Raw genomic sequence first — 273,870 nt, 5'->3', positions numbered from 1 at the left:
TTTCGCCGCCCCTCACCGATCTTTGATGTTTTTCCTCTAGATCTTTCAAGTTTTTCACTTGTTTTAACTTTGTTTTGAAGATTTGAGCTTTTGAGCAAAGTTTTGGAGCTTTGAGGTTCAAGAACTCAAATCTCTCCCAACCCCAAGTTTGGTCGCCTCTACTCTCGATCTTCAAGAGGTAAGAGTCGATCTCTAGCTTACATTATGTTTTAAGTAAGTTTTATGAAGTTCATGGGGGTAGAATGCATGTTTAGGTTAAAGTTATGTTTATGGGTATAAATGTATGTTCATGAACAATGTGGCTTGCAAATGCTTGTGTATGTGTGTTGTAGTTGAGGTTTAAGTTAGTTTGAGACCCCTAGGAGCTTGTATGCATGTTTTGGTTGAGCTAAATGCATGATGGTATGAGTTTGAGGCTTTTGTGCATGTTTGAACCAAGTTTCTGCCATTTGGAAGAAACCAGGTTCGGCAGCCGAAGGGACTTTCGGCCGCTGAACCCTCTTATGAAGGCAGCCTTCGGCTGCCGAAGCTTGCCCCCGAAAGGAGACTTTCATCTCTGTCTGGGAGTTTCGGCCGCCGAAAGTGCCGCCGAACATGCATGAGTTTCACCTCTGTCTGGGAGTTTCGGCCGCCGAAGGTGCCGCCGAACCTGCCTGACTTTCGGCTCTGGAGGGACTTTCGACCGCCGAACCTGCCGCCGAAAGTGCCCTGTCCAGCCTTTCTTTGCATGTTTTGCATGGATGTTTTGAGATGTTTTAGGGGGTTTTTGGGGGATGTTTTTAGAGTTATGTTATAGTATGTTGGTCCCTCATTTGAGTCCACCTGTGTAGGTTTGGACCCGAGGAACCGAGGACCCCAGCAGTGAGTTCAGCTGCTTCTGTGTCTGTCAGAGCTAGCCAGAGGTGAGTAGAATAACTCCTTATGTTTTAAGTAAATAAATCAGTTTTGAGCATATTCATGCATCACTGATGCCATGTGATATTCTAGGATGCTTGCATTAGAAATCACGAATATGTTGCATTGCATAATATGTTGATGATGTGGATGAATGTTGAATGATCCATTAGCCCTCATATGTTATGACACAATGATATGATATGGAAGTCCAGGTGTGGCCTGCACTACGCCCCTGGCACTATGTAAGAGAAAGACCGGATGTGGCCTGCACTACGCCCCCGGCATCATGGATTATGTATGTTATGTTATGTTATGTATAAGAGAAAGACCAGGTGTGGCCTGCACTACGCCCCTGGCATGATTGGATTATGTAGAGGGCTAAATGGTGACAAGTTCATCCTTGATATGATTAGTTGTGATGTGATGCATTTCATGTTATCATATGTTTTAAATGCTTTACTATTCTGCTCACTGGGCTCTAGTAGCTCACCCCTCTCCCAAATTCCCTAGGTTTGCAGGTACGGGTTAGACAGAGAAGTCAAGAAGAGTAATGAAGTCTTTTGTATGTAATAGTTAGAAAGTGGACATGACAGGTTGTATTATGATGTATAGATATGTAATGTAAGGATATTGAGATTATAAGTGTGCTTGACCATAGTTTAATGTAATCCCTTTTGAAACATGATCTTAATGTTATTGATGTCCATGTTTAGCCAACTCAACTCTTGTTATGCCACCCATTGGGGGCATTGTTGAGATCCCACAGAGGGGTCGAGTTTATGATTATGTATATGTTCAGTGCATACACAGGTTGAGTTTGGTGGATGATAGAATGTATGAAAGAAAAGTTTTAAATTTTATGTATAATTGTTGATCATGTATGGGATTAAACAGGTTTACAGGTTGCATGTCAGGCTTGCTACGGGTCCCGGCGGCCTTAAGCCGATCTGGATCCTAGCGCCGGTAGCGGTCCGATTTTCGGGTCGTTACAGAATGGTATCAGAGCCCTAGGTTCATATGGTCGGACCTAGAGTGTCGGGCTCATAGATGTTATAGAAGGTCAAGCACAGTAGGAAAGGTCATGTCCACTAGGATAGGATGTGGAGTCCTGTCTTACATGATGATGTGAAATGCTATGATATGAATGATATGCTATGATGTGTGATGCGGGTTCATGTGTGCCCACATGAACCATATGATGCTAATGTTTATGTGATGTGTACTGTTTTTTCAGAAAACAGGATGAGAGGAACTCGTCGATCAGCAAGATTGACTGGAGTACCACCTGAGGATGAGGGCACGAGCGCCCGTCCTCCAGCATTGCCTAGGGCAATGTGTAGTAGGTCTAGTCGAGAAAGAGCAGTAAGAGACCCTAGAAGGTCTTTGGATCTGGGAAGAAGCAGATCAGTCAGAGGAACAGTTCAGGGAGGAGCGTCCGAGGACATGGGGGTTGATATGGATGTAGAGCAGAGGAGGGATGGCAGTCTGGGAGTCAGTATGTCAGAAGAAGGAATGGGAGAATCCCAAGGAGGCACTCAGGTCTCGGGATTTGTTCAGCCACCTTACTATCCACCCTTCTCACAAAACCCTGGGTATTCGATGGGAGGCACATCGGACTACCACAGCTTTAGCCCTTATCCCACACAGATGCCATACCCACCCTACTACCCACCATATTCACAGTACCCAATGTATCCACCTCCACCTTACTATCCAAATCCAGCAAACCCTACCCCAGGGGATGCTGCACCTCCTCCTCCTCCAGCAGAACCAGCAGCCCCAGCTACCCAACCTCCTAGACCTAGCTCAGCTAGTGGGAGCAAGGTCAAGATGACTGACTACATGAAGTTGGGTGCTCCCCAGTATGAAAAAGGGGATGACCCGTTTATGTATCTGGAGAGGGTTAAGGTGATCACAGATGAGATTGGGGCTGATGATAGTAGAGCCATTCAGATGGCTGGGTTCACACTTAAGTGCAAAAAGGCACGAGAGTGGTTCAAGAATTATGTGAACCCGAAAGTGGATAGCATGTCTTGGGAAGAGTTTGCAAACGAGTTTGCAGGATGGGCTTTCCCAGATAGTTCAAGGGAGCTGAAGATGATAGAGTTTGAGCAGTTGAGGCAGACTGATGAGATGGGTGTAGAGGAGTTCACAGACAGATTTTTGGAGCTGTTGCCTTTTGCAGGGCAAAGCCTTGACTCAGACCAAAAAAGGTCAAGGAGGTATATCATGAAACTCCACTCCAGATATTCCTCCTTGATCCAGTCATCAGATAGGGAGAGCTTCCATGCCATAGTGGATATGGCTCGGAAAATGGAGGCCAGTGCCATCGTTCAAGGATCAGTTAAACAGTCAGTGGCACAGCCTTCTGGTTCTAAGACCCCAGGCTCTTCTTCAATGAGTGCAGCAACCTCAGGTAGCAAGAAGTGGGATAGAGGTCCCAGGAAGTCTAAGAAGAACAAGTTTTGGAACAAGGTTAAGTACAGTCTGGGACTAGGGAGTGGCTCAAGCTCTGGTGCAGATAATGCAGTTTGTGCAAGGTGTGGTAAGCCACACAGAGGAGTATGTCGGTTTGGGACGACGGCCTGTTACAGATGTGGTCAGGAGGGGCATATGTCTCGAGATTGTCCAAGAGCAGTCCCGATGGCACAGTCCCAGCAGACAGCTTCAGGCAGTGTAGCTCAGCCAGCAGCTCCAGCCATGACTCAGGCCAGTGGCAGAGGCAGAGGGAGAGGGGCAGCCTCTTCTTCAGCGGGTTTCAGAGGTGAAGGTCCATCAGCTCCAGCGCGGATCTTCACGATGACACAGCAGGAGGCAGATGCATCTAACACCGTGGTGGCAGGTAACTTAGTCATTGGTTGTTCAGATGTGTATGCCTTGATGGACCCTGGTGCATCTCATTCTTTTGTTACACCGAGAGCCGTCCAGAGGTTAGGGTTGATGATCTCTGAGTTAGAGTGTCCTCTCTGGGTCAGTGGACCCAAGTGTGATCCATCAGTGGCAGAGTCAGTCTGCCAGTGTAGTCCTGTGTTTGTTGAGGGAAGATGCTTGTCCGCCGACCTTGTGGTTCTAGACTTGACAGATTTTGACGTCATTCTAGGGATGGACTGGTTATCTACCCATGGTGCTACCTTGGACTGCAGGGACAAGGTAGTCAGGTTCAGAGGTCAGGATGGGTCAGAGGTTGTCTTCAGAGGAGACAGGAGGGGTACACCTAGAGGTCTGATATCAGCTCTTCAGGCTCGTAGGTTGCTTAGGAGGGGATGTCAGGGGTATTTGGCTCATGTGAGAGAGCTTAGCAGTCAGGTTAGAGAGCTCGCCTCGGTGCCAGTGGTTAGAGAGTTTCTAGACGTCTTCCCAGACGAGCTGCCAGGTTTACCACCTGCAAGGGAGATAGAGTTCGAGATAGAATTGATGCCTGGAACCCGACCGATCTCTAACCCGACCGATCTCTATCCCTCCCTACAGGATGGCGCCTGCAAAATTGAAAGAGTTGAAGGAGCAGTTACAGGAACTGGTAGACAAGGGCTTCATCCGACCGAGTACCTCACCCTGGGGTGCTCCAGTCTTGTTTATCAGAAAGAAGGATGGATCCCTTAGGCTTTGTATCGATTACAGGCAGTTGAACAAAGTCACTACCAAGAACAAGTACCCTTTGCCAAGGATCGACGATCTATTCGACCAGCTAGCAGGAGCAGGTTATTTCTCCAAAATAGATCTGAGATCTGGGTACCATCAGCTAAGGATCAGAGATGAGGACGTGCCAAAGACGGCTTTCAGGACCAGATATGGGCATTTTGAGTTCCTTGTAATGCCGTTCGGGTTAACAAACGCCCCTGCAGCATTCATGGATCTCATGAATAGAGTGTTTAGCCAATACTTGGATCACTTCGTTATTATCTTCATAGACGATATCTTAGTGTATTCCAGGAACGCAGAGGAGCATGCCCATCATCTGAGGTTGGTTCTGCAGACTTTGAGGGAACATGGCTTGTATGCCAAGTTCTCTAAATGTGAATTCTGGCTGAGGAGCATTTCGTTCTTGGGGCATGTAGTGTCAGAGAATGGGATTGAGGTGGACCCCAAGAAGACAGAAACTGTGGCTAACTGGCCTAGACCCACTTCAGTGACAGAGATTAGAAGTTTCTTGGGTTTGGCAGGTTACTACAGGAGGTTCGTCCAAGACTTCTCAAGGATAGCAGCTCCTCTGACCAGACTAACCAGGAAGAATCAGAAGTTTCTGTGGACCGACCAGTGCGAAGAGAGTTTCGAAGAGCTTAAGAAGAGGTTGACTTCAGCACCAGTTTTAGCTCTGCCATCTAGTGATGAGGACTTTACAGTCTTTTGTGATGCGTCCCGTGTGGGAGTGGGTTGTGTGCTGATGCAGAATGAGAGGGTGATTGCTTATGCTTCTAGGCAGCTAAAGAAGCATGAGTTGAATTACCCCACACATGACCTTGAGATGGCAGCAGTAATCTTTGCGCTCAAGATGTGGAGGCACTACCTCTATGGGGTAAAATGTGAGATCTTCACAGATCATAAAAGCCTGCAGTACATCCTGAGTCAAAGAGATTTGAACTTGAGACAGAGGAGATGGGTAGAGCTGCTGAGTGATTATGATTGCAAGATTCAGTATCATCCGGGTAAGGCGAATGTCGTGGCAGACGCCCTAAGCCGGAAGTCACTAGGCAGTCTATCCCACATCATGGCAGAGAGGAGACCAGTGGTGAAGGATTTTTACAAGCTCATTGATGAAGGTCTACAGTTAGAGTTGTCTGGTACCGGTGCTTTAGTGGCCCAGATGAGAGTGACACCTGTGTTTCTGGAGCAAGTGGCTCAGAAACAGCATGAGGACCCAGAGTTAGTGAAGATTGCCAGGACTGTTCAGTCGGGCAAGGACAGTGAGTTCAGATTTGACAGTAAGGGGATCCTCCGCTATGGGAGTCGATTGTGTGTACCAGATGACATAGGGCTAAAAGGAGACATTATGAGGGAGGCTCATAATGCAAGATACAGCGTTCACCCCGGAGCCACTAAGATGTATCAAGATTTGAAGAAAGTTTATTGGTGGCCAGCGATGAAGAAAAGAGTGGCACAGTTCGTGTCAGCCTGCGAAGTGTGTCAGAGGGTGAAGCTGGAACATCAGAAGCCGGCTGGAATGCTTAACCCGCTACCTATTCCAGAGTGGAAATGGGAGAATATAGCTATGGACTTCGTAGTGGGGTTACCAGCGGCGTCCAACAGATTGGACTCCATATGGGTGATTGTGGACAGACTCACCAAATCTGCTCACTTCATCCCTGTCAGGAGTGGCTACTCTATGGACAAGTTGGTGTAGGTATATGTGGATGAGATCGTCAGGCTGCATGGGGTTCCGGTTTCGATAGTGTCGGATAGAGGGCCCCAGTTCACCTCCAGGTTTTGGCGGAGTCTGCAGAATGCCATGGGTACTAGATTGGATTTCAGCACTGCCTTCCACCCCCAGACGGACGGACAGTCTGAAAGGACCATCCAGACTATCGAGGATATGCTTAGAATGTGTGTGCTGGACTTTGGCGGTTCTTGGAGGCAACATCTACCTTTGGTGGAGTTTGCCTACAATAACAGCCATCATGCTAGCATCGGGATGGCTCCATATGAAGCTTTATATGGGAGGAAGTGCAGGTCACCTGTTTGCTGGGAGGAAGTTGGAGAAAAGGCCTTGGCAGGGCCTGAGCTAGTAGAGATCACCAGCAGGGTGGTACCCATAATTAGAGAGAGAATCAAGACTGCTGCAAGCAGACATAAGAGTTATGCAGACATCCGCAGAAGACAGGTAGAGTTTCAGGAGGGGGATCTGGTATTGCTCAAGGTGTCTCCAATGAGAGGAGTGGTTCGCTTTGGGAAGAAAGGTAAACTAGCCCCACGATACATCGGACCCTTCGAAATCTTTCAGAAGATTGGGAATGTGTCGTACAAGCTAGATTTGCCTGCTTTAATGGCAAGAATCCATCCGGTTATCCATGTTTCAATGTTGAGGAAATTTGTGTCAGATCCGGGCAAGGTTCTTAGTGAGCCTGATGTGGAGATCCAAGAGGATCTCACCTATGTTGAGCAGCCAGTGCGGATCATAGACACCTAAATCAGAAAGCTAAGAAACAAGGAAATCCCGATGGTGAAAGTCCTATGGAACCACCACAATATGGAAGAGTGCACCTGGGAGACACGGGAGTCCATGCTCCAGCAATACCCTTATCTTTTCTGAGGTTTGTCCCTTGTGAGTTCTATGTGTATGTTATGTGTATGCCATGCTATGTGTTAGTTGAGGAACATTCGGGGACGAATGTTCTTAAGGGGGGAGAATGTAATACCCGGCTAGACTCCGGTATCGGAATTCCTACCGTCCGGTGGAATCTCGGATGTCGGAGACCTCTAGAAGGGTAAAACCATGTTTTCATGAGATGTTTTAATGTTTTTGATGATTTTGAATGAAAAGGAAATGAGTTTTTGAATAAAAACAACCTTGGAGGAAAGCTCAGGTTCGGCCGTCGAACCTCAAGTTCGGCCGCCGAACATGCATGTGTTTCGGGTGAGCCTTAGGCCCCCGAAGGCATAAGTGAGGGAAGTCCAGGTTCGGCCGCCGAACATGGCATGCATGCGGAGGCACATTCGGCCCCCGAACGTGGCCTGGCCAGCCACTATAAAAGGGTCCCTTAGCCGAAAACGGGCGAGCTTTTTCCCATTTTCGGCCAAGGTGAGCTTTTCGCCGCCCCTCACCGATCTTTGATGTTTTTCCTCTAGATCTTTCAAGTTTTTCACTTGTTTTAACTTTGTTTTGAAGATTTGAGCTTTTGAGCAAAGTTTTGGAGCTTTGAGGTTCAAGAACTCAAATCTCTCCCAACCCCAAGTTCCTCTACTCTCGATCTTCAAGAGGTAAGAGTCGATCTCTAGCTTATATTATGTTTTAAGTAAGTTTTATGAAGTTCATGGGGGTAGAATGCATGTTTAGGTTAAAGTTATGTTTATGGGTATAAATGTATGTTCATGAACAATGTGGCTTGCAAATGCTTGTGTATGTGTGTTGTAGTTGGGGTTTAAGTTAGTTTGAGACCCCTAGGAGCTTGTATGCATGTTTTGGTTGAGCTAAATGCATGATGGTATGAGTTTGAGGCTTTTGTGCATGTTTGAACCAAGTTTTTGCCATTTGGAAGAAACCAGGTTCGGCAGCTGAAGGGACTTTCGGCCGCCTAACCCTCTTGTGAAGGCAGCCTTCGGCTGCCGAAGCTTGCCCCCGAAAGGAGACTTTCGTCTCTGTCTGGGAGTTTCAGGCGTCGAAAGTGCCGCCGAACATGCATGAGTTTCGCCTCTGTCTGGGAGTTTCGGCCGCCGAAGGTGCCGCCGAACCTGCCTGACTTTCGGCTCTGGAGGGACTTTCGGCCGCCGAACCTGCCGCCGAAAGTGCCCTGTCCAGCCTTTCTTTGCATGTTTTGCATGGATGTTTTGAGATGTTTTAGGGGGTTTTTGGGGGATGTTTTTAGAGTTATGTTATAGTATGTTGGTCCCTCATTTGAGTCCACCTGTGTAGGTTTGGACCCGAGAAATCGAGGACCCCAGCAGTGAGTTCAGCTGCTTCTGTGTCTGTCAGAGCTAGCCAGAGGTGAGTAGAATAACTCCTTATGTTTAAGTAAATAAATCAGTTTTGAGCATATTCATGCATCACTGATGCCATGTGATATTCTAGGATGCTTGCATTAGAAATCACGAATATGTTGCATTGCATAATATATTGATGATGTGGATGAATGTTGAATGATCCATTAGCCCTCATATGTTATGACACGATGATATGATATGGAAGTCCAGGTGTGGCCTGCACTACGCCCCTGGCACTATGTAAGAGAAAGACCGGATGTGGCCTGCACTACGCCCCCGGCATCATGGATTATGTATGTTATGTTATGTTATGTATAAGAGAAAGACCAGGTGTGGCCTGCACTACGCCCCTGGCATGATTGGATTATGTAGAGGGCTAAATGGTGACAAGTTCATCCTTGATATGATTAGTTGTGATGTGATGCATTTCATGTTATCATATGTTTTAAATGCTTTACTATTCTGCTCACTGGGCTCTAGTAGCTCACCCCTCTCCCAAATTCCCCAGGTTTGCAGGTACGGGTTAGACAGAGAAGTCAAGAAGAGTAATGAAGTCTTTTGTATGTAATAGTTAGAAAGTAGACATGACAGGTTGTATTATGATGTATAGATATGTAATGTAAGGATATTGAGATTATAAGTGTGCTTGACCATAGTTTAATGTAATCCCTTTTGAAACATGATCTTAATGTTATTGATGTCCATGTTTAGCCAATTCAACTCTTGTTATGCCACCCATTGGGGGCATTGTTGAGATCCCACAGAGGGGTCGAGTTTATGATTATGTATATGTTCAGTGCATGCACAGGTTGAGTTTGGTGGATGATAGAATGTATGAAAGAAAAGTTTTAAATTTTATGTATAATTGTTGATCATGTATGGGATTAAACAGGTTTACAGATTGCATGTCAGGCTTGCTACGGGTCCCGGCGGCCTTAAGCCGATCTGGATCCTAGCGCCGGTAGCGGTCCGATTTTCGGGTCGTTACACCTAAGATCTCCTGGGTTCAAGACCAGGATCCCCAAGATCTCCTGATATCAGAAGACCTCCTTGAGACATAGAGACCTCCTGGAGGTAGAAGACCGGGATCCCCAAGATCTCCCGGGTTCAAGACCAGGATCCCGTAAGATCTCCTGGAGCAAAAACGGCCGGCGAGGATCTCAAAAGACCTCTCGGAGCAAAAACGGCTAGGATCTCATAAGATCTCTCGGAGTAAAAACGGTCAGGATCTCATAAGATCTCCTGGAGCAAAAACGGCCGGCGAGGATCTCAAAAGTCCTCCCGGAGCAAAAACGGCCAGGATCTCGTAAGATCTCCTAGAGCAAAAATGGCCAGGATCCCGTAAGATCTCCTGGAGCAAAAAACGGCCGACGAGGATCTCAAAAGACCTCCCAGAGCAAAAACGGCCAGGATCTCGTAAGATCTCCTGGAGCAAAAAAGGCCGGCGAGGATATCAAAAGACCTCCCGGAGCAAAAACGGACAGGATCCCGTGAGGTCTTCTGGATCAAAAATGGCCGGTGAAGATCTCAAAAATCTCTCAGAGTAAAAAACAGCCGGCGATGTAATACCCGGCTAGACTCCGGTATCAGAATTCCTACCGTCCGGTGGAATCTCGGATGTCGGAGACCTCTAGAAGGGTAAAACCATGCTTTCTTAAAATGTTTTAATGTTTTTTATGATATTAAGTAAAGAGGAAATGAGTTTTTGAATAAAAACACCCTTGGAGGAAAACCCAGGTTCGGCCGCCGAACCTCAAGTTCGGCCGACAAACATGCAGGCATTTCGGGTGTGCCTTAGGCCCCCGAAGGCATAAGTTGAGGAAAGTCCAGGTTCAGCCGCCGAACCTCAAGTTCGGCCGCCGAACATGGCATGCATGCGGAGGCACGTTCGGCCCCCGAACGTGGCCTGGCCAGCCACTATAAAAGGGTCCCTTAGCCGAAAACGGGCGAGTTTTTCTCCCCATTCTCGGCCAACGTGAGCTCTCCGCCGTTCCTCACCATCCTTGAGTTCTTTCCTTCAAATCTTTCAAGATTTTCACAAGTTTTTGCTTTGTTTTGAAGATTTTCGAGTTTAAAGCAAGTTTTGGAGCTTTGAGGTTCAAGAACTCAAAAATCTCCCACCTCCGAGTTTAGGACGTCTCTCTCTCGATCTTCAAGAGGTAAGAGCCGATCTTAAGCTCATTTCATGTTTAAAGTAAGTTTTATGCAAGATCTATGGGGTAGAATGCATGTTTAGCTCATAGTTAGGTTTTTGAGTAAATGTTGTGTTTTTGAGCAATGTGTTGTTGTTGTGTGTTGTAGTTGGGGTTTAAGTTAGTTTGAAGCCCCTAGGAGCCAATGTATGTATGTTTGCATGATTTGAATGAGTTATATGCATGTTGAAAGATTTGGGAGGTAAATGTGCATAAATGAGCCAAGTTTCTGCCCTTTGGCAGAAACCAGGTTCGGCAGCCGAAGGAACTTTCGGCCGCCGAACATGGCTGGGGAGGCAGGCCTTTCGGCTGCCGAAGTTGCCCCCGAAAAGAGACTTTCGTCTCTGTCTGGGACTTTCGGCCGCCGAAGGTGCCGCCGAACCTGCCTGGGTTTCGGCTCTGGAGGGACTTTCGGCCGCCGAAGGTGCCGCCGAACCTGCCCTGTTCAGCCTTCCTTTGCATGTTTTTACATGTTTGTTTGAGGTGTTTTAGGGGGTTTTTGGGGGATGTTTTTAGAGTTATGTGCTAGTTGTTTGGTCCCTCATTTGAGTCCACCTGTGTAGGTTCGGACCCGAGGGACCGAGGACCCCAGCAGTGAGTTAGCTGCATCAGTCTTTGTCTGTAGAGCTTCAGCCAGAGGTGAGTAGAATAAACCTTTATGTTTTAAAGCAAATGCATTATACAATTGAGCATGTTCATGCATCATGAATGCCATGTGATGAATTAGGTTGTTTGCATTAGACTCCACGAATATGTTGCATTGCATTTATGATGTTGATGTGGATTGGTTATTGAATGATCCTTTAGTCCTCATGTGGTATGATGATGCTACGGCATGATATGGTATGGAAGTCCAGGTTGTACCCATTCTACGTCACTGGCACTATGTAAGAGAAAGTCCAGGTTGTACCCATTCTACGTCCCTGGCACATTGGTATGTTATGATATGTTATGTTAAGAGAAAGACCGGTTGTACCCATTCTACGTCCCGGCACTTTGGAATGTAGAGGACTATTGGTGACAATACCATCCGAGATGTGATTTGCTGTGATGTGTTGCATTACATGATGGCATGAGATTTTTAAATATTGTTTTCTACTATTCTGCTCACTGGGCTCTAGCAGCTCACCCCTTTTCCCTAATCCCCCAGGACTGCAGGTACGGGCTAGACAGAGAAGTCAAGAAGAGTAAAGTCTGATGTTTGTAATAGGTAGATAGTGGACATGGTAAATGGTATAATGATGTAAAGTTAAATAGTTATGTTATGTATAATGATTTTGAGGATTAGAAGTTGTGCTTGACCCTATGGATGTTGTTATCCCTTTTAAATACATGATCTTAGATGTTTTATGATATAGATGTTAGCCAACTCAACACATGTATATCGCCCATTGGAGGCATTGATGAGATCCCACAGAGGGATCAATGTTTATAGTTATGATTATATTCAGTGCATGCACAGGTTGAGTTTGGTGTGTGATAGAATGAATGAAAGAAAAGTTTTAATTTTTATGTATGTTGTTGATCATGTATGGGATTGAACAGGTGAACAGGTTACATGTCAGGCTTGCTACGGGTCCCGGCGGCCTTAAGCCGATCTGGATCCTAGCGCCGGTAGCGGTCCAATTTTCGGGTCGTTACAGGCGAGATCCCCGAGATCTCCCGGAGCAACAAAAATCGGAATCCCCAAAGATCTTCCGGTGTCACATACTCACATGCTCACAGCGGCATACAAAGACAACACGCAAAAATAAAATCATCAAAACATAGTTCCGACCTCACATAAAAGACTGGGGCACGGGACCATAAATGAAAAGCTAAACTCTGACCTCCCAAAAGAGCTCGAGTCATAAGGTAAAGAGACTTCGGTCTCACACGACAGCCAAAAACGCCAAAGCACCATGACCGACCTCAAGAAGGTACTGAGGCATAAATAAAAAATCTGAATCCGACCTCTCGAAAGAGCTCGGTTTACAGGCTAATAAGACCTTGATCTCGTAAAATAGCCAGCATATATCGAAATTAAGCTAAAGGTGCCCCCACACCTGTACCATGTAGCAATGCAACCTACTAACGGCTAATGTAAGGCTCGCGGCGCCGAAGCGCCAAAGCACCATACCGATCTCAAGAAAATGAGCTCGGTACTGGTAAACCCAGTAGGCAGACCGAATCAAGGTAAGGCGAATCCTAAGTAAAAGGCATATCAAAATACAAAGTCAAACAAAGAATCAGGGGCAATCACAAGAGGCACCGATCTCGAGAATTGACCGCTCACACTAAACCAGCTCAACTAGCCTAGAGAGAGGTCTAAACAGCAAAGAGCCCGCAAAACGCTCAAGGGTAGACAGCCCAGAAAACACTCTGGGGCAAAAAACCCAACTAACCGATACATACACGAGAGCCAAATGCTTAGATAAAGAATCAAGGAGACAGGAACAACGTAAATAGTCAAATAAACCATTCTGAACGACCGAATGGGGCAGTAGAAAGCCCTGACTCATTAGAATACAAAAGAGTCGAACCGCAGCATGGTCAAGTCCAAAACAAATAGACCGACCTCTTCAATCCAGGATCGATCTCCCCGGAAGCTTGGAGGGGCCTCATATCTAGACCGGCAAGGCTATAAGTCTATAAAAGAAAAGTTAAAGCCGAACAAACAAGCAGTCAGACTGAAACATAGCCCGTATAAGGCTCGACAAGAAAATAAGAAATTAAGTCCGACTTCACAAAAGAGCTCGGGGCACCAAAGTGAAGAAAGTAAAACTCCGAACTCCTAAGCTCGCGATACAGGCAGCATCACAAGCTACAGGCGTAAAAGCCTAAGCAAAAAATCGAGCTCCTAATTCGGATGAACTCGCAACATGAAAACACTCAAGTGGAATAAAGCTAAGTACAGAAGAAATAACAGAGAACCAAGCTCCCTCTACGAAAAGGCCCACAAATGCAGGAACGCATAAAAGGATAAATAAAGGCGAAGGACCGTGCTCACGGCTCGGATTAACTCACAATAAACAAACATTTAACAAGGATGGCCTAAGAAGAGAAAAACGACAAAAGACCGAGCCCGCTACCTCGGTGGAGCACACAACTCAAACCACACTGACTACTAGAATGTTATTTCAAGAGTGACAAGATATCTGAGCTCACAACACTGACGAGATCGTGAGTCAAAAACAGAAATGCTCTAATGGAAATAAGAAAAACTCGCAAGTCAAAAGCTCAACCAGACTCCGAGCTCTTAGCCCAGGTCAGTTCGACTAGCAAAGTCCCAGTCGAGCCGGCCTGGTCCATCAAGTAAATAAAATTGACAAAGCCTGAAGACAGTCTGAGTAGAAAAAAATAATAGGGCACAGGCCGAGGTGAAATATCATTCATCATCAAATACACATCTCCATATCGCTATACATTCAAACATCAAAATAGAAAGACAAAGAAATAAAAAGGCAAGGAAAAAACACTTTTGACAGGAGCTGTTCTCGGGCCATGCGGTCATATATAGAATTCAAGGGTTTACCCCCTCGCCACTCATGTAATAACTGCCGAGGAGGTAAAGGGGCAATTGATGACCACCGGGTTTCCTTTGCCCTGAGCGAGGCCAGGCCCAAGAGGAGAACAATAGCCCAAAGCCTATCAAGCCCTCCTTAAGCAAGATCGATCCAGCCTCTCAAGCCCCGATCCGGAGACGCGGGGTAGATTGGGTCCACCATGAGCCCGGGTTCAATGAGAAGGGATGTCCGGCCCACATATCCAGCAGACTTGCTTACACGCGTACTGGGAGGAATTAAATGGCCGTTACACATGGAGCAGGTGCCTGACACATCCATACGTACGGGGATGGGTAACAGAGACAGCTAACGCTGTGGCAGAGAGAGAGGTATACAACACAGGTAGAGAGAAAGGGGCTCTCACTTCTTCCCCCTCATTCCTAGGCTCCATTTTTATTTTCTCTCTGCAACTCTTGCCTAAATATACTACTCTTATTCATGAAACCTGATTTGAATGTCGGAGGGTCTCCGCCGGGGCATCCCCGGAGGACCCCTGACCGTTTTTTTTTATTTTTCAGGTCCTTTCATCAAATAGAACATGGAGAGACCCATTCGACAGACCCATCAGGGAGCCCAAAAAGGATTGACCCAAAAGAAAGTCATATCTATCTTGGAGGAGGAGGAGAAAAAGATTTATCACTAAGTATATTATTAAGGTGGATATTCGATCGATTTAATTTAAAATTAAATTAAATTAAATAAATTAAAAATTAAAATTTTAATATTTATAAAAATTAAATCAAATCGATTTTGATTAGAAATTTAATCGAATCGAATTATCTAATTCAGTTCGATTTGATTAAATTTATTTGATTTCAATCAGATTTATTCGATTTCAATTAGGTTTATTCAGTTTCAATTTTTAATAAATTTTTTATTTTTTATATTTTATTAAAATTTAATTAAAGTATTTTAATTTTAATATGATATGATTTCTCTATATTATTAAAAATAATATATTATTATCACTAATCGATTTAATTTTTTTGATTTTTTTTATTAAAATCAAATCGAACTGGAATAATAAAAAATTTTAAAATTTAAATTTAAATTAAATTGAAATGAATAAAAAATTAAATTAAAATTTTAAATTAATTTAATTTAATTAATTTTTTTAATTTAAACCTACTGTTCACCCTATAAATTATCGCTAAATGGTCTATATCCGCTATCTATAATTTAATAAATATATATAAAAGCAAAGTAGATGGCTATGCCAATAATGTGGATGAATCGGTCTTTGAATAAACTGGTCAAAGATTAACGAATATGACGTTTGGTGCCATAATAGCCTTTGGATTATTCCTTTTAGATGGCTTTTCCCAAATGATAACTTCTCTCCTGATCAAATAGCTAATAGTTTACATTTAAAGGAAAATATTTTAACAGGATTTATATAGTCTATAGATTTATAATATAAATTATAGTAAAATTTATATAAAATAATTATATTTATTTATAACAGATTTCTATAAATTTAATTTAAATAAAAATTATTTATTATCTAATTATTGCAAGTGTAGCAATAATAAAATACATTATATGACAGTATAAGATAAAAAATTTTAAAAATAGTTTGAATTTAATTTTTTTTTTGTCGGAATCAATTATATAAAAAGAAATTTAGAAAAAAAATGAAAGGAAATCGGCAAAAAGAATACATAACTAATATAACACAATATTTATTGTTTTTTTTTTTTTCAAAAATATAGAATAAAAAATACTTTTAAAGTTTAATGCTTAACTTCATCCTTCTACTTATTAAAAAATTTTAACTCGTTTTCAATTTTTTATGTTATTTAGTCTGAAAATTTAAAAAAATACTTTTAAAATTTAAACATCAATCAGAGATGTTGAATTATTGTTGATATAAAATTTATATTATGATATATTATTTTAATATAAATTAAATTATAAATTTTAAAATAAAAATAAATAAAATTACATTTTTTAATTAATAATTATATTTTATTTATTATAAATTAAATCATATATTTTAAAATAAAATAAAATAATTATTAAATTATTGTTCAAATAAAATGAATCATTTAGACACAGAATATAATTTTTTTTTTAAAAGAATAATAATATTAAATTATGATTATAACTTTTAAAAAAATAGAGTCTTGTCTGTCAAAATATTTATTTATTTTTTAAATTAGACACAGAATTATAAATATTTTATAATAATAATTTATAGATGTGTGAAAGCCTCTCTTTTCTATAAATTTAATATGGAGAAAGAAAGATGGTGGTGTGTGTAACAGGAGCCTCTGGCTGCATAGCTTCATGGCTGGTTAAGCTTTTACTCCAGAAGCGTTATATCGTAAAAGTAACTGTTCGAGACCCAAGTCAGTATATATACATCCCTTTTGTTTTTTTTAATCTTCTTTCCTTAATTTTTCTAGTCCTTTAGGACGATGACGGACAGTAGATTAATATTCACTTTAAATTATAAAATTTATCGAATTAAATTAATTTAAAATTTTAATTTAATTTTTTATTTATTTTATTTTAATTTAATTTAATTTATAATTTTAAAAATTTTAATTATTTTAATTTAATTTAACTTAATTTTAATTAAATTAAAATTAAAAAAATTAAATTAAATCGATAATAATATATTATTTTTAATAATATAAAAATATTAAATTATATTAAATTAAAATATTTTAATTAAATTTTAAAATATTAAAAATAAAGTATAAAAAAATAAAAAATTTATTAAAAATTTAAATTATTTAAAATAAATTAAATCAATTGATTTAATTTAATTTTTAATTAAAATTAATTTTATTTAATTTATATAAATATTAAAATTTTAATTTTTAATTTATTTAATTCAGTTTAAAATAAGAAAATGGAGACGCCAAATGACTAAGTGTCAAGTCCACGGCGTGTATCACATTGATAAAGAAGTAATGGGTGACAGCTAAGCTACTGTTATTTTCTTATCCTGGAAATGCTATTGCATGAAAAGTCTGAATCAATTTTCCATTAAAATCTTAATAAATTCAAATTATTTTTTTTAAACAAATAAAATTTTTAGTTTTATCACATAAAACAATTTACTACTAGTGTGATTATCATATAAATAATTTATTTTATATTAAAGCAAGTAAATAATAATTTATTCGAATTTAAAAAGAAACTGAAAGAAATAATTTTCAGAAATCTTAGTCCAGAAATGAGAGGCAAGGAAAAGAAATTAAGACGATGGAGACAAGTCAAGCAGAGCATTAAAGTCTCCATTCTGAGTAATATGACATGGGTGTTGCAGGAAAAGTAAAAACAAAACAAATAAAGATTTTCCAAATCTTTAAAAAGTACTGTCTATTTATATTAGCTTGTGGTCCACATCTTAGCTGAAGTGATGTTATTTGATCTTGCATATGAAGTGTAGTATTGTAATTCAATAATATTTCAGTTTCTTCGTTGGTAAAACTTAAGTACTTTATTTCTAATTAAATTTTATACAGTTCATGAATACTGACCATAAATTAAAGGATTTATCCATCTATAAAGTATAAAATAAATGTCTTTATTAAATAAAACTTATGCATATGATAAAGACTTAATTTGCTAGGTTAATTCAAAACAAAGACTCACAATCCAAACATGAAATTAAATTGTTATTCCAATCTTATCTTTTTGAGTTGTCTATAAATTTAATAAAATAATAAACTCAAATTTCTAAATTTGTTTGTTAGAAAAAGAAAATATAATATGCATTGTATATCTATAAACATACCTGGTAATTTTTCTGATTAAATTTCTAACACAGTATTGATTATTCACTCATGATGAGCATCGATCAGCAAAAAGTCCATTATCATAGGCGAATCCACTAAAAGCCTATATCATTAAAAATCATCTAATATTTTACTCGATCACCAAATTTTTCAAAGAGAATATCAACATATTCACGGAAATCTTCTCTTATAAATAATTTATATAATCATTCAATAGCATATTTGCTACTCAAATGAGAAAATAATTATTAATTTAAAATTTATAATTTAAAAATATATACTTACACAATATTACAACTTAAAAAGCAACCGTATTTCTCCTCTAGAATTTGAAGGATATCACAATAAAAAATAATAACAAAAGGTTATAGAGCTAAATTTTTTAAAATGAAAGAAATGAGATGTTTGATATGATTTAGTTGGTTGCCATTATATATATAGTGTTTAAGTTTTTTAAAAGAAAAAAAAAATATAATTATCATCTTGTTTTATAGTTTTATTAATAATTGTATTGTGGAATTCAATTCCTTTTTCATTTATTTATTCTCGTTTTCTTCCACTTAAATATTTAAATTAAAAATAAAATAAAAAAAAGTTATATTGAAAAAATTTTATAATCTCAATATATATTAATAAAAAAATTAAATTTAATAAATAATTAACTTATTAAATATAATTTTAGACTATAAAATAAAAATCCAAAAGCATTAAAATCCATATGCTTGAAGTTTTGTATATGCTCCTGCAATATCAAATTTAATTTATTTCTTATTTAATTTAATACTTAATAATAAATATATAATTTCATGCTAAAAGAATGAATATATTTTGTACTTGATAGCGAGATAAAAATCAAACTGCGATATTTCCAAAACATTACCGTTATTTCTTATTCTTTTTGTAAAATTATATAGAAATCGTTAACATTTTACATATTAATATGTTATACTTAGCTGTAATTGTGGAACGTACCATTCCCTCCGTTTGATTTCCACATCACTATGGAGGTCCCATCTAACTTTCCATTAATTATTTTTAAAATATGTAAAATACTCTTAAATAAAAATTATTATTTAATTATTAAATTATATTAAAATTAATATTTATATTTTTTTTAAAATAAATAGTTTAATTTTCATATTTTAATTTTATCAAACATTTTTTTTTATGAAAGCCTAACAGGACCAAAATACACAAATTAAACTGTATTAATATAATAAAAAAGTAATTTATTCATTTGAAAAATGTTTTTTACCTACCATTGTTTATCACGTACAGTTATTTATTCATTGTGTTTGACTTCAACATCAGCAAACTTCCATTAATTTAAAAGCGGTTAATTGATTAATAAAAAATATTAATTATTTTTAAAATAATTAAAATACTCTTAAGTATATAATACTATTTAATTATTAAATTATATTAAATTAATATTTATGTTCCAAAATTTCTAAAAAATAAATAGTTTAGTTTATTAATTTTATAAAAATAAAATATTATTTTAATGAAATAACTTTTAATTTGACAGAAATATAGTAAAAAACTAAACTGTAAAATTTTAAAAATAAAAAAAATGTATATTTTAATTGGATATAAAAATAATTTATCTATTTAAAAAATATTTTCACCTACCGTTGTGTTTCACGTACGGATAAGGAAGTAATGATGCAATGTGAAGATTAAAAAGTGGTTAGTTAATTAATTTTTTAATTAAGGGTTGAGTTGTTTGATTAATTTCATTTAATTTCTATACTTTAATTTTATTTAATTCAAACCTTGATAAAAAAATATTTTTATTTAATTATGTGTGATTTAGATTTTATTATTAAAAAAAACAGCTATAAAATTTATCCGTTGGGCTGTTCTCTGCTGCCGCCGAAGGCTACCATACCCAGAACAGTTTTAGTCCCTGTACCCAAGAAACAGTAAAGCCCACTAATTTTCGGCCCAGTCGATCTCAGGCTAGCTCTGCAGAGCTTGCCTCTTTTGTAAAGGACAATTGGCCAAATAGTGAACGCACATTCACGGAGACATAAACATTCAAGCCACAGAGAGACACAGAGAATGAGTGGGGAAGGGAAAGTGGTGAGCGTGAGTGGAGCATCTGGATACATAGCTTCATGGCTGGTGAAGTTCTTGCTTCAACGAGGCTACACAGTCAAAGCTTCAGTTCGAGAGCCAAGTCAGTAATATCTCGTAACACTAAATAAAGCTTTAATCCTTGATTCCATTTCTGTTTCTTATCTTGCTTTTAGGTGACATTTTAATCTTAAAATTTTAACATATATTCTGATCAAATTATATTCTTGGCTGTCTGTGAAGCAGATAACTTGATCTTTGGCTTCGTTTATTCACTTTTGCTCTTGCGTACTGAATTTCTTTTTAATTTTCCGATCATTTGTGATCATTAAAGTTGTTGGGTTTCTGCGATTTCTTTAATTTGAACTTGATGTGTCAGTAAATAGCCTAATTTGAGATCATGACCTAAACAGGTGGTTGACTAAGATAAACTTTAAAATTATTTGATCTGGGTAGCTTAGCCATGATTATTGAAATAAAATATTCTGTTGACATATGGCTCAGATGATGCAAGGAAAACTGAACACTTGCTTGTACTTGATGGAGCTAAAGAAAGACTGCAATTATTCAAAGCAGATTTAATGGATGAAGGGTCTTTTGATCCTGTGGTTGAGGGATGTGAATGTGTTTTCCATACAGCATCTCCATTTTATTTATCTGCAACTGATCCCCAGGTAAATCTCCTCTTAGTTGTGAATTAGTTTTAGAGTTTTTTAATATGTGATGTTGTCAAAAGTTTCAATTTTCAAGTAGTAACCAAAATGGAATCCCTTAAATACTTGCAGATATATTCAAGAGATAAACCAATGAGTTTATTCGAACCCGAGCACCTTCTTGTTTTTTTTTAACATTTGCTGGTGTTGGAATATGTTCAATCCTGCACCAAACTTTGCATTTATGAGGGGTCTAAAGTCTAAAGGCTAAAAGACCAAAATTTCCCCTTAAGTATACAACAGGGCTGAAAATACCAAATTTCATTTTTTCGGTCCAAATTTACCCTGAACTATTACTAAAATGCCAAATAAGGTCATCACCTTGTCAAGATTTTAAACTATGAGCTTATTCAGGCTTGTTAAGCTCACACTTTAATGATAATTGGAGGCAAATTTGGCATTTTTGCCAAAATCCAAACACCAGTGACCTTTGCACTTTTGACTTTGCAAGAGCCAGCATTTTGGTCATGTTGTTTTGATGTTATTTTTTCCCAATGTCATAAAGGAATCTTAATACTCTCATTGATGTTTTTCCTTTTTCCCTCTTCAGGCAGAACTTATTGATCCTGCATTGAAGGGAACACTTAACGTTCTTAGATCATGTACTAAAGTTCCTTCTATCAAAAGAGTGGTCATAACATCATCCATGGCAGCAGTTGCATTCAATGGGAAACCTCTTGCTCCTGATGTAATAATTGATGAGACATGGTTTTCGGATCCTGATTTTTGTGAGAAATCAAAGGTATATAGAAGCACTGACTTCTTATTACAACAGCATATTTCTAAAAGCTTTTTCAGTTAATGCTGCCCGAAATGATGTTTATGCAATATCAGTTAGCAAATCTTGTTACACGAACTGTGGAACCTCTGTCCTATAATTTTTTGTTCTGAAAATATGTAAAAATTCTCTCATTTTTCCTTTCACTTTTCTTTGGCTTGGTTGTGTTGCATGTTTTATGCATTGTAGCATGCAGACCAGAAACCATTGTCGGTATATGTTCAACAAATTGTCTTGTTTCTTGTCAGTTATGGTACATGCTTTCAAAAACCTTAGCAGAAGAAGCTGCTTGGAAGTTTACAAAAGAGAATGGAATAGACATGGTTACAATAAATCCAGGATTGGTGATTGGTCCTCTCTTACAGCCAACACTTAATACTAGCTCAGAGTCTGTTCTGAAACTTATAAATGGTAATTTTTCATCTATTTTCTTCTCCTTGCTTGAAATGTTTTATAAATTTATACTGCCAGGTTTTTCAAAGGTTTCATCCCTGTATAATCTTTATGTTTGGCTAATATTTAATCAAATGCAAATTCCTGTGAGAATTTCCAGGCCTACTATGCTTTTGGCACAAAATCCACAATGGCTCAATCCTAATGACTTGATAGAAGCTTGAGTTAAACACAACAAGAAGGAAAAACATATTAGACACTCAGCTCAACGTATTGAGTCTCAATCACAAAATAGTTGAGGTCAAACATAAGAAAGATATTAGAATAAGCCAGAAAAGTGAAAAGAGAAATTTACTAATGAGTCTCTATATTATGAAAAAACTTATTAATTAGATCTTCAATTTTGAAAAATACATTAAAACATTCCTAACATTTTAAATCTACTAATTAGTGCTTCTGTTAGTTTTAGCATTTAAGTGTTTTACTATTTAGTTCATGTGATTTGGGGGTTCTTCGGTTTTATAAAAAACCTATTAATTAGTTCTTTCTTATTGAAGGCATTTTAGACTTTTTTGCAATATTTAGTAGCCAAAATTAACAAAAGAACTAATTAGTAGAAATTTTAAAATATAAGAAATATTTTAATATATTTTTCAAAACTGAAAGATTAACTAATGAGTTTTTTCATATTAAAGACCAAATAGTAATTTTGCAATTGAAAATTGCTTGAAAACTAAGAATTCAACATGTTTTACTGTTCTTAAAAAAGAAAACTATAACCAATCCCCGAGATTCCTTAATTCTGTCAGAATGTTAGTGCCTAATTATTACTTTATATATATTTTGCAAGCAATTATTTGTGATGCAAGCAGTTGAGATGTTTTGATGCAGGAGCAGAAAAATATCCAAATACAACATTCAGATGGGTTGATGTCAGAGATGTTGCCAATGCACACATTTATGCCTTTGAGAATTCTTCAGCTTCTGGAAGATATTGTTTAGTTGGGTCAGTTGTACACTCTTCTGAGACTCTGGAGATTTTGCACAAACTTTTCCCTGAACTCAAGATTCCTAAAGAGTAAGTTTCTTAGATAACATACATCATTCCATTTTACCCATTCTCTACATAACGGACAGAGATGAGCTTGTATCCATTTTTATCGATTGCAGATGCGCAGATGACAAGCCACCCTCGACGAAATATCAAGTATCCAAAAAGAGAGCGGAGAATCTAGGCATCAAGTTTACTCCTCTCGACGTAAGTTTGAAGGACACTGTTGAAAGCTTGAAGGAGAAGAACTTAGTTAGCTTTTGACTTGGATTATTTTACATGCTAGTCAGAAACCTGCAACTTATTTTATTTAGTAATTGTTGCTGGCCACAGTAGAGGCCTTCATGTTCAGTTGAGGCCTTCATGTTTAGGAAGTAAGCACCAGGGCTGATGTACCTGCAGCTGGAAACAATATTAATTTATACTAGGCAAAAGGCTTCTTTAAACCTTTGACAAATTTCCAATTGTTGATTAAACTCATAACAATTATTTTTTTATAGTATTAGAGACATCAGCAGAGGCGATCCACTCGCCATTGGGAGAGTAACGAGCAATGATTCAAGAAATGATAGTTATAAGCCTTCCAAATTTTGATAGTATTAGAGACATCAGTAGAGGTGATCCACTTGCCATTGGGAGAGTAACGTGCAATGGTGGCTTGAGAACCATAATCTCATAGATGGAGATATCAAGCGATGAGGATGAGAACTAACTGATTGTTGGTGAAGAGGATGTAATTAGATTTGGAATTATAGGAGAGGATTGACATTTAAAGAGGAAATTGAGATTTTTAAAGGAAATGAAGATTTGATTGAGAATGAAAATGGCATTTTTAGAGGAATTAATTGCTAACCATGATAGAGATGATTTACATTTGTAGAGGAGAAAGGTGAATAGGTGATGAGTAAAGATGAGTGACTGTGTAACAGGAAAATCTGTTAATTGATGGACAAAAAAATTTGTTAAAAGGCATTTTGCTTTTATATTAATTTATCCATTTAGTCAAGAGATAAATATGATAACGAGGGATAAACACATTAATAGTAATAAAAACTCAAAATGAAACTATTTATTATGATAAACTCAAAGATTTGAGCTTAACAGGGGCAGCAAGCTTTTTGGGATGATCCAATCTCACAGCTTGTAGAGCATCTTCTCTTATCAAATTCTTCAAGTTCATATTCTGTGCTTTTGTCTATATTTCCAGGGAAGCAAACAGAAAAATGAATAATTAAAAAAATTGCATTGTCTATTATATAATCTAGATGACTATATGACAAACAGAATCAACATCATCTGACATGTTTGTTTGTGGACCAATCTAACAACTTCATCATAATTCTACAACAATGATAGTTGACCAAATTATTACCGTCGGTTCATATAAGATTTTCATTTTAGTAAATCTTTGAGCTGTACAAGAAAATGGAGTTGCACATTAGTTAATGAGAGAAGAAGAGAATGAATAGAGAAGGAAAAGTAGTATGTGTAACAGGAGGGTCAGGTTACATAGCATCATGGCTGGTCAAGTTCTTGCTCCATCATGGATATACAGTGAAAGCCACTGTTCTTGATCTAAGTTAGTATCCATCTCCTTCTTATTTATTCTGTTTTGTTTCTTTTGATATCAACGTGATAAAGTCAGGATGATATTTCTGTTTCTGATTAAAATCTTCAAAATTTGAGTTCTGGGTTTTGTTTTTTTAATCTTATCACCCCAAATCAGTGAGTTAAAATCAAGTTTTCACCACTGGTTAGTTTCCAACTTGCCCATTAAGGAGTCTGATTATACATCTGTTGAATAGATGATCCAAAGCAAACTGAACACCTATTTGCACTTGATGGAGCTAAAGAGAGACTCTTCTTGTTCAAAGCAAATTTACTGGAAGATGGATCTTTTGATTCTGCCATTGATGGATGTGAAGGTGTATTTCACACAGCTTGTCCACTCTTTTGTACAAATGATCCACAGGTGTAGACCTTATAGTCGAATTTCTCTCTTTTATTGCGGTTATAAGTGCGTGTCTTTTTAGTACTATGGGTTTGTCACAACCCATTGATTCAGTGTTGGCCAATATTTTTCAGGCAGAACTGATTGATCCTGCAGTGAAGGGAACTCTAAACGTTCTCAGATCATGTACAAAAGTCCCTTCTCTCAAGAGAGTGATCATAACATCTTCAATGGCATCAGTTATGTTCGACGGAAAGCCTCTGATACCTGATGTGGTAATTGATGAGACTTGGTTTTCAGATCCTACCTATTGAGTCAATAAAGGTGAGAATATGTTTGCCTGAAATTCAAACTACCACAGCTTCTGCAAGCTCTAGATTCACATTGGTCACTATCAGAACCTTGTTTCAATAGCTAGCATTACACTTTTTATGGGTTTTAATTAATTTTTCTGGGTTTTCTAGCATTGGTATCTGTATGCAAAAACCATAGCTGAGATGGCTGCCTCGAAATTTGCAGAAGAAAGTGGAATTGACATTGTCACAATACATCCAGGATTTGTAATTGGTCCTTTCTTACAGCCAACTCTAAATGTCACTGTGGAGGTTATTCTAAACTACATAAATGGTAAACTATTTCTCGGTGTTCTGTCTTTAAATGTAATGATCTCTAACATGTCCATTCTTTGTGAATTGTGGGTTCCTTTCATGCAGGAGAAACATTTCCTAATGAAATTTACAGATTTGTAGATGTTAGAGATGTTGCATCTGCACATATTCAAGCTTTTGAACAAGCTTCTGCTAATGGCAGATATTGTTTAGTCGGAAGAGTTGTACATTTCTCCGAGTTCTTAAAGATCGTTCATGAACAATACCCTGCTCTGCAACTTCCTGAAAAGTATATTTTTTTCTTTCCTTTTTTTTTTGAGGGATACAGGATTTGACCATTGTAGAAATTATTGTACATGATGTTCTTCTTGGTTAGCAGATGTGAAGATGAGAAGGCTTTTGCATTAAAATATGAGGTTTCAAAGGAGAAAGCTAAGAGTTTAGGCATCAACTTCATTCCGTTGGAGGTGAGTGTTGTGGACACCATTGAATGTCTGAAAGACAAGGGCTTTCTTGGTGTCTGAATCTTATGTTATTTTGAAGCAGAAGTAATGCAGATAATGAAATCTGTTATGTTCTTTTTGATTTCCACAAGGATTTTCTATGTGCAGGAAGTCCAGTTTGTTAAAATGTAACCGATTGGAAAATGTACGGATTGTGTTGAATTTAATATACATAGAAAAATTTTCTACTTTTATAAAATTTTCTATGTGCAGGAAGTCCAGTTTGTTAAGAGATTCTTGTGATTTAATACTCTTACTATTTTCTTTTTCTTAAGCTTAATTCTTCTTTTTCTTTCGTCATAAAAAATAATATACGTCAATTAACTCTCAGTAATTTATAATTTTAATATAACTTAAATAGTAAAGTTGAATTAAATTTCATATAATTTCTATTTGATTTAATTTTAGAATTGAAATTTATTTACCCTAAATTTTCAATTGAAAATTTTTATTAAAAATAATAAGAATAATATATTAATAAAACCAAAATATAGAAATTTTTAATTATTTTTTAAATGCCACGTCAATCTTTATTAAAAATATTAAATAAAAAATCTCATTTTATAAAATTACATATCTGACAAATTAAATTATAAAATTTTAATTAAAAAAATATCAAATCACTAATTAATTTTTTATAATTACCATTTTTTTTATAAAATAAGCCAGCAGTTTTACAAACTAATTAGGTTCTTTCATATTATAATACTAATTTTTAATAATAAATATTATTTTTAATTAAAATAATAATATTTTTTAATATTATTTTAACTAAAAATGACCTTTTTCAAAAAAAAAAAAAAAACTAAAAATTATATCTTGCGTTCAAAAATTATACACCTTTTAGTAAAAAAATTGCAGACTTATTTGAAAAAAAAATATTAAAATTATTTAGACTTAATAAGAAAAAAAATACTTATTTCCATTAATTTTTAGATTCCTCCAAAAACAAAATGTAAAAGTAATTTTATCATATTTGAGCCCGAAGTACTGGCAAATCAAAGGGTAAAAATGCAATTGAGAAGAAGCTTCTCAAACTAAAGAATGATAGCATGCTATAAAAGAAGAAATCGCAGTAATTGAGAAGAATGAAACTTAAGATTTGACTTCCAAATCAAAGGTAAAAATGCAATTGGTGTGAAGTGGGTTTACAAAATTAAAGTAAATTCTGATGGCTCTATCTTCAAGTACAAAGCCATACTTGTTATGAAAGGTTATGCTCAGCAATCAAGGGGTTGCTTATGGAGATACTTTTGCTCCAGTTGCTAGCATGACACTATTAGATTGACACTATTAGATTGTTGTTGTCTTTAGCAATCTAAAATGGATGGCAAGTGTTTCACTTGGATGGCAAATTTGCAATCTTGAATAATTTGCTAAATGAGGAGATTTATGTGCAGCAGTCTGAAGGATTTAAAGTAGAGGGCTAAGAAGACAAAGTGTACAAGGTTAAGAAGACACTTTATTGCCTGAAACAAGCTCTAAGAGCTTGGTATGCAAGGATTGACTCACATCTGATCCAAAATGGATCCAGGAGGAGTGAAAATAAGCTAACCTTGTATGTGAACAATGTTGGAGATGAATCTCAGCTTATTGATGATATGTTAGTGAGTAGTAGAAATTCTTAGTTATTGGATAATTTTAAGCTGAGAATGCAATCTGAGTTTGAAAAATCAGATTTGAAAATTTTGACTTATTTTCTTGGGCTTGAAATTGAATAAGGTGCTGATGGTATCTTTGTGTCTCAAAGGAAATATGCTCTTGAAATGCTGAAAAAAAATTAATTTGGATAAGTACAAGTTTGTGGTTGTTCCTTTTATTGTGAATGAGAAACTTAGCAAGGATCATAGAGCTGAACTAGCAGATGTTTCACTGTACAAAAGTTTGATTGGTAGTTGCTATATTTGACTGCTTTTAGACTTGATTTAATGTATTCAACAAGCTTATTATCTAAATTTATGCATTTTCCTAGTCAATTGTATTTTATTGCGGGTAAGAGACTGTTGAGGCAAAGAGGAAAAGTTGTCAAACTTGAAGGTTATGTGGATAGTGATTGGCTGGAAGTGTTGATGATTTAAAGAGCACTAAGCTTTGTTTTTTTCTTTTCTCTTGGAATTAAAGGAAGCAAGATGTGGTAGCTTAATCTACTGTTTAGGCTGAATATATATTTCAGCTATTAGTGCTATAAATCATCCAATTTGGCTTAGGAAGCTACTAAAGAATTTAAGAATTAAGCAATGTGAGTCTACTGTTATATGGTATGATAATAAATCATCCATTACCATTGCAAATAATTCTGTTTAACATAGAATAATTAAGCACATTAAAGTGAAATTTCGTTTTCTAAGAGAAGCAGAGAAGAATTTAGAGATCAAGCTGCTGTATTGCAAGTAAGTTTGAAGAGCTAAGAAAGAAGTTTTTTTTGGTTTCTGAGGAAGTTTTTTTTTTCTTCTTTTTCTTTTATTTGATTTCAGGTCTCATTCCAAATAATAAGACGCAAGAAAAAGAACAAGATGCAAGAAAAAGAAAATGAGTAATCCACCGATTCAGATTTAATTCAGTCTTTTCAAAGTATATTCAGAATTCATAGCCAATCCATTTAATGCTCTATCTGATTTGATTTCTGGTTCTTGTGATATACTCTCATAAAATTCATCTAAAATTCAGTGCTCTTACATATTCTGGCAACACAATTTATACAAAAACTGATTTCTCAGGAAAAAAAAAAAAGGGAAAATAATGTTATTTGCATTGAATGAACAAAAGATTAGCATAATAGCAAAACTACTTAAAATCAGAGAAATTAGAAACAAAAAATCAGCACAGATGAGTCTGCGCATTGCATGTTGGATGATCAAAACAGAGGTCTCCAGTGAGAATTTAGATCCTGAAATACGCAGGCCTGCAACAAGTCATTCGAAGAAGTGTGCAAAACTCCCATCATTCAGCTTCATTTCTGCTTCCCGCTCAGCAAGATTACTCTGTATCTTGTTTTCTGAACTGTGACAGACAGGAAACTTAACCCGTTGAGTTTTTATTCCGGGATGTCAAGGTCACAACCTGCGTAGCTTAGTGAATCTCCATCATCTTCGCCGCAGGTGTAAGTTATGAAGATAATTGCTAGATGGAGGATTTTCACACTATTGATTTAGCATTTGTTTCAAGCCAGATTCGTTATTAAATCACAGATTTGCTTTACAAGCAATAACTAGGGGGATTTCATCCAATAATTGAAAATTCTTCTACGGAAGGCCACACACATTAATAGCAGTTCTTTCAAGGCGAATTATGCCAAGCCAAGCGAATCAAGGAATTTCTCCATGGCATGTAGTTGTGGCATCTAATGTGTTCCACTAACTTCTGCACAAGGAATCAAATTAAGCTTTAAATCCGTGAAATTAAAAGGGATGCAGAATTACACAGCTAATAATAATAACAATAATAATGAGGTGGATAGAAGCATGACCTGCCAATGCATGATTTCGGCAAGCCTTTGCATTGCTTCACCACTTCCCATGATTTCAACAGCATCCCAATGATAACTCATACTTGATGAGCCATTGATGGGAGATGAAAGTCCAGTTAAAATTATTCAAAATGCATATCCCCTCGCCAAGAACATTTGCACCCAGAAATCTCCTTAAATAAGTAAGGTTTTAACAAGGTGAATGCTTTGCTTTTTCTTTTTTTGTGAAGAACTTCAGAGTAAACAAAGGTAAGACTATTGGGTTTTGATGTTTACCCAGAAATCACATTTTGTTTTCAGAATAAATGGTTTTCTCCACCTCTGCATTTGACATTGAAAAAACTTGAATAAATACCAAATAATTAAGATATGCTGCTGATTTAATTTACAAAGGAATGGTGCATGTGAAGAGAAATTGACATATGACAATCACCTTCAGCACAATCAATTTTCATCCTAATTTAGAAGATTAATGGAAGTAATTGCAGCAATAACATCTTTGCCACGTCCTCTACTAACTTCTGCACATAGAGTCAAAATTAATCAGTTATATCCATGAAAAGAATGAAGGCAGAATTACATTAAAAAATAAATAAAAATGATGGTTAGAAGAATGACCTGCCAATGCAATTAAAATCTCTTTGAATTTGTTTCCCACTTACCAATTTATTAGAATTTCAGGTGCGTAAAAAACAAATAAATGATTCCTCTAGCTTGATGAGCCTGTATATGTGGGAAAACGAGGTTAAAATTTTATCATAAAGCAAATAAATTCTCAATTATAAAAAAGAAAAATAATAGAAAAAATTGGTACTCTGTATATTGATCTTGATTGTAAAGAAATAATGACAAAAGGATACTTACGAACTCAAAAGTAATACATTGCTCATTTTGGAAGAAACACATCCAGCACTTCAAAAATTATCCTTCATTGATCTGTGTAAAAGAATCATAGAGTGAAGATCTTCTCATGTAAGTACAATTTGCATTGGAGAGAAAATGGACCAACTTACCGAAGCTTCATCATCCAGTACATAGCGGCCCTCCCTTTGAACTCTTTGGTTATCAACTTTAATATTTAGGATGTGAGAAATGAAAGCCCAATATTAGAAACAAATTGCAGCATGGGTAACTTTGAGTATTGCATGTTGGATGATAAAAACAGATAGAGCAAGTCATTCAAAGAAGTACGCAAAACACCATCATTCAGCTTCGCAACTATTGAGTTGTTTTCTAAACTGTGACAGATAAGAAACTTGTCCCTGCGAGCTTTAATTCCAGTCTGTCAAGGACACGACCTGCATAGCTTAGTGAATCTCCACCATCTTCGGCTTCGCCACAAGTGAAGTTACGAAGATACTGCTACCCGGAGGATTTTCACACTATTGATTTGAAATCTGTTTCAAGCCAGAGTCACCATTCACTGATTTTCTTTACAAGCAATAACTAGGAGGATTTTATATTACAAGTACAGTCCTTACAACTTACTGTATAGCTTGTTTTTTGAAGACGGAAGAAAGGGAGTGCTTTCATTGTGTTTTTAGTGCCCGATCCCTGCACAAAGAATCTGAGAGAGAAGTTTCTCTCACAATTCTAAACGTGTTTTTGAGAAGTACCTTTGTATGAATCTTCTGGCAACAGTCTCAAAGTAGTCATGCAATGTGAGGAAATTCTTCTGTGGAAAGCCAGTCAAGTAATTGCTGCCATGGCATGTAGTTGCGGTTTCTTAATGTGTGTTCTAAAAACTTCTGCACATGGAATCAAATTAATCTTAAATTTTGTGAAATTCAAAGGAAGGCAGAATTATAAAACAATAATAATCATAAAAATCAGATGGAAAGAACTTAGAAGCATGACCTGCCAAGCATCCATGTGATTCCTCATACTTGATGAGCCATTGATGGCAAAATGAAAATCCAGTTAAAATTATTCAAAATGCATATCCCACTCACCAAGAACATATGCACCCAGAATTCTCCTTTAATTAAATAAGGTTTCAACATGGTGCATGTAACAGCACGGCTCAAACTTCTGCACATAGAGTCAAAATTAATCCATTATATCCATGAAAAGAATGAAGGCAGAATTACCTTAAAATATTAAAAAAAAATGATGGTTAGAAGAATGACCTGCCAATGTATTAGAATTTCAGGTGCGTAAAAAACAAATAAATGATTCCTCTAGCAATACACTGCTCATTTTGGAAGAAACGTATGCACCCAGAATTCTGCACATTGAGTCAAAATTAATCCATTATATCCATGAAAAGAATGAAGGCCGAATTACATTAAAATATAAATAAAAATGATGGTTAGAAGAATGACCTGCCAATGCATTTAAAATCTCTTTGAATTTGTTTCTCACTTCCCAATTTATTAGAATTTCAGGTGCGTAAAAAACAAATAAATGATTCCTCTAGCTTGATGAGCCTGTATATGTGGGAAAAAAAGGGTTAAAATTTTATTATAAAGCAAATAAATTCTCAATTATAAAAAAGAAAAATAAAAGAAAAAATTGGTACTCTATATATTGATCTTGATTGTAAAGAAATAATGACAAAAGGATACTTACGAACTCAAAAGCAATACACTGCTCATTTTGGAAGAAACACATCCAACAGTTGAAAGCTTATCCTTCATTGATCTGTGTAAATAGAATCATAGAGTGAAGATCTTCTCATATAAGTTCAATTTGCAAATTGGAAAGAAAAAGCACCAACTTACCGAAGCTTCATCATCCAGTAGATACCGTCCCTCCTTTTGAATCATTTGTCTATCAACTTCAAAATTTTGGATGTGTGAAATGAATTCCCAATCCGCACCCTTTTTATTTCTGCATCTTTCCTTCAATTGGGGACAGTTCAGGATAATAAATCCTCGTAAAGAGGTGAGGGAATGCAACTCTTGAGGCAGACACTTCAATGCCGGACAAAACAAAATGATTAGTGATTGAAGACAAGTGAGATTCCGCAGTCCATCTGAAGGTAGAGATTCGAGCTCTTCAATGTCCCTAATCCTAAGGTCCTTCAATTTAGAGAGAGGAGGAATGATTGAGGAAGAAGAAGAGATTGATGGTGTGAATATTTGGTGCACAAGTTGTGGGCTTGCGTTGTCCAAATATAGTGATTCATCGAGAGATGGAAACTGAGGGATGGGGGTCAAATTCGGGCAGTTATTACAATAGAAATTTGAAAGACAAGGAAATCAGAGTAGCTCAAGAGCTGTCGAATCATCCCTCTTCTTCTGCCATCCTTTCAGCTTAGGACAATGTTCTAGCCTGAGAGTCTTTAGGGATGGAAAGAATGATGTTCGTTGTCCCTCAATCTCCATGTATTCTAAATCATCTAATCCCCAGATCTTTAGATATTGAAGAGAAGGGATTTGATCCATTGATGGGAGATGCTGACATCTCTTGTAATCCAATATGCAGAGATTGACAAGATTCATGAGGGAAGAGAACCAACTTGGGAACCTCCTGCCTCCATAGTCGACCACACTTAACTCTTTAAGATTGGGATGTGGTTGGAGATTTTGGAATGCCATTTCATCTCTATCAACAATTGAATCTTCCCAACTCCGCTCCCAATGTAATTCCAATGATTGAAGGAGTGGCTTCTCGTTCAAATTAACATTTACAATCTCATTATCCACACATCTCAGATTTCTAATTAGAAGACTTCCCCTCAAATTGTTAAGTTTATTCAATTCATTTATTTTTCCAACATCCTTTGAGGAAATATGCCCTTTTGCCACTATGAACCGTGACAACGTCTGAAGTAAAGTCAACTGCCCAAGCCCACGTGGCATATGAGTCAAAGATGAACAACCTTCACAATATAAATGCCTAAGATTCACAAGCTTTTTAATATCTTTAGGCAATTCTTTGAGCTCGATACAACAAGAGACATTTAATACTTGTAAATTCAGCAAATCAGTAATAGAATTTGGAAGTGCCCTAAGTTCCACATTCCAAGAAACATCAAGATATCTTAGATGATTTAGCATTTTTATACAACTATCTACCTTCTCAATGCCACAATCATTCATATCATACGCACGCAAGCACCTTAAATTTTTATGAATAAACAGTTCACCGCAATCATGTTTCTCAGGCAAAAGAAATGATCGTGGTCTTTTTGCATTATTAAGAATTTTTTGTGGTGCAACATCCAAATTCAATGCTGCATGATGGATTTTCTCATCAATATTTGGTGCATCATAATTTACTAGCTGAATCCTTGTCCTACCCACTATGGTTGCGAGATCATGCATTAAATCATGTATTTTACAGCTTTTGACATTTCCAAATTCATCTCTTTGCACCTCTTGAAAAAATGACCTCCACCACAGTTTCATAAAATATTCAAGCCCAATATCCTCAAGATGATCACTCGTAATTGGTGCCTCAACAAACCCTTGTGCAACCCAAAGATGGATTAATATTTTCACATCAATCACATAATCTTTTGGATACAATGTGCAGTATGCAAAACAATGCTTCAAATGTGATGGGAGATGATCATAACTTAGCTTCAGTGTTGGCACAATATCATTATCATCTTGACTTATTTTTGAGAGTTCATTTCTTAAAAAGAGCGGCCACTCAGTTTCTGGAGTTTTCTTATACAAGAGACCTGCGATAGTTTTTATAGCAAGAGGAACTCCACAACATTTCTTCAAAATCTCCTCTCCAATCTCTCTTACATTTGCATGTTCTGGCTCCTGCCCCTCAAGTGCTACATGCAAAGACCAAGACTCATCCCGAGACAACCCTTCCAAAACATGTGGTGCCATGGTCCTAGATATATCTGCCACCTTTTTAGAGCGAGTGGTTATTAATATCTTACTTCCACTAGAGCCACCCACTAATAATCTCTTTAAATTCTGCCATTTTTCTCTATTCTCATTCCACACATCATCTAGAACAAGCAGATATTTCTTTCCATCAATAATTCCTCCAAGTTGCGATTTCAATGCTTCTAACTCAAGATCTTCTGATTTATTCCCTGTTGCAGACTCTAGAATCTTTCCAACAATCATTTTCACATCAAAAGGATCTGAAACACACACCCATATTCTTCGCTCAAATGAATTCTTAATCAGTTCATCATTGAATATGATTTGAGCAAGAGTCGTCTTCCCTAACCCTCCCATTCCAACAATTGAGAGGACTGAAACGCACTCTTCACCATTGGAAGACAATACAAGTTCTGTAATTGCCTTTTTGTCACCCTCTCTCCCAATAACAACTTCAGGTAAAGAGGACTCAGTTTGATCCCTCTCCACAATCCTCTCCTGATAAGTACGCTTCTCTAAATTGAATTTTCTATCAGCTACAATATCAGCTAGCCTCTCCCTAATCGCCTTAATTTTATGACCCATTTTAAAACCATAAACAAGTTGATTTGAAGACGAAAAGAAGAGACTTACCTCCTTTGTCATTCTATTTCCAGTCATCACTCGGCGCCTTAGAGCTTCAGTGGCGAAGTCATCTACCAAGTTCTAGCCTCTCAAGCCAGCCTTTCACTTGACGGTTAAGTTTCTGCTGCTCCTCAGCATCCTGAAGAACATTGCGAATACTAGAAACTGTGGCCTCAAGTTTCTTAAGCTCACCTTTGACGCCCCACCACAATCCGATCTCATCAAGGGCTCGAGAACCCAGCTTGGTAATGATATCTCCGAGAACGTTAGAGAGAACTCCGTCGGCCATTTTGGGTGTTTTGGTTTGATTGTAAAAGGATGAAATGTTGCTGTGAAGAAGAATATGGTGACAACAAATGACTAATATTTATAAGACAACAACAGACTGTAATTGCATTTGAAGTCTAAGGGTATAGTTCATGATGTCGAAGGTGGATATATAATTTAAGCTTCCTTTAAAGAGTGAGATGCTTGATTGTTGATGGCCACCCTTTCTTTGGGTAACGGGCCCCTAGAACCTCTTTTATTTAGATGTATTACCACTTCCTCACGTCTAGAATTGGATTCCAATTTATTCCTTTCATTTAGATGTTTCTTTTCAAATATATATAATAAAAAATACTTTTAAAGTTTAATAAAATACTTTTAAAGTTTAGACACGGAATAGAATTTTCAAAACAAAAATTATCGGCAAAAGAAAGAACAATGATATTAAATTATTATTATTATTTTAAAAAAACCATTAGACTATCTACTACTCGAGTGATGCACTTCTCTTGTTTTCTGTACATGACAGCAGCCTGACAACAGTTCCCAATAATTGCTAAAAACAAAAGATACCTAGTTTAACTTCTGTTTTTAAAACTTGTTAAATCACTGACATGGGTTTATGGTCCTGATTCACTGATGATTCCTCCCATGCCAGTTGCATGGCTTGGAACCTATCACCATTAACACTAACCAGTGTCTGTTTAGAGGGGAGATGATCCCCTAGGCTAACATTTTAAGGATACATATTGATCTTGCAAAGAATAATTAACCATTTCATTCTTCCTCCACTCAATACTCAGTATATCCAGTTTACAACAGTTAGATGTTGACCATTGATTATAGTAGAACCTATATAGAATCCACTATAGTCAATGGCTATAACATTGTATGGAAAAAATTCTCGTGAACACCGTGAAGTATTGGTACAGAGAAACGAAAACCATTAGAACAACTCAAACCTGATTTGATAAACCGGCCCAACATGACCGCGAAAAGCAGCAACGAATTTTCCAGTTACACCATTCCACAGCTTGACTGACCTATCAAATGAGGCACTAGCCACCCATTGCCCATCAGGTGAGAAGTAAACATGATTTACAAGCTGTAGCAACCAACAAGAAGCTGTTCAACACTTTCAGCACCGAGTACTAAAACAATATATGTGCTAAATATGAAAGCTGACTTATTATATACGAAGATAAAAAGTTACAAGACACGTTAGAGTATGCCACTATTGTCATGGTCCGCATTCACCAAATGCAATAAGCAAACAAGCGGAAACACTATGGCAAGAGAGAGAGAGGACATGCATATCCAATGTGGAGAAACATCAAGGTCACATAGACAGAGAAGCTAAGAGTTAATACAATAATTTCAATCTGCAGAACAGGAAGATGGAATGATCACCTTCAAGCCCTTCAGAGAATAGTTCAGTGTAGTAGTGGGAGATGTCAACCAAAACAGAAATGTTCAATAACTATGTAGTCTCTCAGAGAGAAAGAGAGAGAAACACACAAGATATGTACACAGTGGAAAGTCAGATGGAAGAGAGACAGCTGCATATAATGGGTTAAAGTGCTAAAAAGAGGACTCAGGTAAAAGTAATGGAATCGACTGCCAGATAAAGTTTTAGATTCTTTACATTGCATTGCCCATAAAGTGCCACCAACAAACTACAATTGCAACCAGAACAGCATGCAATCATATACTTCATACCTCTTGATGACCTGTCAAACGAGTTTTAGGGTGTTTGCTAAGAGCAGGTTCCCAGAGAAACATAGTAAAATCATCAGAACCTGAAACTAATCTCTCAGGGCCATTGCCTTTCATTTTGTTGTATCTTTCCAGAGCAACCTGCATATATTTTATAAGTTGTTGTATAATGGAATATAATTAGTTCCACATAGAATGGGGAAAAAAAATAAAGAAAAGAAAAGTCTAGTCCGGTATGAAGTACACTGCAATTAAAGTATTTAGTAAAAAAAATCCCACGGTAAATCTCAGTCAAACAGCTGAAACATCTAAAGTGTAAAAAGATAATGATTTGTTATCTTTCACAATAGAGATTACAACATATTTATATATGAGAGACGGTATCTAAACAGGAAGAAAAATCAAGTTTATGATTATACAATCCCTAAGATTAAGGGACTGATCCATCTATCAATATTTACTTCCTATAATAACGTATTTACTTCCTATAACTTATAACATAAAGCAAACCTCATATCACAGGTATAGGAAGGTTAAGCAAGAAGACTAATTGCAGACAAATTAACCAAGAACAACAACGAAAATTCTGACCTGTTAAACTATAACCGACAACTAGATAAAATTACAATTTGTTTTAATTTCTTGGAAAAATCAACAACATTAATTTGGAGAAAGTTTCTTATAAGCTTCTCATTGTCTGTCTCAAAATTGATGAATGCATGTAGTACCAACAGGAAAAAAGAAAAGAACAAAAAAATTAAGAAAACATTTGTAAGGACCAGAAATGATGTTATCAGTTAAGAACAAACCTTTTTCATTTCTTCTGGTGAAGAATATGTTTTGCCAGAATGATCAAAAGCTCCAGTGCGAAGAACATATTCAGTGCTCAAAGCCAGAGAGTTTACCCAATGCCCATGACCCTAGAACAAGCACCATATACAAGGAGAGGATCAAAAAGAAAGCAAAAACTAAAGGGAAAAGGCTATATTACAATTCACATCAACAACTCCACAACCTGATGCTATCAAAACATTATAACATCACCAACTACACAAGGAGCGATAAGCAATTTTCTTCAGTCAGGATAAGGGAAAAACAAACATGAGAAAGGCCGACACTAGTTGGTATAAACAATTACCTTCAATTCCCGAATTAACTTCCCCTGTGAAGTCTCCCAAACTTTTATGGTACAATCTTGGGACCTAGCAAAGTAGATAAAAAGATATGAGCAACAAATATGGCCAAAGTATGGTTGAGCAAAGCTAGTACTGAGAAGGAAAAAAAATATATACCCAGTATAAATTACTCCCATCTCCACCCCATTTCACGCAAGTTATTGCAAGTGTATGACCAGTGAGACAGATAACACATTTCCTTAATGAGACATCCCATATGCGTGCATCACCATCTTTGCTAGCACTAACAAAACGACGACATGGTGCATTCAAGTGGACTGGCTCCCAAGAGATGCCGGTGATCCATTTTTTGCGGCCCTAAGACAAGGAACCTAAATACTATAAGTAGCTAGATTTTGTTTTAGGCAGCACAATAACAAGACTGAATAGAATACGTTATGACAATTTGAACCATCTAAATTTCAAAATATCTTTGAGGGGGGACAAGAGAGTCGATGTAGAGAAATCGCTATTTATAGTTATACAAAAAAAAAAAGCACTTACATCAATCATTACATTTTTACAAGCAAAGGAAGAAGCAAATTTCTAATACGACAGACTTTCATCGGTAAGGAAAGCCATATAGACTGTAAGATCAACTATAAAAGGGAGACTTATAACTAATATGCAACAACAGAGTAAAATATACAGTAAAATATAAAGCATACAACAGAGTAAAAGGGAGACAAGTTTCAATGCAGACAACTTCTCCTACTGCAGGTTCTGAGGAGGCTAAGATAAATGCAACTTTTCTCTTATACTGAAAAAAGGTTACTTCTATATATGAACCGGTGATATCTAGGTTATATGGAAGCATTCTTAATTGCAACAAGATTAGCCGTTCACCCCATACTAGCATATAAAGATAAGAAGAAATGCTCAAATATAATGGAATGTGGTCTTGTCAGGAAGATATTTAGCACCTAGCAAAACCCATGAGATGTTTACCATCTGGTGACCATGCAATACAAAGAACCCAATTCTCGTGTCCTGAATTATGGAATAACCTAGGGCTAATACAATAAATGTGATAATCAATGAAAAGGGCAACCAGCTAAAGTTAATAGCACCTCGAATTGCTAATCTCTCTTTTAACTTGTGTAATCAGTCTCATTTTGACTACATTTTTAATGATTTATAGTCTCTCAATAAAAGAAAGTGGGAGTTAAAAAAAATTTTAAATTATTTTTTCTCAATTAGATACTAATTTTAGAGATTTATTTTCAATTTTAAATATCTGATTTCAGTATTTAGTTATTTATTTTCTATTCCAACTCCCAACACAAATAATTTTAAATATTCCTTTACATTTTAAATATCTAATTTCAATATATAATTATTTATTCTCTATTCCAACTCCCAATAAAAGTGTTTTTGATAGGTACCTTTGCGTGAATCTTCTTGCAACAGACTCAAAGTAGTCATCCAATAATTGAAAATTCTTCTACGGAAGGCCACTCACATTAATAGCAGTTCTTTCAAGGCGAATTATGCCAAGCCAATCAAGGAATTTCTCCATGGCATGTAGTTGTGGTATCTAATGTGTTCGACTAACTTCTGCACAAGGAATCAAATTAAGCTCTAAATCCGTGAAATTAAAAGGGATGCAGAATTACACAGCTAATAATAATAACAATAATAATAAGATGGATAGAAGCATGACCTGCCGATGCATGATTTCGGCAAGCCTTTGCATTGGTTCACCACTTCCCAATGTATTAAGAACTTCAACAGCATCCCAATGATAACTCATACTTGATGAGCCATTGATGGGAGATGAAAGTCCAGTTAAAATTATTCAAAATGCATATCCCCTCGCCAAGAACATTTGCACCCAGAAATCTCCTTAAATAAATAAGGTTTTAACAAGGTGAATGCTTTGCTTTTTCTTTTTTTGTGAAGAACTTCAGAGTAAACAAAGGTAAGACTACTGGGTTTTGATGTTTACCTTGCGTGGGAGAAATATGATGTTTACCCAGAAATCACATTTTGTTTTCAGAATAAATGGTTTTCTCCACCTCTGCATTTGACATTGAAAAAACTTGAATAAATACCAAATAATTAAGATATGCTGCTGATTTAATTTACAAAGGAATGGTGCATGTGAAGAGAAATTGACATATGACAATCACCTTCAGCACAATCAATTTTCATCCTAATTTAGAAGATTAATGGAAGTAATTGCAGCAATAACATCTTTTCCACGTCCTCTACTAACTTCTGCACATAGAGTCAAAATTAATCAGTTATATCCATGAAAAGAATGAAGGCAGAATTACATTAAAAAATAAATAAATGATGGTTAGGCAGAATTACATTAAAAAATAAATAAATGATGGTTAGAAGAATGACCTGCCAATGCAATTAAAATCGCTTTGAATTTGTTTCCCACTTCCCAATTTATTAGAAATTAGAATTTCAGGTGCGTAAAAAACAAATAAATGATTCCTTTAGCTTGATGAGCCTGTATATGTGGGAAAACAGGGTTAAAATTTCATCATAAAGCAAATAAATTCTCAATTATAAAAAAGAAAAATAATAGAAAAAATTGGTACTCTGTATATTGATCTTGATTGTAAAGAAATAATGACAAAAGGATACTTACGAACTCAAAAGTAATACATTGCTCATTTTGGAAGAAACACATCCAGCACTTCAAAAATTATCCTTCACTGATCTGTGTAAATAGAATCATAGAGTGAAGATTTTCTCATGTAAGTTCAATTTGCATTGGAGAGAAAAAGGACCAACTTACCGAAGCTTCATGATCCAGTAGATACCGGCCCTCCTTTTGAATTGTTTGTCCATCAACTTTAATATTTTGGATGTGTGAAATGAATTCCCAATCCTCACCCTTTTTATTTCCACATCTTTCGTTCAATTGGGGACACATCTCGATATTCAATTCTCGTAACGAGGTGAGGGAACGCATCTCCTGAGGCAGACACTTTAATGCCAGGCAAAACCCAATGGTTAGTCTTTGAAGACAAGTGAGATTCCGCAGTCCATCTCGAGGTAGAGATTCGAGCTCTTCAATGTACACAATCGAAAGGTGCTTCAATTTAGAGAGAGGAGGAATGATTGAGGAAGAAGAAGAGATTGACGGTGTAAATATTTGGTGCACAAGTTGTGGGCTTGCTTTTTGCAAATTTAGTGATTCATCGAGAGATGGAAACTGAGGGATGGAGGTCAAACTCGGGCAGTTATTACAAGAGAAATGTGAAAGACAAGGAAATTGGAGTAGCTCAAGTGCTGTCGAATCATCCCTCTTCTTCTGCCATCCTTTCAGCTTAGGACAACCATGTAGATTGAGAGTCTTTAGGGATGGAAAGAATGATGTTTGTTGTCCCTCAATCTCCATGTATTCTAAATTATCTAATGTCCAAATTTGTAAATGTTGAAGAGAAGGGATTTGATCCATTGGTGGGAGATGCTGACATCTCTTGCAATACCATATACAGAGATTGACAAGATTCGTGGGGGCAGAGAACCAACTTGGGAACCTCCTGCCTCCATAGCCATGCACATTTAACTCTTTAAGATTGGGATGTGGTTGGAGATTTTGAAATGCCATTTCATCTCTATCAACATTTGAATCTTCCCAACTCTCCTTCCAATGTAATACCAATGATTGAAGGAGTGGCTTCTCTTTCAAATTAACATTTACAATCTCATTATCCACACATCCTAGATTTCTAATTTCAAGACTTCCCCTCAAATTGTTAAGTTTATTCAATTCATTTATTTTTCCAACATCCTTTGAGGAAATATGCCCTTTTGCCACTACGAACTATGACAACGTCTGAAGTGAAGTCAACTGCCCAAGCCCACGTGGCATATGAGTCAAAGACTTACAACCTTCGCAATATAAATGCCTAAGATTCACAAGCTTTTTAATATCTTTAGGCAATTCTTTGAGCCTCAAACAATTAGAGATATTTAATACTTGTAAATTCAGCAAATCCGTAATAGAATTTGGAAGTGCCCTAAATTTCACATTCCAAGAAACACCAAGATACCTTAGATGTTTTAGCATTTTTATACAACTATCCACCATCTCAATGCCACAATCACTCATATCATACGCACGCAAGCACCTTAAATTTTTATGAATAAACAGCTTATTGTAATCATGTTTTCCAAGCAAAAGAAATGATCGTGGTCTTTTTGCATTGTTAAAAATTTCTTGTGGTGCAACATCCAAATTCAATGCTACATGACGGATTTTCTCATCAATATTTGGTGCATCAGAATTTACAAGCTGGATCCTTGTCCCACCCACTGTGGTTGCGAGATCGTGCATTAAATCATGCATTTTACAGCTTTCGACATTTCCAAATCTATCTCTTTTCACCTCTTGAAAAAATGACCTCCACCACAGTTTCATAAAATATTCAAGCCCAATATCCTCAAGACGATCACTCGTAATTGGTGCCTCAACAAACCCTTGTGCAACCCAAAGATGGATTAATGTTTTCACATCAATCTTATAATCTTTTGGATATAATGCGCAGTATGCAAAACAATGCTTCAAATGTGATGGGAGATGATCATAACTTAGCTTCAGTGTTGGCATAATATCATTATCATCTTGACTTATTCTTGAGAGTTCATTTCTTAAAAAGAGCGGCCACTCAGTTTCTGGATTTTTCTCATACAAGAGACTTGCGATAGTTTTTATAGCAAGAGGAACTCCACAACATTTCTTCAAAATCTCCTCTCCAATCTCTCTTACATTTACATGTTTTGGCTCCTGCCCCTCAAGTGCTACATGCAAAAACAAAGACCAAGACTCATCCGGAGACAAACCTTCCAAAACGTGTGGTGCCATTGTGCTAGATATATCTGCCACCTTTTTAGAGCGAGTGGTTATTAATATCTTACTTCCACTAGAGCCACCCACTAATAATCTCTTTAAATTCTGCCATTTTTCTCTAGTCTCATTCCACACATCATCTAGAACAAGCAGATATTTCTTTCCATCAATAATTCCTCCAAGTTGAGATTTCAGTGCTTCTAACTCAAGATCTTCTGATTTATTCCCTGTTGCAGACTCTAGAATCTTTCTAACAATCATTTTCACATCAAAAGGATCTGAAACATACACCCATATTCTTCGCTGAAATGAACTCTGAATCAGTTCATCATTGAATATGATTTGAGCAAGAGTCGTCTTCCCTAACCCTCCCATTCCAACAATTGAGAGGACTGAAACGCACTCTTCACCATTGGAAGACAATACAAGTTCTGTAATTGCCTTTTTGTCACCCTCTCTCCCAATAAACACTTCAGGTAAAGAGGACTCAGTTTGATCCCTCTCCACAGTCCTCTCCTGATCAGTTCGAACCTCTAACTTAAATATTCTATCACCTTCAATATCAGCTAGCCTCTCCCTAATCGCCTTAATTTTATGACCCATTTTAAAACCATAAACAAGTTGATTTGAAGACGAAAAGAAGAGACATACCTCCTTTGTCATTCTATTTCCAGTCATCACTCGGCGCCTTAGAGCTTCAGTGGCGAAGTCATCTACCAAGTCATCAGCATCATAAACAACTTCTTCTAGCCTCTCAAGCCAGCCTTTCACTTGACGGTTAAGTTTCTGCTGCTCCTCAGCATCCAGAAGAACATCGCGAATACTAGAAACCGTGGCCTCAAGTTTCTTAAGCTCACCTTTGACGCCCCACCACAATCTGATCTCATCAAGGGCTAGATAACCCAGCTTGGTAATGATATCTCCGACAACGTTATAGAGAACTTCGTCGGCCATTTTGGGTGTTTTGATTTGATTGTAAAAGGATGAAATGTTGCTGTGAAGAAGAAGATGGGGAAAACAAATGACTAATATTTATAAGACAACAAGAAGATGGTGACAACAAATGACTAATATTTATAAGACAACAAATTGCATTTGAAGTCTAAGGGTATAGTTGATGATGTCGAAAGTGGATGTATAATTTAAGCTTCCTTTAAAGAGTGAGATGCTTGATTGTTGATGGCCACCCTTTCTTTGGGTAACGGGCCCCTTGAACCTCTTTTATTTAGATGTATTACCACTTCCTCACGTCTAGAATTGGATTCCAATTTGTTCCTTTTTCCCTGCTCCATCTTTTGATGATTCCTATAATAAAGGTAGTGAAGACAAAGGATTTTCATGTTAAACGCAATTGGATTGAACTTGTACGTTTAACCAAAGAGAGTTTTTATGAAAGAAATTTTATCAATGACGCTGTAAAAATAGGTTTAAAAAAACAGCAGAAAAATTATTAATTTATATATTTAATCTGTTGTTATAAATCAATAATTAAATTTTAGTATTTATTTTTGTTATTATAAGATAAGATAATATTTTATTTTTTTTATAATGAATAAAAAAATAGTTAAATTATAATTTTATTAAATATAAAATAAACTATATTTTATTATATATAGTGAAAAATTAAAATTCTCTAGAATTTTCGCATAAAACTAACAATAAATCTACCACGTGTATTTATCATGGTACAATGAACAAATTTATAAAAGAGTTTGAAGGAAATTAAAAGTCCTATTCATAACTCAGAATTCAAATCAATTCAATTAAACCTAAAGAGCAAATCAATCCAACCCGAAGTATAACCAATCAAATTCAAGCTAAATCATACAACACACCACTGTTACATCGAAAAGCTAGTCCAACACTCGACACACAAGAAACTAGGCTAAAACTGTCGATAATAGTGGAAAGAGTAGTCCAATAAAGACAAAGCAGTCATGCAATCAAAATAGATCAAACACATAAAAGACTTATAGCACAAAAAAACACATCTATGAATAATTAGAAAGAGACACATCAGAGTTTAAGTCTTTTAATAGTATGTGGGAGCGTGGATCATTGAATATGGCGGTGCAGTTTTAAGTTTATCAACGTTCCTCATCCAGAAATTCAGGGACATGTAAAAAGAAAACAAGAACACCAAACACAACTAAAATCGCCCAGCCACGGTGAAGGCTAACCAAAAGATTCGACAACAACTAAACAACCAACAAAAACCTTACATACAAGTTGTTTCTCTACATGGTGGATAAGAGAAGACCAACCAAAAGCTCAATGTTCACTCAAAACAAAGAAAAAAATTAAAAGCAACAAAAGAAAACTAGAACAAACAATAGACATTCGAAGAAAACACGCCTTTTCTCTTTATCTTCTTCTCTCTATCGTTTTCTTTTGCCCACACCAAGTACTAATGAAGTGATAATGTCAAAACTCTAAAAAAATATTTTACGCGTGTCGATTTGACATTCTCTCTTTATATTTAGAAATTTTCGTGAGTGATTTGATTGAGATTATGATTTAAAATTTTTATGGAGCTTTTTAGTAATTTAAAATTAAAAATAAAAATAAATTGTCAATTTAGGATAAAGACAAAATATGTGTAAATTTGTGATTATGTATAAAAATTAAATTAAATTTTTATAATTTTAACCATCCATATTAATTAATTTATTTATTTATCTATTTTTTTAATTAATTATTTAATTCAGTATTCTTTATATATATTTAATAACAGAATAATATTATAATTTTAAATATTTTTTTTAGTTTTTTTATCAATTTTTATAATATTTTTATATATTAAAAATAATAAAATAAATGGGGGATTAGTGCAACGCAAATTGCATAGAAAATGACAATTGAAGGAAGGAGACTGACCATTAAGACCGCAAGCAATCATAAAACGATCCATCCCATATCCGCAGAAAAACACAGTAATCATGGCTACTAACAATTTATAAAGCATAAATCTACCAGCAGACCCCAAAGACTCAATCATCTAAAGTCACATCAGAGAAGCTTCATGGTTATGGTATTTTCAATTTTATATAATTATGGAAAATCGTCTTACCACATTAAGTAAAATTCTGTTATTATAAGTTATTTAAATCTTTAATAATCTCAAATTTAAAAAAAAAAAAGACTATTTGAATTTTAATAACCTCAAACTAGAAAGAAGACGCTTCTAAAATCATTAAAAAAAATCACCAAATGAACTGAATTTCTCATGATTGCTTTAATTTAATCAATTCCAATTTCTAAAATCATTATAGAAAAATTTATATATAATAATTATATTTATTTATGATAAATTTATATAAATTTAATTTAAATAAAAATTATTTATTATTTAATTATTGCAAGTGGGGTAATAATAAAATATATTATATGACAGGATAAAATAAAAATTTTAAAAATAGTTTGAATTTGATTTTTTCGGTTGGAGTAAATTATAATTTATATCAAAAAGAAATTTAGAGAAAAGACGAAAGGAAAACGGCAAAAAAATACATAATTAATATAACACAATATTTATTGTTTCTTTTCAAAAATATAGAATAATAAATACTTTTAAAATTTTCAATTTTTTATCTTATTTTACCTGAGAATTTAAAAAATACTTATAAAATTTATACACCATCAAAAATATTGATATAAAATTTATATCACAAAATATTATTTTAATATAAATTAAATTATAAATTTTAAAATAAAAATAAATAAAATTACATTATATTTTTTATATTTTTTTAATTAATAATTATATTTTATTTGTTATGTTGTCATTTTTTAATAATATTAAAAAATTACATTTATTTATTAATATGATAATATATATATATATATATATTATTTTAATATAAATTAAATTATATATTTTAAAATAAATATAAGTAAAATTAAATGATTTTTTTATATTTTTTCTTTGAAAATAACTAGATAAATTGAAAAGCATAAAATCAAATAATAGTATGAAATCAAATTTGTGAGAAATTATTCAAATAAGGTGAGCCGTAAAGACACGGAATAAAATTTCCAAAAAAAGAAATTGTCGGCAAAAGAAAGAACAATAATGTTAAATTATTATTATTATTTAAAAAAATAAAGACTTAATTGTCTGCTAAATTATTTATTTATTTTTTAAATTAGACACGGGGTCATTAACATTTTATAATAATAATTTATGGGTGTGCAGAAGCCTCCATTCTCTATAAATTAAATAAACATATATGGAGAAAATGTAATCTACGTGAGCTCATCTTCTTGCATTTGTTATTAGGAGTCGCCATGGAAGAGCAACTCATGATGGAGAGAAGCAGAGAGAAGATGATGATTAATGGAGAAAGAAAGATGGTGGTGTGTGTCACAGGAGCCTCTGGCTACATAACTTCATGGCTGGTTAAGCTTTTACTCCAAAAGGGTTATATCATAAAAGCAACTGTTCAGACCCAAGTCAGTACATATGCATCGCTCCTTTTTCGAATCTTCTTTCTTTAATTTTTCTCGTCGTTTAAGACAATGATAATGATAGACGGGAGGCGGTGATATTTAATTTAAATTGAAAAATTTGATCCAATTAAGGTAATTTATAAATTTAATTTAATTTTTTATTTATTTTAATTTAATTTAATTTTTAAATTTTAAAACTTTTATTTATTTTAATTTGATTTAATTTTAATTAAAATAAAATTAAATAAATTAAATTTAATCGATTAATAATAATAATATATTATTTTTAATAATATAAAAATATTAAATTATATTAAAAATTCAAATTGAATCGAATCAGTTCGGTTCGGTTCAATTTAATTTCTAATCAAAATCAATTTGATTCAATTTTTATAAACACTAAAATTTTAATTTTTAATTTATTTAATTCAGTTTAATTTTGAATCAAACCGACTAGATGTTTACACTCCAACCAATTCCCAAAAAATATAAATTTGTATCAAATTAGAACTAGTAACTAATCCCAACATTGAAGTAGTGAAAAAACTCATATAAGTAAAAAATCTCAAATAGTCTTGATCATGAGACATATACTTGTCATTATAAAAAAGAACCAAAATGCCAACTGTAGTAATTAATACTGACAAAATAGAAGTAAGTGGGTCAATCAAGTGTCCGAACTCTAAAGAAAAATCATGATAAATTTAAAAAAAACTCTGAAATTTTTTTTTTATCAATTCCCTTATTTACCGTGAAAATTCTAAATTTTTTTAACTTGAAATTAGTTTTATGCATTATTTTATAAAAATTTATTTAAATTATTTTTTTATAAAATAAATTGTTGGAGACAAGTCTGAATGAATTTATTAAATGTTATATAGATGATCCAAAGAAAACAGATCATTTGGTCGCACTTGATGGAGCAAAGGAAAGGCTTCATCTGTTCAAAGCAAATTTACTAGAAGAAAGATCTTTTGATGCTGTAGTTGATGGATGTGAAGCAGTTTTTCATACAGCTTCACCTGTAACATTTTCTGTTACTCATCCACAGGTTCTTTTCTCATCCATTTTATCTCCTTAAATCTTATTCATAAATTAATACTCAAAAGTTATTAAAGTTCTATTTCAGTCCTCTAATTATTGGAAAAGTTCAATTTTTTCCATTGTCTTTTATGCATTTCAGACAGAAATAATTGATCCAGCAGTGAAAGGAACTCTTAATGTTCTTAAATCATGCACAAAAGTCCAGTCTATCAAGAGAGTGATTATAACATCTTCTCTGGCAACAATGGTATTTAGTGGAAAGCCTATGACTCCTGATATGGTGGTTGATGAAACTTGGTATTCAAATCCTGAATTTTGCAGGACATTGAAGGTTTGTTTATTTGCTAATTTTCTTACTGCTTTTCTTGGTACATAAAATCTATCTGCAATTTGAATATCATAATTTCATTTCTTTCCAGTATTGGTATCTGCTCGCAAAAACCCTAGCAGAGGAGGCAGCTTGGAAATTTGCAAAGGAGAATTCAATTGATTTGGTTACATTAAATCCAGGATATGTGATTGGTCCTCTCTTACAACCAACTCTCAATGAATCAGTGGAGATGATTCTCAACCTTGTAAACGGTATTCTTCCACAACCATTTTGGATTATAAGCATGTTTATCTAGGAAATGATCTAGCCGATCAGATTTTTTTTAGTTTCTTCTGATACAATCTGTCGAATACTTGGCGTGCAGGAGCAAAAACATACTCTGCTGCGTATTATAGGTCGATTGATGTTCGAGATGTCGCAGTTGCACATGTTCAAGCCCTTGAGATTCCTTCAGCTAGTGGGAGATTTTGTTTAGTTGCAAATACTCTGCACTTCTCTGAGCTTTTAAAGATCATTCATCAACTTTATCCTACTTTGCGGCTTCCTGAAGAGTGAGTAATTTGAAGTTTGAACGAATTAACTCCTTATTTGATATGATTCATTTGAAAAAATTAAATAAATTCATTTCAAGTCAGAAAATTGTTAGAAAAAATTTCAATTTTATTGAATTCTCATAAAATTCTTGGATTAAGGATTCGGTATTTAACTATAATAATCATTGGATTATTGCAGATGTGACGGTGACGACATGGCCTTGCCACAGTACATAGTATCACAAGAGAAGGCAAAAACTCTAGGACTCAGCTTCATTCCTCTGGAGCTGACACTCAGAGACACTTTTGAAAGCTTGAAGGCAAAAGGCTTCCTCAGCATCTAATTTAGAGCATATTTGACAGAGGTAGGAAAAAAGTAGCAAAGGGAAAATTGTTTTATTATTTTAATGTTCTCAGGATAAAAAATATATTAAAAATAATTTTAAAACAATTTGTAATATATTTCAATTAATATAATAAAATATAATATTTTTCTCCACAGCAGTTCCTACAACAATAACAAACCAACCATTAGACTATCTACTACTCGAGTAATGCACTTCCCTTGTTTTCTGTACATGACAGCAGCCAGACAGTTTCCAATAATTGCTAAAAACAAAAGATGCCTGGTTTAACTTCTGTTTTAAAATTTGTTAAATCACTGACATGGGTTATGCCCCTGATTCACTGATGATTCCTCCCATGCCAGTTGCATGGCTTGGAACCAATCACTATTAACACTAACCAGTGTCTGTTTAGAGGGGAGATGATCCCCTAGGCTAACATTTTAAGGATACATATTGATCTTGCAAAGAATAATTAACCATTTCATTCTTCCTCCACTCAATACTCAGTATATCCAGTTTACAACAGTTAGATGTTGACCATTGATTATAGTAGAACCTATATAGAATCCACTATAGTCAATGGCTATAACATTGTATTGAAAAAATTCTCGTGAACCCCAGAAACAAATGTTGCAAAATTGCAGTTCCCATGTGAAAACAGGGTTGCTTCTTCCACTGAACATTCATATGGCCATTTCTTTCAGTTTTCTCTAAGTATGTCGAGATATCAATACATCATTTTCTGTCTATGGAAACTGCCGACGATTATGCAGTTCAGACATTTCTACCATGAACTCCTCTGCAAGGTCTATCCCATCCATAATACATCCTATCCTTGCCTCCAGAGGCTACCTTCTCACCGTCGGGACTCCAATCAACAGCATATACATTGCCACAATAAAATCTCAAAGATCAGATACAATTAAGTCTAACAGCACAAAAGTCGAATAGCCCTCTCGACTTGGGAGGAAAAATACCTCATCAGCATGGCCTGGGAGGTCTTGTTTCAACTTCTGTGTCCTAATATCCCAAACCTGGAGAAGTTATTGAAAATTTAAGATTAGGACCTAAAAGGTTGCACAAGCCTACTGAGAAGGGCTTTTTTCCATTAAATTCAATGAAATTCTTAAAACTTTAGAAAAACATGATCACATCATTCACTGAACTTGAATAGGAAACTACATAAAGAACTTTGAAATGAAATGCCATGTATTCGGAACACTGTAATAAAGGGCTAACAGGAAGTAAAGTTTACCTTCAGCATGGAGTCTTTGCTTCCACTTAAAAGAAGCCTACTGTCAGCTGACCAACTGTGGAACATCATGCAACATTAAGATTCACACCGTGAAGTATTGGTACAGAAAAATGAAAACCATTAGAACAACTCAAACCTGATTTGATAAACCGGCCCAACATGACCGCGAAAAGCAGCAACGAATTTTCCAGTTACACCATTCCACAGCTTGACTGACCTATCAAATGAGGCACTAGCCACCCATTGCCCATCAGGTGAGAAGTAAACATGATTTACAAGCTGTAGCAACCGACAAGAAGCTGTTCAACACTTTCAGCACCGAGTACTAAAACAATATATGTGCTAAATATGAAAGCTGACTTATTATATACGAAGATAAAAAGTTACAAGACAAATTAAGGCCCTTATCCATAACAGTATGCCACTATTGTCATGGTCTGCATTCACCAAATGCAATAAGCAAACAAGCGGAAACACTATGACAAGAGAGAGAGACGACATGCATATCCAACGTGGAGAAACATCAAGGTCACATAGACAGAGAAGCTCAGAGTCAATACAATAATTTAAATCTGCAGAACAGGAAGATGGAATGATCACCTTCAAGCCCTTCAGAGAATAGTTCAGTGTAGTAGTGGGGATGTCAACCAAAAAGGAAATGTTCGATAACTATGTAGTCTCTCAGAGAGAGAGAGAGAGAGAGAGAGAAACACACAAGATATGTACACAGTGGAAAGTCAGATGGAAGAGAGACAGCTGCACATAATGGGTTAAAGTGCTAAAAAGAGAACTCGGGTAAAAGTAATGGAATCGACTGCCAGATAAAGTTTTAGATTCTTTACATTGCATTGCCCATAAAGTGCCACCAACAAACTACAATTGCAACCAGAACAGCATGCAATCATATACTTCATACCTGTTGATGACCTGTCAAACGAGTTTTAGGGTGTGTGCTAACAGCAGGTTCCCAGAGAAACATAGTAAAATCATCAGAACCTGAAACTAATCTCTCAGGGCCATTGCCTTTCATTTTGTTGTATCTTTCCAGAGCATCCTGCATATATTTTATACATTGTTGTATAATGGAATATAATTAGTTCCACATAGAATGGGGAAAAAAAATAAAGAAAAGAAAAGTCTAATCCAGTTAAAATTATTCAAAAAGCATATCCCACTCGCCAAGAACATATGCACCAAGAGCACCACCATCTAACAGCCCGGCTCAAACTTCTGCACATAGAGTCAAAATTAATCCATTATATACATGAAAGCAATGAAGGCAGAATTACATTAAAATATAAATAAAAATGATGGTTAGAAGAATGACCTGCCAATGCATTTAAAATCTCTTTGAATTTGTTTCTCACTTCCCAATTTATTAGATTTTGAGGTGCGTACAAAACAAATAAATGATTCCTCTAGCTTGATGAGCCTGTATATGTGGGGAAAAAAAGGGTTAAAATTTTATTATAAAGCAAATAAATTTTATTATTGACCTTGATTGTAAAGAAATAATGACAAAAGGATACTTACGAACTCAAAAGCAATACCCTGCTCATTTTGGAAGAAACACATCCAACAGTTGAAAACTTATCCTTCACTGATCTGTGTAATAGAATCATAGAGTGGAGATTTTCTCATAGAAGTTCAATTTGCAAATTGGAAAGAAAAAGCACCAACTTACCCGAAGCTTCATCATCCAGTAGATACCGGCCCTCCTTTTGAATTGTTTGTCTATCAACTTTAATATTTTGGATGTGTGAAATGAATTCCCAATCCGCACCCTTTTTATTTCCACATCTTTTCTTCAATTGGGGACATATCTCGATATTCAATTCTCGTAACGAGGTGAGGGAACGCATCTCCTGAGGCAGACACTTTAATGCCGGGCAAAACCCAATGGTTAGTCTTTGAAGACAAGTGAGATTCCGCAGTCCATCTCGAGGTAGAGATTCGAGCTCTTCAATGTACACAATCGAAAGGTGCTTCAATTTAGAGAGAGGAGGAATGATTGAGGAAGAAGAAGAGATTGAGGGTGTAAATATTTGGTGCACAAGTTGTGGGCTTGCTTTTTGCAAATTTAGTGATTCATCGAGAGATGGAAACTGAGGGATGGAGGTCAAACTCGGGCAGTTATTACAAGAGAAATATGAAAGACAAGGAAATTTGAGTAGCTCAAGTGCGGTCGAATCATCCCTCTTCTTCTGCCATCCTTTAAGCTTAGGACAACCATGTAGATTGAGAGTCTTTAGGGATGGAAAGAATGATGTTTGTTGTCCCTCAATCTCCATGTATTCTAAATTATCTAATGTCCAAATCTGTAAATTTTGAAGAGAAGGGATTTGATCCATTGGTGGGAGATGCTGACATCCATTGCCATTGCATATATGGAGTTGGACAAGATTCGTGAGGGAAGAGAACCAACTTGGGAACCTCCTGCCTCCATAGCGAACCACATTTAACTCTTTAAGATTGGGATGTGGTTGGAGATTTTGAAATGCCATTTCATCTCTATCAACATTTGAATCTTCCCAACTCTCCTTCCAATGTAATACCAATGATTGAAGGAGTGGCTTCTCTTTCAAATTAACATTTACAATCTTATTATCCACAAATCCTAGATTTGTAATTTCAAGACTTCCCCTCAAATTGTTAAGTTTATTCAATTCATTTATTTTTCCAACATCTTTTGAGGAAATATGCCCATTTGCCACTACGAACTGTGACAACGTCTGAAGTGAACTCAACTGCCCAAGCCCACGGGGCATATGAGTCAAAGACTTACAACCTTCACAATATAAATGCCTAAGATTCACAAGCTTTTTAATATCTCTAGGCAATTCTTTGAGCTTGCAACAATTAGAGACATTTAATACTCGTAAATTCAGCAAATCCGTAATAGAATTTGGAAGTGTCCTAAGTTTCACATTCCCAGAAACACCAAAATACCTTAGATGTTTTAGCATTTTTATACAACCATCCACCTTCTCAATGCCACAATCATTCATATCATAAGCACGCATCCACCTTAAATTTTTATGAATAAACAGCTTATTGTAATCATGTTTCTCAAGCAAAAGAAATGATCGTGGTCTTTTTGCATTATTAAGAATTTCTTGTGGTGCAACATCCAAATTCAATGCTACATGTTGGGTTTTCTCATCAATATTTGGTGTATCAGAATTTACTAGCTGGATCCTTGTCCCACCCACTGTGGTTGCGAGATCGTGCATTAAATCATGCATTTTACAGCTTTCGATATTTCCAAACCTATCTCTTTTCACCTCTTGAAAAAATGACCTCCACCATAGTTTCATAAAATATTCAAGCCCAATATCCTCAAGACGATCACTCGTAATTGGTGCCTCAACAAACCCTTGTGCAACCCAAAGATGGATTAATGTTTTCACGTCAATCTCATAATCTTTTGGACATAAAGCACAGTATGCAAAACAATGCTTCAAATGTGATGGTAGATGATCATAACCTTAGCTTCAGTGTTGGCACAATATCATTATCGTCTTGACTTATTCTTGAGAGTTCATTTCTTAAAAAGAGCGGCCACTCAGTTTCTGGATTTTTCTCATACAAGAGACTTGCGATAGTTTTTATAGCAAGAGGAACTCCACAACATTTCTTCAAAATCTCCTCTCCAATCTCTCTTACATTTGCATGTTTCGGCTCCTGCCCCTCAAGTGCTACATGCAAAAACAAAGACCAAGACTCATCAGGAGACAACCCTTCCAAAACATGTGGTGCTACTGTGCTAGATATATCTGCCACCTTTTTAGAGCGAGTGGTTATTAATATCTTACTTCCACTAGAGCCACCCACTAATAATCTCTTTAAATTCTGCCATTTTTCTCTATTCTCATTCCACACATCATCTAGAACAAGCAGATATTTCTTTCCATCAATAATTCTTCCAAGTTGAGATTTCAGTGCTTCTAACTCAAGATCTTCTGGTTTCTTCTCTGTTGCAGACTCTAGAATCTTTCTAACAACCATTTTCACATCAAAAGGATCTGAAACACACACCCATATTCTTCGCTTAAATGAATTCTTAATCAGTTCATCATTGAATATGATTTGAGCAAGAGTCGTCTTCCCTAACCCTCCAATTCCAACAATTGAGAGAACTGAAACACTTTCTTCACTATTGGAAGATAATACAAGTTCTGTAATTGCCTTTTGGTCACCCTCTCTCCCAATAACCACTTCAGGTAAAGTGGACTCAGTTTGATCCCTCCATGCAATCCTCTCCTGATCAGTTCGAACCTCTAACTTAAATTTTCTATCACCTTGAATATCAGCTAGCCTCTCCCTAATCGCCTTAATTTTATGACCCATTTTAAAACCATAAACAAGTTGATTTGAAGACGAAAAGAAGAGACTTACCTCCTTTGTCATTCTATTACCAGTCATCACTCGGCGCCTTAGAGCTTCAGTGGCGAAGTCATCTACCAAGTCATCAGCATCATAAACAACTTCTTCTAGCCTCTCAAGCCAGCCTTTCACTTGACGGTTAAGTTTCTGCTGCTCTTCAGCATCCAGAAGAACATTGCGAATACTAGAAACTGTGGCCTCAAGTTTCTTAAGCTCACCTTTGACGCCCCACCACAATCCGATCTCATGAAGGGCTCGAGAACCCAGCTTGGTAATGATATCTCCGACAACGTTAGAGAGAACTCCGTCGGCCATTTTGGGTGTTTTGGTTTGATTGTAAAAGGATGAAATGTTGCTGTGAAGAAGAAGATGGCGACAACAAATGACTAATTTAAAAGAAAGAAAAAGTGAAGGAAAAAGCATTCTTCTCAATAATTGCGCTGTGTTCTAAATTATCGTTTAAATTTACCATTAATAATCAATAATTTAATAATGATAATCATATACATTTACTAAAGTCGAAATTCAATCTATATTTTTTACAATTAAAAAATATTTTTTAAAAATTTTAATTAATCTAAAAATACCTTAAAATATTTATGTTATCTGTTAATTGGAATTGTAGAATCATTTTAATCACATTTTTAGATAGTTTAAGTACTTTATGGGACTTTTTTAGCCACAGTAATTTTTTAATAAATTTTAAGAGTGTAATATATATTTTTCCTTATTTTATTATAATTTAACATATTAATAGAGAAAACTTTAATATATATTTTTCCTTATTTTATTATAATTTAACATATTAATAGAGAAAACTTTAATTTAACAAAGGCAAAATATATGAATTAAGCTGTTAAATTTTAGAAATAATGAGGTATATATATTAGTTTTCACAATAAGTTTATATTCACTCCTATATTTTTTCACCAGTGATTAAAAAAATTAACTTTAATATTTTTTTTCGTTAAATAAAACCCATAGCTTTACATTAAAAGCTAATTTAGTTATATCATTAAAATATAATTTTTATAATTTTAAATATCATTTTTAATTAAAATAATAATAATATTTTTAATATTATTTTTATTTAAAATCATATTTAAAAGTATAAAAATTATATTTTATGTAATAGTTAGATGATTGCTTGTGGGAATGATTGAGTAATCATATTCGATTTGGTATTTATTGTAATGAGAACGTCACAAAATTTAGCTATGGAGAGTGTAATAATGAGCTGCTTATTTATGAAAATTATTTTGATAATGATATCTTATTCAATATTTAGTTGCGACGAGAATATCATAAAATTTAATAAGAAAATGTAATAGTCAATTGCTTGTGAAAATGATTTATATTCGATTTAATATTTAGTTTTGAGGACTTTTTAAAGTCTCGTGAAAATGGTTTATATTCGATTTAATATTCAATTTCGAGAATTTTTTAAATTTAGCGGGTAAAAATATAATAGCTAACTGTTTACTTGCGAAAATAATTTAATAATTATATTTAATTTAAAATTTAATAGGCGAGAGTATAACAATTAGTTGCATGCTTATAAAACGACTTTCACATGGATAAATTATAATAAATTAAAATTATATATGATAAGTAATATAAAATTATTAAATAATTTAATTTAAATTAATTATTTTAAATAAATAAAAAATAAATTTAAAAATTATTTGAATTCGTTACTGTTTTATTTTATTATTAAAAATGGAATAGAATCTATTTAGCTTTTAATAAAAAAAATGGTAGACTTATTTGAAAAAAAATTTATAATAAAAAAATGGTAGACTTATTTGAAAAAAAATTTATAGACTTATTAAGAAATAATTTTTTTCATTAATTTTTAGATTCCAACAAAAAAAAAATGTAAAAGTAATTTTCTCGTTGAGCCCGAAGAACTGGCAAATCTGATGACTCTGATTCACCTACATCTTCCCACGAATCCTTTCTCTTGCTTAATATCATTCTTCCGACAACGACAAAGCAGCGGCTTCAAATGCCAATCTTATTAATTTAGCTCCTGCGCCTCTGTTTGCAGTTTTATCATCTGGATTTATACCGCCTCCAAATCCAGCTCAATCCCTTCTGGGGTTGCCGGTATTTTGCTTGAATTAGCTTTTTGCTTTCTGAGATACTTTTGGTGGCAGCTCCGCATAGTAGCTGGTGGTTCCCCTTTCTAGTTTATTTTTTGGGTAATTTATTTGCAAATTCTGAAATTTGATACAATCCATAAAATAGTCTCCAACTTAATTTTAATTCCGTTTAAATCACCATTAGTCTTACTTTAATCAAAGATTTATTTTATTTTGATGGCGAAAATACCCTTAAATAGCGGGAATAGTTATAACATTCCCTCTCCATGATTCACCCAAAAGTAAATTACTCCTTCCTACATAATACCTAATTGATTCTAGCCAAGATCAGTCCCATTTTGTTTTTGGTGTCCATTTAGTCAGACAATAGCACAAAGAAGGGCGAGCAAAACATGCCATTGGAGCAACATAATATGCTAATCAAATAAACAGCAACCCAACGCTAGCCCACCAATGCTTATTCATGGCTGCAGAATGTTGAAAAATTAAGATAAAATAATAAAATTTGGATCGTATTAATTAAATAAATTTTTTTGAAATTTAATTTTTAGAATCATGACAATAATAATTTATCTCTAATTTATAATCCAACAGAAAATATAGAAAATAGAAAAATAAAATAAAAAAATGAGAGTTCTTTCTTTATAAAGATGAAAGTTATTTATAGTGGAAAAAATGACCGTCGCAAGCGGTTATAAAAATCTTGAGATAATATAATAAAATCATAACGGTCAGATTTGATATTAAATATTAAATCTGCAACGGCTAAAAAATTTCATAGATAAAATTTTCATAAGCATAAAATTTTCAAAAACCATAAAATCTTTAATAATCATAAAATTTTTAATAACTATAAAATCTTTAACGATCATAAAATTTTCAACGACCATAAAATCTTTAATGACTATAAAATCTTTTGAAGTCTAAAATAATTTTACAACAATCCCCCAATATTTCAAAAGATTTTTCATTGCTGGATTTAGAAATTTAGTGTATATATTTCGAATCTGGTGTCTTTTGGACTATGAACCAGATCTAGATAAATAAAACTTAACATACAAAATAATTGGTGAAACTTTTGTTTCTATGAACTAAAAATTCTTTTTGTATGCTAATATACCATCAATCTCATAACACTCCACAGATCTTGTTGTCAACGCCATTTTGCGCTAATATGCCATGCGCGCGCCTAGTAGTTCATAATCTAGATATTGAGATTATGCCACAATCTCATACAAGCGGCTCCACTCCACATTTATATAGGTGATATCATTAAGTGTATACTGCAATTTATACACCACTCATAAGGAATATGAATATAATTAAGAGCTTTCATATCATCTTCTCATTACTGCAGTCTAGCACTTCTTACACCATAGGAAGGGACAACGACAAATAGTGCTAGCAGAACTAACAAGGGACTTGTTATTACCCATATGAACCTTTTTCATGGGATCTCCATCACAAAGGTTGGATTTTTATTATTATTAATTTTAAATTGGCTCAAGTCTCATTCTTCTCGATGTTTCATCTATTAGTTTTCTCCCTAAAGGTTTAATCAGAGGATCGGCCAAATTCACTTATGACTTCACAGAATCAATGCAAATAGTTCCATCTTTCAGCAGCTGCTTAATAACATTATGTCTTAGACGAATATGTTTATTCTTACCATTGAAAACTTTATTCTTTGCAATGACTATTGCCGCTTAGCAATCACAATGCATTGATACAGATGGTGTTGATTTTATTCTTAACGGAATATTCGCTAAAAAGTTTTTTAGCCACTAAGTTTTGGTTCCAGCTAATTCCAGAGCAATGACTCCATAGTGGATTTAGCAATGATATTTTATTTGGTTGATTTCTATGTAATTGCACCACCTCCTAGAGTGAATACATAACCACTAGTGGATTTTATCTCATCTAAATTTGAAATCCAATTAGCATCACTGTATCCTTCTAATATAGCGGAAAATCCACTATATAAGATACCATAGTTCATAGTATCTCTCAAATATTTCATTAGTCTAACTAATGCGGCCCAATGATTGTCATTAGGATTATGTGTATACTTACTCAATCTACATACAACATAAGCTATATCAGGTCGTGAAAAATTCATTAAATGCAACAGACTTCCTGATCTGTACATATTCAGATTGAGCAATAGAGTCACCTCTATTTTTCTTTAATTGACAGTTAGGATCGTAATGGGTACTCACTGGTTTGACATTGAAATGTCCAAACTTTCTTAGAAGTTTCTCAACATAATACTCTTGTGATAGCATTAAACTATCATTCTTCCTTGTGATTCTAACTCCCAAAATCACATTTGCCTCTCCCATATCTTTCATATCAAATTTAGAGCCAAGAAAAAATTTTGATTTAAAAACTATATCGAGGAAAAACCACATTTGCCTCTCCCATATCATCCATATATAAACAAATAATCACAGATTCATCATTTATACATTTTATATATACACACTTATCAATTTCAATAGAGGAAAAACCATTATTCAACAAAACTTGATCAAATTTCTCATGCCACTATTTGGGGGCTTGTTTTAAATCATATAATTATTTAAGAAATTTGTAAATTTTATTTTCTTGACAAAAAATAATACAACCATCAGGTTGTACCATATAAATTTTTTCTTCCAAGTCAAGTCTCCATTTAAAAAAGTTGTTTTAACGTCCATTTGATAAATAACAAGTTCATGTATAGAAGCTAAAACAATTAATACTCTAATAGAAGAAATTCTACCTATAGGAGTAAAGATGTCAAAATAATCTATATTTTATTTTTGAGAAAAACCTTTTGCTATTAGCCTTTATACTTTTCAATTGACCCACCTCGATTATATTTCCTTTTGAAAATTCATTTACAAACAATAGGTTTAGCTCCTAGATGCAAGTCTACTAAAGTCCAGGTACCGTTTTGAGTAATAGAATCAATTTCAGCTTTAATTGTTTCTTTCCAAAAAGGGGCTTCAGAAGATTTAATAGTTTTAGAAAAACTTAAAGGTTCATTTTCAACAAGATAAGTTTAAAGTCATTTCCAAAATAAGTCTATTTTCTTTGTCTTTTACTTCTTCTTAAATCTTCATTATTATTTCCAAAATCATTTTCATAAGTATCTTCGTTAGGTGCATGAAAAATTTTCTCAACTTTTAAAAGAAAAATATGTTCAAAAAACTCAGTATTTTTTGTCTCAATTATAGCGTTACTATCAAATACATCACTTTTCAAAACAATAAATCTATATGCAGCATTATATTCAGCATAACCTATAAACATGCAATCAGAAGTTTTTGAACCTATTTTTCGTTTCTTAGGATCAAGAAGAATTACTTTAGCAAGACACCCCACATCTTTCCTTCAATCCTTAAGATTGTTGGAAAAACAAGATAAAAAAATAAAATCTGAGTCGTGTTGGACACTGTTCTTAAGAATTTATCTCGTAATCTCCCAGCATTAAACAAATATTTCTGAAATTTAATTTCTATATTTGCAAATTCCTTGCTTTTGTATTTTTTGGCTTGCAAAGATTAGACAATTGTTAGAACTTAGAACTAATTCAAAGGAAAAATAAGTGGAGAAGGAAAGGTAGTCTGTGTGAGAGGAGGGTCTGATTACCCTATCTTTTGCCTACAATCTCAGTTGGGTCATTGATGAACCTTAAATTTTTTTAACGAGGTTCAGCTTTTTAATTTCTTGGTTGTGGGTTTGATTTTATACTGACTTTGCTTGTGGCTGTGGAGCTGTGGATCTAATCTTTATGTATTACTTCTGGTTTTGACTTCATTTTATGCAATTTCATGGGTATTTAATAGCTTCAATCAGCCCTCACTTCGATTGAGTAGCTAAATGACTCAACTTTTCATGAATCAGCTTTACTAAACTGATATGAATCTTATATTAGTTTGCTCGATTTAGTCGTTTCTTTTGACAAGAACATTCAATGTTCTCATTGGCCTCATACTTCAGTTCATTGAATCCATATTCTGTATCCCAGATGATCCGAAGAAAACTGCACACTTTCTTGCACTTGAGGGAGCCAAGGAAAGGCTTCACTTGCTCAAAGCTGACTTATTGGAAGAAGGATCTTTTGATGCTGCTGTTGATGGGTGTGAAGCTGTTTTCCACACAGCTTCCATGGTATCTCTTCAAGCCAAAGCGGATCCTCAGGTCCATTCTATTACCACCTTTTCACTGCCTTTATATGTGGATACAGTTCCTCACTTGTTTCACTGGTAGATGAAGTTCATTTCTGGTCTGATTCAGATTTCATAGCCAATCCATTTAACGCTCTATCTGATTTCTGGTTTTTGTGAAGTACTCTCACGAAATTCATCTAAAATTCAGTGCTCCTACACATTCTGGCAACACAAATTTATAACGAAAACTGATTTCTTAGGAAAAAAGGGAAAATGATGTTATTTGTATGAATCTTCTGGCAACAGTCTCAAAGTAGTCATGCAATGTGAGGAAATTCTTCTGTGGAAAGCCAGCCATGGCATGTAGTTGTGGTTTCTTAATGTGTGTTCTAATAACTTCTGCACATGGAATCAAATTAATCTTAAATTTTGTGAAATTCAAAGAAAGGCAGAATTATAAAACAATAATAATCATAAAATAAGATGGAAAGAACTTAGAAGCATGACCTGCCAAGCATCCATGTGATTCCTCATACTTGATGAGCCATTGATGGCAAAATGAAAATCCAGTTAAAATTATTCAAAATGCGTATCCCACTCGCCAAGAGCATATCCTTCATAGATATGTGTAAATAGAATCATAGAGTGAAGATTTTCTCATATAAGTTCAATTTGCAAATTGGAAAGAAAAAGCACCAACTTACCGAAGCTTCATCATCCAGTAGATACCGGCCCTCCTTTTGAATTGTTTGTCTATCAACTTTAATTTTTTGGATGTGTGAAATGAATTCCCAATCCGCACCCTTTTTATTTCCACATCTTTCCTTCAATTGGGGACAGTCCTGGATATCCAACTTTCGTAAAGAGGTGAGGGAATGCAACTCCTGAGGCAGACACTTCAATGCCGGACAAGTATCAATGGTTAGTGTTTGAAGACAAGAGAGATTCCGCAGTCCATCTGGAGGTAGAGATTCGAGCTCTTCAATGTCCCTAATCGTAAGGTCCTTCAATTTAGAGAGAGGAGGAAGGATTGAGGAAGAAGAAGAGATTGATGGTGTGAATATTTGGTGCACAAGTTGTGGGCTTGCTTTCTGCAAATGTAGTGATTGATCGAGAGATGGAAACTGAGGGATGGAGGTCAAATTCGGGCAGTTATTACAATAGAAATTTGAAAGACAAGAAAATTGGAGTAGCTCAAGTGCTGTCGAATCATCCCTCTTCTTCTGCCATCCTTTAAGCTTAGGACAATCATATAGCGTGAGAGACTTTAGGGATGGAAAGAATGATGTTTGTTGTCCCTCAATCTCCATGTATTCTAAATCGTCTAATCTCGAAATAACTAGATATTGAAGAGAAGGGATTTGAACCATTGATGGGAGATGCTGACATCCATTGCCATCCGATATACAGAGATTGACAAGATTCGAGAGGGAAGAGAACCAACTTGGGAAGCTCCTGCCTCCATAGCCATCAACATATAACTCTTTAAGATTAGGATGTGGTTGGAGATTTTGGAATGACATTTCATCTCTATCAACATTTGAATCATTCCAACTCTGGTGGTCCCAACGTAATTCCAATGATTGAAGGAGTGGCTTCTCTTTCAAATTAACATTTACAATCTCATTATCCACACATCCCAGATTTCTAATTGCAAGACGTCCCCTCAAATTCTTAAGCTTATTCAATTCATTTATTTTTCCAACATCCTTTGAGGAAATATGCCCTTTTGCCACTACGAACAGTGACAACGTCTGAAGTGAAGTCAACTGCCCAAGCCCACGTGGCATATGAGACAAAGAGTAACAACCTCCACAATATAAATGCCTAAGATTCACAAGCTTTTTAATATCTTTAGGCAATTCTTTGAGCTCGAAACAATAAGAGACATTTAATACTTGTAAATGACTAATATTTATAAGACAGCAACAGACAGTAATTGCATTTGAAGTCTGTGACATTGATAAAGAAGTAATCTAATCGGTGACAGCTAAGCTAAAGTCGTACTACTGTCTATTTTCTTTATCCATGGAAATGCTATTGCATGAAAAGTCTGAATCAACTTTCCATTAAAATCCTAATAAACTCAAATTATTTTTTTGAACAAATAAAATCTTTAGTTTTATCACAGAAAACAATTTACTACGAGTGTGATTATCAACTAAATAATTTTTTTTATATTAAAGCAAGTAAATAATAATTTTTTCGAGTTAAATAAAAAAAGAAACTGAAAGAAATCTTACTCCAGAAATTTTTTCGAATTAATAAGCTAACTTTTTTTGAGTTAAATTGAACTAAAATCAAAATTGTTAGATTAGTTTGAAAAGTGAAAATAAACTAAATTAAGCTTTTATAATAATTATGGGTGAAATTGACTTTTTTTAACACATAATAATGCCTCCATTAGATTAAACAAAAAATAAATGGGAGATTAGTGCAACGCAAATTGCATAGAAAACGACAATTGAAGGAAGGAGACTGACCATTAAGACCGCAAGCAATCATAAAACGATCCATCCCATATCCGCAGAAAAACACAGTAATCATCGCTACTAAAAATTTATAAAGCATAAATCTACCGCCAAAGACTCAACCATTTAAAGTCACGTAGGAGTAGTTTCAAGGTTATGTTAGGGTTGATGATTTTATCATTGGATTTAAAATTGAATTAAATAAATTAAAAATTAAAAATTTTAATATTTATAAAAATTAAATTAAATTTATTTTGATTAGAAATTAAATTAAATCAAATCGATTTGATTCAATTCGATTCGATTTAATTTGATGAATTTGAATTTTTAATAAAATTTTTTATTTTTTATATTTTATTTTAATATTTTAAAATTTAATTAAAATATTTTAATTTTAATATTATTTAATTATTTTAAATTTAATATGATTTAGTCTTTTTATATTATTAAAAATAATATATTATTATTATTAAATCGATTCGATTTAATTTTTTTAATTTTTTTCTGATTAAAATTAAATTAAATTGAAATAAATAAAAAATCAAATCAAATTTTCAAATTAATTCATTTTCGATGGTTTTTTTCAAATGGTAACTTCTCTAAGAATCAAAAAGCTAATAGTCCACGTCATCGGATTTATATTGATTTATAATATAAAATTATTGTAAAATTTATATATAATAATTATATTTATTTATAATAGATTTGTATAAATTTAATTTAAATAAAAATTATTTATTATCTAATTATTGTAAGTGGGATAATAATAAAGTATATTATATGATAGGATAAAATAAAAATTCTAAAAGTAGTTTAATCTTGATTTTTTTATCCAAGTCGATTATATTAAAAAAAAATTAGAGAAAAGACAAAAAAAAAAGTAAAAAAATACATAACTAATATAACAAAATATTTATTGTTTCTTTTCAAAAATATAAAATAAAAAATACTTCTAAAGTTTAATGCTTAACTTCATCCTTTCTACTTATTAAAAAATTTCAACTCATTCGTCGCCATGGAAGAGCAACTCATGATGGAGATAAGCAGAGAGAAGATGATGATTAATGGTGGTGTGTCAGTGTCACAGGAGCCTGTGGCTACATAGCTTCATGGCTGGTTAAGCTTTTACTCCAAAAGGGTTATATCGTAAAAGCAACTGTTCGCGACCCAAGTCGGTATATATACATCACTCTTTTTTCTAATCTTCTTTCTTTAATTTTTCTAGTGCTTCGGGACGGGGAGTGTTATTTGGTTTAATTTAAAAAAATTACTTAAATTGAATTAATTAAAAAATTTAGTTTAATTTTTTATTTATTTCGATTTGATTTAATTTTTTTATTTTAAAAATTTTAATTATTTTAATTTTATTTATTTTTTATTAAAATAAAATTAATAAAATTAAATTGAATCGATTAGTGATAATAATATATTATTTTTAATAATATCGAGATATTAAATTATATTAAAATTAAAATATTTTAATTAAATTTTAAAATATTAAAAATAAAGTGTAAAAAATAAAAAAATTTATTAAAAATTTAAACTAATCAAATTGAATCGAATTAAATTAGACTCGTTCAGTTCGATTTGATTTCTGATCAAAATTGATTTAGTTTAATTTTTATAAATACTTAAATTTTGATTTTTAATTTATTCAGTTCAATTCGATTTTGAATCAAACCGACCAAATGCTAACTGATAGATCTAAGAAAACTAATAGAAAGCTAAACTCCGAATTTTTTTTTCAATCAATTCTCTTATTTACCGTAAAAAAATTCTAAATTTTTTTAATTTGAAATTTGTTTTATCAAATTATACATTATTTTATAAAAATTTATTTAAATTATTTTCTTATAAAATAAATTATTAAAGACAAATCTGAATAAATTTATTAAATGTGATATAGATGATACAAAAAAACAGATCATTTGGTTGCAGTTGATGGAGCAAAGGAAAGGCTCCATCTGTTGAAAGCAAATTTAGTAGAAGAAGGATCTTTTGATGCTGTAGTTGATAGATGTGAAGCAGTTTTTCATACTGTAATATTTTCTGTTACTCATCCACATGTTCTTTTCTCAGCCCTTTTATCTCCTTAAATCTTATTCATAAATTAAAACTCAAAAGTGATTAAAGTTCTATTTATTATAAAGAAATTAATTTATTATAAATATTATTTATAATTGTGAATATATTAATTTAAATTAAATTTCAATAATTATAAAAATATAAAATAAATTAAAAATATAATAAATTATGAGAGTGAAAAAAAATAAATTTAATTGAAAATATATATAAATTTTGAATTATATTATAATTTTAAAAAAATAAAAAAAATAAATTTTAAATTATATTATAAATTAAAAAAAAAATAGCGCTGCTATAGTGTCACACCATATTTGGCGTGACACTGTAGCGAGTGCCAAAATCCCGTAGGATTTTGGCGCAAAGTTGGAGGGCCATCTCCAATGTCAAAATGAAAATTGGCGTTGGATATGGTCTTAATAGTAGAAAATTTAAAATATAAGAAATATTTTAATATATTTTTCAAAATTGAGATTAATTAATAAGTTTTTTTATATTAAAAACTAAATAGTAATTTTTCAATTGAAAATTGCTTGAAAACTAAGAATTCAATATGTTTTACTGTTCTTAAAAAAGAAAACTATAACCAATCCCTGAGATTTCTTAAAAAATAAAACTATAACCAATCCCTGAGATTCCTTAATGCTGTCAGAATGTAAGTGCCTAATTATTATTTTTTATATATTTTGCATGCAATTATTTGTGATGCAAGCAGTTGAGATGTTTTGATGTAGGAGCAGAAAAATATCCAAATACAACATTCAGATGGGTTGATGTCAGAGATGTTGCCAATGCACACATTTATGCCTTTGAGAATCCTTCAGCTTCTGGAAGATATTGTTTAGTTGGGTCAGTTGTACACTCTTCTGAGACTCTGGAGATTTTGCACAAACTTTTCCCTGAACTCAAGCTTCCTAAAGAGTAAGTTTCTTAGATAACATACATCATTCCATTTTACCCATTGTCTACGTAACGGACAGAGATGAGCTTGTATCCATTTTTATCGATTGCAGATGCGCAGATGACAACCCACCCTCGATGAAATATCAAGTATTCAAAAAGAGAGCGGAGAGTCTAGACATCAAGTTTACTCCTCTCGACGTAAGTTTGAAGGACACTGTTGAAAGCTTGAAGGAGAAGAACTTAGTTAGCTTTTGACTTGGATTATTTTACATGCTAGTCAGAAACCTGCAACTTATTTTATTTAGTCATTGTTGCTGGCTACAGTTGAGGCCTTCATGTTTAGGAAGTAAGCACCACGGGTGATGTACTTGCAGCTGAAAAAAATATTAATTTATACTAGACAAAAGACTTCTTTAAACCTTTGACAAATTTCCAATCGTTGATTAAACTCATAACAATTTTTTTTGATAGTATTAGAGGCATCAGCAGAGGCGATCCACTCGTCATTGGGAGAGTAACGAGCAATGGTTCAAGGAATGATAATTATAAGCCTTCCAAATTTTGATAGTACTAGAGACATCAGCAGAGGCGATCCACTCGCCATTGGGAGAGTAACGAGCAATGGTGGCTTGAGAACTATAATATCATAGATGGAGATATCAAGTGGTATCGGAGTTGAGGATGAGAACTAACCGGTTGGGAGAGGATTGACATTTAAAGAGAAAATTGAGATTTTTAAAGGAAATGAAGATTTGATTGAGAATGAAAATGGCATTTTTAGAGGAATCAATTGCTAACCATGGTTTTAGAGATGATTTACATTTGTAGAGAAAATGGAGATTTGATCAATGGAGTTGTGTTGTGTAAGAGGAGAAAGGTGAATAGGCGATGAGAAAAGATGAGTTGTGTTGTGTTGTGTAAGAGGAGAAAGGTGAATAGGCGATGAGAAAAGATGAGTTGTGTTGTGTTGTGTAAGAGGAGAAAGGTGAATAGGCATTTTGCTTTTATATTAATTTATTCGTTTAGTCAAGAGATAAATATGATAACGAGGGATAAACACATTAATAGTAATAAAAACTCAAAATGAAACTATTTATTATGATCCAATCTTTTTGGGATGATCCAATCTCACAGCTCGTAGAGCATCTTCTCTTATCAAATTCTTCAAGTTCATATTCTGTGCTTTTGTCTATATTTCCAGGGAACCAAACAGAAAAATGAATAATTAAAAAAATTGCATTGTCTATTATATAATCTAGATGACTATATGACAAACAGAATCAACATCATCTGACATGTTTGTTTGTGGACCAATCTAACAACTTCATCATAATTCTACAACAATGATAATTGACCAAATGATTACCGTCGGTTCATATAAGATTTTCATTTTAGTAAATCTTTGAGCTGTACTAGAAAATGGAGTTGCACATTAGTTAATGAGAGAAGAAGAGAATGAATAGAGAAGGAAAAGTAGTATGTGTAACAGGAGGGTCAGGTTACATAGCATCATGGCTGGTCAAGTTCTTGCTCCATCATGGATATACAGTGAAAGCCACTGTTCTTGATCCAAGTTAGTATCCATCTCCTTCTTATTTATTCTGTTTTGTTTCTTTTGATCTCAGTGTGATAAAGTCAGGATGATATTTCTGGTTTCTGATTAAAATCTTCAAAATTTGAGTTCTGGATTTTGTTTTTTTAATCTTATCACCCCAAATCAGTGAGTTAAAATCAAGTTTTCACCACTGGTTGGTTTCCAACTTGCCCATTAAGGAGTCTGATTATACATCTGTTGTATAGATGATTTAAAGCAAACTGAACACCTATTTGCACTTGATGGAGCTAAGGAGAGACTCTTCTTGTTCAAAGCAAATTTACTGGAAGATGGATCTTTTGATTCCGCCATTGATGGATGTGAAGGTGTATTTCACACAGCTTGTCCACTCTTTTGTACAAATGATCCACAGGTGTAGACCTTACAGTCGAATTTCTCTATTTTATTGCGGTTATAAGTGCGTGTCTTTTTAGTACTATGGGTTTGTCACAACCCATTGATTCAGTGTTAGCCAATATTTTCAGGCAGAACTGATTGATCCTGCAGTGAAGGGAACTCTAAACGTTCTCAGATCATGTACAAAAGTCCCTTCTCTCAAGAGAGTGATCATAACATCTTCAATGGCATCAGTTATGTTCGATGGAAAGCCTCTGATACCTGATGTGGTAATTGATGAGACTTGGTTTTCAGATCCTACCTATTGTGAGTCAATAAAGGTGAGAATATGTTTGCCTAAAATTCAAACTACCACAGCTTCTGCAAGCTCTAGATTCACATTGGTCACTATCAGAACCTTGTTTCAATAGCTAGCATTACACTTTTTATGGGTTTTAATTAATTTTTCTGGGCTTTCTAGCATTGGTATCTGTATGCAAAAACCATAGCTGAGAAGGCTGCCTCGAAATTTGCAGAAGAAAGTGGAATTGACATTGTCACAATACATCCAGGATTTGTAATTGATCCTTTCTTACAGCCAACTCTAAATGTCACTGTGGAGGTTATTCTAAACTACATAAATGGTAAACTCTTTCTCAGTGTTCTGTCTTTAAATGTAATGATCTCTAACATGTCCATTCTTTGTGAATTGTGGGTTCCTTGCATGCAGGAGAAACATTTCCTAATGAAATTTACAGATTTGTTGATGTTAGAGATGTTGCATCTGCACATATTCAAGCTTTTGAACAAGCTTCTGCTAATGGCAGATATTGTTTAGTCGGAAGAGTTGTACATTTCTCCGAGTTCTTAAAGATCGTTCATGAACAATACCCTGCTCTGCAACTTCCTGAAAAGTATTTCTTTTTTCTTTCCTGTCTTTTTTGAGGGATACTGGATTTGACCGTTGTAGAAATTATTGTGCATGATGTTGTTCTTGGTTAGCAGATGTGAAGATGAGAAGCCTTTTGCATTAAAATATGAGGTTTCAAAGGAGAAAGCTAAGAGTTTAGGCATCAACTTCATTCCCTTGGAGGTGAGTGTTGTGGACACCATTGAATGTCTGAAAGACAAGGGCTTTCTTGATGTCTGAATCTTATGTTATTTTGAAGCAGAAGTAATGCAGATAATGAAATCTGTTGTGTTTTGTTTTTTATTTTTTTATTTTTTTATTTTTTTTAAAATGGAAATCTGTTATGTTCTTTGTTATTTCCACAAGGATTTTCTATGTGCAGGAAGTCCAGTTCGTTAAAATGTAACCTATTGGAAAATGTACGGATTGTGTTGAATTTTTGGAAAATTTTCTACTTTTATACTTTCGTTTGATCTGATTCATTAATAATTCTAAAAATTTAATTCTAAAAATTGAATTTCATGAAATTGATTATAAATAAAATTAATTCCCTCAAATTTTGATGAATTTAAAATGAATTCTACAAAAGTTACATAACAATGTTTTCGTGGATTAGAATGCCCCTAATAAAACTTTTTCTCTCCATTATCATTTGTTTTACTATTTAACTAAATAAATAACTAGAAATTAATAAATCACTAAAAAATATTAATAATTACAAAATAGAAAGAATATTTTTCTAGTTAATTATTATTAAAAAAATTATAATTAATTTCATGATATTTAATAAAATCTATATTTTAGTCTTTATAATTTTAAATTTAATTTATTAAATTTTGTTTGATTAATAAAATAATTTTTTAATTTAAATTTCATGTTTTTAATTAAAATAAATATCTATATAAATCCCTAAAAATTATAATTATTAATAAGTCTTTATATTTATAAATTTATTTTTTATTTATTAAATTTTAATATTTTACATGTAAAAAATAAGATAAAAATTTAATATTTATTTTTTAATTAATAAAAAATCATTAAAAGGAAAGAAATTAGATGATAAAGAACTATTTGGACTTGAATTTAGATGTTTATGTCAAAATTTTTATTTAATTTTTATTTTATTAATTTATTTTTAAATATAAAATATTAAATTTAATAAACATGTGAGATTAATTTTAAAAAATATAAATATTTATTTATAAATAATTGTAATATTTAGAGATAAATTTATGATAATATAAAAATAAATTATTATTAAAGGAAATTAAAAAATATTATTATAAAAAATTAATTAGTGATTTAATATTTTTAAATTAAAATTCTATAGTTTAATTTGTAAGATATGTAATTTTATTCCATTAATAAAATGAGGTTTTTTAATCATTTAATAATATTTTTAATAAAAATTAATGTGACATTTATAAATAATTTTTAATTATAGTAAATTATATTTTAATTTTTAAAATTTTATAAAATATATAATTTAGTTTAGATATTTATAAATTTAATTAAAATATTTTTATAAAATAAGCCTGCAGTTTTACAAATTATTAGGTTCTTTCACATTATAATACTAATTTTTAATAATAAATATTATTTTTAATTAAAATAATAATAATTTTTAATATTATTTTAATTAAAAATAATATCTAAAAATTATAGAAATTATATCTTATTAATGAATATTCTAATACGGTAGAATCTATGTACCCTTTAATAAAAAAAATTGCAGACTTATTTTAAAAAAAATTAAAATTATTTAGAAAAATACTTATTTCTATTAATTTTTAGATTCCTCCAAAAAAAAAATGTAAAAGTAATTTTCTCATATTTGAGCCCGAAGAATTGGCAAATCTGATTCGCCTGCTACATCTCCCTCGAATCCTTTCTCTTGCTCAATCTCATTCTTCCGACAAAGACAAAGCAGCGGCTTCAAATGCCGATCTTATTAATTCAGCTCTTCGGCCTGTGTTTGCAGTCATTATGTGGGTTTATACCGCCTCCAAATCCAGCTCAATGCTTTCTGGGATTGCCGGTATTTTGCTTGAATCGGGTTTTTTTTTTTTGCTTTCTGAGGTACTGTTGGTGGCAGCTCCGTCAGAGTTGCTGGTGGTTCCACTTTCTATTTTTATTTTATTATTGATTTCTTTATGTAAACCATATTGTGATGTTAGGTGAGATTATTAAATAAATAATTTACCAGTAGCTATCCAGATTTTAAGCAGGGGAGTAAATTACCTAGTCTTTAGCTCTTTTTTGGAAAAAAAAAAAATCTTTGGCATCTATTTTGCTTGCAAAGATTAGACCTTTGTTAGAACTAATTCAAAGAAAAAATGAGTGGAGAAGGAAAGGTGGTCTGTGTGACAGGAGGGTCTGGTTACATAGCCTCCTGGCTAATCAAATTCTTGCTTCAAAGAGCTTACACTGTCAAGGCCACTGTTCGTAATCCAAGTAAATCCCTCCCTATCTGTCTCTTTTTTTCCTACAAGCTCAGTTGGGTCATTGGTGAATCTTGATTTCTTTGAATGAGGGTTTGATTTTATAGTGACTTTGGTTGTGGCTGTGCGGCTGTGGATCTAATCTTTTATGTTTTACTTCTGGTTTTGACTTCTTTTTATACAATTTCATGGGTATTTAATTGCTTATAGCACTTTTTTATGTGGTTTTGTTGATTATTGATAATTTTATATCCTGCAGTTTGCTTGTTAAGAATGAATTGAATCAGCCCTCACTTCGATTGAGTAGCTAAATGACTTAAACTTTTCATGTATCATTATTTTGAACACCAAGCAAGGACGATGGAAAGAAAGCAAGATCCTAGCATATGAGTAAACTTTTACTAAACTGATGTGAAATCTTAAATTAGTTTGCTGGTTTTAGTGTTTCTTTAACTTTCAATGTTCTCATTGGACTCATACTTCAGTTCATTGAATCTGTATTCTGTACCCCAGATGATCTGAAGAAAACTGCACACTTGCTTGCACTTGAGGGAGCCAAGGAAAGGCTTCACTTGCTCAAAGCTGATTTATTGGAAGAAGGATCTTTTGATGCTGCAGTTGATGGTTGTGAAGCTGTTTTCCACACAGCTTCCCCTGTATCTCTTCAAGCCAATGCGGATCCTCAGGTCCATCATCTTTGACAACCTTTTCACTGCCTTTATATGTGATAGAGTTCCTCCCTTTGGACCTAAACTGCAATTTCTGACTGTTCTGTTGTCATTTGGCATTACATTTTCTCATATTTCTCTATAATAACTTGTGCACTATCTGTGTTATTTGATTATGTTGACATAACTACTGCTTGATAGGCTTAGTGTCATATAAGATGTAACTGTTCGCCGCTGGCTATTTCGATGTGTCAGGCAGAACTAGTTGATCCTGCAGTGAAGGGAACTCTAAATGTTCTTCGATCTTGTGCAAAAGTTCCTTCTATCAAGAGAGTGATTATAACATCTTCATTTGCTTCTCTTCCATACAATGGAAAAACTCTGGCCCCTGATGTAGTTGTTGATGAGACTTGGTTTTCAGATCCAGCTGTTTGTGCGGAACAGAAGGTTTGTCATCTTTTGGCCCTGAAATTAATTGCTTAACCCTCCGTTTGGAATCAAGAATTTCACCAGAATTCAATTCAATTGATTTTTTTTTTTCTATCAATTTTTTTTTGTATGGAATGAGTGAAATCAATTTTCTTTTTTAATTTAAAAAATTTTCATTTTAAACGAGGTCAAATTTTTGCATAATTTTGTAAGAATTCATTTGAATTCTTTTCTTGCAAGATGAATCACCCTAAAGAAGGGGTAAAGGGTAAAAGAATATGAAAAAGGGATATATGACCATCATGGTTTGTCCTTGAGCATATCAATCTCGATTACTTCTAATTTAGCCATCCCAATTGGATGGTTGTGATGATACAATGAAATCAACTTGATTTTATATCTTTAACTGTTTTGTTTATGAGATAATTTGGTCTTTTCTTTCTCCAGCTCTGGTATCAACCTGGGAAAACGTTAGCTGAGCAGGCTGCTTGGGAATTTGCAAAAAACAAGAAGATGGATTTTGTTACAATACATCCAGTGTTTGTCCTTGGTCCTCTTTTGCAGCCAACTATTAATAGCTCTATCGAGATACTTTTCAATCTCATAAATGGTGTGCTCCACCAACATAAGACGACATGTCCATTTGATTACCAAATATCTTGAAACTTTAGCATTAATTTAATCACACAATATTACATGATTTATCATGAAACAATAGGTTGATTTTGTTTTTTGGGTAGGAGGAGCTCAAGAGTATCCTGATGCATATTATAGATCCATCGATGTGAGAGATGTTGCTTATGCACATATTCAGGCTTTGGAGATTCCTTCAGCTAGTGGCAGATATTGTTTAATTGAAAGCGACTTTCACTTCTCTGAGGTTATGAAGATTGTGCAGCAACATTATCCTACATTGCACCTTCCAAAAAAGTATGGTTTTTTTTATATTTTTGCATGCTCATGTTGGACCAGCTATATGAATGACTAAGTTTTATAATTATTTGGATTACTGAGAAATAGTTGTTTTGAATGATTAATTTAATCATGGAATATCATCTTAGTTGCAGATGTGACTCCGGATTGAATTACTTAACGAAGTATGGGGTATCCAAGGAAAAAGCGAAAACTTTGGGTATTGACTTCATTCCTTTGGAGGTTAGTTTGAAGGACACTATTGAAAGCTTGAAGGAGAAGGGCTTCCTCAGCATTTGATTTTGGCTGTTGGATGAAAAGCAATGGAAATTGTTGACTGATGAGACTTTTTTACTTAAGTTTTATTTAATGTTTTGTTTATGTTGAGAATTTGAATCATAATATTAGGAAAGAAAAAGAAGAAAAATAGAGAACCGAAGAAAGAACTCTGCCGAGAACTCTCTTGTTAAAATTGAAATTAAGATTTCTTTGTATAGGCTACAATTAAAATTCAAAACTTAAAAAAATTTTAAAATATCTTAACAAATCTTATAGTTTGTTTGAATAATAAAAAATCTAGAATAGTAAAAAACAATAACTGAATATCAAAATAAATATTTGAAAATTTGAATTAAAATCTCAAATACTTTCCTTTAATTCAAAATTTTCTCAAAATTTAAATTTTATGGATGGAGTATTTCTCTCCAACTATTAATTTGTGAAGCATTTCTCCTCACTGCAACAATTGCTGATACACTTTTCACCGATCTCACAGCACTTCTCTCTAAATTACTATACTAACTTTTTATCATCGTTGATTTTTTTCTTTTTCTTTTTCTTTTTTTTTTAAATTTGAGCACTTCTCTCCAAAATAAAATTTTTTAGTGCACCTCTCACCAATTAATTCAAAATAAAGCTTTTTTTTTTAATTTTAATTAAATTTACTTTTCCTTTTATTTTCAAATTTGTAATTTTTTGTAAATGACTAAATTTTTTACAATTGAAACACTATGGTTTTCCTTTATAGATGACTTGATTGAAATGACTTGAATGTATTTTCTGAGTAGCAAGAGTCAAGTTTTCAATGTATTTAAGAAATTTAAACCTTTAGTTGAAAAGCAGAGTGGTTGTGTCTTTCAAACTGAGGTCTGATAATGGTAAAAAGTATATCTCGAAGGAATTTAACAAATTATGTGAAGATACTAGTATTCAACATCAACTTTCAGTTCCTTATTCACCTCAATAGAATAGAGTTTCTGAAATAAAGAACATAACAATTATTGAAATAGCCAAATGTATGTTGAAAGAGAAAGTGCTACCAAAGATGTTTTGGGCTGAAACTATTTATACAGCTGTGTACTAGAGCAGTGGAAGGAAAAACTCAGCTGAAGCATAGTTTGGGTCAAAGCCTTCTGCAAGCCACTTGAAGGTCTTTGGATAAGTTTGCTACATACTTGTTTCTAATGTCAAGAGAGTGAAGCTAGATGATAAATTTGATTTGGGTATTTTTCTAAGCTATATAACTTCATCAAAAGGCTAAAAGATCTATAATGTGCAAACCAAGAAAGTGGTTGTTAGTAGAGATGTGAAGTTTAATGAAGGAGCCTATTGGGACTTTCAGAAAGAGCAGATTGTTGGAGCAGTAAAAGAATCTAATTCTAGCAATGGAGATATAAAATTTGAAAGCTCTAGCAATGGAGATATAAAATTTGAAAAAGAATCTAATTCTGATTCATAATCTGAAAACGAGTCTAATTCTATTTTAGAATCTGAAAAGGAGTCTAATTTCGATAATGAAGCACATGCCTTTAAATTAAGTCTCTTTTTGAGATTTATGAAAGATGTAATGTGGCTGTGGTAGAACCAAGCTGCTATGAAGAAGCTTCTCAAACTAAAGAATGACAGCATGCTATAAAAGAAGAAATTGCAGTAATTGAGAAGAATGAAACCTGGGAATTGGCTTCCAAACTAAAGGGTAAAAATGCAATTAGTGTGGTAGAACCAAGCTGCTATGAAGAAGCTTCTCAAACTAAAGAATGACAGCATGCTATAAAAGAAGAAATTGCAGTAATTGAGAAGAATGAAACCTGGGAATTGGCTTCCAAACTAAAGGGTAAAAATGCAATTAGTGTGAAGTGGATTTACAAAATTAAATTAAATTCTGATGGCTCTATCTTCAAGTACAAAGCCAGACTTGTTATGAAAGGTTATGCTCAGTAACCAGGGTTGCTTATGGAGATACTTTTGCTCCAGTTGCTAGCATGACACTATTAGATTGTTGTTGTCTTTAACAATCTAAAATGGTTGGCAAGTGTTTCACTGATGTCAAATTTGCAATCTTGAATGATTTGCTAAATGAGGAGATTTATGTGTAGCAGTCTGAAGGATTTGAAGTAGAGGGCTAAGAAGAGAAAGTGTATAAGGTTAAGAAGGCACTTTATTGCCTGAAACAAGCTCTAAGAGCTTGGTATGCAATGATCGACTCACATCTAATCCAAAATGGATCCAGGAGGAGTGAAAATAAGCTAATATTGTATGTGAACAATGTTGGAGATGAATCTCAGTTGATTGTGTCACTTTATATTGATGAAATGTTAGTGACTAGTAGAAATTCTCAGTTATTGGATAATTTTAAGTTGAGAATGCAATCTGAATTTGAAAAATCATATTTGGAAATTATGACTTATTTTCTTGGGCTTGAAATTGAACAAGGTGTTGATGGTATCTTTATGTCTCAAATGAAATATGCTGAAAAAGTTTAATTTGGATAAATACAAGTTTGTGGTTGTTCCTCTTATTGTGAATGAGAAACTTAGCAAGGATCATATAGCTGAACTAGCAGATGCTTCACTGTACAGAAGAAGTTTGATTGGTAGTTTGCTATATTTGACTGCTTTTAGACCTGATTTAATATATTCAACAAGCTTATTATCTAAATTTATGCATTTTCCTAGTTAATTGTATTTTGTTGCAGGTAAGAGACTATTGAGATACTTGAAGGGTATTGCTGAATTTGGCTTATGGTTTCAAAGAGGAAAAATTGTCAAGCTTGAAGGTTATGTGGATAGTGATTGGCTGGAAGTGTTGATGATTCAAAGAGCACTAAGCTATGTTTTTTTCTTAGTTCAGTTCATTTCTCTTGGAATTAAAGGAAGCAAGATGTGGTAGCTTAATTTACTGTTGAGGCTGAATATATATTTCAGCTACTGGTGCTGTAAATCAATCAATTTGGCTTAGGAAGTTACTAAAGGATTTGGGAATTGAGCAATGTGAGTCTACTGTTGTATGGTATGATAATAAACCAGCCATTACCATTGCAAATAATTTTGTTTAACATGGAATAACTAAGTACATTAAAGTGAAATTTCATTTTCTAAGAGAAGAATTCAGAGATCAAGTTGCTGCATTGCAAGTAAGTTTGAAGAGCTAAGAAAGAAGTTTCGAGTATCAAGAAAAAATCTCAAAAAATGTTGACTGATGAGATTTTTCCTAAATACTTAGGTTGCTTAAATTTTAGTTAATATTTCATTTAAAGTATACTTTTTACTGTAGATGCAATAATATAATGGTTAGTTGATTATAATACAATTCACCATATCTTAACCATATTTTTTTACTTTATTTGTAAGAGTTATTAATATCTGTTGTAATTTGTGTAATCAGTCTCATTTTGATTATTTATTTAATGAATTATCATCTTTTAGCAAGAGAATGAGAGAGTTAAAAAAGAGTTTTGAATTATTCTTTTTTTTTCTCAATTAACTACTAATTTTAAATATTAATTTTCAATTTCAAATATCTAATTTCAGTATTTAATTATTTATTCTTTATTCCAACTCCTTAAATACCCCTATACGGTTTTCAATATCTAATTTTAGTATTTATTCTCACGAACTCCCACCCCAAATATTACATTCGCCTTTCAAATTCATTTGTCTTTTAACTCCTTTTGGTGCAAGATATCATTACCCTTCAGGATTGTCTTTACTTGAAAAAAATGGACCAATACAATTTGTAAAATATGTAACAATTTGTATACAACTGGATATAAACATATTATATGCGTTACTTGTTTCACTGGTAGATAAAGTTCATTACAGGTCTGATTTCTGAGGAAGTTTTCTTTTTTTTTTTTTTTCTTTTATCTGATTTCATATCTCATTTCAAATAATAAGACGCAAGAAAAAGAACAAGACGCAAGAAAAATAAAATGAGTAATCCACCAATTCAGATTTAATTCGGTCTTTTCAAAATATATTCAGAATTCATAGCCAATCCATTTAATGCTCTATCTGATTTCTGGTTCTAGTGATATACTCTTACAAAATTCATATAAAATTTAGTGCTCTTACATATTCTGGCACCACAATTTATACAAAAACTGATTTTTCAGGAAAAAATGGGAAATAATGTTGTTTGCATTGAATGAACAAATGATTAGCATAATAGCAAAACTACTTAAAATCGGAGAAATTAGAAACAAAAAAGCAGCACAGATGAGTCTGGGCATTGCATGTTGGATGATCAAAACAGAGGTCTCGAGTGAGAATCTAGATCCTGAAATACGCAGGCCTGCAGCAAGTCATTCGAAGAAGTGTGCAAAACTCCCATCATTCAGCTTCATTTCTGCTTCCCGCTCAGCAAGATTACTCTGTATCTTGTTTTCTGAACTGTGACAGACAGGAAACTTAACCCGGTGAGTTTTTATTCTGGGATGTCAAGGGCACAACCTGCGTAGCTTAGTGAATCTCCATCATCTTCGCCGCAGGTGTAAGTTATGAAGATAATTGCTAGATGTAGGATTTTCACACTATTGATTTAGCATTTGTTTCAAGCCAGATTCATCATTAAATCACAGATTTGCTTTACAAGCAATAACTAGGGGGATTTCATCCAATAATTGAAAATTCTTCTACGGAAGGCCACACACATTAATAGCAGTTCTTTCAAGGCGAATTATGCCAAGCCAATCAAGGAATTTCTCCATGGCATGTAGTTGTGGTATCTAATATGTTCGACTAACTTCTGCACAAGGAATCAAATTAAGCTTTAAATCCGTGAAATTAAAAGGGATGCAGAATTACACAGCTAATAATAATAACAATAATAATAAGATTGATAGAAGCATGACCTGCCAATGCATGATTTCGGCAAGCCTTGGCATTGGTTCACCACTTCCCAATGTATTAAGAATTTCAACAGCATCCCAATGATAACTCATACTTGATGAGCCATTGATGGGAGATGAAAGTCCAGTTAAAATTATTCAAAATGCATATCCCCTCGCCAAGAACATTTGCACCAAGAAATCTCCTTAAATAAATAAGGTTTTAACAAGGTGAATGCTTTGCTTTTTCTTTTTTTGTGAAGAAATTCAGAGTAAACAAAGGTAAGACTATTGGGTTTTGATGTTTACCTTGTGTGGGAGAAATATGATGTTTACCCAGAAATCACATTTTGTTTTCAGAATAAATGGTTTTCTCCACCTCTGCATTTGACATTGAAAAAACTTGAATAAATACCAAATAATTAAGATATGCTGCTGATTTAATTTACAAAGGAATGGTGCATGTGAAGAGAAATTGACATATGACAATCACCTTCAGCACAATCAATTTTCATCCTAATTTAGAAGATTAATCAAAAAGTAATTGCAGCAATAACATCTTTTCCAAGTCCTCTACTAACTTCTGCATAAAGAGTCAAAATTAATCAGTTATATCCAACAGTTGAAAACCTATCCTTCATTGATCTGTGTAAATAGAATCATAGAGTGAAGATTTTCTCATATAAGTTCAATTTGCAAATTGGAAAGAAAAAACACCAACTTACCGAAGCTTCATCATCCAGTAGATACCGGCCCACCATTTGAATTCCTTGGTAATCAACTGTAATATTTTGGATGTGAGAAATGAAAGCCCAATCCGCACCCTTTTTATTTCCACATCTCTCCTTCAATTGGGGACAGCACTTGATATCCAATCTTCGTAAAGAGGTGAGGGAATGCATCTCTTGAGGCAGACACTTCAATGCCGGACAATTATCAATGGTTAGGCTTCGAAGACAAGTGAGATTCCGCAGTCCATCTGGAGGTAGGGATTCGAGCTCTTTAATGTACTCAATCGAAAGGTGCTTCAATTTAGAGAGAGGGGGAATGATTGAGGAAGAAGAAGAGATTGATGGTGTGAATATTTGGTGCACGAGTTGTGGGCTTGCGTCGTTCAAATTTAGTGATTCGTCGAGAGATCCAAACTGAGGGATGGAGGTCAAATTAGGGCACCAAGTACAAGTGAAATCTGAAAGACAAGGAAATTGGAGTAGCTCAAGTGCTGTCGAATCATCCCTCTTCTTCTGCCATCCTTTAAGCTTAGGACAATGATATAGCTTGAGAGTCTTTAGGGATGGAAAGAATGATGTTCGTTGTCCCTCAATCTCCATGTATTCTAAATCATAGAATCCCAAAATCTCTAGACGTTGAAGAGAAGGGATTTGATCGATTGGTGGGAGATACTGACATCTCTTGCAATACCACATACAGAGATCGACAAGATACGTGAGGGAAGAGAACCAACTTGGGAACCTCCTACCTCCATACTTAACCACTTTTAACTCTTTAAGATTGCGATGTGGTTGGAGATTTTGGAATGACATTTCATCTCTATCAACATTTGAATCTTCGCAACTCTCCTCCCAATGGAATAATTCCAATGATTGAAGGAGTGGCTTCTCTTTCAAATTAAGATTTACAATCTCATTATCACATCCCAGCTTTTTAATTTGAAGACGTCCCCTCAAATTCTTAAGCTCATTCAATTCATTTATTTTTCCAACATCCTTTGAGGAAATATGCCCTTTTGCCGCTACGAACACTGACAACGTCTGAAGTGAAGTCAACTGCCCAAGCCCACGTGGCATATGAGTCAAAGAGAAACAACCTTCACAATATAAATGCCTAAGATTCACAAGCTTTTTAATATCCTTAGGCAATTCTTTGAGCTCGCTACAATTAGAGACATTTAATACTTGTAAATTCAGCAAATCCGTAATAGAATTTGGAAGTACCCTAAGTTCCACATTCCGAGAAACATCAAGATATCTTAGATGTTTTAGCATTTTTATACAACTATCCACCTTCTCAATCCTACAATAACTCATATCATGTGCACGCAAGCACCATAAGTTTTTATGAATAAACAGCGCATCGTAATCATGTTTCGGAAATGATCGTAGTCTTTTTGCAATATCATGTTTCCCAAGCAAAAGAAATGATCGTAGTCTTTTTGCATTATTAAGAATTTCTTGTGGTGCAACATCCAAATTCAATGCTACATAACGGATTTTCTCATCAATTTTTGGTGCATCAGCATCAGAATTTACTAGCTGGATCCTTGTCCAGCCCACTGTGGTTGCGAGATCATGCATTAAATCATGCATTTTACAGCTTTCGACATTTCCAAATTTATCTCTTTTCACCTCTTGAAAAAATGACCTCCACCACAGTTTCATAAAATATTCAAGCCCAATATTTTCAAGACAATCACTCGTACTAGGTGAATCAATAAACCCTTGTGCAACCCAAAGATGGATTAATGTTTTCACATCAATCTTATAATCTTTTGGATATAATGCGCAGTATGCAAAACAATGCTTCAAATGTGATGGGAGATGATCATAACTTAGTTTCAGTGTTGGCATAATATCATTATCATCTTGACTTATTTTTGAGAGTTCATTTCTTAAAAAGAGCGGCCACTCAGTTTCTGGATTTTTCTCATACAAGAGACTTGCGATAGTTTTTATAGCAAGAGGAACTCCACAACATTTCTTCAAAATCTCCTCTCCAATCTCTCTTACATTTGCATGTTTTGGCTCCTGCCCCTCAAGTGCTACATGCAAAAACAAAGACCAAGACTCATCCCGAGACAACCCTTCCAAAACATGTGGTGCCATTGTGCTAGATATATCTGCCACCTTTTTAGAGCGAGTGGTTATTAATATCTTACTTCCACTAGAGCCACCCACTAATAATCTCTTTAAATTCTGCCATTTTTCTCTATTCTCATTCCACACATCATCTAGAACAAGCAGATATTTCTTTCTATCAATAATTCCTCCAAGTTGAGATTTAAATGCTTCTAACTCAAGATCTTCTGATTTATTCCCTGTTGCAGACTCTAGAATCTTTCTAACAATCATTTTCACATCAAAAGGATCTGAAACACACACCCATATTCTTCGCTCAAATGAATTCTTAATCAGTTCATCATTGAATATGATTTGAGCAAGAGTCGTCTTCCCTAACCCTCCCATTCCAACAATTGAGAGGACTGAAACACACTCTTCACCATTGGGAGACAATACAAGTTCTGTAATTGCCTTTTTGTCACCCTCTCTCCCTATAACCACTTCAGGTAAAGAGGACTCAGTTTGATCCCTCCATGCAATCCTCTCCTGATATGGTCGAACCTCTAACTTAAATTTTCTATCACCTTCAATATCAGCTAGCCTCTCCCTAATCGCCTTAATTTTACGACAGATTTGAAAGCTATAAGTAATTGGATTTGAAGACGAAAAGAAGATACTTAGCTCATTTGTCATTCCATTTCCAGTCATCACTCGGCGCCTTAGAGCTTCAGTGGCGAAGTCATCTACCAAGTCATCAGCATCATAAACAACTTCTTCTAGCCTCTCAAGCCAGCCTTTCACTTGATGGTTAAGTTTCTGCTGCTCCTCAGCATCCAGAAGAACATTGCGAATACTAGAAACTGTGTCCTTAAGTTTCTCAAGCTCACCTTTGACGCCCCACCACAATCCGATCTCATCAAGGGCTAGAGAACCCAGCTTGGTAATGATATCTCCGACAACGTTAGAGAGAACTCCGTCGGCCATTTGGGTGTTTTGGTTTGATTGTAAAAGGATGAAATGTTGCTGTGAAGAAGAAGATGACAACAAATGACCAATATTTATAAGACAACAACAGACTGTAATTGCATTTGAAGTCTAAGTGTCTAAGTCCACGGCGTGTATCAGATTGATAAAGAAGTAATCGGTGACAGCTAAGCTAAAGTGGTACTACTGTCTATTTTCTTTATCCATGGAAATGCTATTGCATGAAAAGTCTGAATCAACTTTCCATTAAAATCCTAATAAACTCAAATTATTTTTTTGAACAAATAAAATCTTTAGTTTTATCACAGAAAACAATTTACTACGAGTGTGATTATCAACTAAATAATTTTTTTTTATATTAAAGCAACTAAATAATAATTTTTTTCAAATTAAATAAAAAAAAGAAACTGAGAAATAATTTTCAGAAATCTTAGTCCAGAAATGAGAGCCAAGGAAAATAAATTAAGACGATGGAGAGAAGTCAAGAAGAGCATTAAAGTCTGGTACAATGTAAATGTGGTGGGTCATACCATGTCTCCATTCTGAGTAATATCACATGGGTGTTGCAGGAAGAGTAAAAACAAAACAAACAAAGATTTTCCAAATCTTTAAAAAGTACTGTCTATTTATATGAGCTTGTGGTCCACATCTTATCTGAAGTGATGAGTGGTTCATACTACCTAGTTGAAAAAAAAAAAAATCAACATTTGAAAATTTTTTAATTTAGTGAATTTTAATTTTTTTTTTAAATTAATTTATAGTTTCAATTTAAATTTAATTTAGCTCAAATTTAAAATTTTTATTTAAATTTCTTAATTTATTGATTTAAAATAAAAGATCAATAAACTTAATTTTATGATTTTGGACTAAAATTTCTTGATTTATTTGATTTACTTTTAAAAATTAATAAGCTAACTTTTTTTGAGTTAAATTGAACTAAAATCAAAATTGTTAGATTAAATACAAAATAAATGGAGGATTAGTGCAACGCAAATTGCATAGAAAACGACAATTGAAGGAAGGAGACTGACCATTAAGACCGCAAGCAATCATAAAACGATCCATCCCATATCCGCAGAAAAACACAATAATCATGGCTACTAAAAATTTATAAAGCATAAATCTACCGCCAAAGACTCAACCATTTAAAGTCACGTAAGAGAAGTTTCATGGTTATGGTTAAGGCTGAAGATTTATCGATTTAAAATTAAATTCAACAAATTAAAAATTAAAAATTTTAGTATTTATAAAATTAAAATTAAATTTATTTTGATTAAAAATTAAATTGAATCGAATCAATTTGATTTAATTCGATTTAATCAATTTAAATTTTTAATAAATTTTTTTATTTTTTATATTTTAAAATTTAATTAAAATATTTTAATTTTAATATTATTTAATTATTTTAATTTTAATATGATTTAGTTTTTTATATTATTAAAATAATATATTATTATTATTAAATCGATTTAGTTTTATTTTTTAATTTTTTTTATTAAAATTAAATAAATTAAAATAAATAAAAAATTAAATTGAATTCTCAAATTAAAGAATATAAAATAAAAAAAACTTCTAAAGTTTAATGCTTAACTTCATCCTTTCTACTTATTAAAAAATTTCAACGCAGGAGTCGCCATGGAAGAGCAACTCATGATGGAGAGAAGCAGAGAGAAGATGATGATTAATGAAGAAAGAAAGATGGTGGTGTGTGTCACGGGAGCCTCTGGCTACATAGCTTTATGGCTGGTTAAGCTTTTACTCCAAAAGGGTCATATCGTAAAAGTAACTGTTCGCGACCAAAGTCAGTATATATACATAGCTCTTTTTTCCAATCTTCTTTCCTTAATTTTTCGAGTCTTTTGGGACAGGGCAGTGTTATTTGGTTTAATTTAAAAAAAATTGATTAAATTGAATTAATTTAAAATTTTAATTTAATTTTTTTATTTATTTTGATTTAATTTAATTTTTTATTTTAAAAATTTTAATTATTTTAATTTCATTAATTTTTTATTAGAATAAAATTAATAAAATTAAATTGAATCGATTAATGATAATAATGTATTATTTTTAATAATATAGAAATATTAGATTATATTAAAATTAAAATATTTTAATTAAATTTTAAAATATTAAAAATAAAGTATAAAAAATAAAAAAAAAATTATTAAAAATTCAAACCGATTAAATTGAATCGAATTGAATCAGATTGGTTCAGTTCAATTTGATTTCTGATCAAAATTGATTTAGTTTAATTTTTATAAATATTCAAATTTTAATTTTTAATTTATTCAGTTTAATTTGATTTTGAATCAAATCGATCGAATGCTCACCGACATATCTAAGAAAACTAATAGGAAGCTAACACTCTGAATTATTTTTTCAATCAATTTTCTTATTTATCGTAAAAAATTCTAAATTTTTTTAATTTGAAATTCATTTTATCAAATTATACATTATTTTATAAAAGTTTATTTAAATTATTTTCCTATAAAATAAATTATTGGAGACAAGTCTGAATAAATTTATTAAATGTGATATAGATGATACAAAAAAACAGATCATTTGGTTGCACTTATGGAGCAAAGGAAAGGCTCCATGTGTTGAAAGCAAATTTAGTAGAAGCAGTTTTTCATACAGCTTCACCTATTCTTTTCTCATCCCTTTTATCTCCTTAAATCTTATTCATAAATTAATACAAAAAAGTGATTAAAGTTCTATTTCAGTCCTCTAATTATTGAGAAATTTCAATTTAGTCCTTTTTAAAATTTTTGTTTAAATTAGCTTAGGATTTTTAAAAGATAAAGAATATCAAGAAATTGAGCTTCTTCATATTAAGGAGTGTAGTCCAAAAATCATGAAATATTTTAGCACTTCTAGGCTAATTTGGAAAAAAGTGGAAGATGGACTAAATTGGACTTTCCTAACAAGTACAAGGGTAAAATTAGTAGTTACCAAAAGTTGAAGTTTGAAAAAAATTACTATTTCATTATGCGCTTGGGTTAGTCCAACCTTCTTTATTCACAGGCTAAAACATGCAACATTGGACCGTCTATCTGTTTTAGAGGATTTTAATAGGCTTTGAACCTACGTTCTACTTCAAGTCCGGCCACAGTGCAAGTACAAAAAATTTGTTAAAGGCATTTTGCTTCTATATTAATTTAATTAGCAGCTCACTCTATATAGATGATCTCTATTTGTGTGCCGAAAATAATTTGCCTATATTTTTTATTTTCAAAAGAAAATATTTTTAAGATAAAAGTATATTTTTTATTTTTTAATTGTAATATAAAAATAAAAGATGTTAAAAAATTTATCAAATAAAATCTTTAAATTTTAAAAAATGACATACTATTTTCAAAAATAAATTATTTTTCTTAAAAATAATTTATTTATTTTTATTATAAAAATATATTCATTAACTAATTTTTCTGAATATTTCAAATAATAATAAAATATACAGATTTTAATGATTTAAAATTAACCGAATTAAAATATATAGTAATCAATTCATAATAGGATCTGTTTGTGTAATGAAATCATGATTCAAAACTATAATCGAATTAAAATTAAATAAAATCTTCTAAAATTATTATTAAATTGAATTAGAATCATGTCTCTTATATAAGAAAGTGAAAAAATTAATTTAAAATTATGGGCAAATCCAAAAATTATTATAAATTTATTTAGGCATATGAGTATTTGAGATCTGTTGGTAATATATATACATAGAATTGAATTAGAAAAGCAAGTAGACTTTTTTTCTTTTATAATGGGTGAGTGATATTGTCTTAATCTCTTTCACAAATATGATCATCGAGCATGAATTTACAAAAAAAGAGATGGGTGGTGATTATTTACAATTTTTTCAATACTTAAATTAGTAATAATCTCTAAAAAACTCAATTTCATGATTTAAGTAATTATTACTGTAAAAGATTCATCTATTAATCAGTATTTTTCTTTTTAGCAAAAGAGAGAATTTTATTAATTAAGAGTAGAATTAGGAAAAACTTATGATAATAACATCTTAATTTGTTATATATTATAGTTTTCGCATAGAACATATTAATCAAAAGAATAATGTATAAATATTTATTCAAAGATAGATCCAAAGAGTTACAGCAAAAGTATGTCCAGAATACAAGGCATCATAAAAAAATTATTACAAGCGACATTCTAAGTAATTAATTTAATTTCAATTTATGAAACTAATAATGCATCTCTAATCTTCATCAATAGTCTAGTTTGATGAATTTAGGAATTTTATAAACCAAATAACTAATTCCTTAGCGAATCTTGTTAGGTTATTTTTGTAGTTGAGGTAGTATAGATCAATAGAATAGTTTGATGGATTTAGGAATTTTGTAAACAAAATAGCTGATTCATTAGCGATTCTTATTAAGTTATTTTTGTAATCCATTTAATATAGACCAAATCTTGAAATATAATCAATATTCCATTTAAAGTTGTCTAAATATGACCATGCAAAGTATCATTTGATGTTAACATTGTATTCCCTGCAAAAACCAACCATCATTAGAGACTTCAATTAAGAATTTCCATAACTTTTATATTAAGATTTTGAAGTTCAAACTTACTTGAGAGATTCCAAAGTATTCCAACTATATGATAATAGTCTATATTGAATTCATCTTTAAGTGCTTTCTCAATGGGTTGGTTTTCATTATTAAGATTATCAACCTCTAAAATAATATTAAACTATGTTAAATTAATGTTTATGTACCAAAATTTTTAAAAATAAATAGGTTAGTTTATTTATTTTAATTTTATAAAAATAAAATATTATTTTAATGAAATAACTTTTAATTTGACAGAAATATAATAAAAAATTAAACTGTAAAATTTAAAAAATAAAAAAAAATGAATGTTTTAATTGGATATAAAAATAATTTATTCATTTAAAAAATATTTGCACCTCACGTACGGATAAGGAAGTAATGATGCATTGTGGGGATTAAAAAGTGGTTAGTTAATTAATTTTTTAATTAAAAGTTGAGTTGTTTGGTTAATTTCATTTAATTTCAAGCTTAGTGATATTGGATGTAGGGGTGAGCAGAATCCGGTTCAAACCGAAAAAATTGACTGAACCGAATTGATTTGAAAATTTGGTTCGGTTTTTTATACATTTCGGTTCGGTTCGGTTTTAAATTTCAAAAATTTTGGTTATTTCGGTTCGGTTCGGTTTTGATCAGAAAAAAAACCGAAAAAACCGAACCGAACCGATTAGGGATAATAATATATTTTTTCAATAATATAGAGAAATTAAATTATATTAAAATTAAAATATTTTAATTAAATTTTAAAAAACTAAAAATAAAGTGTAAAAAATTTAAAAAATATTAAAAATCGAAACCGATCAAACCGAATCGAATCGAACCGAATCAGACCGGTTAAGTTCGATTCGGTTTCTGACCAAAATCGGTTCGGTTCGGTTTTCATAAAAACTAAAATTTCGGTTTTCGGTTTGGTTCGATTTTGAACTGAACCGATCGAATGCCTACCCCTAATTGGATGAATTACTATGTATTAATTAGGTTTAATTTAACGGTAAATATATCAGAATAAATCTTTGAGCTCTCGAATTCTATTCCTCTTTATCTTCAATTTAAAAAAAATCTTAAAATCATTTAAAATATTGAACATTTATTAATAAAAAATTATAGTTATATATTTATTTTTTTTAATAGTATAATTTACTTTCTTTCATGAGATTTTTGTTTTATTGTCTGAAGTTTCCAATATTTAAAAAAATTGTAAAATTAAAATGCAGTTTTAGTAACATAATTAAACTACTTTTAAATAAAATTACTTGCTTTGTTTACAGAGAAATTCATTTCTAGATTTTAAAAGTTATGTACCTTTGAACTTTTGCCTGGGTTGATGTTTTGATGCAGGAGCAGACAAAATATCCAAATACAACATTCAGATGGGTTGATGTCAGAGATGTTGCCAATGTACACATTTATGCCTTTGAGAATTCTTCAGCTTCTGGAAGATATTGTTTAGTTGGGTCAGTTGTACGCTCTTCTGAGACTCTGGAGATTTTGCACAAACTTTTCCCTGAACTCAAGCTTCCTAAAGAGTAAGTTTCTTAGATAACATACATCATTCCATTTTACCCATTGTCTACATAACGGACAGAGATGAGCTTGTATCCATTTTTATCGATTGCAGATGCGCAGATGACAAGCCACACTCGACGAAATATCAAGTATCCAAAAAGAAAGCGGAGAGTCTAGGCGTCAAGTTTACTCCTCTCGACGTAAGTTTGAAGGACACTGTTGAAAGCTTGAAGGAGAAGAACTTAGTTAGCTTTTGACTTGGATTATTTTACATGCTAGTTAGAAACCTGCAACTTATTTTATTTAGTCATTGTTGCTGGCCACAGTTGAGGCCTTCATGTTTAGGAAGTAAGCACCAGGGGTGATGTATGCAGCTGGAAAAAATATTAATTTATACTAGACAAAAGGCTTCTTTAAACCTTTGACAAAACAATTTTTTTTGATAGTATTAGAGACATCAGCAGAGGCGATCCACTCGTCATTGGGAGAGTAACGAGCAATGGTTCAAGGAATGATAATTATAAGCCTTCCAAATTTTGATAGTACTAGAGACATCAGCAGAGGTGATCCACTCGCCATTGGGAGAGTAACGAGCAATGGTGGCTTGAGAACCATAATCTCATAGATGGAGATATCAAGTGGTATCGGAGTTGAGGATGAGAACTAACCGGTTGGGAGAGGATTGACATTTAAAGAGAAAATTGAGATTTTTAAAGGAAATGAAGATTTGATTGAGAATGAAAATGGCATTTTTAGAGGAATCAATTGCTAACCATGGTTTTAGAGATGATTTACATTTGTAGAGAAAATGGAAATTTGATCAATGGAGTTGTGTTGTGTAAGAGGAGAAAGGTGAATAGGCGATGAGTAAAGATGAGTGACTGTGTGTGTAACAGTGTAACAGGAAAATCTGTTAATTGATGGACAAAAAAATTGTTAAAGGCATTTTGCTTTTATATTAATTTATTCATTTAGTCAAGAGATAAATATGATAACGAGGGATAAACACATTAATAGTAATAAAAACTCAAAATGAAACTATTTATTATGATAAACTCAAAGATTTGAGCTTAACAGTGGCAGCAAGCTTTTTGGGATGATCCAATCTCACAGCTTGTAGAGCATCTTCTCTTATCAAATTCTTCAAGTTCATATTCTGTGCTTTTGTCTATATTTCCTGGGAACCAAACAGAAAAATGAATAATTAAAAAAATTGCATTGTCTATTATATAATCTAGATGACTATATGACAAACAGAATCAACATCATCTGACATGTTTGTTTGTGGACCAATCTAACAACTTCATCATAATTCTACAACAATGATAATTGACCAAATTATTACGTCGGTTCATATAAGATTTTCATTTTAGTAAATCTTTGAGCTGTACAAGAAAATGGAGTTGCACATTAGTTAATGAGAGAAGAAGAGAATGAATAGAGAAGGAAAAGTAGTATGTGTAACAGGAGGGTCAGGTTACATAGCATCATGGCTGGTCAAGTTCTTGCTCCATCATGGATATACAGTGAAAGCCACTGTTCTTGATCTAAGTTAGTATCCATCTCCTTCTTATTTATTCTGTTTTGTTTCTTTTGATCTCAGTGTGATAAAGTCAGGATGATATTTTTGGTTTCTGATTAAAATCTTCAAAATTTGAGTTCTGGGTTTTGTTTTTTTAATCTTATCACCCCAAATCAGTGAGTTAAAATCAAGTTTTCACCACTGGTTAGTTTCCAACTTGCCCATTAAGGAGTCTGATTATACATCTGTTGTATAGATGATCCAAAGCAAACTGAACACCTATTTGCACTTGATGGAGCTAAAGAGAGACTCTTCTTGTTCAAAGCAAATTTACTGGAAGATGGATCTTTTGATTCTGCCATTGATGGATGTGAAGGTGTATTTCACACAGCTTGTCCACTCTTTTGTACAAATGATCCACAGGTGTAGACCTTATAGTCGAATTTCTCTCTTTTATTGCGGTTATAAGTGCGTGTCTTTTTAGTACTATGGGTTTGTCACAACCCATTGATTCAGTGTTAGCCAATATTTTCAGGCAGAACTGATTGATCCTGCAGTGAAGGGAACTCTAAACGTTCTCAGATCATGTACAAAAGTCCCTTCTCTCAAGAGAGTGATCATAACATCTTCAATGGCATCAGTTATGTTCGACGGAAAGCCTCTGATACCTGATGTGGTAATTGATGAGATTTGGTTTTCAGATCCTACCTATTGTGAGTCAATAAAGGTGAGAATATGTTGCCTGAAATTCAAACTACCACAGCTTCTGCAAGCTCTAGATTCACATTGGTCACTATCAGAACCTTGTTTCAATAGCATTACACTTTTTATGGGTTTTAATTAATTTTTCTGGGTTTTCTAGCATTGGTATCTGTATGCAAAAACCATGGCTGAGAAGGCTGCCTCGAAATTTGCAGAAGAAAGTGGAATTGACATTGTCACAATACATCCAGGATTTGTAATTGGTCCTTTCTTACAGCCAACTCTAAATGTCACTGTGGAGGTTATTCTAAACTACATAAATGGTAAACTCTTTCTCAGTGTTCTGTCTTTAAATGTAATGATCTCCAACATGTCCATTCTTTGTGAATTGTGGGTTCCTTGCATACAGGAGAAACATTTCCTAATGAAATTTACAGATTTGTAGATGTTAGAGATGTTGCATCTGCACATATTCAAGCTTTTGAACAAGCTTCTGCTAATGGCAGATATTGTTTAGTCGGAAGAGTTGTACATTTCTCCGAGTTCTTAAAGATCGTTCATGAACAATACCCTGCTCTGCAACTTCCTGAAAAGTATTTCTTTTTTCTTTCCTTTCTTTTTTGAGGGATACAGGATTTGACCGTTGTAGAAATTATTGTGCATGATGTTCTTCTTGCTTAGCAGATGTGAAGATGAGAAGCCTTTTGCATTAAAATATGAGGTTTCAAAGGAGAAAGCTAAGAGTTTAGGCATCAACTTCATTCCCTTGGAGGTGAGTGTTGTGGACACCATTGAATGTCTGAAAGACAAGGGCTATCTTGGTGTCTGTTACAAAATTAGGATCGGGCCTATTTTTATTTCCGGATTTGGGGTTGAGAAAATTTTATTTGCGATTTTGGAGTTTGACTGCCACGTGCCAGCCGAAAAGGACGCCTGGCGCCTCTTTGACAGGCGCCAGGCTCTTTTTTGTTTTTTTTAAATGTCTGGCGCCACTTAAAGTAGTGCCAGACAATTGTTTTTTTTTTTTAAATTGTTATTATTATTATTTTTAATTATTAATATATTATAATAAAATATTTATATTATATTTGTTTATTTATATTATATTTTTATAATAATAAATATTTTTTATAATTTTAATATATTAATATTTAAAAAATTTTATTATTAATATTTAAATAAAAAATTACTGAAATTATATTTCAGAATTATAAAATTAATATTATATTGCGATTAGATGGATAAATTTTTTTATTATTTTAATATATTAATACAGTAATTCTGTAATTAAATAGTATCAATATTTTTATATACGTTTAATGTAATTTCATAATTTTACAAAATACTAAGACTAGTTATAAATAATTATTATATTTTAGAAAAATATTTTCAATATGTAATAATATTATAAAAATATTTAGAATTATAATATTATACTGCTATTAAATCTGTATAAAATAGCTTTATTAAATTAATTACTTAATTTAGTTATTTTTTATTTTTAATAAATTATAAACAATTCGTATAAAATATTTAAAATTATTATATTATTTTATTTAATAAATTATAAATAATCAAGTGATCGTATATAATATTTAATTATTATTTTTTATTAATTATTTAAATTACATTATTGTTTATAATTATAAAAATAAATAAATAAATAAATATTAATATTTAAAATTATAAAAATTAAATTTACTTTTTATTAACTGCTATTTAGAATTATAGAATATTATTATATGCTACTTAAATGTTGTATGCGATCACCTGATTGTTTATAATTTATCAAATATAATAAATTTAATTAATTTACTTTGAATTAGATTAATTAATTAATTTTTTAATAAATTATAAATAACTCAATTTTCGTATAATATCTAATAGTAAGATAATATAATAATTATTTATAACTACAATAATTATTTATAACTACGCTTAGTATTTTGTAAAGTTATAAAATAACATTTTGTACTATTTAATTACAGAATTAATGTATTAATATATTAAAATAATAAAAAAATTTATCACTTTATATGATATGATTGAATTATTTTTATACATCTCACCGCAACATAATATCAATTTTATAATTCTGAAATATAATTCCAGTAATTTTTTATTTAAATATTAATAATAAAAATTTTAAATATTAATATATTAAAATTATAAAAAATATTTATTATTATAAAATATAATATAAATAAAAAAAATTAATATAATATAAATATTTTATTATAATATATTAATAATTAAAAATAATAATAAAAACAATTTAAAAAAAAAAAACAATTGTGTGGCGCCACTTTAAGTGGCGCCAGACATTTAAAAAAAAAAAAATAGAGCCTGGCGCCACTTTAAGTGGCGCCAGGCGTCCTTTTCGGCTGCCACAGTCAAACCCCAAAATCGCAAATAAAATTTTTTCAACCCCAAATTCGGAAATAAAAATAGGCCCGACCCTAATTTTGCAAAAAGCCCCTGAATCTTATGTTATTTTGAAGTATAAGTAATGCTGATAATGAAATCTGTTATGTTCTTTTTTCATTTTCACAAGGATTTTCTATGTGCAGAAAGTCCAGTTTGTTAAAATGTAACCGATTGGAAAATTTGCTATTTTATCCTTTCGTTTGGTGTGATTCATTTTATAAAAAAAAAAATTAGAATAAATTAAAATTTAATTCTAGAAATTGAATTTCATGAAATTTGATTATAATTTAAATTAATTTCCTAAATTTTAATAAATTTAAAATAAATTCTACAAAAGTTACATAACAATGTTTTCGTGGATTAGAATGCCCCTAATAAAACTTTTTCTCTCCATTATCATTTATTTTACTATTTAACTAAATAAATAACTAGAAATTAATAAATCACTAAAAAATATTAATAATTATAAAATAGAATTTTATATTTTAATTTGTAATCAGAATTTTTTTGTAACATAGTTAAATATTATTAAAAATTATAGTTAATTTCGTGATATTTAATAAAATCTATATTTTAGTCTTTATAATTTTAAATTTAGTTGATTAAATTTTATTTGATTAATAAAATGATTTCTTAATTTAAACTTCATATTTTTAGTTAAAATTAATCCCTATATTTTTATATAGATTGCTCTCTAAAAATTATTGTTAGACCTAAATGTCTTAATGCTTATTTTGATGATTAATAAACAATTGGTGTGCTACTAATTATCTTCAAAGGTGTTTGTATTGAGCTTGCAGGTCCTTTATTGAAATAAATGAAATTGCTTCACTCACAAAAGTGAAAAGTGCTAATTTTGGAAGCATACTATAAGAAAGGGATCATAAAGTATTTTTTTCTTATTATGCATTGTCAATTTATTTATTGTGAATTTCAAGTAATTAATTGTGATGGCTCAAGGTTTCTTGCTTTTCTAAAAGTTTTTTAAATATGACCAATTTTTCTAAGCAATCGACTTTTGGAGACTAAAATGAAATTTTTCAAAAGAAGTGATTTTGAAATTATTCTTTATCAAAATAAAATATCTAAAAATATAGGTTACAAAAATTCAAACGGATTGAAAAATGGATTTTATAGCCTAAGTTATGATTTTTATGTTCGGCCGCCGAACATTGACTTTCGGCCGCCGAAAGTGGGTCTTCAACTAACCCCCTAAAGTGTAACCTTCAGCTTCCAAAAGTGAGGGACAGAGACGAAAGTCCCACACTTTCGGCTGTCGAACATTAACCTTCGGCCGCCGAAAGTGTGTTTTAGGTCTGCCTCCGAAGCCTAAAGTTTGGCTTCCGAAAGTGAGGGACAAAGACGAAAGTCCCACATGTTCGGCCGCCGAACTTTGACTTTAGGCCGCCGAAAGTCCTTTTTTAAAGGAGTATGTTTTTCACCTCAAATGGTTCGGCCACCAAACCTGAATTTTTCTGGGCACGGTATAACGGTTATTTCTGAACATAAACGACTCTATTTGCATTTAATGCACTCCCAACGGCCATATTTATGACTGAACTATAAATACCATGAATTTTTGATATGAAAAGGTTACAACGACCATCTAAGTAAATACTTATTGAGATCAAAGCATTTTTTACTCTCTCTCTCTCTAAACCTTGAGCCAAAACATTAATTTCTTGAAAGTTTGTTTTGAGTTGTAATTGTTTGGCTTTTCAAGAGTGAGTAAAGGTTGTTGAGTGATTCTACTGTAGTAGGTGTGATTTTGAGCAAAGGATTGCTCTTGAGTGAAAAAGGAGAATTGTAAAGAGCAAAGGCTTGCTCTAAGATTGTAAGGATTTTAATCTTCGTCCAAAGAAGATTTGATAGTGGAGTTGAACTCTCAAGGTGGGCCTTGAGAAGAGGACGTAGGTTTGAGATAAATGAACCTTTATAAATCTTTGTGTTTGATCATATTCTTCCTTATTCCTCTCTAATTTGTGCTTTTGCCCTTAAATTTTTTATAAACCCAATTCACCCCTCTTGGATTGCTTCAAGGGACAATAATTATAATTATTAATAAGTCTTTATATTTATAAATTAATTTTTTATTTATTAATTTTTAATATTTCATATGTAAAAAATAATAAAATAATAAAATTTTAATATTTTTTAATTAATAAAAAATTATTAAAAAACAAATTAAACGATAAAGAACTGTTTGGACTTGAATTTAAATGCTTATGTCAAAATTTTTGATTTAATTTTTATTTCATTAATTTATTTTTAAAAATAAAATATTAAATTTAATAAATTTAAAAAATTAATTTAAAAAATATATATAAGTATTTATTTATAAATAATTATAATATTTATTGATTAATTTCTGATAATATTTATTGATTAAAATACTAATATTTTTTAATATTATTTTAATTAAAAATAATTTTTAAAAATTATAGAAATTATATCTTATTAACGAATATTCTAATACGGTGGAATGTATGTATGTACCTTTTAATAAAAAATTGCAGACTTATTTGAAAAAAAAATATTAAAATTATTTAGACTTAATTAGAAAAAATACTTATTTCCATTAATTTTTAGATTCCTCCAAAAAAAATCTAATAGTAATTTTCTCGTATTTGAGCCCGAAGAACTGGCAAATCTGATTCGCCTACTACATCTCCCTCGAATCCTTTCTCTTGCTCAATCTCATTCTTCCGACAAAGACAAAGCAGCGGCTTCAAATGCCGATCTTATTAGTTCAGCTCTTCGGCCTGTGTTTGCAGTCATTATGTGGGTTTATACCGCCTCCAAATCCAGCTCAATGCTTTCTGGGATTGCCGGTATTTTGCTTGAATCGGGTTTTTTTTTTTTTGCTTTCTGAGGTACTGTTGGTGGCAGCTCCGTCATAGTAGCTAGTGGTTCCACTTTCTATTTTTATTTTATTATTGATTTCTTTTTGTATACCATGTTGTGATGTTAGGTGAGATTATTAAATAAATACTTTACCAGTAGCTATCCAAATTTTAAGCAGGGGACTGTGACTTGGCTGTAAATTACCTAGTCTTTAGCACTTTTTTGGAAAAAAAAAAAATCTTTGGCATCTATTTTGCGTGCAAAGATTAGACCTTTGTTAGAACTAATTCAAAGAAAAAATGAGAGAAGGAAAGGTGGTCTGTGTGACAGGAGGGTCTGGTTACATAGCCTCCTGGCTAATCAAATTCTTGCTTCAAAGAGCTTACACTGTCAAGGCCACTGTTCGTAATCCAAGTAAATCCCTCCCTATCTGTCTCTTTTTTTCCTACAAGCTCAGTTGGGTCATTGGTGAATCTTAATTTCTTTGAATGAGGGTTTTATTTTATAGTGACTTTGGTTGTGGCTGTGCGGCTGTGGATCTAATCTTTTATGTTTTACTTCTGGTTTTGACTTCATTTTATACAATTTCATGGGTATTTAATTGCTTATAGCACTTTTTTATGTGGTTTTGTTGTTTATTGATAATTTTATATCCTGCAGTTTGCTTGTTAAGAATGAATTGAATCAGCCCTCACTTCGATTGAGTAGCTAAATGACTTAAACTTTTCATGTATCATTATTTGAACACCAAGCGAGGACGATGGAAAGAAAGCAAGATACTAGCATATGAGTAAAATTTTACTAGACTGATGTGAAATCTTCAATTAGTTTGCTTTTTTTAGTGTTTCTTTAACTTTCAATGTTCTCATTGGACTCATACTTCAGTTCATTGAATCTGTATTCTGTACCCCAGATGATCTGAAGAAAACTGCACACTTGCTTGCACTTGAGGGAGCCAAGGAAAGGCTTCACTTGCTCAAAGCTGATTTATTGGAAGAAGGATCTTTTGATGCTGCAGTTGATGGTTGTGAAGCTGTTTTCCACACAGCTTCCCCTGTATCTCTTCAAGCCAATGCGGATCCTCAGGTCCATCATCTTTGACAACCTTTTCACTGCCTTTATATGTTATAGAGTTCCTCCCTTTGGACCTAAACTGCAATTTCTGACTGTTCTGTTGTCATTTGGCATTACATTTTCTCATATTTCTCTATAATAACTTGTGCACTATCTGTGTTATTTGATTATGTTGACATAACTACTGCTTGATAGGCTTAGTGTCATATAAGATGTAACCGTTCGCCACTGGCTATTTTGATGTGTCAGGCAGAACTAGTTGATCCTGCAGTGAAGGGAACACTAAATGTTCTTCGATCTTGTGCAAAAGTTCCTTCTATCAAGAGAGTGGTTATAACATCTTCATTTGCTTCTCTTCCATACAATGGAAAAACTCTGGCCCCTGATGTAGTTGTTGATGAGACTTGGTTTTCAGATCCAGCTGTTTGTGCGGAACGGAAGGTTTGTCTTCTATTACAATGCTACTCGTTATCTTTTGGCCCTGAAATTAATATTTGGAATCAAGAATTTCACCAGAATTCAATCCAATTGATTTTTTTTTTCTATCAATTTTTTTGTAAGGAATGAATGAAATCAATTTTTTTTAATTTAAAAAATTGTCATTTTAAAAGAGGTAAAATTCTTGCATAATTTTGTAAGAATTCATTTGAACTCTTTTCTTGCAAGATGAATCACCCTAAACAAGGGTTAAAGGGTAAAAGAAGATGAAAAAGGGATATCTGACCATCATGGTTTGTCCTTGAGCATATCAATCTTGATTACTTCTAATTTAGCCATCCCAATTGGATGGTTGTGATGATACAATGAAATCAACTTGATTTTATATCTTTAACTGTTTTGTTTATGAGATAATTTGGTCTTTTCTTCCTCCAGCTCTGGTATCAACTTGGGAAAACGTTAGCTGAGCAGGCTGCTTGGGAATTTGCAAAAAACAACAAGATGGATTTTGTTACAATACATCCAGTGTTTGTCCTTGGTCCTCTTTTGCAGCCAACTATTAATAGCTCAATCGAGATACTTTTCAATCTCATCAATGGTGTGCTCCACCAACATAAGATGACATGTCCATTTGATCACCAAATATCTTGAAACTTTAGCATTAATTTAATCACACAATATTACATGATTTATTATGGAACAATCGGTTGATTTTGTTTTTTGGGTAGGAGGAGCTCAAGAGTATCCTGATGCATATTATAGATCCATCGATGTGAGAGATGTTGCGTATGCACATATTCAAGCTTTGGAGATTCCTTCAGCTAGTGGCAGATATTGTTTAATTGAAAGCGACGTTCACTTCTCTGAGGTTCTGAAGATTGTGCAGCAACATTATCCTACATTGCACCTTCCAAAAAAGTATGGTTTTTTTTATATTTTTGCATGCTCATGTTGGACCAGCTATATGAATGGCTAAGTTTTATAATTATTTGTACTACTGAGAAATAGTTGTTTTGAATGATTAATTTAATCATTGAATATCATCTGAGTTGCAGATATGGCTCCGGATTGAATTACTTAACAAAGTATGGGGTATCCAAGGAAAAAGCGAAAACTTTGGGTATTGACTTCATTCCTTTGGAGGTTAGTTTGAAGGACACTATTGAAAGCTTGAAGGAGAAGGGCTTCCTCAGCATTTGATTTTGGCTGTTGGATAAAAAGCAAAGCAAATATTACATTGGCCTTTCAGGTTCATTGGCTTTAGCTTCCTATTGGTGCAAGATATTATTGCCCTTCAGGATTGTCTTTATTTGAAAAAAGTGGACCAATACAATTTGTAAAATATATAACAATTTGTATACAACTGAATATAAACATATTACGTGTGTCACTTATTTCACTGGTAGATGAAGTTCATTTCAGGTTTGATTTCCGAAAAAGTTATTAATTTTTTTAGAGAGATTTACAATTTAATTTTTAAATATTACTATTATTTACAAATTAGCCTCTGTATTTTTAAAAATGGATTAAAACATCTCTTACTTTTACATCCATTAAATATACAGTTTTTTCATCCATTTAAACTTTTAGTTCAACGAGAAAATATTAAAATATCCTTATTTTCCTTTCTTTATTATTCTTTCAATCGCTGCCTCCTTTTATTTTCTTCGGCAACTCCTTCTCAAGCCCGTCTTCTTTCCTTTTTTTTTTCTCTTCTTCAGCAACTTCTTTCAATTGCTTTCTTCTTTTTTGTTTTGATCACGGAGAATCTTCTGTTTGGAAGGAACGAGACCCGCTTTTATGATCTTAAAGGATCTTCCAAATCACGATATGATATGATCTTAATTCTAGTGGGAGCAATAAAGTTCTATTAGATCAGAACTTAATTGAAGCAATGCCAACTTCTCCTATTTTTATTGGAAACAGGCAAAACAGTTACAGGAGAGAGCTGTCTGGAGTGATACTTCTTTTCTTGCAGTAAGTACCAAACTGGCTTAGAGTATATGGTTTGAGAGAATGGGCGGTTGTAAAACATCTGAAATACCTTGTGCAGCTTGTCTAGCGTTAAAATACAAAAAGAATTCAGAAAAGTAATGACTGCATATTTTCTGATGGTCCCAGATTCTGGCAACACAAATTTATAACCAAAACTGATTATTACACAAATTTATAACTAAAATTCAGTGCTCTTACACATTCTGGCAACACAAATTTATAACCAAAACTGATTTCTTAGGAAAAAAGGGAAAATGATGTTATTTGCATTGAATGAACAAATTATTACACCATATTATTAGGAAAAGTACCTAAAATCAGAAAAATTAGAAACAAATTGCAGCATGGTTAACTCTGAGTATTGCATGTTGGATGATATAAACAGAAGAGCATGTCATTCAAAGAAGTGAACAAAACTCCATCATTCTGCTTCATTCTGCTTCTTGCCCAGCAACTATTGAGTTGTTTTCTAAACTGTGAAAGATAAGAAACTTGTCCCTGCGAGCTTTAATTCCAGTATGTCAAGGACACGACCTGCATAGCTTAGTGAATCTCCATCATTTTCGGCTTCGCCACAGGTGAAGTTACGAAGATACTGCTACCCGGAGGATTTTCACACTATTGATTTGAAATCCGTTTCAAGCCAGAGCCATCATTAAGTCACTGTATAGCTTACGAAGAAACTAGTTACAAGCAATAACTAGGAGGATTTTATATTACAAGTAGAGTCCTTACAACTTACTGTATAGCTTGTTTTTTGAAGACGGACGAAAGGTAGTGCTTTCATTGTGTTTTTAGTGCCCGATCCCTGCACAAAGAATCTGAGTGAGAAGTTTCTCTCACAATTCTAAACGTGTTTTTGAGAAGTACCTTTGTATGAATCTTCTGGCGAGAGTCTCAAAGTAGTCATGCAATGTGTGGAAATTCTTCTGTGCAAAGCCAGTCAAGTAATTGTTGCCATGGCATGTAGTTGTGGTTTCTTAATGTCTGTTCTAACAGCTTCTGCACATGGAATCAAATTAATCTTTAAATTTTGTGAAATTCAAAGGAAGACAGAATTATAAAACAATAATAATCATAAAAATAAGATGGAGAGAACTTAGAAGAATGACCTGCCAATGCATTTAAAATCTCTTTGAATTTGTTTCTCGCTTCCCAATTTAATAGAATTTCAAGTGCGTAAAAAACAAATAAATGATTCCTCTAGCTTGATGAGCCTGTATGTGTGGGAAAAAAAGGTTAAAATTTTATTATAAAGCAAATAAATTTTATTATTGACCTTGATTGTAAAGAAATAATGACAAAAGGATACTTACGAACTCAAAAGCAATACACTGCTCATTTTGGAAGAAACACATCCAACAGTTGAAAACTTATCCTTCATTGATCTGTGTAAATAGAATCATAGAGTGAAGATTTTCTCATATAAGTTCAATTTGCAAATTGGAAAGAAAAAGCACCAACTTACCGAAGCTTCATCATCCAGTAGATACCGGCCCTCCTTTTGAATTGTTTGTCTCTCAACGTCAATATTTTGGATGTGTGAAATGAATTCCCAATCCGCACCCTTTTTATTTCCACATCTTTCCTTCAATTGGGGACAGGAGACGATAATCAATCTTCGTAACGAGGTGAGGGAATGCAACTCTTGAGGCAGACACTTCAATGCCGGACAAGTACCAATGCTTAGTGTTTGAAGACAAGTTAGATTCCGCAGTCCATCTGGAGGTAGAGATTCGAGCTCTTCAATGTGACTAATAGAAAGGTGTTTCAATTTAGAGAGAGGAGGAAGGATTGAGGAAGAAGAAGAGATTGATGGTGTGAATATTTGGTGCACAAGTTGTGGGCTTGCGTAATGCAAATTTAGTGATTCGTCGAGAGATCGAAACTGAGGGATGGAGATCAAATTCGGGCAGAAATGAGAAGAGAAATTTGAAAGACAAGGAAATTGGAGTAGCTCAAGTGCTGTCGAGTCATCCCTCTCCTTCTGCCATCCTTTAAGCTTAGGACAAGCATGTAGCGTGAAAGACTTTAGGGATGGAAAGAATGATGTCGGTTGTCCCCCAATCTCCATGTATTCTAAATCACCTAATCCCCAAATCTGTAGACATTGAAGAGAAGGGATTTGATCCATTGGTGGGAGATGCTGACATCTCTTGCATTTCCATATAAAGAGTTTGACAAGATTCGTGAGGGAAGAGAACCAACTTGGGAACCACCTGCCTCCATAGCCATCGACATGTAACTCTTTAAGATTGTGATGTGGTTGGAGATTTTGGAATGCCATTTCATCTCTATCAACAATTGAATCTTCCCAACTCTGCTCCCAATGTAATTCCAATGATTGAAGGAGTGGCTTCTCTTTCAAATTAACATATACAATCTCATTATCCACACATCTCAGATTTCTAATTTCAAGACGTCCCCTCAAATTGTTAAATTTATTCAATTCATTTATTTTTCCAACATCCTTTGAGGAAATATGCCCTTTTGCCACTATGAACAGTGACAACGTCCGAAGTGAAGTCAACTGCCCAAGCCCACGTGGCATATGAGTCAAAGACTTACAACCTCTACAATATAAATGCCTAAGATTCACAAGCTTTTTAATATCTTTAGGCAATTCTTTGAGCTCCTGACAATAAGTGACATTTAATACTTGTAAATTCAGTAAACTCGAAATAGAATTTGGAAGTGCCCTAAGTTTCCCATTGCCAGAAACATCAAGATATCTTAGATGTTTTAGCATTTTTATACGACTATCCACCTTCTCAATACTACAATAACTCACATCATATGCTCGCAAGCACCTTAAGTTTTTATAAATAAACAGCTCATTGTAATCATATTTTTCAAGTAAAAGAAATGTTCGTACTCTTTTTGCATTATTAAGAATTTTTTGTAGTGCAATATTCAAATTCAATGCTATATGATGGATCTTTCCATCAATATTTCGTGCATCAAAATTTACTAGCTGGATTCTCGTCCTACCTACTGTGGTTGCGAGATCGTGCATTAAATCATGCATTTTACAGCTTATGACATTTCCATAGCCATCTCTTTCCACCTCTTGAAAAAATGACTTCCACCACAGTTTCATAAAATATTCACGCCCAATATCCTCGAGATGATCACTGGTAATTGGTGCCTCAATAAACCCTTGTGCAACCCAAAGATGAATTAATGTTTTCACATCAATCACATAATCTTTTGGATATAATGCGCAGTATGCAAAACAATGCTTCAAATGTGATGGGAGATGATCATAACTTAGCTTCAGTGTTGGCATAATATCATTATCATCTTGACTTATTCTTGAGAGTTCATTTCTTAAAAAGAGCGGCCACTCAGTTTCTGGACTTTTTGCATACAAGAGACCTGCGATAGTTTTTATAGCAAGAGGAACTCCACAACATTTCTTCAAAATCTCCTCTCCAATCTCTCTTACATTTGCATGTTCTGGCTCCTGCCCCTTAAGTGCTACACGCAAAAACAGAGACCAAGACTCATCCGGAGACAACCCTTGCAACACATGTTGTGCCATTGTGCTAGATATATCTGCCACCGTTTTAGAGCGAGTGGTTATTAATATCTTACTTCCACTAGAGCCACCCAATAATAATCTCTTTAAATTCTGCCATTGTTCTCCATTCTCATTCCACACATCATCTAGAACAAGCAGATATTTCTTTCCATCAATAATTCTTCCAAGTTGAGATTTCAGTGCTTCTAACTCAAGATCTTCTGATTTATTCCCTGTTGCAGACTCTAGAATCTTTCTAACAATCATTTTCACATCAAAAGGATCTGAAATACACACCCATATTCTTCGCTCAAATGAATTCTTAATCAGTTCATCATTGAATATGATTTGAGCAAGAGTCGTCTTCCCTAACCCTCCAATTCCAACAATTGAGAGGACTGAAACGCACTCTTCACCATTGGAAGATAATACAAGTTCTGTAATTGCCTTTTTGTCACCCTCTCTCCCAATAACCACTTCAGGTAAAGAGGACGGAGTTTGATCCCTCCGTGCAATCCTCTCCTGATCAGTTCGAACCTCAAAATTAAATTGTCTATCACCTTGAATATCAGCTAGCCTCTCCCTAATCGCCTTAATTTTATGACCCTTTTTAAAACCATAAACAAGTTGATTTGAAGACGAAAAGAAGAGACTTACCTCCTTTGTCATTCTATTTCCAGTCATCACTCGGCGCCTTAGAGCTTCAGTGGCGAAGTCATCTACCAAGTCATCAGCATCATAAAAAACTTCTTCTAGCCTCTCAAGCCAGCCTTTCACTTGACGGTTAAGTTTCTGCTGCTCCTCAGCATCCTGAAGAACATCGCGAATACTAGAAACCCTGGCCTCAAGCTTCTCAAGCTCACCTTTGACGCCCCACCACAATCCGATCTCATCAAGGGCTCGAGAACCCAGCTTGGTAATGATATTTCCGACAACGTTAGAGAGAACTCCGTCAGCCATTTTGGGTGTTTTGGTTTGATTGTAAAAGGATGAAATGTTGCTGTGAAGAAGAAGATGGTGACAACAAATGACTAATATTTATAAGACAACAACAGACTGTAATTTCATTTGAAGTCTAAGTGTCAAAGTCCACGGCGTGCATCACATTGATAAAGAAGTAATCGGTGGCAGCTAAGCTAAAGTCGTACTACTGTCTATTTTCTTTATCCATGGAAATGCTATTGCATGAAAAGTCTGAATCAACTTTCCATTAAAATCGTAATAAACTCAAATTATTTTTTTAAACAAATAAAACCTTTAGTTTTATCACAGAAAACAATTTACTACGAGTGTGATTATCACATAAATATTTTTTTTATATTAAAGCAACTAAATAATATTTTTTTATAATTAAATAAAAAAAGAAACTGAAAGAAATAATTTTCAGAAATCTTACTCCAAAAATGAGAGCCAAGAAAAAGAAATTATGACGATGGAGAGAAGTCAAGAAGAGCATTAGATAGACATGAAGAAATATATACGTATTTATTGAAAAATAATTTTTTTTTTTTTTTGAAATGAGTATCGGAAGATTGGAACCTGAGATCTTTAAGATTTTATACGGATGCACTTACCACCATGCTAAACCTGTGAGTGCTTATTAAAAAATAGTTTGAATTGTGATATTTAAACACATTATAATAAGAGATAAAAATAAAAGTCTAAATCTCTTTTTGTATTTATTAAAAAATTTTAATTTAGTGCATTTCAAATATTTTATTTAAATTAGTTCATAGTTTTAATTTAAATTTAATTTAGCTCAAATTAAAATTAGACATCACTGCCGGATAAAAAAAAAGAATAAAAGGGGAATAATACCTCTTCCTAATAATAAGTTTTCCTAAAACATTGTAAAACTCTATTTTCTGGATCTCAGATTATCAGATTCAATTTTAAATCGAATCAATTGAATGCTTATTGCTAATGACAGATTTAAGGAAACTAATAGAAGACTAACACTCTGAATTTTTTTTTCAATCAATTCTTTTATTTACCATGAAAAATTCTAAATTTTTTTAATTTGAAATTCGTTTTATCAAATTATATATTTTGTTATAAAAATTTATTTAAATTATTTTTCTATAAAATGAATTATTGGAGACAAGTCTGAATGAATTTATTAAATGTGATATAGATGATCCAAAGAAAACAGACCATTTGGTTGCACTAGATGGAGCAAAGGAAAGGCTTCATCTGTTGAAAGCAAATTTAGTAGAAGAAGGATCTTTTGATGCTGTAGTTGATGGATGTGAAGCAGTTTTTCATACTGTAATATTTTCTGTTACTCATCCACAGGTTCTTTTCTCATCCCTTTTATCTCCTTAAATCTTATTCACAAATTAAAACTCAAAAGTGATTAAAGTTCTATTTCAGTCCTCTAATTATTGGGAAAGTTCAATTTAGTCCTTTTTAAACTTTTTGTTTAAATTACCTTAGGATTTTTAAAAAATAAAGAATATCAAGAAATTGAGCTTCTTCATATTGAGGAGTGTAGTCCAAAAATCATGAAATATTTTAGCACTTCTAGGCTAATTTGGAAAAAAGTGGAAGATGGACTAAATTGGACTTTCCTAACAAGTACAAGGGTAAAATTAGTATTTATCAAAAGTTGAAGTTTGAAAAAAATTACTATTTCATGCGCGTGGGTCAGTCCAACCTTCTTTATTCACGACCTGAAATATGCAATATTGGGCCCCTCATCAATTTCTATTTGCAGAGAAAATAGAGATTGAGTGACTGAGTGTGCAACGAAAAATTTGTTAATTGATCGACAAAAAATTTGTTAAAGGCATTTTGCTTCTATATTAATTTAATTAGCAGCTCACTCTATATAAATGATCTCTATTTATGTGTTTTTTATTTTCAAAAGAAAATATTTTTTAAGACAATAATATATTTTTTATTTTTTAATTGTAATATAAAAATAAAAGATGTTAAAAAATTTATATATAATAATGCAAATAAAATCTTTAAATTTTAAAAACATGACATACTCTTTTCAAAAATAAATTATTTTTCTTAAAAATAATTTAATTTTTTTATTATGAAAATATATTCATTAATTAATTTTTCTGAATATTTCAAACAATAATAAAATATACAGATTTTAATGATTTAAAATTAACCGAATTAAAATATACAATAACCAATTCATAGTAGGATCTGTTTGTGTAATGAAATTATGATTCAAAACTATAATCGAATTAAAATTAAATAGAATCTATTAAAATTATTATTAAATTAAATTAGAATCATGCCTCTTGTATAAGAAAGTGAAAGTGAAAAAATTAATTTAAAATTATGGGCAAATCCAAAATTATTATGAATTTATTCAGGCATATGAGTATTTGAGATCCGTCGATAATATATATACATAGAATTGAATTAGAAAAGCAAGTAGACCATTTTTTTTATAATGGGTGAGTGATATTGTCTTAATCTCTTTCACGAATATGATCATCAAGCATGAATTTGCAAAAAAAGATATCAGTGGTGGTTATGGACAATTTTTTCAATACTTAAATTAGTAATGATCTCTAAAAAAACTCACTTTCATGATCTAAGTAATTGTTAATGTAAAAAATTCATCTATTAATCAGTATTATTTTTTTTTTGCAAGAGAGAGAATTTTATTAATTAAGAGTAAAATTAGAAAAAATTTACAATAATAACATCTTAATTTGTTACATATTATGGTTTTCACATAAAACTGATTAATCAAAAGAATAATGTATAAATATTTATTCAAAGATAAATCTAAAGAGTTACAGCAAAAGTATGTTCGGAATACAAGGCATCATAAAAAATTATTACAAGCGACATTCTAAGTAATTAATTTAGTTTCAACTTATGAAACGAATAATGCATCTCTAATCTCCACTAATAATCTAGTTTGATGAATTTAAGAATTTTATAAACCAAATAGCTAACTCCTTAGCGAATTTTGTTAGGTTATTTTTGTAGTTGAAGTAGTATAGATCAATAGAATAGTTTAATGAATTTAGAAATTTTGTAAACAAAATAGCTGATTTCTTAGCGATTCTTGTTAAGTTATTTTTGTAATCCACTTAATATAGACCAAATCTTGAAATATAATCAATATTCCATTTAAAGTTGTCTAAATATGACCATGCAAAGTATCATTTGATGTTAACATTGTATTTCCTGCAAAAATCAACCATCATTAGATACTTCAATTAAGAATTTCCATAACTTTTATATTAAGATTTTGAAGTTCAAACTTACTTGAGAGATTCCAAAGTATTCCAAGTATATGATAATAGTCTATCTTGAATTCATCTCTAAGTGCTTCCTCAACGGGTTGGTTTTCATTATTAAAATTGTCAACCTCTAAAATAATATTAAACTATGTTAAATTAATGTTTATGTACCAAAATTTTTAAAAATAAATAGTTTAGTTTATATATTTTAATTTTATAAAAATAAAATATTATTTTAATGAAATAACTTTTAATTTGAAAGAAATATAATAAAAAATTAAACTGTAAAATTTAAAAAATAAAAAAAAATTTATGTTTTAATTGGCTATAAAAATAATTTATCCATTTAAAAAATATTTTCACCTCACGTACGGATAAGGAAGTAATGATGCATTGTGGGGATTAAAAAGTGGTTAGTTAATTAATTTTTTAATTAAGAGTTGAGTTGTTTGGTTAATTTCATTTAATTTCTAGCTTAGTGATATTGGACGAATTAAATTTAGAATTACTATGCATTTAGGTTTAATCTAATGGTAAATATATGAGAATAAATATGATATATCTCAGATTCTATTCTTCTAATATTCAATTTTAAAAAAATTTAAAATCATTTGAAATATGGAACATTTATTAATAAAAAATTATAGTTATATATTTATTTTTTTAATAGTATAATTTACTTTCTTTCATGAGATTTTTGTTTTATTGTCTGAAGTTTCCAATATTTAAAAAATTTGTAAAAATAAAATGCAGTTTTAGTAACATAATTAAACTTCTTTTAAATAAAATTACTTGCTTTGTTTACAGAGAAATTCATTTCTAGATTTTAAAAGTTATGTACCTTTGAACTTTTCCCTGGGTTGATGTTTTGATACAGGAGCAGAAAAATATCCAAATACAACATTCAGATGGGTTGATGTCAGAGATGTTGCCAATGCACACATTTATGCCTTTGAGAATCCTTCAGCTTCTGGAAGACATTGTTTAGTTGGGTCAGTTGTACACTCTTCTGAGACTCTGGAGATTTTGCACAAACTTTTCCCTGAACTCAAGCTTCCTAAAGAGTAAGTTTCTTAGATAACATTCATCATTCCATTTTACCCATTGTCTACATAACATACAGAGATGAGCTTGTATCCATTTTTATCGATTGCAGATGCGCAGATGACAAGCCCCCTTCGACGAAATATCAAGTATCCAAAAAGAAAGCGGAGAGTCTAGGCGTCAAGTTTACTCCTCTCGACGTAAGTTTGAAGGACACTGTTGAAAGCTTGAAGGAGAAGAACTTAGTTAGCTTTTGACTTGGATTATTTTACATGCTAGTCAGAAACCTGCAACTTATTTTATTTAGTCATTGATGCTGGCCACAGTTGAGGCCTTCATGTTTAGGAATTAAGCACCAGGGCTGATGTACCTGCAGCTGGAAAAAATATTAGTTTGTACTAGGCAAAAAGCTTCTTTAAACCTTTGACAAATTTCCAATTGTTGTTTAAACTCATACCAATTTTTTTTGATAGTATTAGAGACATCAGCAGAGGGGATCCACTCGCCATTGGGAGAGTAACGAGCAATGGTTCAAGAAATGATAATTATAAGCCTTCCAAATTTTGATACTACCAGAGACATCAGCAGAAGCGATCCACTCGCCATTGGGAGAGTAACGAGCAATGGTGGCTTTAGAATCATAATCTCATAAATGGAGATGTCAAGCGGTATCTAAGTTGAGGATCAACGAGAACTAACCAGTTGTTGGTGAAGAGGATGTAATTAGATTTGGAATTATAGGAAAAGATCGACATTTAAAGAGGAAATTGAGATTTTTAAAGGAAATGAAGATTTGATTGAGAATGAAAATGACATTTTTAGAGGAATCAATTGCTAACCATGGTTGCTAACCATAGTTTTAGAGATGATTTTTGATGTTCTGAAATTCAGAAAATAGGGTTTTAGCATATGAGAGTAAGTTTAGTCCGAAGGGATCACGTCTCCTCCCTTTTATTTCTTTTTCTTTATCCTCTAGCGACACATAATTGTCATTTTATTATAGTGTGTACGGTACAGTGTTACTCATTCCGTACGTACAAACGTGCCAATGTATTATTCTCTATTAAGCGGTCATTTAATTCCTTACGGCATGCATTTTGATAGGACTGAGAGATGACTGCTCTTCCACAACTAGGCTATTTTTTAAGTAGACCTACGTGTGGGATCAGTCCGGCCTGCTTTGACATTGGGCTTGTCTGCTTTAGAGGGTTTCGTTGGACTTGCGTTCTTCTTCAAGGTCCGGTCTCACTCCATATACAAGAAGTCTGGCGATCATCAATTTCCATTTATAGAGAAAATTGGAGATTTGATCAATGGAGTTGTGTTGTGTAAGAGGAGAAAGGTGAATACGCGATGAGTAAAGATGAGTGACCGTGTGTAACAGGAAAATCTGTTAATTGATGGACAAAAAAATTTGTTAAAAGGCATTTTGCTTTTATATTAATTTATCCATTTAGTCAAGAGATAAATATGATAACGAGGGATAAACACATTAATAGTAATAAAAACTCAAATTGAAACTATTTATTATGATAAACTCAAAGATTTGAGCTTAACAGGGGCAGCAAGCTTTTTGGGATGATCCAATCTCACAGCTTGTAGAGCATCTTCTCTTATCAAATTCTTCAAGTTCATATTCTGTGCTTTTGTCTATATTTCCAGGGAACCAAACAGAAAAATGAATAATTAAAAAAATTGCATTGTCTATTATATAATCTAGATGACCATATGACAAACAGAATCAACATCATCTGACATGTTTGTTTGTGGACCAATCTAACAACTTCATCATAATTCTACGACAATGATAATTGACCAAATTATTACCGTCTGTTCATATAAGATTTTCATTTTAGTAAATCTTTGAGCTGTACAAAGAAAATGGAGTTGCACATTAGTTAATGAGAGAAGAAGAGAATGAATAGGGAAGAAAAAGTAGTATGTGTAACAGGAGGGTCAGGTTACATAGCATCATGGCTGGTCAAGTTCTTGCTCCATCATGGATATACAGTGAAAGCCACTGTTCTTGATCTAAGTTAGTATCCATCTCCTTCTTATTTATTCTGTTTTGTTTCCTTTGATCTCAGTGTGATAAAGTCAGGATGATATTTCTGGTTTCTGATTAAAATCTTCAAAATTTGAGTTCTGGGTTTTGTTTTTTTAATCTTATCACCCCAAATCAGTGAGTTAAAATCAAGTTTTCACCACTGGTTAGTTTCCAACTTGCCCATTAAGGAGTCTGATTATACATCTGTTGTATAGATGATCCAAAGCAAACTGAACACCTATTTGCACTTGATGGAGCTAAAGAGAGACTCTTCTTGTTCAAAGCAAATTTACTGGAAGATGGATCTTTTGACTCTGCCATTGATGGATGTGAAGGTGTATTTCACACAGCTTGTCCACTCTTTTGTACAAATGATTCACAGGTGTAGACCTTATAGTCGAATTTCTCTCTTTTATTGCGGTTATAAGTGCGTGTCTTTTTAGTACTATGGGTTTGTCACAACCCATTGATTCAGTGTTAGCCAATATTTTCAGGCAGAACTGATTGATCCTGCAGTGAAGGGAACTCTAAACGTTCTCAGATCATGTACAAAAGTCCCTTCTCTCAAGAGAGTGATCATAACATCTTCAATGGCATCAGTTATGTTCGACGGAAAGCCTCTGATACCTGATGTGGTAATTGATGAGACTTGGTTTTCAGATCCTACCTATTGTGAGTCAATAAAGGTGAGAATATGTTTGCCTAAATTCAAACTACCACAGCTTCTGCAAGCACTAGATTCACATTGATCACTATGAGAACCTTGTTTTAATAGCTAGCATTACACTTTTTATGGGTTTTAATTAATTTTTCTGGGTTTTCTAGCATTGGTATCTGTATGCAAAAACCATAGCTGAGAAGGCTGCCTCAAAATTTGCAGAAGAAAGTGGAATTGACATTGTCACAATACATCCAGGATTTGTAATTGGTCCTTTCTTACAGCCAACTCTAAATGTCACTGTGGAGGTTATTCTAAACTACATAAATGGTAAACTCTTTCTCAGTGTTCTGTCTTTAAATGTAATGATCTCTAACATGTCCATTCTTTGTGAATTGTGGGTTCCTTGCATGCAGGAGAAACATTTCCTAATGAAATTTACAGATTTGTAGATGTTAGAGATGTTGCATCTGCACATATTCAAGCTTTTGAACAAGCTTCTGCTAATGGCAGATATTGTTTAGTCGGAAGAGTTGTACATTTCTCCGAGTTCTTAAAGATCGTTCATGAACAATACCCTGCTCTGCAACTTCCTGAAAAGTATTTCTTTTTTCTTTCCTTTCTTTTTTGAGGGATACAGGATTTGACCGTTGTAGAAATTATTGTGAATGATGTTGTTCTTGCTTAGCAGATGTGAAGATCATAAGCCTTTTGCATTAAAATATGAGGTTTCAAAGGAGAAAGCTAAGAGTTTAGGCATCAACTTCATTCCCTTGGAGGTGAGTGTTGTGGACACCATTGAATGTCTGAAAGACAAGGGCTTTCTTGGTGTTTGAATCTTATGTTATTTTGAAGCAGAAGTAATGCAGATAATGAAATCTGTTGTGTGTTTTTTTTTTTTTTTTTTTTTTTGAAATGAAAATCTGTTATGTTCTTTTTTATTTCCACAAGGATTTTCTATGTGCAGGAAGTCCAGTTCGTTAAAATGTAACTGATTGAAAAATGTACGGATTGTGTTGAATTTTTGGAAATTTTTCTACTTTTATACTTTCGTTTGATCTGATTCATTTTGTAGAAAAAAATGTAAATAAATTCTTACCCATTTTTCTAAAATTAAAAAAATGAAAATTTTATTAATTAAAAAAATAAAATTTTTTATTCCAAACTATAAATCAATAGAATTAAAGTGAATTAAATTAAATTTTTATAAAATCTTTGATTCCAAATAATATATGATATATATCAATAAGTTTTACTTCAATAGTATGAGTTGTCTGAAAAACAATAAAATTTTAAGTCAAATATTAGTTAATATTAAATATTTATTTATAGTTATGCTATCTTTTCTTTTGTATACATCACACATTGCTCCTGAAGTATTTATAAATAATTAATAATCTAATAATAATAATTTTATATAATTATTAACATAGTGTTTGCTTCAATTATAGAATTTATTTTAAATGAATTTTATTATTTGGTTTGATATAATTTAAACAGCAGAATTCAGTCGAATTTCATATAATTTTTATTTGGTTTAATTTTAGAATTGAAATTTATTTATCCTAAATTTTCAATTGAAAAAATTTTAATAATAATAATATATTTATAAAATTAAAATAGATAACATGAGAGTTATATTTATATGTATTCTTGTGTAAAAAAGTTTTCATTTCATTCAATCGATTCAAAAATTATTTTTATTTAATATTTATAAATAATATAAAAAATTTAAAAAAATATAATTATTTATTCAAATAATTTTTAATTATTTATATTGTAATCGTTACTATTTTTTAATGATTTTATTAATTTTCAGATATTTATTTAATTAATTAGTAAAATAAATAATAATTGAGAGAGTAAAAATTTTATTAGGGATATTTTAGTCCATAAAATATTGTTATGTAAATTTTGTGGAATTTATTTCAAATTCTATCTAAATTTGAGAGAATTGATTTTATTTATAATTAATTTCATGAAATTTAATTTTTAGAATTGAATTCTAATTTCTTTTCATACCAAATACATAAAATATAAAATTTAATTAAATTTCATAAAATTTTAAAAATTAGAATTCAACTAAACATAGTATAAAGTTGAAACTCACACTATGTTTAATTCAATTTTAATTCCTAAAATTTTATAAAATTCAATTGAATTTCTTGTTTTATGAGTTTGATTTAAAAAAAAATTAAATTTTAATTTTAAAAATTGAATTTCATAAAATTGGTTATAACTAAAACCAATTCCTTCAGAAATTCTACAAAAATTAGATAACTAAATAAATAACTAGAAATTAATAAATCACTAAAAAATATTAATGATTATAAAATAGGATTTTTATACTTTAATTTATAACAAATAAATTCTGTACTTTCTGGTAGTAAAATGAGATTTTTTTCTAACATAGTTAAATATTATTGAAAAATTACAATTAACTCCATGATATTTAATGAAATCTATATTTTAGTTTTTATAATTTTAAATTTAGTCCATTAAATTTTATTTGATTAATAAAATATTTTCTTAATTTAAACTTTATATTTTTAATTGAAATTAATGCCTATATTTTTATATAGATTGATCTCTAAAAATTATAATTATTAATAAGTATTTATATTTATAGATTAATTTTTTATTTATTAAATTTTAATATTTTATATATGAAAAAAATAAATAAAATTAAAATTAAAAAAATTTAATATCTTTTTTTTAATTAATAAAAAAATCATTAAAAAGAAAAAAAATTAGAAAATAAAGAACTGTTAATTTGGATGCTTATGTCAAAATTCTTGATTTAATTTTTATTTCATTGATTTATTTTTAAAAAAGTATTTAAATAAAAAAATCTCATTTTAAATAAAAAATTCTCATTTTACTAATAGAATAAAATTACATATCACAAATTAAACTATAGAATTCTAATTAAAAAAAATACTAAATCACTAATTAATTTTTTATAATTACCATTTTTTTTATAAAATAAGCCTGCAGTTTTACAAATTAATTAGGTTCTTTCATATTATAATACTAATTTTTAATAATAAATATTATTTTTAATTAAAATAATAATATTTTTTAATATTATTTTAATTAAAAATTATAGAAATTATATATTATTAATGAATATTCTAATACGGTAGAATCTATGTACCTTTTAATAAAAAAAATTGCAGATTTATTTGAAAAAAAAATATTAAAATTATTTAGACTTAATAAGAAAAAAATACTTATTTCTATTAATTTTTAGATTCCTCCAAAAGAAAATGTATAAGTAATTTTCTCATATTTGAGCCCGAAGACTAGCAAATCTGATTCGCCTACTACATCTCCCTAGAATCCTTTCTCTTGCTCAATCTCATTCTTCCGACAAAGACAAAGCAGCGGCTTCAAATGCCGATCTTATTAATTCAGCTCTTCGGCCTGTGTTTGCAGTCATTATCTGGGTTTATACCGCCTCCAAATCCAGCTCAATGCTTTCTCGGATTGCCGGTATGCTTGAATCGGGTTTTTTTTTGCTTTCTGTGGTACTGTTGGTGGCAGCTCCGTGATAGTAGCTGGTGGTTCCACTTTCTATTTTTATTTTATTATTGATTTCTTTATGTAAACCATATTGTGATGTTAGGTGAGATTATTAAATAAATAATTTACCAGTAGCTATCCAGATTTTAAGCAGGGGACTGTGACTTGGCTGTAAATTACCTAGTCTTTAGCACTTTTTTGGAAAAAAAAAAAAAAAAAATCTTTGGCATCTATTTTGCTTGCAAAGATTAGACCTTTGTTAGAACTAATTCAAAGAAAAAATGAGTGGAGAAGGAAAGGTGGTCTGTGTGACTGGAGGGTCTGGTTACATAGCCTCCTGGCTAATCAAATTCTTGCTTCAAAGAGCTTACACTGTAAAGGCCACTGTTTGTAATCCAAGTAAATCCCTCCTATCTGTCACTTTTTTTCCTACAAGCTCAGTTGGGTCATTGGTGAATCTTAATTTCTTTGAATGAGGGTTTGATTTTATAGTGACTTTGGTTGTGGCTGTGGGTCTAATCTTTTATGTTTTACTTCTGGTTTTGACTTCATTTTATACAATTTCATGGGTATTTAATTGCTTATAGCACTTTTTTATGTTGTTTTGTTGATTATTGATAATTTTATATCCTGCAGTTTGCTTGTTAAGAATGAATTGAATCAGCCCTCACTTCGATTGAGTAGGTAAATGACTTAAACTTTTCATGTATCATTATTTTAAACACCAAGCAAGGACGATGGAAAGAAAGCAAGATACTAGCATGAGTAAAATTTTACTAAACTGATGTGAAATCTTAAATTAGTTTGCTTGTTTTAGTGTTTCTTTAACTTTCAATGTTCTCATTGGACTCATACTTCAGTTCATTGAATCTGTATTCTGTACCCCAGATGATTTGAAGAAAACTGCACACTTGCTTGCACTTGAGGGAGCCAAGGAAAGGCTTCACTTGCTCAAAGCTGATTTATTGGAAGAAGGATCTTTTGATGCTGCAGTTGATGGTTGTGAAGCTGTTTTCCACACAGCTTCCCCTGTATCTCTTCAAGCCAATGCGGATCCTCAGGTCCATCATCTTTGACAACCTTTTCACTGCCTTTATATGTGATAGAGTTCCTCCCTTTGGACCTAAACTGCAATTTCTGACTGTTCTGTTGTCATTTGGCATTACATTTTCTCATATTTCTCTATAATAACTTGTGCACTATCTGTGTTATTTGATTATGTTGACATAACTACTGCTTGATAGGCTTAGTGTCATATAAGATGTAACTGTTCGCCACTGGCTATTTCGATTTGTCAGGCAGAACTAGTTGATCCTGCAGTGAAGGGAACGCTAAATGTTCTTTGATCTTGTGCAAAAGTTCCTTCTGTCAAGAGAGTGATTATAACATCTTCATTTGCTTCTCTTCCATACAATGGAAAAACTCTGGCCCCTGATGTAGGTGTTGATGAGACTTGGTTTTCAGATCCAGCTGTTTGTGCGGAACGGAAGGTTTGTCTTCTATTACAATGCCACTCGTTATCTTTTGGCCCTGAAATTAATTGCCTAACCCTCTGTTTGGAATTAAGAATTTCACCAAAATTCAATTCAATTGATTTTTTTTTTCTATCAATTCTTTTTTATATGGAATGAGTGAAATCAATTTTTTTTTTTAATTTAAAAAATTGTCATTTTGAAAGAGGTCAAATTCTTGCATAATTTTGTAAGAATTTATTTGAATTCTTTTCTTGCAAGATGAATCACTCTAAACAAGGGGTAAAGGGTAAAAGAAGATGAAAAAGGGATATCTGACCATCATGGTTTGTCCTTGAGCATATCAATCTTGATTACTTCTAATTTAGCCATCCCAATTGGATGGTTGTGATGATACAATGAAATCAACTTGATTTTATATCTTTAACTGTTTTGTTTATGAGATAATTTGGTCTTTTCTTTCTCCAGCTCTGGTATCAACTTGGGAAAACGTTAGCTGAGCAGGCTGCTTGGGAATTTGCAAAAAACAAGAAGATGGATTTTGTTACAATACATCCAGTGTTTGTCCTTGGTCCTCTTTTGCAGCCAACTATTAATAGCTCTATCGAGATACTTTTCAATCTCATAAATGGTGTGCTCCACCAACATAAGACGACATGTCCATTTGATTACCAAATATCTTGAAACTTTAGCATTAATTTAATCACACAATATTACAGGATTTATTATGTAACAATCGGTTGATTTTGTTTTTTGGGTAGGAGGAGCTCAAGAGTATCCTGATGCATATTATAGATCCATTGATGTATTGCGTATGCACACATTCAAGCTTTGGAGATTCCTTCAGCTAGTGGCAGATGTTGTTTGATTGAAAGAGATGTCCACTTCTCTGAGGTTCTGAAGATTGTGCAGCAACATTATCCTACATTGCACCTTCCAAAAAGTATGTTTTTTTTTTATATATATATTTTTGCATGCTCATGTTGGACCAGCTATATGAATGCCAAAGGGTTACTGGAGAGAGCTGTCTGGAATGATACTTCTTTTCTAGCAGTAAGTATCAAACTGGCTTAGAGTATATGGTTTGAGAGAATGGGTGGTTGTAAAACATCTGAAATACCTTGTGCAGCTTGTCTAGCGTTAAAATGAATTCATTTTCAAAATGTTAATTGTTTTATGTTTGTGCTGATGCAGTCCATTGATGTAATGGATTACTCATTGTAGTTGGGGTGGATGAAGAGAAGAATGAATTAGTTCTTGGAATCATTGATTTCATGAGACAATACACGTGGGACAAGCACCTGGAAACATGGGTGAAAGCTTCAGGCATACCTGGCGGGCCAAAGAACTCGGTGGGACTTCAGTTGAATGATATGGGAGTCTGTAAGCTTGTATAATGCTATCACTATAGTAGAAATTTCAGTAATCATCTATTGAATGTATTGATTTTGATTCAGTTTTCACTCTTTTAACTAAATTTTTATCAGAAAAATAAGTTAAAGCAGACGTAACAACTATTTAGTTAACAAAGATAAAAGAGATAGATTAGATGTGGAACCGAATTATAATACATTAGATGTGAAACTGATTTATAAATAATGGCAATATTCAAGAATGAAATAGTAAATCTCTTTTTCTTTATCATCTGACTTCAGGTCTCATTTCAAAGAACAAAACACAAGAAAAAGAAAATGAGTAATCCACCAACTCAAATTTAATTCAGCCTTTTCAAAGTTTATTCCATTTGCATTGAATGAATAAATGATTAGCATAATAGCAAAACTACTTAAAATCAGAGAAATTAGAAACAAAAAATCAGCACAGATGAGCCTGGGTATTGCGTGTTGGATGATCAAAACAGAGGTCTCGACTGAGAATTTAGATCCTGAAATACGCAGACCTGCAGCAAGTCATTCGAAGAAGTGTGCAAAACTCCCATCATTCAGCTTCATTTCTGCGGAAGGCCACACACATTAATAGCAGTTCTTTCAAGGCGAATTATGCCAAGCCAATCAAGGAATTTCTCCATGGCATGTAGTTGTGGTATATAATGTGTTCGACTAACTTCTGCACAAGGAATCAAATTAAGCTTTAAATCCGTGAAATTAAAAGGGATGCAGAATAACACAGCTAATAATAATAACAATAATAATAACATGGATAGAAGCATGACCTGCCAATGCATGATTTCGGCAAGCCTTTGCATTGGTTCACCACTTCCCGATGTATTCAGAATTTCAACAGCATCCCAATGATAACTCATACTTGATGAGCCATTGATGGGAGATGAAAGTCCAGTTAAAATTATTCAAAATGCATATCCCCTCGCCAAGAACATATGCACCCAGAAATCTCCTTAAATAAATAAGGTTTTAACCAGGAGAATGCTTTGCTTTTTCTTTTCTTGTGAAGAACTTCAGAGTAAACAAAGGTAAGACTATTGGGTTTTGATGTTTACTCAGAAGTCACATTTTGTTTTCAGAATAAATGGTTTTCTCCACCTCTGCATTTGACATTGAAAAAACTTGAATAAATACCAAATAATTAAGATATGCTGCTGATTTAATTTACAAAGGAATGGTGCATGTGAAGAGAAATTGACATATGACAATCACCTTCAGCACAATCAATTTTCATCCTAATTTAGAAGATTAATCAAAGTAATTGCAGCAATAACATCTTTTCCACGTCCTCTACTAACTTCTGCACAGAGTCAAAATTAATCAGTTATATCCATGAAAAGAATGAAGGCAGAATTACATTAAAAAATAAATAAAAATGATGGTTAGAAGAATGACCTGCCAATGCAATTAAAATCTCTTTGAATTTGTTTCCCACTTCCCAATTTATTAGAATTTCAGGTGCGTAAAAAACAAATAAATGATTCCTCTAGCTTGATGAGCCTGTATATGTGGGAAAACAGGGTTAAAATTTTATCATAAAGCAAATAAATTCTCAATTATAAAAAAGAAAAATAAAAGAAAAAATTGGTACTGTGTATATTGATCTTGATTGTAAAGAAATAATGACAAAAGGATACTTACGAACTCAAAAGAAATACATTGCTCATTTTGGAAGAAACACATCCAACAGTTGAAAACTTATCCTTCATTGATCTGTGTAAATAGAATCATAGAGTGAAGATTTTCTCATATAAGTTCAATTTGCAAATTGGAAAGAAAGAGCACCAACTTACCGAAGCTTCATCATCCAGTAGATACCGGCCCTCCTTTTGAATTGTTTGTCCCTCAACTTCAATATTTTGGATGTGTGAAATGAATTCCCAATCCACACCCTTTTTATTTCCACATCTTTCCTTCAATTGGGGACAGTTCTTGATATACAATCTTCGTAACGAGGTGAGGGAATGCAACTCTTGAGGCAGACACTTCAATGCCGGACAAGTACCAATGCTTAGTGTTTGAAGACAAGTTAGATTCCGCAGTCCATCTGGAGGTAGAGATTCGAGCTCTTCAATGTGACTAATGGAAAGGAGCTTCAATTTAGAGAGAGGAGGAAGGATTGAGGAAGAAGAAGAGATTGATGGTGTGAATATTTGGTGCACAAGTTGTGGGCTTACTTCCTCCAAATCTAGTGATTCATCGAGAGATGGAAACTGAGGGATGGAGGTCAAATTGGGGCAGTTATCACAAGAGAAATATGAAAGACAAGGAAACTGGAGTAGCTCAAGTGCTGTCGAATCATCCCTCTTCTTCTGCCATCCTTTAAGCTTAGGACAATCATGTAGCGTGAGATTCTTTAGGGATGGAAAGAATGATGCCGGTTGTCCCTCAATCACCATGTATTCTAAATCATCGAGTCCCACAATCTGTAGATATTGAAGAGAAGGGATTTGATCCATTGGTGGGAGATGCTGACATCCATTGGCATCCGATATATAGAGATTGACGAGATTCGTGAGGGAAGAGAACCAACTTGGGAACCTCCTGCCTCCATAGCCATACACATGTAACTCTTTAAGATTGGGATGTGGTTGGAGATTTTGGAATGCCATTTCATCTCTATCAACATTTGAATCTTCCCAATTTAATTCCAATGATTGAAGGAGTGTCTTCTCTTTCAAATTAACATTTACAATCTCATTATCCACACATCTCAGATTTCTAATTACAAGACGTCCCCTCAAATTGTTAAGTTTATTCAATTCATTTATTTTTCCAACATCCTTTGAGAAAATATGCCGTTTTGCCACTACGAAATGTGACAACGTCTGAAGTGAAGTCAACTGCCCAAGCCCACGTGGCATATGAGTCAAAGACTTACAATCTTCACAATATAAATGCCTAAGATTCACAAGCTTTTTAACATCTTTAGACAATTCTTTGAGCCCGAAACAATAAGAGACATTCAATACTTGTAAATTCAGCAAATCCATAATAGAATTTGGAAGTGCCTTAAGTTTCTCGTTCCAAGAAACATCAAGATATCTTAGATGTTTTAGCATTTTCATAAGACTATCCACCTTCACAATGCTATACTCAATGCTATACTCAATCATACTGTACGCACGCAAGCACCTTAAGTTTTTATGAATTAAAAACTCTTTGTAATTATGTTTCTCAAGCAAAAGAAATGATCGTAGTCTTTTTGCATTATTAAGAATTTCTTGTGATGCAACATTCGAATTCAATGCTACATGATGAGTTTTCTCATTAATATTTGGTGCATCAGAATTTACTAGCTGAATCCTCGTCCCACCCACTGTGATTGCAAGATCATGTATTAAATCATGCATTTTACAGCTTTTGACATTTCCAAATTCATCTCTTTCCACCTCTTGAAAAAATGACCTCCACCACAGTTTCATAAAATATTCAAGTCCAATATCCTCAAGACGATCACTCGTAATTGGTGCCTCAACAAACCCTTGTGCAACCCAAAGATGGATTAATGTTTTCACATCAATCTCATAATCTTTTGGATATAATGCGCAGTATGCAAAACAATGCTTCAAATGTGATGGGAGATGATCATAACTTAGTTTCAGTGTTGGCAAAATATTATTATCATCTTGACTTATTTTTGAGAGTTCATTTCTTAAAAAGAGCGGCCACTCAGTTTCTGGATTTTTGTTATACAAGAGACTTGCTATAGTTTTTATAGCAAGAGGAACTCCACAACATTTCTTCAAAATCTCCTCTCCAATCTCTCTTACATTTGCATGTTTTGGCTCCTGCCCCTCAAGTGCTACGTGCAAAAACAAAGACCAAGACTCATCCGGAGACAACCCTTCCAAAACATGTGGTGCCATTGTGCTAGATATATCTGCCACCTTTTTAGAGCGAGTGGTTATTAATATCTTACTTCCACTAGAGCCACCCACTAATAATCTCTTTAAATTCTGCCATTTTTCTCTATTCTCATTCCACACATCATCTAGAACAAGCAGATATTTCTTTCCATCAATAATTCCTCCAAGTTGAGATTTCAATGCTTCTAACTCAAGATCTTCTGGTTTCTTCTTTGTTGCAGACTCTAGAATCTTTCTAACAATCATTTTCACATCAAAAGGATCTGAAACACACACCCATATTCTTCGCTCAAATGAATTCTTAATCAGTTCATCATTGAATATGATTTGAGCAAGAGCCGTCTTCCCTAACCCTCCCATTCCAACAATTGAGAGGACTGAAACGCACTCTTCACCATTGGAAGACAATACAAGTTCTGTAATTGCCTTTTTGTCACCCTCTCTCCCAATAACCACTTCAGGTAAAGAGGACTCAGTTTGATCCCTCCATGCAATCCTCTCCTGATCAGTTCGAACCTCTAACATAAATGTTCTATCACCTCCAATATCAGCTAGCCTCTCCCTAATCGCCTTAATTTTATGACCCATTTTAAAACCATAAACAAGTTGATTTGAAGACGAAAAGAAGAGACATACCTCCTTTGTCATTCTATTTCCAGTCATCACTCGGCGCCTTAGAGCTTCAGTGGCGAAGTCATCTACCAAGTCATCAGCATCATAAACAACTTCTTCTAGCCTCTCAAGCCAGCCTTTCACTTGACGGTTAAGTTTCTGCTTCTCCTCAGCATCCAGAAGAACATTGCGAATACTAGAAACTGTGGCCTCAAGTTTCTTAAGCTCACCTTTGACGCCCCACCACAATCCGATCTCATCAAGGGCTCGAGAACCCAGCTTGGTAATGATATCTCCGACAACGTTAGAGAGAACTCCATCGGCCATTTTGGGTGTTTTGGTTTGATTGTAAAAGGATGAAATGTTGCTGTGAAGAAGAAGATGGTGACAACAAATGACTAATATTTATAAGACAACAACAGACTGTAATTACATTTGAAGTCTAAGGGTATAGTTCATGATGTCGAAAGTGGATGTATAATTTAAGCTTCCTTTAAAGAGTGAGATGCTTGATTGTTGATGGCCACCCTTTCTTCGGGTAACGGCCCCTTGAACCTCTTTTATTTAGATGTATTACCACTTCCTCACGTCTAGAATTGGATTCTTTTTGCATGAAAGCCAATTGGATTACAATTTATTTCTTTTTCCGGGCTTTTTGCAAAATTAGGGTCGGGGCTATTTTTATTTCCGGATTTGGGTTGAGAAAATTTTATTTGCGATTTTGGAATTTGACTGCCATGTGGCAGTCGAAAAGGACGCCCGGCGCCTCTTTGACAGGCGCCAGAGCCTGGCGCCACTTTAAGTGGCGCCACTTTAAGTGGCGCCAGGCTTGTTTTTTTTTTTTTCAATGTCTGTTATTATTATTATTTTTAATTATTAATATATTATAATAAAATATTTATATTATATTATTTTTTTTATTTATATTATATTTTTATAATAATAAATATTTTTTATAATTTTAATATATTAATATTTAAAAAATTTTATTATTAATATTTAAATAAAAAATTACTGAAATTATATTTCAGAATTATAAAATTGATATTATATTGCGATTAGATGGATAAATTTTTTTATTATTTTAATATATTAATACAGTAATTCTGTAATTAAATAGTATTAATATTTTTATATACGTTTAATGTTATTTCATAATTTTACAAAATACTAAAACTAGTTATAAATAATTATTATATTTTAGAAAAATATTTTCAATATGTAATAATATTATAAAAATATTTAGAATTATAATATTATACTGCTATTAAATCTGTATAAAATAGCTTTATTGAATTAATTACTTAATTTAGTTAGTTTTTATTTTTAATAAATTATAAATAATTCGTATAAAATATTTAAAATTATTATATTATTTTATTTAATAAATTATAAATAATCAAGTAATCGTATATAATATTTAATTATTATTTTTTATTAATTATTTAAATTACATTATTGTTTATAATTATAAAAATAAATAAATAAATATTAATATTTAAAATTATAAAAATTAAATTTACTTTTTATTAACTGCTATTTAGAATTATAAAATATTATTATAGACTACTTAAATGTTGCATGCGATCACCTGATTGTTTATAATTTATTAAATATAATAAATTTAATTAATTTACTTTGAATTAGATTAATTAATTATTTTTTTAATAAATTATAAATAATTCAATTCTCGTATAATATCTAATAGTAAGATAATATAATAATTATTTATAACTACAATAATTATTTATAACTACACTTAGTATTTTGTAAAGTTATAAAATAACATTAACCGTATATAAAATATTTGTACTATTTAATTACAGAATTAATGTATTAATATATTAAAATAATAAAAAAATTTATCACTTTATACGATATGATTGAATTATTTTTATACATCTCATCGCAATATAATATCAATTTTATAATCCTGAAATATAATTTTCAGTAATTTTTTATTTAAATATTAATAATAAAATTTTTTAAATATTAATATATTAAAATTATAAAAAATATTTATTATTATAAAAATATAATATAAATAAAAAAATAATATAATATAAATATTTTATTATAATATATTAATAATTAAAAATAATAATAATAACAATTTAAAAAAAAAAAACAATTGTCTGGCGCCACTTTAAGTGGCGCCAGACATTTAAAAAAAATAAAATAAAAAAAAGAGCCTGGCACCACTTAAAGTGGTGCCAGGCTCTGGCGCCACTTAAAGTGGTGCCAGGCTCTGGCGCCTGTTAAAGAGGCGCCGGACGTCCTTTTCGGCTGCCATGTGGCAGTCAAACCCTAAAATCGCAAATAAAATTTTCTCAACTCCAAATCCGGAAATAAAAATAGCCCCGACCCTAATTTTGCAAAAAGCCCCCTTTTTCCCTACTCCATCTTTTGATGATTCCTATAATAAAGGTAGTGAAGACAAAGGATTTTCATGTTAAACGCAATTGGATTGAACTTGTACGTTTAACCAAAGAGGGTGTTTTTGAAAGAAATTTTATCAATGACGCTGTAAAAATAGGTTTAAAAAAACAGCAGAAAAATTATTAATTTATATATTTAATCTGTAGTTATAAATCAATAATTAAATTTTAGTATTTATTTTTGTTATTATAACATAAGATAATATTTTATTTATTTATTTATAATAAATTAAAAAGTAGTTAAATTATAATTTTATTAAATATAAAATAAACTATATATTATTACATACAGTGAAAAATTAAAATTCTCTAGAATTTTCGCACAAAACTAACAATAAATCTACCACGTGTATTTATCATGGTCCAATGTACAAATTTATAACAGAGTTTGATGAAAATTAAAAGGTCTATTCATAACTCAGAATTCAAATCAATTCAATTAAATCTAAAGAGCAAACTAATCCAACCCGAAGTACAACCAATCAAATTCAAGCTAAATCATACAATATCAAATTTTATAATTTTTTATATATTAAAAATAATAAAATATAATAATTACACACAATAAATATATAAATGATAAATAAATTTATAATTAGTATTATTTAATTATAATAGTATTATAATAATATATTAAAATTAATAAAATATATTATAAAAATTTATTATAATAAAAAATATAATATAAATAAAATTATTAAATTAACATAATATAAAAATAATATATTAATTAATTAATATAATTATAATATTTTAATAATTAAAAAAATTAAATAATAATCCGACACTATTGTGAGTCATACCGATCATTCTTAAAAAGATAAAAAAGATAATAATGATTTATCGATTTTATAAATGATAAAAACTAATTTTTACCGCGGTTGACAATAAAATTTTAAATTTATAAATGTTTATTATCTATTTTTCTTTCTTAACTCTAACTTCTTCTTTCTCCTTCTTTGTGAAAAATGATCTACGTTAATTGATTATCGATAAAAAAAAACATATTATTGTCCCTATAAAGAACTTTAGAGATATTTCGATCGTCATTTATGATTTCTGTATAGTGAAAATATTTCTCACATATAATCCAATCAATTTTTAGAATATGCAGACATTTTTAACAGATTTACGGCGACAATCCTTAAATAATTATTACATTAAATGATTTGATTCCTAATTATAAGCCGGATATTTTATTTTTAATAGAAATAAAAACTCTTAGTTCTCATATGAAATTTTTTCATAATTTTTTACATTTTGATGATTGTTTCTCAGTCAATAGACAAAGATTAGGAGGATATCTTTTGTTAATGTGAAAAAGTAATGAGTCTATTTCTGTAGTTAACTTTTTTTCAAATTTTATTGATTTGGTTGTTTCAAAAGGTAATGTTCAATGGAGATTTACTAGTTATTATGGGTTTTCGAAATCGCAACGACGATATCAGTCTTGGAATTTTATTCGAGATTTATCTTGTAAAAACTCTTTTTTGTGATTTTGTTCGAGAAATTTTAATTATTTATATTCAAGAGACGAGAAAGAAGGAATATTTTTGTCAAATTATTTTATACAGGGGTTTAAACAGACACTTAGAAATATTTTTACGAAATTATTTTATGTATGGATTTGATTTTGAATGATTTTAAATTTTTGTTAGAAATTTAAAATTAATATTTTGATTAGATAGATTTATCGTAATACTATTTTAACTGCTCATATTTTAATTAGAAAATTTATTAAGTATAATTGTCTTTTTATTTTAAATAATATTTTTTTATTCGATAAAATTTTATTAATATAATCCGTAATTTTATTTTTAAAAAATAATTTATAAATATTTAATAACGATAGTAAATTGATAACTTTTTATTTTTAATCTTAAATTGATAAAAAACCATTTTTATGGGTAAAAACGGGAAACTATTAACATCGCATGGGTGTTTCAGGAAGAGTAAAAACAAAACAAATAGAGACGTGAGGTCGCACATCAACAACATTTAACTAAAGATTTTCCAAATCTTTAAAAAGTACTGTCTTTATTTTATTGTAAGTACAGTATTGCTAAATGGTCCGCTATCTATAATTTAATAAATATATGTAAAAGTAAAGTAGATGGCTATGCCAATAATAGCTTTTGGATTATTCCTTTTAGATGGCTTTTCCCAAATGGTAACTTCTCTGAGGATCAAATAGCTAATAGTTTACATGTAAAGAAAAATATTTTGACCCGATTCATATAGATTTATAATATATAATAATTATATTTATTTATATAATAAATTTGTATAAATTTAATTTAAATAAAAATTATTTGTTATCTAATTATTGCAAGTGGGGCAATAATAAAATACGACAAGATAAAAATTTTAAAAATAGTTTGAATTTAATTTTTTAAATCGGAGTTAATTATATTAAAAAGAAATTTAGAGAAAAGATGAAAGGAAAGTGGCAAAAAATATAACACAGTATTTATTATTTCTTTTCAAAAATATATAATAAAAAATACTTTTAAAGTTTAATGCTTAACTTCACCCATCCACTTATTAAAAAATTTCAACTCAGCTCATCTTCAATTTTTTATTTTATTTAGCCTGAAAATTTTAAAAATATTTTTAAAATTTAGACGAGATGTTGATAGACGATATATTATTTTAATATAAATTAAATTATAAATTTTAAAATAAAAATAAATAAAATTATGTAATATTTTTTATTTTTTAATTAATAATTATATTTTATTTATTATATTATTTTTTTAATATTCTAATTAAATTTTAAAATATTAGAAATAAAGTGTAAAAGATAAAAAAAATTATAAAAAAATTTAAATCAATCAAACTGAACTGAATTGGATCGAATCGAATCAAATCGATTCTATTTGATTTGATTTCTGATGAAAATTGATTCGGTTTGATTTTTATAAATATTAAAATTTTAATTTTTAATTTATTCGATTCAGTTTAATTTTGAATTGAACCGATCGAATGTTCACCAAACGGACGGATCAAAGAAAAGCTCTCAATTTCCTTTTATAAAAATTTATTTAAATTATTTTTCTATAAAATGAATTATTGGAGACAACATATATTCTGATCAAATTATATCCTTGGCAGTCTGTGAAGTAGATAACTTGATCTTTGGCTTCGTTTATTCACTTTTGCTCTTGCGTACTGAATTTTCTTTTTAATTTTCCGATCATTTGTGATCATTAAAGTTTTTGGGTTTCTGCGATTTCTTTAATTTGAACTTGATATATCAGTAAATAGCCTAATTTGAGATCATGACCTAAACAGGTGGTTGACTAAGATAAACCTTAAAATTATTTAATCTGGGTAGCTTAGCCATGATTATTGAAATAAAAGATTCTGTTGATATATGGCTCAGATGATGCAAAGAAAACTGAACACTTGCTTGTACTTGATGAGCTAAAGAAAGACTGCAATTATTCAAAGCAGATTTAATGGATGAAGGGTCTTTTGATCCTGTGGTTGAGGGATGTGAATGTGTTTTCCATACAGCATCTCCATTTTATTTATCTGCAACTGATCCCCAGGTAAATCTCCTCTTAGTTGTGATTTAGTTTTAGAGTCTTTTAATATGTGATGTTGTCAAAAGTTTCAATTTTCAAGTAGTAACCAAAATGGAAATCCCTTAAATACTCGCAGATATTTTCAAGTGATAATTTAAACAAGTTTATCAACCAATGAGTTTATTCGAATATGAGCACCTTCTTGTTTTTTTTTAATTGTTTTTTTTTTATTAATACCCCCATTGATATTTTTCCTTTTTTCCTCTTCAGGCAGAACTTATTGATCCTGCATTGAAGGGAACACTTAACGTTCTTAGATCATGTACTAAAGTTCCTTCTATCAAAAGAGTGGTCATAACATCATCCATGGCAGCAGTTGCATTCAATGGGAAACCTCTTGCTCCTGATGTAATAATTGATGAGACATGGTTTTCGGATCCTGATTTTTGTGAGAAATCAAAGGTATATAGAAGCACTGACTTCTTATTACAACAGCATATTTCTAAAAGCTTTTTCAGTTAATGCTGCCCGAAACGATGTTTATGCAATATAAGTTAGCAAATCTTGTTACATGAACTGTGGAACCTCTGTCCTATAATTTTTTGTTCTGAAAATATGTAAAAATTCTCTCGTTTTTCCTTTCACTTTTCTTTGGCTTGGTTGTGTTGCATGTTTTATGCATTGTAGCATGCAGACCAGAAACCATTGTCTGTACATGTTCAACAAATTGTCTTGTTTCTTGTCAGTTATGGTACATGCTTTCAAAAACCTTAGCAGAAGAAGCTGCTTGGAAGTTTACAAAAGAGAATGGAATAGACATGGTTACAATAAATCCAGGATTGGTGATTGGTCCTCTCTTACAGCCAACACTTAATACTAGCTCAGAGTCTGTTCTGAAACTTATAAATGGTAATTTTTCATCTATTTTCTTCTCCTTGCTTGAAATGTTTTATAAATTTATACTGCCAGGTTTTTCAAAGGTTTTATCCCTGTATAATCTTTATGTGTGGCTAATATTTAATAAAATGCAAATTCCTGTGAGAATTTCCAGACCTACTATGCTTTTGGCACAAAATCCACGATGGCTCAATCCTAATGACTTGATAGAAGCTTGAGTTAAACACAACAAGAAGGAAAAACATATTAGACACTCAGCTCAACAACGTACTGAGTCTCAATCTCAAAATAGTTGAGGTCAAACATAAGAAAGATATTAGAATAAGTCAGAAAATTGAAAAGAGAAATTTACTAATTAGTCCTTATGTTATGTGAAAATTTATTAATTGGATCCTCAATTTTGAAAAATATATTAAAACATCCATAACATTTTAAATCTACTAATTAGTGCTTCTGTTAGTTTTAGCTTTTAAGTGTTTTACTATTTAGTCCCTGTGATTTGGAAAAACTCATTTGTTGGTTGTTTGATTTTATAACCTACTAATTAGTTCTTCTGTATTGAAGGCATTTTAGATTTATTTGCAATACGTAGTGGTCAAAATTAATAAAAGAACTTATTAGTAGAAATTTTAAAATATAAGAAATGTTTTAATATATTTTTCAAAACTGGGAGATTAACTAATGTGTTTTTTCATATTAAAGACTAAATAGTAATTTTTCAATTGAAAATTGCTTGAAAACTAAGAACTCAACATGTTTTACTGCTCTTAAAAAAGAAAACTATTACGAATCCCTGAGATTCCTTAATTCTATCAGAATGTAAGTGCCTAATTATTACTTTATATATTTTGCTGGCAATTATTTGTGATGCAAGCAGTTGAGATGTTTTGATGCAGGAGTAGAAAAATATCCAAATACAACATTCAGATGGGTTGATGTCAGAGATGTTGCCAATGCACACATTTATGCCTTTGAGAATTCTTCAGCTTCTGGAAGATATTGTTTAGTTGGGTCAGTTGTACACTCTTCTGAGACTCTGGAGATTTTGCACAAACTTTTCCCTGAACTCAAGCTTCCTAAAGAGTAAGTTTCTTAGATAACATACATCATTCCATTTTACCCATTGTCTACATAACGGACAGAGATGAGCTTGTATCCATTTTTATCGATTGCAGATGCGCAGATGACAAGCCAACCTCGACCAAATATCAAGTATCCAAAAAGAAAGTAGAGAGTCTAGGCGTCAAGTTTACTCCTCTCGACGTAAGTTTGAAGGACACTGTTGAAAGCTTGAGGGAGAAGAACTTAGTTAGCTTTTGACTTGGATTATTTTACATGCTAGACAGAAACCTGCAATTTATTTTATTTAGTCATTGTTGCTGGCCACAGTTGAGGCCTTCATGTTTAGGAAGTAAGCACCAGGGGTGATGTACCTGCAGCTGGAAACAATATTAATTTATACTAGACAAAAGGCTTCTTTAAACCTTTGACAAATTTCCAATTGTTGATTAAACTCATAACAATATTTTTTTGATAGTATTAGAGACATCAGCAGAGGCGATCCACTTGTCATTGGGAGAGTAACGAGCAATGGTTCAAGGAATGATAATTATAAGCCTTCCAAATTTTGATAGTACTAGAGACATCAGCAGAGGCGATCCACTCGCCACTGGGAGAGTAACGAGCAATGGTGGCTTGAGAACCATAATCTCATAGATGGAGATATCAAGTGGTATGGGAGTTGAGGATGAGAACTAACCGGTTGGGAGAGGATTGACATTTAAAGAGTAAATTGAGATTTTTAAAGGAAATGAAGATTTGATTGAGAACGAAAATGGCATTTTTAGAGGAATCAATTGCTAACCATGGTTTTAGAGATGATTTACATTTGTAGAGAAAATGGAGATTTGATCAATGGAGTTGTGTTGTGTAAGAGGAGAAAGGTGAATAGGCGATGAGTAAAGATGAGTGACTGTGTGTAACAGGAAAATCTGTTAATTGATGGATAAAAAAATTGTTAAAGGCATTTTGCTTTTATATTAATTTATCCATTTAGTTAAGAGATAAATATGATAACGAGGGATAAACACATTAATAGTAATAAAAACTCAAAATGAAACTATTTATTATGATAAACTCAAAGATTTGAGCTTAACAGGGGCAGCAAGCTTTTTGGGATGATCCAATCTCAGCTTGTAGAGCATCTTCTCTTATCAAATTCTTCAAGTTCATATTCTGTGCTTTTGTCTATATTTCCAGGGAACCAAACAGAAAAATGAATAATTAAAAAAATTGCTTTGTCTATTATTATATAATCTAGATGACTATATGACAAACAGAATCAACATCATTCATCTGACATGTTTGTTTGTGGACCAATCTAACAACTTCATCATAATTCTACAACAATGATAATTGACCAAATTATTATCGTCGGTTCATATAAGATTTTCATTTTAGTAAATCTTTGAGAAAATGGAGTTGCACGGTAGTTAATGAGAGAAGAAGAGAATGAATAGAGAAGGAAAAGTAGTATGTGTAACAGGAGGGTCAGGTTACGTAGCATCATGGCTGGTCAAGTTCTTGCTCCATCATGGATATACAGTGAAAGCCACTGTTCTTGCTTTTTTTTCTTTCCTTTTTTTTTTTTGAGGGATACAGGATTTGACCATTGTAGAAATTATTGTGCATGATGTTGTTCTTGCTTAGCAGATGTGAAGATGAGAAGCCTTTTGCATTAAAATATGAGGTTTCAAGGGAGAAAACTAAGAGTTTAGGCATCAACTTCATTCCCTTGGAGGTGAGTGTTGTGGACACCATTGAATGTCTGAAAGACAAGGGCTTTCTTGGTGTCTGAATCTTATGTTATTTTGAAGTAGAAGTAATGCAGATAATGAAATCTGTATATGGCCGATGGTTTAGTAGTATCTATTACTTTTATTTAATATTTATAAATAATATAAAAAATTTAAAATAATATAATTATTTATTCAAATAATTTTTAATCATTTATTTTTTAATCGTTACTATTTTTTATTAATTTTATTAATTTTCAGATATTTATTTAATTAATTAGTAAAATAAATGATAATTGAGAGTAAAAGTTTTATTAAGGATATTTTAGTCCATTGTTATGTATTTGCTGGTAGTAAAATGATATTTTTTTAACATAGTTAAATATCACTGAAAAATTACAATTGACTCCCTGATATTTAATAAAATCTATATTTTAATTTTTATAATTTTAAATTTAATCCATTAAATTTTATTTGATTAATAAAATAATTTTTTAATTTAAACTTTATATTTTTAATTGAAATTAACCTCTATATTTTTATATAGATTGGTCTCTAAATATTATAATTATTAATAAGTCCTTATATTTATAAATTAATTTATTTTTATTAAATTTTAATATTTTACATATAAAAATAATAAAATAAAGAAAAAATTAATATTTTTTTAATTAATAAAAAATCATTAAAAAAATTAGACAATAAAAAACCTGTTTGGACTTGAATTTGAATGTTTATATCAAAATTCTTGATTTAATTTTTATTTTATTAATTTATTTTTAAAAATAAAATATTAAATTTAATAAACATGTGAGATTAATTTAAAAAAATATATAAATATTTATTTATAAATAATTATAATATTTAAGAATAAATTTATGATAATATAAAAATAAATTATTATTAAAGGAACTATTTTATTATAAAATAAAATTTTTTAATTAAATTTATAAATATCTAAACTAAATTATATATTTTATAAAATTTTAAAAATTAAAATATAATTTATTATAATTCAAAATTATTTTTAATTAATTTTTAAATGTCACATTAATCTTTATTAAAAATATTATTAACAGATAAAAAAACCTCATTTTATTAATGGAATAAAATTACATATCTTACAAATTAAACTATAGAATTTTAATTAAAAAATATTAAATCACTAATTAATTTGACTTCAAAAAAAAAAAATAAATCACTAATTAATTTTTTATAATTACCTTTTTTTATATAAAATAAGCCTGCAGTTTTACAAATTAATTAGGTTCTTTCATATTATAATACTAATTTTTAATAATAAATATTATTTTTAATTAAAATAATAATATTTTTTAATATTATTTTAATTAAAAATAATATTTAAAAATTATAGAAATTATATCTTATTAATGAATATTGTAATACGGTAGAATCTATGTACTCTTTAATAAAAAAAATTGCAGACTTATTTGAAAAAAAAAATATTAAAATTATTTAGAAAAATACTTATTTCCATTAATTTTTAGATTCCTCCAAAAAAAAAAATGTAAAAGTAATTTTCTCATATTTGAGCCCGAAGAACTGGCAAATCTGATTCGCCTACTAATCTCCCTCGAATCCTTTCTCTTGCTCAATCTCATTCTTCCACAAAGACAAAGCAGCGGCTTCAAATGCCGATCTTATTAATTCAGCTCTTCGGCCTGTGTTTGCAGTCATTATGTGGGTTTATACCGCCTCCAAATCCAGCTCAATGCTTTCTGGGATTGCCGGTATTTTGCTTGAATCGGGTTTTTTTTTTGGCTTTCTGAGGTACTGTTGGTGGCAGCTCCGTCAGAGTTGCTGGTGGTTCCACTTTCTATTTTTATTTTATTATTGATTTCTTTTTGTAAACCATATTGTGATGTTAGGTGAGATTATTAAATAAATAATTTACCAGTAGCTATCCAGATTTTAAGCAGGGGACTGTGACTTGGCTGTAAATTACCTAGTCTTTAGCACTTTTTTGGAAAAAAAAAATCTTTGGCATCTATTTTGCTTGCAAAGATTAGACCTTTGTTAGAGCTAATTCAAAGAAAAAATGAGTGGAGAAGGAAAGGTGGTCTGTGTGACAGGAGGGTCTGGTTACATAGCCTCCTGGCTAATCAAATTCTTGCTTCAAAGAGCTTACACTGTCAAGGCCACTGTTCGTAATCCAAGTAAATCCCTCCCTATCCGTCTCTTTTTTTCCTACAAGCTCAGTTGGGTCATTGGTGAATCTTAATTTCTTTGAATGAGGGTTTGATTTTATAGTGACTTTGGTTGTGGCTGTGCGGCTGTGGATCTAATCTTTTATGTTTTACTTCTGGTTTTGACTTCATTTTATACAATTTCATGGGTATTTAATTGCTTATAGCACTTTTTTATGTGGTTTTGTTGATTACTGATAATTTTATATCCTGCTGTTTGCTTGTTAAGAATGAATTGAATCAGCCCTCACTTCGATTGAGTAGCTAAATGACTTAAACTTTTCATGTATCATTATTTTGAACACCAAGCAAGGACGATGGAAAGAAAGCAAGATACTAGCATATGAGTAAAATTTTACTAAACTGATGTGAAATCTTAAATTAGTTTGCTTGTTTTAGTGTTTCTTTAACTTTCAATGTTCTCATTGGACTCATACTTCAGTTCATTGAATCTGTATTCTGTACCCCAGATGATCTGAAGAAAACTGCACACTTGCTTGCACTTGAGGGAGCCAAGGAAAGGCTTCACTTGCTCAAAGCTGATTTATTGGAAGAAGGATCTTTTGATGCTGCAGTTGATGGTTGTGAAGCTGTTTTCCACACAGCTTCCCCTGTATCTCTTCAAGCCAATGCGGATCCTCAGGTCCATCATCTTTGACAACCTTTTCACTGCCTTTATATGTGATAGAGTTCCTCACTTTGGACCTAAACTGCAATTTCTGACTGTTCTGTTGTCATTTGGCATTACATTTTCTCATATTTCTCTATAATAACTTGTGCACTATCTGTGTTATTTGATTATGTTGACGTAACTACTGCTTGATAGGCTTAGTGTCATATAAGATGTAACCGATTGCCGCTGGCTATTTTGATGTGTCAGGCAGAACTAGTTGATCCTGCAGTGCAGGGAACACTAAATGTTCTTCGATCTTGTGCAAAAGTTCCTTCTATCAAGAGAGTGATTATAACATCTTCATTTGCTTCTCTTCCATACAATGGAAAAACTCTGGCCCCTGATGTAGTTGTTGATGAGACTTGGTTTTCAGATCCAGCTGTTTGTGCAGAACAGAAGGTTTGTCTTCTATTACAATGCCACTCGTTATCTTTTGGCCCTGAAATTAATTGCCTAACCCTCCGTTTGGAATTAAGAATTTCACCAAAATCCAATTCAATTGATTTTTTTTTCTATCAATTCTTTTTTTCTATCAATTTTTTTTTAATTTAAAAAATTGTCATTTTAAAAGAGGTCAAATTCTTGCATAATTTTGTAAGAATTTATTTGAATTCTTTTCTTGCAAGATGAATCACCCTAAACAAGGGGTAAAGGGTAAAAGAAGATGAAAAAGGGATATCTGACCGTGATGGTTTGTCCTTGAGCATATCAATCTTGATTACTTCTAATTTAGCCATCCCAATTGGATGGTTGTGATGATACAATGAAATCAACTTGATTTTATATCTTTAACTGTTTTGTTTATGAGATAATTTGGTCTTTTCTTTCTCCAGCTCTGGTATCAACTTGGGAAAACGTTAGCTGAGCAGGCTGCTTGGGAATTTGCAAAAAACAAGAAGATGGATTTTGTTACAATACATCCAGTGTTTGTCCTTGGTCCTCTTTTGCAGCCAACTATTAATAGCTCTATCGAGATACTTTTCAATCTCATAAATGGTGTGCTCCACCAACATAAGACGACATGTCCATTTGATTACCAAATATCTTGAAACTTTAGCATTAATTTAATCACACAATATTACATGATTTATCATGAAACAATAGGTTGATTTTGTTTTTTGGGTAGGAGGAGCTCAAGAGTATCCTGATGCATATTATAGATCCATCGATGTGAGAGATGTTGCTTATGCACATATTCAGGCTTTGGAGATTCCTTCAGCTAGTGGCAGATATTGTTTAATTGAAAGCAATGTTCACTTCTCTGAGGTTCTGAAGATTGTGCAGCAACATTATCCTACATTGCACCTTCCAAAAAAGTATGGTTTTTTAATAATTTTGCATGCTCATGTTGGACCAGCTATATGAATGGCTAAGTTTTATAATTATTTGGATTACTGAGAAATAGTTGTTTTGAATGATTAATTTAATCATGGAATATCATCTGAGTTGCAGATGTGGCTCCGGATTGAATTACTTAACGAAGTATGAGGTATCCAAGAAAAAAGCGAAAACTTTGGGTATTGACTTCATTCCTTTGGTGGTTAGTTTGAAGGACACTATTGAAAGCTTGAAGGAGAAGGGCTTCCTCAGCATTTGATTTTAGCTGTTGGATAAAAAACAAAGCAAATATTACATTGGCCTTTTAGGTTCATTGGCTTTAGCTTCCTATTGGTGCCCTTTGTCTTTATTTGAAAAAAGTGGACCAATACAATTTGTAAAATATATAACAATTTGTATACAACTGAATCAATTGGTAGATATTACATTGGCCTTTTAGGTTCATTGGTAGATAAAGTTCATTTCAGGTATGATTTTTAAGGAAGTTATTAATTTTTTTTAGAGAGATTTATAATTTAATCTTTAGATATTATCATTATTTACAAATTAGCCTCTGTATTTTTAAAAATGGATTAAAACACCCCTCACTTTTACATCCGTTAACTATACAGTCCTTTTATCCATTTTAACTTTTAGTTCAACGAGCAAATATTAAAATATCTTTATTTTCCTTCCTTTATTATTCTTTCAATCGCTGCCTCCTTTTATTTTCTTCGGCAACTCCTTCTCAAGCCCGTCTTCTTTCCCCTTTTTTTCTCTCTTCTTCAGCAACTTCTTTCAATTGCTTTCTTCTTTTTTGTTTTGATCACGGAGAATCTTCTGTTTGGAAGGAACGAGACCCGCTTTTATGATCTTAAAGGATCTTCCAAATCACGATATGATATGATCTTAATTCTAGTGGGAGCAATAAAGTTCTATTAGATCAGAACTTAATTGAAGCAATGCCAACTTCTCCTATTTTTGTTGGAAACAAGGCAAAACGGTTACTGGAGAGAGCTGTCTGGAGTGATACTTCTTTTCTTGCAGTAAGTACCAAACTGTCTTAGAGTATATGGTTTGAGAGAATGGGTGGTTGTAAAACATCTGAAATACCTTCTGCAGCTTGTCTAGCGTTAAAATACAAAAAGAATTCAGGAAAGTAATGACTGCATACTTTCTGATGGTCCCAGATCAGTATAGTAGAAATCTGTCTGATTTTGATTCGTATGTAGAGGGATTAGCTAATAGTTGAAGGGTATTTTGGGATTTAAAAAGTTCTTCACTCTTTTGACTAAATTTTTAACAGAAAAATAAGTTAAAAATAAACAAAATAACTATTTAATTAATAAAGATAAAAGTGATGCATGCAAAACCGATTTATTTACCATGATTTATAAATAATGACAATATTTAAGAATGAAATAGTAAATCTCTTTTTTCTTTATCATCTGATTTGAGGCCTCATTCCAAAGAACAAGACACAAGAAAAAGAAAATGAGTAATCCACCAACTCAAATTTAATTCAGCCTTTTCAAAGTTTATTAAGATTTCATAGCCAATTCATTTAATGCTCTATCTGATTTCTGGTTCCAGTGATATACTCTTACAAAATTCATCTAAAATTCAGTGCTCTTACATATTCTGGCACCACAATTTATACAAAAACTGATTTCTCAGGAAAAAATGGAAAATAATGTTATTTGCATTGAATGAACAAATGATTAGCATAATAGCAAAACTACTTAAAATCAGAGAAATTAGAAACAAAAAAGCAGCACAGATGAGTCTGGGCATCGCATGTTGGATGATCAAAACAGAGTTCTCGAGTGAGAATTTAGATCCTGAAATACGCAGGCCTGCAGCAAGTCATTCGAAGAAGTGTGCAAAACTCCCATCATTCAGCTTCATTTCTGCGGAAGGCCACACACATTAATAGCAGTTCTTTCAAGGCGAATTTACCCAGAAATCACATTTTGTTTTCAGAATAAATGGTTTTCTCCACCTTTGCATTTGACATTGAAAAAACTTGAATAAGTACCAAATAATTAAGATATACTGCTGATTTAATTTACAAAGGAATAGTGCATGTGAAGAGAAATTGACATATGACAATCACCTTCAGCACAATCAATTTTCATCCTAATTTAGAAGATTAATCAAAGTAATTGCAGCAATAACATCTTTTCCACGTCCTCTACTAACTTCTGCACATAGAGTCAAAATTAATCAGTTATATCCATGAAAAGAATGAAGGCAGAATTACATTAAAAAATAAATAAAAATGATGGTTAGAAGAATGACCTGCCAATGCAATTAAAATCTCTTTGAATTTGTTTCCCACTTCCCAATTTATTAGAATTTCAGGTGCGTAAAAAACAAATAAATGATTCCTCTAGCTTGATGAGCCTGTATATGTGGGAAAACAGGGTTAAAATTTTATCATAAAGCAAATAAATTCTCAATTATAAAAAAGAAAAATAAAAGAAAAAATTGGTACTGTGTATATTGATCTTGATTGTAAAGAAATAATGACAAAAGGATACTTACGAATTCAAAAGTAATACATTGCTCATTTTGGAAGAGATACATCCAGCACTTCAAAAATTATCCTTCATTGATCTGTGTAAATAGAATCATAGAGTGAAGATTTTCTCATGTAAGTTCAATTTGCAAATTGGAGAGAAAAAGCACCAACTTACCGAAACTTCATCATCCAGTAGATAGCGGCCCTTCCTTTGAATTGTTCGGTCATCAACTTCAATATTTGGAATGTGTGAAATGAAAGCCCAATCCGCACCCTTTTTATTTCCACATCTTTTCTTCAATTGGGGACAGTCATCGATATCCAATTTTCGTAAAGAGGTGAGGGAACGCATCTCTTGAGGCAGACACTTTAATGCCGGACAAAATTTAATGGTTAGTCTTTGAAGACAAGTGAGATTCCGCAGTCCATCCGGAGGTAGAGATTCGAGCTCTTCATTGCCCATAATCTTCAGGATCTTCAATTTAGAGAGAGGAGGAATGATTGAGGAAGAAGAAGAGATTGACGGCGTGAATATTTGGTGCACAAGTTGTGGGCTTGCGTACCGCAAATATAGTAATTCATCGAGAGATGGAAACTGAGGGATGGAGGTCAAATTAGGGCAGTTCTTACAATAGAAATTTGAAAGACAAGGAAATTGGAGTAGCTCAAGAGCTGTTGAATCATCCCTCTTCTTCTGCCATCCTTTCAGCTTAGGACAATGTTCTAGCCTGAGAGACTTTAGGGATGGAAAGAATGATGTTCGTTGTCCCTCAATCTCCATGTATTCTAAATTATCTAATACCCTAATCTCTAGATATTGAAGAGAAGGGATTTGATCCATTGGTGGGAGATGCTGACATCTCTTGCAATAACATATACAGAGATTGACAAGATTCGTGGGGGCAGAGAACCAACTTGGGAACCTCCTGCCTCCATAGCTATGCACATGTAACTCTTTAAGACTGGGATGTGGTTGGAATGCCATTTCATCTCTATCAACATTTGAATCTTCCCAATTTAATTCCAATGATTGAAGGAGTGGCTTCTCTTTCAAATTAACATTTACAATCTCATTATCCACACATCCCAGATTTCTAATTACAAGACGTCCCCTCAAATTGTTAAGTTTATTCAATTCATTTATTTTTCCAACATCCTTTGAGGAAATATGCCATTTTGCCACTACGAACACTGACAAAGTCTGAAGTGAAGTCAACTGCCCAAGCCCACTTGGCATATGAGTCAAAGAGTAACAACCTTCACAATATAAATGCCTAAGATTCACAAGCTTTTTAATATCTTTGGGCAATTCTTTGAGCTCCTGACAATTAGAGACATTTAATACTTGTAAATTCAGCAAATCCGTAATAGAATTTGGAATTGCCCTAAGTTCCACATTCCAAGAAACATCAAGATATCTTAGATGTTTTAGCATTTTTATACAACTATCCACCTTCCCAATGCTACAATAACTCATATCATATGCACGCAAGCACCATAAGTTTTTATGAATAAACAGCTCATCGTAATCATGTTTCCCAAGCAAAAGAAATGATCGTAGTCTTTTTGCATTATTAAGAATTTCTTGTGGTGCAACATCCAAATTCAATGCTACATGACGGATTTTCTCATCAATATTTGGTGCATCAGAATTTACTAGCTGGATCCTTGTCCCACCCACTGTGGTTGCGAGATCATGCATTAAATCATGCATTTTACAGCTTTTGACATTTCCAAATTTATCTCTTTTCACCTCTTGAAAAAATGACCTCCACCACAGTTTCATAAAATATTGAAGCCCAATATTTTCAAGACAATCACTCGTACTTGGTGAATCAATAAACCCTTGTGCAATCCAAAGATGGATTAATGTTTTCACATCAATCACATAATCTTTTGGATATAATGCGCAGTATGCAAAACAATACTTCAAATGTGATGGGAGATTATCATAACTTAGCTTCAGTGTTGGCATAATATCATTATCATCTTGACTTATTTTTGAGAGTTCATTTCTTAAAAAGAGCGGCCACTCAGTTTCTGGACTTTTTGCCTACAAGAGACCTGCGATAGTTTTTATAGCAAGAGGAACTCCACAACATTTCTTCAAAATCTCCTCTCCAATCTCTCTTGCATTTGCATTTTTTGGCACCTGCCCCTCAAGTGCTACACGCAAAAACAAAAACCAAGACTCATCCGGAGACAACCCTTCCAAAACATGTGGTGCCATTGTGCTAGGTATATCTGCCACCTTTTTAGAGCGAGTGGTTATTAATATCTTACTTCCACTAGAGCCACCTACTAATAATCTCTTTAAATTCTGCCATTGTTCTCTATTCTCATTCCACACATCATCTAGAACAAGCAGATATTTCTTTCCATCAATAATTCTTCCAAGTTGAGATTTCAGTGCTTCTAACTCAAGATCTTCTGGTTTCTTCTCTGTTGCAGACTCTAGAATCTTTCTAACAATCATTTTCACATTAAAAGGATCTGAAACACACACCCATATTCTTCGCTCAAATGAATTCTTAATCAGTTCATCATTGAATATGATTTGAGCAAGAGTCGTCTTCCCTAACCCTCCAATTCCAACGATTGAGAGAATTGAAACACTTTCTTCACTATTGGATAATACAAGTTCTGTAATTGCATTTTTGTCACCCTCTCTCCCAATAACCACTTCAGGTAAAGAGGACTCAGTTTGATCCCTCCATACAATCCTCTCCTGATCAGTTCGAACCTCTAAATTAAAGTTTCTATCACCTTGAATATCAGCTAGACTCTCCCTAATCACCTTAATTTTATGACCCATTTTAAAACCATAAACAAGTTGATTTGAAGACGAAAAGAAGAGACTTACCTCCTTTGTCATTCTATTTCCAGTCATCACTCGGCGCCTTAGAGCTTCAGTGGCGAAGTCATCTATCAAGTCATCAGCATCATAAACAACTTCTTCTAGCCTCTCAAGCCAGCCTTTCACTTGACGGTTAAGTTTCTGCTGCTCCTCAGCATCCAGAAGAACATTGCGAATACTAGAAACTGTGGCGTCAAGTTTCTTAAGCTCACCTTTGACGCCCCACCACAATCCGATCTCATCAAGGGCTCGAGAACCCAGCTTGGTAATGATATTTCCGACAACGTTAGAGAGAACTCCGTCAGCCATTTTGGGTGTTTTGGTTTGATTGTAAAAGGATGAAATGTTGCTGTGAAGAAGAAGATGGTGACAACAAATGACTAATATTTATAAGACAACAACAGACTGTAATTTCATTTGAAGTCTAAGTGTCAAAGTCCACGGCGTGCATCACATTGATAAAGAAGTAATCGGTGGCAGCTAAGCTAAAGTCGTACTACTGTCTATTTTCTTTATCCATGGAAATGCTATTGCATGAAAAGTCTGAATCAACTTTCCATTAAAATCGTAATAAACTCAAATTATTTTTTTAAACAAATAAAACCTTTAGTTTTATCACAGAAAACAATTTACTACGAGTGTGATTGTCACATAAATATTTTTTTTATATTAAAGCAATTAAATAATAATTTTTTATAATTAAATAAAAAAAGAAACTGAAAGAAATAATTTTTAGAAATCTTACTCCAAAAATGAGAGCCAAGAAAAAGAAATTACGACGATGGAGAGAAGTCAAGAAGAGCATTAGATAGACATGAAGAAATATATACGTATTTATTGAAAAATAGTTTTTTTTTTTTTTTGAAATGAGTACTGGAAGATTGGAATCTGAGATCTCTAAGATTTTATATGGATGCACTTACCACCATGCTAAACCTGTGAGTGCTTATTAAAAAATAGTTTGAATTGTGATATTTAAACACATTATAATAAGAGATAAAAATAAAAGTCTAAATCTCTTTTTGTATTTATTGAAAAATTTTAATTTAGTGCATTTCAAATATTTTATTTAAATTAGTTCATAGTTTCAATTTAAATTTAATTTAGCTCAAATTAAAATTAGACGTCACTGGCAGATAAAAAAAAAGAATAAAAGGGGAATAATACCTCTTTCTAAGAATAAGTTTTCCTAAAACATTGTAAAATCCTATTTTCTGGATCTCAGATTATCAGATTCAATTTTAAATCGAATCAATTGAATGCTTATTGCTAATGACAGATTTAAGGAAACTATTAGAAGACTAACACTCTGAATTTTTTTTTCAATCAATTCTTTTATTTACCATGAAAAATTCTAAATTTTTTTAATTTGAAATTCGTTTTATCAAATTATATATTTTGTTATAAAAATTTATTTAAATTATTTTTCTATAAAATGAATTATTGGAGACAAGTCTGAATGAATTTATTAAATGTGATATAGATGATCCAAAGAAAACAGACCATTTGGTTGCACTAGATGGAGCAAAGGAAAGGCTTCATCTGTTGAAAGCAAATTTAGTAGAAGAAGGATCTTTTGATGCTGTAGTTGATGGATGTGAAGCAGTTTTTCATACTGTAATATTTTCTGTTACTCATCCACAGGTTCTTTTCTCATCCCTTTTATCTCCTTAAATCTTATTCACAAATTAAAACTCAAAAGTGATTAAAGTTCTATTTCAGTCCTCTAATTATTGGGAAAGTTCAATTTAGTCCTTTTTAAACTTTTTGTTTAAATTACCTTAGGATTTTTAAAAAATAAAGAATATCAAGAAATTGAGCTTCTTCATATTGAGGAGTGTAGTCCAAAAATCATGAAATATTTTAGCACTTCTAGGCTAATTTGGAAAAAAGTGGAAGATGGACTAAATTGGACTTTCCTAACAAGTACAAGGATAAAATTAGTATTTATCAAAAGTTGAAGTTTGAAAAAAATTACTATTTCATTATGCGTGTGGGTCAGTCCAACCTTCTTTATTCACGACCTGAAATATGCAATATTGGGCCCCTCATCAATTTCTATTTGCAGAGAAAATAGAGATTGAGTGACTGAGTGTGCAACGAAAAATTTGTTAATTGATCGACAAAAAATTTGTTAAAGGCATTTTGCTTCTATATTAATTTAATTAGCAGCTCACTCTATATAGATGATCTCTATTTATGTGTTTTTTATTTTCAAAAAGAAAATATTTTTTAAGACAATAATATATTTTTTATTTTTTAATTGTAATATAAAAATAAAAGATGTTAAAAAATTTATATATAATAATGCAAATAAAATCTTTAAATTTTAAAAACATGACATACTCTTTTCAAAAATAAATTATTTTTCTTAAAAATAATTTAATTTTTTTATTATGAAAATACATTCATTAATTAATTTTTCTGAATATTTCAAACAATAATAAAATATATAGATTTTAATGATTTAAAATTAACCGAATTAAAATATACAGTAACCAATTCATAGTAGGATCTGTTTCTGTAATGAAATCATGATTCAAAACTATAATCGAATTAAAATTAAATAGAATCTACTAAAATTATTATTAAATTGAATTAGAATCATGTCTCTTATATAAGAAAGTGAAAGTTACAAAATTAATTTAAAATTATAGGCAAATTCAAAAAGTATTATGAATTTATTCAAACATAGAGTATTTGAGATCTGATGGTAAATATATATACATAGAATTGAATTAAAAAAGCAAGTAGACGTTTTTTTTCTTTTATAATGGGTGAGTGATATTGTCTTAATCTCTTTCACAGATATGATCATTGAGGATGAATTTGCAAAAAAAGAGATGGGTGGTGGTTATGGATAATTTTTTCAATACTTAAATTAGTAATGATCTCTAAAAAACTCACTTTTATGATCTAAGTAATTGTTAATGTAAAAGATTCACCTATTAATCAATATTTTTCTTTTTGGCAAGAGAGAGAATTTTATTAATTAAGAGTAGAATTAGGAAAAACTTAGGATAATAACATCTTAAGTTGTTATATATTATAGTTTTCACATAGAACATATTAATCAAAAGAATAATGTATAAATATTTATTTAAAGAGTTACAGTAAAAGTATGCCTGGAATACAAGGCATCATAAAAAATTTATTACAAGCGACATTTTAAGTAATTAATTTAGTTCCAACTTATGAAACAAATATTGCATCTCTAATCTCCATCAATTATCTAGTTTGATAAATTTAGGAATTTTATAAACCAAATAGCTAACTCCTTAGCGAATCTTGTTAGGTTATTTTTGTAGTTGAGGTAGTGTAGACCAATCGACTAGTTTGATGGATTTAGGAATTTTGTAAACAAAATAGCTGATTCCTTAGCGATTCTTGTTAGGTTATTTTTGTAATCGACTTAATATAGACCAAATCTTGAAGTATAATCAATATTCCATTTAAAGTTGTCTAAATATGACTATGCAAAGTATCTTTTGATGTTAACATTGTATTCTCTGCAAAAACCAACCATCATTAGAGACTTTAATTAAGAGTTTCCATAACTTTTATATTAAGATTTTGAAGTTCAGACTTACTTGAGAGATCCCAAAGTATTCCACATATGCTTTTAATAATAGTCTATCCTGAATTCATCTTTAAATGCTTTCTCAATGGGTTGGTTTTCATCATTAAGATTGTCAACTCTAAGATAACATAAAAAAACACAAAAATTAATTAAAAAAATGAAACTATATTTAAAAAACTAACATTCCTACATTAGAAATGTATTAACCACTTACCATTCTTAGTAATATAAATTTTTTGATTGTTATATCTATCTTTCGTGTAATTCAATAAATGTCATATGCCTTTCGGATAAATATAAAGTCAAGGTGAGTAAGCCTGCAAATTTGAGTACTATGTTAATCATATATCCATGAATATATAATCCATCTGTTTATTATAATTTTTGTTTTAATTTTTTTAGTATACTAACCAGTGGACCAATAAGATTGTCATCATAATCATAAGCTGCATGGAAAAAGAAAAATAATATGTTCATTAGTTAAACATTCTACAAGAAAAAAAAATATGAAAAAAATTAGAAGTAGACATTAATTTACGAGTTTCAGTGATGTTACTGTCGGTTTTGTATCTTATACGATATAAATCAATTGAAACATTTGGTTTTGCATAATAGGAACTATAGTATTGTAATCTAGTAAAATCATATGATCCTCTAAGTAATTCAGTTTCTTCATTGGTAAAATTAAGCAATTTGTCTCCAACTAAATTTTGCATACCAACTATAAGTTAAAGGATCCATCCATCTAGAAAATACAAAATAAATGTCCTTATTAAATAAAACTTATGCATATGATAAAGACTTAATTTGCTAGGTTAATTTGAAATAAAGACTCACAATCCAAATATGAAATTGAGAGCTATTCTGGATGCTTCTATATCAGTTCTTCTATTGGAGAGAGACTCAAACCAGAAGGTGAAAAGCGTTATTCCAATCTTGCCTTGTTGAATTGTCTATAAATTTAATAAAATAATAAGCTCAAATTTCTAAACATATTTATCAGAGAAAGAAAATATAACATAAATTGTATCTATAAATATACCTAGTAATTTTTTCTATATAATTGTATAGCTTCAGAACGAGAAAGTAGCAAATGGTGAGCAACTATATAAGGTTCAGTGGCTGAATTTCCAGCACGACATTGATTATTCATCCAAAATGAGCATCGACCAGGGGCAAAAAGTCCATCATCATAGGCGAATCCACTAAGAGCCCATAGTTCATTAAAAGTAATATAATACTTTACTTGATTATCAAATCTTTTAAAGAGAAGATCAGCATATTCACGGAAATCTTCTCTGTAAATAATTTATATAATTATTCAATAGCATATTTGCTACTCAAATGAGAAAATAATTATTGACTTAAAATTTATGATTTGAAAATATACACTTACACAATACTATGATGTATTTATCCTCTAGAGCCGGAGGAATATCCCAATGAAAAATAATAACAAAAAGTTATAGACTTGAAATTTTTTAAAATGAAAAAAATCTTTTTAAAATGAAAGAAATAAGATTTTTGATATGATTTAGTTACAGTTAGTCAAGTCTGCCATTATATATATATATATATACATATATATATATATATATATATATATATATATATAGTGTTCAAGTCTTTTAAAAGAAAAAAAAAGAAGAGATAATTAACTCCTTGTTTTATAGTTTCATTAATAACTATACTGTAGAATTCAATCCCTTCTTCATTTACTCCTTCTCGTCCTCTTCCACCTAAATATTTAAATTAAACGTAAAATAAAAGAGAATTATATTGAAAAAGCGGTTAATTAATTGATAAAAAAGATTAATTATTTTTGAAATAATTAAAATACTATTAAATATATAATATTATTTAATTATTAAATTATGTTAAATTAATGTTTATGTACCAAAACTTTTAAAAATAAATAGTTTAGTTTATAAATTTTAATTTTATAAAAATAAAATATTATTTTAATGAAATAACTTTTAATTTGACAGAAATATAATAAAAAACTAAACTGTAAAATTTAAAAAATAAAAAAAATGTATGTTTTAATTGGATATAAAAATAATTTATCCATTTAAAAAATATTTTCACCTACCATTGTGTTTCACGTACGGATAAGGAAGTAATGATGCAATGTGGGGATTAAAAAGTGGTTAGTTAATTAATTTTTTAATTAAGAGTTGAGTTGTTTGGTTAATTTCATTTAATTTCTAGCTTAGTGACATTGAACGAATTAAATTCAGAATTACTATGCATTCTGACTTAATTTAATGGTAAATTTATTAGAATAAATCTGAGAGATTTTCGGTTCTGCTCTTCTGATTGTCAATTAAAAAAAAAAACTTAAAATCATTTGAAATATCGAATATTTATTAATAAAAATTATAGTTATATATTTATTTTTTTTAATAGTATAATTTACTTTCTTTCATGAGATTTTTGTTTTATTGTCTGAAGTTTCCAATATTTAAAAAATTTGTAAAAGTAAAATGCAGTTTTAGTAACATAATTAAACTACTTTTAAATAAAATTACTTGCTTTGTTTACAGAGAAATTCATTTCTAGATTTTAAAAGTTATGTACCTTTGAACTTTTCCCTGGGTTGATGTTTTGATGCAGGAGCAGAAAAATATCCAAATACAACATTCAGATGGGTTGATGTCAGAGATGTTGCCAATGCACACATTTATGCCTTTGAGAATTCTTCAGCTTCTGGAAGATATTGTTTAGTTGGGTCAGTTGTACACTCTACTGAGGCTGTGGAGATTTTGCACAAACTTTTCCCTGAACTCAAGCTTCCTAAAGAGTAAGTTTCTTAGATAACATACATCATTCCATTTTACCCATTGTCTACATAACGGTCAGAGATGAGCTTGTATCCATTTGTATCGATTGCAGATGCGCAGATGACAAGCCACACTCGACGAAATATCAAGTATCCAAAAAGAGAGCGGAGAGTCTAGGCGTCAAGTTTACTCCTCTCGACGTAAGTTTGAAGGACACTGTTGAAAGTTTGAAGGAGAAGAACTTAGTTAGCTTTTGACTTGGATTATTTTACATGCTAGTCAGAAACCTGCAACTTATTTTATTTAGTCATTGTTGCTGGCCACAGTTGAGGCCTTCATGTTTCTGAAGTAAGCAAGGGTGATGTACCTGCAGCTGAAAAAAATATTAGTTTATACTAGGCAAAAGGCTTCTTTAAATCTTTGACAAATTTCCAATTGGCAGAGTAACGAGCAATGGTTCAAGAAATGATAATTATAAGCCTTCCAAATTTTGATAGTATTAGAGACATCAACAGAGGCGATCCACTCGCCATGAGAGAGTAACGAGCAATGGTGGCTTGAGAACTATAATCTCATAGATGGAGATATCAAGAGGTATCGAAGTAGAGGATGAGAACTAACTGGTTGTTGGCAAAGAGGATGTAATTAGATTTGGAATTATAGGAGAGGATTGACATTTATAGAGGAAATTCAGATTTTTAAAGGAAATGAAGATTTGATTGAGAATGAAAATGGCATTTTTAGAGGAATCAATTGCTAAAGATCTTCCTAATAATAACCAAGATAAGTAAATAACAAATAATTAAAAGAGGGGGGTTTGAGTTGATGAATTAAAACTAAATAGCAAAAGAAAGCAATAATTTAAAGATGAGTAAATCAATAAGAGAAAAGCTTCTAGTTGAAGTATGGTTCTATTTCAGATTGTTTAGAATTGATCATTGATTCTTTAATACTCCTATTTATCTCAATAAATTAGTTTTGGATGTGGAAGACGCTTCTCACAATCCAAATTCCTCCTTAGTTCTAGTTTGATTAGGAAACGTTCGCTAATCAAACACTAGTTAACAAGTTGCCAAGGAACGTCCTTGGGGCATTATAGCATCGAACAACTGTTAACTGCATTAAGACTTAGAGAAACCTAATTCTAACCTTGCCAACCGCGTGGTCAAGTCTAGATCATGCAATTTGATTAAATGTGTATTTGAACAACCTAAGCAATTACGGACCTAAATCATTCAAATAATATTACTTAAGCAATTTAAAAACAATGGACCCTTATTGATTCTAAAAGCAAAGTAATAATTATGGAAAGCTCAAATTGCATAAATATTGAAAAGAAATAGAAGTTTAACAATGGAGATTTAAATCTCCCAATTCATCACACAAATCTGAAATTCACCAACTTCAACTAGAAAGAAAAGAGTTTAGCCACTCATGGTGGACTAAATACACAAAAAGATGAAAGGAAAAGAAAAAGGAAGATGCTGGAGAGTTTCTGGCGAGTTCAATTCCTCAGCCGAAGATGCCTTTGCTGGTTTGGAGGTTGCCCTTTTATAGTTGAAGAGTTCCATCCTTCTAGGGTTTTAAATTCCCTTTTTAATTTGGCTTGTGACTCCTCTTTTGATGTTGAATTTAATTGCAACTGGAATTCCTTAGGTGAGAAACTCTTTCGTGGCTCTTGGAATTGTTTTGGTAGTGATTGAGTTGGATTTGGACTTCTGAAAACTTGAAATTCGGTTTCCTGAACAATTTCCCGCTCTGCTGTAGTTTCTGCTGTCGAAGTGATTTGCCCGGCGATTTGACCAGTTTCTTCAAGGGATTGGGCAAATCACAGACCTGATCACGTTTCTGCCAGTCAGTTCTCTCTGTCTTCTGCGAGTGATTTGGCCAGTGTCCTCGAGTGTCCTGGGTAAATCACTGCTCATATCACTTCTGCCTGTTGCCTCCAGGTTTCTGCTTTAGCTTGATCTGGGCAGATCACTGGGCAAATCACTGACCCAATCACTTTTCTGTCAATTTTCTGCACTTTTTCTCCAATTTCCCAATTTCTTCCTTTTCTGTAAAAACAAGATAAAAACCATAAATTAAACTAAAAAATGTGTAAATAAACAATAAAAAAGATAATAAAAATGTGGCTAATTTATGCTTGATCAAATACCCCCACACCTAGCTTTTTGCTTGTCCTCAAGCAACAAATAACTTAGCCAATCAAGTCCCCTTTTTCCTTAGAGCCTAAGTACCACTTAATCAGCCCCCCCTAGACTCCTAATCTGAATTATCACAGTATAGAGTACATGCACTAAGGTCATCCTCTCCTTTCCTTGTTTCCTTTCACCTACCATGGTCAAGAGAAAGGTTTTTGAATCAATTATGCTTAATCCTTTATGTTAGTTTTAATGCAACCCCTAGGAGTGACTTGCCCCTTTTCTCTTCTCTATTTCTTTTTATTTTTGTTTTTATTTTCAGCAGCACTTATTCTTATCCTTGCCTGAAAAAGTCACTAACCTTTTTACGCGATTGTGTACATGGGTGATACACCCCCGGTTACTCAGTTAGTCACTTGTTCAAGTGGCTACTAGCTCTGTTCATAGTCTAGACCATCGAAACTTATTTGCTTGAAAAAGTTACTGACCTTTTTACGCGATTGTGTATATGGGTGATACACCCCCGGTTACTTAGTCAGTTACTTCTCCAAGTGGCTATTAGGCTCAGTTCATAGTCTTAGACCATTGGAACAAGTTTGTGATTTGTGATTTGTGCTGGTTTTTCATGATAATTTGGGCAAATCAGCTCATAGGGAGTTACACTAACTTTGTGTTTGCATGTATTTGTATTTTTATTTCCCTTGACCTTAGCAAATTTAAGGATTCAATTCAAGAGAAAAACTCCCTAAGTGAAGGTAACATACTGTGAATGATTCAATTTAGGCTTAAAGGGGTGGCAAATCAATGGGGTCATGAGATAAGGGCACTCTTTTAACCTTGTTAACTATGTTGAGTAAAGCAATTAGCTACAAAATTCTGTGTGTGTGTGCTAGGAGTGTGAAAAAAAATTCTGGTGTGTGCAAAAAGGGGTAGGAATAATGCAAAAAAAAAGAAAAAAGAAACAAAAAGAAACAAGAAGAAACAAGAAGAAATCAAAAGATGGTGTGATCAGTGAATAAATACTCTCCAGTACCCCCACACCTATCCCAAATATTGTCCTCAATGTTTGAATATATATATAGAGAAATGAAGGAGAAAAGGGAAAGGGACTTCCTGGCCTGTGGGTGATTTGACCAGTGACTTGGGCAAGCACTGGGCAAATCACTGGGCAGATCGCTAGGTGTATCACTTGGCAAGTCCGTGGGCGCATCAGTGGGCACATCGCTGGGCATAGCGCTTGGCACATTGCTGGTGAAATCACTGGGCGTACTAGTGGGCGCATCAGTGGGCAAATTGCTGGGCACATCAGTGGTTGCATCGCCTTCCTCATGACCTGCGGGATGTGTGGCAATGGTGGTTTCTGGTTCTGGCTCTGATCTCGGCGGTGGAGGTGGCGACTGAGTTCTTGGCCGTTTCTGGCCGTGATATGTCTGGACGGCCGGTGAGTCGGTGCGTCCTGTTGCTGTTTCAGTAGCCGGTGGCGTGTCGGTGCTGGTGGTGGCCGGTGGAGTGGTGTCCCACGTTTCATCGTCACTGTCAGAGGGGATGGGTTTCGGCAGCCCTAGTTTCTTCCACATGAACGGTCCGCCGGTGGCCTTCATCTTAATTCTTACCATGGTGGTCTTGGGTTTGCTGGTGGGTCAGTGGTGGTCGGAGGAGAGAAATCTTGAAGAAGAAGAGATAAAAGACAATAAGTAGCGTAAAAAGTAAAAAAAAAAAATAAAAGAAAAGAACTACTTAAAGTGATTTGGGTATGTGAACTGCCCTGATCATTTAATGCTGGCCCTCTGGATTCTTGACAGGGTGATTTGACCAGTGATTTGGGTAAGCAGTGGGCAAATCACTTGGCCAGATCGCTTCTCCTTTGCAGTTGCTGGGCTGGTACTGTTCACGCCCTTTTCTGATGATGTGCTTGATTTTGTGATTGGACCGGTGATCTTGGTCAAATTATCTGGGCAATTGGGCAAATCACTGCCCCGATCACTTGTGACTATGGTATATTCAGTCGATTTGCCCGGCGATTTGGGCAAGCAGTGGGCAAATCACTGGGCAAATCACTACATCTAGGCTGCCTCCCAGTAGCGCCCTGTTTTCTGTCTTAGGCTGGACTTCAGTGTCTTGCTCAGCAGTCTTGGGAAGGGGGATCCAAAGGAACCTCCTCCACAACATGGACAATAAAACCTTCATAGAATCTCTTCAAACGATGCCCATTAACCTTGAAAACCTTGCTTGTTTGTGGACTCCGTATGTCAATAGCTTCATGTGTTGTATCCTGTCTCTGATTCACTACAAAAAAACTGACTATCAGCGACGGATTTAGTGACGGAAAACACTTCCGTCGGAAAAAATAAAATTAGCGACGGATCAGCGACGAATAATATATATTTATATTTCTGACGGATTAGTGACAGATTAGCGACGGATTTTTAAAATATTAGCGACGGAATTTATTCCGTCGCTAATCCGTCAGAAAAAACGCAAATATAAAAGGAAAAAACCCTAATAATTTCCTTATATCTCTTTTGATTTTAGCAGCCCCTCTTTCACTCCTCTGCTCTTTTCTCCTCTCTCCGACACCTTTCTCTTTGCCGCAATCGCCGCCACCGCTGCTGGACGCTCGCCGCTGCCAGGTACTTACTTCAATATGCTGCTGCTGCAGCAAGCTTGCAGCAGGCTGCCGCAGCAGCTGGCTGCCGCAGCAGCTCACTGCCGCAGCAGCATGCTGCGGCAGCATGCTTGCTGCTGCAGAAAGCTTAAATTTAATTTTTTAATTTATTTTATTTTAATATATTAAATTAAAACTTATTACTAAATTGATTTGCTTTAATTTTTATAATTAGAAGTTGAAAAAACTATATGTATTGGAAATTTTATTTCTTTGATTCAAAATCTTATTTTTTATAAAATTATATTATGAAATTTTAAAATAATTATAAAAAATATTAAAACAATTAGTATATAATTGTGATAAATATAGGATAAAATAGTTTAAGGTAACATGTTAAATACTCAAAAAAATAAAAAAAAATAACCATGAAATTTTATAGATAAATAGACAGTAATTTAATAATTAATTTTTCAGATAATTAGTAAATTATTTAATTAATTATTATTTATAATTTAATTGGAAATTTTAAATAATAATGTCTTAATCAAATAAATAAAATAAAGTCTTAATCAAATACATAAAATACTTAAAGTCTTAATCAAATAGATAAAATAAATAGTAATGGTCCTTTTCTAAAATAATATTTTAAATTTTCTAAAAAATACTAAATCAACACAATAATATAGCTTAATTTAAAAAATACTATAATCATGAAAAAAACTTAATAGGTCTTTAAAAGAAAAGGTATTGTTTGTTTTACATATTCCTTTTCTAATGTTTTTTTTAATTATTGTAAACATTTGTATGAAAAATTATTCAATTTTTTTTATAACTCATTTTCATAACTTTTGATATGTATAGTTTGGCTTTGTCGGTGTACTTTACATGCCTTTATTCAACTCTACTTTGATATGTATTGTTAAATTGATTAGTGTGTTTGATTTCTTAAATTAGTATATAATTAGAGTTGAATTTGTATATTGATTAAGGTTTTATATATTGTTTGTCTTTATTGTTAATTGAAACTAATGGACAATTATTTTTTTAGATGCCTCGAAGAGCAGTATCATCTAGAGGTAGAGGACATAGCCAGCAACTCTCAATGAATGAAACAGATGAGGCAGTACAGGTGCAGGAGGAAACACTGGAGCACACTCCACAAGCATTAGGGGGGCAAACAAACGCATCCTCATCATCATCAGTTCGAACTAGAGGTCCGAACTTGGGACATCCTATCCCATCAAACCCTTCTGATCGACAATTGATTAGATTGAAAGGAAATGTGTAAGTCATATACAACTTTTTGCTATTGATTTAATATGTATTATTACTTACAACTACTCATTATATATAAAAAATATTGCAGTTTTTTAGATTCCACAGTTACTAGATCAATCACTAATGACATTAAGATGCGCTACACTGCTCCATGGAAAACTTGGTCAGAAATACCTTTAAAGATAAAAGACGAGCTCTTCGGACTTTTTCGGGTAAATACAACTTATATTCTAAAATTTATAATATGCATTTTAAGTTTTTTAAATTTACATAACACTGATTGTTATTTGTAGAGTCGATATACATGGGATGAGAGTGAAGAAGGTATGGTTCGAATTGCTTGGGAAAAGGTAGGTAAGGAAAGATTGCGAGACATTCTTAATAGAGTTAGGAGCGAATTGTTGCGCAAGCACAAGAAGACAGATGTTGCTTATCTATACAATTTAGGACCAGATTGGATGGAGGCAGAGATATGGAATGAACTTGTTGCTTATTGGAGTACACCAGAGTGGAGAAAGAAATCAGAAGCTGGTAAAGCAAATAGAAACGTAGAAAAAGATGGGACTATTACGAAACACTCTGGTGGTTCAATAAAATTGGAGGTTCATGAGAATAGATTGGTATAACTCTTTTATTTTTTACTTTTATTTATACAATTCTATTTTTATATAGATGGCTAGAAATTATTCGTGCATCTTGTGTTGTGTGACTATTTCTTTTTTGTAGGCAAAGAAGTTGGGTAGACAACCAACTCAACTTGAACTATTTCGTGCAACTCACACAAAAAAGGGGAGTCAAGGTGTTTACATTGATGGAAAATCATGACGAGTTGATGTAAGTTACTTTTTGCTTATTTAATGTTATCACATTATTTTTTTAATTGTTATGTTATCATTAGTTGTGTATGATTCATGAAATGTTTATTATATTTTCTTTTTTTTTACTTAGGGAGCTTATTTGAGTGCAATTGCTGAAAATGTGAATGACAATTGTGAGAGTCCGTCTGCTTTTGATTTGAATAAGTGGATTGAAATTTCTGGAAGTAGCAAAGGAAGAGTTTATGGTTTTGGATCCTCTGATATTGCAAAATCAGGAACTCCAACTACATCTTTCTCATGCACATCAGCTCATCCTGGAGGACCTTCTCAAACTATGTTTTCTTTAGAGGAGGTTGAACAAATATTAGAGCAAAACCGAATCAAAATGAAACAACACATGGAACAAATGCAAGAGCAAATGCAAGAGCAAATGCGAGTGCAGATAGAAAAACAGATAAAAGATCAGATGAAATTATTGAAGAACAAAAATATATCTTCACCGCATAACACAACTGCAGATTCAGATGGTTCAACAAATTCATAGATTAGTTTTAAATTTTATAAATATTGTTAAGTATTATGGATTTCTTTTTAATTTTATGAATATTGTAAAGTATTATGAATTTATTTTAAATTTTATGAATATTGTTAAATATTATAGATTTATTTTAAATTTTATGAACATTGTTAAGTATTATGAAATATTTGATTTATATTCAATGTGATTCTTAATTATAAATTATTTAATTATACAGGAAATATCTAAATAAATGCAAGAATTTTTTTTTTATGATCGAATTTTAACGGACTAGCAACGGATTCAAAAGAATATTTATTAAAATGTTTTAAAATTTCCGACGGATTTCCGACGGAAAATTTTCGTCGCTAATGATTTCTGACAGATTAGCGACGGATTATTATAGGATGAATTTAGATATTCCGACGGATTTAGCGACGAAAAATCTCGTCGCTAAAACTTTCCGACGGAATTATCCGTCGGAGAATCCGTCGCAAATTTTTCCGACGGAGTTAAGATCTGTCGGAAATCCGTCGCTAATATTTCCGACGGACGCCCAATCCGTCGGAAAAAATTAGCGACATGACTTTAAGCGATGGACTTGAGTCCGTCGCAATTCCGTCGCTGAAAGTTTCAGCGACGGATTTTTTACTTTCAGCGACGGAAAAATCCGTCACTGATACCCTGTTTTTTTGTAGTGATTCTGGTGAGATGAGCCTCCACCGAATGGTCTTGAGGTGCCTTTTATGTCCTCCAAGGTCCACCCAATTGCTTTTTTGTGCTTCTTTAACACATCAAGGAGCTTTTCCTTTTCTTCTTGGCTGAGCTGGTTAGAAATAATGACTGGAAGTGAATTTCCAGCTCCCAAGTAGGCATATTTGAGGTGGCTTGGCAATGGTTTCAGTTCTAGTGCTGATTTCTGCTGTTTGCTATCTGATTTGGGCTGTGATTTGGGCAGATTATCTGGTGGTCTGGGCAAATCACTTTCTGTCAAGTCTGTCTGCTCCAGTGATTTGGTCTGTGATTTGAGCAGATTATCTAGTGGTCTGGGCAAATCACCCACATCCAGCAAGTTACAGCAGTCTGCTGTTTTTTCTGCTTCAGTGATGTTGCTGTCCACTTCTTCTTTCCTGCAAAGACCTTCATAAAGTAGGTTTTCTTGATCAAAATCAAAAATTTCTTGACTTAAATCATCAATAACATCAAGGCCATAAACAGGAGAAACATCATTGGGGAATTTCATGGCATCATAAACATTAAATTTGATAACTTCCCCTTCAAACTCCATAGTCAATGTGCCATCATGCACATCAATTTTTGTTCTTGCTGTGCTCAAGAATGGTCTCCCAAGTAGGATATCAGAGGTGATTTTGCCCTTGTCTTCCTCCATGTCAATAACATAAAAATCTGCTGGAAAGACTAATTGGTCCACTTGCACCAACACATTTTCAAGCACTCCTTTAGGGTAGACAATGGATCGGTCAGCCAATTGGATCATAATGCTGGTGCCCTTGAGTGTACCTGCATTCAACAAGTTAAAAATGGAAAGAGGCATGACATTTATTGAAGCTCCAAGGTCACACATGGCCTTCTTTATTCCCACATTGCCTATTTTGCATGAAACCGCGAACATTCCTCTATCCTTGCATTTGGTTGGAAGTTTCCTTTGGATGACAGCTGAAACACACTCCCCCACACTTACCTTTTCACGTTCAGCAAGTTTCCTTCGGTTGGTGCATAGCTCTTTGAGAAACTTGGCATACCTTGGAATTTGCTTTACAGCATCAAGTAGGGGAATGTTGATTTCCACCTTGCGGAGTGTCTCCAATATCTCTTTTTCCTCTTTCTCTTTTTGGGACTTTGCAAATCTCTTTGGGAAGAGAGGAGGTACCTTGAATTTCTCCATAGGTTTCTGTTTCTGCCTTTGACTTGATTCTGCCTGGTCTGTTGATTTGGGCAAATCACTTCCTGCCTTCTCTGGAGAATTGGTCAAATCACTGCTGGACAGCTTAGTTTGCCCAGCGATCGGGTCAGTTCCTATCAGTGAACTGGGCAAATCACTGCCCTGATCACTTTCTGGCAGAATTTCTTCCATGCCCTGTTTTTGCAATTTTTCAGCCCTATTGTCTTGCAACTCCTTTCCACTCCTTAATGTGATGGCGCTAACATTTTGTCTTGGATTTATCTCAGTTTGGGAGGGTAGCTTCCCTTGTGATTCAATTTTGTTCAAGGATGAAGCCATTTGCCCCATTTGTTTCTCAAGATTCTGCACAGTATTTGCCAAATTTATCACAATCTCTTCAAGAGATGTATTAGAGTTCTGAGGTGCAGCTTGCGCTTGATTCCTTTGCTGGTAGCTTGGATATTGATTTCCCCTTGCATAACTGAAATTTGGATGGTCCCTCCAACCTGGATTATAAGTATTTGCATAGGGATCATACCTTCTTTGCCCATTGAAACCTCCAACAGCATTGACTTGCTGGTCCTCCTCTTGAAGGGAAGGACATAGATCAGTTGGGTGGTTGTTGGCACATATTCCACAGGTCTTGGGCTGCTGAATCTGCTGGACTTGTTGGGTTTGACTCACAACAAGGCTTCGGACAGCATTGGTGAGTTCAGAAAGTTGGGATGATAAAATGGAATTACTCACCTCATTTACATTCCTTGTTGGCAGCTCTTGGTCTCCAAATTGTTGAGAAGCTGCAGCCATGGAGGAAATTAAGTCCCTCATCTCTCGAGGTGATTTTTTTTTAATTGTTCCTCCACAGGCTGCGTCAATAAATTTTCTCTCTGAGGGTAGCAAACCTCCATAGAAGTACTCAATGAGAGATTGGTCAGAAATATCATGCCGAGGGTAGCTTGTGCACAACTTTTTGAACCTCTCCCAGTACTCATACAAGCCTTCAGAGTGCTTTTGCTTTATGCCACTTATTTCTCGACGGATGCCGATGGCTTTTGAGGTTGGAAAGAATTTTCTCAAAAATGCTCTTACCATATCAGCCCATGATGTGATGGATCCGGGTGGTAAGTAGAATAGCCATTCTTTGGCATAGTCTTCAAGGGAAAAAGGGAAGGCTCTAAGCTTGATATCATCTTCTGGAATGCCTTGAGGTCTCATAGTTGAGCACACAACGTGGAATGCCTTTAAATGCTTGTGAGGATCTTCATTTTCTAGGCCTCTGAATTTAGGAAGGAGATGAATCAGTCCTGTCCTTAACTCGAATGGTGCTGTCAATAGGGGATATTCAATGCATAAGGGTGCTTGATCTCCTGTTGGTTCAGCTAACTCTCCGAGAGTTCTTTCCTGTGGCTGAGGTGCTTGGATGGGCATGTTTATTGCTTGATTTTCAGCTTCTACATGTGCAGCAGGTGGTGCTGCCATTGCTGGATTTTCTGCCATGACCAGAAATTCAGTTTCTGGTAAAAATTCTGCTGTAGCAGGTGCGGTAATGGAAGTTTCTGCTGGTGCAGAAATTTCTTCAGCAGGGGCAGTAGGTGGTCTGTGAGGTGGAGTTGTTGATGAAGATGGTTTTGAGGCTTGGTTCCTCAAATTTGCTTGCTTCCTTAAGCTCTTGGCAGTCTTTTCAATCTCCGGGTCGTAAAGAAGAGTGTCTTTACGGCCAGACCTGGTCATAAAGGGAAAATACGTTAGTTTAAATCAATTCCTCGGCAACGGCGCCAATTTTTGATAGGCGGTTGTCGAAGCCGTCAAAAATAAACCTATTATCAACCAACAAAATAAATTTGTAGATAGTGGCAATAGGGTCGAACCACAGGGAATTGACACTAAAGATCTTCCTAATAATAACCAAGATAAGTAAATAACAAATAATTAAAAGAGGGGGGTTTGAGTTGATGAATTAAAACTAAATAGCAAAAGAAAGCAATAATTTAAAGATGAGTAAATCAATAAGAGAAAAGCTTCTAGTTGAAGTATGGTTCTATTTCAGATTGTTTAGAATTATCATTGATTCTTTAATACTCCTATTTATCTCAATAAATTAGTTTTGGATGTGGAAGGCGCTTCTCACAATCCAAATTCCTCCTTAGTTCTAGTTTGATTAGGAAACGTTCGCTAATCAAACACTAGTTAACAAGTTTTCAAGGAACGTCCTTGGGGCATTATAGCATCGAACAACTGTTAACTGCATTAAGACTTAGAGAAACCTAATTCTAACCTTGCCAACCGCGTGGTCAAGTCTAGATCATGCAATTTGATTAAATGTGTATTTGAACAACCTAAGCAATTACGGACCTAAATCATTCAAATAATATTACTTAAGCAATTTAAAAACAATGGGCCCTTATTGATTCTAAAAGCAAAGTAATAATTATGGAAAGCTCAAATTGCATAAATATTGAAAAGAAATAGAAGTTTAACAATGGAGATTTAAATCTCCCAATTCATCACACAAATCTGAAATTCACCAACTTCAACTAGAAAGAAAAGAGTTTAGCCACTCATGGTGGACTAAATACACAAAAAGATGAAAGGAAAAGAAAAAGGAAGATGCTGGAGAGTTTCTGGCGAGTTCAATTCCTCAGCCAAAGATGCCTTTGTTGGTTTGGAGGTTGCCCTTTTATAGTTGAAGAGTTCCATCCTTCTAGGGTTTTGAATTCCCTTTTTAATTTGGCTTGTGACTCCTCTTTTGATGTTGAATTTAATTGCAACTGGAATTCCTTAGGTGAGAAACTCTTTCGTGGCTCTTGGAATTGTTTTGGTAGTGATTGAGTTGGATTTGGACTTCTGAAAACTTGAAATTCGGTTTCCTGAACAATTTCCCGCTCTGCTGTAGTTTCTGCTGTCGAAGTGATTTGCCCGGCGATTTGACCAGTTTCTTCAAGGGATTGGGCAAATCACAGACCTGATCAGTTTCTGCCAGTCAGTTCTCTCTGTCTTCTGCGAGTGATTTGGCCAGTATCCTCGAGTGTCCTGGGCAAATCACTGCTCATATCACTTCTGCCTGTTGCCTCCAGGTTTCTGCTTTAGCTTGATCTGGGCAGATCACTAGGCAAATCACTGACCCAATCACTTTTCTGTCAATTTTCTGCACTTTTTCTCCAATTTCCCAATTTCTTCCTTTTCTGTAAAAACAAGATAAAAACCATAAATTAAACTAAAAAATGTGTAAATAAACAATAAAAAAGATAATAAAAATGTGGCTAATTTATGCTTGATCACATAGTTTTAGAGATGATCTCTGTCCTCTAGTTTTAGAGTAAGTTTAGCTTGGAGAGATCAAGTCTTCCTCTTTTATTCTTTTTTCTTTGTTCTTTAGTGACGCATAACTGTCACTCTTGTACAGTTTCGTCTATCCCTGTCACTCAGATCCGTACATATAGATGTGCGTATTTTCTCTGTAAGGCAAGCATTTAATTCTTTTCGGTGCGCATTCTGATAGGACTGCGAAGTGATTGGGTCTACCCTCTTATCTTTATCACGTCACCGGGCTAGACTATCTTCTAGTGGATTTGCGCGAGAGTCCGTCCGACCTTCCTTATTCACAGGCTGGAACATACAACGTTGGGTCAGTCTGCTTTAGAGAGTCCTCATAAATTTTGGGTCTACATTTTTCTCCAAGATCCGGTTTCACCCCAAATACAAAAAGTCTAGCGGTCATTAATTTCCATTTATAGAGAAAATGGAGATTTGATCAATGGAGTTGTGTTGTGTAAGAGGAGAAAGTTGAGTAGGCGACGAGTAAAGATGAGCAACTGTGTGTAACAGTAAAATCTGTTAATTGATGGACAAAAAAATTGTTAAAGGCATTTTGCTTTTATATTAATTTATCCATTTATCCATTTAGGGATAAAACATTAATAGTAATAAAAACTCAAAAAACTATTTATTATGATAAGTTGAAAAAACAGAAGGAGAAATGAAAGTGTAACACAAAATCAAAGATTTGAGCTTAACAGGGGCAGCAAGCTTTTTGGGATGATCCAATCTCACAGCTCGTAGAGCATCTTCTCTTATCAAATTCTTCAAGTTCATATTCTGTGCTTTTGTCTATATTTCCAGGGAACCAAACAGAAAAATGAATAATTAAAAAAATTGCATTGTCTATTATATAATCTAGATGACTATATGACAAACAGAATCAACATCATCTGACATGTTTGTTTGTGGACCAATCTAACAACTTCATCATAATTCTACAACAATGATAATTGACCAAATTATTACCATCAGCTAATATAAGAATTTCATTTTAGTAAATCTTTGAGCTGTACAAAGAAAATGGAGTTGCACGTTAGTTAATGAGAGAAGAAGAGAATGAATAGAGAAGGAAAAGTAGTATGTGTAACAGGAGGGTCAGGTTACGTAGCATCATGGCTGGTCAAGTTCTTGCTCCATCATGGATATACAGTGAAAGCCACTGTTCTTGCTTTTTTTTCTTTCCTTTTTTTTTTTTGAGGGATACAGGATTTGACCATTGTAGAAATTATTGTGCATGATGTTGTTCTTGCTTAGCAGATGTGAAGATGAGAAGCCTTTTGCATTAAAATATGAGGTTTCAAGGGAGAAAACTAAGAGTTTAGGCATCAACTTCATTCCCTTGGAGGTGAGTGTTGTGGACACCATTGAATGTCTGAAAGACAAGGGCTTTCTTGGTGTCTGAATCTTATGTTATTTTGAAGCAGAAGTAATGCAGATAATGAAATCTGTTATGTTCTTTTTCATTTCCACAAGGATTTTCTATGCGCAGGAAGTCCAGTTTGTTAAAATGTAACCGATTGGAAAATGTACGGATTGTGTTGAATTTAATATACATTGAAAAATTTTCTACTTTTATCCTTTAATTTGGTCTGATTCATTGAGTAAATCTACTCTATACTCTCATTTTATTTTTTTCTTAAATTTAACTCTTACGAAAAACGATCTTAAATTTAACTCTTATGAAAAACGATCTGGGTCAATTGAGTATCCATAAATTAAATATAATTTTAATATAACTTAATTGTAGAATTGAATTGAATTTCATATAATTTCTGTTTGGTTTAATTTTAGAATTGAAATTTATCTACCCTAAATTTTTAATTGAAAAAATTTTAATAATAATAATAATAATAATAATAATAATATATTAATAAAACCAAAATATAGAAATTTTATTACCCTAAATTATTTTTAATTATTTTTTAAATGCCACATCAATCTTTGTTAAAAATATTAAATAAAAAAATCTCATTTTACTAATGAAATAAAATTACATATCTCACAAATTAAATTATAAAATTTTAATTAAAAAAATATCAAATTACTAATTAATTTTTTATAATTACCATTTTTTTATAAAATAAGCCCTGAGTTTTACAAACTAATTAGGTTCTTTCATATTATAATACTAATTTTTAATAATAAAAATTATTTTTAATTAAAATAATAATATTTTTTAATATTATCTTAACTAAAAATTACCTTTTTCAAAAAAAAAAAAAAACCTAAAAATTATATCTTGCTTTCAAAAAGAAATGATATCTTATTAATGAATATTCTAATACGGTAGAATCTATATACCTTTTAGTAAAAAAATTGCAGACTTATTTGAAAAAAAAAATATTAAAATTATCTAGAAAAATACTTATTTCCATTAATTTTTAGATTCCTCCAAAAAAAAAAAAATGTAAAAGTAATTTTCTCATATTTCAGCCCGAAGAACTGGCAAATCTGATTCGCCTACTACATCTCCCTCGAATCCTTTCTCTTGCTCAATCTCATTCTTCCGACAAAGACAAAGCAGCGGCTTCAAATGCCGATCTTATTAATTCAGCTCTTCGGCCTTGGTTTGCAGTCATTATCTGGGTTTATACCGCCCCCAAATCCAGCTCAATGCTTTCTGGGATTGCCGGTATTTTGCTTGAATCGGTTTTTTTTTTTTTGGCTTTCTGAGGTACTGTTGTTGGCAGCTCCCATATTTAATATTGATTTCTTTTTGTAAACCATGTTGTGATGTTAGGTGAGATTATTAAATAAATAATTTACCAGTAGCTATCCAGATTTTAAGCAGGGGACTGTGACTTGGCTGTGAATTACCTAGTCTTTAGCACTTTTTTGGAAAAAAAAAAAAAATCTTTGGCATCTATTTTGCTTGCAAGGATTAGACCTTTGTTAGAACTAATTCAAAGAAAAAATGAGTGGAGAAGGAAAGGTGGTCTGTGTGACAGGAGGGTCTGGTTACATAGCCTCCTGGCTGATCAAATTCTTGCTTCAAAGAGCTTACACTGTCAAGGCCACTGTTCGTAATCCAAGTAAATCCCTCCCTATCCGTCTCTTTTTTTCCTACAAGCTCAGTTGGGTCATTGGTGAATCTTAATTTCTTTGAATGAGGGTTTGATTTTATAGTGACTTCGGTTGTGGCTGTGCGGCTGTGGATCTAATCTTTTATGTTTTACTTCTGGTTTTGACTTCATTTTATACAATTTCATGGGGATTTAATTGCTTATAGCACTTTTTTATGTGGTTTTGTTGATTATTGATAATTTTATATCCTGTAGTTTGCTTGTTAATAATGAATTGAATCAGCCCTCACTTCGATTGAGTAGCTAAATGACTTAAACTTTTCATGTATCATTATTTTAAACACCAAGCAAGGACGATGGAAAGAAAGCAAGATACTAGCATGAGTAAAATTTTACTAAACTGATGTGAAATCTTAAATTAGTTTGCTTGTTTTAGTGTTTCTTTAACTTTCAATGTTCTCATTGGACTCATACTTCAGTTCATTGAATCTGTATTCTGTACCCCAGATGATCTGAAGAAAACTGCACACTTGCTTGCACTCGAAGGAGCCAAGTAAAGGCTTCACTTGCTCAAAGCTGATTTATTGCAAGAAGGATCTTTTGATGCTGCGGTTGATGGTTGTGAAGCTGTTTTCCACACAGCTTCCCCTGTATCTCTTCAAGCCAATGCGGATCCTCAGGTCCATCATCTTTGACAACCTTTTCATTGCCTTTATATGTTATAGAGTTCCTCCCTTTGGACCTAAACTGCAATTTCTGACTGTTCTGTTGTCATTTGGCATTACATTTTCTCATATTTCTCTATAATAACTTGTGCACTATCTGTGTTATTTGATTATGTTGACATAACTACTGCTTGATAGGCTTAGTGTCATATAAGATGTAACCGTTCGCCACTGGCTATTTTGATGTGTCAGGCAGAACTAGTTGATCCTGCAGTGAAGGGAACACTAAATGTTCTTCGATCTTGTGCAAAAGTTCCTTCTATCAAGAGAGTGGTTATAACATCTTCATTTGCTTCTCTTCCATACAATGGAAAAACTCTGGCCCCTGATGTAGTTGTTGATGAGACTTGGTTTTCAGATCCAGCTGTTTGTGCGGAACGGAAGGTTTGTCTTCTATTACAATGCTACTCGTTATCTTTTGGCCCTGAAATTAATTGCTTAACCCTCTGTTTGGAATTAAGAATTCACCAGAATTCAATCCAATTGATTTTTTTTTTTCTATCAATTTTTTTGTACGGAATGAGTGAAATCAATTTTTTTTAATTTAAGAAATTGTCATTTGAAAAGAGGTCAAATTCTTGCATAATTTTGTAAGAATTCATTTGAACTCTTTTCTTGCAAGATGAATCACCCTAAACAAGGGGTAAAGGGTAAAAGAAGATGAAAAAGGGGTATCTGACCATCATGGTTTTTCCTTGAGCATATCAATCTTGATTACTTCTAATTTAGCCATCCCAATTGGATGGTTGTGATGATACAATGAAATCAACTTGATTTTATATCTTTAAATGTTTTGTTTATGAGATAATTTGGTCTTTTCTTTCTCCAGCTCTGGTATCAACTTGGGAAAACGTTAGCTGAGCAGGCTGCTTGGGAATTTGCAAAAAACAACAAGATGGATTTTGTTACAATACATCCAGGGTTTGTCCTTGGTCCTCTTTTGCAGCCAACTATTAATAGCTCTATCGAGATACTTTTCAATCTCATAAATGGTGTGCTCAAGCAACATAAGACGACATGTCCATTTGATTACCAAATATCTTGAAACTTTAGCATTAATTTAATCACACAATATTACATGATTTATTATGGAACAATCGGTTGATTTTTTTTTTTTTTTTTTTTTTGGGTAGGAGGAGCTCAAGAGTATCCTGATGCATATTATAGATCCATCGATGTGAGAGATGTTGCGTATGCACATATTCAAGCTTTGGAGATTCCTTCAGCTAGTGGCAGATATTGCTTAATTGAAAGCGACATTCACTTCTCTAAGGTTCTGAAAATTGTGCAGCAACATTATCCTACATTGCACCTTCCAAAAAAGTATGGTTTTTTAATATTTTTGCATGCTCATGTTGAACCAGCTTTATGAATGGCTAAGTTTTATAATTATTTAGATTACTGAGAAATAGTTGTTTTGGATGATTAATTTAATTATGGAATATCATCTGAGTTGCAGATGTGGCTTCGGATTGAATTCCTTAGCAAAGTATGGGGTATCCAAGGAAAAAGCGAAAACTTTGGGTATTGACTTCATTCCTTTGGAGGTTAGTTTGAAGGACACTATTGAAAGCTTGAAGGAGAAGGGCTTCCTCAGCATTTGATTTTGGCTGTTGGATGAAAAGCAATGCAAACTGTTGACTGATGAGACTTTTTTTACTTATGTTTTATTTAGTGTTTTGTTTATATTGAGAATTTGAATCATAATATTAGGAAAGAAAAAGAAGAGAAATAGAGAACTGAATAAAGAACTCTGTTAAGAACTCTCTTATTAAAAATGAAAATTAAGATGTTTTTATATAGGCTACAATCAAGATTCAAAACTTAAAAAATTTTCAAAATATCTTAACAAATCTTATAGTTATTTGAATAATAAAAAATCTAGAATAATAAAAAACAATAATTGAATATCAAGATAAATATTTGAAATTTTGAATTAAAATCTCAATACTTTCCTTTAATTCTCAAAATTTAAATTTTATGGACGGAGCATTTCTTTAAAAACTATCAATTTGCAAAACATTTCTCCTCACTGCAGCAATTGCTGATGCACTTTTCACCAGCCTCACACGGAGCACTTCTCTTCAAATTACTATACTAACTTTTTATCATCGTTAATTTTTTTTCTTTTTCTTTTTCTTTTTCTTTTTCTTTTTTAAATTTGAGCACTTCTCTCCAAATTACTATACTAACTTTTTATCATTGTTGATTTTTTTTTCTTTTACTTTTTCTTTTTTTTTTTGAATTTAAGTTCTTTCTTTTTTTTTTTTTTTTGTTTGAATTTGAGCACTTCTCTCCAAAATAAAATTTGTTAGTACACCTCACACCAATTAATTCAAAGTAAAGCTTTTTTTTTATTTTTTTTATTTCAATTAAATTTACTTTTTCTTTCGTTTTTAAATTTGTAAATTTTTGTAAATGGCTAAATTTTTGCAATTGAAACATTGTGGTTTTTCTTTACAGATGACTTAACTAAAATGACTTGGATGTAATTTCTAAGTGGCAAGAGTCAAGTTTTCAATGTATTTAAGAAATTTAAACCTTTAGTTGAAAAGTAGAGTGATTGTCTCCTTAAGACTTTGAGGTCTGATAATGGTAAAGAGTATATCTCTGAAAAAATTTAATAAATTTTGTGAAGATGCTAGAATTCAACATCAACTTTCAGTTCTTTATTCACCTAAATGGAATAGAGTTTCTGAGAGAAAGAACAGAATAATTATTGAAATAGCCAAATGTATGTTGAAAGAGAAAGTGCTACCAAAGATGTTTTGGGTTGAAGTTATTTATATAGCTGTGTATTTATTGAATAGACTTCCTACTAGAGCAGTGGAAGGGAAAACTCCAGCTGAAGCATAGCTTGGATCAAAGTCTTCTGCAAGCCACTTGAAGGTTTTTGGATAAGTTTGCTACATACTTGTTCCTAATATCAAGAGGGGTGAGGCTAGATAATAAATCTGATTTGGGTATTTTTCTGAGCTATGCAATTTCATCAAAAGGCTACAAGATCTATAATGTGCCAAGAAAGTGGTTATTAGTAGAGATGTGAAGTTTAATGAAGAAGCCTATTGGGACTTTCAGAAAGAGCAAATTGTTAGAGCAGTAAACTCTCTATTAGCCAAAAGTTATTTTTGAAAGCTCTAGCAATGGAGATATAGAATTTGAAAAAGAATCTAATTCTGATTCATAATCTGGAAACGAGTCTAATTCTGATTTAGAATCTAAAAAGGAGTTTAATTTCAATAATGAAGCTCATGCCTTTAAATTCAAGTCTCTTTTTGAGATTTATGAAAGATGTAATGTGGGTGTGGCAGAACCAAGCTGCTATAAAGAAGCTTCTCAAACTAAAGAATGATAGCATGGTATAAAAGAAGAAATTGCAGCAATTGAGAAGAATAAAACTTAGAAATTGACTTCCAAACCAAAGGGTAAAAATACAATTGGTGTGAAGTGGATTTACAAAATTAAAGTAAATTCTGATGGCTCTATCTTCAAGTACAAAGCCAGACTTGTTATGAAAGGTTATGCTCAGCAACCAAGGTTGCTTATGGAGATACTTTTGCTCCAGTTGCTAGCATGACGCTATTAGATTGTTGTTGTCTTTAGCAATCTAAAATGGATGGCAAATGTTTCACTTGGATGTCAAATTTGCAATCTTGAATGATTTGCTAAATAAGGAGATTTATGTGCAGCAGTCTGAAGGATTTGAAGTAGAGGGCTAAGAAGACGAAGTGTACAAGGTTAAGAAGGCACTTTATTGCCTGAAACAAGCTCCAAGAGTTTGGTACGAAGGATTGACTCACATCTGATCCAAAATGGATTCAAGAGGAGTGAAAATAAGCCAACCTTGTATGTGAACAATGTTAGAGATGAATTTCAGTTAATTGTGTCACTTTATATTGATGATATGTTAGTGACTAGTGGAAATTCTCAGTTATTGGATAATTTTAAGCTGAGAATGCAATCTGAATTTGAAATATCAAATTTGGAAATTATGACTTATTTTCTTAGGCTTGAAATTGAGTAAGGTGTTGATGGTATCTTTGTGTCTCAAAGGAAATATACTCTTGAAATGCTGAAAAAGTTTAATTTGGATAAATGCAAGTTTGTGGCTATTCCTCTTATTGTGAATGAGAAACTTAGCAAGGATCATAGAGCTGAACTAGCAAATGCTTTACTGTACAGAAGTTTGATCGGTAGTTTGCTATATTTGACTGCTTTTAGACCTGATTTAATGTAATCAGCAAGCTTATTATCTAAATTTATGCATTCTCCTAGTCAATTGTATTTTGCTGCGAGTAAGAGAGTACTGAGATACCTGAAGGGTACTGCTGAATTTGGCTTATGGTTTCAAAGAGGAAAAGTTGTCAAGCTTGAAGGTTATGTGGATAGTGATTGGCTGGAAATGTTGATGATTCAAAGAGTACTTCAAGCTATGTTTTGTTCTTAGTTCAGGTCATTTCTCTTGGAATTCAAGGAAGCAAGATGTGGTGGCTCAATCTACTGTTAAGGCTGAATATATATTTCAGCTACTGGTGCTGTAAATCAATCAATATGGGTTAGAAAGCTACTAAAGGATTTGAGAATTGAGCAATGTGATTCTACTGTTATATGGTATGATAATAAATCAACCATTACCATTGCAAATAATTCTGTTTAACATAGAATAACTAAGCACGTTAAGGTGAAATTTCATTTTCTAAGAGAAATAGAGAAGAATTCAGAGATCAAGCTGCTGCATTGCAAGTCTGACGAGCAACTTGCTGATATATTTACAAAAGCCTTGTCCAAGAACAAGTTTGAAGAGCTAAAAAAGAAGTTTGGTGTATCAAGAAAAAATCTCAAAAAGGGTTAATTGATAGTATTTTTCTTAGATACTTAAGTTGCTTAAATTTAGGTTAATGTTTTATTTAAAGTATACTTTTTGCTGTAGATGATTATAGTATAATTCATCATATCTTAACTATGCTTTTTTACTTTACTCGTAAGAGTTGTTAATCTCTCTTGTAATCTAATCTGTGTAATCAAATCTCATTTGAACTACATATTCAATGAATATCATCTCTCAATAAGAGAACGTGAGAGTTAAAAAAAAGTGTTAAAATTTTTTTTTCTCAAATTCACTACTAATTTTATATATTAATTTTCAGTTTAAAATATCTAATATCATTGTTTAGTTATTTATTCTCGTAGTCCAACTCCCAACACAAATAATTTTAGATATTCTTTTAAATTTTTAAATATTTAATTTTAATATTTAATTATTTATTCTCTTACTCCAACTCCCGACACAAATATTACATTGGCCTTTCAAGTTCATTTATCTTAGCTTCTTATTGGTGCAAGATATCATTGCCCTTTAGGATTGTCTTTTACTTGAAAAAAGTGGACCAATACAATTTGTATACAACTGGATATAAACGTATTATATACGTCACTTGTTTCACTCGTAGATAAAATTCATTTCAGGTCTGATTTTTGAGGAAGTTTTTGTTTTTTTCTTTTCTTTTATCTGATTTCAGGTCTCATTCTAAATAACAAGACGCAAGAAAAAGAAAATGAATAATCCACCAATTCAGATTTAATTCAGTGTTTTCAAATTATATTCAGAATTCATAGCCAATCCATTTAATGCTCTATCTGATTTCTGGTTCTTCTGATACACTCTTACACAATTCATCTAAAATTCAGGGCTCTTACATATTCTGGCAACACAATTTATATAAAAACTGATTTCTCAGGAAAAAAAGGGAAAATTATGTTATTTGCATTGAATGAACAAATGATTAGCATAATAGCAAAGCTACTTAAAATCAGAGAAATTAGAAAAAAAAAAAAAAAAATCAGCACAGTTGAGTCTGGGCATTGCATGTTGGATGATCAAAACAGAGGTCTCGAGTGAGAATCTAGATCCTGAAATACGCAGGCCTGCAGCAAGTCATTCGAAGAAGTGTGCAAAACTCCCATCATTCAGCTTCATTTCTGCTTCCCGCTCAGCAAGATTACTCTGTATCTTGTTTTCTGAACTGTGACAGACAGGAAACTTAACCCGGTGAGTTTTTATTCTGGGATGTCAAGGGCACAACCTGCGTAGCTTAGTGAATCTCCATCATCTTCGCCGCAGGTGTAAGTTATGAAGATAATTGCTAGATGTAGGATTTTCACACCATTGATTTAGCATTTGTTTCAAGCCAGATTCATCATTAAATCACAGATTTGCTTTACAAGCAATAACTAGGGGGATTTCATCCAATAATTGAAAATTCTTCTACGGAAGGCCACACACATTAATAGCAGTTCTTTCAAGGCGAATTATGCCAAGCCAAGCCAATCAAGGAATTTCTCCATGGCATGTAGTTGTGGTATCTAATGTGTTCGACTAACTTCTGCACAAGGAATCAAATTAAGCTTTAAATCCGTGAAATTAAAAGGGATGCAGAATTACACAGCTAATAATAATAACAATAATAATAAGATAGATAGAAGCATGACCTGCCAATGCATGATTTCGGCAAGCCTTTGCATTGGTTCACCACTTCCCATGATTTCAACAGCATCCCAATGATAACTCATACTTGATAAGCCATTGATGGGAGATGAAAGTCCAGTTAAAATTATTCAAAATGCATATCCCCTCGCCAAGAACATATGCACCCAGAAATCTCCTTAAATAAATAAGGTTTTAACCAGGTGAATGCTTTGCTTTTTCTTTTCTTGTGAAGAACTTCAGAGTAAACAAAGGTAAGACTATTGGGTTTTGATGTTTACTCAGAAATCACATTTTCTTTTCAGAATAAATGGTTTTCTCCACCTCTCCATTTGACATTGAAAAAACTTGAATAAATACCAAATAATTAAGATATGCTGCTGATTTAATTTACAAAGGAATGGTGCATGTGAAGAGAAATTGACATATGACAATCACCTTCAGCACAATCAATTTTCATCCTAATTTAGAAGATATATCAAAGTAATTGCAGCAATAACATCTTTTCCACGTCCTCTACTAACTTCTGCACGTAGAGTCAAAATTAATCAGTTATATCCATGAAAAGAATGAAGGCAGAATTACATTAAAAGATAAATAAAAATGATGGTTAGAAGAATGACCTGCCAATGCAATTAAAATCTCTTTGAATTTGTTTTCCACTTCCCAATTTATTAGAATTTCAGGTGCGTCAAAAACAAATAAATGATTCCTCTAGCTTGATGAGCCTGTATATGTGGGAAAACAGGGTTAAAATTTTATCATAAAGCAAATAAATTCTCAATTATAAAAAAGAAAAATAATAGAAAAAATTGGTACTCTGTATATTGATCTTGATTGTAAAGAAATAATGACAAAAGGATACTTACGAATACAAAAGCAATACAGTGCTCATTTTGGAAGAAACACATCCAACAGTTGAAAATTTATCCTTCACTGATCTGTGTAAATAGAATCATAGAGTGAAGATTTTCTCATATAAGTTCAATTTGCAAATTGGAAAGAAAAAGCACCAACTTACCCGAAGCTTCATCATCCAGTAGATACCGGCCCTCCTTTTGAATTGTTTGTCTATCAACTTTAATATTTTGGATGTGTGAAATGAATTCCCAATCAGCACCCTTTTTATTTCCACATCTTTCCTTCAATTGGGGACATATCTCGATATTCAATTCTCGTAAAGAGGTGAGGGAACGCATCTCCTGAGGCAGACACTTTAATGCCGGGCAAAACCCAATGGTTAGTCTTTGAAGACAAGTGAGATTCCGCAGTCCATCTCGAGGTAGAGATTCGAGCTCTTCAATGTACACAATCGAAAGGTGCTTCAATTTAGAGAGAGGAGGAATGATTGAGGAAGAAGAAGAGATTGACGGTGTAAATATTTGGTGCACAAGTTGTGGGCTTGCTTTTTGCAAATTTAGTGATTCATCGAGAGATGGAAACTGAGGGATGGAGGTCAAACTCGGGCAGTTATTACAAGAGAAATATGAAAGACAAGGAAATTTGAGTAGCTCAAGTACTGTCGAATCATCCCTCTTCTTCTGCCATCCTTTAAGCTTAGGACAACCATGTAGATTGAGAGTCTTTAGGGATGGAAAGAATGATGTTTGTTGTCCCTCAATCTCCATGTATTCTAAATCATCGAATCCCAAAATCTCTAGATGTTGAAGAGAAGGGATTTGATCCATTGGTGGGAGATGCTGACATTCATTGCCATTCCATATATGGAGTTGGACAAGATTCGTGAGGGAAGAGAACCAACTTGGGAACCTCCTGCCTCCATAGCGAACCACATTTAACTCTTTAAGATTGGGATGTGGTAGGAGATTTTGAAATGCCATTTCATCTCTATCAACATTTGAATCTTCCCAACTCTCCTTCCAATGTAATACCAATGATTGAAGGAGTGGCTTCTCTTTCAAATTAACATTTACAATCTCATTATCCACAAAACCTAGATTTGTAATTTCAAGACTTCCCCTCAAATTGTTAAGTTTATTCAATTCATTTATTTTTCCAACATCCTTTGAGGAAATATGCCCTTTTGCAACTACGAACTGTGACAACGTCTGAAGTGAAGTCAACTGCCCAAGCCCACGTGGCATATGAGTCAAAGACTTACAACCTTCACAATATAAATGCCTAAGATTCACAAGCTTTTTAATATCTTTAGGCAATTCTTTGAGCCTGCGACAATTAGAGACATTTAATACTCGTAAATTCAGCAAATCAGTAATAGAATTTGGAAGTGTTCTAAGTTTCACATTCCCAGAAACACCAAAATATCTTAGATGTTTTAGCATTTTTATACAACTATCCACCTTCTCAATGCCACAATCATTCATATCATAAGCGCGTATGCACCATAAATTTTTATGAATAAACAGCTTATTGTAATCATGTTTCTCAAGCAAAAGAAATGATCGTGATTTTTTTGCAATATTAAGAACTTCTTGTGGTGCAACATCCAATTTCAATGCTACATGTCGGATTTTCTCATCAATATTTGGTGCATCAGAATTTACTAGCCGGATCCTTATCTCACCCACTGTGGTTGCGAGATCGTGCATTAAATCATGCATTTTACAGCTTTCGATATTTCCAAATCTATCTCTTTTCACCTCTTGAAAAAATGACCTCCACCATAGTTTCATAAAATATTCAAGCCCAATATCCTCAAGACGATCACTCGTAATTGGTGCCTCAACAAACCCTTGTGCAACCCAAAGATGGATTAATGTTTTCACATCAATCTCATAATCTTTTGGACATAAAGCGCAGTATGCAAAACAATGCTTCAAATGTGATGGTAATTGATCATAACTTAGTTTCAGTGTTGGCACAATATCATTATCGTCTTGACTTATTCTTGAGAGTTCATTTCTTAAAAAGAGCGGCCACTCAGTTTCTGGATTTTTCTCATACAAGAGACTTGCGATAGTTTTTATAGCAAGAGGAACTCCACAACATTTCTTCAAAATCTCCTCTCCAATCTCTCTTACATTTGCATGTTTTGGCTCCTGCCCCTCAAGTGCTACATGCAAAAACAAAGACCAAGACTCATCCCGAGACAACCCTTCCAAAACATGTGGTGCCATTGTGCTAGATATATCAGCCACCTTTTTAGAGCGAGTGGTTATTAATATCTTACTTCCACTAGAGCCACCCACTAATAATCTCTTTAAATTCTGCCATTTTTCTCTATTCTCATTCCACACATCATCTAGAACAAGCAGATATTTCTTTCCATCAATAATTCTTCCAAGTTGAGATTTCAGTGCTTCTAACTCAAGATCTTCTGGTTTCTTCTCTGTTGCAGACTCTAGAATCTTTCTAACAACCATTTTCACATCAAAAGGATCTGAAACACACACCCATATTCTTCGCTCAAATGAATTCTTAATCAGTTCATCATTGAATATGATTTGAGCAAGAGTCGTCTTCCCTAACCCTCCCATTCCAACAATTGAGAGGACTGAAACGCACTCTTCACCATTGGAAGACAATACAAGTTCTGTAATTGCCTTTTTGTCACCCTCTCTCCCAATAACCACTTCAGGTAAAGAGGACTCAGTTTGATCCCTCCATGCAATCCTCTCCTGATCAGTTCGAACCTCTAACTTAAATTTTCTATCACCTTCAATATCAGCTAGCCTCTCCCTAATCGCCTTAATTTTATGACCCATTTTAAAACCATAAACAAGTTGATTTGAAGACGAAAAGAAGAGACATACCTCCTTTGTCATTCTATTTCCAGTCATCACTCGGCGCCTTAGAGCTTCAGTGGCGAAGTCATCTACCAAGTCATCAGCATCATAAACAACTTCTTCTAGCCTCTCAAGCCAGCCTTTCACTTGACGGTTAAGTTTCTGCTGCTCCTCAGCATCCAGAAGAACATTGCGAATACTAGAAACTGTGGCCTCAAGTTTCTTAAGCTCACCTTTGACGCCCCACCACAATCCGATCTCATGAAGGGCTCGAGAACCCAGCTTGGTAATGATATCTCCGACAACGTTAGAGAGAACTCCGTCGGCCATTTTGGGTGTTTTGGTTTGATTGTAAAAGGATGAAATGTTGCTGTGAAGAAGAAGATGGCGACAACAAATGACTAATTTAAAAGAAAAAAAAAAGTGAAGGAAAAAGCATTCTTCTCAATAATTGCGGTGTGTTCTAAATTATCGTTTAAATTTACCATTAATAATCAATAATTATCGTTTAAATCCTATACATTTACTAAAGTCGAAATTCAATCTATAATTTTTACAATTAAAAAATATTTTTTAAAAATTTTAATTAATCTAGAAATACCTTAAAATATTTATGTTATCTGTTAATTGGAATTGTAGAATCATTTTAATCACATTTTTAGATAGTTTAAGTACTTTATGAGACTTTTTTAGCTACAGTAATTTTTTAATAAATTTTAAGGGTTTAATATATATTTTTCCTTATTTTATTATAATTTAACATATTAATAGAGAAAACTTTAATTTAAAAAAGGCAAAATATATGAATTAAGCTGTTAAGTTTATATTCACTCCTATATTTTTTCACCCGTGTTTAAAAATTTTGACTTTAATATTTTTTTCGTTAAATAAAACCCATAGCTTTACATTAAAAGCTAATTTAGTTATATCATTAAAATATAATTTTATAATTTTAAATATTATTTTTCATTAAAATAATAATAATATTTTTAATATTATTTTTATTAAAAATCATATTTAAAAATATAAAAATTATATTTTATATAATAGTTACCTGCTTGGCTTGGGAATTCGCTGCTTGTTTGTAGAAATGATTTAATAATAATATCTGATTCAGTATTCAGTTGCGATGAGAATAGTCGTAAAATTTAGCATAAAAGAGTATAATAATTAGCTATTTAATTGTGAAAATGGTTTAACAATTATATTCGATTCAGTATTCAGTTTCGATGAGGACGTTTTAAAAATTAGCGGATAAAAATATAATAGCCAGCTGTTTGTTTACGGGAATGATTTAGTGATTATATTCGATTCAGTATTCGATTGTGATAAAAATGTTGTAAAATTCAACGAGAGTGTAATAATTAACTGCTTACTTATGAAAAAATATTTTATATTTATAAATTATGATAAATCGAAATAATATATAATATTTAATATAAAATTATTAAATAATTTAATTTAAATTAATCATTTTAAATGAGTGAAGAATAAATTTAAAAGTTATTTAAATCCGTTTCAATCGAACCATTTCATTTTATTATTAAAAATAGAATAGAATCTATTTAGTTTTTAATAAAAATATAGTAGCCTTATTTGAAAAAAAAAAATTATAGTAATAAGAAATAATTTTTTTCATTAATTTTTAGATTCCAACAAAAAAAATGTAAAAGTAATTTTCTCGCTGAGCCCGAAGAACTGGCAAGTCTGATGACTCTGATTTATCTACATCTTCCCACGAATCCTTTCTCTTGCTTAATATCATTCTTCCGACAGCGACAAAGCAGCGGCTTCAAATGCCAATCTTATTAATTTAGCTCCTGCGCCTCTGTTTGCAGTTTTATCATCTGGATTTATACCGCCTCCAAATCCAGCTCAATCCTTTCTGGGGTTGCCGGTATTTTGCTTGAATTAGCTTTAAATTTTAGAAATAATGAGGTATATATATTAGTTTTTACAATAAGTTTATATTCACTCCTATATTTTTTCACCAGTGATTAAAAAAATTAACTTTAATATTTTTAGCATATACAAATCAAATAAACAGCAATCCAACGCTAGCCCACCAATGCTTATCCATGGCTACAGGCAAACAAGAAGGATAAACAATCGAATAGCGAGAGGTGATGTCCTGTGAGATTCAACTGCGTGCTTGGAATGTTGTGATGTCCGTGAGATTCAACTCGAATTGTATATAATATTTAACATAAAATTATTAAATAATTTAGATTAATTATTTTGAGTTTAAACCAAAAATTGAATCCAAAAATTCTTTAGATCAGTTTAAGCTGAATTATTTGGATCAAATAAATTATACAGAATTAGTGAATCTGCAAAAAAAAAGCTACCCGTGAAAAATGAGGAAATACTAGCGAACCACAATACCCAAATGTCTGGTCCTTATTTAACAATTATATTGTATTTAGTTGCGATGGTAACGTCGCAAATTTAGCAAGAATTCTGGTGATACGGAGCAACTAGCCTTGAATTTTACGGCAAACTTGGACCGGGCTAACTTTTATATTTTAATTATTATTTTTAGATATTTTGGGTATTTTTATAATTTTGCATATTTACATAACCTCCATTGACTATTAGAATTTTAGACGACTATTAGGATTTTAGACGACTATTAGGATTAGGATTATTTTACATATTAGGATTTTATTTCTATTAGCCTCTCTTGGCTATTAGGATTTTAGACTCCTATTAGAATTAGGATTATTTTGCATATTAGAATTTTATTTCTACTAGCCTCCCTTGCCTATTAGGATTTTAGACTCCTATTAGGATTAGAATTATTTTGCATATTAGGATTTTATTATAAATAGCCTCCCTTGGCTATTAGAAACACACTTTTCATTATTTGAGGAATTTCAATAAGACTTTTAGTCTTTCAGTTTATCTTTTCTCCTATTTCGTTTTAGCCAAACGATATTGATTAAAACTCCTGACGGAGTCTAAATAGTCCTGCATCATCTGGTTTAACAATTATATTTGATTCAGTTCCGACAAATACGTCACAAATTTAGCAAGAGAGTGTGAGATTTTACATCGGCGTATTCGTATATAATAGCTAATACTAAACTATTAAATAATTTGGGTTAATCATTTTGAATAGAAAAGTGATTCCAAAAGTTATTTGAATCAGTTTGGACCAAACTATTTCAATGGAGACTAAAATTATCATTTTCAAAAAAATAGATTTAAAAGAACACCTTAAACCATAAGATTCAGAAAAATAGAGTAGGAAGGCTTCAATTTAGGAGTTTAGCACGGCATAGTAAGTGTTGAGAATCTGCAAGGTACTTCCCCACATATTGCCACCACTATCAGGAACATCAAGCACTCAAGACATGGATTGCAGGGTTCTTAATTTTAAGGGCATGAGACAAATGAGAGTGTTAGTTCTTGGTGGGTGTGAGATGGCGAGAGCACATGCAGCACAATAAGTTGAGGGATGTGAATGAGCTATTATAAGGAGAAGAAATGAGGGGTGGAGACATTGTACCAGTTTGGGAAGCAAAGAATTTGATGGCCAGGTAGATAGAGTTGGCGAGACCATTAGAATGGTTGTGGTGAAAGCAAAGCAAAATCTGCGAGTACATGATCTGATCGGGGAGAGGTTAGCTCTTTAGGGCTTCGGTCTTCATCCTTTTTTTTAAATTTAATTAAGGGTATACTTGTCATTTTATTATAATTTAATGATAATTCACATTAATAGAAGGATCATTTTATTATATTAATTTAAAATTTTAAACTAAATTGTTATATAAATTTAAGTTAAAGACTATTATGTGAATTTTGTTAAATCTCATGAACTTATATATAAATTATTCTTTTTTTTTTATAGAAGATTTATTTTTTATAGTTTTAAAAACTTACTTGAGTTTTTTTCTTTTAAGAGTTCTACATGTGAAAGGTAAGGTGTGGCATCCTTGAGTTCTTTTTTATTGTCGTTTTGATGTTGAGTATTGATTCATTTGCTACACTGATAAATTTTTTTTGTTAGTTTATTCATAAAAATTGAAAGATTATATTTACTTTGAATTTAGTTATTTGAGTATTGCTTATAAGTTGTTTGATGATATGGATATTTGCATTTGGAGTGATTTGGTGTCGAGGGGTTGATAGATTTTAGCTTAAAAATCTATTATGCAACGATGGTTTTAGTCAGAAAAATATTTAGTAAATTGGGTTTAGCTGAAAAGTCAGAAAGACTGATTAGGTTTTTGCTCTCACTTAGCTGGTGAAGGTGGTTGGACTTTATAAAGATTTCTATCTTGAAGAATGAGTGTTTTGTGATTTAGGCTTTTTTTTTTTTTAAATTAGTTTGGTGAATTTGGGATGTCTATTATAATGGAAATAATCACTGAATTTCTTTTGTAAATTTTATTTCTAGACTAGAATTAATCCAGACCCAAAATTTTAGTATGTAAATTTTATGACTTGAAATCTAAAGTTAAAAACTTGGAAGGGCGACTTCTTCTCCACCCCCAAATTCATCCCTGTTTCTCCTGTTTCAACCACTCCACCAACACCATCCACCTCTAGTTCACAACCACTGCAATTATCCTCTACTCCACTGGATACTATTCGTGCGACTTCTCCACCTACACAGCCCAATGCCAATCTAGTGGACCCTCTCATCCCTTCAACTCCATCAGAACCTCCACCATCTCCATCTCCTTCTCCTCCTCTTGTTGCAACTCCGTCTTCTACACCGTCAACCTCACCCTCACCGCATCCAATTTTACCTTAATTAGAATTCTATTATCATAAGAAGAGTAGTTTAGAAATTTTAAAATTTTCTTTCTCCTTAATTGAAATTGAATGAAAACTATCGAATGAAAAACTATTGACCTGTAAATAGTAGTGATATTTGAGAATTAAATAATAAATTGATTTTATAGACCATATTGTAATGTCATAGGAGAATATTAAATAAATAAATTATTAAATTTTTAGAAATTTTTTAAGAGAAATTTATTATGTTTCTAATTTAAAAAAAAAATATATTAAAACGATGAAAATTTTAAAATATTAAAAATTAGTTTATTTTTTAAAAAAATTAAAATATTTTCGATATTAAATGATTAATTAATAAATTTTTTATAAAATTAATAAATCAATTAATAAATCTTATGAACATATAAAAATTAAATATAAAAATATTTAATGGTTAAAATGAAAAAATTAATTATTAAAATTTTTAAATTTTTTTTTTAAATTTAAGTGATTAGTTTATGTATCTAGTGATTAATTTTAAAAAGAGGGTGACTTGGTCATAAAAATTAACTAGCGTTTAGCACTTTTTTGAAAAACTAAAATAAATTCTTTAGCATCTATATTTGCAAATTTCTTGTTTTTTTATTTTTTGGCTTGCAAAGATTAGACCATTGTTAGAACTTAGAACTAATTCAAAGTAAAAATAAGTGAAGGAAAGGTAGTCTGTGTGAGAGGAGGGTCTGGTTACCCTATCTGTCTCCTTTTTTGCCTACAATCTCAGTTGGGTCATTGATGAACCTTAAATTTTTTTAATGAGGTTCAGCTTTTTAATTTCTTGGTTGTGGGTTTGATTTTATACTGACTTTGCTTGTGGCTATGGAGCTGTGGATCTAATCTTTATGTATTACTTCTTGTTTTTACTTCATTTTATGCAATCAGCCCTCACTCGATTGAGTAGCTAGATGACTCAACTTTTTATGAATCAGCTTTACTAAACTGATATGAATCTTATATTAGTTTGCTTGATTAGCGTTTCTTTTGACAAGAACATTCAATGTTCTCATTGGCCTCATACTTCAGTTCATTGAATCCATATTCTGTACCCCAGATGATCAAGGCAAGGCTTCACTTTCTCAAAGCTGACTTATTGGAAGAAGGATCTTTTGATGCTGATGTTGATGGGTGTGAAGCTGTTTTCCACACAGCTTCCCCGATATCTCTTCAAGCCAATGCGGATCCTCAGGTCCATCATCCTCTCTTACCACCTTTTCACTGCCTTTATATACAGTTCCTCACTTGTTTCACTGGTAGATGAAGTTCATTTCTGGTCTGATTTCTGAAAAAGTTTTTTTATATTCAGATTTCATAACCAATCCTTTTAATGCTCTATCTGATTTTTGGTTTTTTGTGCTCTCCCGAAATTCATCTAAAATTCAGTGCTCTTACACATTCTGGCAACACAAATTTATAACAAAAACTGATTTCTTAGGAAAAAAGGGAAAATGATGTTGTTTGCATTGAATGAACAAATCATTAGACCATATTATTAGGAAAACTACTTAAAATCAGAAAAATTAGAAACAAAACTCCATCATTCTGCTTCATTCTGCTTCATTCTGCTTCTTGCCCAGCAACTATTGAGTTGTTTTCTAAACTGTGACAGATAAGAAACTTGTCCCTGCGAGCTTTAATTCCAGTCTGTCAAGGACACGACCTGCATAGCTTAGTGAATCTCCACCATCTTCGGCTTCGCCACAAGTGAAGTTACGAAGATACTGCTACCCAGAGGATTTTCACACTATTGATTTGAAATCTGTTTCAAGCCAGAGTCACCATTAAGTCACTGATTTTCTTTACAAGCAATAACTAGGAAGATTTATATTACAAGTAGAGTCCTTACAACTTACTGTATAGCTTGCTTTTTGAAGACGGAAGAAAGGGACTTACTGTATAGCTTGCTTTTTGAAGACGGAAGAAAGGGAGTGCTTTCATTGTGTTTTTAGTGCCCGATCCCTGCACAAAGAATCTGAGTGAGAAGTTTCTCTCACAATTCTAAACGTGTTTTTGAGAAGTACCTTTGTATTAATCTTCTGGCGACAATCTCAAAGTAGTCATGCAATGTGTGGAAATTCTTCTGTCAAGTAATTGTTGCCATGGCATGTAGTTGTCGTTTCTTAATGTCTGTTCTAATAACTTCTGCACATGGAATCAAATTAATCTTTATATTTTGAGAAATTCAAAGGAAGGCAGAATTATAAAACAATAATCATCATAAAAATAAGATGGAGAGAACTTAGAAGCATGACCTGCCAAGCATCCATGTGATTCCTCATACTTGATGAGCCATTGATGGCAAGAACATATGCACCCAGAATTCTCCTTTAATTAAATAAGGTTTCAACATGGTGCATGTAACAGCCCGGCTCAAACTTCTGCACATAGAGTCAAAATTAATCCATTATATCCATGAAAAGAATGAAGGTAGAATTACCTTAAAAAAAAATGATGGTTAGAAGAATTACCTTAAAAAAAAAAAAATTAATCTCCTTGAATTTGTTTCTCACTTCCCAATTTATTAGAATTTGAGGTGCGTAAAAAACAAATAAATGATTCCTCTAGCTTGATGAGCCTGTATATGTGGGGAAAAAAAAGGGTTAAAATTTTATTATAAAGCAAATAAATTTTATTATTGACCTTGATTGTAAAGAAATAATGACAAAAGGATACTTACGAACTCAAAAGCAATACACTGCTCATTTTGGAAGAAACACATCCAACAGTTGAAAACTTATCCTTCACTGATCTGTGTAATAGAATCATAGAGTGAAGATTTTCTCATATAAGTTCAATTTGCAAATTAGAAAGAAAAAGCACCAACTTACCGAAGCTTCATCATCCAGTAGATACCGGCCCTCCTTTTGAATTGTTTGTCTATCAACTTCAATATTTTGGATGTGTGAAATGAATTCCCAATCCGCACCCTTTTTATTTCCACATCTTTCCTTCAATTGGGGACAGTCCCGGATATCCAACTCTCGTAAAGAGGTGAGGGAATGCAACTCCTGAGGCAGACACTTCAATGCCGGACAAGTATCAATGGTTAGTGCTTGAAGACAAGTGAGATTCCGCAGTCCATCTCGAGGTAGAGATTCGAGCTCTTCAATGTACTTAATCGAAAGGTGCTTCAATTTAGAGAGAGGGGGAATGATTGAGGAAGAAGAAGAGATTGATGGTGTGAATATTTGGTGCACAAGTTGTGGGCTTGCTTTGTACAAATATAGTGATAAATCGAGAGATGGAAACTGAGGGATGGAGGTCAAATTCGGGCAGTTATGACAAGAGAAATATGAAAGACAAGGAAATTGGAGTAGCTCAAGTGCTGTCGAATCATCCCTCTTCTTCTGCCATCCTTTAAGCTTAGGACAATGACGTAGCTCGAGAGTCTTTAGGGATGGAAAGAATGATGTTTGTTGTCCCTCAATCTCCATGTATTCTATATCGTCTAATCCCGAAATACATAGATATTGAAGAGAAGGGATTTGAACCATTGATGGGAGATGCTGACATCCATTGCCACCCGATATACAGAGTATGACAAGATTCGAGAGGGAAGAGAACCAACTTGGGAACCTCCTGCCTCCATAGCCATAGACATATAACTCTTTAAGATTGGGATGTGGTTGGAGATTTTGGAATGACATTTCATCTCTATCAACATTTGAATCATTCCAACTCTGGTGGTCCCAAAGTAATTCCAATGATTGAAGGAGTGGCTTCTCTTTCAAATTAACATTTACAATCTCATTATCCACACATCCTAGATTTCTAATTACAAGACGTCCCCTCAAATTGTTAAGTTTATTCAATTCATTTATTTTTCCAACATCCTTTGAGGAAATATGCCCTTTTGCCACTACGAACACTGACAACGTCTGAAGTGAAGTCAACTGCCCAAGCCCACGTGGCATATGAGTCAAAGAGTAACAACCTTCACAGTATAAATGCCTAAGATTCACAAGCTTTTTAATATCTTTGGGCAATTCTTGGAGCTGGTCACAGCCAGAGACATTTAATACTTGTAAATTGAGCAAATCCGTAATAGAATTTGGAAGTGCCCTAAGTTTTCGATTCCGAGAAACATCAAGATATCTTAGATGTTTTAGTATTTTTATACTATTATCCACCTTCTTAATGCTATGATTACCCATATCATATGCACGCAAGCACCATAAGTTTTTATGAATAAACAGTTCATCGTAATCATGTTTCCCAAGCAAAAAAAATGATAGTAGTCTTTTTGCATTATTAAGAATTTCTTGTGGTGCAACATCCAAATTCAATGCTACATGACTGATTTTCTCATCAATATTTAATGCATCAGCATCAGAATTTACTAGCTGGATCCTTGTCCCACCCACTGTGGTTGCGAGATCATGCATTAAATCATGCATTTTACAGCTTTTGACATTTCCATATCTATCTTTTTTCACCTCTTGAAAAAATGACCTCCACCACAGTTTCATAAAATATTCAAGCCCAATATCTTCAACACAATCACTCCTACTTGGTGACACAATAAACCCTTGTACAACCCAAAGATGGATTAATGTTTTCACATCAAACTCATAATCTTTTGGATATAATGCGCAGTATGCAAAACAATGCTTCAAATGTGATGGGAGATGATCATAACTTAGCTTCAGTGTTGGCATAATATCATTATCATCTTGACTTATTCTTGAGAGTTCATTTCTTGAAAAGAGCAGCCACTCAGTTTCTGGATTTTTCTCATACAAGAGACTTGCGATAGTTTTTATAGCAAGAGGAACTCCACAACATTTCTTCAAAATCTCCTCTCCAATCTCTCTTACATTTGCATGTTCTGGCTCCTGCCCCTCAAGTGCTACACGCAAAAACAGAGACCAAGAATCATCCGGAGACAACCCTTTCAAAACATGTGGTGCCATTGTGCTAGATATATCTGCCACCTTTTTAGAGCGAGTGGTTATTAATATCTTACTTCCACTAGAGCCACCCACTAATAATCTCTTTAAATTCTGCCATTTTTCTCTATTTTCATTCCACACATCATCTAGAACAAGCAGATATTTCTTTCCATCAATAATTCTTCCAAGTTGAGATTTCAGTGCTTCTAACTCAAGATCTTCTGGTTTCTTCTCTGTTGCAGACTCTAGAATCTTTCTAACAACCATTTTCACATCAAAAGGATCTGAAACACACACCCATATTCTTCGCTCAAATGAATTCTTAATCAGTTCATCATTGAATATGATTTGAGCAAGAGTCGTCTTCCCTAACCCTCCCATTCCAACAATTGAGAGGACTGAAACGCACTCTTCACCATTGGAAGACAATACAAGTTCTATAATTGACTTTTTGTCACCCTCTCTCCCAATAACCACTTCAGGTAAAGAGGACTCAGTTTGATCCCTCCATGCAATCCTCTCCTGATCAGTTCGAACCTCTAACATAAATTTTCTATCACCTTCAATATCAGCTAGCCTCTCCCTAATCGCCTTAATTTTATGACCCATTTTAAAAGCATAAACAAGTTGATTTGAAGACGAAAAGAAGAGACTTACCTCCTTTGTCATTCTATTTCCAGTCATCACTCGGCGCCTTAGAGCTTCAGTGGCAAAGTCATCTACCAAGTCATCAGCATCATAAACAACTTCTTCTAGCCTCTCAAGCCAGCCTTTCACTTGACGGTTAAGTTTCTGCTTCTCCTCAGCATCCAGAAGAACATCGCGAATACTGGAAACTGTGTCCTGAAGTTTCTCAAGCTCACCTTTGACGCCCCACCACAATCCGATCTCATGAAGGGCTCGAGAACCCAGCTTGATAATGATATCTCCGACAACGTTAGAGAGAACTCCGTCGGCCATTTTGGGTGTTTTGGTTTGATTGTAAAAGGATGAAATGTTGCTGTAAAGAAGAAGATGATGACAACAAATGACTAATATTTATAAGACAACAACAGACTGTAATTGCATTTGAAGTCTAAGTGTCTAAGTCCACGGCGTGTATCAAATTGATAAAGAAGTAATCTAATCGGTGACAGCTAAGCTAAAGTGGTACTACTGTCTATTTTCTTTATCCATGGAAATGCTATTGCATGAAAAGTCTGAATCAACTTTCCATTAAAATCCTAATAAACTCAAATTATTTTTTTGAAGAAATAAAATCTTTAGTTTTATCACAGAAAACAATTTACTACGAGTGTGATTATCACATAAATAATTTTTTTTATATTAAAGCAACTAAATAATAATTTTTTCGAATTAAATAAAAAAAGAAACTGAAAGAAAGAATTTTCAGAAATCTTACTCCAGAAATAAGAGCCGAGGAAAAGAAATTAAGACGATGGAGAGAAGTCAAGCAGAGCATTAAAGTCTGGTACAATGTAAATGTGGTGGGTCATACCATGTCTCGATCCATTCTGAGATTGACCATGTGATCACGAGTATTCATGACTTAAAGAATGCATTATTAAAAAAATAATGCCTCGATTAGATTAAACACAGAATATATGGGGATTAGTGCAACGCAAATTGCATAGAAAAGGACAATTGAAGGAAGGAGACTAACCATTAAGACCGCAAGCAATATTGGTAAATGGCAAATTGCATAGAAAAGATAATATAGATATCCTAACAAGCAGAGAGATGTTTTCTTTATTTTATTGCAAGTGCATTATTGGTAAATGGTCTATGTCCACTATCTATAATTTAATAAATATATAAAAAAGCAAAGTAGATGGCTATGCCAATAATGTGGATGAATCAGTCTTTGAATAAACTGGTCAAAGATTAACAAATATGACTTTTGATGCCATAATAGCCATTGGATTATTCCTTTTAGATGGTTTTTCCCAAATGGTAACTTCTCTGAAGATCAAATAGCTAATAGTTTACACGTTGTTCAAGAATTTTTAGCTCAAAAATTTAGCTCAAAAATTGAGGATCAGAAAATTAATTTAGCTCAAAAATTTTTAGCTTAAATTAAAATTTATGGGGTAGTTTAAACAAAAATTTAAAGATTAATTAAATTAAAGATCCCTCAATGAGTGCAAAAGATAAGCCATAAATTTATTATTTATAAAAATGACTTCCTCTCCCATATTTTTCACTCCAAACATGAGAAAAAAAAATTCCATTCATCATTAATAATAAAAATTTTGAGAAAAGCTTAGAATTTATAATTAGACCCTCATGATTTGATCACAAACCAACAAGCGCACAATAGAAAATAGGAGAAATTAAAAAAATATAATATAATTTTATTAATTATTTATTTTAAATTTATAATTTAATTTATATTAAAATAATACATATAATATCACGTTATTAATAAATAAAGATAATTTTTAAACACCATAAAATATATTGATATAAAATTCATATCACAAAATATTATTTTAATATAAATTAAATTATAAATTTTAAAATAAAAATAAATAAAATCACATAATATTTTTTTATTAAAAATAATTAGGTAAATTTAAAAGTAAAAAATTAAATAATAAGATAAAATTAAATTTGTGAAATATTATTCAAATAAAGTGAACCGTTTAGATATTATTATTGTTATTATTATTTAAATAATATTTAGTTATTATTCAAATCAAGGTTAATTTACAGGTAAAAGAAAAAGAATTTCCAAAAAAAAATGTCGGCAAAAGAAAAAACAATAATATTAAATTATTATTATTATTATTAGAAAAAATAAAGTCTTGATTGTCTGCCAAATAATTTTCTGACTCATGCAGTCCATCCATACAATATTTATTTATTTTTTAAATTAGACACGGGATCATGAACATTTTAAAATAATAATTCATGGATGTGTGAAAGCCTCCATTTCTCTATAAATTAAATAAACATATATGGAGAAAATGTAATCTACGTGAGCTCATCTTCTTGTATTTCTTATTAGGAGTCGCCATGGAAGAGCAACTCATGACGGAGAGAAGCAGAGAGAAGATGATGATTAATGGAGAAAGAAAGATGGTGGTATGTGTCACAGGAGCCTCTGGCTACATAGCTTCATGGCTGGTTAAGCTTTTACTCCAAAAGGGTTATATCGTAAAAGCAACTGTTCGCGACCCAGGTCAGTATATACACATCGCTCTTTTTTCAAATATTCTTTCTTTACTTTTTCTGATCTGCATGTTTACGGATAGGGTGACCAGGTTTTAATTTAAATTAAAAAAAAATAATTGAATTAAATTAATTTAAAATTTTAATTTAATTTTTTATTTATTTTAATTCAGTTTAATTTTTAATTTTAAAAATTTTAATTATTTTAATTTAATTTAATTTTTAATTAAAATAAAATTAAAAAAATCAAACTAATCCGATTAATAATAATAATAATAATAATAATAATATAGAGATTGTGTAAAAAATAAAAAAATTTATTAAAAATTTAAATTCATCAAATTGAATCGAATCAAATTAAATCAAATCGATTTGATTCAATTCGATTTCTGATTAAAATTAATTCGGTTCGATTTTTATAAATACTAAAATTTTAATTTTTAATTTACTTAATTCGGTTTGATTTTAAATTAAACCGATCGAATGTTCACCCGAATGACAGATATAAGAAAACTGATAGGAGACTAACACTGAATTTTTTTCTTTATCAATTCTCTTATTTATCCCGAAAAATTCTAAATTTTTTTACCTTTAAAGTCGTTTTATCAAATTATGTATTATTTTTATAAAAATTCATTTAAATTATTTTTCTATAAAATGAATTATTCGAAACAAGTCTGAATGAATTTATTAAATGTGACATAGATGATCCAAAGAAAACAGATCATTTGGTTGCACTTGATGGAGCAAAGGAAAGGCTTCATCTGTTGAAAGCAAATTTACTAGAAGAAGGATCTTTTGATGCTGTAGTTGATGGATGCGAAGCAGTTTTTCATACAGCTTCACCTGTAATATTTTCTGTTACTAATCCACAGGTTCTTTTCTCATCTCTTTTATCTCCTTAAATCTTATTCATAAATTAAAACTCAAAAGTGATTAAAGTTCTATTTCACTCTTATAATTATTGGAAAAGTTCAATTTACTCCTTTTTAAACTTTTGGCTTAAATTAGCTTAGAATTTTTAAAAAATAAAGAATATCAAGAAATTGAGCATCTTCATATTAGCACTTCCAGGCTAATTTGGAAAAAAGTGGAAGATGGACTAAATTGGACTTTCCTAACAAGTACAAGAGTAAAATTAGTATTTAGCAAAAGTTGAAGTTTGAAAAAAATTATTATTTCATCCTTATAGTTTAAAAAATTTATTAGTTAGTCTTTTTATTTTAAAAAATACATTAAAATATTTCTGAAATTTTAAATAGTTTACTAATTAATCAATTCGTTAATTTTAGTCATTGAGTGCTATAAAAAAAAAACTTAAATGCTCACAATATAAATGAACTAATTTGTAGACATTTTTATAGAATTAAGAGATCAATTAATGCATTATTTCATATTGTAGAGTATAAATAATGAAAGAATTAACTGCTATAACTAACTAAATGACTAATTAATAAATTTTTTAAATTTTAAAAATATCCTAATGTATTTTTTAAAATTATGAAATCAAATAATAAATTTATCAGCATTATAAAAATTAAATAATAAATTTACCTTAAAAGTTTTACTATGTTATTTTTGTAAATTTGATAATCACGTTTGAAGTCAAATGCATTTCATTTTAAATAAAATTTTTCCATTTTCTTTTATGCATTTCAGACAGAAATAATTGATCCAGCAGTGAAAGGAACTCTTAATGTTCTTAAATCATGCACAAAAGTCCAGTCTATCAAGAGAGTGATTATAACATCTTCTCTGGCAACAATGGTATTTAGTGGAAAGCCTATGACTCCTGATATGGTGGTTGATGAAACTTGGTATTCAAATCCTGAATTTTGCAGGACATTGAAGGTTTGTTTATTTGCTAATTTTCTTACTGCTTTTCTTGGTACATAAAATCTATCTGCAATTTGAATATCATAATTTCATTTCTTTCCAGTATTGGTATATGCTCGCAAAAACCCTAGCAGAGGAGGCAGCTTGGAAATTTGCAAAGGAGAATTCAATTGATTTGGTTACATTAAATCCAGGATATGTGATCGGTCCTCTCTTACAACCAACTCTAAATGAAACGGTGGAGATGATTCTCAACCTTGTAAACGGTATTCTTCCACAACCATTTTGGATTATAAGCATGTTTATCTAGGAAATGATCTAGCCGATCAGATTTTTTTTAGTTTCTTCTGATACAATCTGTCGAATACTTGGCGTGCAGGAGCAAAAACATACTCTGCTGCGTATTATAGGTCGATTGATGTTCGAGATGTCGCAGTTGCACATGTTCAAGCCCTTGAGATTCCTTCAGCTAGTGGGAGATATTGTTTGGTTGCAAATACGCTGCACTTCTCTGAGCTTTTAAAGATTGTTCATCAACTTTACCCTACTTTGCAGCTTCCTGAAGAGTGAGTAATTTGAAGTTTGAATGGAGATTAACTCCTTATTTGGTATTATTCATTTTAAAAAAATTCAAATAAATTCATTCCAAATTAAAAAATTATTAGAAAAAAAAATCAATTTTATTGAATTGTCATAAGATTTTTTATTTTAAATGGAGGATTAAGGATTTGGTATTTTTAAAGCTATAATAATCATTGGATTATTGCAGATGTGACGGTGACGACATGGGCTTGCCACTGTACATGGTATCACAAGAGAAGGCAAAAACTCTAGGACTCAGCTTCATTCCTCTGGAAGTGACACTCAGAGACACTTTTGAAAGCTTGAAGGCAAAAGGCTTCCTCAGCATCTAATTTAGAGCTTATTTGACAGAGGTAGGAAAAAAGTAGCAAAGGAAAAATTGTTTTATTATTTAAATGTTCTCAGGATTAAAAATATATTAAAAATAATTTTAAAACAATTTGTAATATTTTTCAATTAATATAATAAAGTATAATATTTTTCTCAACAGCAGTTCCTACAACAGTAACAAACCAACCATTAGACTATCTACTACTCGAGTAATGCACTTCTCTTGTTTTCTGTACATGACAGCAGCCTGACAGTTTCCAATAATTGCTAAAAACAAAAGACGCCTAGTTTAACTTCTGTTTTAAAATTTGTTAAATCACTGATAAGGGTTATGACCCTGATTCACTGATGATTCCTCCCATGCCAGTTGCATGGCTTGGAAACTATCACCATTAACACTAACCAGTGTCTGTTTAGAGGGGAGATGATCCCCTAGGCTAACATTTTAAGGATACATATTGATCTTGCAAAGAATAACTAACCATTTCATTCTTCCTCCACTCAATACTCAGTATATCCAGTTTACAACAGTTAGATGTTGACCATTGATTATAGTAGAACCTATATAGAATCCACTATAGTCAATGGCTATAACATTGTATTGAAAAAATTCTCGTGAACACCAGAAACAAATGTTACAAAATTGCAGTTCTCATGTGAAAACAGGGTTGCTTCTTCCACTGAACATTCATATGGCCATTTCTTTCAGTTTTCTCTAAGTATGTCGAGATATCAATACATCTTTCTGTCTATGGAAACTGCCGACGATTATGCAGTTCAGACATTTCTACCATGAACTCCTCTGCAAGGTCTATCCCAACCATAATTTCAACATCCTATCCTTGCCTCCAGAGGCTACCTTCTCGCCGTCGGGACTCCAATCAACAGCATATACCTTGCCACAATAAAATCTCAAAGATCAGATACAATTAAGTCTAACAGCACAAAAGTCGAATAGCCTCTTGACTTGGGAGGAAAAATACCTCATCAGCATGGCCTGGGAGGTCTTGTTTCAACTTCAGTGTCCTAATATCCCAAACCTGGAGAAGTTATTGAAAATTTAAGATTAGGAACTAAAAGGTTGCACAAGCCTACTGAGAAGGGCCTTTTTCCATTAAATTTAATGAAATTCTTAAAACTTTAGAAAAACATGATCACATCATTCACTGAACTTGAATAGGAAACTACATAAAGAACTTTGAAATGAAATGCCATGTATTCGGAACACTGTAATAAAGGGCTAACAGGAAGTAAAGTTCACCTTCAGCGTGGAGTCTTTGCTTCCACTTAAAAGAAGCCTACTGTCAGCTGACCAACTGTGGAACATCATGCAACATTAAGATTCACACCGTGAAGTATTGGTACAGAAAAACGAAAACCATTAGAACAACTCAAACCTGATTTGATAAACCGGCCCAACATGACCGCGAAAAGCAGCAACGAATTTTCCAGTTACACCATTCCACAGCTTGACTGACCTATCAAATGAGGCACTAGCCACCCATTGCCCATCAGGTGAGAAGTAAACATGATTTACAAGCTGTAGCAACCAACAAGAAGCTGTTCAACACTTTCAGCACCGAGTACTAAAACAATATGTGCTAAATATGAAAGCTGACTTATTATATACAAAGACAAAAAGTTACAAGACACGTTAACGCCCTTATCCATTACAGTATGCCACTATTGTCATGGTCTGCATTCACTAAATGCAATAAGCAAACAAGCGGAAACACTATGGCAAGAGAGAGACGACATGCATATCCAATGTGGAGAAACATCAAGGTCACATAGACAGAGAAGCTAAGAGTCAATACAATAATTTAAATCTGCAGAACAGGAAGATGGAATGATCACCTTCAAGCCCTTCAGAGAATAGTTCAGTGTAATAGTGGGAGATGTCAACCAAAAAATAAATGTTCAATAACTATGTAGTCTCTCAGAGAGAGAGAGAGAGACAAACACACAAGATATGTACACAGTGGAAAGTCAGATGGAAGAGAGACAGCTGCATATAATGGGTTAAAGTGGTAAAGAGAGGACTCAGGGTAAAAGTAATGGAATCGACTGCCATATAAAGTTTTAGATTCTTTACATTGCATTGCCCATAAAGTGCCACCAACAAACTACAATTGCAACCAGAACAGCATGCAATCATATACTTCATACCTGTTGATGACCTGTCAAACGAGTTTTAGGGTGTTTGCTAACAGCAGGTTCCCAGAGAAACATAGTAAAATCATCAGAACCTGAAACTAATCTCTCAGGGCCATTGCCTTTCATTTTGTTGTATCTTTCCAGAGCAACCTGCATATATTTTATACATTGTTGTATAATGGAATATAATTAGTTCCACATAGAATGGGGAAAAAAAATAAAGAAAAGAAAAGTCTAGTCCGGTATGAAGTACACTGCAATTAATGTATTTAGTAAAAAAAATCCCACGGTAAATCTCAATCAAACAGCTGAAACATCTAAAGCAAACCTCATATCACAGGTATAGGAAGGTTAAGCAAGAAGACTAATTGCAGACAAATTAACCAAGAAGAACAACGAAAATTCTGACCGGTTAAACTATAACTGACAACTAGATAAAATTACAATTTGCTTTAATTTCTTGGAAAAATCAACAACATTAATTTGGAGAAAGTTTCTTACAAGCTTCTCATTGTCTGTCTCAAAATTGATGAATGCATGTAGTACCAACAGGAAAAAAGAAAAGAACAAATAAATTAAGAAAACATTTGTAAGGACCAGAAATGATGTTATCAGTTACCTTTTTCATTTCTTCTGGTGAAGAATATGTTTTGCCAGTATGATCAAAAGCTCCAGTGCGAAGAACATATTCAGTGCTCAAAGCCAGGGAGTTTACCCAATGCCCATGACCCTAGAACAAGCACCATATACAAGGAGAGGATCATAAAGAAAGCAAAAACTAAAGGGAAAAGGCTATATTACAATTCACATCAACAACTCCACAACCTGACGCTATCAAAACACTATAACATCACCAACTACACAAGGAGCGATAAGCAATTTTCTTCAGTCAGGATAAGAGAAAAACAAACATGAGAAAGGCCGACACCAGTTGGTATAAACAATTACCTTCAATTCCCGAATTAACTTCCCCTGTGAAGTCTCCCAGACTTTTATGGTACAATCTTGGGAGCTGGCAAAGTAGATAAAAAGATATGAGCAACAAATATGGCCAAAGTATGGTTGAGCAAAGGTAGTACTGAGAAGGAAAAAAAATATATACCCAGTATAAATTACTCCATCTCCACCCCATTTCACGCAAGTTATTGCAAGTGTATGACCAGTGAGACAGATAACACATTTCCTTAATGAGACATCCCATATGCGTGCATCACCATCTTTGCTAGCACTAACAAAACGACGACATGGTGCATTCAAGTGGACCGGCTCCCAAGAGATGCCGGTGATCCATTTTTTGTGGCCCTAAGACAAGGAACCTAAATACTATAAGTAGCTAGATTTTGTTTTAGGCAGCATACTAAAAAGATTGAATAGAATACGTTATGACAATTTGAACCATCTAAATTTCAAAATATCTTTGAGGGGGGACAAGAGAGTCGATGTAGAGAAATCGCTATTTATAGTTATACCAAAAAAAAAAGCACCTACATCAATCATTACATTTTTACAAACAAAGGAAGAAGCAAATTTCTAATACGACAGACTTTCATCGATAAGGAGAGCTATATAGACTGTAAGATCAACTATAAAAGGGAGACTTACAACTAATATGCAACAACAGACTAAAATATACAGTAAAATATAAAGCATACAACTAATAAATACAGTAAATTATACAGCAAGACAAGTTTCAATGCAGACAACTTCTCCTACTGTGGGTTCTGAGGAGGCTAAGATAAATGCAACTTTTCTCTTATACTGAAAAAAGGTTACTTCTATATATGAACCGGTGATATCTAGGTTATAGGGAAGCATTCTTAATTGCAACAAGATTAGCCGTTCACCCCATACTAGCATATAAAGATAAGAAGATATGCTCAAATATAATGGAATGTGGCCTTGTCAGGAAGATATTTAGCACCTAGCAAAACCTACGAGAAGAATGAACATTCCAAAGGAGCATATGCATCTTGAGGTGGGATAACTTGATTGATGAATACATCAACAACAAGAAGAAACAGCATTAACTATCAAGTTATATGTGAATGATCAGTGATTTAAGCGTAGAGACTTTACCACAAGCGGATTGCCTGATGGCTTTCCTGAATGAGGATCCCAACACTGAAGCTCTCCAGCCTTGCTCCCACTCACGAGATGTTTACCATCTGGTGACCATGCAATACAAAGAACCCAATTCTTGTGTCCTGAATTATGGAATAACCTAGGGTTAATACAATAAATGTGATAATCAATGAAAAGGGTAACCAGCTAAACTTAATAGTACCTCTAACTGAATAAAATCAAATTATCACTACATGTGCATGCATGCACAGATCAAAGCAGAGTTTTGCCAAGCATGCAGAGGAAACAATCAGCACTAGGCGTCCAGTCAAAATATTAAGGAGAGGAGACCACATTCATTTTTCAAGAGGACCAATCTCAGATCCAAGTGTAACAATTGGAAAAATTACTCTGGCTGCTAAAATAGCACAAAAAACATGTTTAAAAAATCAATAGGTACATGGTAAAATAGCTAAAATTACTCTGGCTTTTTTGAACTATGTTTTTCCATGTGTATTTTGATGTTTTTAGGCAGAAACCTTAACTACGCAAGCAAAGTAACGTGTTCAACTAAGAATTCTAACCTGTACATGTAAACATTGGTGTTTGGGTATTAAGATCCCATAGACGGACAGTGGTATCTCCAGAGCCACTTGCCAAATGCCGCCCATCAGGACTAAAAGCAACTGAAAGTACAGCTTCCGTGTGACCTGCAGTCACAAACAACACGACATCTAAGAAAACAAGTGAATAATACTAAAATGGATGCTGATGAATCTACCTTTTACCTATGCTACTCATACAAATAGGATGAAAGTATTCCTTCAATACCTAAGCCACAAGGAACCATGTGCATGAAGGTACCATGACTTGAACCAATGACTCATCTGCTGCACAACAAATCCACTTTCTTCGAAAGTAACTTTTCAAACATTTCCCTCAGCATATATACCTTACATTATAAAGATACATATTTTATTTTCTATAGACAGGAAATAAAGATAACTGAAGGTCTCATATTAACACACATATGATTGCAAAACTTCAGAATTCAGCAATGAATTAAAAATCCTTAAATTCTAATGACTTCTTAGTCTTAATTGTACTAGTACATAAATTCAGGAGCATTTTTTATGGTGAGCGGCCAGCACTAACATCCTTAAGACCTGATTACAAACTCCTAATGCAAAAAACAATCAAGCCAACTTTTTGACATTTTATTCAAATGTGCAATTACAGCATGTTCAAGCACTCAAAAGGCAAGATTTCATTATCCACAAAGAATCCCTCAATTAAGAGGAACATTTCAGCAAGCCTGGCCGACAAGGTCTCATCAGTTAGTTTTAAATTCATCAAACTTGTATATACCACAAACAGTTATTGTCATAAATAAAGAGGCTGTTGTAGAACAGTTCTAGGATAAATGCAAGTACAATTCAAGTACAAGAAGATACTAATGCCATACCAGCAATAGTTGCTGAACAACGATTAACTGGACGGATTCGGAAAACAGCTTGTGGTTGATAAACAATGGAAAGTACCTTCTCCACGGAAACTGAAATAATTTTTTAGCCCATAAATAACCAAACTAAAAAACTAGCCTGAAGCCCGAGTTATTTAAACTAAATAAATAAAAGAAAGATTAAATTTTGTAACCTTACTGACCTTTATTTTTTTGTAAGTAAGTTTCAAGTGGAACAAGAAGCTCCTGGTCTGATATGTAGAAAGAATATGGCAACTTCTCTTCCTGAACCAACAAAAAATACAGAATGTAGCAGAGTCTCAGATTTTCTTCTTCTTCCTTTTTTAGCTGTAATGCATTGTTAGTTATGCAAGTCCAAAACACACTATTTTCAAGTATTTCAAACACCCACCAAGAATTTAACATTTACTTTTCCAATAACAAACCCTATTATTATTCACTCCACTGTTAACAGATGCTCAAAAACCAATAATAATTTAATATATTCCTTCCCCTATCAATTTCTCAGCAACCAGTATCACACCGATGCATATAACAACAGGAATTTAGAAAATTACATTGTTGAGAAGCTTGTTAACGATTTGTTGAAGCTGCTGTGGACCAGCATTCTGTGGAAGATATAAGGGAGCTCCCAGAGCCGTTCCTTCCCTGTCTGTGAATTGGCACATCACGTTATTCACCGTTTCCACCTCCATTTTCTAATTGCTCTTGAATTAAGGACCTATAATCGTGTATCTATATTTACAGTACAAACAAGAAAATTCCAATATTGGTATCGAAGGAGGTTTTGGGTTTTTGGCTCTGGTATTTTACTTTGCAAGATAAACAAGGAATTAGGGTTTTTCGAGGGTTTAAAAAGTTTGGGTTTTTGAGGAGACTGTGGTTTGTGCCTACCTGGCGTTCACCGTGCCGTTGGATTTCTACGAATCGTTGCAAAAAGATTCTTTTTTGCTCTTTATTCTCTCCTGATAGAGATCTAATTTAATATTCTTTCGACTTTTTACCTTAAGAATTTTTTTTTACAAAAATATCTTTATTTATTAAAGTTAATTAATTATTTGCATTTGCATCCTGATAGAGACAATTTTATTCTCTCTTTTAAAATTGTCTGGATCTAACATTTGCATCCAGTTGGTTTTGTCGTGATACTTGTTGGACATGATTACAAAAATTTCCAAGAGTCAATTTTAATATGCAGATTTATTTTCTAGTATTGTTTTTTTTAAAACGGAAGGTAAGATTATAATGATCCATTAATAAGTAAATGGCCTATGGCCTATGGCCTTTAAGAGAGGGCCTCTAAGTCCAACAGAACAAAAATAAACTAAAACCCTAACCAAGAGGCTCAAAACCGGATTCTACTTGACCCGAAAGAAAAAGATCCGATAGATAAACTCTTGCAGCGCCACTCCTTGAACTACTCCAACCACCAACAACAGAAGTCTAAGGGCTAATAAGCTCGTGAAACAGTAGCCATTTCTGGCCGTAGATGAAATATTGAAGCCCAAAACACACGAAAAGGCTTGCAATAGCATGCAATTCAAACCAAAGTGCAACAAACAAAAGCCACAACCACTAGAGCAAAAAGAAGCAAATAATGATGATAAGTCATTCCAGACAAGAGTTACAGAACACCATCATCAGGGTCAAGGATAGCCAACCAGAATTAATGTCGTCGACCAAGATGCAGGGTGTATGGTCCTTGGCATCCCAATCGCGCCTTCCGAACTATGCTCCATGACCGACCGCCGCGCCAAACTTCGTCTAACTTAGAAGCAAGATGAAGATCAAGATTTGGCAACCACTAACCTTTGCATGCAACAGGTACAAGAAGGAAACGACAAAATACAACAACTAAAACCAAGCAAATCAATAGACTCTCTTTTTACCTCAGACCTGCCAAGAAAGTACTAGAAAACAAGAAAAAATAACAGAAAAGCAAAGGTAAAAAAAAATAAAAGAAACAAACAAAAGATCCAAAAATCCACCAGGAGGTAGAGAGAAAAGCCCACACTCCCGGCTGGATGGAAACAATGTTCCCCTCGCCCAAATAGGACAGGGGGAAACTGACTGGCAAAAATTAAAAGAGAGACGAGCTCTCAGGGGGAAGGGCTTCTCGAAATAAAAATCTCTCTCCAGATTTAACTAGAGAGAGATGGAAAATATGTTTTCTAGGATATTTCGCTTCTCCAGCATATTAGACATACATTAGTGAGATCTCTTATCAGTTGTTAGAAATCTCGATCTATCGATTTTGCTGAGATGGTTTTCACATTCAACTACAGCCAAAGGAATTGTCTTGATGAACCAATTGATTAGAGTAATACTAGAGACAGTTAACCTTCTTAAATTGACTCGAATTGAGGCTCAAACTCAATATCGCACGGTAATGATGAATCAAGTTCATATCAATTTTCCATTAGAAAGTACTATCAAAGCTGGCAAATAGTTGAATCAACCAACTAAACCAGAAAGTTTTTCTTTAATACATAAATAAGTAAATGGTACAATTAGAATCACAAGTATATCTCACACTTTTCTCTATCTCAATTCTTCTTCCAGCGTACCTCCATTATATATCCCTAAATCAATTCCCTCCAGAAATCGGAACTGGCACGACAGATCTAGAAGGCTTAGCGGCATAAAGGATGCCTTGGCCATTTTCTTGCTTCTTCTTCTTCTGTCTTAATCTCACTTTCTGAATGACATTAAGTGTCTGAACTGAATCCTGAGTCCAAATCCATCTGACCATCTGTCTCATTGATCACATTTTCACCATCACCGTCATAATTAAATTGGAAATCATTCAGGGGTTCATGTAGTCATAATATTGCCTCTGGAATGCCAAGCTTGCCACTGAGATATAGTTGTGTGGGAATATCACATTTATGTAGATTTGAAACTGTTTCTGTTTGTGTCAGAGTTAACGATCCTGTCAAAGCTAGTAAGGGCTCTAGCAAAAATGTTTGATTCTCATTTTTTCTTTCCTTTTCTTCTCTCATTTCTTCCAACAGAGATTTACTCGTTTCTATACCTGTAAATTTGACAGAATAAAAAAAAAAAGCTCAAATAAGAACTGGAATCCATAATAACCAATAGCAGTCATATATTTGTCAAGAAGCAATTTTGTAATCACCTGAGAGGTATCCACCGTGCACGTAACCGTTGAATCTTTCACTAGTATGTTCACCGGTGAAGAAAATGCGCCCAACTGGGGCCTGAATAAAAGATCAAACGAGCAGTTATAACCGTTAACAGAGCACAGACATAAGCAATTACTGAAGTATACATAAAAGTCGGCTAGATCCAATTGCACAGAATAAGCGAAAAAAATTACCTTAATATCATGAAGAACCTGGTTATTTGAAATGATGGGGTAATTGCTGTAGCTGCCACGCTGGAATCTGTTCTTCCACCAGCGGGGCACAAGAATGTCAGTGGCGTTAGGTATGTTGGGCCCAAACATGTCTCTAAGCACTTCCATGGCTTCTTTCAATGTCTCCTCGTCAGATTGAGCCTCTACACGTTTTGATTCACCATTGGTCAACGTTACAACCAGGACATTTGAACCAGGGTATGCAGTCTCCATGTGCTGATGACACAACAACAGATCATGAGCCAGATTGGATAAAATATGGTAAGTTGATAAACAATGATTGCATCTCTCGTATTTTATTTGCAGAAAATTAAGTTAAAAACTGCACCAGTAACATTTAACAGGAAAAAATGTAAAAGATTCAGTCAGTTACAAAGTTGCCTCAACAGGAAGCTACATGCGATCATTAAAATATTTGGTTCCTTCAACAATCAAGCAAAGGAAAATATTTTGGATGTTCTACTGTCTATAAGAGTAAATAATGGCTGAGAAAACAATGGGTCCCTTTAGCGCAGGTAATGTTGCCAGCTCTAGTACAATGACAGGAACATCAGGTGCACATCAGAAAGGAGCAACCATACAAAACAAATAATGCAAGAGATTCTAGTTTTCCATTCCAGCAAGAAAGGTAATCAATATTTTTATAATTTTGCAATCATGCTACCATATCATACAAAGAGGTAGTTGCTTCACAGATGTAAAAAAACAAAAACAACAATAGTAAAAAGTTCAATCCCATAGAAAATGAGCATTAATTGGTTGTTCAAACAAAACTACAGATGTTTAATCAATTAAAATGTTCTATTTGAGCATTTTGAGATCATAAGATGCTTCTGATGACTCATTGGCATATTTTAAAAGAAATAATAATAATAATAATAATTTACACATCCATTTGGGACACATCTGTCAAAGCATATATGATTCAAAATACAACTAAACACTTCTCTAATTCTGAGTTGTTACTGAAGCGTTAACATCGTTCACCTAATCACAAATTGACATTAGTCATGGTTGTGCTTATAGTTCCCATTATTACTGCAGGATTAACACAAGCATATGGTACTTAAAACAGGAAGCAGGAAATTGAAAACTTCGCACAGATGGAGTGATGCAATGTTAAGATCAACGGAAGCAGCTGAAACAGGATGGGTAATTTGGCTACACAAACAAAAAGAAGTTAAAACCGACCTGCCAAAACGTGTAGTATCCTCTCCGCTCGTGGGCATAAATAAAGAATTCTTTTTCAGCACCACATGGCCAGAATTTATATGGAAACTTTAGGAAAATCTTCGTGTATACCATCACATCACATTTCCCAATGGCCTCTGTTTTCCACCTCTGCATCATTATTTTCTTTGTTTTGTCAATAAGCTAGCAAACAAAGTACTGTTATCATGTATAATCATAGAAAATTTCAAGCCAGCTAACCTTTCTCAGTCAATGAACCATAAATTTTAAAAAATAAAATAAACTAAAATAAGATTTGTTAGTATCAATTGGTACTTCTATTTTTATAATAATAAAGTTCATATTCTTCTTATTCATTCCCTAGAAGATCTGCCATAGCACATTATAAATCTCATGTGAATAGACTAATATTCAACTGCTGAGGATTTGATGATCCTAACTTGGCGATATTACTACAATCTCTAGATCTGTCAATAATCGTCACACCTAGAGGATTCATTATATCTTATGACCATACATGTTTGAAAACAAATATAGGACAATGAGAACACATGCCTTTATCACAGAAAAGTCCATCAAAGCAAACTCTAACATGTTTAACAAACCTGCCTACAACAATCAAAATACACTATTTCTATACATTTGTGTAGTGCTAGTTTTGGCTATTTTCCTCTTCAAAATACAAATTATCCTGCCTAAATATATGCAAGAATGAAACATTTTTGTAATTTTTTTAAAAAAAGGCCAGAATTCAACCTTATTTATAAAACAAATAATCAACTAAGAAATTTATGGAAATTTTGCTTAGTACTATTTCAGCAGTCCTTTACCACTTCTACCAATTTGGCATTTGCCCACATCAATCACATTATGGAACATATCAACTTCTCAACACCTTTTTTTTAAAAAAGGAAAATTGTTGAACCTCTTGACTGGACTCTATAATGCTTAAGAGATAGTAAGAACGTAGATTAAAATTTTAAAAAGACAATAATATATGTTGCTCATCCCAAATGACAGAGGTGGATTATACTCTTGGAAATTGACCGGTTCCCAATATAAAAATTCAACTTGCAACACTAATGAGTACACGTGGGGAACCACCGCAAAAGGGTTCATCAAATAAGAGCAACCCAACAGTGAGCCTGCGGTCTACCAATCTGTGGATTGTCATCCAACCCATGGTATTTCCTTCTATAAAGACAACAAGACACCACGAGAGTCTCCCTCTGGCGTCATCAAACCAGCTAAAGCCTATTTAATATAAGATCTAGCTGCCATAAATTCTCGACTTCTTAAACTTAAATGATATCTTAAATTGTGGGCCATACCAACAACCTAAAATATCAAATGAAAAATCTCGCAAATCCTATTCCTATCCTCTAGGGACCCATTTCCCAGTGCCTAGGGTCTTATCCCTATAGATTCCTCTGCACTGAACCAAAGAAAAGCTAGTCAAATTTTCATTACAGCGGACCCAAAACAATTCAAGTCACTTTGAATGGTGAAGATGTAAAGAAATAAAATAAAATTTAACTACAATAAAGATACAAACGGAGGAAATCCTAATGCAACAATCATAATTCACATGGATTATCAGGGAATAGACTTTTTTTTCTTTGGTAGTGAAATGGATGCACTAGCACTTTTTATTTCGGATAGTTTAGAACTTTGTAGATAGTTAGGTCAAGTACAGCTACAAAAAAGAAGGTGGCTAGTTGAGGGATACCTGGGTCTCCAATGGTAACACATTTCACATTCAATTTTTACCTGTTCTCATGCATAATTCATTACTGTCATAAACATTTTTTTATTCATGCTAATTAATAATAAAGCGAGTGTCAAAATCACAAAACGAGGATATTTTATGAACCTTTGTTTAGCTTAACGGTGCTTTGCATATGGTGGTTAAAATATTAACAGAAAAAATAATAAATAAAGGAAGAATAGACGTACGGGCAAGGGAGGCCTAAAAGAAATGAGGTCACTCTGGAGAACACCAATGCTAGCTGACAAAATCACATAATTGGCTTCGTAGACGCAATCATCCTCCGTTTTCACAATAACACCGTTTCTTGAGTGCTGTATTTCCCTCACAACCTGTCCCAAATCCAGGTGCAAAACCACAGCCCATTATAAAAAAAAGGTTAACCCTTTTAAAAGACGGTAAAAATAGTAGCAAAGTCGAAGACAACAACCACCCAAACAAGATTATCTTTAAAGTCAATGCAAGAAAATACGTGCATTGCAGCATTCTGACATGAAAATGCTAGAGATTTATTGAAGAAGAATCTGTGCAGAGTGGAGGCACGTAGACATTATAGCAATTGCAGGGAAAGAGGTCCATTTTCTGATTTTGAGAGCAATTGGAGTAAGCGAAGACAAAAACAGAACATTAAATGAAGAAATGGACAAGTCTACCTATTTTCATGTTCTTATATTGAATTGATATGACATTTCAACTTCTAAGTAGGTGTCTATTTGGCCTTAGGTCATTGTGCAGGTTATTGCAAAGTGGTGAATTAAGGGGCCTACAAGCTCATGTAGGGGTAAAAGGCAAAAGGTGGTGAATACTAATCCAATCCATGGCTATATGATTGAAATCTGACATACTGGTGGGTCAAAGTTTTAGCTTTTCGCAGGGGTCCGCTAATCAAAAAGTTCATTGAAAGTTTTGGTTTGTTATCATGATTAATATTAAGCTAAGATGATCAAAGAGGCCATCCTTGTTTTGAAGGATCTGACTGGGTAATTGCTTTACAAGTATTCAAATAGTCCAAAGTTATAACAATAATCAAGTTTTTCTCTTAACACAAATTAATGATGACTAGTCCTAACGAATTGCACCGGTTTCTCATCTAAAGTTTCCTTATCATATCACGTCAGTGCTTTTTATTTTTTAAGATTTTTTTTTTTCAAAGTGCACGATGACTGCAGAATATATTAGTTTGAGGACTATTATCACCACAAACCCAAAAGTCTTACCCGATTAACACCACACTAATCGAGTAAAATATAATATCCACATAACCCAATCTCAGTTATGGACCCCCTGAAGATTTTTTGTTTTTTATAATAGTGCCTAAGGTAGATTATTAGAGAAACAGGAAAAGAAGCCCGCAAATTATTTGAAGAAAAAAAAAGAAAAAAAAAGAAAAAGAAGAAGAAGATAGTTGATCCCTTGGGAAAATGATCCACGAAAAATTAAGAAAAAGCATACAGTCTTCATAAAATGTCATTATCTGGTAACGTTAAAAAAGTGGGTCAATCAATCTCAACAGCAAAAAGATTGCAGTGCATGCATACAATAAAATTTTCAGATACTTTTCACTGTTCTTTTTTTTTTTAATGATCCCTTTCAACTTAGCAATAGCTTATCCTTTTAAGCAAATAATAACCTTACGCAATGAATAAAATTTAGAACTCTGTCCCATAGTTTCCCTCTAACGATTGGATAAACAATCACAAAGCAACGAAACATGAGGAAGAGAAATCAAAATAATTTTCCCCTTACCTTATTGAGTTTCAAACGATTGTCCAAGATTTTACCCTCAGACGTAAACAAAAAATCCTCTGCCATTTTGTATAGCAAATACTCATACCCTCTTTCATCTGCTACTAAAAATTCTCTTTCTCCAAAATCAACAAATGTTGATATTGGCTCTACCTCTGTACACCCAGAAAAAAAATATCTCAGTTGTGAAGTTTACAGCCAGTAGAAACCAATAAAGGGCAAATTAGGCAGTGACGAACAAGGTTATTTAAACTAATTTAGTTTCTTTTACAAGGTAAGCCAACAAAAGAAAGACAAAATTAAAATTTTCCTGTCTTTTTCGGGAAATAAACGGTAAACTGGGTTGTGAAACAGACCTGCCATCTCGAAGTCATGGAGAATGAAGTCAATGGCGAGCTCTATTGGCGTCTTGGGTGAGCTAAAAAATGAAAAAAGATTAAAGAAAGCAGAGATTTAATAAAGACAGGCCATTAAGTTATGTACACTAATTACTAGTTCATTTCTACACTTTCTAATAGCAAAAGCCAAAAATGACTTTCTATGGGGGAATTAAAATAATAATTACCAAGGCGGTTCAATAACTTCGCCAACATGGCTTGCCTCTAGACTTCTCAGCTTCATAATAGCTGAATCCACCGCCTTCTTATAGGAATCCGCCGCCACCCCACTGGGAAATATCTTTCCGCTGCAACCCAAAAGAAAAGAAAATTTTATCTTAGCCATGCAATACTGATAGATAGCACCAATGTTCCGCCACCCCAAAAAACAAGCAAATTGTTATCTAATTTGAAATCAATTTCAAATCTTTACTACAGTAATTGAATACATCGAATTAATTCAGCTGATACAAATCATTCTGAAAAAAAAAATCCCAAAAACAACAATGATTTGAAGAATTATACTCAATAAATTATATTTCAGAAGCAAATTCTCAAAATGAAAATAAAAATAAAACATATTCATCTGTTTTAAATCAGCAATATAGCCGAAAATATTTCACAATTCGACCAGAAAACAGAAAACAACAAACTCCACCGCCATTTTCAAAAGCTAAAAATTAGAAAGGTGTCAAAAGAAGCAGAGAACAAAAAGATCCAAATCAAAGGAGACAATTTCTATACCAAAACGGAAAAAAATACCTGCGATCGTATATATTATAACGAGCATTGCTATAGTCAGAGAAGCAAGTTCGAAGACCAGATTGATTTGCGAACTCCCAAACTGGATTGGACTCTTTACCACCAACACCAACGATCCAACCAGCACCGAGCTCCACCGAGACTCCACCGAATTTTTCCTTACGGATCCTGCCACCAATACGATCTGTCGCTTCCAAAATCACCAAGTCCTCTATTCCATTCTCAGCCAGCACTTTCGCCGCAGATAAACCTTAAACAGAGAAAGTAAAAAACGATTAAAAAAAAATTAAAACAAGTCCGCCGTTAATAGCTAATAGAAAATGATGGACATGTAAGTTAAGAGAAGGCGGTGTGTGCAGAGATAGAAGTGGCCGGAGAAAGTTACCGGAGATGCCAGCGCCTATAATGATGACGGAAGAGCGAGAAGGGGAATCCATCGTCGAAGGGAAGAGAAGGGACGGAAGGAGAATGAGCTTTTTTTGGTGTGTTTGTGTGTTGGCGATAGAGGAGGAAATAGCGGGAGTCAGTTTATATAGTTTTTTTATTATTATTTTATTTTTTATTTTTTAATAATTTTATTTTTAATTCGATTTTCCAAGTTGGAGACTACACATAAACGCAAAAGTAAAAGTTTGGTTTGGTTTGCTCTTCTCCAATTTGACGGGGGTTGACTCACTGACGCGTTTGCGTTTCTAGCAATTATAAGGGTATAGAGGTCATTTCGATATGGATATAATTGGTAGTTTACAAGTAATTTACTTTCATTTTTTTTTAAATATTAACTTTTTATTTAAATAAGACGAGCAAAATATAAAAAATATGGTTCACAAATAAAATATACTCCAAAAATAAATATCTCAAAATAAATAATTATAAAAACTCAAACTTAACTATTTTAATTTTAAGTGTTTAACAATATTGTATTTTGATATTTACGTATTTCTTTGTAAGGAAAATTTTATTTGATTATGTATGAAAATTATTAAATTGACTATATATTTAAACCTTTATATTAATTAGAATTAACTTATTAAATATATAAATTATAATTATAATTTATTAATTATTTAAATTTATAAAAAACATAATAATGAAGTATTATTTATTGAAAAAATAAAAATTAATCACATATGTATTGATATACATATGACTATACTTTTGCGGACTTTATCCATTAAAAAAAATAATTATTTTTAAATTCCTTTCATATTCACCGACATAAAAATGAATTATTTTTATTAATTTGTAAAAAGTTCTGTATATAAATAAAAGAATATTATTAATATTGTATTGAAAAATCCTTATAATATAATGATTTGATTTAATGTATAAAAATAAAATTAAAATAAATCTTATTTTATCTCTTACAAAAATTTTTTATGTATTTTTATTGAAATTTGATGAAATGTTGAATTAAAGGTATAAGATATGAAGAAGTTTAGATTAGGATTATGGTCCCTAATCAAGATATGTATTCCATAATTTAAATTTCAATCATCATCAAAATATTATTTTATATTTATTTATTATTTAACCGATGCCAATTTATTATTATTTTATATATAATTTTCTTGTTATTATTATTATTATAAAAATTTATTATTTAATTTTTATAGTATGAAAAATTGATAAATTAATTTTTTTATTTTAAAAAAATATATTAAAATGTATTATTAATTATTTTTTTATTAATTTTAGTTATTAAATATTATAAAAATTTAAAATGCTTTTTGATATAGAGTAATTAATTAATAAAATTTTTAAAAATTTAATAAATTTTAACGAGAAAACATTTCAAAAAATAGTATTTATTTAAAAAATAAATTTAGAAACTAAAAATAAACGGAGAAGACCAACTTAGTGTAAGACTTATAAATAATTTTTAACTATAATAATATATAAATTATCTATTATAATTTTATTTTATTTTAAAAAAATTATTAAAATATTTATTAATATTTAAGAAATTTAATATAATTAAAATAAATATAATTAAAAAATTAATAAAAAAAATATTTTTAAATATATATATAAATATAAAATAAACAAAAATTATAGAATATAGTAAAAAACAATAAGAAGTCCATTAATTGAAAAGCAGAGTGACAGACTCCACAGACCTTTGCCGTCAAGTCAATTTTCAGAACGTGAAAGACATTTAATGGAAAGGCAAGACGCACGTGACATTGTTTAATTACACACGTGTGACAGGAATTCGGCGGCTAAGTTTCAATATCGAACGAACAGCTGTCTTTTAAGCAATTACTATTCTTTCACATTGGTTGGCAATTTCTAATTGGATACTGCAGTCAATGGTCAACGACTATCTATTTTCTTAATTTTGTTTACTAAAATTTGAAAGGCTGTGACTCGCTCATATTCTGGGCTGTGACTGTGAGGATTCAGATGGTCACCAAACTGTTTCTTTCTCGATTAATAAGTGTATCTCTTATGCATTCTCCAATATTTAAAGAAAAATAAAGTAAAATTAAAATATTATTTTCCTTTATTAATCACAATAAATATATATAAAATAAGGTAATATGTGCGTCATGAGTATGCATAGCTAATTAATTTCATTTTCAAGAGCTTATAACTTCTTATCATAAAGATTTAATACTAAAGGTATGTCTAGTGATTGATGCTAAACGACATTTACAGGAATAAAAATCACCACAAGAAGCACCAAATTAGCTGACATTAATTAGATAATTAATTTTTTTAATGATGTGAAATGTCGTTTATCCATTCTTAGATATCATTATTTTTTTAATTTATATTATATATAAAATTAAGGAGAAAAAAATATTAAAATTTTCGATAATATTATTAGATTTTTTATTTATTTATAATAGTCTTTGATTATTTTATAGTTGGTAAATTTTATTATTTAAAATAGATGATAATTTTATTATTTAAATTAATTTTAAAGTCTGTATTAAGGAACTTATTTTCCTTTTGATTTGAAAACTGAAGGGCCCATTGTTTTGTCCAAAACTTTCTTTAATATTTTTCCACAAGCATTTTGCAGATGATGTATATATAAAAGCATCAATTAATTTTTTTATAAATAATTTAATATTCAAAAAATTACCATACCGACATTCTTTTATTATTTTTTTAATTGCATAATTGGATATGGAACTTTCTTTTTTCCATAGTTGAATCACGTGCTCCATAAAAAATAGTTGGTCCTATCCATTTGAATAGTAATCGATAACCTTTGGATCTCTCACCCTTTCTTAAATCGAGTCAGGGTCCACCCAGAGTTCGGAACGTCCATAGACAGGCTTACTCGATGGTTCAGACTCGGATCCTATAATGCATGACAGGCCGAGTTGTACATAAACTCAAATTTGAAAAGAAGGAAGCCAGTTTGATGATGAGAAAAGCTCCGGCCCAGTCCTTCTGCAGCCTTTTTCGTACGCACACTGAAAAAAATTAAATGATCGTCTAATATAGATAAGGGGACTGACCTGCATGACAGGAATGTATGTCACTGTAACAGAAAAACCGTTAAGCATTACTAACAAGCCAAGAAAAAAAAGAATAACAAGGAGGGATCTTTCTCGTGGCCAAGTTTTTACTTAATTATTATAAACTCTATTTTTTCTAAATTTCATAATATTATTAACCAACTGCATTTCAGAATTATGAAAATTATGAAAAATTATAGTCATTGAAGATCTTTTCATTACGAGACTTAGTACTTGATTCAATCATTTTGTTATGTAAAAAGATTATGAGAAAAAAAAAATCTATTCATGCTCTAATACCATGAAAAGTAAAAAGTATTTGGCAAATGCTTGATTTTATTGTTTTATTGTAAATTTATATATACAAAAGAATGGATGAATCTAGAAATGAAACAGATAAATAAGCCAGCTGTTTATTCGTACAGCTATACAGTTAAGGAGAAAAAAAGTCTCTAGAATCAAGTTAAAAACGATGCATTTTAAACTTACATTAAACGCATCATTTTATTGAATTATTTAAATAAAATAATAAAAAGTATTTAATAATTAAAAAATATTTTAATTGCATAATATAATTTTATTAAAATTATATAATATATAAAATATATTATTAAAACTGTATATTTTATTATCATTATAAATTATTTTAAATATATATATATATATAAATTATTTTTTAATACAGTTTTAATTCAGTACGAATTTAGTATGGTTCTGATTTTATTTTGATACACTTCTTAATAGAGAATTATAACTAAATTTATTTAATCATAATACAGTTTTTTAAATATCTAAATAAATTACTATTATTTTTTTCTATTTTGATTAGATTCTTAATTTAGTTTGAAATTCAAGAACTGTGCACAACTTAATAATAGCTATATATTTATTTGAAAAAAAATTATATTTTATATAAAAATATTTTTTATATTTTTTTAATATTTGGAGAACTAAAAAATTAGTTGAAAAAAATTGTTGATAAAAGAGAAAATTAAATAATTTTTAACGAAAATGATTTTTTTTTTAAAGAGGAATACAATTGCTGGAATTTTATAGTCTTATTACTGCTGCTAAACTTTATATATGTATGAATTTATTAATATTTCTTTCATTTTTAATATTAAAACTAAATAATAAACAATAAGTTTTTTCTAAAAAAATATTTAGAAAATAAACGAAACCTAAGATTATAATTTTAGCAGGATAGTGGAACAATTATAATGCTACACGTTGAAAAAGAGAGAAAAAAAAATCTTAATTACAGATTCTTGGACAAATCCATCATTACATGCAAAAAGAAAGTTACTTCCATGCATTTTTTGTAATATATTTTTTACATCCAAATTTAGGAATTGACAATTTTTTTTGAGAATTTGAAAATTTATATATTAAATTTATAATTAATTGAGTTTGTCTAAATCACATGAAAATATCCTGAAAGTAGGGCGATCGGTTCGGTTCATAATTGAATTGAATCGAATAAATTAAAAATTGAAATTTTAGTGTTTATGAAAATCGAATCGAATTGATTTTATCAGAAATCGAATCGAATCGAACCGATCTAATTCAGTTCGATTTGATTCAGTTTGATCGATTTTAATTTTTAATAATTTTTTTATTTTTCACACTTTATTTTTATTATTTTAAAATTTAATTAAAATATTTTAATTTTAATATGATTTAATTTCTCTATATGATTGAAAAAATATATTATTATCACTAATCGATTCGGTTCGATTTTTTTAATTTTTTTTTAATTAAAATCGAACCGAATTAAAATAACTGAAATTTCTGAAATTAAAAATCGAACCAAACCAAAATGTATAAAAAATCGAACCAAAATTTTAAATCAATTCAATTTGATCAATTTTTTCGATTTGAACCGACTGTTCCTCACCGATACCTGAAAGTCATCTTTCTCAATGATGGTTGTGAATAGCTCACAATGTTTGGATAAACTATTAGCCACAAAAAGTGAAAATGGGAACAAGCTTAAGTCTAGTCCAATATTGTATGGCACAACTCAAGCTAATGATTTAGAATTATGGAGCTTTACCAAACAAGCCCTTGAACCCTTTTTTTCTAAGCAATTGGGGTTGGAGGAAACATGGCTAAGTGGGTGGTGAGGATTACTATTTTCTTACATCTAATGATTTTATTTGATGGGTTGTCTTTGAAAATTAATTTGGTTGAATAATTAGAATAGGGTTTGAAGTTATCTTCTTGATTGCTCCATGGAAGCTTCTGTGCTTTATGGACATGTCAACTTCATTTCTTAATTTGCTCATCATATCATCTTATGCAAATTTGAAAATCTTGACTTGGAAAATTAGTCTTCTTATTCTCTTGTCCTTTGTTGACTCATAATTTTTTTTTTTTATTTTTTGCATTTTATTGCTCTCATTCCTTTCACTCTATTTATTATTTTTTTAAATAAAAAAATACCCCAGTAAAATTAAATTGGGAAGAACATTTAAGAAAAATAATATATATTAAATACTATTGCAAAAAGATTATAAAAAAATATTTAATCATTTTAGAGTTATTATAACTATTTTAAATTTAAATTAAATTTTAATCAAAACTCATCTTAATTGATGTGATAATTCATGCATTTCTTTTTTACTTTATTTTTTTTTTCAATTTATAATTTTTTCTTGTCAATCTAAAAGGAAGATATATATTTGTTTCTGACAAAAATAAAATAAATTTCCATTTTCTTCTCTAAGTAAAAATTCAAGAACTAAGGAACCTTGTCTTGATAAAATTTCCATTTTCTTCTCAACATATATTATAAAATTCCAGAAATAAGAACATAGAAAGGAAAGAAAATAGATATTTTTCTATCTTATGGATTTTTTTTTTTTTTGAATAGTGAATTGGACCAATTGAACCAAAATGTTTACATTCAAATTAATTCCACGTGATCCAAAACTCTAGATTGAATCCTAACGATTCAAGGAACTGATGGGCCTTCCTCCATTACTAAGTTCTATTTCCTTAAATGAGGTCCAATTCCTAAGCCATAGAACACATATTTGATTCTCGGGAAAAACTTGTCTGCATTCTGTCTATTATAAACTTAAATCACATCCAAGTGAATCTCTAAATAAAAAAAAATCTGATCAACCATTTTATATTAATATTCTGAAATCTAGAAAATAGAGTTCATAATATGAATATAAACTTAAATAGAGAGGAAAACATTTATCTCATTTTATCCATTTTTCTTTTATCTACTAATAATATCTAATGGCCTCTTTACTACAGTGTCACATGTCTCTATCACTTAGATCCGTACGTATGGATGTGTCAAACCTCTCCTCTCTCCACGCCAAAGGGTCATTTAATTCACCCGATGTGCATGCAGATAGGACTGCAAAATGACTAGATTTGCCATTCTTCCTCACGTTACATCACACGTCACATCACCAGACTGAATTGCTTGTTGCTGAATTTGGACTCGCAGTCAACCCAACTTAGCCTGTGTGTTTGGATCAAGACTTGAAATGCAGGATTGATCAGCTAAAAGGAGTTTCATGGACTTTGGATCTGCATCATTTTCTTAGGCCTGGTCTCGCTCAGAGTAGATAAAACCCGGCGGTCATCATATATATTTTAGATTCCTAATGGACTAGATCCACCTAAAAATTTCTATTCTTTTATCATCCCAGAAAGCAGTAACTTAGGCCACTGCATTTTTTGTTTTTTATTTTAACATCGGAAGGCCACTGCAATTGATGAAAGAAATGAACACAACTAATATTATTAAGATACATCAAATATGAACTTGAGCCAATCAAGCATCCATCGACAAACTAACAAATCTTAACCAGACAATTTATTCTGCCTCAGAAATCTTCAAGAGTATATGATATGCACATATTTGCTGAAAGGGAAATAATATTCAATATAGTAATTGCATTCTGCATTGAGATCCCATCTTTTGCCTATACTTCTCTCATATTTTGCATTCTTTGTACAAAATGAGTAGAGGTACCTAATTACCTATTGTCGACGGAAGCCAGGTGACTCATGGTGGAAACATCAAAACCTGGTTACCAGAGATGTTGAACTTCGCGCATTTCACACAAGTACCAGTTGGATAACACCAAAAGAGTTTTCCATTCATTGCTTGTACATAGCAGCACATAGTAGTGTTACTAGTATATGAAAACTTCCCTCATATATCACCAGGCTGACTTTGTGAGCTTCCTAGTGCTTGAATTCTGAAAACTTTTCAGCATATGAAAGACATGAACTTGATACAGCTTCTCAGAACTGAAAGATGCAGATTGGATCAGCCAACGTTGGAAGTATCATGGAAACAAACGGCCTATTGACTCCTCAGTGAAAAGAATCATGTTTGTCAACCATAGGCTGATTGAGGAAGCAATCTCACCCTGTTACAAATATTTGAATAAAAAATCAAGTGATACAATCGACTCTACTGAACCAAGGAGAAAAAAAAAGGTAAAAGCAACTTTTGTGGCCAAAAAACAAACGCAAAAATTCAGGCTCTGAAAGATTGCTGGTTTCTGGAATGCTTTAGCGTTGACAAGGTCGTAGCCCATGCCTCGGTCATTAAAACCAAATACATGTCTCATTTTGTTGGCCTATCCAAGATTAAAGTGTAAGAACTAAAACGAACAGCCAGATTGTAAGAATTCAACACTTGTCGAAACTGACTTTGTATGGGCCTCAACCAATCATGAATCACCTTTTGTCCTTCCATTGTCCCTGCCCCTCTAGCCTAGAGAAAATATGGTAATCAAATCTTTCCTCATTGCTTATTTATTCACTTTTTTTTTCACCGGCTCCTTTGGGATTTTGCCACCATTCATGCAAGCATTCTTATTAAATAGGCGCTCTATGTGTGAAAGTAGCATTCCCCCTGAATTGGAGGTATTATTTTTATTGAATTTGCAACAATACATAGAAAATTTGTTGATAAATACTTTTTCAATTAATCTTATCATATTCTTAAATCCCACTTTCTTATTTGGTACAACATAGAATGAAAGGCAAATACAAACAATGTTCACAAATGCATATATTTAGATGTTACATTATCCACATGCCAAAAGGTTTTCATTGTAGGATATGTTTTTACCTTCTTTATTTTCCTCCCTTTATTTTTCATTCGTTTTCTCTTTTGGAAGGTTATTATTGCCGTATCTAGTACACCACTAATGAAAGTAGTTAGTGAGAACTGATAAGAGGGAAGTCAACTTACAAAAGCTACCAGTTGCAGAAGTAGTCGCATGAAAGGAAATTTATTTTAATGTTCTCACCTCATTAATTTGAATTGACTATTTCTGAAGGATGTTTTCCCATTATTTCCATAACAACCAAGTACTAGGCTTCGATCATCCTTGTACCTGAGTAAATAAAATAAACAGGTAAGGAATATCCATGTGTGTTGACTTGCCTGCAGTATGATAATTCATTTATCATGAAAATAATATTAAAATTCATAAACAAAACATTTTGAGGTTCAATTCTTAGCAGTCCTACGAATTTGTAACCTAAATTAAGGCCTAGGATTGGAACTGATCTTGAGAGGTAAGAGCTATTCTGTGACCAACCACCCTCATGGATTTAAGCAGGCAATATAGCATACTTCTATTGCTCAAAACATACAGTCAAGCTAATAGGAAACAAGGGATGGCAACAGACAAAATAATAATAATAATTAAGGGTTTAAACAACTTACTAGTTTAAGAAGAAATTCTCACAAAACCAACAGATAAAACTATTAGAATGTACAAGGAACCCCAAGTTACCTGAATTTTCCTTTATCTTGATAATCTTCTTTTCCAAATCTTGAGCAGCTTCAGTCATTCCATGGCTATTATATGCTTGGATCATGGTTGCAAAAGTGATACTATCAGGCTTGCATTCTCTTTCCTTCATTGCCAGAAATAATTGAACCATCTTCTCAATATCACCAGCCCGACCATAGGCATTGATGATGCAATTAAAGAATGGAGTATCTATTACTACATCAGAGTTCTCTACTTGCCTCAAAATTGAATCAACTTTCATTATAAGCCCAGCTTTGCTGTAAGCATTGACAAGAGAACAGTATGTAACAGCATTAGGCTTCATTCCTTGATGCTTCATTGTTTTGAAGTATTCATCCATCTTCTCAATATCTCCAGCTCTTCCAAATGTCTCAATAATAATGTTATAAGTAACAACGGTTGGAGAGAAGAACCTTTTCTGCATAAATTTCATAACAGCCTTTATCTTCTCATACAAGCCTGCTTTCCCGTATGATCTTATCAGGATATTAAATGTCTTTACGTCTGGGCTTAATCCCATTAACTGAAATTCATTATACCATTTCTCCATCTTTTCTATTTGTCCACTATTCCCATAGGCTCCAATAACAGAATTAAATGTGAAAATATCTGGACTGGAGCTGTCGCTTTCAATCATATCCATCAATGAATTCTCCATTTCTTCAAACATTTTAGCCTTACCATATCCATTGATAATAGTGTTAAATGTTACAGTGCTGCATTCTACTCCTAGATATGACATCTCGGCAAGAATTCTTCCAATCAGATCAAAACGGTGGAGTTTACTGCAAAAATTTAAAAGGGCAGAATATGTATATACATCTGGCTTGCAGTTAGAGATGGATTTCATATCATCAACAATAGAAAATGCCTTGTCAAGCTGACCACTTTCTCCATAAGCACTTACAAGAGCAGTGTAAGCATCAACAGTGGGTTGGAGGCCTTCAGACTGCATGATCTCAAAAAGCAAGCTTGCCTCATCAGGTTGCCTGCACTTTCCAAGCATCATCAATAACTTTGTGTATGTTCGGCATCTTGGCTCATACCAGTGCTGGTTGCGGAGAAGCTCAAAAATCTAAAAAAGATGTGCAAATTCATTTCAAAAGTAGTTAGAGACTACAAAGAATAAATGTACACAATCTAAATCTAAAAAACATTTCACAACTCATATAAACTTCTTAGAACAAGAATTGCCAAATACAGCAATTGAAATAATAATCACATAATAATAACCAAAAACTTAATCCCCTTTCTGGTCTAATTATGCATCATAAAAGCAATATAATGATTTTTAAGCTTAGTTCAGACTCTAGCTTGGCAGTTTAATCTTTATAGCAAACACTCAGCAATGGAAAGAGACCCAGAAGTTCAAGACTTTCATAAGAAGCATTACATAACTGAGCAAAAGCAGAAACACATAAAATCATCATAGACATAGTTGTTAAATCGAGAATTGAAATCTTCGTTTCATGAATTGAGAATTGAGAATTGAGAATCGAATAGAATCATAAGATTCACTAAAACTTCCAAAAGGCAATTAAAAATAATATATGTTCTAAAAATAAGTAAAAAAATATATCATAATGACATATTTTGATAAATATAGAATTATTATTCTATTTAATTTCTTCATAATATAATAATATGTATGAATTACGTTATATAATTTTTTGGTATAAATTATGAACTTTAGAATTATAGAGAATAGTTATCGTTATACATATACCGAAATTCTCATTTAAATTTGATCAAATAATTAAATAGTAAAAAAGATAGTGTATTAGAATATTATAATTTATAAATATAAACCGTCATAACTTAACCGTTATAATTATCAAGTAAATTAACTGAAAAGAAAAAGACAAGAAGAAGGAGAGGGAAAGAATGGTTGATGGAAGAAAAATAGCTAAGGAAAGGTTTTATATACATTTTTTATAGCAAAAATTAATAAGATCTTAAATTTTGAAAATATAAAGACTAACAAACTCTTTTAAATAATTTATTCCATCAAGTGAAAAGTTATTTGATTCACGTTATTCAATATCAACTTTTTTATTTAGTCACAATTCATGTACCCTAAAATTTGAATTGCTAGGATGAAGAATCGAATCAAGATCCTAATATTCGAATCAAGAATCATAAGATTCTGGTACATTTAAAATTTACCCCATATATTCGAATCTATTTGTTGGATAATAGGTTGGAATCATAAGATTTGAATAGAGAATAGTAAGATTCTGACAAATGTGATCATAGAGAATTAATTAAAGAAGTTCTCGCAAATCACGAAAGCAAACATATGATGACGATCAACTTATCTGAAATTGAACACAAGGTGAAAGACCCAGAAGCAAACAAACAAAATAACCATCAATCATATAAGACAGAACCCAGAAATGCAGAAACGAAGGGACTTTATTATCTTCAGCAGAAACACAAACAACGAAAAGCAATAAATTACTGCCCAGCAAACCTTAAGAGCAGATTCCCAACGGTTCTCCTTAATAGCGTCATCAAGAGCCTCCAAAACAGCCCTAGGCCAAAGCTTATTATACTTCTTCGAGTTGGCTTTCCGTTCTATGGCCTCTATAGCAGCATCAGTTCTGAGAATCCGGGATAATTCCTTCTTTGGTTGCCTCTGGATGCCCACTGGTACCAAGTCAGAACTCAATTTCGAGGACTGGATAGTAAGAAGTGGTGGGCCGTGATGAACGCTAAGTTCTTTGAAGAATTTTGTCAAATGGGTAGTAGGTGGTGTGGAAATGGAGTATGACCAACAAAGGGATGTGCAAGAAAGGGAGTGCGACTGCATTGCGGTAGATGTGGGGAGTGCTTGAAAGCTGTATTCATTTCAGTCGAGAGTAAAGAGGCGGTAGATTCATTGAGATAGTGGTGGAGGATTACCGTTAACCGTTATCCGCTAAATTATGGATTTGGGGATTAGGGATTGCAACCTTGAATATAAGCTGAATAATATGCCTTACATCAATTTCCCCCCCCAAAGCCTTATTATCAAATTAGTCAACCATATGCTTTGGTTCTGGCCAAAAAAAGAAAAAAAACTTTAATTAGGGTGAGCTAAATTCGATTTAAAAATAATTGATTAAATTAAATTAATTTAAAAATTGAGTTTATTTTTTATTTAATTTATTTTTTTTAAATTTTAATTATTTTAATTCAATTTAATTTTAATCAGTAAAATTAATAATAATAATAATATTATTAATTCAGTCTTATAATTATTATTTTAAAGAAAAAGACACAGAGATTGAAAGTTGGTAGTCAAATGATGATGTGCGTGTAGGTATCGTATTCATTGCTTGCCTTGACAATTGTTTTAATAAATTAATAAATAATAATAATAATAAAGAAAAAGTTGTCCACGAAAATGGAATCATTCCATTCAACTACCAAAACCATCACAACTTGTGATTAAGAAAAAATATGCTGATTAATTGTATGGAGACGGTGCCGCATGATTTGTAAAAATATTAAATATTTCTATTTCAACTTCATATAATATTAAATATCTAATAAATATTTAAATATAGTAGTTATTTGGCACTAAAAATTAATTTAATACCTAAATTTAGCATACATTAATCATAAAAAATAAAATAATTAAATAAATTATTAAACTAATACAATAATCTGATTTCCATTAGTGTTGTATCATTATATTGAAAATATGCAGTTATCATTTAATTATTTATTTATTATGATTTATATTTAATAAAATAAATTACTATTATTATTGAATATATTACCTAATAATAATAAGTATACCTAAAAAAAGAAAAAAAAATACATGGGAGCTTATCTATTGGATTTATTACATGTATTTTTTCTTTTTCATACAAAATGCATCCCACTTCTTATAATTTAGAATAATTTTCAATAAAGTGCTTAAATTTAATAAAAATTTATAATTTAGTACATACTTTTTAAATTATTTTATTAATATTTAAATTTTTATTTTTTTTAAATTGGAAATTAAATATCGAGCGAGTAAAATATAATATCTCTCAAATTTATTTAAATATATTTATCACTGAACCATGTGAGTGATTAAATTTTTATTTTTTATAATGACTTAATATTAATAATTTTAATATTTATAATAATTTAATCAATATAGTTTTAATATTTATAATAATTTAATATTTTTTATTGAATTATTTCCTATATGTACAAATATAATGGCTTCATTTCTCCACAAGCAGGCTTTAAAAGAAAGCTCTCCACCCCCCATTTCATGGGCGCTTGCGTCCGGGAGTCATTTTTCTAGCATTTTTTTCTTCTTCCTCTCTGTTTTCCTTTTCCTTTCTCGTTTTCTCTCTGTTTCTTGGAAACTTCTGTTTTCCGAGAAACATAAGAGAGATTCAAGAAAGGGAAGGGAAGGAAAAAGCTTGTCTTGAAGAAAAGGGCAGAATCATATATACACAAAGAAGCAGAGATATGGGGAAGTACATGGAGATATTGGATGTTGGAGTGAGAATCGTTGCAAGGTTTCACTCTCATTGCCCGCAGACTGCTCGCATGTACTACCACCCTCCACCTAATTCCGACCACCACCACCACCACCAGCACCGTGACGGAAGCGGTACCGACAGCGTCTGTAGTGATAACAGGGTAGGTTTTTGTCCTTCAAAGGCAGCCATGGAAGTGGATGTAAAAGACTTCATTCTTTTCTCTGTTTAACAGAGGGAAAGAGAGAGAGAGAAGGGGAGATTCCACACATGCAACCAAAAAAAAAAGTTCTTTTTTCAATTGTAATTTCTGAGATTTCTTTCATATTAAAGAACTATTTATTTTTCCCAATGAATTCTCATTAATTTTTTTATTTTCTTATTATTTATTTTTTTTATTATTATTGCTACAAAATTAGGGATGGATTATGGATCGATGAGTTTGCCTTCAAGATATATTGAAATTATTTGCAGAAGAAATTCTTTTTTTTTTCCCTTAAATTATTAAGAAAAGGCTAAATTTCATATTTTTCTTTTGTTACTCTTATTATAATTCATTTTTATTTGGTTTTTTTTTTAAGTGTACTTCACATATATATGAATTAAATCAATGATTTTATTTTCTTTTACTGTAAAAAAATCAATGATTTTATAATTTATCTAGATTAAAAAAATATATACTTCGCTAATTAATTATACCCTTTTAAAAGTGTTTCTTGTTAAAAATAACAAAGTTGATATTCGTTTTCCATCAAAAAAACAAAGCTTTGATTCTTTTCTTCCCCCACAAACTAAGAATAATTGATTTGTTTATTCTAAATTCTGGAGTTTGATTTATTGGTTTTTGTATAGTTGAAAAAGAGAAAGAGAATCATCTTGAAATTATTGGGTATGAATTTTCCATATAATTTTAAGAAAATTATTATTTAATTTATGTAAAATGGTAAAGTTAATTAATTAATTTTTATAATTTTTTAAAATATATTAAATAATTTTTACGGTTTTAAAAATTTAACTATAAAATCTCATCTATTAAATTTTAACAATAAAAAAATTAACAGTAATAATGTCAAAATTTAATTGGAAAGACTTTTTAAGTTGAGTTTTTAAAATTACAATAATTATTTAATATATTTTTAAAAATATAAAGATTAACTATTTTATTCAATTATAATATTGATAGATTAAATAATAACTTATCTTTAATTTTATATTAAAATTTTTATTTTATTTTATACAGTTGATCATCATGGACCTCAAAGTGTGAAGTCCCCACCACCATCACCAGGCCACAAATGGGGGCATGCGGCGGCGGATCTTCTCCTATAGGATTTTGACTACTTTTTAGGGCTTTGAATTTATTTTTTAAAAAAGAAAATAACATCTTGCCACAATTTTATGCAGGCTTTGTAACCCTAATTTGATTTATGGCTGCAACTATAAAGTAATAATAGCTCCAATCCCTTTTTCTAATTTACTTTTAAACTTTTTTAGGTAATAAATGGTTGTTAACTTATTAATGAACTATTTTATCAAATATATTTGACACTTTAAAAATTATAGTAATTGTAATTAAAATATTTATCATAACTCATCTTTATTAAAATTATTTCTAGAATTATAACGTCTCAAACTCGAATTTCAATCAAATATAATTTTAAGAGAATTTTCTTTTTAAAAAAAGATTATTTTATTTTATAAAATTATATAGGTTATGATTTGTCAATATCAATTTTATTGATTATAGATGTCATATGAATATATTTTATTGATTAAAGTTGGAATTGATTGTGAATTTGAGATGGAAATTAATCTTATTTCCTCCTTGAAACTTTTTGCTATTCCAGAAATGACAATAGAAATTTTCCCATAAAATTTTCTAATTCACGTTGGTGACATTAGCCTTTGAAAGTTGGAATAAGATTTTTCGTGTTTGCTTTTCTTATTATTTTCCCACAAGTTCTTTTGTTTATTCAAATTTCGACTTTTGAGGATTGGCTTCTAGAGGGCGGCGACATGAAAAAAATGTGTATGCATACATAGCTTGAAGATTATTAAAAGTAATAATGTTATTTTTAAAATTATTTTAATCATTCTTTTAATTACTTCCAACTCCTGACAAATGACAATTCTTAAAAAAAGAAAAGAAATTTCTAATATCACTATAAATCGATCATTTTAAAAACAAATTCACCATGATAACAATGATACAGTAAAACTTATGACCAGCTATAGTGAGTTGATCATATTAGGGAAAATATTTTAAAAGTAATATTATTAAAAATATTAAAAATAACGAAATCAAAATAATATTTTTACTAGAAAAAGCTAGCTAACAATCTTTTGATCGGTCATTGGATGTTGATTTGGCAGAGGCAATGGCTTCGGGATCTGGTTTTCAGTGGCTGGAGAGAGAATGGGTTCGCTAATGTTGTCCTTGAGAATGAGATTGATTCTCTTATACTTGTTTCAGCTATTCAGGAAACTCTTTCTTATTGTTCTCATTTTCATCTAGGTTTATTTATAACTTTGTTAAGCAATAAGTGAATCAGGCCCAGACCCTTCCTCTGAGATTAGTCTCGCCGCCTCTGTTCCGTTTTTGGATCCTTTTTCTATCGTTTTTCTTTCCTTTTTCTTTTTCCTTTCTCTTCTCACTTGCACCTGTTCTATCTCTTTGTTTTCTTTCTTATTACTTTACCTAACCCTCCCTTGTCTTTATGTCGACCTCTGTTGAGCATTTAAATGAATTGATGGCTCTTACAGAGAACCTTAATTACAATGAACCTTTCTTATCTCTTGAAGAAGATAATGATATGAGTAGGATATTACAGAAGAAATGCTTAGTTGGAAAACTTCTCACTGCAAGACCGTTCAGTGCCACCACAATCAAAACAGTTCTAACCAAATCGTGGTCTTTGAATAATGACTTCTCAGTTGTCTCCAAACGTAACAACATTTTTCTTTTCTCATTTGAGGATGAAGGAGATGTCCAGTATGTCTTGCAATTTCGACCATGGTCGATCCGAAATATCTTGCTGGTTATCAACGAATGGCCCCATCAGATAGCATTTGATGAAATTAAATTCCGTGAGTCTCCTTTTTGGGTACAGGTTTCAGGCCTCTCTCCTAACAAGATTACAACTCAAAATGGTCGTTCTATTGGAAATTTCCTGGGTCAATTTTTAGATCTAGATACTGACTTCATGGACAAACCCGGTATGGCTATTCAGATGCGTATTAGAGTTCTGGTCTCTATTCAGAAGCCCTTTATAACTGGCTTTCATTCCAAAAGCTCAGATGGATCTGTTCAATGGGTTTCTATAAAATATGAGCGATTGCCGGATATCTGTTTTAATTGTGGGATAGTGGGGCATTTCAGCATTAACTGTAGCAATCCCAGGAAGCGGCCGTTACTTCTCTCAGCTGGGAAGAGCATAGCCTTCGCTCCTTGGATGAAAGCATCTTCGCCCAAGAAAAGAACACCAACTCCCATCTCAATCTTGCAATCAAGAAATCTCAACAAAGAGCATATTACTTCTGGAGATTCTATAAGTAAGGAAGATAAAGCTTACACAGGGGCTTCATCTAGCCATTCAAAGGTCATATCTGATCATAGTTCTCAGCTCCCACCATCAAGGCCAATCAGCCGATGCTTACCGGACCACCACCTCGAGCAAATCAGTCAAATCTCCCTTTCTCAGCATTTATTGCCAAGCATCGAAAGTAGTGAAGGGAAGGACACAAGCCAAAGGGAACTCGGTGTTGTTATAAATTCTGTCGCACATCCACAAGTCTCGAGCCATGAGCCATCTTTAAATATGACAAAAGAATGCAACGATGTCCCCTCCAGATCAGAAATCCCACAATTGTTCAAAGATTATTTCTCTTCAGTCCACAACAAGGAGATCAATTCTGAGATGCATTTTGAGAAGTTTCCGTTTTTTATTGAACAGGTACAGTTGGGTATAATTAATGCTCTGGATACCCTACGACAAGCAGAGATGAAGAGACAACAACAAAAGGGAAATGAGTTTGATATAGTGGGTCCAAGTTTAATGAAATGTGGGCCCAAGTGTGCAACATGCCAAAATCAACTTATGGGCTTAAATTCCACACTTGAGATAGATCCACAACAAGCCCATCAGATCTTATTACCACGTTTGGATGGGGCTTTAGTAAATCCAGGTAAGGAACTTGATCTTGGTTCTACCTCTTCTTCTCTGGACCCAAAAGTCTTAGACCCAACTTCCTTTTATCCTACCCAAAAAACTCAAACCTCATCTCCATCCTTAAGCCCAGGAAACAAAAAACAACCTTTTCCCCAGTTCTCATCCCAACTATCCTTTGAATCTTCCCCGCCCTCTTGGAATAACCGAAAATTGAAGCTGCAAGCTCATCTCCCAGCTCTCCAAATTGAAAGAAAGACTCTTGGTCCAGAGGAAATGCTCTCCATGGAAGAATTAATCGAGATAGCGAGCATCATGACCAACAAATATGAAGAACTCAATGAAGCAAAAAGTACAGTGCTGGAAACTGGGCCTCAACAAGTGCAACATACTTCATGTCGTACTTGGAAGCGTCTGGCTCGATCCTTAGCTCCTTTGCAGCATCATGTCATCATTCAGGAATTAGTTAATCCAGAAACAGATACAACGAAGGGCTTGAGTGTTTCAAATAGCCTTCGTAAAAGACAGTTCCAAGCTCTTCCAGATGACAACTCTCAAGGAAAAAAATTCTGTCAGTACTCAAGGGACAATTCTGAGGTGGGGGTGGCCAGCCGGGAATGGCCCCAAAGTGGACCATGAAGCTTCTTAGCTGGAATTGTCAGGGGTTGGGGAATCCCCTGACAATTCGGCACCTGAGAGGGATGTGTGCATCCCATTCCCCTGATCTTCTTTTTGTTATGGAGACTAAAAATTCTGATCATTTTGTAAGAAAGAAGCTTCAACTGTGTGGTTTTGTGAACATGCTTTTTGTTAGTCCAATAGGACGTTCAGGAGGGCTAGTAGTGGCTTGAAGAGATCATCTCAATGTTACTATTGAAAGTACACCTCCTTCTTTGTACATGTAACAATCTCTGATCAGCTTATTAATAAAACTTGGTCTGCTCTTTTCTGTTATTTGAGTTGTTTGGACATCATTCATTTTGAGCAATTTAAGTTCCTCCTGGACTATCGTCACAATCTTCTTGAAGCTACTTTATTAGTTGGTGATTTTAACTGTGTGTTGAATTCTTGGGAGAAGAAGGGAGGCAATGCTGTTAACTGGAATGTTGCGTATTCTTTTCGTTTTCTCATTAACTCTTTGGGACTTACTGATTTGGACTTTAGAGGTCCCATTTTCACTTGGAATAACCGTCGTGATGGCTCACTTAATATTCAAGAGAGGCTGGATCGCTCGCTAGCATCAATCAATTGGATTCATCTCTATCCTAGTGCAGCTGTTGAACATTTAGAGGATAGGGGATCTGATCATCGTCCCTTGTTGGTTAATATCTCTCCATCTATGCCAAAAGCAAAAAGATTATTCTCTTTTGATGCTCGTTGGATATCCAAGCCAGAGATCTCTGGAATCATTGAGCAAGCCTGGGCTTCATCCTTTAGAGGCTCTGCTATGTTTAATGCATACTCAAAATTGAAAGCTTGTAGACAGGCCTTAAGTGCTTGGAGTAAGAAGAACCCATCCAATTCTAAGGCTCGGATTGAATCTCTCCAACAGAACCTTGAAAGCTTGAAAGTTAACATGCATATATGGGATTCAACTTGCATCAAAGCCATTGAAAAAGAGCTGATTGTTGAAATAAAAAATGAAGAGAAATACTGGGAACAGAAAGCAAGGATCAACTGGCTAAAATCAGGGGACAAAAATACATCTTTCTTTCATACAAGGGTGATCCAGAGACGTAAAAGGAACTTCATAGCGGGGATTGAAGATGAACAGGGAGTTTGGAAATCGAAGCTGGAGGATATTCAAAGGATTGTTACCGGTTATTTTCAGAACATTTACACATCCTGCAATCCAAGAGATTTTCATTATATTACTGCAGGATTTACTCCACGGGTCTCGGAGGAGATGAATGCTTCCTTAATTTCCCCTTTCACATTCGAAGAAGTTACAAAGGCGGTTTTTTCCATTAACCCATCAAAAGCTCCAGGGGAAGATGGTTTATCTGCCTTATTCTTTCAGAAATACTGGAACCTCATTGGTAGGGATATTTTTCAAGGGGTTATGGAGTTTTTTAATAGTGGTCGAATGCTGAAAAATGCCAACCACACGGTTATTTCTCTTATTCCCAAGGTCAAGTCAGTTAAAACCATGAAAGATCTTCGGCCAATCGGCCTTTGCAATGTTTTCTACAAGATTATTGCTAAATTGCTTACTTTAAGGCTTCAACCTTTGATGGACTCTATTGTGGGTTCGGAACAAAATGCCTTCATTAAAGGCCGCCTGATTTCAGACAATGTTCTTATCTGCCATGAGATCATGCATAGCCTTAAATTAAAAAAACATGGCAAGTCTGCTGGAATGGCAATCAAGCTAGATGTGAGTAAAGCATATGAATGCGTGGAGTGGTCTTTTTTACAGCATATGCTTTATTGCTTTGGCTTTCATGAGAAGTGGATATCCTGGATTATGCAATGTGTCTCTTCAGTAACCTTCTCTCTTCAAGTTAATGGCCATCGCTTTGGGTATCTAACTCCAACAAGAGGTATTCGTCAGGGAGACCCCCTATCCCCTTACCTCTTTCTCTTAGTAGCGGAAGGTTTTTCTCATGCTTTAAACAATTCAGCCATTAAAGGGTTATCTGCTTCTCGACATGGCCCATCTGTATCACATTTGTTGTTCGCAGATGACTCCATCTTATTCACACAAGCAACTATGGAGCAAGCAAATATAATCCAATCCATTTTGCATAACTATTCAAGAGCAAGTGGGCAATCAGTTAACTTGGCTAAATCAACTATCATCTTCAGTCCCAATACTTCTCCAATATTGAAGCAACAAATTTGTTCTTCTCTGAATATTCATAACTTGGAGGTCAATGACCGTTTTCTAGGTTTACCTGCTCATCTTTACAGATCTAAAACTCAAACATTTGGTTACCTCAGAGAACGCATTGAGAAGACGTGTGCGGGGTGGAAGGAAAAGCTTCTATCCAAAGGCGGGAAAGAGGTGTTGATCAAAGCAGTATATTCGGCTATCCCTGTTTATACCATGTCTTGTTTTCGACTTCCCACTGCCTTATGCGATAAAATTAATAGCATTGTGAGCAATTTTTGGTGGGGTCAACAGCAAAATGCAAGGAAGATCCATTGGGTTGCTTGGTCCAAACTCTGTGAGTCAAAGGGTGAAGGAGGTTTAGGTTTCAGAGATATGGAAAGCTTCAATAGGGCCTTAATTGCTAAACAAGGTTGGAGAATTCTCTCTAATCCTAACTCTCTTTTGGCTAGAGTCTTAAAAGGTAAATATTATCCACATTCATCCTTCCTTCAAGCAACCCAAGGAAACAAGACATCATGGGGATGGAGGAGTGTTCTATGGGGAAGAGAAATTCTCAATCAAGGCATTCGCTGGCATGTTGGTAATGGAGAGAACATCTTCTGCAAAGAAGACGTATGGGTTCCACTCCTTTTCCCAGACAAGCCACATCTTAAAGAAGGACATGATACAGATATAACTCGGGTGGTTCAACTTATCAATCCATCTACCAAGCTTTGGGATGCTACTATCTTGTCCCGAAACTTTGAGCCAGCAGATGTTGAGAAAATTAGAGCCATTCCTCTTAGTATTTTTGCTAGGGAAGATCGGTTGGTATGGCACTTTGAGAAAATCGGCATTTATTCCGTCAGGTCTGGTTATTGGAAAGCTAAAGATTTGAGTAGACGGGCAGCTATGGAATCTAATGGTAATCCGAGTCCAAGTTCCTCAGCTCATAATTCTTGCTTCTGGAAGTCTTTTTGGAAGACTAATGTTCCCAGTAAACTTCGGATTTTCCTATGGCTTTTTTGCTTGGAGCGGCTACCTTGTAAAGACCTCCTTCATCATCGGATCCAACATATAGACCCAGCCTGTTCTTATTGCGGAGGGAAGGAATCTATTGATTACATTTTTTCTCATGCCCTCATGCTATCTCAGTTTGGTTTAATTCTCCATTGCAACTTCGTTCTTCTTATCTTTCGAGCTCAACAATGATGGACAAATGGACAGAAGTTTGTAATGCTCTTTCCCAGGAATCAGACTCAGATAGTCTAATACAACTTTTTGCCTTCCTTCTTTGGCAAATATGGAAAGATAGGAATGCTTTCACATTCAATCATATGTCTAAACCGGCTGAAGAGTCTGTTAGTTTGGCAATCAGAAGTCGAGATGATTTTAGAGAAGCCACCTCCAACCATCCTCTCCCCTCGCATCAATCAGAAATGGATCAATAGCTGTTAGTTCATCAATCTCAACTCTCTTGGCAACCCCCTCCTCTCGGTTTCATAAAGCTTAACTTCGATGCAGCTTGGGACAAGAATTCGAATTCAGGAGCCACTGCCGTTATTGCTCGTGATCCTTCCGGAAGTGTTATTGACTGGTGCTGTCGTTCGTGGGTCTCTATCTCAGACCCCTTACAATTAGAGAGTATTGCTTGTCGAGAAGCACTTCTTTTTGCTAAAAGCAGAGGATTCTCTCGCTCTATTATAGAAGGATATTCTCTTATCACAGTTCAAGCCTGTAAGGGTAACCCAGCTCCCCTTAGTATTCAAGATATTATCTCTGATTCGTTAGATATCGCTAAATCCTTTCAGTCTATCTCTTTTTCTTGGGTACGTCGGGCTCACAATCAGGCTTCACATCTCCTTTGCAAAAAGTTCATCACAGATAGTTCGTTCAGAGTTAATCCCTTGTATCAGATGAACTTTGTATTCTCCTTGCCACTTGATGGCTTTTAGCAATGAACTATATCTTATGACAAAAAAAAAAAAAAAAAAAATCAGGCCGCTTATTTTTTGGTCTGATCCTGTAGAGTGGGTCTCTAATCCCATCATCTACTTGTTGGATCTTCTCTAATAATAGTTAGTAGTGGTGGTGATTTTTTTTTTCAAAGAAAAAAAAAAAACTAAACTGCATTCTTTTATTTATTATTTTCACAACAAATTTTTAAGTGTTCTTTAAATCCTAATATTCAATACCAAATAAAGCCTTAACATTCTTTTAAAAAAATTTTAAACAGAATACCGTTCGAAGTGTTATTGTAGTCCAGGACTGGTATCCGCATCGGCGGCAATCGGACGATCTCCAGAGGTCACCGACGTGTTAAAATTCAAAAAAATTAATAATAATAATAGTAAATAAATAAAGTAGCCACAGAAGGTAAATCTGAAAAACAATGAATGTCCAATAACGCCACAGGTGGGAGTAACTACCTCAGCATATAATATAATATGGCAACGATAATACTACCATGTATAGAAAATATTTATTTAAAGCACATTTACATAAATTCATATTGTAAATACATAATTTTTTATATATTTATACTATGGGTCTGTACACTAAGTAAAAATTGTCCTAAGATCATAGAGAATGTACAATGCAGGGAGATATGATTGCCTTTTTTTCAACAAAAAGAAAGAGTTTGCCTATTATTAATTTTTTGACATCCACTAGTACTACACAAACATGTCAATTTATAATGGCCTTGTCATTATGTGTAGACTATAATCGATGTATAATTTCTCTACACAGACAAATATGCCTATAACTATAAGGCAAAATTCTAATGTTAGATTAATTAACATAAAATCTGATGAAAATCATGCGACTAGAAAGAGGTACAAACCAATTCCAGAAATTTAATACATTACATACTAGAGATACAAAACATAGAGACTGCCTTTCATTTCATTGAAATTGGATAGGATTTTAAACGCTAAATGATCAGCAGCCTAATTAGTTTGCACTGGAGCTTACTGGCTCTGTGAATGTGGTTTTCGAGCCAAGAAGAAAAACATTGGGGTGAAGATCTCCTTCCTGAAACAAAGAATAACATAATTCTGTTAGTGGTCCTGGCAAAATGTTTAGCAAACTTGGTGAAAAAAAAAGGAGATGAATAATTTACTGAGATGTTTCCAGAAGCTTATATTTCTCATCTAGTAACATCACAATCTTTTGTTCATGTGTTATCTGTGAGTGACCCAACATGGAGCCTAGTGGATAAAAAACTTAAGAGGAAATGTTGGCACATAACACCTAAAATGTTGGCAAATACACCTAAAATGTTGGCAAGGCCAGAAAAACATCAGGGTGGATTGCTACCTACACTACGTGCATCTGTCTATGTGCCACCTAACACTAAGTGAAAATATAAAGAACAATACTTTTGGTGGAGACTCAAAAAAAAAAAAAAAAGGATCGTAGGACTTAGTAGGACTTAGTAGGAGGACGACAAGATGTATGTCCCACCAACGGCGCGCAATGCACAAAGAACTTGGTGGATTGAAATGAAAAGAATATACATGACGAAAGGAAAACTCACCTTCCACCTTCAACTAATCCCTCTGCAGCCTTCTCAAGAAAATCTTGAACCCTTTGACTTCCCTGAGGAGCAAGACCTACAAATTCTAGAACCTTGACCTGCGAGTAGTCAAGTAGGGAAGAAAACATTAACTACTTGCAAGACATTAGTACAATTACTGTGATTTAATAAATACACAGTTATATTTGTCAGTTTCAAAAATCAATGACTGAAGTTTCTAACTACGCAAATTTTTTGTCTTACCATGTTTCTTGTGAAAAATCTTCCAGGGGCTGTTAACCGGAAGCTACTTAGAGAGAAGTGATTTTTATCCAAAGGCAAGTACCATGGGACAGGTGAGCTTGCTGCAAGATCTTTTGACCATATGACCTTCACACAAAAATTGAATCCATCATTAGCTCTGAAATATATAAATAATATCTTATACAAAGGATGTCTTATTGCACGAGTCTTTATACAGCATAGGCTCCACGCAGGCATCAAATGTATATAGCAGATGTTAAGAAACCTATTTGATGCCACAAGTATAAAACAAACTTTCATGAAAAGGTGAGAGAAGAGACATATATCTCACCTCAAAACCAGCTTTTTTGAGAGCTTCAATGCATTGGCCAGTTATTCTAATGTCTGGAAGGCCATTTCCAATCTCAATTTCTGACTGCATATTCATAACCATTCAAATTCAAAACAACAGCAGAAATAGGGGCCATCTTTAATACTGGTAATATATCTTACCTTAATTTTCTGATGTTCTTGGTTACTGGGATCAAAAGAATCAGTCATGCACCATTCATAAGCAGCAAAAAATTGTCCAGGCTTCAATACTCTGTAAATCTCACTGTAGCATCCATACTGCATTAGAACATAAACAAAATTTAGAAAAAACCCAAAATGGGAGACGATACGTATAATAGATGTGTATAAATGTATACATATAAATAATTTTCAGAAGACTTGAGTTATAACAATGTTTTCCATAGACATACTGCATCCGGCGCATGGCAAGTAGCTTCAATTGCATATATCGCATCAAAACTACTGTCAGGAAATGGCATTTTCATGAAGTCAGCCTGCATCATCAAGAAAGATTATTAATAATGATTAATTGCCACATGATAATGTATGTCCCAAATTATTTCATTCCATCTGCCTGTTAAAATTTTAATGAAAGTAAAAGATATCAGCAAAGCTGAAAAGAGAGGAATGGGATAGTTAATTTTTTCATGTATGAGTGACTGAAAAGAACTTGGTCAAGAATATAACCAACCTTCACAAAATCACAGGTCTTGTCTATTCCCGCTATGCAATTCAGTACCTGGAAAGCAACATAACCAATAAGATCAAAGCCACTTAAAAACTTTACCAACCAAAAGTCCTAATTTTTATTTTTTTTATTATGTAGCAAAGAGATGCAAAGGATAAGCAACCACCTTTCCTCTTGCTATTTGATATTCATTGTTGTTCAGCCCTGTAACTGATGTCAAGCTGCAAAAATGACCTTAGAGATTAATGATGCTGAGAGCCTTCTATTGAATGCATGTACCTTGAAACTCCAGAGATGTTACTCCTAATAAGCATAAATCACAGTACAGCGCATATACAACAAGCAGTAGCTTGCAGCTCTAAGGCAATGCCGCCCATTTTTGTATAATTTAGTTGAAAAAAAAAAGACAGCAGAAGCCAGTATCTACTTTTCCTTTGAAATGGGTAACTAGTAGTACGGTATTCTTTTATTCATAGGAAAAAGATTATACATTTTGTATTCAACAGGAATCACAATTTAAAGTCTAATATAATTCTCATAGCATACCATGAAAGAAGTTGATTTCTAAGTTAGCACAACGTCGGTTGCATACTAGGCTCTAGCATCAACTCTCACCATTATAGAAAGGAAAACTTTTGTCCACTGACCTGAATCGAGCAATTTCTCTCAGTGGTCCACCAATTCCACATCCTACATCCAATACCTAATATAGAAAAAGTTTAGGTCAAGTAAACAAGCCAAGCCAATTATATAGAAAAAGATCTCTTTATTGTCAGCTCTTCCTTGTCTATGAGTATATAAACCTTATGTCCAGGTTTCAGACCAAGCTGTAAAGCAAGAAAGTGCTCATGTCGCTTAATGCTTTCCTGAAGAGACTCCCCTTTAAATCTGGAAAAATAAATATGCCACTCTTATTATAAGCAGCATTTGCTGAATAACTATACTTCATTGCTTGAGCATGAAGTGGATAAGATGATTAAAGGATACCTGTGTGCAAAATGGAAAGACTCCCCCCAGCCAAACTCATAAAAGCTAGTAGCAAGATCATAGTATTTATTAACCTGAAATCCACAAGAGGAAACAGTTAAATGTGAAATATTCAGATAGTCAATCCAGGTAGCACATCAACGAAAACCAACAGTGTTTTTCCGTTTACAGTGATAGAATTGGCTAACCGGGGAAATTTGAATTGGATTCTCCGTGACTAATTACATAAAGGCTGTTCATGCAAACAAATAGGTGGCAGGCACACCTAGTTGTTCTTCTATTTATTTATTTTTGCCCAGTTGGTGTTATAGTTTGACAAGGTTTGAACCTGGACATTCAATTGCACAACAAAAGAAATGATGACTGTAAAAAATTTCCCAGAAAATATTCATGGATCAAAGCTCTATCCTGATCGAAATTAAAAAAAAAAAAAAAGAAAGAAATATACACGTATACTTTGTTTGAGCAGCAACCAGTAGAACGCATAGCTTTTTTTTTCTCTAGGGGTTGCATACTATTAAGTGGACTTGATTTGCGGTATGGTATCAATGTGTAGAAAAATAATCTTATCAAGAAATAAAAAGGGAAGTACATACAAGGTTTGAATGATCCCTTGACGTACAAGTCGGTGCAAATAATATCAAGCATGCAACTATAGATCACATGATCCCGTTGAGAATATAGAGATAAAAGTCAAAGTAAAAATTAGAAACCAAATAAATCTTGCAGAAAAAGGAAACATGCAACTCATTGGACACATATCAGTCAGTTGGAAATAAATTAGATCTTCCCATACCATGTCAGTGTAGTTGGCTTTTCTCTCTTCCTGAGCACCTCCATAGAAGACATGATACTTCTCATATCTGAACTATCAAGCAAAGATTTGTATCACAAATTCTTTAAAATTTAAAGAAATTGAAAGTTTAGAGCTCAGTGTATCACATGGCCACACAAGAATATATTTGGAATTTTTTTAAAAAAAATTCAGACCATGATCAGTCAGGCAGATAACAACACCATTTGTGCCTTGCTGTGTCTCTCCATTTCATAGTGTGTAAAAACTTGATTTCACTGAAACATCATTATAACATTCCAATATTATGGCACACCCCCATTAAACTCAAATTACACCAAGGATATTAAAAATATATCTTTTTTTCTTATCTCCTGCTCTTCATTATTGCATCAAAACATTCCAACATTATAATACACCAGCACTAAACTCAAATTACACCAAATCTTTAACCAAAAGAATGTATTTTCTTGTCTTCTGCTCTTCATTTTCTATCAACAAGTCAAACCTCTGTTGATTGAAAAGGACAAAAAACAAGAGCTCAATGAAATGCACTTGAACATGATGTTTATAAGACATGCATTAACCAAAAATAAGTAGTGTTGGCTTCTAACTTCTAAAGCTCAATATTTCAAGGGTTCAATTACTCCTTGCAAAGGTTTCAATTAATAATTGTAGTTTCAAAATTCGTGCTTCTTTGTAAATAGCATAACTCATTCAGGAACTTTGATGTAATTTTCTTTTTATTTTTTATTTTCATGATCTCATATGCTCTCCAAACAAGTATCTTCATGATTCCTTATTTCACTGAAACGAGTCTATTATCTATTTCTTCAGGCAATCCAAAAGAAACAACACACTCAATGGAACCCCCCGCACATATGCTATCTCCTTCTCTACCTTTCTGTATTGAAAGATTTTCTTATTTTTAGCTATAAGTTATGGCTACCAACCTCTGATCTTTGGTACTATAAAAGATATATTTGAAACTTCAAACCTAATTAAATATCTTCTTGCACAGCCACACCTCATAGACACTTATTAGACTAGGTGGATGTGCCATTGAATGAAACTACATCACCAAGTCACAATAAAAGCAAGCAGCTATCTTCTATCTTCAACAGGCTAGGGACCACATTGCCCTTCTGTCATCAATCTGTTTTCCAACTATGAACTAACTCAGTTTCAGTACCACTCACCTGGAAATTTTAAATTAAGAAAAAAGGGGAAATTCTTTGCAATTCACTGAAAGTGAAAATAGATGCATTGAAAGGATCCTGCTTTTCGGAAATAATTAAGCTTCACGCAGAAAACCAAAAGTAATCACGAGAAGGCTGTCAGCTTAATGAAGAGAACAACAACAAAGGTTAAATACGAAAAACTTAGCAAGACGGGGTTTTGCGAATAGTAATGTAACATGATAGTGGGGTCCCAAAGGATACCCGGTCTAGCTGCCCGGTTATAGACAAGAAGGAAAATTGAAAGCATCGTGGGGGTGGCCCGGGGGGAGAATGATGTTTCAAGAGAGAAAAATATATTTAATTCTACAAAAAGAGAAATGGAAAGCAAAAGCATAAAGACTACAACTAAGCACGAGCAACTATAGAGTAAGCGGAATGAGAGAGAGAGAAAGAGAGAGAGACGAAAAGCTAAAGCATAAAGAGTACAGCTGAGCACGAGTGTACGATAGGTTAAGCAGAATTATAGAGAGAGAGAGACGTGCAACACTTGCTAAGCTTCGAAATCAAACTAGGACATCAACATAGAGAAACAGATGGATTCACATGCAGCACCATTCTAGAAATCTAATGAGAGAATAAATTCAGCATCATTTTAAAGAAACACATTCTGATATCAATCTAAAGAGCCAAAAAAAAAGGAGGAAAATCAACATTCAGAGTGATTCAGAAAAAAAATCTGGAGAAAAAGAAACAGATAAACTTCATGAGTCATTACAGAGCTAAAGAGAGAGAGAGTGTGAGTTTGTACTTCTCGACAGCGGAGAGAACTTCACTTTTATCGATCTTTCCGCCGAGACCAGAAGCGAGATCCAATGCGCCGGTTTTCGACATCTGGAGATTGAAGAAACAGATTCACCGAGATCTAAGAACACAAAAATGATAGAAAACAAAATCGAGATCAAACAACCACAAAATTCAACTACATAATGAGTAGAAACAACTACATTGAACAGAAGAATAATGCGGATGAGATCTAAGAGAAGGAAATGGAATGGTCACCTCTTCGTATTCTCTGTAAATAGAGGGAAGAAGGAAGAGAGCTAGAGCGGAAATGAAATGTGAGTTGTGGGCGTTGTCTATGCTGAGCACGGAAATTGGATTCAGGTAATGATCTGGAGAGAAGCGCCTTATATAGTAGGTGGCAAAACTAACTTGACTTGGAGGCTCGAGCACCTACCAAATGGCAAAGATTCTGTTTTTATCCGAGATAAGGCACACGGGTCGGACGAGAAACGTTAACTCAATAAAATTATGGTAAATTTATGGCAACTTTATTATTTAATTCTTTTACTATTAACAAATTTTATTAATAGACTTTTTCGGTTTTAAAAAATATTAAAATATTTTAATATTTAAAAAATTTATTAATTTTAATATTAAATATTTTATTATTTAATTTATATATTTTTTATAAAAATATTTAATAATTAAATTTTATATGTCGAAAGTATTTTAAACTTTTATAATATAATTAAAATTATTATAAAAATTAATTAATAAATTGTTTAAGATATTAAAAATATTTTTATATATTTATTAAAATCAATAAATTAATTAATAAATTTTTTATAATAATATTGATTAAATAATAAATTTTTCTAAATTTATTAATGGCGCGTTAATCTTTGAAATCCACAAATTTACGCCATCTACCGTTAATGGGAAATTTTGTAGGATCAGCTTTTTATACAGTTAATATGTGTACGAGACTAAATGGCAAAAATTTTTAAAAATATAATTCAATTTACAATAAAATTTAGATGTTAAAAAATATTTCTATAAATAAAATTTAATCACTAATTTTTTTAAGTAATTTAAATTTAAATAGATTAATAATATAATTAAATAATTAAATTAAAATTTTTTAAATAATAACAAATTATAATTTATTTAAAAAAAATTAGTTTAACTTTTGATAAAATTTCAATATAAATAATTTAAATATTAAAATTTAATTAATTATCATTTAAATATTAAGATATTTTTCAATCAATTTAAATTTAAATAGAATATTAATATAATTAAATTAAAAAATTTAAAACATAAAATTCAAATATTTTTTCTTCTCATTTTTATATACAGTATAAATACCCTAAAAAATTAATATGAAATCAAAACTTAAAAACAGTTTGAGGAGTGTTTCAAAATTTAAGGTAAAATTATTAATAATGATAATATCTAAAGATTTTTTTTAAAAATTTACTTGGCCTAAAAAATTGGAGAACAAAAGCAATTAAAAAAAGTTTTAAAATTAAAAGTATGGAATAATTACAACACATAAATTTTTTAAATTGTCTATAAAAAAATATATAATTAATAATTAAAATTATGTTGATATAATTTTTAAACTTAGTTTATTTATAAATAATTAATTATTATTTATGATACAAAATAGAATATAAATATTTATAGAATATAAAAATTGCATTAGAATTTTTTTATACTTACTTGAGATTATAAGGCTTGATTAATAAAATATTAAAATTTAAGAAAGAAATAAATTCATATCAAATTACCATGTTGGATTTTTTAACTTTATTACAAAATAAACATTTAAATTTAATTAATAAATTCTTCAACCAATGTCATGATTTTTTTTAAAAAAAATAATGTCATGATTTTTTTTAAAAAAAATAATGCCATGATTTAAAATAAAGATTTGATTAATAAATTCTTCAACCAATGTCATGATTTAAAATAAACATTTAATTAATAAATTATTCAACCAATTTCATGATTTTAAATCATGAGTATTGGATTAAGGTTTGCCTGAATAAAGAAAAAAAATTAAAAAAGAAAATCAAGGAGTGTTTATTTCCTTTTTTTTTTTTTTTGAAGTTGGAACAATTTATAAATGTTTTTTTACTCATTATTATTTCTTTTTTTTAAATTATTATTTATTCCTTTAGTTAATAAATATTATTAATTATTTTTATTTATTTAATTAAAAATAATATTTTAAAAAATTTATTATTTAATTTTTATATTATGAAAAATTTATTAGTTTATTTTTTAATTTTAAAAAATATTTTTTTAATATTTTAAAATTTATAATTTTAATAATTAAATATTATAAAAAATTTAAAATATATTTGACAGGAAAATTAATTAGTAAATTTTTTATAAAATTAATAAAATTAATTAATAAAATTTTTTAAAATATAAAAATATTTTAATTTAATTTTTAAAATGAAATGAATTAATTAATAAATATTTTTATAATATAAAAATTAAATAATAATTTTTTAACTATTCATTTATTTATTCGAACCACTGATGCGCTGATGCCGCACGGAAGAACAGCATATGCATTAAAAGCAGTCCAAAACGACGGCTAAGGCCCAATTCTCTTTACAAATCAACGTATTTTCAGTTCCAATCCGCATTATCGAGTTCTTCGATTCAAGCTTTTGATTCTCTTAATTCGCTGCAACGCACAAAATCAGTGAGTACAGCCTAAGCCCTAATCAATCTGCAATTATTTCTTCTCTTTCTTTAATTTTCCCTGTTTTCGATTATTCTTCTCTACGGTTTTGAATTAGCTCCGAATTGAATTCTGTAAATAATAGTGTTGGAGAAATAGGTTGGTGATTGTATTGGCAATTTGTTTGGTTGATAATAAAATTTAAGGGGAAAAAAAAGAAGAAGGAGGATTGGAGTTTGCATTTTCATTTTTAATAGCTTTTCTAGCAGTGATATTATAGGTACAATGATATGAATTTGTAAGACTAGCAAATTGGAATATAGGAATAGATTAGTCTATAGCTTGTCAGAAATTGCTTTTTATTGGGTATTTTCTAGTTCTTATATTGGATTATATTCTTTTATGCTAAGTTCTCTGCTCGTAATTATTGAATTTAGATGTTGTTTTCATTGATTGCAGCTGGTGGAACAGGAGAGTAGGTGGTTGTTGTTTAAATAGAAAGGAAGATTGCTTGAGCTAACTTGAGTTATATTACTGTGTAATGGACGACGACAGTGATTTCACCTTTTGGCAGGCAAGTTGAACGTTTACATCTTTAGAATGAAGCCAGAGTCCCCTAATCTTCTTGTGTTCAATTCGTTGTATCTATCGTGAACTTAGTTTTCATGAGATAGTGTCAATTGTGGATGCTTTTTGCATATTATGATCATTCCTGCTGAAGTTCATGATTTATATTTATTAGGTGGGTGTTACTGCCCAAGATGCTGTTGAGACAAAGAAGCTTGCTTCTGATATTGATGGTATGGTTATAAAAGATGGGCCTTCAACTGGCACGAAGGGTAGCCAAAGTACTGGTATCCTTTGGAAAGATAGCTTGCCAAGTGATGCTTATTCCAAGAAGAAGAAAACTGTTGGTTCTTTGTCTTTCAATGTTATTGATGAGCCATCTTTGAAAAAATCTAGTGATTTGTCCATAAAAGTAGCATCATTAGATGTTGGAACTTCAGTTACAAATTCACAAGGACAAAAATCTTCTGCCAGGAAGCCTGCAGCTCGAACCAAGGTTCCCTTTGAAAAGGGGTATAGCCAAATGGATTGGCTTAAGCTTACCCAAACTCATCCTGATCTTGCAGGTACTTAGTTATAGTTTTGTGATGATCTGTTGATCTTTCATTATTGCTTTTAGTTTTTCTGTCTATGCTTGCTTTGTAGATTTCTGAACATTTAACTTGGTATTTCTTCTGATTCACATCTATTAATATTACAACTTACTAAGTTCTTGCTTTTTTTTTTTTATTTAAAAATCCTGTATTGCTGAGGGATTACGTTTGATGGTTTCTCAAAACTTTAATCTTTAGCTTGATGTGTGAAAATCAAGTGAACATGGAGATCTCTTCGGCTTCTAGTCATTTTCCTTGGATATTAGTGAACATAGTCCTTATAAAACACTAGTAGAGGATAACTTGTTTTATTTGAAGCATTACAGAGTTGGTTTTTGTCGATGTCGGGACATGAAAATATTTGTTTAAAGTTAGCTGTGAGTTTATACTGTCAACATGTGTGCTTGCTTCTATCTATTTGTTTCCATGCATTGGGCATGTGTGCATAGCAGTGACAAATATCCCATTTTATTGCAACTTCTAAGGAAATAATAATGATAACTTCACTGCTTTTACTGTAGTGAATTAAGGAGAAATTTCCCAAATATGTAGTTCAGAAACTCACACCTAATGGTGTGAGTGGGAATATATAACTTTAAAATAAAGTATGCACCAGCATTTATTTTTCCTGTTTGTTTTGTTTCAAAAGTTTCATTGTGCTTTCTAATTTTTATGATTTCATGTCTTCTTTTCCTATTTGCCCCTTGTGTATGAACTATATTGATTCCAATGCTTGACACTGTAAACCAGTAGATTGTTGATCAAGTGGTACTATTCAATTTTTGCTCCATGACTCTAAATTGTGTGTTCTAGGACTGAAGGGACAGTCTAATAAGAGGCTTATTTCAATGAATGAAGTTAAACAACACCAAAATGAAGGTTCCATGTGGACTGTTCTAAAAGGCCGTGTCTATAATTTGTCTCCATACATGAAGTTTCATCCTGGAGGTATGATTATTATTTTATGCTGATACTTTTTTTCAGCTATCGAATGGATAAAAAAAAATGGTGTTCAATAAATCTTCGGAGTTAATGGTCATTTCTACCATGCACATCATGTGATGCTTTTGTGTTCTTGATAAGTTGCTTAATGGTGCATGGGCAACTAAAGGTGCGTTTCATGCCAAAACTGAACTATGAACATATAGTTTAATTGTGGAGGCATCATTTATTCCAAGAGCTACTGCCAGTATTTTTGAATTTATTTCATTCTATTAACTGTGTGACAGGTTTAGTGGCTTGATCTGAGAAATTCCTGTTTTCAGGTGCTGATATGTTGATGAAGGCTGTGGGAAAAGATTGTACATCTTTATTCAGTATCCTTTTCTGGATTTACCTCTGAAGGCTGTTGTCTGGATGTTATTGTAGAAGCTGTTTATTAGATTGAGTAGTTAACCATAGTTTACATGAATACCAAAGGTCTTTGCTTGCTACAGCTTACATGCATAACTAAATTGTGCAAGGATCAAAGATGAAAATATATGCTTATGTGGGTGGTGACTGGTGAGTTATCTTTTGTTCAATCAACAAACTTAGCCATGGTGAGTTATCTTGTGTATTGCTGTGCCTGCATGTCCACACTCTTGAAATGTTGCCTATATTTTTATTTTAAAAGAGGACAAAGGAAGAACCAAAATTTTAGAATTTTATTTCCCCTTCTACAAAAATTATTGAAACTCACAGCATAAGTTGCAATCCTTAGCTTTATGTCAGACAAATATCATGCTTGGGTGAATGCAGAATTTTTAATGGAGAAGTGTCTGGTGGGTACCTTGGATGAGAGCCGGTAAAGCCAGCTGCATTCCTCTGTTCCATAATAGATCCATTGTTCTCATTTTCATGCTAAGCAGACGGGCCTCCATCATTCACCTTTTTAGTAAAAGATTATCAGTGATGCATTTCTTTTTTTACCTCCCCTTTCTAGTTGGGGGCCAATAACATCATGATATATGGAAAATGCCATTTCTTTATGTATTTACTCTGTGCAAGAGATTCTGGACACAATTCACTGTTTCGAAATAAATTGATGTATGAAATGAGAACTTGCTAATGCATCTTTGTTACCATGTGAAATTACTTCTAATGCTGCTGCTAGGCTTATTAATATGCATTTCATAGCCAATTTTTAATTTTTCTTCTAAATTAGCTTAAATTTTTAATTTAATCTCGATTTACCGTAAAAATAAAAAATTCTAAGCCAAAATTCTCCATTTCTTAATTTAGTTCAAAAATAAAAAAGCACAAGTAAATTAGAAAGCTCAATCTCTTATTGTTGGGCCAACACAAGCTCAAGCTCTTAATTTTGTAATGTGAGCTATGATGAAATATGAGATGTTAGAATCCCTATTTAAACTTCAAATTGAGATTAAGAGTTCACAAAAGCAATTTTGAGAAAAACCATTATTTACATTGCTCAAATTCAAACTCTTTAGAACGATGCATGCTTTAGTATATACTGAAAGACATGGTTTAGATGGATACAAAAGCAAAGCAAATGCCTTAACGGTCAAATTCACAAAACGTTTAAATAAAATGACCGTTATAGAATCCAACATCTAAGCAACAGGGAAGACCCTCACTTGATCAAGCACAGGGCCACAAAGGGATCCAAAATCATCAATCCTAGTATGGTAATATGAGCTGTAGAATGTAATTCTTGTCCTGGCTGCAATGGCTTTGAACTTGAAGCTCACAGTCTTGAATCTACCCTTTCCTTGGGACTCAAATGGAACCTTAAAGGTGTCCTTAGCAGCAAATGCTTCAACCATCATTGATCCATGGCAGCCATTTTTAGCATCTCCTACAGTGAATATGAGATTATAGACTTTGTTGGGTATTGTTCTGAGGATTTGGGCAATGGCACTTTCTCTCCCAGCAACAAGCTCAACTGCAGCAAGTCCAAAAGGAACATTGAAATGCTTTGAATCAATGAATTTCACAGCTTTAAGTGATTCAATGATCCAACCAGGAAGTGGGGATGTGAAGTCTTCTTGCTTTGGAGGGAGGAGGACTCCATTGGAAGAGTTGAGAAAGCGATGAGGACCTTCTTCAAAGCCTGAATTTTTCACCAAGTTATATCTTGTGGGTCTTGGAGGAAACAGCTCTTTAATGGCAACAGCATCAATAAGTGGTCCACAAGCAGGATCTTCTTGGACACCAGGATTGTGAAATATTACCTTGGCAACATTGGATTTAGCTCTAAATCCCCAAGCATAAGTGTCACCACCATTACTGCTGTACAGTGTCTGCAGAGGCAGATCCCCAAATAAAGGAGGCACAGAGACTCTGAGAACCTCATCTTGAGCACAAGTTCTTGATGCACCAAATGTAAGAGCATAGAGAGAGCCTGGTTTTACAGGTATGACTTGAGAGATTGAGGCCTCATTGCCTAGTCTCACAGCATGAACACCATGAGCTACATTGAAGAACATCCCACCAGGTTGTGGACCAGCAGAGATGTATTCCACCAAGCCATTGGTTTCCCAGCCAGGCAGTGCATATTTTCCTTTGAGTACTGTCCTGTGCAGGTCACTTGGCTTTGGTTTCTGCTCAAAATTGCCATTTTTGAGGAATCCTGAAGGAAATGGGTAAAGAAGTTAGTTTAAGCAGAAAGGACTGCCAACAATGTTAAGTTCCAGTCAAGCTTAACTCATCCAAAGCTAGCTCAAGGTGGAGTGCACAATACCCTTATAACCCCACGCACTCCTCACCCCGGACTAAAATGGAGCCTAAAATGGCTCTGACAACATGATAAATTTGAATCAAACTTAACTCAAGGAAAAGGAAAGAGTATCCAAGTACTTATAATGCCCTCATGCCCAAGCTCAGGACGGACTATGGCTTAATGCCATGTTAAATTTGGGTGAGGTTTAACTCACTCCAAAAAAGAACGAACTTAAGTGGGGAGTGCTGAAAGAGTCTTATAATCCCACAAACAACACAAAAACCCAACTCGAAAAACATATTTTAAAGCTAAACCCAAATCATCAAGAAGAAAATGAGGCTTTTACTTGAAAGATGTGACATTACCTTCCATGTATTTGGCAGCCAAAGCAGACCCATTGAAGAGCAAGAAGAAAGCAAGCAAAAGGGAAACCCCCATTGACATTTTCAAGAAGAAATGAGGACAATGTAGAAGGAGAATGGGAGAGAAGGGAAGTTCTTGATACAGAAGAGAGAGAGGGACAGAGCAAGAAATGCTTCAAATTTATAGAGAGAAAAGTAGGAAGAATGAAATAAATGGAGATGGGCTGTTGTTGAAGATTACAGGGGAAACAGAGATTGGTTAGCAGAAATCGCGTTCAACAGCTAGAGCTGTGGTCCATTTGTCTCCTCCTCGTCCGCGTTTTCTCAAACCGACAACGACAACTTTTTCCAATCGCCACAGTTCTTGGCAGTGGCACTTGTGTAATTTTTTTCTGTAATATTTTAAAAATTATCATTCATTAATGATTTCTTTAATTTTTTAATTTATTTAATCAAATTAAAAAAAGAAATTACATAAAATTATTTAAAATTTTTTTATTAAATTATTAAATATTCTGAATATATCAAACTAATATTATTAAAATAAATAATTAAAAAAATTAAAATTAAATCAACTCCACATAAATATAACTTTTTAATACTATAATGAATTTAGTAGGTAATTTTTATTTTTTATTATATATCTTAATACTATTATTTTGTTGCATCACCTCATTATAATAAAATATTTATTTAATAATTAATTTCTCTATTTTTTTAATTAAAAAAATAAAATTTAAAATCTCTCATATTTATTTAGATATATTCACTATCGAATTAAATTTATAACTGCTTCTCTATATTTTATATATTTTTTCATATGACATTTTGAAAATAACTTTTTAATTTGGTTAAATTAACAAATCTTTTAAATTAATTAATTAATTTAACCTAGATATGTCAGATTATGTTTCTTACATGAATTATCTTAACCCCACCATTAATTATGGTGGGCTCATGATAATTGAGGAAATTTTCTATGAAATTATTGCTTCATTAGTGGGAAAAACATTATATGACGGAATATATATATTAAAAAATTTATATTTAAGTTTTTTAAATAATTTTTTAAAGAATAAATATTTTTTAAGTGTTTTATTAAAATTATAAAATTGTTTATACATAAATTTATTTAATATTTTTTATTTTTAATATTACAATCAAATAAAATAGTTGCTTTTTAAAAGATATTTTTCATGAAAATATTTTTTTACAAATATTTTTTTTTTGGCTAAGAATGAGATACAAATTAGATTTTAAGGTTTTATATTTTTTTTATAATAATTTTGTAACATAGAGAACTTTGGTAGGGGTGAGCATTCGGTCGGTTCGGTTTTGAACCGAACCGAACCGAATAAATCGAAAACCGAAATTTGAGTGTTTATGAAAACCGAACCGAACCGATTTTGGTCAGAACCGAATCGAACCGAACCGGTCTGATTCGGTTCGATTCGGTTTGATCGGTTTCGATTTTTAATAATTTTTTTATTTTTTACACTTTATTTTTAATATTTTAAAATTTAATTAAAATATTTTAATTTTAATATGATTTAATTTCTATATATTATTAAAAAAACATATTATTATTACTAATCGGTTCGGTTCGGTTTTTTCGGTTTTTTTCTGATCAAAACCGAACCGAACCGAAATAACTGAAATTTTTAAAATTAAAAACCGAATCGAACCGAACCGAAATATATAAAAAATCGAACCAAATTTTTAAATCAATTTGATTCGGTCAATTTTTTCGATTTGAACCGAATACTGCTCACCCCTGAACTTTGGGACCATTTGTTAATAGATAAGCAATCAACATATGGCCTATAGCTTGTATGATTTGACCTTTAAGAAAAAGAAAATATGGCCTACATGCATGTGCACCTAAGGACCATGTACCATTATGTAACCCACATGCACTTGCTAACAAGGTTCCTATATATTAGTTAAGTAATTTGAGAAACTAACTATTTAATCATTTTATTACTTTTTTTTTAATTTCATTTCTTTTAATTTTTTTATTTTAAATAATAAAATTGATAGAAAAATTAATTAAATTGAATTTTTGTAAATTTTTAGATTTGAAACTGAAGGTCTAATTATTATTATTATTTTTGGAATTGACATCTTTAGGCCCAAATCTTTTTTTTTTTTTGTCTGAAAATGTGATAATTGCAAAAGGGCCCAATCCGTGTGATGTAACCTTCAAGGCTATATCCTCTTTGTACTTTTGATTGCTTCTATAGTCAACATTAGCTATCATCAACTTTCTCTTTATTATAACAACTACTTTTAACTAAATCTTGTATTGTGGTTTATAGCTGTTTAAGATTGAAGTGGGAAAGTTAATAATTTCTTTTTTTAAATTACTTTAGATGTTATGAAAAATGTTTTAATTATTAATTTTCCATGTTTTAATTGTTACAGTAAAAAAATTTTTTTTTTTTAAATTATAAAAATTTATGCTGAGAGACTAATCATAAACTTACCTCCATTTAGATCTAGCCACATGATAGAAATCGGTAATTTCAGTTTGAAATTAGGGGTTCCAAATTAGATTGTAGGGTTCTTTAATTTAAGTTTTATTTCTAATTTAAGTTTGGCTTGAATCTTAATTTTCAAGAATTTTAATGATTTGAAATTTTTTAAAAAGAAAAAAAATATTTAAGATTTAACCCAGCAAGTTGATTGAAAACCAGTTTTCAATCACTTCAGATCAATTTTAGCTCTTTCAATCTTGCTTTAATTCATATTGTACTAGCAAGTCTTGAAAGCAAAGGTTGTTGATGAGGAGATTACATTCATTAGTCCTGTAGAAGATTCCATCGCCATTGTTATAGCTAAGCAAGATTTCAGAAACAAGCTTCTAAAACCTTAATACCCATTACACTGCATACTCCATGTTGGTTAACCTTATTTTGAAATTGGCAGGTATAATCTGTCTGCTTTAATTTCATGAAAATCCATGCATCTTCCTTTTTTTAATTTAAATTGGAAAATAAAGTAAAATTGCCCATCAATCTTTGTTGCATTTATTTTTTGAAAATATTCCATAATAATAAAAAGCCTCCTAAAGTTACATGAATGGATAGTTTAGCATAATAATATGCATTATTGAATTACAAAATAATTCTTATTCTTAATTGCAAATTACATTCTAATTAATCAAACCCATAGACTAACTCGCCATTTGATGATGAAGAACTCAAAATATTATCATTCTGAAACTCCTAGAAATAAAACGAAAGAAAGAAAAAAAATGTTAGTTGATAAAGCAATAAACTAAAATAGTATAAAAAAATAAAATCGAAAAACATATATAATAATTAATTTACCTGTGGATGTAGTTGTTGAATATTTTTGAGCATACACTACCTGCTCTTCTCTTTGCTCAACTTGAGATGTAAATATCACCTCTTCTGTCGAATGCGTAGGTTTTTTCAAGGAAACTTCCTCTAATGTTTTACTTAATATGTCCCCAAACTTTGTCTTAAAAAAGTCTGTTTTACATTCAGTTGACGATGTTTGGAACACAGTGTTTTTCTGTAGTAGCTGAAGTTCATATTCCAACATCCGTTTTAACTCGTACTCAAACTTGGTACTCAGTGTTACTGAATGATAGTTACAGTCGACAGTTATGTCACCATTACCCTAAACAAAAAACAATAAGAAACAATAAGTTGATCGTCAAATGAAAAATTAAAGAACAGTAATATATATATAGACCTGAGTCTTTTATATAAGACTTAAATTTTAAAAAATTTGACTTGATTAACTAAAATAATTAAAAAGCAGTAAACAAATGAAACTACTCTTTACTTTTCTAAATAAAATTAAAGAAATAAAGTTTAAGCATGTTAATAATCAATTTGAATTTAGAATAAATTAAATTCGAGTTCAAGTACAGAGTAATTACCTTTTTTATTATTTCGAGTAGCCAATAGTAAATCTTCTTATATCTCTCAAGATTAAACTCAATGCGATATATGAAAACTTTGCCTGAGGAATGTCTACAAGGACGACAGCAAAGGGAATTCTCTGATTGAGTTTGGTCGCCTTTTAGACCATCCAGACGAAGGAAAAACCGTTGAGATTGCTTGGAATTTTCAGCATGACCGTTTCCTTCTTCTGGCTCTCTTGTGCATCTTAACTCGTCATTCACTTTCTTGCACCGAAGATTCATCGACTTGTTCTGGGATTCTGGCGATTTCATCCAATCAACCAGCCATTGGATGTTGTCTCCTTGCTTCTTACCACCCACTAGGTGTCGTTCTATTTTTATTGTTGTCCCAAGAAAGAAAGCTAAGGTGACGATGGCTATGGCGATCACACGTACATTTGTCGACCATGGCCACCACACGTACTTTTGTAAACGAAACTGATTTTCATTTGTCTGGTTCTGCTCCTTTTCTGTAGACATTTTGGAGTTAGGAACAAATAAAGCTTTTTTTTTTTCCTTGAGGACTCTCACTTGGGATGGAAAGTGGAGAACAGTTGATTCCTTATATAGACAGAGCTAAGAGAGCCTCCATGAACATGACCCATAATTAATTATTGCTTTTAAGTAGACAAAGACTTCATAAGTTTATATATTTTAATAACCTATATGGAAATTTTTTTACATAAAATTGAGGATTTACTATCTTAAGTTGGATCTAGAGTTCTTATAATATATTGTTAATTAATTAAATAGATTCTTCGTCTTTGATAGCAAAAAATAATTTTAATTTTTTTATTTAAACGTGTTAGTTTTTTTAGAAGTTATTTTTTGAAAATAATTTAATTAGATTGAGGAAAATAAATTATTTTCTCCTACTAAAAGAAAAAAAATTCTTGATTTACAGGAAAGCAAAAAAAAAAAAACAATTTGTCAACTAACAAAAACAATTTCACATTTTTTATAAATTTTAAATTTGCTAGCTAAGTTACCCAAATCAAACAAGACTTAAATACTTTTAAATCACCCAAAACTCCTAATTTAACCTGTAAATCCTTAAAATTAAATAAACAAATTCTTAAACCTACCTTTCTTTAACAAAAATTAGGGTTAACAAAATTGATGATTGGAAATTAAAAATTGTTAAATCTATATAAAAAAATTCTACATAAACATCAACACTAAATTTAAAAATTAAATATAATCGTGAAAAAATTTGAAACTATGAACTTTTTCAGACACCTCTAAAGTTAAATAATGAGTTTATAATCATAAAACAATATAATAATTTGGCCTTTTTAATTTAAATGGCCTTGATCATGGAAAATTAAAAATTATAAAAATATAAATATTGAAAATAATTTTAAAAATTAATTATAATTTTAAAAAATTAAACGAAAAAGGTTTTATCATTTAAAATTAAAATATAAGACCATAATAATTAAAAAACACAACTTTTATTTTTTTCATCCAATTGACCAAATTTTAAATGTGCTTACAAAATAGTTTTATAAATTAAGTCAAATACCTATATAAATATAGCATTGTTTAAAATTTGGAATAATTTATTTGTTTTATTAAGTCAATACTTTTCCCATCAGTTTATGCATATGGAGTAGTTCTTTCCTCGATCCTGAAATCTAGGATCAAGATGCTATGCTGCCCAACTAGAACCCCAACTAGGAGCGCGTCTTCTTCAAATTCCGCAAAAATGCAAATGTACTGGTTTTTTTTTTTTTCTGTTTTTTAAGACCCACCGCTCTTCAATTTAAATTTAGTCAAAATCATTTTCTAATCCGATCTTAGTCAAAGATGATATAAGCATTTGTATTAAATTTTTTGCGAGTATAAAAAAATGATAATTAAATTAATAAATATTAAAATCAATAATTCGATACTCATTTTTATTTATTGAGATTGAAAGTCTAATTTTTATGAATAGGTTAAATATTATAAAAAATAATAATGCGAATAGAATTTAATTTTAATTGAATATAAAAAAAAACCAATTAAGAAATAACGAGCAAGCATCATGCAATGTTACAAAATCAAGCCTACGTAATTGTCTTACATCATGTAGCTGATTAATGTTTTGTTAAGAGAAAAAAGGGTTGGTAACACAGCCATGGGAAATAATTTATTTAGAATTTGGAATGATTTATTTTTTATTAACTCAATATTCTTCCATTATTTTATACATAGATATACTATTGATGAATTCTCATGGAATATTGTTAATAACAGCTAAGAGAATGCATGATAAATTTCTGAAGGTCAGTTTTATCATATATTATTATTAATTTTAATTTTTACAGTGCACAATTATAATGTAAGTCTTGTTCCTCTAAATATTTTTGAAAATATTTTAAAAAGAATGGTAAAATTTGATTTCTATTAGTTAATGTTAAAATTTTCATTAGACTTCTTAATATTTATAAAAATGATAAATAAATATAATAAATTTTAAGTTAAAAAACTGGCTTCTTCAAATTTTCTACTGGTCTTTAATAATTTTTTTAACTTTTTTCGACCCATACAAGTCAATCAAATTTTAGCTTTTGAAATTAAGGACTGGAATTGGATTGCAAAATTTTACAGTTTAGATTTTAATTTAAAAAAGATAATTACAATAGTGATAAATAATTTAATAGTCCATATTTTAGATAATAATGATGAATAATTTATTTTACCAATAAGTTTTTCTATAATTTAATAGGTTGTTGGTTTGAATTATGTCTAATAACGCAAAAATAAAATTTACTAACAGTCCATTTTTAACTTTTGAAATTATATATATATATATACTAGTTGTTTTTCATTTGGAGGCCTTTGTGCATACGTACTAGTTCTTGATCCTCGATCCTGGAATCTAGGATCAAGATGCTATGCTGCCCAACTAGGAGCGAGTCTTCTTATAAATCAGCAAAAATGATAATCAACATATGTTGATTTCCAAATTAGATGAAATTAAAAAAAGGCAATAACTCATAAAATAATTGGATACTGAAAACTCTAATACTCTTTTGTTTTTTTTTAAAAAAAAGTTATATAAGAATTATAAAATTAAAACTTCATGGATTATCAGTTTTTTTTTTCTCTTCACGTCAATGTGTCACTTTCTATATAAGTTAGATTATAAAGTGAGATTTTACACGCTATAAAATATTAAAAATATAACAATAAAATCTATCGATTAAATTATAAAAAAAATAATTATTAAAATAAATAGTCGATAATTTAAAATATTAATAATAAAATTATCGATTGATAAAAAATTATAATTATATTTTTAATTTTTTACAGCGACTCTTTTAATTTTTTTATATGATTGGAATATTTTTAATTGGCATTAAAGAGGTGGAGTTAAATTTAGGTCCTTTTATATAGAAAGGATATTTAATCCTCCCCTTCTTCTTTTTCCCTTTTAAATAAAACGAGCCCACTCCATTACTGCATAATAAAATGAGAGAATAAAATTACAATTTTGCAACACCAAACTCATCACACAATCATTCAACTCTTCGATCCAAATTTAGTCAAAATTCTTTTTTAATCCGATTTTAATTAGTGAAGGCATGAGTATTCACATTAGACTCTTTATGAGTATAAAAAAACCACAACTAGATCAATAAGTATTAAAAATAATGGTTTAATATTTATTTCTTTTTAGTGAGATTATAGATTTAATTTTTAAAAATAAAATAAATATTCGCTGAAAATATTTTATTTTTTAGTGAGTCGATCCGGTGTGAATATAATTTATTTTTTAATGAGTCGATCTGGTGTGAATATAATTTATTTTTACTCTAATAATTTTGAAATTTTGGAAAAAATTCTTATTATCCTCATTTCATGTATTCATTAGTAAATTAACTTCTTAATCCATTCATATATGAAATAGTAAATTAATTTCCTAATCTATTAAATTTTAAATGGAAACTAACGGTCTTCTTGTTGTGCAGGTAGTAGCAAAATCGGATTGTAATTTATCTTACTTTGGTAGTTTTACTGTAAAATGTAAAAATTCTTCTTTCAAAGTTTACTGGTATTTATATTTTATGTTAGTAAGTCTCCAAATATCGTATCTATTTATAGGGGCGAGTAGTATTTAATTCAAATCGAAAAAATGTGATCAAATCGAATTAATTTAAAATTTTAGTTTGATTTTTATTCATTTTGATTCGATTTTTAATTTTAAAAATTTTAATTATTTCGGTTCAATTTGATTTTTATAAAAAAATTAAAAAATTGAACCGAACCGATTAGTGATAATAATATATTATTTTTAATAATATAGAAAGATTAGATCATATTAAGATTAAAATATTTTAATTAAATTTTAAAATATTAAAAATAAAGTGTAAAAGATAAAAAAATATTAAAAATTTAAATCCATTAAACCGCACTGAATTGAACCGAATCAGATCGGTTCGATTCGATATCTGACTAAAATCAATTTGATTTTATAAATATTAAAAATTTTAATATTTATTCAATTCTGTTCGATTTTAAACCGAATGGACCAAATGCTCACCCGTCTATTTATTATTTAAAGCGGTTATTACTACATAAGTTCAAAATGCTTGGATGATTGTTCTCGATATTTATTGATAACATGTTGTTTTTTGATCGTCTTAGTGTATTATTTTTTTGAAAGCAAAACTACTGATTATATTAATAAAATTTTATTAAATAAAGTATGAGCCGTTAGAGTAGTATTATAATTTTTGTTAAATAAGGAGAATTACCTATTATGTACTGCCAAATTAGTATTTTCAAAATTGCTAGTTGATGTCAATCCTGTCACAAATCATGGTGGAGCAGAATTGCTGGAATCACACAGTCACAGACTTGTTGGTCTCTGGTTCCAATGAACAGGTGGTATGAGGAAATCACCCCAACCAAACTTGATATTTTCTTTCTTCAACCTCAGCCGCAAGTCACAGAAAGCCTCCATATGACCCAGTTTCCTACATAGATAGCAAAAAATAGTCAGTTTTTTGTATTGAAACTTTACAGTAAACGCAATACCATCATCTCCAACAAATTTTTATCACCGTTTCAAAGGTTGCCGAATGTCCAAATAAATTTTAACTCTCATAGGGCCTGACGACGTAACTGAAGAATTTTTCATATCATACTTTTTATAGTGGTCAGCAAAATCTCCGATTAATTTAGCCAACGTTTCGTTATAATAACCAGAAGAGAGATCTTTAATCAAAATTCAAAAATCAGAATGAGTTAGAGAGGTATAGAGAGGGTTTTTATTATCTTGTATCTCCTTCCAAACAAACAGCAATCGATTGTACAACCAAGGGTCTCATTTCCTATATTTTCAAAATTAATATTATTAAAAAACCAAAACATATTTTTTTTTGTCTCTAATTCCATAATAAATACCTCTCTAAAGAATACCTTAAATCTGCCAAAAAGGTCTGCATATTTTGAAAATTGATTGGATTATATGTGAAAAATACCCCCACTATACAGAAATCATAAGTGACGATCGGAATATCTCTGAAACTATTAATAGGGACAACAACATTTTCTTTTTCATCGATAGTCAATTGATGCAGATCGTCTTTTATGGGGAAGGAAAAAAAAAGAAGTTAGGTTTAAGTAAGAGGAAAAAACGAGAGTATCGAGTCACAAAGAGAGCACAGAGAGAAAATTGCATTGAAAGTAATTTTTATCTTAATTTATTGTTATAAATATTTTTAAATATATCTATATATAAAAAAAAATCACAATTTAGCTTTTTGTTAAAAAAATAAATTTTATGGTTATGTAATTTATACTCAATTTATAATATCAATATAATACAAAACTTTAATTAATAATAACTTATTAATATTTAATCCATCCGCAATATATAAAAAATGACATGATCTAAGCCTTAAAAAAAATAAAAATGAACAACGAAAGATAATCTGAAATCTCCTTAATTGTTTAATATTATAATAATAAAACCAATAATATATTAAATAAATTGAAATTAGTTTCTGAAAAAAGTGAAAATATTGCATACACTTGCAATAACTAATGAAAGTTACATAAGAACTAATGAGCATAAAAGCTCTTATTTGTCAGAAGTACATCAATAACATCAAAAGCTTACATAAGAACTAATGAGCACAAAAGCTCTTATTTGTAAAAACTACACCAATGGCATCAAAAGCCCTTATTCCAACATCCTCCTGAGAGGTATACGTAAATTCTGTCAAATAAACAAAAACAAATATTACATAATAGTAATATGGTAAATAGTAGAGTTTGTTTCAGATGTTTTGGGCTTATTGATGTATATTTGCCTCCAAGGACAACCTGGTAGATGTGCACAAGTACAATATGCAATGTTTGGCATATTTTCATTGTGAACATTGCCGCCGCTTTGAATATTATCATCTTGGATATTTCCTTGTTGTGAATTTCCTCCGTGCGTATTGCCACCTTGAGTATTTCTATTTTGTGCATTACCATCTTGAGCATTGCTTCCTTGTACATTACTATATGACCCATAAAAGTTTTGGGCATTGCAACCTTGAACATTGACACCTTGAACATTTCTTCCTTGCGCATTATTGTTAACTTGAGCATTTCTGCCTTGCGCATTGCCGCCTTGAGCATTTCCTCCTTGCGCATTGCCATCTTGAGCATAGCCACCTTGAGCATTTTCACTTTGTGCATTCCCACCTTGAGCACATACTCCCTGAGCACTGTGACCTTGAGCATTTCCTCCTTGTGCATTGTCACCTTGAGCATTTTCACCTTGTGCATTACCACCTTGAGAATTGCCTCCTTGTATATGACTATATGCCCCATAAAACTCTTGGGCATTGCAAACTTGAGCATTTCCTCCTTGCACATTGCCACCTTGCACATTTCCTCCTTGAGCATTCCCACCTTGAGCATTTCCCCCTTGAGCATTACCTCCTTGAGCATTTCCCCCTTGAGCATTACCACCTTGAGCATTACCTCCTTGAGCATTTCGCCCTTGAGCATTACCACCTTGAGCATTTCCTCCTTGAGCATTTCCCCCTTGAGCATTACCACCTTGAGCATTTCCTCCTTGAGCATTAACACCTTGAGCATTTCCTCCTTGAGCATTACCACCTTGAGCATTTCCTCTTTGCGCATTGCTACCTTGAACATTTCCTCCTTGTCCATTTCCTCCTTGTGCATTGCCACCTTGAGCATTTCCCCCTTGCGCATTGCCACCTTGAGCATTTCCTCCTTGAGCATTCCCACCTTGAGCATTTCCCCCTTGAGCATTCCCACCTTGAGCATTTCCTCCTTGAATATTACCACCTTGAGCATTACCACCTTGAGCATTTCCTCCTTGTGCATTTCCTCCTTGTGCATTGCCACCTTGAGCATTTCCACCTTGTGCATTTCCACCTTGTGCGTTTCCTCCTTGTATATTACTATATGGCCCATAAAACCCTTGGGCATTACCACATTGAGCATTGCCAACTTGAGCATTGTCACCTTGAGCATTTCCTCCTTGTGGATTGCCACCTTGAGCATTTCCTCCTTGTGCATTTCCTCCTTGTGCATTTCTTTCTAGAAGGTTTCCACCTTGAATATAGCCTCCTTGTGTGTTGATGCCTTGGGTATTTCCTCCTTGTGTATTGGCTTGTATATTACTATATGGCCCATAAAACCCTTGGGCATTACCACATTGAGCATTGCCAGCTTGAGCATTGTCACCTTGAGCATTTCTTCCTTGTGGATTGCCACCTTGAGCATTTCCTCCTTGTGCATTTCTTTCTAGAAGGTTTCCACCTTGGATATAGCCTCCTTGTGTGTTGATGCCTTGGGTATTTCCTCCTTGTGTATTGGCTCCTTGAACATTTCCACCTTGATTACGAATTGCATGATAATGTGGAAATGGTACTACATATCCCATATATGGATTCCCAAGCTGGGGAAACTCTATATGTGGCATGCATGGTTGTATTTGGTAGTTCCCACATTGTGTATTTCCCCCTTGAATGTTTGGTATATATCCGCCAGACAAACATACATTTTGAAAGTTGACCGGAAAGGAGCTTCCATTTTGAAGATGTATAGATTGTGGTATTTGGATATTACCACCTTGTTGATTTCCGAATTGTGTACTCCTTGATTCGAGTCCCTGATCATAGCTCCATTGCTGGTTCCCTCCTTGAAAATTCCCAAAGACTGGCGCTTGAAGGTTTCCTCGTTGTTGATTTTCCAGCTGTGGAGGCTGAGCATTTTCCACATTGGCCATTGTTTCACTCAAAAGACTTAAAACTACTGGAAGGTTTTATTGTATACTTAATGCTAATCAAGGAGTGCTGTAAAGCCTTATATAGAAAATGAAGTATGCATTGGTTTGATTTAGAAAATTGTTATTTTATTCAAGTGGTTCGATTACAGATCTGAAGTCTCATTATTTAAAAACAAAAATCATTAATAAAAATCACAATAAGAGTAGACTATGACTTTGGAAATAAATTATATTTTTGGACATTTTTTTTAAAAAAAAAGCAACATATTAGCTTTCAGATAATAAAAATTATTTTATTTAACTTTAATAAAAAGTTAAATAAGTTGATTATGAAAAATTATTAAACTATCATTTTTTCCCTCAAACTATTAATCTAATCATGCTGGATCGGCAAGTTCATATTATTTTAAGTTGCAATTTATTCAAGCCTTGCCTTCAATTTATTTCAGTCATTCATAGAGTCATTACTTTTTATTTGGAATTAAATATTTCACAACAATTCAATTTAATTTAATTAATTTTTTCTATTTATTTTTTAAATTTAAAATTTTCATTTTTTTCTTTAAAAAATTTATTTTAAAAAACTAAAAATTATGCATAATTTTATAAAAATTTATTTAAATACAAATTATATCACAAATTTTAAAGTGAAAATTAATGAAATTAGAGTATGTTTTTATACTTCACTCGATACTTAAAAATTATCACTATTTGTTAAAGATGTGATACTAGGAAGTAAAAAAATATAAATATTTTTATTTTTTATCTAATAAATCAAATTTTAAATGGTTATAATTACTTATAAGTACTTCAATGCTTATAAGATAATTTTTATAAATTAAGTTAAATATCTCAATAGATATAATTTTTTTTTTGTTAAGAGAAAAAAAATGGTATATAGTACCAGCCATTGAAAGTAATAATTTGTTTAGAATTTGGAATAATTTATTTGTTTTATATTTAAGTCAATACTTTTCCATTCATTTTATGCATATGGACTAGTTCTTGATCCTGAAATCTAGGATCAAGATGCTATGCTGCCCAACTAGGAGCCCAACTAGAAGCGAGTCTTCTTAAAATTCAGCAAAAATGCATATGTGCTATTTTTATGGATGGAGTAAATATTTATTAAAATTATTTTATTTTTTAATGAATTTAATTTGATATAAATAGAATTTAATTTTAAGTCAATCAATTAAAACTCCATTCAATTATCTCTATATATAAAAAAACCAATTGAGAAGTGACCAGCAAGCATCATGCCATCTTACAAAATCAAGCCTACGTAATTGTCTTACATCATGAAGCTCATTAATGTTTTGTTAAGAGAAAAAAGAGTTGGTATAATTTATTTAGAATTTGGAATGATTTATTTTTTATTAAGTCAATATTTTTCCATTATTTTATACATGTCTACTAGCTAGTTATACATAGATATATTATTGATGAATTCTCACGGAATATTGTTAGTAACAGCTAAGAGAATGCATGATATATTGCTGAAGGTCAATTTTATACTATATTATCATTAATTTTAATTTTTGTAGTGCACAATTAATATTAAATTTTTCATTAATCTTTCAAAATCTTTATAAAAATGATAAATTAGTTAGCAGAAAAGAGAATTGAATGATTTGGTTGTTAACAGTTTGCTTACATAAAAATATTTTGATACATTTTTTAAAATTGAGGGACTGATTTATTAATAATAATAAAATTTATAGATTAAATAGTAAATATTTTTTATTTTAATAAAATTAGAGGTAAAAATAACGGCAAAACACTTGCTAAGCGGGTGTTTTCTGGTTATCAGAAACGGGATCTTCGATCCTGAAATCTAGGATCAAGATACTACGCTGCCCAACTAGAAGCCCAACTAGGAGCGAGTCTTCTTAAATTCCAGCAAAAATGATATCAACTATAAATTCTTTCACAACTAATATTTTTAATTTAAACTTATTTCAAAAGTTAAAGTCAGTGTCAAAGAAATTTTAAAATTATGCTAAATTAGATAAAATTAAAAATATAAACTATAATTAATTAAAAAATTTAGCTATTTCTCTTTATTTTGCCTAATTTTCTTTCCTTTGATTATCTTATTCACTCTCATTTTTTTTAATTATAAAAATTTGTGCTAAGAGACTAATCATAAACTGTATCTTCATTTAGACCTGACCACTGGGTGGTCACATGATAGAAATTGGTAATTTCAGTTTAAAATTAGGGTTCCAAATTACATTGTAGAGTTTCTTTAATTTAAGTTTGGCTTGATTTTTAGTTTTCAAGAATGTTAATGATTGAAATTTTTTGTAATACCCGGTTAGACTCCGATGTCGAAATTCCTACCGTCCGGTGGAATCTCGGATGTCGGAGACCTCTAGAAAGGAAAAACCATGTTTTCATAAAATGTTTTAATGTGTTTTATGGTTTTAAGCAAGAAAGAAATTAAGTTTTTGATGAAAATAGTCTTGAGAGGAAGACTCAGGTTCGGCCGCCGAACCTCAAGTTCGACCGCCGAACATGCATGCACTTCGGGAGTGCTTTAGGCCCCGAAGGTATAAGTGAGGGAAGTCCAGGTTCGACCGCCGAACCTTATGTTCGGCCGCCGAACATGGCATGCATGCGGAGGCACGTTAGGCCCCCGAAAGTGGCCTGACTAGCCACCTATAAAAGGGTCTCCTTGTCCGAATGGGCGAACTTTTCTCCCCATTTCCTGCCAAGGTGAGTTCTCCGCCGTCCCTCGCCGATTTTGAGTCTCTTCCTACAAATCTTTTATGATTTTCATGAGATTTCACTTTGTTTTAAAGATCTTTGAGCATTTGATCATTTAAGCAAGTTTTGAGGCTTGGAAGACTCAGGAGCTCTTTCCCTTAGTTCTCCAAGTTTAGGTCGTCTCCCTCTCGATCTTCAAGAGGTAAGAGCCGATCTTGAACTCATTTTATGTTTTAAGTAAGTTTTAAGTTGATTCATGGGGTAGAAATGCATGTTTAGGTTAGTTAAACTTTGTTAGGTTTTATGTGATTATATGAGCAATGTGTGTTGGATATGCATGTTTGATGTGTTGTAGTTGTGGTTTAGGATAGTTTGAGACCCCTAGGTGTTGATGTATGTGTGTATGTATGCTTTGAGAGAGTTGGATGCTTGATTGGAAGGTTTGGGAGGAAAGTGTGCATTGAAGAGCTGAGTTTCTGCCCTTTTGGGAGAAACCAGGTTCGGCAGCCAAAAGAATTTTCGGCCGCCGAACCTGTCTGCGAGGCAAGCCTTTCGGCTGCTGAAGCCTGTCCCCGAAAATGGACTTTTGTCTCTGGAGCACACTTTCGGCCGCCGAAGGTGCCGCCGAACCTGCATGACTTTCGGCTCTGGAGGGACTTTCGGCCGCCGAACCTACCGCCGAAAGTGCCCTGTTCAACCTTCCTTTGCATGTTTTCTATGAATGATTTGAGGTGTTTTAGGGGATTTTTGGGGAGTATTTTAGAGTCGTATGCATGTTTGTTAGGTCCCTCATTTGAGTCCACTTGTGTAGATTCGGACTCGAGGAACCGAGGACCCCAGCAGTGAGATAGCTACTTTCGAGTCTTGTCAGAGCTAGCCAGAGGTGAGTGGAATAACTCTCTACGTTTTAAAGTAAATAAAATGAAAGCTTTAGCATGATTCACGCATCATGAATGCCATGAGATATATTAGGGTGCTTGCATTAGAATTCACGAATATGTTGCATTGCATATTATGTTGTTGATGTGGATGAATGTTGAATGATCCATTAGCCCTTATATAGTATGATATGACAGACTATGGAAGTCCGGGCGAGCCTGCACTACGCCCCCGGCATGACTGGATATGTATGGTATGCTATGGAAGTCCAGGCGAGCCTGCACTACGCCTCTGGCATAATTAGACTGTATAGAGGGCTAAGTGGTGACAAGTTCATCCTTGATGTGAAATGTTTGTGCTGTGATGCATTTCATGATATCATATGTTTTAAATACTATGTTTTATTATTCTGCTCACTGGGCTCTAGTAGCTCACCCCTCTCTCTAAATCCCCAGGTTTGCAGGTACGGGCTAGATCAGGAAGTCAAGGAATGTAAAGTTATGTATATATGTAATAGTTAGTTGTGGACATGATAAAATTGTAAAATGATGTAATGTAAAAGTATAGTATAGAAATGTAATGCGATGATGTCTATTGAGGTTTATAGTTGTGCCTGACCCTAGTATGTTGTTAATCCCCTTGAGTTCATGATTTTTATGATGCTTATGTAACCAAACTCAATATATGTGATGTCACCCCATTGGGGCATTGTTGAGACTCCAAAGAGGAGTTAATGTTTATGATCATATTATGTATAGTGCATGCACAGGTTGAGTTTGGTGAATGAATGAAAGAATGAATGAAAGAATGAATGAATGTAAGGAAAAGTTCAAAATTATTATGTATGTGTTGATCATGTATGGGATTAAACAGGTTTTCAGGATGAATGTTAGGCTTGCTACGGGTCCTGGCGGCCTTATGCCGACCTGAATCCTAGCGCCGGTAGCGGTCCGGATTTTCAGGTCGTTACAGATTGGTATCAGAGCCCTAGGTTCATATGGTCGGACCTAGAGTGTCGGGCTCATAGATGTTTTAGAAGGTCAAGCACGATAGGAAGATCATATCCACTAGGATAGGATAAAGAGTCCTATCTTGAATGATGTTGTGAAATGCCATGATTATATGCATGTGCATTAATGATATGCTATGTATGTGATGTATGTGATGCGGGTTCATGTGCTTCCACATGAACCATTTGATGCTAATGTTCTATGTGATGTGTGCTGTTTTTCAGTAAACAGGATGAGAGGAACTCGTCGATCTGCACGATTGACTGGAGTACCACCTCAGGACGAGGGCACTGATGCCCGTCCTCCTGCATTGCCTAGGGCAATGTCAAGTAGGTCCAGCAGAGAAAGAGCAGTAAGGGACCCTAGAAGGTCTTTGGATCTGGGTAGAAGCAGATCAGTGAGGGGAACAGCGCAAGGGGATATGTCAGAGGATGTGGAGGATCAGATGGATGTGGATCAGAGGAGGGATGGCAGTCTCGGAGTAAGTATGTCGGAAGAGGGAATGGGAGAGTCCCAAGGAGGCACTCAGGCCTCGGGATTTGTTCAGCCACCTTACTACCCACCCTTTTCTCATAATCCCGGGTATTCGATGGGAGGTACATCGGATTACCCCAGTTTTACCCCTTATCACTCTCAGATGCCGTACCCACCTTTCTACCCACCGTACCCACAGTACCCCATGTACCCACCCTCATCTTTCTATCCAGGTACAGCAAACCCTACCCAGGGGATGCTGCACCTCCTCCTCCACCAGCAGCACCTACTGTCCCAGAAACCCAAATGCCTAAACCTAGCTCATCTGGGGGGAGCAAGGTCAAGATGACCGACTACATGAAGCTGGGTGCTCCCCAGTTTGAAACCGGTGATGACCCGTTTGTGTACCTTGAGAGGGTCAAGACAATTACAGATGAGATAGGAGCTAATGATAGTAGAGCCATTCAGATGGCTGGGTTCACATTAAAATGCAAGAAGGCCCGAGAATGGTTTAAGAACTATGTGAACCCGAGGTTGGATAGTCTATCCTGGGAGGAGTTTGCCAATGAGTTTGCAGGATGGGCTTTCCCTGACAGTTCCAGGGAGCTGAAAATGATTGAATTTGAGCAGTTGAGACAGACAGATGAGATGAGCGTGGATGAGTATACAGACAGATTCTTGGAGCTGTTGCCGTTTGCTGGGCAGAATCTGGACACAGATCAGAGGAAGTCAAGGAGGTATATCATGAGGCTCCATTCCAGGTATTCCTCCTTGATTCAGTCAGCAGAGAGGGAGAGTTTCCATGCCATAGTAGATATGGCTCGGAGGATGGAGGCTAGTGCTATCATCGAAGGGAAAGTCAAGCAGTCAGTGGCACAGCCTTCTGGTTCCAAGACCCCAGGAGGGGGTAGGTTAGACCCTTCTTCTCTGAGTTCAGGCAGTAAGAAGTGGGACAGAGGCTCCCGGAAGTCCAAGAAGAACAAGTTCTGGAGCAAGATCAAGTCAGGTCTGGGATTAGGAAGTGGCTCGAGCTCGGGTGCAAGTGTTACAGCATGTATGAAGTGTGGGAAGCCCCACAAGGGAGTATGTCTGGTTGGGACGACAGCTTGCTTCAGATGTGGGCAGGAGAGACATATGGCACGAGAGTGTCCTAGAGTAGCTTCTGTGGCACAGTCTCAGCAGACAGCTTCTGGTAGTGTGGCTCAGCCAGTGGCTCCAGCCGCGACTCAGGCTAGTGGCCGAGGCCGAGGGAGAGGGGCAGCCTCTTCTTCAGCGGATTTCAGAGGTGAAGGTCCATCAGCTCCAGCGCGGATCTTCACAATGACTCAGCAGGAGGCAAACACATCTAACACCGTGGTGTCAGGTAACCTTGTCATTGGTTGTTTAGATGTTTATGCCTTAATGGACCCTGGTGCATCTCATTCTTTCATTGCTCCGAGGGCCATCGAGAGGTTGGGATTGATGGTCTCTGGGTTAGAGTGTCCCCTATGGGTCAGTGGACCCAAGTGTGACCCGTCAGTGGCAGAGTCAGTCTGCCAGTATAGTCCAGTTTTTATAGAGGGGAGATGCCTTTCAGCCGACCTTGTGGTTCTAGATTTGACAGATTTTGACGTCATTCTAGGGATGGATTGGCTATCTACCCATAGTGCTACCTTGTACTGCAGAGACAAGGTAGTCAAGTTCAGATGTCAGGATGGGTCAGAGGTTGTCTTCAGAGGAGACAGGGGGAGTACACCTAGAGGTTTGATATCAGCCCTTCAGGCTCGTAGGCTACTCAAGAGGGGTTGTTAGGGTTTTCTAGCTCATGTGAGAGAGCTGGATAGTCATGTTAGAGAGCCCGCCTCAGTGCCCGTGGTCAGTGAGTTCTTAGATGTTTTTCCAGACGAGCTGCCAGGTTTACCGCCTGCTAGGGAGATAGAGTTCGAAACTGAATTGATGCCTAGAACCAGACCGATCTCTATTCCTCCCTACAGGATGGCACCAGCAGAATTAAATGAGCTTAAGGAGCAGTTGCAAGAGTTGGTAGATAGAGGATTCATCCGACCGAATACCTCACCTTGGGGTGCTCCAGTGCTATTTGTGAAAAAGAATGATGGATCTCTCAGACTTTGTATCGACTACAGGCAGTTGAACAAGGTCACTACCAAGAATAAGTACCCGTTGCCAAGGATCGACAATCTATTTGACCAGCTAGGCGGAGCAGGTTGTTTCTCCAAAATAGATATGAGATCGGGGTACCATCAGCTAAGGATAAGAGAAGAGGATGTACCGAAGACAGCCTTCAGGACCAGATATGGGCATTATGAGTTCCTTGTGATGCCGTTCGGGTTAACCAACGCCCCTGCAGCATTCATGGACCTCATGAACAGAGTATTTAGCCAATACCTGGATCACTTTGTTATTGTCTTCATAGATGATATCTTAGTGTATTCCAGGAATGCAGAGGAGCATGCCCATCATCTGAGATTAGTTCTGCAGACCTTAAGGGAACATGGCTTGTATGCCAAGTTCTCCAAGTGTGAGTTCTGACTGAGGAGCATTTCATTCTTGGGGCACGTTGTGTCGAAAAATGGAATCGAGGTAGGCCCCAAGAAAGTGGAAGCCGTAGCTAACTGGCCTAGACCCACTACAGTTACAGAGATCAAGAGCTTCTTGGGTTTAGCAGGTTACTACAGGAGGTTCGTTCAGGACTTCTCTAAGATTGCAGCTCCTATGACCAGACTAACTAAGAAGAACCAGAGGTTTGTGTGGACCGATCAGTGCGAAGAAAGCTTTGAGGAGCTCAAGAAGAGGTTGACTTCAGCACCAGTGTTATCTCTGCCAACTAGCAATGAGGACTTCACAGTCTACTGCGATGCGTCCCGTGTGGGACTGGGTTGTGTGCTAATGCAGAATGAAAGGGTGATTGCTTATGCTTCTAGACAGCTAAAGAAGCACGAGTTGAATTACCCTACACATGACCTGGAGATGGCAGCGGTGATCTTTGCACTCAAGATGTGGAGGCACTATCTTTATGGGGTTAAGTGTGAGATCTTCACAGATCATAAGAGCCTGCAGTACATCCTGAGTTAGAGAGATTTGAATCTGAGGTAGAGAAGATGGGTAGAACTGCTTAGTGACTATGATTGTAAAATTCAGTACCATCCGGGTAAGGCGAATGTTGTGGCGGACGCCTTAAGCCGGAAATCACTTGGCAGTTTGTCCCATATTTCAGCAGAGAGGAGGCCAGTGGTGAGGCAGTTCTTCGAACTCTTGAATGAAGGTCTACAGTTGGAGTTGTCTGGTACAGGTGTTTTGATTGCCCAAATGAGAGTGGCACCCATGTTTCTGGAGCAGGTGGCTTAGAAACAACATGAGGACCCAGAGTTAGTGAAGATTGCCAGGACTGTTCAGTCAGGCAAGGATAGTGAGTTCAGATTCGACAGCAAAGGGATCCTCCGCTATGGGAGCCGATTGTGCATACCAGATGACGCAGGGCTAAAGGGAGACATTATGAGGGAGGCTCATAATGCTAGATACAGTGTTCACCCTGGAGCCACCAAGATGTATCAAGATCTGAAGAAAGTTTATTGGTGGCCAGCTATGAAGAGGGAAGTGGCACAGTTTGTGTCAGCCTGCGAAATATGTCAGAGGGTGAAGCTGGAACATCAGAAGCCGGCTGGAATGCTTAACCCACTACCTATTCCAGAGTGGAAATGGGAGAACATAGCTATGGACTTCGTGGTGGGGTTATCGGCAGCGTCCAACAGATTGGACTCCATATGGGTGATTGTGGACAGACTCACCAAATCTGCTCACTTCATCCCTATCAGGAGTGGTTATTCTGTGGACAAGTTGGCGCAAGTGTATGTAGATGAGATTGTCAGACTGCATGGGGTTCCTGTTTCAATAGTGTTCGATAGAGGACCCCAGTTCACCTCCAGGTTTTGGCGGAGTCTGCAGAATGCTATGGGTACCAGGTTGGATTTTAGCATTGCTTTCCATCCACAGACGGATGGACAATCAGAGGGGACCATCCAGACAATAGAGGATATGCTCAGAATGTGTGTGCTGGATTTTGGCGATTCTTGGAGGCAGCATCTACCTCTGGTGGAGTTTGCCTACAATAACAGCCATCATGCCAGCATAGGGATAGCCCCATACGAAGCCTTGTATGGAAGAAAGTGCAGGTCGCCTGTCTGTTGGGAAGAAGTAGGAGAAAAGGCCTTGGCAGGGCCTGAGCTAGTAGAGATCACCAGCAGAGTGGTGCCCATAATCAGAGAAAGGATCAAGACTGCTGCAAGCAGGCAAAAGAGTTATGCAGATATCCGTAGAAGGCAAGTAGAGTTTCAGGAGGGGGAATTGGTATTGCTCAAGGTGTCTCCAATGAAAGGGGTGATTCGGTTTGGGAAAAAGGGTAAGCTAGCTCCGCGGTACATCGGACCCTTTGAAGTCTTGCAAAAGATTGGGAATGTATCGTACAAGCTGGACTTGCCTGCTTCAATGGAGAGAATCCATCCGGTTTTCCATGTTTCCATGTTAAGAAAGTTCGTGTCAGATCCGGGCAAGGTTCTTAGTGAGCCTGATATGGAGATCCAAGAGGATCTCACCTATGTTGAGCAACCAGTACGGATCCTAGACACCCAGATCAGAAAGCTAAGGAACAAGGAAATCCCGATGGTGAAAGTCCTTTGGAATCACCACAACATCGAAGAGTGTACCTGGGAGACACGGGAGTCTATGCTCCAGCAATATCCTCATCTCTTTTAAGGTGTGTGTTATGTGTTAGATATATATGTTGATGTTTTATGCTTTGTATGATCATGTTTGATGCCATGCTATGTTGTTTGGTGAACATTCGGGGACGAATGTTCTTAAGGGGGGAAGAATGTAATACCCGGCTACACTCCGGTGTGGGAATTCCTACCGTCCGGTGGAATCTCGGATGTCGGAGACCTCTAGAAGGGAAAAACCATGTTTTCATAAAATGTTTTAATGTTTTTTATGGTTTTAAGCAAGAAAGAAATTAAGTTTTTGATGAAAATAGTCTTGAGAGGAAGACTCAGGTTCGACCGCCGAACCTCAAGTTCGGCCGCCGAACATGCATGCACTTCGGGAGTGCTTTAGGCCCCCGAAGGCATAAGTGAGGGAAGTCCAAGTTCGGTCGCCGAACCTTATGTTCAGCCGCCGAACATGGCATGCATGCGGAGGCACGTTAGGCCCCCGAAAGTGGCCTGGCCAGCCACCTATAAAAGGGTCTCCTTGTCCGAATGGGCGAGCTTTTCTTCCCATTTCCGGCCAAGGTGAGTTCTCCGCCGTCCCTTGCCGATTTTGAGTCTCTTCCTACAAATCTTTTATGATTTTCATGAGATTTCACTTTGTTTTAAAGATCTTTGAGCATTTGAGCATTTAAGCAAGTTTTGAGGCTTGGAAGACTTAGGAGCTCTTTCCCTTAGTTCTCCAAGTTTAGGTCGTCTCCCTCTCGATCTTCAAGAGGTAAGAGCCGATCTTGAACTCATTTTATGTTTTAAGTAAGTTTTAAGTTGATTCATGGGGTAGAAATGCATGTTTAGGTTAGTTGAACTTTGTTAGGTTTTATGTGATTATATGAGCAATGTGTGTTGGATATGCATGTTTGATGTGTTGTAGTTGGGGTTTAGGATAGTTTGAGACCCCTAGGTGTTGATGTATGTGTGTATGCATGCTTTGAGAGAGTTGGATGCTTACTTGGAAGGTTTGGGAGGAAAGTGTGCATTGAAGAGCTGAGTTTCTGCCCTTTTGGGAGAAACCAGGTTCGGCAGCCGAAAGGATTTTCGGTCGCCGAACCTGTCTGCGAGGCAAGCCTTCCGGCTGCCGAAGCCTGCCCCCGAAAATGGACTTTCGTCTCTGGAGGGCACTTTCGGCCGCCGAAGGTGCCGCCGAACCTGCATGACTTTCGGCTCTAGAGGGACTTTCGGTCGCCGAACCTGCCGCCGAAAGTGCCCTGTTCAGCCTTCCTTTGCATGTTTTCTATGAATGTTTTGAGGTGTTTTAGGGGATTTTTGGGGAGTATTTTAGAGTCATATTCATATTTGTTAGGTCCCTCATTTGAGTCCACTTGTGTAGATTCGGACCCGAGGAACCGAGAACCTCAGCAGTGAGATAGCTGCTTTCGAGTCTTGTCAGAGCTAGCCAGAGGTGAGTGGAATAACTCTCTACGTTTTAAAGTAAATAAAATGAAAGCTTTAGCATGATTCACGCATCATGAATGCCATGAGATATATTAGGGTGCTTGCATTAGAATTCACGAATATGTTGCATTGCATATTATGTTGTTGATGTGGATGAATGTTGAATGATCCATTAGCCCTTATATGGTATGATATGACAGACTATGAAAGTCCGGGCGAGCCTGCAGTACGCCCCCGGCATGACTGGATATGTATGGTATGCTATGGAAGTCCAGGCGAGCCTGCACTATGCCCCTGGCATAATTAGACTGTATAGAGGGCTAAGTGGTGACAAGTTCATCCTTGATGTGAAATGTTTGTGCTGTGATGCATTTCATGATATCATATGTTTTAAATACTATGTTTTATTATTCTGCTCACTGAGCTCTAGTAGCTCACCCCTCTCCCTAAATCCCCAGGTTTGCAGGTACGGGCTAGATCAGGAAGTCAAGGAATGTAAAGTTATGTATATATGTAATAGTTAGTTGTGGACATGATAAAATTGTAAAATGATGTAATATAAAAGTATAGTATAGAAATGTAATGCGATGATGTCTATTGAGGTTTATAGTTGTGCTTGACCCTAGTATGTTGTTAATCCCCTTGAGTACTGTAACAGCCCGGCCATCCTCCGTGACCGGCACTGTCTTAACATCCCCTCACCCTCACGGGATCTGTAAAATGTTATGATGTAAATCAATGTAATGTAATAGATAGAGTTGTGCTTTGCCCTAGAAGTGTGGGTAATCCCTTGCATATGGTCCTTATGTATGTCTTTAATGAGACAGGAAAACCAAGCTTATTTTATGTTGCCCCATTAGAGTTGATGATGAGAACTCTAGTGTTGGGGTTTATGATTATGAGTTTGTGCATGCACGGGTTAAGCTTGGTGTATGAAAGAAAGAAAAAAGTTTACAGTTTTATGTTTTACAATTTTTATGTTTATGTTTGATCATGTTTGGGTTTATACCAGATGTACAGGATGTATGTTAGGCTTGCTACGGGTCCTGGCGGCCTTAAGCCGATCTGGATCCTAGCGCCGGTAGCGGTCTGATTTTCGGGTCGTCACAAGTACATGATTTTTATGATGCTTATGTAACCAAACTCAATATATGTGATGTCACCCCATTGGGGCATTGTTGAGACTCCAAAGAGGAGTTAATGTTTATGATCATGTTATGTATAGTGCATGCACAGGTTGAGTTTGGTGAATGAATGAAAGAATGAATGAATGTAAGGAAAAGTTCAAAATTATTATGTATGTGTTGATCATGTATGGAATTAAACAGGTTTTCAGGATGAATGTTAGGCTTGCTACGGGTCACGGCGGCCTTATGCCGACCTGGATCCTAGCACCGGTAGCGGTCCAGATTTTCGAGTCGTTACATTTTTTAAAAAGAAAAAAAAATATTTCAGATTTAGCCCATCAAGTGGATTTAAAACCAGTTTTCAATCACTTCAGATCCAATTTTAGCTCTTTCAATCTAGCTTTAATTCATATTTTAGAGACCTATTCAAGTCAATCCAATTTTAGTTTTTGGAATTAAGGATTCGGAATTGGATTGCAACATTTTATAGTTTGGAGAAGGGTTTGGGTTTAAACCCAAAACTGTGCTAGCAAGTGTTGAAAGCAAAGGTTCTCGATGAGAAGATTACATTCACTAGTCCTATAGAAGATTCCATCGCCCTTGTTATAGCTAAGCAAGATTTCAAAAACAAGGTTCTAAAATCCCAATACCCAGTACCCATTAAACTGCATACTTTTTCCCTCCACACCGAGAAAAATTTACTACCTAATTTATTTGATATAAGAAAATTTATTAGTTGATATTTTAATTTTGAAAAATATATTAAAATATTTTTGAGATTTTAAAAAATTCAATAACTTCCTTCCGCTAGTTTCAACCGTTAAGTCCGCTAATTTTAACCGTTAAGTGTTTTATGAATTAATTTTTATATATGTGAAAACTTAACACTTAATGATTAAAATTAGCAGAGTGATTAATTAATAGGTTTTTTTTTAAACCGATAAATTAAATAATAAATTTCAAATAAGGATCAAATAGTAATTTTTTCATTAAAAAAAAACCTCATTTGTAACATAAAACAGAACAGAAGTAAGAGATAAAAAAGTTTCACTGTAAAAAAAATATCCTGAACAAGACAACTTGATTCAACATTTTGCTGGTAATGTAATTCATTCAGGAACTATCCTTGCTTTCGTATACTTTGTATTTTAATTGCATTATCATTTGTTCAGTAATCTTCATTTCTCTTGCTATGGAAGATTCCTTGTAAAATAGTATATTCAATTTGCTTTTCTATTATCTTTTACCCATCAAGTTAGCATCAGAAGTTATGCTTGTTTATTAAAGCATCTCTTGAAAAGATTTTATAGGATGGATTCCATTATTTAAGAATCGAGATGAAATAATATAATTATTTTTTATTAACCAACTAGTGATCTCAAGTTCAACCTTTTAGACTTAGTAAGGTAACACAATGCAACCCTGCTCATAATTTAAAAGGCAAAACTCCATAGACCATAATCAATAGCCCCTCAAGGATAGAGAAGTTTTTCTCTTTAGAAATTAAGGAAGTTTTTCAAAAGGTATGAAAAGTATAAATAACTTTGCATGAATATTTAATTAGTAGCTTCATATATACAATAAACATCAGTTGTGTTCATTATAAGAGAATCTTATAATAGGTTTTCTGTGAGAGAATTTTTCTCCACTAAATTATAAATTTTGTCACTATAATGTTTAGGTAACAAATAAAAAAATTGCCACAAAGTTATCAAAATAAATGTGACACGAAAGATTATAATAATATATATTTTATATGGGGAATTAGAATTCTCACAAAAGTGTAATAACAATAGTGACGAATTAAATTCTTTATAAAAGTAATCTTTTTAGTGGGCAAGAAATATTGTCACAAAAAGTAATTACTATTAGTGGCAAACTGAATTCTCCATTAAATGGTTAAACATTAATGAAGAAAGTTTTTCCCACTAGAAAGGAGATTTTAGTGGCAAAAATATTTTCGCCTAAAATGATGACGCATTCCAAAAATATAGAGGAGAATTTATTTTGTTGATCTCAAAAAAGTAATATTTGTGACGAGTTTGACACTATATTCAATCTAAAATTCTTCTCTTTATCTATACCGATTGCCATCTCTAATTAGCATAAAATTTCAAGAGCTATATCTTATAAAAGAATTATAATCTTGGTTAACATCACATTCGATTGAAAATATTACAGCAGTGAGTTTATAATATATATGTATTATTTTTATCGTTTAGTGTATTCTAAGAATTCTAATTTCATGCAACTCAAAACTCAAACTTAGCATATCCTCAATATAGTTCAGGTAGAGACATTGCCTAAATAAGATTGTCTTAACGTAGTTTATTCCATATGTCTAACTCGCCATTTGATGGTGAAGAACCCAAAAGATTATCATTCTGAAACCCCTAAAAATAAAATGAATGAAAGAAAGAAAGTTAGTTAATAAAGCAATAAACTAAAATAGTATAAGAAAAATAAAAATTGATAAACATATATAATAATTAAGTTATCTTTGGATGTAGTTGTTGAATAGTTTTGAGTATATACTACCTATCCATTCTCTTTGCTCAACTTAAACTGTAAATTTCACCTGTTCTGTCGAATGTATAGATTTTTCTAGAGAAACTTTCTTTAATGTTTCACTTAATATGTTGTGAAACTTTGTCTCAAATAAGTTTGTTTTACATTCGGTAAACGATATCTAGAATTTAGTATATTTCTATAGTAGCTGAAGTTCATATTCCAACATCCGTTTCAACTCGTACTCAAACTTCTCACTCGGTGTTACTATATAGAAAGTAACAATGATAACATAAAATAGAAGAAAGAAAAAAAAACTCATGTATATTGCTTGCTCTGTATTAACTTATATATACAAGAGCAGAAACTACTAGAATGATCTAGAGGTTCTTCTCAACATAATGCTAATTACTTTCATAACTAACTATGCGTTTTCCCGTTTAAATTTTCTGCATGTCGAAGGCATGACTTTTCAGGTCGGCATCAATTTGGTGTTTTCCAGTTTGGCACCAGTTTGACATTTTTCAGTTTATTTCAGTTAGGTATCAGCTCGGTATTTTTCAGTTCGACATAGCCTTAGGAAAGTCATCTCTGTGCACTTCCTCATATGCACCATTTTATTAATCTCATACTTGTGCAATGCGTTTTGTTTACTAGCCATTATACTTTCACCCTCTCCTCAAACTGAGAATGGGATATTAAAACTGTTCCCAGCTTAGAGACAAAGGTAGAGAACAGGGGAGATTCGAGGCACTTGGTGAAGATATCTGCCAGCTAAAGACAAGAAGGTAAGTGGAATGGTTGGATGCTTAGAGACAAAGGTAGAGAACATGGGAGATTCGAGGCACTTGGTGAAGATATCTGCCAGCTAAAGACGAGAAGGTAAGTGGAATGGTTGGATGAAGCCTTTGTTGCTTTGATCACGAATAAGATGGCGGCCTATGTTTAGATGTTTTGTTCATTCATGAAAGACCGGGTTTGCTACTATGTGTAGAGCTGCCTTATTGTCACAATGTAGTGGTATTGGTGTGCGGAGGTGGAGAGAGAATATGCGTAGGAGATAGCCGAGCCATTGTAACTCATAGACAGTGAAGGCTATACTTCTATATTCGACTTCAGCAGAGGAGCAACTGACAATGCTCTATTTTTTTTATTTTCCATGAAATGAGAGCTTGCCTTATGAATATGTAGAACCCAGATATGGATCGACGGGTATCAGTGCAGAAGGCCCAGTCAGCATCACAGTATGCTTGAAGATTAAGTGATGTTTGAGATGGATAAAACAGGCCTTGGTCAGTGGTGCCTTTGAGATAACGTAGCATATGTAGCTTAATTGTTGCCAAACAAAAGTAATATCTAGTTGTGAAAGATTGAGGTATAAAAGTCGTCTCACTAGTCTTCTATAACGAGTTGGGTCAGGGAGGAGAGCTCCTGAACAGTTTGTGAGCTTGAGTCCTCGAGGCAGAGGTACTTGCGCGATTTTGGCTTTTGAGAGACCAGTATCAAGAATAAATGTTTGTGATGTATTTTCTTTGATTAATGTACATTCCAAATGCAGAGCGGACAATTGCCAGGCCAAGAAAAATTTTTGCATGTCCCAAGTCCTTGATTGTGAATTGAGAGTCTAGGTAGCGTTTGGTAGCCAGGATCTCTGCTTAAGTGTCTTCAGTAATCAACACATCTTTCTTTACTTGTTCATAAGAATATGGTTCATGTATCAAAGATAGTAATACTACGAACTCTTTGTGTGCAAGTGTAAAACAAAGATGGTTTGGAGAAATTTGGGTTAATGATGTACCTGAAGGTGGATTTAGACTATTAGAGCGATTGTGTGGGATATAAGTTGGATCTTAAGCTATTGCCACAAAATCATTGAACCAACTTGGTTTCTGATGAGTCTTTGAAGTCCTTTGAATCTATGTGTTTGTAATGACATTTTGTTGTAGGTCTGACGGTGAGATCAGATGGTATGGTAGGTCTGAAGGTGAGGTTGGACGTCAATCCAAGTCTAAAGGTGAAGTCGGATGGGGTATAAGATGGGTATCAAGAGGCTGTGGTACTTCTGTTTCGGATTCTTCTTGAACTGATATAGGGTAAAAGGGATTAAAATCTATCTGGTTATGTGTTTGGTAGGGAAAGATGGATTCATGAAAGAGGACATATTTGGATATATATATATGGTCTTGCTACTAAGGTCATACAGTGTGTATGTGTAACGACCCGAAAATCAGACCGCTACCGGCGCTAGGATCCGGGTCGACTTAAGGCCGCCGGGACCCGTAGCAAGCCTGTCATATAACCTGTAAACCTGTATAATCCCATACATGATCAACAACATGCATAAAAATTTAAAACTTTTCTTTTTAAACATCCAACTCAACCTGAACATACATGTACATAGTCCTGATCAAAATCATGATCCCTCTGTGGGATCTCATCAATGCCCCAACGGGCGCTACAACATGAGATGAGTTGGCTTAAACATAAACATTATAAAACATTTCTATAGATCATGTATCAAAAGGGATTACAATACTCATAGGGTCAAGCACATCTATAACCTCAATATATATATATCTCATTACATAACATACTGAAATCTCTTACATTACATCACAATACAATTGTCATGTCCACACTCTAACTATTACATAGACATACTTCAAAACTCTGGCTAACCTCCTGGTCTACCCTGTACCTGCACATCTGGGGTTAGGGGAGAGGGGTGAGCTACAAAGCCCAGTGAGCAGAATAGTAGAAAACAATATATTAAAATTTCATGCTTTCATGGAATGCAACACATCACAACTAATCACATCTCGGATGGTATTGTCACCAATAGTCCTCTACATAGTCCAACTGTGCCGGGACGTAGAATGGGTACAACCGGTCTTTCCCTTAACATAACATATCATACAGTCCAACTGTACCAGGGACGTAGAATGGGTACAACCTGGACTTTCTCTTACATCGTGCTAGGGACGTAGAATGGGTACAACCTGGACTTCCATACCATATCATGCCGTAGCATCATCATGCCATATGAGGACTAAAGGATCATCCAATAACCAATCCACATCAACATCATAAATGCAATGCAACATATTCGTGAATACTAATGCAAACAACCTACTATAACTCATGGCATTCATGATGCATGGATCATGCTCAAAATTCATATTTCATTTAATTTAAAACTTAAGGTTTATTCCACTCACCTCTGGCTAGCTCTGACAAACTCTGTAGCAGCTGGCTCACTGCTGGGGTCCTCGGTTCCTCGGGTCCGAACCTACACGGGTGGACTCCAATGAGGGACCAACATATATAAACATAACTCGAATATACTCCCCAAAAACCCCCTAAAACATCATGAAACAATCATAGAAAAACATACAAGAAATGGTTGAACAGGGCACTTTCGGCGGCAGGTTCGGCGGCCGAAAGTCCCTCCAGAGCCGAAAGTCAGGCAGGTTCGGCGGCACCTTCGGCGGCCGAAACTCCCAGACAGAGGCGAAACTCATGCATGTTCGGCGGCACCTTCGGCGGCCGAAAGTACCAGACAGAGACGAAAGTCTCCTTTCGGGGGCAACTTCGGCAGCCGAAAGGCCTGCCTCACCAGCCATGTTCGGCGGCCGAAAGTTCCTTCGGCTGCCGAACCTGGTTTCTGCCAAAGGGCAGAAACTTGGCTCCCTTATGCATTTTTGCCTCCAACTCACCAATCATGCATAAACTTGTTCTAAAACATGCATACATACCATACATTACACCTAGGGGTCTCAAACTAGCAAATACCCCAACTACAACACTTCAAACACACAAAAATCAACATACATTGTTCATCAAAATATCAAAACCCATAAACTCATCAACAAGCCTAAACATGCATCTCTACCCATAAAACAACTTAATGCTTGTTTAAAACACATAACAAGGGTGGATCCGAGCTTACCTCTTGAAGAAACGAGAGGAAAGACGATCCTAGCTTGGAGATGGAGAGATTGAGCTCTTTGAACCTCCAAGTATCCAAAACTTGCTCTTTACTCACAGATCTTCAAAACAGAAGTTAAAACCCGTGAAAATCATGGAAGATCTAAGGAAAACACTCAAGATCGAGGGAGGGGGTGGCGGAGACTCACCTTGGCCGACAATGGGGGAGAAAAAGCTCGCATGTGCGGACCTAAGGGACCCTTTTATAGTGGCTGGCCAGGCCACGTTCGGGGGCCGAATGTGCCTCTGCATGCATGCCATGTTCGGCGGCCGAACTTGGGTTTCGGCGGCCGAACCTGGACTTCCCTCACTCATGCTTTCGGGGGCCTAACGTGCCTCCAAAAGGCATGCATGTTCGGCGGCCGAACTT

The 273,870-nt window shown here is 32.9% G+C and overlaps 30 protein-coding genes, 1 long non-coding RNA gene and 2 pseudogenes across 75 annotated transcripts; 18 read left to right on the top strand and 15 right to left on the bottom strand.

Annotated features, from left to right (window-relative positions):
- Positions 1 to 20,029: 20,029 nt before the first annotated feature.
- LOC110629801 (phenylacetaldehyde reductase) lies at positions 20,030 to 25,307 on the top strand. Of its 2 annotated transcripts, XM_043958395.1 has the most exons (8): positions 20,030 to 20,200; positions 20,602 to 20,771; positions 21,361 to 21,552; positions 21,837 to 21,999; positions 22,873 to 23,059; positions 23,152 to 23,239; positions 24,838 to 25,004; positions 25,118 to 25,307. In XM_043958395.1, exons 1-8 carry the CDS (start codon positions 20,083 to 20,085, stop codon positions 25,125 to 25,127), a joined length of 1,095 nt encoding a protein of 364 aa, XP_043814330.1. In that variant the 5' UTR covers positions 20,030 to 20,082; the 3' UTR covers positions 25,128 to 25,307. The 2 variants fall into 2 exon arrangements, with proteins under 2 accessions (XP_043814330.1, XP_043814331.1); XM_043958396.1 differs by lacking the exons at positions 24,838 to 25,004; positions 25,118 to 25,307 and adding an exon at positions 23,533 to 24,703 and having other exon boundaries at positions 20,031 to 20,200.
- A 6-nt stretch (positions 25,308 to 25,313) lies between these two features.
- Positions 25,314 to 26,293, top strand: LOC122724056 (phenylacetaldehyde reductase-like). The gene is made up of 3 exons (XM_043958413.1): positions 25,314 to 25,610; positions 25,697 to 25,880; positions 25,971 to 26,293. The coding sequence occupies exons 1-3, from the start codon at positions 25,481 to 25,483 to the stop codon at positions 26,113 to 26,115; spliced, it is 459 nt and encodes a 152-aa protein (XP_043814348.1). The 5' UTR covers positions 25,314 to 25,480; the 3' UTR covers positions 26,116 to 26,293.
- A 2,527-nt stretch (positions 26,294 to 28,820) lies between these two features.
- On the bottom strand, positions 28,821 to 83,544 carry LOC110618667 (putative disease resistance protein RGA4). Of its 9 annotated transcripts, none has more exons than XM_043958363.1 (6): positions 80,140 to 83,543; positions 79,908 to 79,997; positions 79,724 to 79,795; positions 39,802 to 39,983; positions 39,524 to 39,695; positions 28,821 to 29,094 (listed from the first exon to the last, which is right to left on the bottom strand). In XM_043958363.1, exons 1-2 carry the CDS (start codon positions 83,194 to 83,196, stop codon positions 79,944 to 79,946), a joined length of 3,111 nt encoding a protein of 1,036 aa, XP_043814298.1. In that variant the 5' UTR covers positions 83,197 to 83,543; the 3' UTR covers positions 28,821 to 29,094; positions 39,524 to 39,695; positions 39,802 to 39,983; positions 79,724 to 79,795; positions 79,908 to 79,943. The 9 variants fall into 9 exon arrangements, with proteins under 9 accessions (XP_043814298.1, XP_043814300.1, XP_043814296.1 ...); XM_043958365.1 differs by having other exon boundaries at positions 28,821 to 29,089; XM_043958362.1 differs by lacking the exons at positions 28,821 to 29,094; positions 39,524 to 39,695; positions 39,802 to 39,983 and adding exons at positions 78,563 to 79,332; positions 79,439 to 79,620.
- LOC110629796 (putative disease resistance protein RGA3) lies at positions 31,067 to 55,706 on the bottom strand. Of its 5 annotated transcripts, XM_043958385.1 has the most exons (8): positions 55,378 to 55,706; positions 32,284 to 35,055; positions 32,132 to 32,203; positions 31,885 to 31,989; positions 31,690 to 31,787; positions 31,418 to 31,591; positions 31,177 to 31,308; positions 31,067 to 31,114 (listed from the first exon to the last, which is right to left on the bottom strand). In XM_043958385.1, the coding sequence occupies exons 1-2, from the start codon at positions 55,612 to 55,614 to the stop codon at positions 32,764 to 32,766; spliced, it is 2,529 nt and encodes an 842-aa protein (XP_043814320.1). In that variant the 5' UTR covers positions 55,615 to 55,706; the 3' UTR covers positions 31,067 to 31,114; positions 31,177 to 31,308; positions 31,418 to 31,591; positions 31,690 to 31,787; positions 31,885 to 31,989; positions 32,132 to 32,203; positions 32,284 to 32,763. The 5 variants fall into 5 exon arrangements, with proteins under 5 accessions (XP_043814320.1, XP_043814319.1, XP_043814321.1 ...); XM_043958384.1 differs by lacking the exon at positions 31,690 to 31,787; XM_043958386.1 differs by lacking the exon at positions 31,690 to 31,787 and having other exon boundaries at positions 31,418 to 31,535.
- LOC110618675 (phenylacetaldehyde reductase) lies at positions 47,162 to 50,255 on the top strand. Its single transcript, XM_021761889.2, has 6 exons — positions 47,162 to 47,410; positions 48,285 to 48,454; positions 48,587 to 48,778; positions 48,867 to 49,029; positions 49,143 to 49,329; positions 49,511 to 50,255. Exons 1-6 carry the CDS (start codon positions 47,242 to 47,244, stop codon positions 49,653 to 49,655), a joined length of 1,026 nt encoding a protein of 341 aa, XP_021617581.1. The 5' UTR covers positions 47,162 to 47,241; the 3' UTR covers positions 49,656 to 50,255.
- LOC110618669 (notchless protein homolog) lies at positions 50,118 to 54,379 on the bottom strand. 2 transcript variants are annotated; one of them, XM_043958412.1, is made up of 9 exons: positions 52,599 to 54,379; positions 52,447 to 52,518; positions 52,241 to 52,345; positions 52,089 to 52,143; positions 51,910 to 51,967; positions 51,830 to 51,840; positions 51,050 to 51,192; positions 50,914 to 50,968; positions 50,118 to 50,692 (listed from the first exon to the last, which is right to left on the bottom strand). In XM_043958412.1, exons 1-9 carry the CDS (start codon positions 52,610 to 52,612, stop codon positions 50,564 to 50,566), a joined length of 642 nt encoding a protein of 213 aa, XP_043814347.1. In that variant the 5' UTR covers positions 52,613 to 54,379; the 3' UTR covers positions 50,118 to 50,563. The 2 variants fall into 2 exon arrangements, with proteins under 2 accessions (XP_043814347.1, XP_043814346.1); XM_043958411.1 differs by having other exon boundaries at positions 51,830 to 51,967.
- LOC122721217 (disease resistance protein RGA2-like) lies at positions 61,841 to 63,522 on the bottom strand. Its single transcript, XM_043958530.1, has 3 exons — positions 62,266 to 63,522; positions 62,098 to 62,175; positions 61,841 to 61,960 (listed from the first exon to the last, which is right to left on the bottom strand). Exons 1-3 carry the CDS (start codon positions 63,520 to 63,522, stop codon positions 61,841 to 61,843), a joined length of 1,455 nt encoding a protein of 484 aa, XP_043814465.1.
- Positions 65,101 to 67,411, top strand: LOC110619554 (phenylacetaldehyde reductase; the record flags this gene model as incomplete). The annotated part of the gene is made up of 3 exons (XM_021763064.2): positions 65,101 to 65,203; positions 66,849 to 67,035; positions 67,128 to 67,411. Coding segments are annotated over 3 exons (435 nt in total), but the record flags the coding sequence as incomplete, so codon positions are not given.
- LOC110618674 (phenylacetaldehyde reductase) lies at positions 68,127 to 70,112 on the top strand. 2 transcript variants are annotated; one of them, XM_021761888.2, is made up of 6 exons: positions 68,127 to 68,590; positions 68,818 to 68,984; positions 69,097 to 69,288; positions 69,429 to 69,591; positions 69,678 to 69,861; positions 69,953 to 70,112. In XM_021761888.2, exons 1-6 carry the CDS (start codon positions 68,473 to 68,475, stop codon positions 70,095 to 70,097), a joined length of 969 nt encoding a protein of 322 aa, XP_021617580.1. In that variant the 5' UTR covers positions 68,127 to 68,472; the 3' UTR covers positions 70,098 to 70,112. The 2 variants fall into 2 exon arrangements, with proteins under 2 accessions (XP_021617580.1, XP_043814341.1); XM_043958406.1 differs by lacking the exon at positions 68,127 to 68,590 and having other exon boundaries at positions 68,595 to 68,984; positions 69,084 to 69,288.
- Positions 71,709 to 74,711, top strand: LOC110618672 (phenylacetaldehyde reductase). 8 transcript variants are annotated; one of them, XM_043958397.1, is made up of 7 exons: positions 71,709 to 71,825; positions 71,861 to 71,895; positions 72,812 to 72,984; positions 73,222 to 73,413; positions 73,843 to 74,005; positions 74,136 to 74,325; positions 74,457 to 74,711. In XM_043958397.1, exons 1-7 carry the CDS (start codon positions 71,797 to 71,799, stop codon positions 74,605 to 74,607), a joined length of 933 nt encoding a protein of 310 aa, XP_043814332.1. In that variant the 5' UTR covers positions 71,709 to 71,796; the 3' UTR covers positions 74,608 to 74,711. The 8 variants fall into 8 exon arrangements, with proteins under 8 accessions (XP_043814332.1, XP_021617576.1, XP_043814333.1 ...); XM_021761884.2 differs by adding an exon at positions 72,558 to 72,688 and having other exon boundaries at positions 71,710 to 71,895; XM_021761885.2 differs by lacking the exons at positions 71,709 to 71,825; positions 71,861 to 71,895 and adding exons at positions 72,159 to 72,311; positions 72,558 to 72,688.
- A 1,287-nt stretch (positions 83,545 to 84,831) lies between the features above and the next one.
- Positions 84,832 to 89,668, top strand: LOC122724068 (phenylacetaldehyde reductase-like). The gene is made up of 3 exons (XM_043958529.1): positions 84,832 to 84,978; positions 89,112 to 89,299; positions 89,392 to 89,668. Exons 1-3 carry the CDS (start codon positions 84,832 to 84,834, stop codon positions 89,534 to 89,536), a joined length of 480 nt encoding a protein of 159 aa, XP_043814464.1. The 3' UTR covers positions 89,537 to 89,668.
- A 57-nt stretch (positions 89,669 to 89,725) lies between these two features.
- LOC110618673 (phenylacetaldehyde reductase) lies at positions 89,726 to 97,823 on the top strand. The gene is made up of 7 exons (XM_043958405.1): positions 89,726 to 90,830; positions 91,058 to 91,224; positions 91,337 to 91,528; positions 91,664 to 91,826; positions 91,913 to 92,096; positions 92,188 to 92,275; positions 97,688 to 97,823. Exons 1-7 carry the CDS (start codon positions 90,713 to 90,715, stop codon positions 97,694 to 97,696), a joined length of 921 nt encoding a protein of 306 aa, XP_043814340.1. The 5' UTR covers positions 89,726 to 90,712; the 3' UTR covers positions 97,697 to 97,823.
- On the top strand, positions 96,856 to 99,691 carry LOC110607848 (phenylacetaldehyde reductase). Its single transcript, XM_021747011.2, has 6 exons — positions 96,856 to 97,188; positions 97,688 to 97,860; positions 98,098 to 98,289; positions 98,722 to 98,884; positions 99,015 to 99,204; positions 99,342 to 99,691. The coding sequence occupies exons 1-6, from the start codon at positions 97,074 to 97,076 to the stop codon at positions 99,484 to 99,486; spliced, it is 978 nt and encodes a 325-aa protein (XP_021602703.1). The 5' UTR covers positions 96,856 to 97,073; the 3' UTR covers positions 99,487 to 99,691.
- An 823-nt stretch (positions 99,692 to 100,514) lies between these two features.
- On the bottom strand, positions 100,515 to 104,804 carry LOC110607844 (putative disease resistance protein RGA3). 5 transcript variants are annotated; one of them, XM_043958374.1, is made up of 6 exons: positions 101,750 to 104,804; positions 101,598 to 101,669; positions 101,394 to 101,498; positions 101,152 to 101,283; positions 101,024 to 101,102; positions 100,515 to 100,952 (listed from the first exon to the last, which is right to left on the bottom strand). In XM_043958374.1, the coding sequence occupies exons 1-2, from the start codon at positions 104,762 to 104,764 to the stop codon at positions 101,655 to 101,657; spliced, it is 3,030 nt and encodes a 1,009-aa protein (XP_043814309.1). In that variant the 5' UTR covers positions 104,765 to 104,804; the 3' UTR covers positions 100,515 to 100,952; positions 101,024 to 101,102; positions 101,152 to 101,283; positions 101,394 to 101,498; positions 101,598 to 101,654. The 5 variants fall into 5 exon arrangements, with proteins under 5 accessions (XP_043814309.1, XP_043814308.1, XP_043814307.1 ...); XM_043958373.1 differs by having other exon boundaries at positions 100,515 to 100,944; XM_043958372.1 differs by having other exon boundaries at positions 100,515 to 100,964; positions 101,024 to 101,089.
- A 3,870-nt stretch (positions 104,805 to 108,674) lies between these two features.
- Positions 108,675 to 109,522, top strand: LOC110607843. Its single transcript, XR_006351246.1, has 2 exons — positions 108,675 to 109,088; positions 109,181 to 109,522. It is a non-coding gene; the product is annotated as an uncharacterized LOC110607843 (long non-coding RNA).
- Positions 109,523 to 110,928: 1,406 nt separating this feature from the next.
- Positions 110,929 to 112,738, top strand: LOC110607849 (phenylacetaldehyde reductase-like). The gene is made up of 7 exons (XM_043958404.1): positions 110,929 to 111,103; positions 111,331 to 111,497; positions 111,610 to 111,801; positions 111,941 to 112,103; positions 112,190 to 112,373; positions 112,465 to 112,650; positions 112,695 to 112,738. Exons 1-6 carry the CDS (start codon positions 110,986 to 110,988, stop codon positions 112,607 to 112,609), a joined length of 969 nt encoding a protein of 322 aa, XP_043814339.1. The 5' UTR covers positions 110,929 to 110,985; the 3' UTR covers positions 112,610 to 112,650; positions 112,695 to 112,738.
- A 2,274-nt stretch (positions 112,739 to 115,012) lies between these two features.
- On the top strand, positions 115,013 to 118,226 carry LOC122721265 (annotated as a pseudogene).
- Positions 118,227 to 119,174: 948 nt separating this feature from the next.
- LOC110607842 (putative disease resistance protein RGA4) lies at positions 119,175 to 123,106 on the bottom strand. 3 transcript variants are annotated; one of them, XM_043958392.1, is made up of 5 exons: positions 122,679 to 123,106; positions 119,967 to 121,016; positions 119,815 to 119,886; positions 119,386 to 119,473; positions 119,175 to 119,273 (listed from the first exon to the last, which is right to left on the bottom strand). In XM_043958392.1, the coding sequence occupies exons 1-3, from the start codon at positions 122,979 to 122,981 to the stop codon at positions 119,872 to 119,874; spliced, it is 1,368 nt and encodes a 455-aa protein (XP_043814327.1). In that variant the 5' UTR covers positions 122,982 to 123,106; the 3' UTR covers positions 119,175 to 119,273; positions 119,386 to 119,473; positions 119,815 to 119,871. The 3 variants fall into 3 exon arrangements, with proteins under 3 accessions (XP_043814327.1, XP_043814325.1, XP_043814326.1); XM_043958390.1 differs by lacking the exon at positions 119,815 to 119,886 and adding an exon at positions 119,569 to 119,673; XM_043958391.1 differs by lacking the exon at positions 119,815 to 119,886 and adding an exon at positions 119,613 to 119,673.
- A 5,091-nt stretch (positions 123,107 to 128,197) lies between these two features.
- LOC110607851 (phenylacetaldehyde reductase-like) lies at positions 128,198 to 148,619 on the top strand. Of its 3 annotated transcripts, none has more exons than XM_043958408.1 (5): positions 128,198 to 128,646; positions 128,893 to 129,084; positions 129,369 to 129,531; positions 130,422 to 130,602; positions 130,695 to 131,013. In XM_043958408.1, the coding sequence occupies exons 1-5, from the start codon at positions 128,554 to 128,556 to the stop codon at positions 130,837 to 130,839; spliced, it is 774 nt and encodes a 257-aa protein (XP_043814343.1). In that variant the 5' UTR covers positions 128,198 to 128,553; the 3' UTR covers positions 130,840 to 131,013. The 3 variants fall into 3 exon arrangements, with proteins under 3 accessions (XP_043814343.1, XP_043814345.1, XP_043814344.1); XM_043958410.1 differs by lacking the exon at positions 130,695 to 131,013 and adding an exon at positions 148,368 to 148,619 and having other exon boundaries at positions 128,515 to 128,646; XM_043958409.1 differs by lacking the exons at positions 130,422 to 130,602; positions 130,695 to 131,013 and adding exons at positions 148,089 to 148,275; positions 148,368 to 148,617 and having other exon boundaries at positions 128,517 to 128,646.
- Positions 133,834 to 136,982, top strand: LOC110607850 (phenylacetaldehyde reductase). Of its 5 annotated transcripts, none has more exons than XM_043958400.1 (6): positions 133,834 to 134,065; positions 134,992 to 135,164; positions 135,402 to 135,593; positions 136,028 to 136,190; positions 136,321 to 136,510; positions 136,647 to 136,982. In XM_043958400.1, exons 1-6 carry the CDS (start codon positions 134,014 to 134,016, stop codon positions 136,789 to 136,791), a joined length of 915 nt encoding a protein of 304 aa, XP_043814335.1. In that variant the 5' UTR covers positions 133,834 to 134,013; the 3' UTR covers positions 136,792 to 136,982. The 5 variants fall into 5 exon arrangements, with proteins under 5 accessions (XP_043814335.1, XP_043814334.1, XP_021602706.2 ...); XM_043958399.1 differs by lacking the exon at positions 133,834 to 134,065 and adding an exon at positions 134,118 to 134,491 and having other exon boundaries at positions 136,324 to 136,510; XM_021747014.2 differs by lacking the exon at positions 133,834 to 134,065 and adding an exon at positions 134,120 to 134,491.
- On the top strand, positions 134,103 to 166,208 carry LOC110607845 (annotated as a pseudogene).
- LOC110607847 (putative disease resistance protein RGA3) lies at positions 138,123 to 185,854 on the bottom strand. 7 transcript variants are annotated; one of them, XM_043958379.1, is made up of 6 exons: positions 185,112 to 185,846; positions 182,391 to 184,976; positions 182,240 to 182,311; positions 138,813 to 138,917; positions 138,628 to 138,715; positions 138,123 to 138,421 (listed from the first exon to the last, which is right to left on the bottom strand). In XM_043958379.1, exons 1-3 carry the CDS (start codon positions 185,412 to 185,414, stop codon positions 182,297 to 182,299), a joined length of 2,904 nt encoding a protein of 967 aa, XP_043814314.1. In that variant the 5' UTR covers positions 185,415 to 185,846; the 3' UTR covers positions 138,123 to 138,421; positions 138,628 to 138,715; positions 138,813 to 138,917; positions 182,240 to 182,296. The 7 variants fall into 7 exon arrangements, with proteins under 7 accessions (XP_043814314.1, XP_043814315.1, XP_043814318.1 ...); XM_043958380.1 differs by lacking the exons at positions 138,123 to 138,421; positions 138,628 to 138,715; positions 138,813 to 138,917 and adding exons at positions 171,301 to 171,399; positions 171,512 to 171,599; positions 171,697 to 171,801 and having other exon boundaries at positions 185,112 to 185,847; XM_043958377.1 differs by lacking the exons at positions 138,123 to 138,421; positions 138,628 to 138,715; positions 138,813 to 138,917; positions 182,240 to 182,311 and adding exons at positions 181,474 to 181,521; positions 181,584 to 181,704; positions 181,815 to 181,940; positions 182,031 to 182,137 and having other exon boundaries at positions 185,112 to 185,854.
- On the bottom strand, positions 140,954 to 142,425 carry LOC122724054 (putative disease resistance protein RGA3). Its single transcript, XM_043958394.1, has one exon. The coding sequence runs from the start codon at positions 142,199 to 142,201 to the stop codon at positions 141,089 to 141,091; it is 1,113 nt and encodes a 370-aa protein (XP_043814329.1). The 5' UTR covers positions 142,202 to 142,425; the 3' UTR covers positions 140,954 to 141,088.
- On the top strand, positions 153,949 to 155,500 carry LOC122724055. The gene is made up of 5 exons (XM_043958407.1): positions 153,949 to 154,291; positions 154,374 to 154,497; positions 154,579 to 154,905; positions 155,012 to 155,119; positions 155,234 to 155,500. The coding sequence occupies exons 1-4, from the start codon at positions 154,056 to 154,058 to the stop codon at positions 155,108 to 155,110; spliced, it is 786 nt and encodes a 261-aa protein (XP_043814342.1). The 5' UTR covers positions 153,949 to 154,055; the 3' UTR covers positions 155,111 to 155,119; positions 155,234 to 155,500.
- On the bottom strand, positions 171,535 to 176,884 carry LOC122724067 (putative disease resistance protein RGA3). The gene is made up of 3 exons (XM_043958524.1): positions 176,798 to 176,884; positions 172,095 to 175,195; positions 171,535 to 171,599 (listed from the first exon to the last, which is right to left on the bottom strand). The coding sequence occupies exons 1-3, from the start codon at positions 176,806 to 176,808 to the stop codon at positions 171,535 to 171,537; spliced, it is 3,177 nt and encodes a 1,058-aa protein (XP_043814459.1). The 5' UTR covers positions 176,809 to 176,884.
- Positions 185,855 to 187,436: 1,582 nt separating the features above from the next.
- On the top strand, positions 187,437 to 190,533 carry LOC110618670 (phenylacetaldehyde reductase). Its single transcript, XM_021761877.2, has 6 exons — positions 187,437 to 187,638; positions 188,334 to 188,503; positions 189,288 to 189,479; positions 189,568 to 189,730; positions 189,844 to 190,030; positions 190,234 to 190,533. Exons 1-6 carry the CDS (start codon positions 187,473 to 187,475, stop codon positions 190,376 to 190,378), a joined length of 1,023 nt encoding a protein of 340 aa, XP_021617569.1. The 5' UTR covers positions 187,437 to 187,472; the 3' UTR covers positions 190,379 to 190,533.
- A 301-nt stretch (positions 190,534 to 190,834) lies between these two features.
- Positions 190,835 to 197,033, bottom strand: LOC110618666 (notchless protein homolog). Of its 2 annotated transcripts, XM_021761866.2 has the most exons (13): positions 196,635 to 197,031; positions 196,260 to 196,341; positions 196,060 to 196,149; positions 195,179 to 195,304; positions 194,610 to 194,737; positions 193,636 to 193,835; positions 193,482 to 193,545; positions 193,153 to 193,263; positions 192,546 to 192,683; positions 191,774 to 191,916; positions 191,638 to 191,692; positions 191,360 to 191,416; positions 190,835 to 191,271 (listed from the first exon to the last, which is right to left on the bottom strand). In XM_021761866.2, the coding sequence occupies exons 1-13, from the start codon at positions 196,770 to 196,772 to the stop codon at positions 191,188 to 191,190; spliced, it is 1,416 nt and encodes a 471-aa protein (XP_021617558.1). In that variant the 5' UTR covers positions 196,773 to 197,031; the 3' UTR covers positions 190,835 to 191,187. The 2 variants fall into 2 exon arrangements, with proteins under 2 accessions (XP_021617558.1, XP_043814324.1); XM_043958389.1 differs by lacking the exon at positions 196,060 to 196,149 and having other exon boundaries at positions 196,635 to 197,033.
- A 1,437-nt stretch (positions 197,034 to 198,470) lies between these two features.
- Positions 198,471 to 205,809, bottom strand: LOC110618419 (polyamine oxidase 1). Of its 2 annotated transcripts, XM_021761549.2 has the most exons (10): positions 205,683 to 205,809; positions 205,298 to 205,547; positions 204,724 to 204,843; positions 204,515 to 204,576; positions 204,159 to 204,313; positions 202,601 to 202,744; positions 200,645 to 200,794; positions 199,415 to 199,669; positions 199,214 to 199,295; positions 198,471 to 199,111 (listed from the first exon to the last, which is right to left on the bottom strand). In XM_021761549.2, exons 1-10 carry the CDS (start codon positions 205,732 to 205,734, stop codon positions 198,900 to 198,902), a joined length of 1,482 nt encoding a protein of 493 aa, XP_021617241.1. In that variant the 5' UTR covers positions 205,735 to 205,809; the 3' UTR covers positions 198,471 to 198,899. The 2 variants fall into 2 exon arrangements, with proteins under 2 accessions (XP_021617241.1, XP_043814323.1); XM_043958388.1 differs by lacking the exon at positions 200,645 to 200,794.
- Positions 205,810 to 212,510: 6,701 nt separating this feature from the next.
- On the bottom strand, positions 212,511 to 217,580 carry LOC110619443 (pentatricopeptide repeat-containing protein At3g53170). 2 transcript variants are annotated; one of them, XM_021762893.2, is made up of 4 exons: positions 217,054 to 217,580; positions 214,560 to 215,655; positions 214,068 to 214,154; positions 212,511 to 213,176 (listed from the first exon to the last, which is right to left on the bottom strand). In XM_021762893.2, the coding sequence occupies exons 1-3, from the start codon at positions 217,390 to 217,392 to the stop codon at positions 214,132 to 214,134; spliced, it is 1,458 nt and encodes a 485-aa protein (XP_021618585.1). In that variant the 5' UTR covers positions 217,393 to 217,580; the 3' UTR covers positions 212,511 to 213,176; positions 214,068 to 214,131. The 2 variants fall into 2 exon arrangements, with proteins under 2 accessions (XP_021618585.1, XP_043814481.1); XM_043958546.1 differs by having other exon boundaries at positions 212,511 to 213,054.
- Positions 217,581 to 228,716: 11,136 nt separating this feature from the next.
- Positions 228,717 to 235,037, bottom strand: LOC110618568 (cycloartenol-C-24-methyltransferase). Of its 2 annotated transcripts, none has more exons than XM_043958654.1 (14): positions 234,856 to 235,037; positions 234,605 to 234,687; positions 232,619 to 232,685; positions 231,823 to 231,896; positions 231,639 to 231,723; positions 231,483 to 231,538; positions 231,002 to 231,056; positions 230,839 to 230,886; positions 230,558 to 230,641; positions 230,307 to 230,423; positions 230,146 to 230,229; positions 229,815 to 229,940; positions 229,572 to 229,669; positions 228,717 to 229,066 (listed from the first exon to the last, which is right to left on the bottom strand). In XM_043958654.1, the coding sequence occupies exons 2-14, from the start codon at positions 234,685 to 234,687 to the stop codon at positions 229,003 to 229,005; spliced, it is 1,041 nt and encodes a 346-aa protein (XP_043814589.1). In that variant the 5' UTR covers positions 234,856 to 235,037; the 3' UTR covers positions 228,717 to 229,002. The 2 variants fall into 2 exon arrangements, with proteins under 2 accessions (XP_043814589.1, XP_021617416.1); XM_021761724.2 differs by having other exon boundaries at positions 234,605 to 234,718; positions 234,856 to 235,036.
- A 2,098-nt stretch (positions 235,038 to 237,135) lies between these two features.
- LOC110619807 (cytochrome b5 domain-containing protein RLF) lies at positions 237,136 to 240,506 on the top strand. The gene is made up of 6 exons (XM_021763365.2): positions 237,136 to 237,301; positions 237,740 to 237,854; positions 238,023 to 238,413; positions 239,254 to 239,388; positions 239,706 to 239,756; positions 240,154 to 240,506. The coding sequence occupies exons 2-6, from the start codon at positions 237,822 to 237,824 to the stop codon at positions 240,228 to 240,230; spliced, it is 687 nt and encodes a 228-aa protein (XP_021619057.1). The 5' UTR covers positions 237,136 to 237,301; positions 237,740 to 237,821; the 3' UTR covers positions 240,231 to 240,506.
- A 319-nt stretch (positions 240,507 to 240,825) lies between these two features.
- LOC110618449 lies at positions 240,826 to 242,699 on the bottom strand. The gene is made up of 2 exons (XM_021761581.2): positions 242,470 to 242,699; positions 240,826 to 242,014 (listed from the first exon to the last, which is right to left on the bottom strand). The coding sequence occupies exons 1-2, from the start codon at positions 242,546 to 242,548 to the stop codon at positions 240,996 to 240,998; spliced, it is 1,098 nt and encodes a 365-aa protein (XP_021617273.1). The 5' UTR covers positions 242,549 to 242,699; the 3' UTR covers positions 240,826 to 240,995.
- Positions 242,700 to 251,243: 8,544 nt separating this feature from the next.
- LOC110619835 (glycine-rich cell wall structural protein 1.8) lies at positions 251,244 to 254,654 on the bottom strand. Its single transcript, XM_043958522.1, has 4 exons — positions 252,725 to 254,654; positions 252,562 to 252,617; positions 251,816 to 251,835; positions 251,244 to 251,370 (listed from the first exon to the last, which is right to left on the bottom strand). Exons 1-4 carry the CDS (start codon positions 254,652 to 254,654, stop codon positions 251,244 to 251,246), a joined length of 2,133 nt encoding a protein of 710 aa, XP_043814457.1.
- Positions 254,655 to 273,870: the final 19,216 nt, after the last annotated feature.

This window comes from Manihot esculenta, chromosome 7 (assembly GCF_001659605.2).
Source record: "Manihot esculenta cultivar AM560-2 chromosome 7, M.esculenta_v8, whole genome shotgun sequence".
Classification (NCBI taxonomy): domain Eukaryota; kingdom Viridiplantae; phylum Streptophyta; class Magnoliopsida; order Malpighiales; family Euphorbiaceae; genus Manihot; species Manihot esculenta.
The sequence above is the reverse complement of the archived record's forward strand: the minus strand, read 5'-3'. Positions and strand labels throughout refer to the sequence as shown.

What these genes read in the sequence shown, in the direction of transcription:
- LOC110629801 (XM_043958395.1), top strand. Translation starts at nt 20,083, where the DNA reads ATGAGTGGGGAAGGGAAAGTGGTGAGCGTGAGTGGAGCATCTGGATAC. An exon ending in AGCTTCAGTTCGAGAGCCAA is followed by an intron (nt 20,201 to 20,601) that starts GTCAGTAATATC and finishes CATATGGCTCAG; the next exon opens with ATGATGCAAGGAAAACTGAA. An exon ending in ATTTTTGTGAGAAATCAAAG is followed by an intron (nt 21,553 to 21,836) that starts GTATATAGAAGC and finishes GTTTCTTGTCAG; the next exon opens with TTATGGTACATGCTTTCAAA.
- LOC122724056 (XM_043958413.1), top strand. Translation starts at nt 25,481, where the DNA reads ATGGCTGCCTCGAAATTTGCAGAAGAAAGTGGAATTGACATTGTCACA. An exon ending in TATTCTAAACTACATAAATG is followed by an intron (nt 25,611 to 25,696) that starts GTAAACTATTTC and finishes CCTTTCATGCAG; the next exon opens with GAGAAACATTTCCTAATGAA. An exon ending in GCTCTGCAACTTCCTGAAAA is followed by an intron (nt 25,881 to 25,970) that starts GTATATTTTTTT and finishes CTTGGTTAGCAG; the next exon opens with ATGTGAAGATGAGAAGGCTT.
- LOC110629796 (XM_021776923.2), bottom strand. Translation starts at nt 43,908, where the DNA reads ATGGCCGACGAAGTTCTCTATAACGTTGTCGGAGATATCATTACCAAG. An exon ending in TGAGGGGCAGGAGCCAAAAC is followed by an intron (nt 34,272 to 42,881) that starts ATGTAAATGTAA and finishes AGGAGCCAGAAC; the next exon opens with ATGCAAATGTAAGAGAGATT.
- LOC110618675 (XM_021761889.2), top strand. Translation starts at nt 47,242, where the DNA reads ATGGAAGAGCAACTCATGATGGAGAGAAGCAGAGAGAAGATGATGATT. An exon ending in TTTCTGTTACTCATCCACAG is followed by an intron (nt 48,455 to 48,586) that starts GTTCTTTTCTCA and finishes TATGCATTTCAG; the next exon opens with ACAGAAATAATTGATCCAGC. An exon ending in GATTCTCAACCTTGTAAACG is followed by an intron (nt 49,030 to 49,142) that starts GTATTCTTCCAC and finishes CTTGGCGTGCAG; the next exon opens with GAGCAAAAACATACTCTGCT.
- LOC110618669 (XM_043958411.1), bottom strand. An exon ending in AGGGTATTGCTTTTGAGTTC is followed by an intron (nt 52,346 to 52,446) that starts GTAAGTATCCTT and finishes CCACATATACAG; the next exon opens with GCTCATCAAGCTAGAGGAAT. An exon ending in GCAAAGACTCCATGCTGAAG is followed by an intron (nt 50,693 to 50,913) that starts GTAAACTTTACT and finishes TAACTTCTCCAG; the next exon opens with GTTTGGGATATTAGGACACA.
- LOC122721217 (XM_043958530.1), bottom strand. Translation starts at nt 63,522, where the DNA reads ATGTCACAGACTTCAAATGCAATTACTGTCTGTTGCTGTCTTATAAAT. An exon ending in TACTGGATGATGAAGCTTCG is followed by an intron (nt 62,176 to 62,265) that starts GTAAGTTGGTGC and finishes ATATCTATGAAG; the next exon opens with GATATGCTCTTGGCGAGTGG. An exon ending in TGCCATCAATGGCTCATCAA is followed by an intron (nt 61,961 to 62,097) that starts GTATGAGGAATC and finishes TTCCATGTGCAG; the next exon opens with AAGTTATTAGAACACACATT.
- LOC110618674 (XM_021761888.2), top strand. Translation starts at nt 68,473, where the DNA reads ATGAATAGAGAAGGAAAAGTAGTATGTGTAACAGGAGGGTCAGGTTAC. An exon ending in AGCCACTGTTCTTGATCCAA is followed by an intron (nt 68,591 to 68,817) that starts GTTAGTATCCAT and finishes TCTGTTGTATAG; the next exon opens with ATGATTTAAAGCAAACTGAA. An exon ending in CCTATTGTGAGTCAATAAAG is followed by an intron (nt 69,289 to 69,428) that starts GTGAGAATATGT and finishes TGGGCTTTCTAG; the next exon opens with CATTGGTATCTGTATGCAAA.
- LOC110618672 (XM_021761878.2), top strand. Translation starts at nt 72,194, where the DNA reads ATGAGTGGAGAAGGAAAGGTGGTCTGTGTGACAGGAGGGTCTGGTTAC. An exon ending in AAGCCAATGCGGATCCTCAG is followed by an intron (nt 72,985 to 73,221) that starts GTCCATCATCTT and finishes TCGATGTGTCAG; the next exon opens with GCAGAACTAGTTGATCCTGC. An exon ending in CTGTTTGTGCGGAACAGAAG is followed by an intron (nt 73,414 to 73,842) that starts GTTTGTCATCTT and finishes TTCTTTCTCCAG; the next exon opens with CTCTGGTATCAACCTGGGAA.
- LOC110618667 (XM_043958361.1), bottom strand. Translation starts at nt 83,196, where the DNA reads ATGGCCGACGGAGTTCTCTCTAACGTTGTCGGAGATATCATTACCAAG.
- LOC122724068 (XM_043958529.1), top strand. Translation starts at nt 84,832, where the DNA reads ATGGAAGAGCAACTCATGATGGAGAGAAGCAGAGAGAAGATGATGATT. An exon ending in AAAAGGGTCATATCGTAAAA is followed by an intron (nt 84,979 to 89,111) that starts GTAACTGTTCGC and finishes GTTTTGATGCAG; the next exon opens with GAGCAGACAAAATATCCAAA. An exon ending in GAACTCAAGCTTCCTAAAGA is followed by an intron (nt 89,300 to 89,391) that starts GTAAGTTTCTTA and finishes TATCGATTGCAG; the next exon opens with ATGCGCAGATGACAAGCCAC.
- LOC110618673 (XM_043958405.1), top strand. Translation starts at nt 90,713, where the DNA reads ATGAATAGAGAAGGAAAAGTAGTATGTGTAACAGGAGGGTCAGGTTAC. An exon ending in TTTGTACAAATGATCCACAG is followed by an intron (nt 91,225 to 91,336) that starts GTGTAGACCTTA and finishes CAATATTTTCAG; the next exon opens with GCAGAACTGATTGATCCTGC. An exon ending in CCTATTGTGAGTCAATAAAG is followed by an intron (nt 91,529 to 91,663) that starts GTGAGAATATGT and finishes TGGGTTTTCTAG; the next exon opens with CATTGGTATCTGTATGCAAA.
- LOC110607848 (XM_021747011.2), top strand. Translation starts at nt 97,074, where the DNA reads ATGAGAGAAGGAAAGGTGGTCTGTGTGACAGGAGGGTCTGGTTACATA. An exon ending in GGCCACTGTTCGTAATCCAA is followed by an intron (nt 97,189 to 97,687) that starts GTAAATCCCTCC and finishes TCTGTACCCCAG; the next exon opens with ATGATCTGAAGAAAACTGCA. An exon ending in CTGTTTGTGCGGAACGGAAG is followed by an intron (nt 98,290 to 98,721) that starts GTTTGTCTTCTA and finishes TTCTTCCTCCAG; the next exon opens with CTCTGGTATCAACTTGGGAA.
- LOC110607844 (XM_043958374.1), bottom strand. Translation starts at nt 104,764, where the DNA reads ATGGCTGACGGAGTTCTCTCTAACGTTGTCGGAAATATCATTACCAAG.
- LOC110607849 (XM_043958404.1), top strand. Translation starts at nt 110,986, where the DNA reads ATGAATAGGGAAGAAAAAGTAGTATGTGTAACAGGAGGGTCAGGTTAC. An exon ending in TATTCTAAACTACATAAATG is followed by an intron (nt 112,104 to 112,189) that starts GTAAACTCTTTC and finishes CCTTGCATGCAG; the next exon opens with GAGAAACATTTCCTAATGAA. An exon ending in GCTCTGCAACTTCCTGAAAA is followed by an intron (nt 112,374 to 112,464) that starts GTATTTCTTTTT and finishes CTTGCTTAGCAG; the next exon opens with ATGTGAAGATCATAAGCCTT.
- LOC110607842 (XM_043958390.1), bottom strand. Translation starts at nt 122,981, where the DNA reads ATGGCCGATGGAGTTCTCTCTAACGTTGTCGGAGATATCATTACCAAG. An exon ending in GAAATAGAATGACAAAGGAG is followed by an intron (nt 121,017 to 122,678) that starts GTATGTCTCTTC and finishes GGGCTTGGGCAG; the next exon opens with TTGACTTCACTTCAGACGTT. An exon ending in TACTGGATGATGAAGCTTCG is followed by an intron (nt 119,674 to 119,966) that starts GTAAGTTGGTGC and finishes CCACATATACAG; the next exon opens with GCTCATCAAGCTAGAGGAAT.
- LOC110607851 (XM_043958409.1), top strand. Translation starts at nt 128,554, where the DNA reads ATGGATGAAGGGTCTTTTGATCCTGTGGTTGAGGGATGTGAATGTGTT. An exon ending in ATTTTTGTGAGAAATCAAAG is followed by an intron (nt 129,085 to 129,368) that starts GTATATAGAAGC and finishes GTTTCTTGTCAG; the next exon opens with TTATGGTACATGCTTTCAAA. An exon ending in GAACTCAAGCTTCCTAAAGA is followed by an intron (nt 148,276 to 148,367) that starts GTAAGTTTCTTA and finishes TATCGATTGCAG; the next exon opens with ATGCGCAGATGACAAGCCAC.
- LOC110607850 (XM_021747014.2), top strand. Translation starts at nt 134,374, where the DNA reads ATGAGTGGAGAAGGAAAGGTGGTCTGTGTGACAGGAGGGTCTGGTTAC. An exon ending in AAGCCAATGCGGATCCTCAG is followed by an intron (nt 135,165 to 135,401) that starts GTCCATCATCTT and finishes TTGATGTGTCAG; the next exon opens with GCAGAACTAGTTGATCCTGC. An exon ending in ACTTTTCAATCTCATAAATG is followed by an intron (nt 136,191 to 136,320) that starts GTGTGCTCCACC and finishes TTTTTTGGGTAG; the next exon opens with GAGGAGCTCAAGAGTATCCT.
- LOC122724054 (XM_043958394.1), bottom strand. Translation starts at nt 142,201, where the DNA reads ATGGCTGACGGAGTTCTCTCTAACGTTGTCGGAAATATCATTACCAAG.
- LOC122724055 (XM_043958407.1), top strand. Translation starts at nt 154,056, where the DNA reads ATGCCTCGAAGAGCAGTATCATCTAGAGGTAGAGGACATAGCCAGCAA. An exon ending in ATTAGATTGAAAGGAAATGT is followed by an intron (nt 154,292 to 154,373) that starts GTAAGTCATATA and finishes AAAATATTGCAG; the next exon opens with TTTTTTAGATTCCACAGTTA. An exon ending in AGGTTCATGAGAATAGATTG is followed by an intron (nt 154,906 to 155,011) that starts GTATAACTCTTT and finishes TCTTTTTTGTAG; the next exon opens with GCAAAGAAGTTGGGTAGACA.
- LOC122724067 (XM_043958524.1), bottom strand. An exon ending in ACTGGATGATGAAGCTTCGG is followed by an intron (nt 171,600 to 172,094) that starts GTAAGTTGGTGC and finishes CTCTACGTGCAG; the next exon opens with AAGTTAGTAGAGGACGTGGA.
- LOC110607847 (XM_043958378.1), bottom strand. Translation starts at nt 185,414, where the DNA reads ATGGCCGACGGAGTTCTCTCTAACGTTGTCGGAGATATCATTATCAAG. An exon ending in GAAATAGAATGACAAAGGAG is followed by an intron (nt 184,977 to 185,111) that starts GTAAGTCTCTTC and finishes CGAACTGATCAG; the next exon opens with GAGAGGATTGCATGGAGGGA. An exon ending in TACTGGATGATGAAGCTTCG is followed by an intron (nt 182,138 to 182,390) that starts GTAAGTTGGTGC and finishes CCACATATACAG; the next exon opens with GCTCATCAAGCTAGAGGAAT.
- LOC110618670 (XM_021761877.2), top strand. Translation starts at nt 187,473, where the DNA reads ATGGAAGAGCAACTCATGACGGAGAGAAGCAGAGAGAAGATGATGATT. An exon ending in AATTTTGCAGGACATTGAAG is followed by an intron (nt 189,480 to 189,567) that starts GTTTGTTTATTT and finishes ATTTCTTTCCAG; the next exon opens with TATTGGTATATGCTCGCAAA. An exon ending in GATTCTCAACCTTGTAAACG is followed by an intron (nt 189,731 to 189,843) that starts GTATTCTTCCAC and finishes CTTGGCGTGCAG; the next exon opens with GAGCAAAAACATACTCTGCT.
- LOC110618666 (XM_021761866.2), bottom strand. Translation starts at nt 196,772, where the DNA reads ATGGAGGTGGAAACGGTGAATAACGTGATGTGCCAATTCACAGACAGG. An exon ending in TTAACAAGCTTCTCAACAAT is followed by an intron (nt 196,342 to 196,634) that starts GTAATTTTCTAA and finishes TTGTTGGTTCAG; the next exon opens with GAAGAGAAGTTGCCATATTC. An exon ending in TCCCAGGCCATGCTGATGAG is followed by an intron (nt 191,272 to 191,359) that starts GTATTTTTCCTC and finishes TATTGTGGCAAG; the next exon opens with GTATATGCTGTTGATTGGAG.
- LOC110618419 (XM_021761549.2), bottom strand. Translation starts at nt 205,734, where the DNA reads ATGGATTCCCCTTCTCGCTCTTCCGTCATCATTATAGGCGCTGGCATC. An exon ending in TATAGGCGCTGGCATCTCCG is followed by an intron (nt 205,548 to 205,682) that starts GTAACTTTCTCC and finishes TCTCTGTTTAAG; the next exon opens with GTTTATCTGCGGCGAAAGTG. An exon ending in TATAATATATACGATCGCAG is followed by an intron (nt 204,844 to 205,297) that starts GTATTTTTTTCC and finishes TTTGGGTTGCAG; the next exon opens with CGGAAAGATATTTCCCAGTG.
- LOC110619443 (XM_021762893.2), bottom strand. Translation starts at nt 217,392, where the DNA reads ATGCAGTCGCACTCCCTTTCTTGCACATCCCTTTGTTGGTCATACTCC. An exon ending in GTTGGGAATCTGCTCTTAAG is followed by an intron (nt 215,656 to 217,053) that starts GTTTGCTGGGCA and finishes CATCTTTTTTAG; the next exon opens with ATTTTTGAGCTTCTCCGCAA. An exon ending in CAAGATAAAGGAAAATTCAG is followed by an intron (nt 214,155 to 214,559) that starts GTAACTTGGGGT and finishes TTATTTACTCAG; the next exon opens with GTACAAGGATGATCGAAGCC.
- LOC110618568 (XM_043958654.1), bottom strand. Translation starts at nt 234,687, where the DNA reads ATGTCGAAAACCGGCGCATTGGATCTCGCTTCTGGTCTCGGCGGAAAG. An exon ending in AGAGAAATTGCTCGATTCAG is followed by an intron (nt 231,057 to 231,482) that starts GTCAGTGGACAA and finishes TCATTTTTGCAG; the next exon opens with CTTGACATCAGTTACAGGGC. An exon ending in CTTGCCATGCGCCGGATGCA is followed by an intron (nt 230,424 to 230,557) that starts GTATGTCTATGG and finishes GTTCTAATGCAG; the next exon opens with TATGGATGCTACAGTGAGAT.
- LOC110619807 (XM_021763365.2), top strand. Translation starts at nt 237,822, where the DNA reads ATGGACGACGACAGTGATTTCACCTTTTGGCAG. An exon ending in GTGATTTCACCTTTTGGCAG is followed by an intron (nt 237,855 to 238,022) that starts GCAAGTTGAACG and finishes TATATTTATTAG; the next exon opens with GTGGGTGTTACTGCCCAAGA. An exon ending in AACTCATCCTGATCTTGCAG is followed by an intron (nt 238,414 to 239,253) that starts GTACTTAGTTAT and finishes TGTGTGTTCTAG; the next exon opens with GACTGAAGGGACAGTCTAAT.
- LOC110618449 (XM_021761581.2), bottom strand. Translation starts at nt 242,548, where the DNA reads ATGTCAATGGGGGTTTCCCTTTTGCTTGCTTTCTTCTTGCTCTTCAAT. An exon ending in GGCTGCCAAATACATGGAAG is followed by an intron (nt 242,015 to 242,469) that starts GTAATGTCACAT and finishes CATTTCCTTCAG; the next exon opens with GATTCCTCAAAAATGGCAAT.
- LOC110619835 (XM_043958522.1), bottom strand. Translation starts at nt 254,654, where the DNA reads ATGGCCAATGTGGAAAATGCTCAGCCTCCACAGCTGGAAAATCAACAA. An exon ending in TACTTGTGCACATCTACCAG is followed by an intron (nt 252,618 to 252,724) that starts GTTGTCCTTGGA and finishes TTTATTTGACAG; the next exon opens with AATTTACGTATACCTCTCAG. An exon ending in GGGCTTTTGATGCCATTGGT is followed by an intron (nt 251,836 to 252,561) that starts GTAGTTTTTACA and finishes CAAAATATGCAG; the next exon opens with ACCTTTTTGGCAGATTTAAG.